Consider the following 245324-nt stretch of genomic DNA (forward strand, 5'->3'; position numbering starts at 1 on the left):
TCCCGATGGCCTGGGTTCCAGCCCCAGCTCTGTCACTTACAGCCTGTGTGACCGTGGGTAACTCACCACCCCTCTCTGAGCCTCCATTCCCCATCTCTCAAAATATAGCTAATAATAACATTGTCATTATGGTTGTAGGAAGAACTACAGATGATACTGGTTAGATACTTGGCACTTTGAAGATGCTGAATAAGTAGCCTTTGAGTTAATAATGAAATTATGAAGCAGTAGTAATCATCTTCAGTTTCTGTCTGCAAAGTGCTTATAAGCTGATTGTTTCATTTCACTTTTAGAAAAGCTCTTGGAGGAAGGAAACTGAGATTAAGAGGTTAAGCAACTTGTTCAAGGTCACCCAGCATTGTGGGGTTAGGTGCAGACTGGACCAGGCAGCATGATTCTGGAGTCCCTGCCAGTTTCTGCTGTTTTTTTGATGACTTGGGCCCAAATCTTGCTAGATTATAAAAAACAAATATCATGCCATTTCACTACAGAATCCCTAGCCCCCCGTGCAGAGTCTGACAGAGAGCAGGTAGTTGGTGAATAGTTGTTGAGTAAGGAAATGCATGAGTTTATCCATGACTCTCTGCTCACCCAGACCCTTCTGGCTGCTTAGTTCAGGCGGGACCCCTCTCACTACCTCCCACTGGCTTCTTGTGGCAGGGACGAAGGCAGTGTGCCCTCAGAGGAAGCATCCGTGGGTGTCACTGGAGCATGTACCCGGCTCCACTGAGAGACACGTCAAGTGTCCCCGGAGCCCGGGCCACCTCTTTCCCAGCACATGCTTGACTACCCACTCGCCTGTGACAGCTGGGTCAGGGGCAGTGCTAGAGAAGGCATTGTGTGCAGCGAAGGGCCCTGGGGTCCCCAAGCTTGCGCTACCCAGGGCCTCTGGGGTTGAATGCCATTCCTGAGCCTCATGGGCAGAAGTGAGGTAGCCAGGCCAGCCTCCTGGGAGACATCTCAGCCTTGGGTCCTTTGTGGTGAGGAAAGCCCTGGGCATCGGTGTGGCTGAGTCCTTGCCTACGAAGGGGCAGAGTTTGTGGTGGAAAGTGCACTAGACTTGGGGCCTGAGCAGCTGGACGTGGTCTCAGTCCATAGATGACTGTGTGAGCTCGGACAAGTCATTTAGTCTCTCACAAACCTTGTTCTTCTCATCTGTGGGGGCACCGATGTGCAGTGGTTACATAGTTCCACAGATGAAGACTTGGATTATTTGTACAGAGAAAGGACTCCATAAATGTTGGCCATTATCTGTAAGCGGGATGAAAGTTCCCATGTGGCCAGTCATGTGAGGAAAGATTGGATATCAAAGTCCCTGTAAAGGGCCCAGTCCTCTTGCTTATAAATGGCAAAAGATAATTACAGTTTACACTGTCCAAGCCTCACCTCTACTTTAGGAGCAAAAGATTAAGGTGATCTCTGGAGATTTATTGGCAGCAGCTTTTGTGTAGTGAATCATCCATTCATTTCTATCCATGCTATAAAGGACTATAGAAATGATGTAGCCCTGGGGCCATGCATTTTAGTGATGATGATGATACTAATGAACATTCACGGCACACTTATCTATGCCAAGGATTGTGCTGGGTATCATATTTGCTCATTTAGTTGTATCATCCCTGTGAGGTGGGCACTAACTTGATCCCTATTTCCAGGTGAGGAAGCCAAGCACAAAAGCATAAACAATTTGCTGTATCAGTCTCAGTAGGAAACGGAATCAACAATCAGACAGAGAGACTTCAAGAAAAAGGGCTGCTTGCACGGGACCAGCGACGTTAAGGGACTAGATAAGAGATGCTGAGAGCTACAGAGGCTGGCCACCGCGGGAAGGGGTTGATCACGCCCAGAGGTTGGCGCTGCGGGGCAGGTGCCTCAGCAAGAGCCGCCAGTGGTCTGGGAGGGCTGCAGACCCTGCTGGATGGTGGGGGCCCGAGCTGTGGGGGCAGCATGATGGGCGTGTGCGTGGGCGCTCTCTCTTCTCAACTTCTCATCTCTCGCCAGTTCTCCTGCAGCCAAACCCCAGCTTCGGAAGCTCGGAAGACGACCAGTAAGAGAACCTGGGAGATGCAGTCTATGCAGACCCCAGAGCAGGACAAAAAAACTGTAGAAGTAGGATTAAGGGATAGGAAATGGTGCAAATAGAAAACAGTATATTTGCTTAAAGTCACTCTGCTAATAATATGAAAAAAATTCAGTCTAAATGTTCACCTGGTTTCCTGGTGGTCTAGTTTTTAGGATTTGGCATTTTCACTGCTGTGACCCAGGTTCATTCCCATGGTTTGGGAAATGAGGCCCCACAAGCTGCATGCTGCAGCCAAATTTTTTTTTGTTTTATCCAGAATGTGTTTATTGGGATGGTTTCCCGCTCATCTTGATACAGGGTACTTTTAGAGCTGCTTCTGTCTGAAACAGCGTCCTTCTGTAAGCCTTGCTTTTCCTCCTGTAGGCTGGCAGAGGACAGTGGAGCAGCCAATACACAGGACTACTGTCTGTGCGAGGCTAAAGACGGTGGTGACTTTATAGCATCCTGGGCATTTTGCATCCGTGAAACAGGAACTGGGGCCCCGCACCAGGCGCTTCTTCTTGTGTTTCCTCTTCTCTTCTGGAGAGGGATGAAGAAGATCCTTTGTGGGAGGCATGTTCTCGTGAGGAGGTCGTCACTGCCGGAAAAGGGCCAGCCAAAATTTTTTTAAAAATCGGATTGTTTAAAAATAGATAAATGCTTACCAGGAACTGGCAGGTCACATAAGGAAGGCAGGAGGTGACCATAGTGGGCAGTCACCCATGCTTTATCCAAGAAGGCCTGATAATATTCAATTCAAGCCATTTTTTTTTTTTTTTGCCTTCTGGAGAGATAGGCCCAGTGTTACAGATCTTCCCATTTTTAAGAGAAGCTGAAAAGAAGGATTTCAATATAATGGCTTCCATTCTTAACTATTGGCAAATAATCCCAGCTTAAAATTATTCTGGTGAATGAATAAAGAAGCTGTGATACACGCATACAATGGAATATTATTCAGCAGTAAAAAGACATGATGGATGAAGCCATGGAAAGACGTGGGGAGGGGGAAGCAATGTATATTGCTAAGTGAAAAAATCTAGTCTTAAAAGGCTACATACTATATGATTCCAAGCATATGACATTCTAGAAGAGATAAAACCATAGAGACAATGAAAAGATCAGCAGTTGCCAGGAGTTTGGGAGGAAAAGTATGAATAGGTAAAATGTAAGGGATTTTTATGGCAGTGAAACTATTCTTATGCTGCTGTAATAGTGAATACATGACATTGTATCTGTCACAACCCACAGAACCATCCAACACAAAGAGTGAACCCTAATATAAACGATGGGCTTTGGCTAATAATATGTTGACTTATCAGTGGTAACAAATGTACCACATTGATGCAAGATGTTAACAATAAAGGAAACTGGTGGACAGAAGATAGGGGTAGAAGAGGGGGCATATGGGAGCTCTCAACTTTCCACTCAACTTTCTGTAAACCTAAAGCTGCTCTAAAAGTAAGGGCTATTAATTAAAAAAAAAAATTACTGAAAGTGCCCCATGGGCCAAATACAACATGTGCCTGCTGGATCCAGCTACCAGCTTGGGTGGCTGACCTGATCCAACACCCTCATTTGACAGATGGGAAAACTGCAGACCAGAGGAGGGAAGGGGCCCTGCCAGTCTGCAAAGCACAGTGTGAACAAAGATTCCCATCTCGGGATGCTGGGGATCTTCCCAACAAAGGGGGAGAGGGCTCCCCGCCCGGAAGGGTCTGCTGCTTGTGTAAGCAAAGGCAGCTGACGGGAGAAAGGGCAGTGAAGAGCTCTGGCCAGGCGGTTGGGCTGAGATGCCCCAGCAGGTAGTGAGAGCCTCTCAGAGCCTCGTTGCTCTTAGTGTTTATTTAGCCAGAGACCGGTCTCCCGCCCAGCTTGGCCTGGATCGGACTCACTGAGTTGGATGCAGAAAGGAGTGGACCCTTGTGACCCTTGTATGTGCCTTAGAGCAGGATAAGCTTCAGGACAGGCGCTGCTATCTGCAGGGCCCAGCCCTGGAGCACAGTGACTGTGATGTTAAGAGTACGTCAAACATTGGAGGAGTGCGGGGCGATTTTCCTGAGCCCCTTTGCATATTTTATCTCCTCTCGTTCTTCTCTCCCCATCAGGGCTGTGAAGCAGATAGGCTATTATTCTGGTTTTATAGATGAGCAAATAGAGATGAAACAGATGTTAAGTATGTTCCTCACACTGACACAGTCATTGAGTGGCCAAGATGGGATTTGAATCCATGCATTTTCTTAAAAATTTATTTGACTGCACCGTGTAGGATCTTTGATGTTTGTTCAGCATGTGGGATCTTTTTTGGTTGCAATCTGCAGGATCTTTAGTTGCAGCACTTGGGATTTAGTTCCCTGACCAGGGATAGAACCCTGCCCCCACATTAGGAGCTAAGAGTCCTGGCCACCAGGAAGTGCCCTGGGCATGCTTTTAAATATTAAAAATTATGTTTGGGTAAAGACAAAAAGAATAGAAACACTGTACTCTAGTTGTTAAATGTATTTGTCATAGGAATAGAGGTTAGCATTCTGAAGCTACATGTATATGAGAGGTAAATAAGTGAATGAATTGTGGATGATGGGAGCCAAGTTTCTCATGTCAGAGGAAGAAGTCCCCCGTGAGCACAGGGGAAAGACTAGAATGAACTCTGGGGACAGAGGTAGAAGTCTCAGTATGAATTCATGTCTATTTTAATATATATACAGATAGACACAGGAACAAATGTAGACATGTGTGCATGCGTGGGTTAGCATACTTCTGCATTGCCTTGCTCTGTCTGCTGAGAGATGGACAGTGACACCCCAGAAGCAATGAACTCAGACCTTGGTTCCTAAGCATCATTCTCCAATGAAAGGAACCAACCCCCCCCCACCCCCCGCCCCAGGGAGAAATGGCCTGTTACAGGACTAAGTCAGGGAAAGTGCAAGGTAATTCTAATGCCTAAAGTAGTGTCAGAAAGAAGGAAGTGTTTAAAAAAAAAGAAAAGATGGAATCTGAAAAGAGGACATCAGAGTCCACCTGAAAGAACTCCCAGTGGATTAAGTAAATAAATATCATACTAGGTTATAACCCAGCTTATGTTAAAGAAAGACCCATGAGTCTGTATTGATACAGACAAATAGTTAATAAGAAAGGAAGAGGTGCCAGATCTTCACCACAGAAGAGTTCCAGATAATTCATGTAGAAGGAATGAGGAAAGTAGAAAGTCACTAGCAGACACCACAGTACTAACTGCAAGAAACCGTGAGTATGGTAAAATTGGCAGGCGAAACTTTAAGGAGAAACAGGACATTCGTATTGCCTCAAGGGACCTCCCCCAAATGTGATAGTTTTCACATATGTCCGCAAATTCTTTGATATTCTTCTCCCAGGAGGTAGAACTTAATTTCTCACCCCTTGAACTGGGTGTGGCGTGTTAGGTTGAACTCAGTCTTTCTTATCTCCGAGTAGGATGTGGAAAGGGAAAAACTGTGATGTTATAGTGGAGAAGCCCGGCAGATTCCACCTGAACCAGGTGCTCAAGTTTAACATCACCATTTATAACATTGTGTGTATCACACCCTGACGTGGGGGCTTCCCTACTAGCTCAGTGATAAAAGGACCTGCCTGCGATGCAGGAGACACAGGAGACTCGGGTTTGACCTGTGGGTCAGGAAGGTTCCTTGGAGGAGGAAATGGCAACCCATGCTAGTATCCTTGCCTGAAACATTCCATGGACAGAGGAGCCTGGTGGGCTACAGTCCATGAGGTTGCAAAGAGTCGGACACAATATGATGCAATGAGAAGAAAGCTTCATCTTTGTGATATTCTTCCTAAAAACTTAGCAGCTCTGTTGTATCCTGAGAAAACATCAGATGCTCCCAAATTCATGGCATTCTACAAAATACACGAGCAGTACTCTTCAAAACAGTTCAAGGTCATGAAAGAAAAAAAGAATCTGTCACAGATTGAGGAGACATGATGACTAAATGTGATGTGTTACCATTCACTGGATTTTGGAACAAAAAAAGGACGCAAGTAGGAAAACTGGTAAAATCTCAATGAAGTCTGTAGTTACCAGTTTGATACTTTTACAACAGTTCTGTAAGATGTTCATATCAGGGAAAGATGCAGTTAATGATGATTGGTAACTCTCTGTTCTGTCTTTTGCAACTCTTACATGAAAGCTTTTCCAAAATAAAAACTTATAAAATATATCAGTTGCACAAAGAAGTTAATAGCCACCACCAAGGAAATCTTGAAGCCAGTGAGAATGTGGCACAGCTTTATACATCCTGTTCTAACACAGTGCTCACACATGGAAGCCTTCATTTCTCAGATCTAGTTTATATTATTCCATGTTGATCTTTCTAACAGCCCAGAGAGTGAAGTCAGATGGCATAGATGAGGAAACCGAGATGCACAAAATAGTTCCCACCTTCTCATTGAACAGATGAGGGGACTCTATCCCAGAAAAAGGGAAGGATTCGTCCCAGTCACAGAGCAGGTTAGAAGGCCAGTCCAGGAGTCAGACTTCTGGCTCCGCTTTCTTAAAACCGTCTTGGCTGCTGTCTCAGGGCGGCTGTAGACAAAGCCTAAATGTGGATATTTGGAGGCAAAGCAGCGTAATTCTCATCTTGCCCCCACCCCCTTCTCACCTCTGAGTTAAGCAATAAAGCTGAAAAGATCCTTCAACAAACAAATCCCTCCTCATTATAGAATCCACAGGCACATCAGCTCTTAGGAAACCTGCAAGGCAAGCTCTTTAGGCAGGAGGGCTGTTCAAACATGCCTGTCTAGGTGCCCTCTTTCCTGTTGACTCTCAAGAAGACAGAATGTCTGTTTCGGGAGCAGCAGTTCAGTGGACATCTGGGCTCCCAAGCCCCTGTGGTGGGCCTGGCTGGGGGGCGGCGGAAGCAGTAGGCCTTCAAGGCCAGGATGCACCCTGGCCACGGCACGATCTACACTTTTCTATTCCAAAGTTGAATTCTTTCTCAATGTTGGAAAATGCTCCAAACTGTTTGTTGTTGATGGAGAAGGGCATTTGTGTAGAGTCAGACTCACTGGGTGATTGGATAAAGATCATCCCCAGTTCAGAGGATGAGTCTAGAGAAGATGAGCCTCATTTCTTCAAAGCAAAAGTTAGGCCTCACTGTCCCTTTTAAACTCTGAGAAAACTGGATTAATAGGAAATGGTGTTGTTCCTGAAATCGGGGTCAGGAACTCTGGGCAAGGCTTGGCTGCACCAAGAGGTGGAGTTACTTTAGAGAATAATGTTTGTTTGCTTAAGTCACAGAAAGACAGAGAAAAGACCTCAGTTGGGCATCTTATTTGAGAGATGGAGAATGGTTTCTCTATTTGCATAAACAAAATATTGAAGCTTTTTGTTCAAGAAACCTATATCTCAGGGGAAAGGAATGCAATCATTCCAGTAATTAACAATTCCCCCAAGAAGTGTGGTTTGCATCATATATGATCTTCTCATTTTGATCCTCTTGGTTCCCGGAAAACCCAGTGTTTCTTCTCCAGGGCCCCATGGCGGAGAGATGGAATTGACAAGAAGGCTCTGCATACCTATGATGTCAGAGTCCAAATTTCAACTCTTGGCTGATCAGCTTTTAAGATTAGAAAATATGTCGTGGCTCACTGAAAGATTCTGGGTGTTGCTGTCTCATCAGCCTGGGTTTGAATCCCGCTCCTACTTGATAGCTGTGTGCTGACCTTCAGAGAATTGGCTAGCCTCCCTGCATCTTCAGTTTCTCCTCTTTCAATGGGGATAAAAGCTTCTATTTAATAGTAATGTTGGGAAAGCCCCCCAGAGAGTTGCATCGTGTAGCAGGTGCTCAGGACACATTCTCCTTGAGTGTGTCTTGACCGTCTCCTGTCTAATTTACTCTGAAGTAGTCTTGTTATCTAGCAATATGGGTTAGTCAATGATTACTTCATATTTCCCTCAGATAAATAAGAACTTCTTCTTTCTGTTTTAAAAAAATAACTGCCATATGGAGCTATGGAAAATTTAATTTTAATGATAGCCTTCAAAATGTTCAGCAGATTAACTGATACTTTCTACTCTGAGCAAGCTAATCACACTCTCTACCTCTCCTTTGTAGCCATTACCATCATTTTAATTGGCTAATTAACTGTGAAATGAATTGTTGAATGATGATCTGTCTAATCAGAATGTCAGTTTTTAAAAAATATTTATTTTAAAGTGTGTCTGTTTGTTTGGCTGTGCCGGGTCTTAGTTGCAACACGTGAGATCTTTAGTTTCAGAGTGTGGAGTCTTAGCTGTGGCATGTGGGATCTAGTTCCCTGACCAGGGATTGAACTCGGGCCCCCCTGCATTGGGAGTGCAGAGGCTTAGCCACTGGACCGCCAGGAAAGTCCCAGAATGTAAGGTCTTTGAAGGCAAGGGTAGTAGGGACAGCATCTGTGATGTTTGTTATCATACCCCTCAAAACACATGCTGGCCGGCTGCACATGCATCACATCTGTGTGTGTGTATGTAGCCCAGTAAGTATTTGCACGAACAAACGAATGAGTACCTTCAGAACAAAGCTAACAAACAAGAGGAAGATGTTTCACAGGATGCTATGGAAGATGATAATGCATTAGTTTTTACTTAAGTTTTGGCTGAATTGTATATGGCTTTTTAGCCATAAATCATAAGAGATGACTATGGGCATATCACTAGAATTGACAGCTTCAAATCCCAGTTTTGTCACTTCCTAGCTGTGTGGCTTTAGGCAAATAAGTCCTTTTATACCTCTGAGCCTCCACTGTTCCAGATGCAAAATAGAAAATAACATTGAGCTCTGGGCTTTGCTGTGAGCGTCACAGGTAGTGTCAGTGGCGCTTTAGCGCAGTGCCTGGAGCATCTTACAGGTATGATGAGGACAGGGCCTTCGCGAGGTGGTGGTCTGTGTGTTAGAGTGCTCGCCGGGCTCAAATCCTGATTCTGTGATTTGTCAGCTGTGTTACTCTACACCGATCAGTTAACCTCTTGTGTCACATTGTTTCTTGCATACAAAATGGGGATGATAATTATAGTGATAGTATGCCTACCTTTTATGGTCACTGTAAGATTTAAATTATTGTAGGTGGTGTTTTATGTGTGTGTGTAGATGTGTGTGTGTATACACACATATATATTAGGCATACTACAGGTGGTGTTGTTATTCTTTGGTAGAGTATGTTTACCCTTTGAGGGTACAGTCATTTTCAGAAGCAACCATTTAAGTGATAAAGCTGAGAAAGAGTTTTGAGTAAAAATTTCTTTAGCCCTAAGTGTCCGGAGCCAGGAAGTCAGGCATGAATTGGACACTGTTTTGACTCTCGATGGGCCTCTGGCCAGGCTGGGGAGACAGACACACGTATCCAGCCAGGTCCTTGGAGCAGGAGGCAGGAGGCTTAAATTCTAGTTCCAGCTGTGCTTTGAACTTGCTGTGTGGCCCTGGACAGATGCCTTCCCCTCTCTGGGCCTCTGTGTTGGAGAAGTTAAGTTTGGTGTGAGCTGCGGAGCTGTCCTGCTTCGTTGGTCCTTGGAACCTACGATTTTTATTCGTTAACTTGGTGCTGCTTCCAAGTTCCCATCTCCCGCAGCCTGTGCAGTCTCTGCAGGAAGCTGTGCGGATTCCACGGGCTGAGAGAGTTCCAAGCTGCCAGCCTCACCGCCTGCCCCGCGTGAAGGCCTTTCGGGGGAGTCGCCTCCCCTCTCTGGCCCTGAGGAGGGCGAGCCCGGCGGTGTCTGCTCTCAGAGCCCGGGTGCGATGCAGAGGCTGTGCCCAGGTCTGCAGGGCTCCTTCCCCCTCCCGCTGCTCTCAGGTTGTTAGGACAGTAAGAGCCGCGGCTTCTAGCGCAACATTCCCCACACTGAGTTTCGGGAAACGCTGCATTCTGTGGGATGCGAATAGGATTCAGTGAGAAAAGGTGGTGGTGAGGTTCCAGCCTCAAGTGGTGGGGGCAGGAGGGGGACAGAATATTTCGTTACATTTAAATAAGAATCCTCAGGTCTTAATCACATCGGGAATTTCCCCAAGGAACAGTACAGCAGATGAGACAAAGGCAGCCTCACCGAGTAAGAGCAGAGGCTGGGTTTTGGATCCTGGTTCTCTTTCCAGCTCTGTGACCATGGGGGTGGGGGGGTCACTCGCCCTTCTGAGCTGCAGTTTCCGCATTTGTGGCTCAGAGGAAATAAAGTGGCGCCTGCCTTTCAGGACTGTTGTGAGGGCAGAATGCAGCATCGCGTGCAGAAGCCTCTGCGCAGGGCCTGCGACATGAGCACTCAGGTCACTCCTGTTGCCTCGTTCAGTGGGCTCTTGTGGAGGAGGCTCTGAGCACCTCTCAGGACGCTGGTGTTGCGGGAACGCAGTGAGGGGAATGACTGATCCGCGTGTTCTGCGCTTGCTGCTCCGTCACACTGACGCGGACTCCCGTCAGCATCGGCCCTGCCTCTTCATGCAGCCGCACTGATCATCGTGGTCAGTGGTAGGGGCAGAGTCTGGGCGCCCCGTCCTGGGTTCTGAAAAGCCAGGTGAGCCCAGACAAGGATGAGTGGGCAGGTGCGGTGGGAGCAGGGGCGTGTGAGAGGGAGCCGTGGAGGAGGAAGCTGCAGAGATGGGCTTGAATGAGGACCTGAGGCGGGGGTGAGGAATGTGGACGTCGCCCCGGGCAGCGGGGAATCGTGCTGAGATGTCTGAGCGCAGCTGCTTGCTCCACTGTGCCCGGGGCGCTGGCATCTATCTGCCCCAGCTGTGTGGCTCCTCTGCCCCGGGGGATCCAGGGCCTGCCGTGGAGGGCAGCAGCAGGGGCAGAGGCTACATCAGGAGACGGGAGATGCGGGGAGAGCCTTAGCCCCCGCTCGGTGCTGGGCGCCTGGGACGTGCTGCTTTACCTCGCGGTTTCTCAACCTCCGTGTCTGTGAAACGGGAGGAAGCATCACTCCGGAGCAGCCTAACCCACGGGCTGCATACTTTCATTGAGATAAGGTATTTCAGCCATCCCATTAGGTGGAGATGCTACTAGATGCCAGGCCCTGTGTTCAGGCCTACGGAGGGTTAGATGAACAGCACTGATCCCTAACCCGTGGGTGCAGGGTCGGGGTTTACAGTGGGCTGGTTACCATGCAGTGAGATGTGACTGTGGTCAAGTTCAACGTTCGAAAGGGCCCTTTGCCCAGTGTGGGGATTGGAAGGCTGAGAGAGGAGGAGGCATTCAAAAAGATTCCGCAGAGGCGGTTGCACCCCATTAGTTAGTGGATGAAGAAGGAAGGAATGAAGTTCTAGGCAGAGGAAACTGAATGAGCAAAGGTGAGGACGTACAGTATGCCACAGTTTGTATGGGCAAACAAGTAGCAGGTGAAAATATTAGGACAAGACATTTAAAGTGTGGAAGGAGATTGATGGACACTGCTGACAGGAACAGTGCTTGCATTTAAACAGATGCATCATCTAAAGCTAAAGAAGTGAAGCTCAAATAGGATAATTTCAGGAATTAACTAGTATAATGCTTTTTTTTTTTTTTTTGGCCTCCCTTGAAATTGTAGCATGGTCCCTTTGGTCTTTATGACAGGTTATATCAGTGGTGCTGGGCAGACTGCAGGTCTTGAATGCCAGGTTGAGGGGTTTGCTCTGCAGTCTGCAGACTAATGGAAGAATTAGCCCCAAAAGCCAGGGGATTTAGAATGGAATCCATGGCATTCTCTGCTTGTGCAGCGCTGGCTAGGCAGGGAGGTTCCCAGAAGAAAAACAGAGAGACCTTTGCCCTTCTCCTGCACTTAGGCAACAAGTAGAATTAGGATAAGGTTGGCTGAGTGATCTGGCTATTGTGCCTGCCCTTTGGGTGTCAGCAGCCAATCTGCCATAGTGCTGGGGGCTTAAGGCTTGCTGCTCAGGAGGCGGGGGTGGTGAGCCCCCCCCACTGCCTGGGCTTTGAGGAGCTCCTGCATGCAAATAAGCCTGAGCCAAGGAATTGGTCCTGCTGTTCCCTGGAGGAAAGGGCTTGGAGGTACCTCCCTAGCTGGGGATGCACACTCTTCAGCCTGCTGCCCCTGGCGGAGAGTCTCTCAGCCTGCTTCTCCAGACTCTCCTGGAGCCTCTGAGCTTGACAGTTGAAATCTTCCGTTGTGAGGTCCCTGGGGTGGAGAGAAGCAAGGGCTGGGAGACACGGGGCCTGGGCCAGGGCCTGGCTCTGCCTCCAGCTCATGCGGCGCCTTGGGCAAGACTCTTCACCTCCATGAGCCTCATTTCCCTCATTTCTAGAAGGAGGAACATCCCCCAAGGGCACATATGAGCATTAAATAATCTGTTTGGAGGGCTTTGCATTAGTGTGTTTAGAGAGCTTTACACTGAAAGAAGTGTCATATTTGTATTAAAAGAGGCAGAAGGGGAGAGCAGAGAAACACGACAATAGTTAGAAATGTGAATGTTCCCTTACTGTTTTTTTAAAAAAACGTTATAGCATACTGGGTCTTCGTTGCTTCACGGGCTTTCCTCTAGTTGCAGCGAGTGGGGGCTACTCTCTACTTACGGTGAGCGGGCTTCTCATTGCCGTGGCTTCTGTTGTTGCGGAGCACGGGTTCTAGGCTCTCAGGCTTCAGTAGTTGTAGTTCATGGGCTCAGTGTTTGTGGCTCCTGCCCTCGAGAGCACAGGTTCAATAGTTATGGCTCATGGGCTTAGCTGCTTTGCGGCATGTGGGATCCTCCTGGACCGGGGATCTCACCTGTGTCTCTTGCATTGAGATGGTTGGATGGCATCTCTGATTTGATGGACATGAGTTTGAGCAAGCTCCAGGAGTTGGTGATGGACAGGGAAGCCTGGCGTGCTGCAGTCCATGGGGTCGCAAAGAGTCGGACAGGACTGAGTGACTGAAATGAACTGAAGTGTGTTTTGGTTATGTTTTTTAAATTAACTGTATCACTAAAAGGCCTACACTGAAATATTTATGGAATATGTGATATTTAAGATATGTTTCAAAATAAGGAAAGGAGAAGACTGAATTACCAAAGCAATCTTAAGAAAAAAGAACAAAGTTGGAGGAACCATGGTCCCTGACTTTACACTGTGATCCCACAAAGCTACAGTAATCAAAACAACATCATACTGCCACAAAGACATACACACAGATCATGGAACAGGATAGAGAGCCTAGAAATAAACTCAAGCACCCATGGTCAATTAATCTATGACAGAGGAGGCAACAGTATGTAATGGGGAAAAGACAGTCTCTCAAAATAAGTGGTGCTGGAAAAACTGAGCAACTTCATGTAAGAGAGTGAAATTAGACCATCTCTTCACATTGTATACAAAAGTAAACTCAGTATGGTTTAAAAACCTAAATGTAAGAGCTGAAACCACAAAACTAGAAGGGAACATAGGCAGAATACTCTTCAATGTAAATCATAGCAAAATATGTATGTATGTATGTACATATATATATAGATACATATATATGTACATACACATGTACATACATATATATTGATCTGTCTCCTAAGGGAAAAGAAAAGCAAAAATAAACAGATGGGACCTAATTAGACTTTAAAGCTTTTTATTACGTTTTATTGCAGGATAATGAACGTGGTTTCCTGTGCTCTGTAGTAGGACCTTGTTGTTTACCATCCTATATACAATGGTTTGCATCTGCTAGTCCCAAACTGCCAGCCTGTCACTCCCCTGCCCCCTTTCATGGCAGCCACCAGTCTGTTCTCTGTGTCTGCGAGTCTGTCTCTGTTTCATAAATAAGTTTATTTGTGTCATATTTTAGATTCTGCATATGAATGGTGTTGGATGCTATTGGCCTTTCTCTTTCTGACTTACTTCATTTAGTATGATAATCTTGAGGTCCATCCATGTAGCTGCAAGTGACATTACTTCATTCTTTTTTATGGCCAAGTAATATTCCACTGTGTGGGTGTACACACACACACACACACACACAGATACATTCACCATATCTTTAGCCATCCATGGATGTTTAGGTTGTCTCCATGTCTTGCCTGTTGTAAATAGGCTGGTGTGAACATAGGGGTACATACAGCGTTTCACACTCTAGCTTTGTCTGGATATTTGCCCAGGACTAGAATTGCTGGGTCACACGGAAACTCGGGTGGACTCCCCTGGGGGCTCAGACAGTAAAGCGTCTGCCTACAATGTGGGAAACCCGGGTTCTGTTCCTGGGTCGGGAGGATTCCCTGGAGGAGGAAATGGCACCCCACTCCAGTACTCTTGCCTGGAAAATCCTACGGACGGAAGATCCTGGTAGGCTACAGTCCATGGGGTCACAAAGAGTCGGACACGACTGAGCGGCTTCACTTTTACTTTTCACTTTCTTGGCAACTCTATTTTTAGTTTTTTAAGGACTCTCCACACTTTTCTCCATAGTGGCTGCACTAATTTGCATTCCAACAACAGTCTATCGGGGTTCCCCTTTCTCTACACCCTCTCCAGCATTTGTTATTTGCAGACTTTGAAATCATGGCCATCCTGACCAATGTAAGGTGGTACCTTATCGTAGGGGACCTAATTAAACTTAAAAGCTTTTGCAAAGCAAAGGAAACCACTGACAAAATGAAAAGACAATCTATTGAAAGGAGAAAATATTTGCAAAGTTATGATTGATAAGGGGTTAATATCCAAAATCTATAAACAGCTCATACAACTTGATATATAATGTCCCAATTAAAAATGAGCAGAAGACCTGAACAGACATTTTTCCCAAGAGTTATGAAAAACTGCTTAACACTGCTAATCATCAGAGAAGTGTAAATCAAAATCACAATGAGATATCATCTTATACTTCTCAAAGTGGCTGTCATTAAAAAGTCTAAAAATAATAAGTATTGGCAAGGATGTAGAGAGAAGGGAAACTGTAGTACGCTGTTGGTGAGATTGTAAATTGATGCAGCCATTGTGTAAAACAGTGTAGAACTACCATATTTAGCAATTCCACTGCTGAGTATATATCCAAAGAAAATGAAAACACTAATTTGGAAAGGTATGTGCACCCCATTGTTTATAGCAGCACCGTTTACAATGACAAGATATGGAAGCAACCTAAGTGCCATCAATAGATAAATGGATAAAGAATATGTGGTATATACACATAATAGGGGGTTCCCCAGTGGCTCAGTCGTAAAGAATCTGCCTGCCAATGTAGAAGATGCAGGAGATGTGGGTTTCCTCTCTGGGTTGGGAAGATGCTCTGGAGAAGGAAATGACAACCCGCTCCAGTATTCTTGCCTGGAAAATCCCATTGACAATGGAGCCTGGAGGCCTACAGTCCATGAAATTACAGACAGTCAGAACAACTGAGCATCCGAGCCTTTAGTATACATAATAGGATATTACTCAGCCATTAAAAAGATGAAATTCTGCCACTTGCAACAGTGTGGGTGGACCAAGAAAGTATTATACTTAGTGAAATAAGTAAAACAGAGAAATACAAATACTCTTGTTATCGCTTATATGAGGAATCTAAAAAATAAAAGAAGTGAGTGTGTATAATAAAACAGACAAACCGACAAATATAGAAAACAAACACATGGTTACCTGTGAGGAGAGGGAAGTGGGGAGGGGTGAGATGGTAGCTTGGGTCTCTCAAACCCATACCCCTATGTATAATTATAAATAAGCAACAAGGGTGTACTGTATAGCACAGGGAAATACAGCCATTATTTGGTAGTAACTTTAGAAGGGGTATAGTGTATAAAATTTTGAATCACTATGTCATAAACCTGAAACAAATATTATGAATTAATAAAAAAAAAAGGAGGTAGGAAGAACAGAGAAGAGGATAGGGATGAGGGAGGTGGACAGAAAGTGACTCCAGAGGAATGACAAGGAGGCTGGAATGTTGTGAAGCCCAGGAAGAGGGTGAATCGGGGAAAAAAGAAGCACCAGAGGCCGTGGGGTGGGGAGAGAGTGAGGACCAAGAGCAGAAGCGGTCAGCACCCCTTCTCTTCCTCTTCCTGGTCCCGAAGGGTCCAGAAGTCTCCAGCCACCTCAGCCGCTGGTTGTGGAAGGTGGGGAGGTGGGGAGGCCAAAGCCGCCCTCACCCCCCGCCGGGGGTCCCATCTTTTCCCAGCAGCCGGAAGCAGGTCAGCACTGTGGGGTGGACAGCGCCTGACTGTGTGGGGCATTGCACTCCCTCCTAGATCCCTCTGTGAGGTGCTGGGTTTGAGCCCCAGTCCAACCTTTAACTCCTCCCTTTTTGGCAGCTTTCTCAGCTGCCCTGGGACCTGATCTAAAGGACCAGGCCAGGGTGGGGCTGGGGCATGGTGTTTCGTGGGGCAGGGCCTGACACGTGGAGGAACATCTTTCAGGACCACCCCAGGTACCAGGGGTTTCCTAAGAAGTATGAGAGGAGGACCCTTCCTGCAGAGGCGCAGTGTGCTTGGAGAGATACGACAGATGGGCATGAAACCCTCGGAGAACAATGGGAGGGGTGTAGACTAAGCTCAGGAGAAGGCACTCGCACCCCACTCCAGTACTCTTGCCGGGAAAATCCCATGGATGGAGGAGCCTGGTGGGCTGCGGTCCATGGGGTCGCTAAGAGTCGGGCTCGACTGAGCGACTTCACTTTCACTTTTCACTTTCATGCATTGGAGAAGGAAATGGCAACCCACTCCAGTGTTCTTGCCTGGAGAATCCCAGGGACGGGGAGCCTGGTGGGCTGCCGTCTATGGGGTCGCATACAGTTGGAAACGACTGCAGTGACTTAGCAGCAGCAGCAGCTGACTAAGCTCCAGCGTGCCTGGAGGTCTCTTCTTGGAGCCTCACTGAAACTCAGCCCTGCCAGTCCCCAGCTATGTGACCCTGGGCACTTTCTTCATTTCTCTGGGCCTCAGTTTATACATCTGTAAAATGCACTTTACACTCTCTGCCCTGCCTGGCCCTCAGGAGCGGTTTGAACACATTGAGGATGATGGATGTAGAAGCACTTTGTGAACCCTGGTACCCTCTATGCATGTGAGCTCTCACCCCTGGACTCCAGCCTGTGTGGCCAGGGTGCTGAACTGTGTTTCTCTGCTGGGCTGTAGTTTTTATCCATGAGAAACCCCCACATGAGGAGAGCCTCTTGACCTTCTTAAGTCACTGTTGACATTTTCTCTCTTGTTTTGTTCAGTGTATGAAGACCTACTTGCTCTGTTATTATTAGAATATAATATGAGGGCAAGATGTGTGTTTCTTGAAGAACAGATTCCTTTATTTATCATAAAATGAAAATTATGTAATCCATCCTTATTTTCTTTTAGTCTCAGCTACTAGGAAGATGAGTGTAAAATTTAAGCTCAGTACTATCAATGTGGGGCTTCCTAGGTGGCTCAGTGGTAAAGAATCTGCCTACCAATGCAGGAGACACAGGAGACACGAGTTCGATCCCTGGGCGGGAAAGATCCCCTGGAGAAGGAAATAGCAACCCGCTCCAGTATTCTTGTCTGGAAAATCCCTTGGGCAGAGAAGCCTAGCAGGCTATATAGTCCTTGGGGTTGCCAGTGAGTCGGACATAACTTAGCAACTAAACAAATAACAATATAGGTTATTTTTATACATTTTCTCCCTTTTTTTTAAAACCTGATTTTAATTTGCTGATGCTGTTTCAGGTTGAGCTGATGCCAAGCTGATCCAAAGATGAGAACCATGCTAACAAACCCGAAACATCCCATTCCAGTCCTCAAGAGCGACACTGTTGAATAGGGAGATAGAACACATTTCACCATCTGTATTAGCTTCCTGTGGTTGCTGTAACAAAGTACCACAAACTCGGTGGCTTAAAGCTGTAGAAATTTATTCTTTTATGGTTCTAGAGGCTTGGCCCTTTTTCTCTCTCTCCAAACCACTCACTCTGGGGAAGCCAGCTTTTATGTAAGAACCTTCTGGGAAGGGACTGAGGTCTCCCGACATCAGCCCACAGCAAGTGATTTCAGAAGAGGATCTCCCAGTCCCAGCCCAGCTTTCAGATGACTGCAGCCCTGGGTCCATGCCTTGACTGCAATCTCATGAGGGACTCTGAGCCAGACTACCCAGCTCTTGGCTCTCGGACCCACAGAAACTCCGAGATAGCAAATGTTGTTTTAAGCCACTGAGCTTTAGGGTAATCTGTCATACAGCAGCAGCTAACTGATAAATTAGTTACTTATTATTTAATCTTTAAACATTAATTACCTATTGCATGCCAGGCAAGGGAGATTATACGGTTGGCAGAATATCTGCTTTTAAAGAACACTCAGTCTAGTGGGGATTGGAGGGGGGCATGGAATATAAAACAATGTTTGCAATGGAGTGTGAGACAGTGCCTGTGTGGTCTGTAGCTCAGACAAGGTAGAAAAATGCTTTCTTAAGATAGCATTCTATAGAGGGGGCTGCTGATCTGGTTGGGCCTGGCTGGAATATCAGAATATAGGCTGAAGTTTAGGCAGAATCCAGTCAGTGTAGGGGTCTGCATCTAACTACCCGGAGGGGTTTTACGAAGGGAAAAAAAACCTCACTAATTTATTAAAATCCCATACTAGAGCTAAATATACACCTATCTCATGATCCAGAAAGTCCACTATTGGCTATTAATCAAAGAGAAATGTAGCTCACCAAAAGATGAGATGATGCATAGCAATGTTATTCATCATATCTGTAAACTGGAGGTGTCCTAGTGTCTATAGACAAATTTCAGTATGTTCACACAATGGAATATTTCTCAGCAGTGGCAGAGAACAAACAACTGATATATGTAATAATGTGAATGAGTCTCAAAAACATTATGCTGAACAGAAGAAGCCAGGAATGTATAGTATTTATAGGAATCTTCTTGTTCAGCCACTCACTCATGTCCGACTCTATGCAAGCCCATGGACCGCAGCACTCCAGGCTTCCCTGTCCTTCACCATCTCCTGGAGCTTGCTTAAACTCACGTCCATTGAGTCAGTGATGCCATCCAACCATCTCATCCCCTGTCATCCCCTTCTCCTCCTGCCTTCAATCTTTCCCAGCATCGTTCTTTTCTAATGAGTCTGCTGTTTGCATCAGGTGGCCAAAGTGTTGGAGCTTCAGCATCAGTCCTTCCAAAGAATGAATATTCAGGACTGATTTCCTTTACGATTGACTGGTTTTATCTCCTTGCAGTCCATGGGACTCTCAAGAGTCTTTTCCAACACCACAGTTCAAAAGCATCAATTCTTCAGCACTCAGCCTTCTTTATAGTCCAACTCTCACATCCATACATGACTACTGGAAAAACCATAGCTTTGACTAGACAGACCTTTGTCGGCAAAGTATTCCCTGCTTTTTAATATGCTGTCTAGGTTGGTCATAGCTTTTCTTCCATGGAGCAAGCAAGCATCTTTTAATTTCATGGCTGCAGTCACCATCTGAAGTGATTTTGGAGCCCAAGAAAATAAAGTCTCTCACTGTTTCCATTTTTTCCCCATCTATTTGCCATGAAGTGATGGGACCAGATGCCATGATCTTAGTTTTCTGAATGTGGACTTTTAAGCCAACTTTTCCACTCTCCTCTTTCACTTTCATCAAGAGGCTCTTTAGTTCCTCTTCAGTTTCTGCCATAAGGGTGGTGTCATCTGCATATCTGAGGTTATTGATATTTCTCCCGGCAATCTTGATTCCAGCTTGTGCCCAGCATTTCGCATGATGTACTCTGCATATAAGTTAAATAAGCAGGGTGACAATATACAGCCTTGACATACTCCTTTTCCTATTTGAAACCAGTCCGTTGTTCCACATCCGGTTCTAACTGTTGCTTCTTGACCAGCATACAGGTTTCTCAGGAGGCAGGTAAGGTGGTCTGATATTCCCGTCTCTATAAGAATTTTCCAAAGTTTGTTGTGACTCACACAGTGAAAGGTTTTAGCATAGTCAGTGAAGCAGAAGTAGATGTTTTTCTGGAACTCTCTTGCTTTTTCTGTGAATGGGTCTATGAAGACCTTCATGACCTTTTAGAAAAAATGATTTTCTTTTCATCATAGGGGATTGGAATGTAATAGTAGGAAGTCAAGAGATACCTGGAGTAACAGGCAAGTTTGGCTTTTGAGTACAAAATGGAGCAGGGCAAAGGCTAATAGAGTTTTGCCAAGAGAACGCACTGGTCACGCAAACACCCTCTTCCAACATTTATAGGAATATATAAGCGTATACCAAAATCAAGATAAAAGACATTTGCAGTATTTTATGCATTTAATACCTTAAATAAATGGACTACTAAAAAAGAATGAAGCATATTATTAGGCAAGAATTACGTGTATTTTAACATATTTATCATGCATAAGAGTATATGCAGTATAGTACAAATCAGTGATCTCTGACATAAATATTCAGCTCCTTGTCAGAGGGTCTCACTGACTTCACTGTATGGCTAAAACAGCGATTCCTAACCGGTGTACTCTGGAGTACTACAGAGGTGTGAACTCAGTTTCAGCGACGGTAATTCCGGATGTGGCTGGAATGTTGAGCTGGAGAGATTATAGGATCAGGGTAGCTGGGGTAGAGCTCCCTGGGAGCGAGAAGTAGGGTCCCACACAAGAGCTCTTCTGTGCGGGTATGTAGGGCCCCGGGCTTCCTGGGTGGCGCCGCGGTGAAGAGTCTGCCTGCCAACGCCGGAGGCGCAATAGAGGCAGGTTTGATCCCTGGAGCAGGCAACGGCAGCCCACTCCAGTGTTTCTGCCTGGAGAAGTCCATGGACGGAGGAGCCTGCTGGGCTAGAGTCCATGGGGTTGTAAAAGTCAGATGAGACTTAGTGACGGAGCACGCGTGCATGCACACACACACACACACACACTCACACACACACATACACACAGTCCCTCACACACACACATGCACGCACACACACTCACACACACACACTCACACATACATACACACACTCACTCACACACTCACTCACACACTCACACACACATTCAGTCACTCACATACTCACACGCACGCACACACACACACACAGTCACTCACACACTCACATGCACGCACACACACACACACAGTCACTCACACACTCACACACTCACACTCAGTCACTCACACACACGCACACACACACACACTCACACGCATGCACACACTCAGTCACTCACACACTCACACGCACACACACACACACTCTCACACATATACTCACACATCACACACACACACACACACACCCACACACACTCACACACACATACACATACTCAGTCACTCACACACTCACACTCACACACACTCAGTCACTCACACACTCACACACACACACGCACACAGTCACTCACACACTCACATGCACGCACACACACACACTCACACACACTGACACACACTCAGTCACTCACACACTCACTCACACACACACACACACTCACACACACACACTCACACTCACACACACACACTCAGTCACTCACACACTCACACACACACCCACAGTCACTCACACACTCACACTCACACACACACACTCACACACACACACACTCACACACACTCACACACAGTCACTCACACACTCACACTCACGCACACACACACACTCTCACACCCACAAGGGCATACAGCCTGGGTAGCCATCAGTCCTATTAAACGATGCCATGATGCTGAGAGACCAGCAGGTAAATGCTGCCCCCCTGGGGCACAGTATAAACCCTCAGCTGTGCCTCTAGAAGCCCTGTCGTTGAAAGTATGTCCCAGTCTCCAAAGATCAAGAACCACTTAACTATGGGAGGGCCTCCTTTTGAATCCGTTATGGGTCTGCCTTGTTCCATATTCACACATCTTTCTCTGGATGCCTGTGCCACCTGCAAGCGGGGGATGTTTTCTTGTCTTGTGGCCTTATTAATATTTGAAGACCATCTTTAGGCTTATCTTATGACAAGAGCTTGTGACAAGTGCAAGCCTAGGGAAGCCTAGAGAAGTGTTCCTAGGGACATCTGTTTCCTCTGTTCATTCTTCAAGATCCTGGCCCCCTGCTCCATGCCCATATACTGGGTTATGGAATTTCCATTAATCCTGAGGTGTCTGGGGAACCATGGAAAGCTTTCGAGCAGTAAAGAGACATGATTAGATTTGTATTCTTAAAAAATATCATGGCTGTCATTAATGGCATGTTTCCTGTGTTCCAGGTGCTTTAGATATACACGGCCACAAGAGTGCTCTGGCTGCAGGGTGGACAGTGGATTGGAGGCAGTCAGGAGGTCCAGGCAGACCAGCCAGGGCTACCGCTGCGTGAGAGTGGGTGCAAGCCTGAACCAAGGCAGTGGCCCCCCAGTTGGCAGAGGTGTTCCGGAGGCAGGGTTGCCTGGTGACTATCTCAGAGGAGTGAGGAAGCAGGGGGAGTCTGGGAAGGACTCCTGAGGGTCTGGCTTAGGTGACAATGGGGAATTTTGGAATCAGTGGCATTGAGGGTTCTCAGTATCCTATAAACCCAGCTCCCAAAAGTTGAAGGGGCCTTAGAGACTACCTAGTGTCATTCTATATCACTTACCACTGATAATTCCCAAGCTGACTGTAGGTAGTCTATGGACATACGATTTTTTATGGTTGGGAGATTATTTTTATTGTATTAGTAAATACTAGCATGTAAGAACCATGATTTTATAGATTTTATTGCTTAGCAAAAGGCTAAAGAAGCTATTTCAATTTAAAAAATAAGTTTATAAAAATAAAAATACTGTCAGTAATACCATACTTACAAGGTGGCACTAGTTGTAAAGAACCTGCCTGTCAATGCAGGAGATGTAAGAGACATGAGCTCCATCCCTGGGTTGGGAAGACCCCTTGGAGGAGGGCACAACAACGACTCCAGTGCTCTTGCCTGGAGAATCCCATGGACGAGGAGCCTGGAGGGCTACAGTCCATGGGGTCGCCCAGAGTCAGACACGACTGAAGGGCACAACAACCACTCCAGTGCTCTTGCCTGGAGAATCCCATGGACGAGGAGCCTGGCGGGCTACAGTCCATAGGGTCGCCCAGAGTCAGACACGACTGAAATAACTTAGCGTGCGCGCGCACACACACACACACACAGATATGGCTGAAATTAGGCGTGAGTGAAGTTCAGGGCACTTGCTACCACCTGGAGCACTAGTCTCCATAGGATGCTATGTGATGAATGCTCATGTTTCCCTGTGGGACCCACCTGAACGGAGCCAGGCTGCAGTCAGCTCTGGCCCCTCGGCCCAGGGGAACCCACCGAGACATGTCTGTCTGAAGTCGCCCTCAAAGGCAGATCTGGATTCTCCTGGTTAAGGATTTGATGGTTGCAGTAAGAAGGCAGTGACGATGAACATGCTGTTCCCCGGACGCCTTCAGGAACCTCTGGCTCAGGGAGGTGAACTTGTCCTTACCTGCCTGCCCTTTGCACCCATCTGCCTCGTGCTCAGAAAAGACTGCTACACCCAGGCTGGAGCTGCATGTGTGGATGTAGGGACTTTGTCTCAGGAGGTTCTGCAAGGGACGGCACACGTGGTGCCCCGGGACCCCCGAACCATTCATGTGCAGGTGGAGGGCGGCCCTGGGCACCCTGGCCATTGGGCAGTGTGGTCCTGCCCAGGCGAGGCCTCCCCTGATGGGCTGGGCCCGCCTTTGGGCCATTCCCCAGCACAGTGCGTGTAATCCTGCCGACCTGCCCGGCCGAGGCAGGCAGGCAGGAGCAGCTTGGTTTCCTGTCTGGTTGAATGGCTTGAATGGGTGCTGGGCCAACTCTTAATCCCCCAGCGGCTGACTGTCCCGGAAGGGGGTAGAGGGGGAAGTAGGGGAGGACGGCCGCTCTCTTGTCTTCTCTTCAGGCAGGAGGCTGGTGCGGCCCTGCCCGGCACCGTTCCACCTACGTTCAAAGGCAAGATGTGAGACCAGCCATCGGGCTGCTTGCCAAGCCCGCTTAGACGCTCTGCCCTTCTCCAGAACTGTCCTTGGCCAGAGCTGGGTGAGCCAGGATTATAAGCAAGTTCAGGTTGAAGGAAAGGGGCTTCAAGACCCTAGCATGTCAGAACTGGAAGCAGCCTTAGGGATTCCACTCCCCCTCTCTTTTATGGATGGGGAAACTGAGGCCCATACAGGTCAGGGACGTGTCTAAGGTCACACAAAGAAGGGACAGTAGCTGACTTCAGTCAGGTGCCCTTTCCAGTAGACAGTGGTTGTTTCCTAGACTGCTTCCTGGAGCATCTGCAACTACTGGCAGACATTTAGTGCTCCTGACAAAGACTTCTACGGTCAGATGTGCTGGGAGATGCTGCCTGGGGACCGCGTATGTGGAGGAGTGGAGGGCACGACAGGTCCTGCAGGTCGGTGTTAATGCCGCCCTTTCCCCGTGTCCTTGGCAGCGCAGTTCTTTTTTTCAGGTGGCACCTTTTCTCACAGAGAAGTAGTACCTATTCTAAAGCACACCGTCTGGAAGTTCTGCACTAGTCCATGCTACAGGCTTTGCAGAAGTGATGATGAAGATGGTGAGGATACTTCTGTTTAAACTCTGGAGTTTAACCCACGTGGGAGCCTGTATGATGGGAGGGATCTCCTCTGAGACTGAGAGTCGCCTGGTGTTTGTCGAGCATCTCTTATGAACCAGGTGCCTTCCAGCTCCCTTATCTCTGCTGAGCCCAACAGCGCCTTTAGAAAGGTAATGGAATCTCGACTTGGCGATTGTGGAAACTGAGGCACATGAAACCAAGTTACTTGCTTAAGGTCACACAGCCAGTGAAAGCAGGTTTTAAGCTGAGGTCTGCCTGCCTTCCGTTCAGTGCTCCCGTCTCCTTTTCCCTACAGTCTGATAGTGAGAAGCAAATACATCAGACTCTAAAAGAAAGGAAAAACACGTAGGTTCACACCCTATTTCACTCTTGATGCATGTGTGACCTTGGACAGACCTTGTCCCCCGCCCCCGCCCTCCCAGTCCCTGGGACTGTCTCCTGCTTCAGCATTCCATGGCCCATTCCACGATCCCGGTCTCAGGCCCACGCAGGTCATCCTGTGGGGGAGGGCCAGTCCAGCAAAGGGTGACCCGAGGCGGAATTCATGTGAGTTCAGGCCAGGCCAGCCGCCTGCCTGAGAAGGCGGAGTGCGTGCCGACTCACTCCCGAGAGCCTGGGAGAGCCCTGGGAAAGTGTCACCCAGGGCTCAGGGATGGAGTCAGCCCTGCACGATGCTGGTTCTCAGGAGCGTGGCCTGTGACACTGTCACATGTAGTGCCCTCCTTCACGGGTGGTGGAGAAGCTTGCAGAACTGGTGCAGGTGGGGCCAGGAAACGGGCAGGCCGGCATTGTGGCATTCTAGACCTGACCTCAGTTCACTTCTTGTGTCTGTATTTGTCATTACGTAGCCAGTTGGCCCGTGTTCTTTTATTTTAAACGAAGGCGATTGTCTGAGTTTAGGTTACCTGAGGAGACTCTAAAACGAAGGTTTGACTTAGGCTTTGTCAAGACTTTGTCTAAGACTCTAAGGCAAGTGATGTGTTTGGGATGGGATCCCAGGAAATGGTGCCAGGGAGCCTGAAAGTAACGCAGGGATGCAAAGAACACAGTGAGTGAGGTGCTATCCAGCGAGTGGCCCCTGTGAGCAGCCGGAGCCGACTGTCCTGCAGGCTCTGGGAATGAGCGTGTATGCCCCGGGTTTGGCCCGTCTGAGGCGCAGGACAGTGCCCCCAACCCATGGCAGCCCGCAGTGGGGAACTGCTGCCAGGGCGGGGCTGCTAACTAACTGGCCTGTGCTGGGAAGGACCGCAGAGAGAGCCCCCGGCAGAGTGGCGGGAGCTGTGGGCACGTGGGCGGGGAACACGGTGTTTGCCGCAGACGGCTGGTGAGCCAGAGCTGCGACTCCGACACCAGAGAGGGGGTCTAAGTGCCTCCAGAGCTTGCCGGGGCGTAGGGGACGGAGGACGCTGAGCAAGCCAGCTGTCCTCTGGGAGCATCAGTCTTTTCATCCAGAGAAGGGAGCCCCTGCCCCGCCTGTCACACACAGGCCCGATCATAAATTGTAAGATGACGCGTATATATTGGCCTTCACGTCACTGGTGGCTTGGCAGTAAAGAAGCCAGCTGCCAATGCGGGAGACCTGGGCTCCATCCCGGCTCAGGAAGATCCCCTGGAGGCCGGCATGGCAACTCACTCCAGTACTCGTGCCTGAAGAACCCCATGGACAAAGGAGCCCGTTGAGGTCCATGCGGTCATAAAGAGTCAGACACAACTGGGGAAAGAACACCACCACCGCCGTATATTCACCTTGCTCCCTGTGTTTCTCATCTGCCTGTCCCCATTACCGCACACCAGTTCTCAGGCACTTCAGCTGGGATTGTGAGCATTTTGGTCACTCCTACCCTTCCTCCCCCTTAGAAAGCATCCATCCTCCTTAGAAAAGGAAAGGACTTTACATTTAGAAATTAAGGTTTTCAAGCTCAAGAGGAAGCAGAATGATATGGAATCAGGAGCCCAGAAATATTCCTTTATTGAGGACCTACAATATCCACAGGCTGAACCCTCAGTGATGTGCTCAGTGATGGCACAGTTCCCAAAGGAGCTCTGTGTCCTTGTTGAGGGGGCAAGCCCCTCGTCCTCCTGTGGCTTCAGTCTCCCCACCTGTAAAGTGGGCCAGGCGGTTCCTGGGGTCCTTCTAGTGCTATCATTTTTTACTTTAAGTACAAAACCCCCAGTCTTCTCAAGATCTGCAGCTTGGGGTCAGTGGAGGAACCAGAGGCCAGGGCCCCTCTGTGTCTGGAGGTGATGGGTGGAGGCAGGGAAAGACTCACTCTGAGCCCTCCAGGGAGACCACCGTCGTGCCCGGGCTCCATCTGCTGTGAGCACTGTGTAAGCTCTGCAAACAGCAGCTGAAGATGGTGGATTTGGGCAGCATTAAGCTGAATTAAGTTGAGCTGTTTCTACAAAGAGTACATTTTAGGATAAACATGGCACCAAAGACACGCTGAGAGGATGTAGCACTTCTGTTAATAAGAAGTGGCTTCATGCCATGCGCAGCGCCTGCTGCAGAGAGCTGTTCCCTGACTCCACCCACACGCTGGACTCTCTAAGGAAAAAATTGCACAGCATCTCCTTCCCCTGTTTCTTCTAGGAAGAAAGGCCCTAGGCACATGATCCAGGCTGAGCCAATCAGAGGACGCCAACCTCCTGGCTACTGTGATTGGTTCAGTGATGGCCATGTGACCAAACCAGGCAAATTAGAGTCCTTTTCTTGGAATTTCATTTGGCTCGTTGGAAAGAATTCTGTCCTGATGTGATGGCGATGCGAACCTAGAGCTTTTGGAAGCCGTGTCGTCACCCAAGGAGAAGCCTGTCTGTGGCAGGATGGAATGAAGCCAACAGTTAGAGATGAGAAGCTGAGGACAAAGTGTCTTGGTGTCTGAGTCCCTGGTCCCAGACCTCCTGGAGGCCAGCGCTACCCTTGCCCTTATTGGTTACTTAAAATAAGAAAATGCCTTCTCTACCTAAGCCTTCAAAAGCTTTACTTGAGCTTTATTTTTCTCACCCCTAGGCAAGAGAATCTGAAATGAGACCAGCACCTTCCACTTATTGAGCTTATCGTGTGCCAGGAGCTTTTCACTGCATCCCCTTAGGTCATCCTGCACACAGCCACGCGGGCCATGTTTATAATGCTCGTTTTACAGATGAGGAAGCTGAGATGCAGAGGGCTGAGGAAGTTACTGAAGGTCAATCAACTGTTAGGAAGTGGCCAGGCACTGATTCAGACCTAGGTATGGCTGACACCAAAGGCTGTGTACTTAGCCCTTTTGCCACAAGACCCTTTCACAGCCTTAAGCCTCTCTGTTTTCATCCTCTGGGCAGCCGCCTTCAGAACAGTTTCCTTGACTTGACATTTTGTGTCTTGGCTTCTTGGATAGTGACTGAATTGCAAATAAAATTAGCGTCATAAATAAACTTTCGGTATTGAGGTCTTATGATTGCCCTCAGCAGCTTAGAGTCAGCCTCCATGTTTGATTTCTGCTCACACTTTCACCAAGCTGAGCAAGCGCTTTTTAATCAACGTCCTTGGGAGTGTGACACTTCTGATCCTAGGAAATCCTAGTCTTAAGAACTGCAACCAATGTTGTTCTCTCCAGAGGCTTAAAGAAGTAACGTAACTTGCCAAGGTTGCCCAGCTTGTCAGGGCAGAGCCGAAATCGGAGCCCAGTCCTTCAGTTAGTTTCTTCCTTTTCCAATAAATTTCTGAGTCCTTACAGCCCTCAGGCTTCCAAACCCTCTGCCACAAGATGCTTGTGTCCAGACACAGGTGACAGTGATACTGATGCCATCCCTGGTAGAGGCTGGTGCGGAAAGCCCCACCTTCTCACTTTTAACCAGTGAGAGCTTGACTTTCCCTCACTGCAACCTCCCGTGGGGCCTTAGACAAGGCTGCGGACAGGGAGTTGGGGCAGAGTCGCTGCCTTTCCCTCCAAAAACAGAGGGTTCCGTCAAAGCCAGTGTAGACTGGAGGGGATACAGGAGTGCTCAGGGCTAGCCTTGGCACTGGTGGTGAAGCTCTGAGTGACCGTGAATATGTGCATCAGAAATAGCCACTCTTATCAAGGAGGTTTGAATGTGCAGATGTTCATAGCTGTCGAATGAAGTAGGCACTGTAGTCTCTCTGCCCTCGCCCCGCCCCCCCGGAAGTGAATCTGAGGCACAAGGCAATTAATGGCACATCCGAGTCAATGTGACACAATTAGCAAGTAACAGAACTGCTATTAGAAGCCTGGAGTCTTGTTCCAGAGTTCACTCTGTTAGCCACCTCACTGTGTTATCTCCCTTTTGAATCGTGAGTCCGGGTTGTTGTTTAGTCTCTGTGTCACATCTGATTCTTTGTGACTCGTGGACCGCAGCATGCCAGGCCCCTCTGTCTTTTACTGTCTCCCAGAGTTTCTCATATTCACGTCCACTGAGTCAGTGATGCCATCGATCAACTCTTCCTCTGCTGAAATCAGGATGTTTTCTGCAAACTGTTCCAGTTTTGGCAGGAGGAGGGTACCCCAGACAGTATGATTCTGAGGTTGAAATCATCAATTTTGTATTAAGATAAAACCAGAGTAAATTTATGTAGTCTCCTTCAAAGGAAGCTCACGTGGCTTCTTTCATAAGAAAACGGAAAAAAAGTCCCATTCTCTGCCATTCCATGGATGAGCATTATCTCAGCAGGGTCTTTCCCAGCTTGTTACAGTTTGCAAAGTTAACTGCAGTGTCTCTGAACTCAGAAGGTCCTCTGGCAAGGCAAAGAGAGTTCTCTCCCATTTTACTGATGAGAAAGCTGGGACCAGAGTGGGGAAACATATTTGTGACATGCATGTGTGTATGTACATGTGTTTGTTTCTGTGTGCATGTGTAAGAAGGGACATGGGTGCTGCCGTAGCCCTGGACCCCAGCTGTGAGAGGAACTCACAGCTGTCATGCTTGGAGGGAAGCGTTCCAGCTCACTGCCCATGTATGGAGTCACTCAGACTTAGCTAAGTACACAGCAGTCAGGAGCCTGCGCTGCAGCAACTGAAGTCAGCGGGCAGCAGAAAAATGTGGGTGTAGCTCCCTTTCCGCTCCTCCCTTCCCCTCTCCTCCCCCACTTCCCACAGGGTGGAACTGCCTGGAACACGCCTGGCCCAGCCCGTGAGTCTGCACATGCCGCATCCAGCAACGACTGCAGGGAGCCAGGGGCACGTGTGGGAACATGTGCCCTGATTCCCACGTATGTATGTATGTACTTGCACATGTGTGCATACGTGACTCTCTAGAAGGAGTACTCAGGAAAGGTCTGGGACTCTGGGTTCTGATTCAGCCTCTGAATCTCTGGTGACCTGTGAGCCTCGTCTCTCCATCTGTATAATGGGCACGATGATGTTTGCCTCCCGGGGCTGTTACAAGGATCTAAAAAAAGAAGGCAGGTCTGAGAACTCTGGACCCGAAGGAGCCCTGGGAGGCAATTAGCCTAATGCTCACATTTCAAGACAGAGATGCTGAAGCCCAGAGACGGACCCAGAGCAAGTTAGACACAGTCTGGCTGGAACACAGGCCTCCTGACTCACCAAGCGTGGCCCTGAAGAGAGCAAAGCGCTGTTGAAAGCGAGTTCTTGCTTTGCATTTGAGCATCCACACGGATGTGATTTTGAGACCAGAATGCTTTGTAAACAGCATTTATCAACACAAATTCGCATGTACTGTGCCAAGGCAAGGAGGGTCCCTCTTTGTGAAATATTAGCTCAGATAGGCATACAAAAGACTGTGAATCTGTGCTTAGCATATTTGGTTTGCTTTCTGCCTACAAGTTCACACTAAGCCCATGCATATCTGTCGGGCTTTTTATTGACAGTGGATCCATTCAGCTTTCCCTAAAAGATAAACTCTGAAATAGAGGCACGGCAGCTGGGTTTTAGGGCCACTAGGAGTGTTTGCCTAAGGCCCTGACCCTGGGCTTCCCCATTTGCAAACTGCCAGGCTTACGCTCACCGCTCCCCTCAGGTCCGCCCCAGCCCCCACGTCCTCCCCCTGACTCTCAGTTGGCGCTCTTACTGCGCTGTCCATTCACACGCCCAAACGTCTGCCAGCTTGGGCGCCCCTCCCAGTAGGAGCCGAAACTGCAGTGCCCCTCACGGGAGCCAGCCCACAGTCACTGCCCAGGAAGTGGGAGGGCTCCCAGGTAGACTTGGAGTGGAGGCCTGCAGGTCACAGGAGGAAGGAGAACAGTACGTAAAGCCCTGGGAAAGCCAACACTCCTTTGCCCCTCGGCTCCTGCCACCCAGCCTGTGTAGCAGGTGGCAGAGTCTCCTACGAAAGATCACACCTGTTTATTTCACATACCATGTGCCAGGCACTTCATATATATTAATTCTAATAAAGATTGAAGGCAGGAGGAGAAGGGGACGACAGAGGATGAGCTGGTTGGGTGGCATCACCAACTCCATGGACATGACTTTGAGCAAGATCCGGGAGATGGTGGAGGACAGGGAAGCCTGGCGTGTTGCAGTCCATGGGGTCGCAAAGAGTCGGACAAGACTATGTGACTGAACAACAATCTTAATCAGCTCTAATCCCATTTTCAAGATGGGGGCCTGAAGCTCGGAAACCTCCATTTATTTGCTGCAGGGAGAGGAAGTGGGACTGGACCTCAGGTCTGTCTGATTCCCAAGGCCGTGCTTATTCTGTGATAAGACAGACATCTTCCTGATGCTCCCAGGAGACTTGGGACTAGGAGATCACCCTCTGCAGGGATGTTTTTTTTTATTATAGAGGTAGGGAGGAGAGGCTCTTCCTGGACCCTGCCTCTCCTTCATCCTCTGACCTCGGTCTTCCTATGAGTACAGTGAGGGCAGGGACCAGATCCACCAAAATTTATTGACAGTTCTGACAAATCATCCACTTTCATTACTCGAACTTTTAGGAGCAAAGCCGAGGAGGCAGTGGGGCAAAGGGAGGCCCCAGTGGTAACGACTGTCCTCAGAAGGGGGCAGGGAAGGACTCAGGCTGCCTGGGATGGTGCTAAGTCACCTTTTGGGTCCGTAGCCCATGGAAACTTGGAACCCAGGAAGACTTGCACATCTAATGAGCTGCAGAATCACCAGGGACACTTGCTAAAATGCAGATTCCTGGGTTCTGCTCCTGGAGGACTGGGGTGATAGGTTTGGGGCAGGAGGAACACGACTGTGCATTTTTTTTCTGATCATTTCTGTTTCTTTTTAAAAATATTTATTGAAGTATAGTTATTTACAATATTTGTTCATTTCTGCTATATGGGAAAGTGACTCAGTTATACATGTATATATTCTTTTACGTATTCTTTTCCATTATAGTTTATCACAGGATATTGAGTATAGTTCCCTGTGCTATATACAGTGGACCTTGTTGTTTATCTGTCCTACATGTGCTAGTTAGCATCTGCTCATCCCAAACTCCCAATCCTTCCCTCCGCTTCCTCCTTCCTTCCCCTTGATAACCATGTCTGTTCTCTGCGTCAGTGAGTCTGTTTCTATTTCGTGGATATGTTCATTGGTACCATACTTTATTTCTTAAATTTTTGAAATATTTTTTAACATGGCAGTAGGTTTTTACCACAGAAAGGATACTTGTTTATTTGTTTATTCTTGGCCACACCATGCAGCATGTGGGATCTTAGTTCCCTGACTAGGGATTGAAGCCACAGTCCCAGCACTGAAAGCAGAGAGCCTTCACCACTGGACCAGTAGGGAAGACTCCTCTTTATGTCATATTTTAGATTCCACATATAAGTGATGTCATGTGGTATTTGTCTTTCTCTTTCTGACTTGCTTTGCTTTGCATGATAATCTCGAGGTTCATCCAAGTAACTGCACACGACATTATTTCAGTCTTCTCGTGGCTGAGCAGTATTCCAGTGCGTGCGTGTGGGGGTGTACCTTTTTGTGCATTCATCTGTCAGTGGACATCTGCGTCGTTTCCATGTCATGGCTGTTGGAAATAGTGCTGCCGTGAACACAGAGGTGTGTGTATCTTTTCAGATTGTAGTTTTGCTGGGTATATGCCCAGGAGTGAGATTGCTGGATCATACGGCAGCTCTGTTTTTAGTTTCTTGAGGAGCCGCCATACTGTTTCCCACGATTGCTCTAATGTACATTCCTACCAACAGCGTGAAAGGGCTCCCTTTACTCCACGCTCCCTTCACTGATTCTTTGTAGACTTTAGTGACGGCCGTTCTGACCGGTGTGAGGTGGCCCCTCGTTGTAGTTTTGATTTGCATTTCTCTAATAATTTGTGATGTGGAGCATCTTTTCATGTGTCTAGTGGCCATCTTCTGTCTTCCTTGGAGAAATGTCTGTTTAGGTCTTTTCCCCATTTTTGATTGGATTGTTTCCTTTTGTTATTGAGTTGTATGAGCTCTTTGCATATTTTGGAAGTTAAGACCTTGTTGGCTGCATCATTTGCAAATATTTTCTCCCAGTTTATAGGCGGTCTTTTTATTTTGTTTATGGTTGCTTTTGCTATACAAAAGTTTGTAAGTTTGATTAGGTCCCGTTTGTTAATTTTTGCTCTTATTTCTATTGGCTTGTGGAACTGACCTAAGAAAACACCGGTATAAAAAAATAAGCGTTGGTATGATTTATGTCAGAAACTGTTTTGCCCGTGCTCTCTTCTGGGAGTTTTGTGGTATTATGTCTTATATTCATGTGTTTAAGTCACGTTTAGTTTATTTTTGTGTATGGTGTGGGGGGTATTCTAACTTCATTGATTTACATACTGATCCTGAAGCAGCTAGGTAAGCCAGGAATTTTACAACAACTCTTTCAGCGAGAATAAAGGCAAATAAAAGAAAACAACTCAATCCTAGATATATAAATACAAAAGAAAAAATATCAAAAAGCAAGAAGAATCATACATACATCATATACATGCATCATATCTTCTTTATCCATTCATCTGTTGGTGGGCACTAAGGCTGCTTCCATATCTTGGCTGTTGCAAATAATGTTGCTGTGAAATTGAGGTGCATGTATTTTTTCAAGTTAGTGTTTTCATTTTTTTTGGATATATACCCAGGAGTAGAATTGCCAGATCATATGGTAGTTTTATTTTTAGTATTTGGAACTCTGAGGGGTATTAACTAGAAGGGGGCGAGAAATCTGTGGTCTAGGTAATAAGGCATAGACACAAATATATATATTTGTGGAAATTCATCAAGCTGCACGCAAGTAATGCACTTTACTAAGAATGTATTATGCATCACTTTTTTTAACATTAAAAAGTAGTAAGTAGTGGAAATCTCAATGAACTACAGAATGCTGCCATCAAGCAAACTGTATCCACTCACCAGAATGCAAACCTAGAATTCAGTTATTGACAGATAGCTCCCCCTTGCAATTCGATACACCTAGAAACAAACAAACAAAAAAAAAACCCTTATAAATAACTCTTAAGTTAAAGAGAAATCCAAGTGGAAATTACATTATTTAGAACTGTATGATAGGAGCACCATTTCTTAGTTCCTAGTCCATAGAAGGAACTTAAGTATCTGTTGAATGATTGGACATCAGATCTGTGAGATGTTGCCAAGGTAATACTCAGAAAGAAATTTATACCATTAACTGTCCTCACTATTAAAAGAGAAAACTCTAAGGAGTGGAATCAACAAACTTTGAGTCCCAGAGGTTAGAAAAGCAGTAAAACAAACCCAGAGAAGTGTAAGGAAGAAACTGATACAGCTAAAATGAGAAATTATTGAAAATGAAACAACTAAATCAAGCCTCAAAACCCAGTACAAATGATCAACACAACAAAAGGCAGTTCTTTGAAAAGCTGATAAAATAGTTTGGTCTTCGGGATAACTAAGGGGGGGGGGGGGGAGACACAACACCAGGAACAAAAGTAAGGGCAGGGGCTAAAAGAAGATCTGACTATGGACACAGACGTTTAAACCTGTAGAAAACAAGTAAGTAGTGAGGTAACTATGGTGAAAGGAACTTAAGGCTGGGCATGTCCAGTGAGCTTCCTGGAGTTTCCTGTCTCACTGAGATTCAAAGTAATAATGGCAAGAGAGGGATGGGGGCTGGGTGAAATAGGTGAAGGGGGTTAAGAGGAAATCTTCCAGTTATAACATAAACAAGTCATGGGAATGTGATATACATGGGGACTTTAGTCAGTAACATTGTAATGACTTTGTATGGTCCCAGATGATTACTAGACTTACTGTGGCAGTCAATTTGTTTTAGATATAAATGCCTAACCACTGTGTTGTACATTTGAAACTAATATAATTTTGCATGTCAACTGTACTTCAGGTATACAAAAACAAAAAGCAAAATGCAAACTGGTTTGCGTCAGATGAAGTTTCCTTTTTCCACCCCCAATATTAAAAAAAGCAAAACAAAATGGTGGCAGAACAGGCCAGAAAAGCAGCGCAGTCAGGGGTTATAGTGTGTCCTCAAAGGGCGGAAGCACAGGCTCCAGACTGGGTGTGCAGGGCCTCCTGGAGACGGCTCAGCCAGTCAGACCTCCCACCCCAGCACTGTCTCCTCTTTGACCTCAGGAGGGCTGGCGCTGTGTGCAGAGACCTCTGGGCTCTCCTGGATCTGGCTGTTTCACCCCGAGGCTGCTGTGGATGTGGAGGGCCCCTCTCTCCAGCTGCCCCAGGGCCCTTCCTCCGGGGTGGTCGGGCTCCGTGTATCTCCAGCAAGGCTCACTCAGTGGGAGGTCGGGAGCAGCCACACCCAGGACCTCCTCCTTCCTCCGGAGAGCTGTTTGGGCCAGGGGCCCAGGCCAGAGGAATCCAGGGTGGTGAGGATGCTGGTCCCCTGCTGAGAGAGAGCCGCCACGTCTCTCCCACAGTTTCTCTCCACTGCAGAGCCCACTGAACAACCCCGACTGTATGCCCTTCTCTGCCCATCCCCGCCCTGTCTCTTCCTGACTGAGCCTTGCCAGCGGTGTGCTAGTAAACGCTTGACAAAAACTCTCTTAAAAAAAGATACCTGCATAGATATCTGTGCATCAGTCTATACTTTCCTGATATAAAGGATGTATGGCACACGATTTACAAATAATAACATGAAATGCTCTCTTTTGGTAAATTCCATGCACCTAAACTGGTGCTGCCCTTCCTTGGTGGCCCAGTGGGTGAAGAATCTGCCTGCAAACTCAGGAGACCTGAGCTTGATCCCTGGGTCAGGAACATCCCCTGGAGAAGGGATGGCAGCCCACTCCACGTTTCTTACCTGGAGAAGTTCATGACAGAGGAGTCTGACAGGCTGCAGTCTATGGGGTCGCAGAGTCAGACACGACTGGATAACTAACGCTTTCCACTTTTGTTCCCTGTGAAATCCACTATTAGTGTGTACAACTCGATCAACAATAATAGGATTACAGAATCACACTATAAACAAATACTTGGTTACCACAGGATTCAGCCAAGAAGTCACTCATGTCAGAGTCGAGTTCCTTCATAAATGTTGGCTGGTATTTTCATTTACATTAATGAGTAAGACAAAAATGAAAAATGAAGAATAATTAATGGAACTTCACTCATTCATCAATGACAAATATTTTGCTGAATCAGATAATAGTTTGAGTATTAGAAGTATTTCCTCATATTTTAGTGCTATTCATGATGTTTAAAAAACCATAGACATGACTGTCTTTCAATTTAATCTGCATTATTCATATTTTCTCTATCACTTTTTAAAGTCCAGAGTCTAGACTCTAGAAAGCAACAAAGCATTACACCCACTTCCATGGTGCAAATACTCCCACCACTGCCAGTTTCAGGCCACAGACATGGTGTCACTAACAGCATGGAGTTGGGAACGAATGCGCGGGTACAGACCATACAGTTAACAATAGGTGAGAACAAACGCAAGGACATAGGTCATAGCAAAGTAAAGTAAAATAATTTGGAAGTGATTCATATTGAGTATTACCTTTGTTTCAAATATTATTTATGAAATTACAAGTTCATATAATTTATTTTTAATCATGGCTATGTTTAGGCACCAACACTCGATATTCCTGAAAATTTAGCAGTCAGCTCTCACGAGCTGGCATGCACTGGCTCCAGCATGCCAGGTGTCCTCACTCTGATTCTGGGTCCAAATGCCACCTCCTCCTTGATGTCTTCCCTGATTAATTCAGGCAGAAGCCTTCTCTTTCTCCCAGTTGCTCTGAGGGTGGGCACGGGGTCTGATCTACCTCTGTCCTTCAGGGCGTCGTTGAGGAAGCATGTGCCAAGGCCACATGTTGAACCAGTCCTCTCCACCCCAGCCCCAGAGGCTTTCCATGACCTGACTCTCCTGTGAATGGTCACAGGAGGGTCACTCTGCCCCTTCAGCTGGCCCTGTAGGCCACATGGAAACCGTAGGGACAGGTTCTCAATGGCAGGGCAGCCACTTGGCCTCAGTCTCCCCGTGTGTAAAGAGGGCATGGAAAGAAGGGAGCACAGTGATACTCCTTCCAGTCTCTTTCTTAGGCATATAGTTATGGGCTGTTAATATATTCGGTCTGGGCATGCTATTTTTTTTTAGTGTCTTATGGTTTCTCATGTAGTATCATAAACAATTTTCACATTCCTGTATAGTTTTTAAATTTTTCACTATTAATGAATGCATAATGTCATATTTAATTAAAATTCACTTTACCTTTCCTTTAAGAAATGTATACAGTTTTTGTTTTCTGTGTAGAACCAGTTTTACCTGATCATCATCAGCATTGAGTATCATTTCAGAAAATACACGCAAATTTAAACGTCACAGACTTTATTATTGTGTAATGTGCTTTTGTTTTCGTTTCCAGTGTTGTTGGACATTTTTCTGTCAACTTTTCTAGTTATCCCAGCACCCCTTTTTTGTCTTTTAAATTTTTATACAATTTTTAAAGGGTACAATCCATTAACAGTTATTGCAAAATCCTGCAGTCTTAAATAGAGAGCCCAGATCACAGCGCTGCTTGATTCTTAGTGTCTTGTGTCATTACCAGCTCTGGGATGTGTAGACTCTCAATGCAGAGCATGACTCTGAGTGAACGCAGCTGTCACTTACACTCTTGCGGACATCTCTCCTGTCGGGCTGTTGAATGTCTCTTTTTCCTAGGGTCGGCAGGCCAGCTTCTTGAGTCTTTATTTGCTTCTCCTCTAAGAACCAGACACAATAGGGACGCTTGTTAGAACTGCTGGGAAGAGAACGCGCTGGGCGTTGGAGCCCGGTTGCTTCATTGTGAAGAAGGTGCCTGTCATGTGGTACAGCCGCCCAGAGGCCTTACAGGTTTATATCCTAACTCCTGGCTGGCGTCTGCGTGTCTGGGGATGTTGGATCAATGATCCCAAGAAAGAGGAGTGACCGTGTTTGGTTTTGTGAAAAATCACACTGGGATAGCAATACCTTCACATGTGCATTCAGCTTGACAGTTTATGAAGCCACTGAAACATGTCATAGATCCTCACAGCGCCCGAATGGGGTAGTTATTGCTTTAACCCCTTTATGAACTAGGATGCTCAGGGCTGGCGAGATTCTCTGACTTACCCGAGACCCCTCAGCTAGTTTGTGGGGGTTGGCCATGGACCTGGGGCTCCGGACCCTTCCTCGCTACCTACATGCAAGGTCTGCGTGACTTGAGCGCCTGTGTGTCTGCTCCTTCACATGTTCGCTCATGTTCAGAGTGCAGGATGTGGGGAAATTGCCCTTAAGTATTAATACAACAGGGGAGAACCGAGCAGGTGAGCTCAGAAGGTCTTTTGTTTGGGATGGTGCCTGTTTATCTAACTGACTCTCCCCAAATCGCTAACAATGTCTCTGCAGCCAGGATATGGGCCACCCGGTACCTGAGACATGGGCGTCTCTTTTTGGAATTCATAAAGTCATGATTCAGCCCATCCTGGTGCCTCGTGTTGGACAATTCTAGAAGAGAAGGGTGACTATGGGGAAAGAGCCGCTGATGGCATCCTGGGACACACACAGTGACTCTGGGATTGCTGACAGCGGGGTGGTCTGTGAGCATCTGTGGCACGTGAAGGATTCCCTGTTGAGGAGCTCTATAGGAAAGGCATTAGTCCCAGTGTAGTGAGGACACAGCATACAGTAGGGCCTGTGGGCTGTGGTCACATCAGAGGGACTTCTCCCAGACAGCCCAAGGCTGGAATTTTGTGTGATCACCTTTGTGACCCTGGGCAAGTCACTCAACCTGTTTTGCCTGCACCCAGGAGAGCTGGAAGTGACCAGGAGATTGCCCACCGCCCCCCTGCCCCCATAACCAGGGGTAACGAGGGATGCAGAGGTGTAAACCCTCCAGCTCCTTGCCCTTTCCTAGGACAGCTCTGGGGTGTGACTTTCACCAGCGTTCCCTTGGGGGGTGAGCCAAAGATGTTTTCTGAGCGACTTGTTTGATAATTACCTTTGCTGGACCCCCTTTCCCTTCTGATTCTTCTTCCTCATGTCCTTACCAGTTTGCTCCAGATCTCTTCCTAGTAAATCACTTGCACATGACTCCTCCCACCAAAGCTGCTTTAATAGAACCTGATTTAAGGGGCAGCCGTGGAGATGCTGCTGTCTTGACTGTAAGATAGAACTCAAGCAGGCTCACAGAGACTCCTCTGGTTTTCTGTCACTCACTTTAAAAAATCTGCAAAAAAAAAAATAAAATAAAAAAAAATAAAAAATCTGCTAGGGTTTTGAAGGGAGAAGGAATTGGAAAAGGTATGAACTTTCAGTTGTAAGTAAGTACTAGGAATGTAATATACAACATGATTAATGTAATTAATATTGCTGTGAAGAGAGTAAATCTTGAGTTCTCATCACAAGGAAAAAATTTTTTTCTTTTGTTTCTCCATGAGGTGTTGAATATTCACTAAACTGATTGTGGTAATCATTTCATTATATATGTATGTCAAATCATTACACTGTACACCTTAAACTCATATAGTACTGTAGATCAATTATATCGCAATAAAGCTGGAAGAAAAATGCCAAAAAAGGAAACTGCTAAAAGCTTAGCCTTTCAATAAAGCATTAAGCAAACTTTATTTTAAAGCTCTTAAAAAGTTTACTTTTGCAGCATTTTAAAGGATTTTTCACACACATGATTTCATTTGAGCCTCATTACTTTGCTGATAGAGGAAGAAATTAGTATATCTCCTTTCTCAGATGAAGAAATTGAAGCCCAAATTGATTAAGTGAATTGCCTGAAGTTACCCAGGGATACAGGGCAGAACTGGGTGGAGCAGCCCGTTCTCTGTGCCCTGGTGTGTGTGGCGCACCACCGGGCCTTGTTTTCATATAATAGTGGATGAATTGTTTTCACTGATTTTTAATAGTGTTTGTTAGCATACTTATAAGTCCTTATGTAATGTTCTCAGAGGCTGGCTCAACCCATTATTTTTAAGAAAAAAACCAATATGAAAAAAATTTTCATAATCCCTATATAGAGTGTCTTCTAGTTTCCTAGCATTTCTTCTGTTCCTTTCTTTTTTCTATGCATGATTATTTCTTTATGTGTTAAAAACTTAGAATAATCATTCTTGGTTACTACCGTACTTTGCCAATGCACAATCATCTTTACTGATCTGTAAATGCCCCGTTCTCTTTTTCTAATCTCCATGCTTTTTTTTTTTCCCACAAGATGAGCTTGGTATATCCAGTGCTAGAAAGTAAAGCAGTGCTCAGAAAAAAATAAAAAATAAAAAAGATGGGGGCAAGTCAAAAGGACACGGGAATCTGCTTGAAGAGGAGCCTGCCAGCCAATCTGGGATAATTTGAGCATCAAAATAATTAAGAAAATAAGGAACAACAGACATTGAAAAATAGGATTCTGTGAATCTGTACTGATAATAAATAGATCAATAATAAATGGATGAACAAACAGGAGGAAAGGGCTCTCACTTACAGTAAAATGTCCGCCAGTAAATGTGAAGGGAATGTTAGGGTTGGAAGATTTTTGTTTTGCAACCGTCATGGTCAAGCTTCGCTGAAATAAGAATCATCGTGCTGACACAAGTTCTTCAAGCTGAAATGAAAGGATGCTGCTTAGTAACGTGAAAACAAATGAAAGTATAAAACACACTGGTGGTTTCCAGGAGATCTCCCTATAGTCTTCTTCATCCGAGACTTATCTAATCTGTTGTAAGTGAAAATTGATCGACTCTTTTAAATTCTGCTGAGTTTAATTACTCATTTATTTCTGGCATCTCTAGTTATGAGATAAAGGAAACAGTGTTGGATCTATCTAGTAGTTGTAGGGTTGGGTGGCCTATCTCCTCTCTGCCCATTCCTGCTAATTCAAATACCAACCACCCCCCTCCCCGCCCCCATCAATGTAAACAGACTTGTTTTTCCAGATAGTATATTCTATTGTTTTATTTTGAATAATAGGTAAAAAGAAAGAAGACATTTCATTTTGGATGCTGGTAAACATTTGTTGGAAACCTCCCAAGTCGTTTTTAAGTTTCATACACTTTGGAAAGAAGAAAGCCCAAGTCGCGGAGACAGAGGTCTGAGAGGCGTGTGTGGGTTCAGAGGATGCTTACCCAGCCCAGGTAAGAACTGTTTGCCACTGGAAGATGTGTGGGTTCAGAGGAGGTCTACCCAGCCCAGGTAAGAACTGTTTGCCACTGGAAGATGTGTGGGTTCAGAGGATGTCCACCCAGCCCAGGTAAGAACTGTTTGCCACTGAAAGGTTCCCAGCAGTGGCCACAGGACTGGAAAAGGTCAGTGTTCATTCCATTCCCAAAGAAAGGCAATACCAAAGAATGTTCAAACTACCGCACAATTGCACTCATCTCACACACTAGTAAAGTCATGCTCAAAATTCTCCAAGCCAGGCTTCAGCAATATGTGAACCATGAACTTCCAGATGTTCAAGCTGGTTTTAGAAAAGGCAGAGGAACCAGAGATTAAATTGCCAACATCCACTGGATCATCGAAAAAGCAAGAGAGTTCCAGAAAAACATCTGCTTCTGCTTTATTGACTATGCCAAAGCCTTTGTGTGGATCACAATAAACTGGAAAATTCTTTAAGAGATGGGAATACCAGACCACCTGACCTGCCTCTTGAGAAACCTGTATGCAGGTCAGGAAGCAACAGTTAGAACTGGACATGGAACAACAGACTGGTTCCAAATAGGAAAAGGAGTATGCCAAGGCTGTATATTGTCACCCTACTTATCTAACTTACATGCAGAGTACATCATGAGAAACGCTGGGCTGGAAGAAGCACAAGCTGGAATCAAGATTGCCGGGAGAAATATCAGTAACCTCAGATATGCAGATGACACCACCCTTATGGCAGAAAGTGAAGAGGAACTAAAAAGCCTCTTGATGAAAGTGAAAGAGAAGAGTGAAAAGGTTGGCTTAAAGCTCAACATTCAGAAAACTAAGATCATGGCATCTGGTCCCATCACTTCATGGAAGAGAGATGGGGAAACAGTGGAAACAGTAGCTGACTTTATTTTTCTGGGCTCAAAAATCACTGCAGATGGTGATTGCAGCCATGAAATTAAAAGACGCTTACTCCTTGGAAGGAAGGTTATGACCAACCTAGACAGCATATTAAAAAGCAGAGACATTACTTTGCCAACAAAGGTCCGTCTGGTCAAGGCTATGGTTTTTCCCGTGGTCATGTATGGATGTGAGAGCTGGACTGTGAAGAAAGCTGAGCACCAAAGAATTGATGCTTTTGAACTGTGGTGTTGGAGAAGACTCTTGAGAGTCCCTTGGACTGCAAGGAGATCCAACCAGTCCATCCTGAAGGAGATCAGTCCTGGGTGTTCATTGGAAGGACTGATGCTGAAGCTGAAACTCCAGTGCTTTGGCCACCTGCTGCAAAGAGTTGACTCATTGGAAAAGACCCTGATGCTGGGAAAGATTGAGGGCAGGAGGAGAAGGGGACGACAGAGGATGAGGTGGTTGGATGGCGTCACAGACTCAATGGACATGGGTTTGGGTGGACTCTAGGAGTTAGTGATGGACAGGGAGGCCTCGCATGCTGCCGTTCATGGGGTTGCAAAGAGTCGGACACGACTGAGTGACTGACCTGAACTGAAAAGATTCCCTGTGCCCTGTCTGCATCACCATGTCCTGCTGCAGAAGGTCAAGTGGCCTTGCACATAGGCTCATTCTCTGCATTCCTGATCCAGGGGCACACAGGTTGGGGAGCAGCCATTGGTAATTAGGCCCAGAGGTCATAGTTCTTGTCAGGGTAATCCACATACCCCCATAGTCTTCCTTCGAAGGCTGAAAAGCAGAAGATTGGGGCTTGCATCCATTTTGAATAGAGCTTTAGAAAAACAAACAGCTAGGCCAAGGTCTAGCCATCATTAAGACCAGCGACCTCAAATGACGTTTACATAGTGTATGATGGTTTATCACCTGCATCTCATCAGTGTGCTGAAGAGAAAAGCGCTGTCTCTTGAAGGCTGAGTTTCAGCCTCAGCCACTGACTCCTTGTGTAAACTTAGGAAGTAGTTTGTCTGTTTTGGGTCCCAATGTCCTCATCTGTAAAAGTAAATGGTGGCCTTCAGTTCCGTTCAGTCTTTCTGTCACACTGGAGACCCCGGTGCAGAGTCGCGACTGGGATTTTTTGTACTCCTTCACCCGTAGTCCCGCAAGTGAAGGACAGTGTGGGTTAAAGCCCGGAACCCTGTCTGTGTCGCCCAGGCACATCGGTCCTTCCTTTCCTCGTGTTCCTTCCTTTCTCTTTATGGTTTTAAGAATTGGCTTATTGATGTTACATACCCTTGGTTTTCCATCAACACTGAAAGAAGGGCCCACAGACAGAGATCATCAGAAATAACCCTGGAACGACAAGAATGCAGCCATCTCTCAAGGCTTGTCGCCGAAGAGGTGCCGCCTGATTCTGAGGGCTGAGCTCAGAAGCGCCCCCAACAGGCCAGGTGAGCGGCAGCGACAGCGCTTCACAAGATGGAAGCTACGCAGCCACACCTCTCTCTGCTGGGAGCTTCACCCGCGTCATCTCCTTTCATCCTCATCGCAGCCCCAGTCTCCACTTCACAGAGGGGAAGGCACAGTCTCTTCAGAGCTGGGGAGCTTGTCCAGAGCATCTCCATATGTGGGTTGGAACTGGGGTGGAATCTGGACCAGGTCCCTCTGTCTGCAAGAATAAGGTCTATTTTTGTTACCCCATGACCACATGCTACCTTGCCACAATATTTGGGGGAAATTTGCACATCTGTAGGTGCGCATACACCTAAATGAAGATTTAATGTTCATCTGATGAGGAAAATGGTGACTGGTGGGCGTGGAAAAGCGAGATTTCCCTTTCAGTATTTATCCTTTACCCTTTCAGAGTGTTGACCCTGCATGCATGCGTTACCAGTTCAAGTGAATTAATTAAATGTAACCAAAAGTGATCCGTATGTTAGTTTCTTGTGGCTGCTGTAACACATGACCATCGCCTCGGTGGCTTGAGACAGCAGGCGTTCATTCGCTCACAGTTCTAGAGGCCAGACGCGTGTACTTAAAGTGCTGCAAGGCCACGCTCCTCTCTGAAGTCCTCAGGGGAATCCATGGTTTGTCTCTTCCAGCTTCCGCTGGGCCCAGGCTTTCCTTAACTCGTGGCCACATCGCACCAATCTCTGTGGTCACATGGCTTCTTCCTACTTTTCTTTGTGTGTCTGTCTTGTAAGGATGCATGTGATTGCATGTAGGGCTGTCTGAATAATCCAGGATAAATTCCACCTCTCAAGATCCTTAATTTATTTTTGTCTCTTGCCACACAAGAGGCACCAGGGATTAGGATGTGGACATATATTTTGGGGGTCTGCTTTCAATACTTAGGAATTAGGAAGTAAATCTTCAGCCCTTCCTGGCAGAGGTTATTTTCCCCTAGTGTATCCTTTGGATAGGATGCTGGTGTCTAAACAGTCTAGGCAGTTGTTGTTTTGAAGCTTATCTAGAGTGTTTCTGTGGCTTTCTTGGAAAGTTATATGCCCAAGCTGGGGGTCAGCCTGTGTGGGTTTACTGTCAGTACCTCCATTTGCCACCTGGGGGGACATTTAGGAAAACCAGTCGTCCCATTTTGCCAGATTCATATTCCTAAAGTACAATTCTGATGACATTACATCTCTTCCTTCAGGCCTTCAATGGCTCCTCAGTACCTGCCAAATGAACTGCACACCCCTTACCTTATCATTCAAGGCCAGCATCCCTCCTCCTATCACTCTTTGGCTGTCTGCATCCCTTGACTGTGTATGTACCAGGCTTGGCTTTGAATTACAAGCCTCTCCACTGGTCTCATCCACCCCAGTGAACAGTGGCTCCTTGTGGGCAGGAAGCAAGCATCTTCTGCATGGTCAGAGCCAGGAACAAGAAATGATCTAGGATAAGGGTTCAATGGTGTGTGTTAAGTTGAATTTATGTAAAAATAATAGAAACTATACTAGAAGGACCATGCGTGGTTGTGTGTTCAAAGTCCTTCCATGTTATAGACAGGGAAACTAAGACCCAAATTGGGAAATTACATCTTCTAGCCCAGTCTTTCAGGAAAACTTGAAGGATTAGAATAAAAGATGGAAAGGTTCCATTTGGGAAACTGTATTTATTTGTAATGATGTCAGATGGCAAAGAGCATGCATTTCAAGGTGAGATTTGTCTGTTTTAAAGAAAAATACAGTTTGGTTTCTTTCTTACTATTCTCTGGCCATCACCAGCAAATTTCAACCCTAGTCTTACGCATGTCCTGTGTGACTTTTCTTTATATGTCACTCTAATTTTTTCCTAATGTTTTCTTACTAAATTTAGAACCTGAACTGCCCCCCTCCCCCTGACTCAAAGTTTTGAAGCTATTTTTGAGTCCCACTTGCCCAGGGAAAACACAGGGAGGCAAATGAAAGCTGCCCCACAGAGCACATCGTCCTTGCTATGTAACACCTCAGAGAGGTAGACCAGTCTTCACCATCATCCGTGTCGTTTGGCAAAGCGTATAAAGGGAGAAGCAGCGAGGCAGAGCTGAACACCTGTGGCCATTGTGAGAACGAAAGCCACCTTCCAGTTCTGCGTGCTTTTTATTCTGAATGTGCAGCATCCGTCCGCCACAGGTCACACCCAGCCGCAGAGGGCCCAGAACTGGGGCTCAGACAAGCTGACTGAGGAATTACAAGGATTTTGTAATAAGAGCCCATTCATTTTGTCAGGTTGAAAGAAAGAAAGAAAAGAAAAAAGAAAGTGAAGCCGCTCAGTCGTGTCTGACTCTTTGCGACCCCATGGACTGTAGCCTACCAGGCTCCTCCATCTGTGGAATTTTCCGGGCGAGAATACTGGAGTGGGTTGCCATTTCCTTCTGCAGGGGATCTTCCTGACCCAGGGATTGAACCCAGGTCTCCCGCGTTACAGGCAGACACTTCACCATCTGAGCCACCAGTGATTTTATGTTGGGTTGAAACATCTTCTAATGGCACACAGACAAAGACAGCTGTACTTGGGTTTATCATTTTTGTTTTTTTAACAAGGGCCATTTTCTTAAGGTCTCTATGGAATTTGTTACAACATTGTTTCTGTTCTATGTTTTGGTGTTTTTGGCCATGAGGGATGTGGGATCTTAGTTCCTAGACCAGGGGTTGAACCTGACCCCCTGCACTGGAGGCATTGAGTCTTAGCCACTGGATTGCCAGAGGAATCCCTGGTGTAACATTTTATATGGCATTTTATGCCTGCCTGAAAGCAGGGGTGCAGGTCTGCCCAGAGAGGTGGCAGGGATCTCTGCCAGGGACTAGGATGCCGGAGTCCAGGGCTGGGATTCTGAGCTCTCACCTACCAGCTTTAATTTGGGGGCCCACGAAGCGGAGTTTGGCGCTCTGTGTTGTCACAGAGCTTCTGTTTGAAGCTCAGGTACGTGTCACAGTAAACCACTGGATGGGTCATGTCGCCCAGCTCCCACCATCAGCTTGAGGCTCATGCCGTCATCCCCTTGTGGATGCTGGGCTCTGATAAGACACCAGACAAGCAGAAGGGACTTGTGAGGTTCATCACATGTTCCGTGCTTTGATGTCCTTTATAAAATGGCTTGGGAAGGACATGCACTGCTGAAACTCACCCCTCCCATCCCCCAACGCACATACGCACACCCTTGGCTGGCATGCGAAGCGTGCTTAGAAAGGGGGAGAAAAACCCAAACCATGAAACCCCACATTCCTTTTGAGGGCTGTGTGTGTGTACACACCCTGGACCTTTGACCGTCTTTGCCTGCTGATCAGGGGTTTTCGAGCCTCTAAGTCAGGAGTCCTGGACTGTTAAGATCCCTCTTTACCAGGTCCCAGGCTTATGGGTTCAGCATTTCCCCTGTTTCTTCATCTGTGAAATGGGGCTCATAAACCCTGGTCCTGTCTCACCTCCCTGGACTGTGATAAGGATAAAACAGAATAAAAATGGTGTGGAAATTTGGATGTATAAGAAATGCATACATGTTCACCAAAAGACATCTACAGAATGTTCATGTTCTACAGAACAGGAACAGCTGTAATAGCCAAAACCTGAAACATCCCCTGTGTCCATCAACAGCCGAATGGATAAATTGTGATATATTTATACAAAGGAATACTCTATGGCAGTAAGTGTGAATGAAATGTTGAAATATGCAATGACATGAGCTAATCTCATTCATATACTGTGGAGTGAAAGAATACAGATGTAAGAATAAACACTGTGTAATTCTATTATTAGTATATAAATAATGTGTAAAGTTAAAAAAAAACAGGCAAAACTCATTAGAAATTAGAAGTCAGGATCGTGGCTTCTTTCACAGGAGAGGAGACAGTGTTTAGGAGACAGTGCTCAAACTACCGCACAATTGCGCTCATCTCACATGCTAGTAAAGTAATGCTCAAAATTCTCCAAGCCAGGCTTCAGCAGTATGTGAACTGAGAACTTCCAGATGTTCAAGCTGGTTTTAGAAAAGGCAGAGGAACCAGAGATTAAATTGCCAACATCCGATGGATCATCGAAAAAGCGAGAGAGTTCCAGAAAAACATCTGCTTTATTGACTATGCCAAAGCCTTCAACTGTGTGAATCACAATAAACTATGGAAAATTCTTTAAGAGATGGGAATACCAGACCACCTGACCTGCCTCTTGAGAAACCTGTATGCAGGTCAGGAAGCAACAGTTAGAACTGGACATGGAACAACAGACTGGTTCCAAATAGGAAAAGGAGTACGTCAAGGCTGTATATTGTCACCCTGCTTATTTAACTTATATGCAGAGCACATCATGAGAAACGCTGGGCTGGAAGAAGCACAAGCTGGAATCAAGATTGCTGGGAGAAATATCAATAACCTCAGATATGCAGATGACACCACCCTTATGGCAGAAAGTGAAGAAGAACTAAAGAGCCTGTTGATGAAAGTGAAAGAGGAGAGTGAAAAGGTTGGCTTAAAGCTCAACATTCAGAAAACTAAGATCATGGCATCCAGTCCCATCACTTCATGGCAGAGAGATGGGGAAACAGGGGAAACAGTGTCAGACTTTATTTTTGGGGGTTCCAAAATCACTGCAGATGGTGATTGCAGCCATGAAATTAAAAGACACTTACTCTTTGGAAGGAAGGTTATGACCAACCTAGACAGCATATTAAAAAGCAGAGACATTACTTTGCCAACAAAGGTCCATCTGGTCAAGGCTATGGTTTTCCCCGTGGTCATGTGTGGATATGAGAGTTGGACTGTGAAGAAAGCTGAGCACCAAAGAATTGATGCTTTTGAACTGTGGTGTTGGAGAAGACTCTTGAGAGTCTCTTGAACTGCAAGGAGATCCAACCAGTCCATCCTAAAGGAGATCAGTCCTGGGTATTCATTGGAAGGACTGATGCTGAAGCTGAAACTCCAGTGCTTTGGCCACCTGCTGCAAAGAGTTGACTCATTGGAAAAGACCCTGATGCTGGGAAAGATTGAGGGCAGGAGAAGAAGGGGACGACAGAGGATGAGATAGTTAGATGGCATCACAGACTCAATGGACATGGGTTTGGGTGGACTCCGGGAGTTGGTGATGAACAGGGAGGCCTGGCGTGCTGTGGTTCATGGGGTCGCAAAGAGTTGGACACGACTGAGCAACTGAACTGAACTGAACTGAACTGAGGAGACAGTGAAAGGTTTTTTTGAATGCTGGTAATGACCTGTTGTTTTATATTCAGTTCAGTTCAGTGGCTCAGTCATGTCCAGCTTTTTGTGATCCCATGCACTGCAGTATGCCAGGCTTCCCTATCCATCACCAACACCTGGAGCCTGCTCAAACTCATGTCCATCAAGTTGGTGATGCCATCCAACCATCTCAGGCTGTCATCCCCTTTGCCTCCTGCTCTCAATCTTTCCCACTATTAGGGTCTTTTCTAAAGAGTCAGTTCTTCACATCAGGTGGCCAAAGTATTGGAGCTTCAGCTTCAGCATCAGTCCTTCCAATGAATATTCAGGACTGATCTCCTTTAGGAATAATTGGTTTGATCTCCATGCAGTCCACGGGACTCTCAAAAGTCTTCTCCAACTCCACAGTTCCAAAGTATCAGTTCTTCAGTGCACAGCTTTCTTTATGGTCCAACTCTCATATCCATACATGACTACTGGAAAAACCATAGCCTTGACTAGATGAACCTTTGTCGGCAAAGTAATGTCTCTGCTTTTTAATATGCTGTCTAGGTTTGTCATAGCTTTCCTTCAAGAAGCAAGTGTCTTTTAATTTCATGGCTGCAATCACCATCTGCAGTGATTTTGGAGCCCCCGAAAATAAAGGCTCTCACTATGTCCATTGTTTCCCCATCTATTTCCCATGAAGTGATGGGGCCAGATGCCATGATCTTAGTTTTCTGAATGTTGAGTTTTAAGCCAGCTTTCTCACTCTCCTTTTTCACTTTCATCAAGAGGCTCTTTGGTTCCTCTTGTTTTCTGCCATAAGGGTGGTGTCATCTGTGTATCTGAGGCTATTGATATTAATCCCTGCAATCTTGATTCCGGCCTGTTCTTCATCCAGCCTGGCATTTTGCATGATGCACTCTGCATATAAGTTAAAAAAGCAAGATGACAATATACAGACTTGACGTACTCCTTTCCCAATTTGGAACCAGTCTATTGTTCCATGTCTGGTTCTAACTGTTGCTTCTTGACCTGCATACAGGTTTCTCAGGAGGCAGGTATGGTGGTCTGGTTTTCCTATCTATTGAAGAATGTCCAGTTTGTTGTGATCCACACAGTCAAAGGCTTTGGCGTAGTCAATAAAGCAGAAGTAGATGTTTTTCTGGAACTCTCTTGCTTTTTCTGTGATCCAACGGATGTTGACAATTTGATCTCTGGTTCCTCTGCCTTTTCTAAATCCAGCTTGAACATTTGGAAGTTCTTGGTTCATTGGTACTTGATATAAAAGTAGATTCAATATATGAAAACACTTTGAACTTTACACTTATAATTTTAGATTTTTATGTTCTACTTGAATCAAAAGTTGCTTAAAAATGACACTGTAGAAAATTTCAATAACATGGAAATATATTCATGTCATATTATATTAAAATATAGATTAATACAGGTGAAAATTGTATGTAGAGTATGCTACCATCTTTCCTTCCTGAACATCTCACATATATTCTTGTAAACATAAAACATATCTCCAGGAGGATATACAAGTGAATGATGGAAGTAATTGCTTCTAGAGAGGGGGACTGGGAAAGAGATTTAGTTTTTATTTTATGCCCTTTTGTAATTATGAACCTATGTTGGCTATTTAATGCACAAATAAATTAATGCAGATTATTATTTCATTTCTGTGATAATAAAGGTCTGGCACTAGCCTTATCGAAATGATAACCATGTTTACCTCTGGGTGATGGGATTATGGGTGGCTTTTCTTTATTTTTTTTAAACATACCTGTATTTTCTCAGTCTTCTAATGTGAAAATAGTTTGTTTTTTTTTTTTGCTGTGCTGAGCACTTTGTGGTATCTGAGTTCCCCTGCGGTGAAAGCCTCGAATCCTAACCACTCGACCACCAGACAACACCCAACGTGTGTTTATTTTGATAATAAGAAAGTCATTAAACTTGCTTTTGCTTCTATTTTAACTGCGCCGTGTGGCCTCTGGGATCTTAGTTCCCTGACCAGGAATTGAACCCAGGCCCACAGCAGTGAAAAATGCTGAGTTGTAATCACTGGCCTGCCAGGGAAGTCCCTAAACTTGTTTTTGCAGTTCAGTTTTTTAATCAGTGTTATTGAAATATAATTTGCAGACAATCAAATGCAGTGATTTTATGTAAACAGTTCAGTTTTACAAAGGTGCACCATCTCGTCATCACTCAAGACATGGAGTTTTCACCTCCTTGAAAGTTCCTCTCTGTCTCTTTGCAGTCAGCTTCTCCCCCTCCTAAGGAGTCAGCCATTGATCTCATTTCTAGCACCATATAGCTAAGTTTTATCTTCTCTAGAAGGTCACAGAAATGGGATTATATAGTATGTAACCTTTTGTGTCTGGCTTCTTTCACTCCATTTGAGGTTTGAGATTAATCTATGTTTTGTGTGTATCAATAATTCATTATAATTTTTTTAAATGAACAGTAATGTGCCAAGCACTTACTGCTTTCTGGTCTGTAGAGTACAAGCCCATCTACACAGGAAAGAATCCTCCACAGCCTCTCCAGGCACGGCTCCTGCATGCCAGCTGCTGGCTCACATCTCCACGTCCCGGAGGAGAGACCGCAGTGACCCCCCTTCCCCCGTCTCAGGTGAGAGCCACCCTGCTCCTCGCCATTGTTTGCAAGTGACAGCCTCCGGGGCAAATGGAAAGCCGTCAGCCTGAAGGCTGTCAACTGCAGACAAGAATTCCTTTCTTTGTCAGGCTGGGTGGTCTCTGTGGCTTCAGCAGCAGCCTGCACAAAAGATGATAAGCATCATGTGTGCGTGTAGGAAAACTTCGGCACCACCCAGCGACTCTAACCGCACGCCTTTGTGAGGCTAGGATTAGCCCGAGTGAGGCTTCCCGTGACTGTGTACAAACGTCAGATCGCAGCCCCAGGAGGGCATCCAGAGGTCGTTCAGTCCCTTTCTCCCCGTCGCAACCCCGACCACCTGCATGCTTCGTGAAATATCTGTCCCAGAATCTTAGTCACAGACATCTAGAAGGTCCCTTAGAGATCAACTGCTTCAGCCCTCTTGGGCTTCAGAAAAGGGTCCAGGCTTTCCCAGGGTCACAGAGCACGGACAAGAACCCCTGTCCCGGGATGGGTTTCCCTTCCTTCTGGGGGCTCGTCCCGTTACTCCAAGCTGCTTTTGTTAATAAATGAACCCCCTGCCCAATAGTACAGTGTAAAGCGTAATTTCTAACTTTTCAACGAAGATGTGTCTGAGTGTGTGTGTGTCCCACTGGCTTTGCACAGGTAAAGGCTTTGTTGATCTGTGCTGAGAATGGCAGGCCAGCCTCGTTTATGGCGTAGTTTGGCGCCCTCTACTGGTTACCAGTTACACCACCACCAGCTCACCCTGTCCTGGGCGCCCACTGTGCGGTGTGTGCCGTTACTGCTCATTTCAGATTCAAAAAACAGGCCTCCACTAGGCAGTTTTATCCTTATTGTATAGATGAGTAAGTAGAGGCTCTTAGGTGGGCTTCATAAAGGACAGAAATGGTAGGGACCTAACAGAAGCAGAAGATATTAAGCAGAGGTGGCAAGAATACACAGAAGAAATGTACAAAAACGATCTTCATGACCCAGATAATCACGACGGTGTGATCACTCACCTAGAGCCAGACATCCTGGAATGGGAAGTCAAGTGGGCCTTAGAAAGCATCACTATGAACAAAGCTAGTGGAGGTGATGGAATTCCAGTTGAGCTATTTCAAATCCTGAAAGATGATGCTGTGAAAGTACTGCACTCAATGTCAGCAAATCTGGAAAACTCAGCAGTGGCCACAGGACTGGAAAAGGTCAGTTTTCATTCCAATCCCAAAGAAAGGCAATCCCAAAGAATGCTCAAACTACCGCACAATTGCACTCATCTCACACGCTAGTAAAGTAATGCTCAAAATTCTCCAAGCCAGGCTTCAGCAATACGTGAACCATGAACTTCCAGATGTTCAAGCTGGTTTTAGAAAAGGCAGAGGAACCAGAGATCAAATTGCCAACATCCACTGGATCAATGAAAAAGCGAGAGAGTTCCAGAAAAACATCTATTTCTGCTTTATTGACTATGCCAAAGCCTTTGACTGTGTGGATCACAATAAACTGTGGAAAATTCTTTAAGAGATGGGAATACCAGACCACCTGACCTGCCTCTTGAGAAACCTGTATGCAGGTCAAGAAGCAACAGTTAGAACTGGACATGGAACAACACCCTGCTTTTTTAACTTATATGCAGAGCACATCATGAGAAATGCTGGGCTGAAAGAAACACAAGCTGGACTCAAGATTGCTGAGAGAAATGTCAATAACCTCAGATATGCAGATGACACCACCCTTATGGTAGAAACTGAAGAGGAACTAAAAAGTCTCTTGATGAAAGTGAAAGAGGAGAGTGAGAAAGTTGGCTTAAAGTTCAACATTCAGAAAACTAAGATCATGGCATCCGGTCCCGTCACCTCATGGTAAATAGATGGGAAACAGTGGAAACAGTGTCAGACTTTATTTTTCTGGGCTCCAATATCACTGCAGTTGGTGATTGCAGCCATGAAATTAAAAGACGCTTACTGCTTGAAAGGAAACTCATGACCAACCTAGACAGCATATGAAAAAGCAGAGGCATTACTTTGCCAACAAAGGTGTGTCTAGTCAAGGCTGTGGTTTTTCCAGTGGTCTTGTGTGGTTGTGAGAGTTGGACTGAGAAGAAAGCTGAGCACACAAGAATTGATGCTTTTTTGCGGGTCCCAGCAGCTCGGGCGGTGTGAGGAGCGGCAGCGTCAGGCTACTCAGCTTCGCGAAGGCTCTCACCCGCCCCGCCGCCACGATGCCCAAGAGGAAGGTCAGCTCCGCCGAGGGGCGGCGAAGCAGGAGCCCAAGAGGAGATCGGCGAGGTTGTCAGCTAAACCGGCTCTTGCAAAGGTGGAAACGAAGTCAAAAAAGGCGGCGGGAAAGGATAAATCTTCAGACAATAAAGTGCAAACAAAGGGTAAAACAGGCGCAAAGGGAAAACAGGCGGAAGTGGCCAACCAAGAGACTAAAGAAGACTTGCCTGCAGAAAATGGAGAGACTAAAAGCAGGAGAGCCCAGCCTCTGATGAAGCAGAAGAGAAAGAAGCCAAGTCTGATGAATAACCACACACTCAGGCCTGTCAGTGGTCCCTGTTTCCCTTCTTGTACAATCCAGAGGAATATTTTTATCAACTGTTTTGTAAATGCAAGTTTTTTAGTAGCTCTAGAAACATTTTTAAAAAGGAGGGAATCCCACCTCATCCCATTTTTTAAGTGTAAATGCCTTTTTTTAAGAGGTGAAATCATTTGCTGGTTGTTTATTTTTTGGTACAACCAGAAAATAGTGGGATATTGGATACGGGAGGCTTTGATTGTCTTGGGTGTCAGCTTAACCTTCCATAGATGGGGGGTAGCTTTTATATCCTAAAATACAAAAGCATACTAAATGGCAGTTTGGAGTTAGTTATGCATTTAATGTCTTGAACACTTTAAATTACTTCTCTTCCCATATTGTTTTGGTAGAATTATTTCCTACAGCAAACCACTTTTTGATCTTGGTTCTCCTGGTCAGAATTTTGCGCACTATACTATAACGTCTTTGGTTGTGGTAGTCCAGTTTTCCTAATAACTTGGTTAATGTGCTGTGAACAATTGATAGTTTGGGTATGTAGTGTATATGATATTAAATGTGAATCAGTGGGACTTATGATGTAATAACATATCAATATTTGAAGATATTGGTACTTGATATCCTGTTAAGGAAAGTTTGCTCCAAATTTTAAGCTGCAAAGTCACTGGAATAACTGTTAAGAATCACAACTACATGATATTTTACATTTCTGGTACGTATGTGAAGAATTGTATACAAACTGAAATGTCTGTGTAGTGATCCTCAAGACAACCAATAAAATCTCAGTTATAAAAGAAAAAAAAAATTGATGCTTTTGAACTGTGGTGTTGGAGAAGACTCTTGAGAGTCCCTCAGACTGCAAGGAGATCCAACCAGTCCATCCTAAAGGAGATCAGTCCTGGTTGTTCATTGGAAGGACTGATGCTGAAGCTGAAACTCCAGTACTTTGGCCACCTGCTGCAAAGAGTTGACTCATTGGAAAAGACTCTGATTCTGGGAGAGATTGGGGGCAGGAGGAGGAGGGGACGACAGAGGATGAGATGGCTGGATGGCATCACCGACTCGATGGACATGAATTTGAGTAAACTCCAGGAGTTGGTGATGGACAGGGAGGCCTGGCATGCTGCGATTCATGGGGTCGCAAAGAGTCGGACACAACTGAGCGACTGAACTGAACTGAACTGAAAAATCAGATATTCTGCCCAAAGTGTCTGAGCCTGGATTCAAACCTAGCTTTGTGGGATCCCAAGTTCCTTCCATTCCTCTGTGTCAATACCACTCGTCACAGTCCTGACACTGTGTGTAACACATTCCCGTTAAAGCAACCTGTACACCCCTCAAGATCTGCCAGGACCTGGATGTTAATGCCTGTTTGCATAGTAGGGAGGCCTGGGCCGCAACATCAGTGACATCTCCAGGGTTCATGCCCAGTAGGCCCCGTAAACTCACTGCCAGGCTGCTGCCCAGGAGAAGCACACACAGGGTCCACAAGGGAACTTCTTCCCGGGGCAGTCTTCATACAGGAGAGGGGTTGGGAGACCGTCTTCCCACCCAGGGGACCTACCTGTGTTCCAGGCTCCAAGGGGCTCTAAGATAGAGAAAGCACATATTCAACTTGTGGGGAACCCTATCTGCATGATCCCAGAGCCCCTGGTGTGTCTGTGTGACGAGTGAATGGATAGATGGAGTGGCTGAGTGGCGGAGGCTGTGCAGGTCAGGGGTGGTCAGGCGGGTGTATTGAATACTATAGAGAGATTGATTTCAGTTTCATTTGAAGAATCCGTTCCTATCAGTCGGAGCAGTCCACATACAGAGATGGCTGAATTCGTAGACTTGGGTCCAGTTCTCAGATATGCAAGCAGAAGAGTTACGATGACCCCAGCGGAGATGTTGAAGAGGGATTTCCAGCTCCTGTATGATATTTTCTTTTTTTAATTAAAAAATATTTTAAAAATTAATTTTTAAATTGAAGGATAATTGCTTTACAGAATTTGTTGTTTTCTGTTAAACATCAACGTGAATCAGCCATAGGTATACATATGTCCCCTCCATCAGCATTAAGATTTAGAAATTGGATGATTTCACATAAAAATCCCAATGTTTAGCTCCTCTTTAACAGAGTGGAAGGCCTGGCTTCACTGGGCCTGCTGCAGTGTTTTCACAGCTGTCCCCTCATTTCCCTGTTGTCCTCCCAGAAATGAGGACTGGGATGCCATTTCTCATTGTACATTGCTGGTTTTTTTTTTTTAATTATAAAAATCAAACATTTTTTTTTTAGTTCTTTCTGAAAAAGAGGAAAAATAAAAGACCAAGTCATTTGTTTAAAAAAAAATGGAGCCCAACATATTTATCTGTGAAAGTGAAGAAACTTGTATATATTTTAAAGACAGGTGCTCAACTGGCTCCGTTGGTTTTCCTTGCCAGCTTGGGCCCCAGGACAATTTGAGTTTGCTGCCTAGAGTGTCTTCGGTGTCTCCTTGTTCCTGCTCTGTGGACCTCGGGTCAGGTTCTCACCTGATTGCCATTTGGGTCTTCAGCTTCTGAGATGAGGGGCCGTCGGAACTGCCGTGAGTGTAGTCCTGGGTCTCGTGGTGTAAGGTAAGACGGACTCCTGCCCGGAGAGGCCGCTGTGAATTTCCTGTTAAGCGAGATGATAAAGGCCCGGCAGACCACACTGATGCCTCTGCCCAGGGAAACCCTTCAGAGATGTAGTGCCTTGATCACGACTTTTCTGAAGTGGCCATCCTCGCAGCACTTTCCTCCTAGCCCTTCCTCCCCAGCCCAGCCGCACGGGTGGCGCTCTGACTCCTGGAGTGCTGTTCGGGCGCTCCTGGTGTGGTCTGAGCAGCTCAGTCAGCAGGACGACCCCGCCCTCAGTCCAGACGCCCTGCTTTGGGTCCTGTCATCTCAGGTCGCATCCTCTCTTCATCAGTCACATCACATGTTGATCCCCACTGAGTCTGTGAGACACCAAGACCTTCCGATTGCCTTTTCATGAACCCTTGTCAAGAGGGTTCTACCCCTACCTTAACCGAAAATCATAGACAGTGCAGGTTGAACATGCAGGATATCATCTAATTTCAGCTCCCACTTACACAGAGAAAGACCATTTCATCAAACACCCTGACAAGGTTGTTGAAATGAGGAAGTTCACACTAACACACTGAATATTTTACCCATAGTTATGCTCCTCCAAGAATGGATCTTGATTTTGTAAAGCAAAAACCCCCAAATACATTAACATTCTTCCTAATTTAATATCATTCATAAGTTTGATTAGTACAATTTCTACATTTTCAAGTAGGTTAGTATCACATTTTAGATATTCTGCTTATCAGAGTCACTCATCATTGTAGAAAACTTAGAAAATACAAAAGTGTAAGGGAAACAATTAGAAAACGGGGATATCTATGATATAAAAACTTACAATTCAATAATAAAAAATAATTCAATTTTAAAATGGCAAAGATCTTGAATAGACATTTCTCTAAACGATATGCAAATGGAAAATATGCACATGAAAAGATACTCCACATAATTAGTGTTTAAGGAAATGGAAATCAGTTTCTTGAGAGGAGCATCATTAATTCGTTGCTGTATTCCTGGTCCTCAGCATAAGACCTCGCTTGGAGCGTGGGGTCTTAAAGTTGCTGATTGAATGTATATACAAATGAAAGAATGAGGGAGTGTATGAACAAAAGAATTGCAGGGAGGGAAATAGTCCAGAAGCAAGAGGAATGCAGGACCAGCCTAGAAGATAGAAAGATAGAGCCTAAAGTTCGGTGAAAATTCATGGAGGGTAAGTCCTCCCCCCCTCAAGGCAGCTGGAACACGTGCTGGGGATTAACTGCAGGCTTGGTGTCAGATGTTGCAGTCCATGGGGTCGCAAAGAGTCGGACATGACTGAGCAACTGAACTGAACTGGGGTCAAATGATTTTTGAGCGAGCGGTTAAAGATGTACTCTTTTCTTGGGGAGGTGCCGCACTGTGCAGCTTGTGGGGTCTTAGTTGGCCGGCCAGGGATTGAACCCAGGCCCTCAGCAGTGAAAGCGTATGGAGTCCTAAGCACTGGACCGCCAGGGAATTCCCTAAAGCTGTTCTTTAGAAAAATGAAACTGTAAGACCAAGTGTAAGATGGGTCAGAAGCAGAGACTGGGAGACCAGCCTGGAGGCTGTTCAGGCAGAAGACAGTGGGAGCTGAACTAGGCCTGCAGCAGGACCAGAGAAGGGATGGAAGGCAGAGGCACTCATCCAATTCCCAAACGTTATAAAAACTGTGAAAACAAGTGTGTCTGGTGACAAATAGTTCACTGTTCAATGGGACTCCAACTATTAGAGGAAGTACTTGCCAATAAAATTTAAGTGGTTTGTGGTCTGAAGTTGCAACCACACTTTTTATAAAGGTAATTGAAAGGAAAACAAAAACCCCAATTGGGGGTAGTAAGAAACAGGGAACCGTAAGACTATCACCCCATTATGTGGATTGGAGTTCATCCACATAATGAATGAGCCCTGGGTCACGTTCATCCTCCTTTGGTCCTATTTAAGACTGGCAACAATAACTCTCAAACCAGGCCTCAAACAGAGACAGTCCTGTCTGTTTCAAGTCACGAAGGGCATTGCAGGGACCATGTATTAGGGTATTAGCCATGTAGCATATTGCAAGGACCTGGTTTCTGATCCCAGCTCTGAATGAATACTAGTGGAGAAGTAAGAGGAAGACATTCTGTTAATAATGTCGAGACTTAGAGTTTAGTGGTTGAGATTATTGATACCGGGGCTGGGCTATGCCTGGTTGAACTCAGCTCTGTCACTAGATTATGACCTTGAATAAATTATTTAACATCTCTGTACCTTATTATCTCATCTATAAACTGGGATTAGTGAATACAATCATTGAGTAGCTACGAAAATTAATTAATAAATTTTAAATGGCTAGAAATACCTACAATATACTAAACACCATAAAACTGAACTGAACTGGGAAGTGTTTCCTGTTATTGTTATTATTGCAAAAAATAATGGCCAAAGCTAGGCAGCAGTGGAGTGAGCTGTTCTGAAGTAGACTGTTCCTTGTTTCCACAGGTGTATAAATACCAGAGCTGAGTTGGTTATCGGGTTCAGCTTTGGACATTGAGTTTTCAGCGCTGGTGAGGCCTCTGAGTAGGTTTATTCAGCATTATTCATTCTGTTTATTTAATTCCGCAAACATTTAATGAGCAGCTACTCTGTGCAGACGCTGTGCTGGTGATACTGGGATGAACCAGATGGTCACAACTCTCAAGGACCTGATAATTTAGTTGAGGAGGCAGGTAGGTATCACTTCCTATGTGGAGGAGCTACAATGCCAGCACCCGTGAGGTTGACAGGAGCCCAAGGGAGACAGGGCAGGTTTCCTGGAAAAGGCAATAAGAAGCAAGGTGCCCTGGCCCACATTCAGGACCAGGGGAATGTAGAATGGGGAAAGATCTGCCCGTGCTGGTCACTGGGTGACTAGATTTTGGCTTTCAGCAGATAATCATCTTTCCTAGTTCCTGTCCTTAATGGAATTGTTTGAACCCTCCTGCTTCTTATTGCTTCTGGAAAGAATATTGTTGTTAGTCTTTAAGATGTTTTCTAAATCCCTTTGCACATACATTTTATGGATCAAGGTTTCAATATGATGGTTTTGCCTCAATCGCTTTATCTTTTGGTTCAGGGAGGTTGAAATCTTAAGGTTTTCCAGAAGGGCATCAGTTACAGACAAGAGAGACTGCATTTCCTGGGCTACTAAAGCAATACAACATAGGTCTACAGGATCAGGCTAATTTCTGTGTTCCCGTGTGCTCATCCCAGACAGTTGCCCGACTTGGTGAACTCCTTACCACGGGTGTTCTCCTATTGTACATTTCTGCCAGTGATGTTCAAAGTGGCCACCTTAAGAGGTAAAGCCCAGCAGTCAGGGGTAAAAATGGAAGTAAAAAAGAAAGCCACGCACATGGACTGTTTACTAGAGGATGAAGACAAGTATGTTCACAGCCTGTCCTCTCGGGCGTGAGTAACCCCAGTGATGCTCTCAGAGAGGAGGTCGATCAGGAAGTGCTGCCAAGCTTTTCATCCCCCCTCCTGGCTTCCATTCCTACCTGCCTGCTCCTTTTCAAGCTCCGTTAGGGCTTTCAGTTCTTCCTTCACTTTGCTCCTTACTCCTCTTTCAGCCAGGAGCACAGTTGGTCTGGGAGGCGAGAGGCGCAAGGCAGGAAAATAGGTGTAGTCATAGATTTTTCCTGACACTGAATGGGGTGAGGCAAGAACATGTTTACCACTCTCTTCTCCCCGCCTGTTTTCCTTCTGTGCCCCCACCAAGATGACTCACGCCGCTGTGCTCTGGGCAAGCCCTGCAGCCTTTGTCACTGTGGGATGTGCAGATTGGGGCCTCTGTGGGGTGCTTTATAAAATCCTAATACCCAGATGCCACCCCTGACCAATGACATTCTCCTCTCTTCTCTCAAGGAGGAGGCTTGGTTTAGCCTGGTTGAGGCTTCAGCTAACAGTTCAGACCCAGTTACATGAAACTTGCTAACGAAGGTCAGGACGCCCAAAGAGAGGGAGTTACCGGTAAAAGGAAACCCAGAAGCTCGTCAAGAGTTAACAAAATACCAGGGCCAGTGCGGCATCTGAGCTGTGGTCCATGGCCTTCAGTATTCAAGCTGGGAGTGCTTTCTTGGGGAGGAGCTTCTAGGGGCTAATTATTCTCAAAAGGTTACCTTGGGAGAGAACAGTTGCCTTGTCTCTCTAAGGGAAAAGAAACAAATACTGCAGTCTCAGAGGCTCTTTGTTTTGTTGAGTCGCTCAGTTGTGTCTGACTCTTTGCGTCCCCATGGACTGCACCGCGCCAGGCTTCCCCTGTCCTTTACCGTGTCCCGGAGTTTGCTCAAACTCATGTCCACTGAGGCTCTTAGAGCTGCGCAGAGTCTAGGGGGGTCTAGTGCTCAGAGTGGCTGCCCATTAGAATCATAAGGGTGGGGTGCTTTATAAAATCCTAATACCCAGATGCCACCCCTGACCAATGACCTCAGACTCTGTTTTTTAAATTCCCCAGGTGCTTCCAGGGTGCAGCCAGGTTTGAGAACCTGTGGACCTGACCCTTACTAATAGACCTGTGGTTGGTGGAGCGGCAACTCCATTAGGGAGCTCATTAGAAATGCATAGCTTGAGTCCCACCAAGGACCTGCTGAATCAGAATCGGCATTTTAAGTGGATCACCAGGTGACTTGTATGTGCTTTACAATTTGAGAAGCAGTTACTTTTCTTCCATTGGGCAGTTGGCAACAAGGGGCCCAAACTCTGTCTACTCACTGGAGCTAGGCAGTAGCTTTTCCCTTAGAGGGGCCCTCACACTCCACTTTACCAGAGTGCGACACCTGGATGGATTCATTAACTTCCATTACCTGCCTGGGCCCAGTCAGAATTTGAATTTTTAAAAACTTATTATAAAATTTACCATTAGTAGCATGTAGTACATTCACTATGTTGTGAAACTGCCGCAGTAGAACATTTTCATTACCCCCAAAGGAAACCCCACACTAATTAAGCAGTCACTTCTCATCTCTTTCTCCCCTCAGTCCCTGCCAACCACTAATATGCTTTTTATGTAACTATGGGTTTGCTTATTCCAAATGTTTCATATAAAAGAAATGCATAATATTTTCAAGGTTCATTCATGGTGTAGTATGTGTCAGTACTTCTTTTCTATGGCTGAATTATTTTCCTTGTATGGATATGCCACATTTTATTTATGTTTATCATTTGATGGACATTTGAGTAGTTTCAGTCTCTTGGTTATCGTGAATAGTGCTGCTGCGAGCATTCGTGCACAAGTGTTTGTGTGAACACCTGTTTTCCGTCTTTGAGGACTTCTGTTCATTTTACCCAGAAGTGAAATTGCTGACTTAGCTGCTGACTTATTGCTGATGGTGTTTAACTTTTTGAAAGATAGCCAAACCGTTTGCCATCAGCAACATTGTTTTATATTCCCACTAGGAGGATGCCAATTTTCCCACATCCTTGCTAACACTTGCTATTTTGTTTTCTTTTTTCTCTTAATTCTAGTCATGTAGTTGGTGTGAAATGGTCTCTCACCTCACTTTGATCTGATGCTTTTCCATTTCCATTTCACTAATGATGAATATCTTTTCATTGTGCTTGTTTGGCCATTTGTAGAAAAATTTCTATTTAAGTCCTTCGCTCATTTGCAAACCATTGTCTTTTTGTTAGTTGTAAGAATTCCCTTTTTAGATACAGGTATATCTCTTGCTTTTCAAGTTTGCTTTATGACATTTTGCACTTATGAAAGACCTTCACTAGTACCCATTTTTGCATCAAAAAAATTAATTTGTATTTGAGTATAATTGCTTTACATTGTTAGTTTCTGCAAAGTGAATCAGCTATACATATACATACATCCCATCTTTTTGGAGTTCCTTCCCATTTAGGTCACAGCAGGCATTGAGTAGAGTTCCCTGTAGCTCGCTGATTATCATAAATTCTCTGTTTTATACACAGTAGTCTATATTTGTCAGTAGCAATCTCCCAATTCATCCCTCCCTTCCCCCCCTTGGTATCCACACCTTTGTTCTCTACATGTGGCATATTTGTTTTGCAATGAGCCCTTACAGACGGCACACTTTGAGAGAGTGACACCAAGAAGCTCCTTCCCCTGAATCTACCCTCAGCTCCTAGGCATCCAGTCACCATAGCTGTGAACTGTCGCTGAGCATCTGTGCTTTATCTTCACTTATTTTGTGCATACACATTCATTAGTGAGATGTGTTCTAAGCTAATCGCTTCTTTGCTTTGTGGCATTTTGGTTTACAAAAGATTTCTTAGCAATGGTCTACTTTTGGATAGGGGACATGGGAACCTGTATATGATTTCCAAATATCTTCTCCCATTCTGTGAGTTGTCTTTTCACTTTCTTGATGGTGTCCTCTGATAAACAAAAATTTTTAATTTTGATGAAGTTAAATTTAACTGAGTTTTCTTTTGCTGCTCATGCTTTTGGTGTCAAATAGAATTTGAGATTTTATCACCTGGACAAGATCAATTGATAGGGAGCAATCTGAGGGGAAAGGCAGTAGCGATGGGTTGAGGTTTCTGTCTCCAGTTCAACCAGAAAATCTCAGCATTTGTATGTTTTATATAAGGTCTTTCAGCTTGAATATATGTATAATTGATAGAACCACTAACTTAACGTTTCTCAAACTTTAATCATTGAATATTGAGGGAAACTGCAGTGTGCCAGCTTGCTCTAAAACCTAGTTCCAAATGGTATATGTAGTAATTAGAACTTAATGTTTGCTGACTTTAGTTAAGTTTTATTTGTAATAAGGAAAAAGCATACATTTTAAGAAAATCATGCAATGTTTCATTTGCTAAATTTGCCACACATTTGGGAAGTTAGGATTTGGCTCAAATTCCAAACCCACTGTCTGCTTGGTGGTGGCTCATCCACACTGAAGAAATATTCTAGGAAAAGATAGCCGAGCTCTTGCTTACCAGCCTTGGGTACCTGGTGCTACACCTGTATGATGTCACATAGCAAGTGAAAACCCAGGTGTTCTTTGCTGTTTAAACCAAAATCTAAAAAGACCCTGTCCCCCTAGGTCAGGCATTCAATATATTCAGGCCAATCATCTATTAATCTATCTTGAATTGGCACTACTGTTACTACTAGGTGCCATCATTTTTGGAATCTTTCTGTGTGCCAGGCATTGTGCTAAAAGGCTGCATCTAATCCTCCTAACAATCATGGAAGTGGTTCCATAATTATCCTCATTTTACTACTGGAGAAGCTGAATTCAGGTTAATTCATGACTTTCTGAAGTCATGCAGATGGCAAGTGTCAGAGATAGGGTTTAACCCAAGTCTGACTCCAGTTCCAAAGAAAGGCAATGCCAAAGAATGTTCAAACTACTGCAAAATTGCACTCATCTCACGTGCGAGCAAATTAATGCTCAAAATTCTCCAAGCCTGTGAACCAAGAACTTCCAGATGTTCAAGCTGGATTTAGAAAAGGCAGAGGAACCAGAGATCAAATTGCCAACATCCATTGGATCATAGAAAAAGCAAGAGAGTTCCAGAAAAACAACTACTTCTATTTTATTGACTATGCTAAAGCCTTTGTGTGGATCACAACAAACTGTGGAACATTCTTAAAGAGATGGGAACACCAGACCACCTGACCTGCCTCCTGAGAAATCTGTATGCAGGTCAAGAAGCAATAGTTAGAACCAGACATGGAACAATCAACTGGTTCCAAATTGGGAAAGGAGTAGGTCAAGGCTGTGTACTGTCACCTTGCTTATTTAACTTATATGCAGAGTGCATCATGCAAAATGCTGGGCTTGATGAAGCACAGGCTGGAATTGAGATTGCAGGGATTAATATCAATAACCTCAGATACACAGATGATACCATCCTTATGGCAGAAAGCAAAAAGGAACTAAAGAACCTCTTGATGAAAGTGAAAGAGGAGAGTGAAAAAGCTGGCTTAAAACTCTATATTCAGAAAACTAAGATCATGGCACCTGGTCCCATCACGTCATGGCAAATAGATGGGGAAGCAATGGAAACAGTGAGAGACTTTATTTTCTTGGGCTCCAAAATCATTTCAGATGGTGGCTGCAGCCGTGAAATCAAAAGACTCTTGCTGCTTGGAAGAAAAGCTATGACCAACCTAGATAGCATATTAAAAAGCAGAGACATTATTTTGCCAACAAAGTCTGTCTAGTCAAAGCTAAGCTTTTTCCAATAGTTATGTATGGATATGAGAGTTGGACTATAAAGAAGGCTGAGTGCTGAAGAATTGATGCTTTTGAACTGTGATGTTGGAGAAGACTCTTGAGAGTCCCTTGGACTGCAAGGAGATCAAACAAGTCGATCCTTAAGGAAATCAGTCCTGAATATCATTGGAAGGACTGATGCTGAAATTGAAACTCCAATACTTTGGCGACCTGATGCGAAGAACCGACTCATCGGAAAAGATCCTGATGCTGGGAAATACTGAAGGCAGGAGAAGGGAACGACAGAGGATGAGATGGTTGGATGGCATCACAGACTCGATGGGCATGAGTTTGAGCAAGCTCTGGGAGTTGGTGATGGACAGGGAGGCCTGGGGCGCTGCAGTCCATGGGGTCACAAACAGCCGGACACGACTGAGCAACTGAACTGACTCCAAAGCCCATATTCTGAACTACCAAGCGAAACTGTTATTTTAGAGATGACCAGATTCTGATCATCGACTTCTGCACTGGCTCTTGGCGCTGGACTATGAACCGGCAGGTAGTTTCCGCGCCGACGCGTGCGCAGACCTCACGCCCCGCCCCTTCCTCCCCCACTTCCTTCTCTGACTGCGCAGGTGCGCTCCCTTTAGGGGGCCGTGCTGGCGACTCCGCGAGGGGGAGCCCTGGGCACGCTGTGGGCCAGCGGTGCGCGTGCGCGGAGCTAGAGCCACGGACCTTCGGGGAGGTTGGAGATGGCCGCCGCCGGGGAAGCTTCGTCGGAGCCGGCGGCTTCAGACCAACCAGCGGAGCTGCCTGCCTCAGTGCGGGCGAGCATCGAGCGGAAGCGGCAGCGGGCGCTGATGCTGCGCCAGGCCCGGCTGGCGGCCCGGCCTTACCCGGCGACGGCAGCTGCAACTACTGGAGGTAGTTGGGCCCTTGGCGGCGCCTGCCTCTTCTCTTCTGGGGGACCGGGGGCCGCATCCTGGATGGGGCGTCCCTCCTCTCGCGTCTGATCGCAGACGCTTGTGCAGTCCCGGGTCGGGGCGGGTGGAGGGGGTTGGGGAGGCGGTAGGGAATCCGCTCGTCGGAGATTGTCACTGCGGACTGTCCACGACGACAGGGCGACCCTGACTCCCAGCCCTGGCCTTTCCTCCCTGCCTTGGGCGGTCCAGCTGCCGTCCTTAGTTCGGGGATGCAGCCTCCCTCGCCGTCTGGAGGTGCTAGCCAGTGTCTCCGCTCTCCCTCTCTGCTGTCTTCCTGCAGTTTCCGCGGGTCCCAGGGGATGGTCTTTGTGTAAAGCTTTTAGACCTCACAGCATATTTGAGTAGTAGTCCTGCGCCAGCTCCATCATGCATCCCTATAACACGGGCTGATAACGCAGTGCTTGCTACGCGCTGGGAGCAGACAGACCCTAGTTCCTGCCTTCGTGGGGGGGGGGTGGGGGGTGGGGCGGGTAGCAGAGTGCACCTGTTGAGCTTCACGTTTTTCAGATCGGCTCATTTGATTCAAACAGCTAACCTGGAGTTCTTTAGGGCAGGTCTTGGTATCCGTGTTGTCCTGAGATGATAATTGAGGATCAGGAAAGGAAAGGGGGTTTGCTCAGGTTCATCCCAGTAAGTGCCAAGGCTAATCAGGACTAGAACTCCGGTCGTCTGACCCTGGATTCAGGGCCCTTCCTTGCTCACTAGTTGCCTCTGCTATACTAGACATTTCTCTCACTCTTGGGATGAAGGGCTGTTATTCTTGCTTGGATTTCATCTTTCCCTTTTCTTAGAGCAGCACTTGGCTGCCTATCTCTTTGCCTATTATGTAATTCTCCAGTGGGGGTCAACCGGTTATTTTCCCCAGAGAAGTACAGTTTGGTTGACATGTGGTTCTTCAGGACTGCCTCTGTAATGTGAAGCACCTGTGTTCCTAAACCTGTGTCCAAACCTACCTGAGCAGTTGAGCTCAGTCGGAACTGTGTCATCTACTACCCCTTCTCATCAGCCAGAAGGAAGGAAGAGTGAAAAGATCTAGCTGCATGTCTGTATTCATTCATACTGACACGGAATCTGCACATTTTTACCACCTTTAAGCATTCTAGGATCAGGACAAAATGTTCTTCATCTGCGTGGACTAATTCATATTCATGATTCCATAAAGATTTCTAAATGTGTAAAATGGCTATGGGACAGGGGTGCAAAGTAGAGCATAAAGTGGTATTAAATGTCTGATAATGGAAAGCAAGACAGCATGAATATCTTGTAATATTTCTTGGGCATTTACCGAAGAACTGAACTGTGTTGTTGCATTATAGACAACCTGTGCTTCGAGTTAGTTAGGTGCTGAGATTTTTGTTCTCAGTAATACTTTTATTTCCATATGTATAGTTTTCATATTCTATGTGTGCTATGACATATGCCTTGAAAAAGACTGAGAAGAACTTGCTTAGAATGTGTTGCTAAGAGCAGTGCTAAGGGCCTGGGGAAATGCACGGCACAGCAGTAGAGAGAAATGGGGCTTTGTTTTTGGCCTGATTTAGCATTGTCCGAGGGACAGGAGCCTGGTGGGCTGCCATCTATGGGGTCTCACAGAGTCGGACACGACTGACGTGACTTAGCAGCAGCAGCAGCCGCATTGTTCAGGATCCTGCTCTAATTATAGTCTTAATAACCACAGCTTCCCTTCTTATGACATTCATGAAATCAAAATCATATTCTGGTACATTTTCTATCCAGTCAGTAAATATTCATGGAATGTAAAACTGTTTTTCAGAATTACAGAGATAAAAGTACTCAGGCTAATGCAGGGATATAAGGAGATGAACGAGCGGTATAGTAAAATATGAAAGTTGCTGTTAACTGTAGAAACAGGTTTATTATACTCTAATCCCTTTATATAATAGAAAAAGAAATTGAGGCCAGGGAAGGGGAGTGATTTAAGCAGAATAATACCGCTTTGTCTTAAAGAATTAGTTATAACATACATTAATGTAAAATGCACTTATCTGAATTTTACTTGTGTGAGTGCTCATGTCTAATACCACGGCATCAATATACTGTACTGACACTTCCAGACTCTTAAAGTTTCCCTACTGTCACTTCCTGGTAAGTTACTCACCCTCAGAAGTAACTACTCTTCTGAATATTCGATTAGTACCATCTGTTTTTGAACATTATATAAATGGAAACATACAGTATCTGGCTTCTTTTGCTCAAAGTAATACCTGAGAGATTCATCCCTGTTGTTGCATGTATTGGTAATCTGTTCATTTATATGTTCTATAGTACTCTTTTATGTTATTACATTGTAGTTTTTCCATTTCCCTTCTGATGGAAATTTGGGTTGTTTCCAGTTTGGAGCTATTAAAAGGAAAACATTTGTGAGCATTTTGATATATGTTTTACGGTGGACATATGCACACATTTCTATTGTGTATAAACCTAGAAATGTAATCCTGGCTCCTAGGGGGAATGTATATTTAGCTTTAGTATACGCAGAATACATCATGAGAAATGCTGAGCTGGATGAAGCACAACCTGGAATCAGGATTGCTGGGAGAAATATCAATAACCTCAGATATGCAGATGACAACACCCTTATGGCACAAAGTGAAGAAGAACTAAAGAGCCTCTTGATGAAAGTGAAATAGAGTGAAAAAGTTGGCTTAAAGCTCAACATTCAGGAAACTAAGATCATGGCATCTGGTCCCATCACTTCATGGCAGATAGATGGGGAAACAGTGGAAACAGTGAAAGACTTTATTTTGGGGGGGCTCCAAAATCACTTCTGATGGTGATTGCAGCCATGAAATAAAAAGATGCTTACTCCTTGGAAGAAAAGCTATGACCAACCTAGACAGCATATTAAAAAGTAGAGACGTTACTTTGTCAACAAAGGTCTGTCTAGTCAAGGCTGTGGTTTTTCCAGTGGTCATGTATGGATGTGAGAGTTGGACTATAAAGAAAGCTGAGCGCCGAAGAATTGATGCTTTTGAACTGTGGTGTTGGAGAAGACTCTTGAGAGTCCCTTGGACTGCAAGGAGATCCAGCCAGTCCATCCTAAAGGAGATCAGTCCTGGGTGTTCATTGGAAGGACTGAAGCTGAAACTCCAATACTTTGGCCACCTGCTGGGAAGAGTTGACTCCTTGGAAAAGACCCTGATGCTGGGAAAGATTGAGGGCAGGAGCAGAAGGGGATGACAGAGGATCAGATGATTGGATGGCATCACCGCCTCAGTGGACATGAGTTTGGGTAAACTCTGGGAGTTGATGATAGACAGGGAGGCCTGGTGTGCTGCGGTTCATGGGGTCGAAAAGAGTCGGACACGACTGAGTGACTGAACTGAACTGAGGCATTGCCAAACAGTGATTATATCAATTTAGAATTTTACCAGCAATGTATGACAGTCTCAATACCACATCTTCATTTGGTATTGTTAGTCTTTTTCATTTTGAGTATTCCGGTGGAAGTGGTGGTATTTCATTATGGTTTTAATTTGAATTTTCCTAATTTCTAATGATAGTGAGACCTTTTTCTTGTGGTTACTGGATGTGTGCGTGTTTTCATTTGTGAAGTTTCCCTTCTGGGCTTTTGCCTTTTTTTAAGGCTCCGTCTTTCTTTTACTGAAGTGAAAGTGTTAGTTGCTCAGTCGTGTCTGACTCTGCGATCCCTTAGCAGTAGCCCGCCAGGCCCCTCTGTCCATAGGATTCTCCAGGCAAGAATACTAGAGTGGGTTGCCATTCCCTTCTTCAGGGGATCTTCCCGACCCAGGGATCAAACCTGGCGTCTCCTGCATTGCAGGAGCATTCTTCACCATCTGAGCCACCAGGGACACCTGTTTATGGGGTTTCACTGTGTATTCTGGATATGAGTCTTTTATCAGATATACATATTGCAAATAGCTTCTGCCAGGTTTCATCTTGTCTTTTTACTCTCATAATGGTGTCTTTTGATGAATAGAAGTTTTTCCTTTATGTATTTTATTGAAGTGTAGTTGACTTACAGGGAATGTTTCGGGTGCATAGCAAGGCGGGTCAGTTATACATACACACGTGTGTTATTTTTCAAGTTATTTTCCATTGCAGGTTATTACAAGGTATTGAGCATCGTCCTCTGTCCTGTACTGTAAACCTTGGTTGCTTGTTGCATATCTATTTTTTTTTTTTAATTAGAAATCTAGCATTCATACGAAGTCAAGCAAGTGGAATCAAACTGTCATACATTTTTTAGTTAGGCAAAATTCATGTTTTCTAAAAGTGTTATACCTACTGTTTATATATTTGTATATAAAAGCTTTACTACACTTGATAAAGGCTTGAGAAAGAACATAAAAAAAAGATGGAGAAATTGGAAAATTAAATGAAATGGGAGCACTGAATATGAAATAGAAAATGTGAAACAAACTAGATAAAAGTAAAAGATCATCATATAGTCCAGTTGTTTTTAAACATGGCTGCTCATTAGAAACATATCTGGAGCTTTGGAGAAAAAAAGCAATACCTGGGCATTTGTATTTTTCAAAAAATTCCAAGATAATTCTGATATGCATCTGGATTTAAAAAGTGATTACAGGTTTTTCTATTAAATGGTAGTTTGGGTGATATAGAATTATTTTTCTGTTGACCAATCATGGTACAACAGTATTGAGTAATAGTTACATAATCACAATAGTAAAAGATGTTTATCAGTTTTCACAATCAATAGCCAGACAAAAAAATAAAAGATAGTTACAGTTGTAAGCCATAATGGGAACAAGATTAACTTAACAATATAAAATAATTACATACAACTTGGGAGGTCAAGCAGAGTGATGTGGGAAGTGGAAGTGTGTATTTGAACATTTTCATCTGCCTAGCCAGTCGTCTTTTGCTTGATGCGTTTAATCTATTTACATTTAAAGGAATTATCAATATATATGATCCTATTACCATTTTCTTAATTTGTTTTGAGTTTATCTTCTGTAGGTCTTTTCCTTCTCTTGTGTTTCCTGTCTAGAAACGTTTCTTTAGCATTTGTTGTAAAGCTGGTTTGGTGGTGCTGAATTCTCTTAATTTCTGCTTGTTTGGAAAGCTTTTGATTTCTCCATCAAATTTGAATGAGAATCTTGCTAGGTAGAGTGTTCTTGGTTGTAGGTTCTTCCCTTTCAACATTTTAAGTATGTCGTGAGGTTCCCTCTGGTTTGTAGAGTTTCTGTTGAGAAACCAGCTGATAACCAGATGGGAGTTCCCTTGTATGTTATTTGTCACTTTTCCCTTGTTCCTTTTAATATTTTATCTTTGTCTTTCATTTTTGTCAGTTTGATTACTGCGTGTCTTGGTGTGTTCCTCCTTGGGGTTATCCTGCCTAGGACTCTGCTTCCTGAACTTGGTTGACTATTTCCTTTCCTATGTGAGGGAAGTTTTCAACTATTATCTCTTCAGATATTTTCTCTGGTCCTTTTCTCTCTCTCTCTCTCTCCTCCTTCTGGGACCCCTATAATGCGAATGTTGGTGTGTTTCATGTCCCAGAGGTCTCTTAGGCTGTCTTCATTTTTTTTTTCCCATTATTTTTTCTATATTCTGTTCTGCAGCCGTGATTTCCACTCTTCTGCCTTCCAGGTGACTTACCCATTTGTCTGCCTCAGTTATTCTGCCGTTGATTCCTTCTAGGTATCCTTCATCTGTGTGTGTTTGTTTTTAGTGCCTCTGACTCTTTGATAAACATTCCTTGCATCTTCTCCGTTCTTTTTCTGAGGTCCTGGGTCATCTTCACCATCATTCTGAATTCTTTTTCTGAAAGGTTGCCTGTCTCCGCTTCATTTAGTTGTTTTTCCAGGGGGTTTATATTGTCCCTTCACCTGGGACATAACTCTCTTTTTCATCCTGATTTTCTGTCATGTGATTTTTGTTCTAGGTGCTGTGGGATTGTGGTTGTTCTTCTTCTGATGGTCTTACACATATGTTCCCTGGAGAAGGAAATGGCAACCCACTCCAGAATTCTTGCCTGGAGAGTTCCATGAACAGAGGAGCCTGTCCAGGCAACAGTCCACGGGATCGCAGAGAGTTGGACACAACTGATCAATACTTTCACTTTCTGGTGAATGAGGCTAAGAGGCTCCCGTAAACTTCCTTCTCGTTGTGGCTTCTTTGTCTTTGGACATGGGGTATGTTTTTGGTGGGTTCTAGCGTTCGCCTGTCCTAGCTGTTCAACAGCTAGTGGAGATTTCGGTGCTTTTGCAGGAGGAGATGAGTGCACATCCTTCTACTCTGCCATCTTGATAAAATTTGAAGTTATAATAGTTTCAGTCAAGTTCAATTAAGCAGTTTTTCTCTTATGGTTGATACGTGTATTTCCTGTGTAAGAAGTTTTTGGCTACCTCAAGTTCATAAAGTTATTTTATGTTTTCTTCTAGAAGCTTTATTTTACCTTTTATGTTCAAGATTGTGATCCATTTAAAAATTGTTCTGTGTATATTGTATGCGATAGAGTCAAAGTTCATTTATTGGAATGACCATCTTCTCCTCACTGTTTTGTAGAAGTGCCTTAGTCATAAATCCTAGCATCGTTTGTTGGAAATGCTATCTTTTTCTCACTGAATTGCCTTGGAGCCTTTGCGGTAAGTTAAGCCTTTGCTGTAAATATGTGGAGACCTATTAGCAGGACTCTGTTACACTGGTCTCTTTGTCTTTGTTTCAGTACTCCACTGTCGTAGTTACTGAAGCTTTGTAGTAAATCCTTCAGTCTGGGCAGTGTGAGCTCTCTAGTTTTGTTCAGGATTATCCTGGCTGGTCTGTGTTCCCTGTATTTACATATAAGCGTTAGATCAGCTTGTCAGCTCCCACTATTCCTCCCCGCCCCCAACACACACTTGCAAGTACCTACTGGGGCTTCGAGTGGGATCACGGTGAATCTTTAGGTGAATCTGGGGAGAAGTGACTTTGATTTCTGTTGTGGTGTTTTCAGTATAGAGGTTTTACACATCTATTCCTAGGTATTATTTCTTAATTCTAATTGTAGATTCTTATGGATGTCCTCTATTACATAATCACATCATCTGTGAATAAATACTGATTTACCCTTTTCAGCCTTTATGCTTGTCTTGTTTTCTTGCCATATTACAGTGACCGAGGCCTTCAGTATAATGTTGAATAGAAGTGATAATAGTGGACATCTTGGCTTGTTTGATATATATTAAATTTTTGAAAGTTCCTGTTTATACACAGGGGAGCATACGGGCTTACCTGGTTCATTTCTTGACCATTTCTTAACTTTTGTAGGCGTGGCTAATGTAAAAGCAGCCCCAAAGATAATTGATACAAAAGGAGGCTTCATCCTGGAAGAGGAGGAGGAGGAAGAACATACAGTTGGAAAAGTTGTTCATCAACCAGGTAAAGTGGCTTTTCAAAAAACAGATATCTAGATTGGTCATTTTGAATATGAGGCATGATTTTTTGCAAACTGATGTTAAAAAATGGCACATTTAGTCAGTGAGCAAGTTGACTTCATAAGAATGATAAAATTTGGCGGTTTTGCTAGTAGATTAAAAATTAAACAGATTTGGCAGATTCATTTAAAAATGTGGTTTATATGCTTAAGAGTTGATGCTCTCAGTCTTATAATAGGTTGATAGAATAAATACTTAAAATTATCTTGATAGGTTGAAATGAGGGTCTTGAATGCAAGAGATAAAATTTAGCACATTCTTTATGTTTAGAGGAAAAGTGGTTTCCCCATTTCTCAAATATTCTTTCAGAGCTTTCTGTTTAATGGCTACATAATATTCCATTTGATGGCTGTGCCATGGTTCATTTAAATGCAGCTCTTTTGTTTCTTTTCTCTATTCTAATAATTATTACTGCAGTGAATATATTTGGAAGTAAACTTTTGTCCAGTTCTCCGATTCACAGCAGTAGGGTAACTGGCCCAATAGTATGTATACTCCTGGTAAAGTTTACATATTTAAAAAAAGTTAAGTTAACATATATAGAAACAGTAAACAAGCAGATGTATTTTTCCAAATGAATTAACACATGTTGAAGAGGGGGAGGACAGAAGGAGCTAGTCCAGATGATTTATGAGCGTAGTATTTGACAGTGTATCCTCAGTCTGAGATCGGTGGGGTAAGGGAAAGCACTGCAACGTTCCTGAACTCATATTATAGCAATTTTGAGATTATTTTAGATGTGTTAATGGCTCAAATAGACGAATGTATTTCTTGATGTTGGGAGCCAGGGTTCTCATTGTGGAAGAAGGGGCATACAAATATAGAATGGGAGAAGGCAGGAAAGAAGCCTGTGGGAATGGATCAGAACTGGATAGGTTAAAATCATGGGTGTGAACGAACTCATGGTTTCTGAAACATGTATATGTATATACATATGTGTATGTGTAAACTAATAAATGTACTCAGTAAAGTTTCAGGAAACAAAATCAATACACAGAAACCTGTTGCTTTCTGTACACTACTAGTGAACTATCAGAAAGAGAAATTAAGAAAACAGTCCTATTTACAGCTGCCTATTTATCAGAAATAATAAAATACCTGGGAATAAATTTAACCAAGGAGGTGAAATACTTGTACACTGAAAACTGTAAGACAGAAATGGAAGAAGACACAACTAAATGGAAAGACATTCTATGCTCCTGGGTTGGAAGAATTACTAATGTTAAAATGTCCAGAGTACCTAAAGCAATCTACAGAATCAGTGCAGGCCCGGCCAAAATTCCAATAGCATTTTCCCACAGAAATAGAAAAAATTTTTAATTCATATGAACCCTGAATGGCCATTGAATCTTGAAAAAGAAGGACAGGACTGGAGACCTCATGCTCCCTGATTTCAAATTATATTTCAAAGCCATCATAATGAAAATAAGTATGATATTGGCATAAAAACAGACACATAGATCAGTGGAACAGAAGAGAGAGCCCAGAAAAAACCTACACATATGGTCACTTAATTTATGGTAAAGGAGCCTAGAATATACAATAGAGAAAGGACATTAATAAATGGAGTTGGGAAAACTGGACAGTCACATGGAAAAGAATGAAATAAGGCCACTGTCTTACATCATACAAAATAACTCAAAATAGATGAAAAATTTTAATGTAAGACAAACCATAAAACTCCTAGAAGAAAACATGAAAAGCTCCTTGACATTGGTCTTGCTAATGATATTTTTGGATATGACACCAAAAGCAGAGGCAATAAAGGCAGAACCTTCATAATTGAAAATAAAGCTTTAAATAAATTATAGCTGATATATTTTTAAAAAATTTAAAAAAGAAACAGATCTGTTAAACAAATGGGTCAGATTAAAAAGCTTCCACATAGCAAAGGAAACCTTTGAAAAGACCACCTACTGAATGAGGGAAAATATTTGCAAATCATACATCTGGTAACTTGGGTTGTTAGGGTTTGGAGATTAGTGAGATTAAGAAGTGCTCAAATATTAATTGACCTTCTTGTGTTGGAAGTAGGTAAGGAGAGGCAGTGATAGGAATACATTGAACGAATTACAAATGACAACTCCATCTTTCTTCCCACTGGGACTAGTGGCAGTTCTCAGAGTTGGGGGTGGGCAGTGGCAGTCATCCTAAAGACTTATTAGTAAAACTTTCAGATTTGCTGATAAAAAGAAAACAATTCTATAGGATAAAGACCCTTAGCTAGGTATTTGAAATCTTTTTAAAAAATTCTGCTTTACTTTACCTGGAGTAGTTTCCATAGTGGGTGTTGAGGTTGTATAGCTTAAGTACAATCTCTGCCCTTTAGAGATTTTCAATCTAGTAGTGGAGACAGATGAAGAGGAAGCCATTTACTCTGTTGGTAGGAGGTGGAATGGAGGGAGTTTCCCACTTGAAAGTGAATTCTGTATTGTCTCTTTTTTACTTTAGTTTTGCTCTTCACTGTTCTTTTCTGTGTTATATGTTATGTCCATCTCCCTTATGTGTAAGCAGCTCCCCCGCCTTGCTTCCACCTTGGGACTAATCTTTGTGCTCTCAGCAGTACTGTGGTAGGCTGAGTAATGGTCCCCAGCAATGTGCACCTTCTAATCAGCCTGGAAGCTGTGAATTTATTACCTTACAGAGCAAAAGGCACTTTGCAGATAAAATTAAGGTTAAAGACCTTGAGGTGAGGAGATTATTCTGGGTTATCCAGCTGTAATCACAAGCATCCTTAAAAGTAGGAGAGAGGCAGGAGAAAGTCTGGGGTAGATGTGATCATGGAAGAAGTCATAGTGATATAAGAACTGCAGTTTGCTGGCTTTGAAGATGGAGGAGGGGAGTCATGAGTCAAGGAATGCAGGTGGCCTCTGTAACTGGAAATGGCAGGGTGATAGATTGTCCCTCCACAACCTCCAGACACCAGCGCAGCTCTGCCAACAACTTGCCTCTAGCCCACTGAGACCTGTGTCAGACGTATAAACTCCAGACTGTGATAAAATAAGTTTGTGTTATTTCAGCCCCTAAATTTGTAGTAAATTGTTATAGCAGCAATACAGAAGTATTAATAATACAAGTACTTTATGTGTGGTTTGTGTTCAAGCGGTACTGAATGAGTTGATAGTTTTTTCCTTTATATTATTTCCTTTCTCATTTCTTTTTTCCTCTAAAATTTTTTTTAATAAATGGAAGATTACTTCAAGTTTTATGTTGTCATATGTAAATATATTTGTATCAGTTATAAAATAATTTCGTAAGCTAATAAAATAAAGGAAAATGTATTCTAATTATACACAAAAAGGAAACTTAAGAATGAATTTTCCATTCTTTAGGACCTGTTATGGAATTTGATTATGTTATATGTGAAGAATGTGGTAAAGAGTTCATGGATTCTTACCTTATGAACCACTTTGATTTGGCAACTTGTGATAATTGCAGGTACTTATTTTTATTTCAGAGCATGTTCTAAATTACTGAAGTTTAACATTTGCATGTCGGTTTAGGGCAAAATAATGATTTGATCCATTTGGATTCAACATTTTCATAATTTTTTTGTTTTGAAAGTTTCCTAAAATTTTTATGTTTTCCATTTTGCTAAAAAAATACAGGAAGCCTGTGCTTGCCAGTCATGCCACATCAATAGGAAGGATGGCCTGGGTCTGCCGTGGATACGTCCTTTTCCTTTTTTCTTTAACCATCTCTTAGTAGCAGGTTCCTAATCCTTCTCTTACCCCACCCCGAAGGATCCATTTGTCTTTTTCTCTCTTTGACCGCCGTGGGACCACCTTGGTGAGAGGACTGGCACCTCCGTGAGAGGAGGAGAGTGTAACCACCCTGCTGGTGCTCAGAACACCTCTTTCCACTCGTTTTCTGTTCTCCTGAGTTGGCAGGGGAGAGCATAGATGGGGAAGAATCAGATTCTCCTGTCATTCCTTTTTCTCTCCTGGCCTCCCTCTCTTTCGTGTCCCGTGGACTGCCCCTCACTGCTCTGCCTGGTTCTGTGCCCCCTGCTCACCTCGGCCCAGTCCTGTGCTGCTGTCTCTCACCTGAAGACCCCGCCTCGGGTTCTCACTCAGCCTCCCATCTGCTCCCTGCGCCCACTTCTTACATGTTCAGCCCCAGATCAACTGCTCACGTGCCTGGCGGACCTGCCCTTTCAGAGTCCCTGCTTGCAGGCGTTGGGAGCCGGCACCATCGACCTGTTGCCAAGTAGAATCCTTGGAAGATAGAACGGGAGGTGTTTCTGGTCTCATGATCAGTGATGGGAAATGTTCTGGTACCCGTTGGAATTGGAATCATAAGCTCTGTTCCCAGTGTTTACGCATAACAATGTCATCGGTGCACGCCGTGGTTAAGGGTCACAGTGTCATCTCATTAAAGTGCGGATAGCATTCCGGAACTAGCTTACCGCATGGAACTTTTTTCCACGAGAAAATGGAAGCCAGTGACCATCAACTTAAAGAAAGTCATGTAGTAGTCTGCTGGAGCAGGAAACGGCAACCCACTCGAGTATTCTTGCCTGGAAAGTTCCACGGACAGAGGAGCCTGGTGGGCTCCATGGGGCTGCAGAGAGCGGGATATGACCGAGTGAGCACAGCGCATGTAGCAGTCTGGAAAAATAGTTGAGAAGTTTAAACATAATTGGGAATATAGCCATCCATGCTGTGTTTTTCCAACATCTTCGACAATGATAGAATTCATACAATGATAGTTTTCCTTCCTTTGGTTTATACTTCCAAATTATTTCGTCATCTTGAAGTTATTCTTGGTTATTAACTGTCCTCCCCCTCCCCTCCCCTGCCCTATACTCTTCAGGGTTCACTGTTTCAGTAAAGGACAGCTTCATTCATTGGTTGCTTCTGTGTTCCATGTTTAATTCCAAATCCATCTGGTGCTGTGTTTAAGGGCTTCAGCCATATCCTGAATCTGTTCATTTTCCATTCTCTGTACCATCATGCCTTAGGCTGGTCCCCCAGCGGTTCTTACCTGGACCACCGCGTGCAGCCGTCTAACCAGCCTCTCCTCCCACTTCTGCACCGTTAGTTTTTTCTCCTGGAGCCTTTTACTCAAGGCTTCTTAACAGTTTCTGATTCATTCAGACTCAACAGGACATGAGTCATGAACTTCCAGATGTTCAAGCTGGACTTAGAAAAGGCAGAGGAATCTGTATGCAGGTCAAGAAGCAACAGTTAGAACTGTACATGGAACAACAGACTGGCTTCGAATCAGGAAAGGAGTACATCAAGGATGTATATTGTGCTCTTGCTTATTTAACTTATATGCAGAGTACATCAGAGAAGGCAGTGGCAGCCCACTCCAGTCCTCTTGTCTGGAAAATTCCATGGACGGAGGAGCCTGGTAGGCTGCAGTCCATGGGGTCGCTGAGTTGGACATGACTGAGCGACTTCACTTTCACTTTTCACTTTCATGCACTGGAGAAGGAAATGGCAACCCACTCCAGTGTTCTTGCCTGGAGAATCCCAGGGGCGGTGGAGCCTGGTGGGCTGCCAACTGTGGGGTCACACAGAGTTGGACACGACTGAAGCGACTTAGCAGCAGCAGAGTATATCATGCGAAATGTTGGGCTGGATGAAGCACATGCTGGAATCAGGATTGCTGGGAGAAATATCAATAACCTCAGATATGCAGATGACACCACCCTTATGGAAGAAAGTGAAGAAGAGCTAAAGAGTCTCTTGATGAAGGTGAAAGAGGAGAGTGAGAAAGTTGGCTTAAAACTCAACATTCAGAAAACTAAGATCATGCCATCCCTCCCCATCACTTCATGGCAAATAGATGGGGAAACAGTGGAAACAGTGTCAGACTTTATTTTTGGGGGCTCCAAAATCATTGCAGATGGTGACTGCAGCCATGAAATTAAAAGACGCTTCCTTCTTGAAAGAAAAGCTATGACCAACCTAGACAGCGTATTAAAAAGCAGAGACGTTACTTTGCCAGCAAAGGTCTATCTAGTCAGAGCTATGGTTTTTCCAGTAGTCATGTATGGATATGAAAGCTGGACTATAAAGAAAGGTTAGTGCTGAAGAATTAATGCTTCTGAACTGTGGTGTTGGAGAAGACTCTTGAGAGTCCTTTGGGCTGCAAGGAGATCAACCAGTCCATCCTAAAGCAGATCAGTCCTGGATATTCAATGGAAGGACTGAAGCTGAAGCTGAAATTCCAATACTTTGGCCACCTGATGCGAAGAACTGACTCATTGGAAGAGACCCTGATGCTGGGAAAGATTGAAGGCAGAAGGAGAAGAGGACGACAGAGGGTGAGATGGTTGGATGGTGTCACTGACTCGATGGACATGAGTTTGAGTAAACTCTGGGAGTTGGTGATGGACTGGGAGGCCTGGTGTGCTGCAGTCCATGGGGCTGCAAAGAGTCGGACACGACTGAGCTACTGGACTGAGCTGCACTGAATCTATTCAGAATAAAATTGTCTTCACCGTTACTCACAAGACCCCTGCCTATCTGACTATCTCCCATCACTGCTCACCATCACTTAACTTTAAGCATTCTGGTCACACTGGCCGTCTTGCTATGAACTCCATTTGCAAAGCACACTCCTGTCCTAGAGCTTTTGCATTTACTCTTGTCTCTGCTAGAGATATTTTTTCTCTAGCTATTCGGAATTGTTCTCTGACTTCTTAAAGACCCTGCTCGAATACCTCCTCACCAGTGGCCTTCTCTGATTACCCAGTCTCTGGAAATCTCTATGCCTTTACTGTGCTTTGTATTACTTTATAGCACTTTTATCTGTCGTCATGTTTGCTTATTGATTGTCTTTTCCTAACTAGAATGTAAGTTTCATGAAAACAAGTTTTATTTTATTTCCTTTATTCTGCGTGCCTTGAATAGTACCTAGCATGGAGATGGAGGACCCGTGAATGAGAAGAGCTATGCCATTGTCTGTGTCTCCATTTTCACCTGGGCCTTGAGAAATAGCCAACTGGAAGCTCACCTGTGTCTGGTGCAGTTGGACCTTGTGTATTTATATTCCTTATATCCTGACTTTAAGCTTTATATTTTGTCATCATTTATATTTGCTGTACTCATGTCTTTTCAAATTCCTTGTGGAAAAGAGAAACTTAAGTAAAAAGAAATTCTTAAAAAGTTAAATAACATGGACCTGTTGCTGACACAGTTTCTCAGAATTAATAAAATATTTTTTCTGTTGGAATTCTTATGCTGCTAATCTGACCATGAGTGTTTTAGGAAAAAGCATTTGTATGTATCTTTTGGCATGTATGCCCCTAGGTTTTGGAGGTACTTGAAAATTTATTTACTTTATGTAATGGACTTAATCTGTTTTCAGAGATGCTGATGATAAACACAAGCTTATAACTAAAACAGAAGCAAAGCAAGAATACCTTCTGAAAGATTGTGATTTAGAAAAAAGAGAACCAGCTCTTAAATTTATTGTGAAGAAGAATCCTCATCATTCACAGTGGGGTGATATGAAACTCTACTTAAAATTACAGGTCTCTAATAAGTTATATTCAGTCATTTTAAACCTTCGTTTAGGTGATGTTTTAGCAACAAACTAGTTATAGTTAGTTTCGTTTTTACTTACTGACTTGAAAAGATCCTGTTTGTTTCATTGTTTTGCATGAGTCATAGTCATACATAACGACATTAAATAGCATATTTATTTATTATGTTTTTGATGTAGCACTTTGGAGCAAATATATTACTGTTGGGTCATGTTAGAAGTAGCATTTGGAAACTAAAGAAAGCTTGAAATAGAGAAGTCAGCCCGTGTTTCCCTTGCCCACCCACCCCCCAAATAAAATCATTAAAAAAAAATTTAGGAATTTCCCAAATGCCTAGAATCTAATTCCAGTTTCCTGTATCTGCCCCAGAATGGCAAAGATATCATAATACTCTTTTTCATGCCATTATGTAAAAAATACTGGGAGGCATTGCTTTAGAGCACAGTTTGATTGGAATATACTAGAAAATCCTGTATGTTCTAATAAAGAAACCATGTGTAAAACCAAACATATACTGAATTTTCACTAAGTGTTAGACACTGTTGATTAAAAGGCTCACCGTTATTTTATGTACCATTAAAAATGGAAGGAAAGTCCTGGTGTTTAAACAGACCCAGTGCTTTCTTTTCGCTTGGTGCTTTTATTTTACTGAACTGGTGTCATTAGACTTACTGTAGCTTTTTTCCCTTTTGCTATAAGTCATGCTTGTGTGTACTTCAAAAGGAAAATGCAGGTACCACAGATTTATTAAGGTATTCCTAAACTTCCTTACGTTCAGAGTCCAATTCTTCTGAACCACTTTTTGACTCAGTTGTTAAAATGCCATTAACTACATTAGTGATGCAGCATTTTCAGGGATGTTAAATTGTGGAAAATGTGATGTTAGAATTTATGAAATAACAGTATATATCACTTTGTGTTAAGAAATTTCATTTTGGCTTCATTGATGGACATTTTGGTCCCCTTTACATGTTGTGAGAGATATCTCGAGTAGTCTCTCAGTGTGTATATTATTTCCCTAAGTGTAAATAAATGTTTGCAAAGAGTATTTTTATGTACATACTCTTTATAATATTTAATATTTTATGCATTTTAGATATATTAAATTCAAAGGTTTTAAACTAGAATAAAGACTTTTTAGATCATTCAGCTACCAAAGTTGTAAAAAAGAATTCATATTTTGAAGATCAGAAATTAGTTGAATGGATGTAAACTGTTATTGATTCAGAAGTAGAGTAGCATTGTTTGATTTCCTATGATGGGAGATTTTGAGAGATGACCTTATATTTAGATCTGCTATGGCTAATTGGTTAGCAGTTGTTTTTTTTTTGGTGATCCTGCCAAAATTCATCAAATCTTTGATTCATGTGAATACAAAAGAGCAAGTGCACTCAGAGGGCAGCTTTATTTATACACACAGGCATCCCCGATTCTATTGTGCTTCACGTGCATGTAATCTGATTCATCATTTATTTACTGAGGGTTTCATAAGTTTAGATATAGATATTATTGGATTTTTTTCCCTTAACCAATATGTAAAATCTTTTAAATTTCAAATAAATATTTATAAAATTACACCTGATCATTCTTTGGGACCTATGGATTTAATAATTATAACTATTTTACAGCAATGCATCACAACTAATTTAAATATGGATTCTGTATTTCAGATTGTGAAGAGGTCTCTTGAAGTTTGGGGTAGTCAGGAAGCATTAGAAGAAGCGAAGGAAGTTCGACAGAAAAATCGAGAAAAAATGAAACAGAAGAAGTTTGATAAAAAAGTGAAAGGTAAGTGGCTGCATTTACATCATGAAGGACTGTGCTCTGCTGCTTCGCAAAAAGCCTTTAGCTGAGTTCTTCCAGTTTAAAGATACAATTGGATTTTAATTTTTTTCCATAAATTTAAGAACAAAAGGCTTAAAGTTTGGGTAGGTTGGTGTTTGAGAGTCTTAAGTCCAAACCTCACAATACTGCAATTCTAAAAAAACATGTAAGCCTTCATCTTAAAGTGAATCATGGTTATGTATAGGAATGGTGGTAGGGTCAGAGATGTGCCTCTGGTTAAGGATTTGGCATCAATTCAGTCTTAAATATGACCCACAGGGTTATCCAAAGTGAAGATTTCTACCAGCAAACCTCTCTAATTGCTTAACCTGAAGGGGCAATGTCGTTAAGTCTTAGTCATCTGACTTAACAACTAGAAGGTACCTTCTAATGTCAGATAGTCTGTCTAATCATTTTTATTTTTATATGAAAAAAAGACCTGGAAACGTAGAGTGACTTGTTACTTAGTTGCTGGAAAGTTGGGACTGGAGCCAGGATTTCATGCCTGAGAGTCTGCATTTACTCCTCTGACCATGCATCTGTCGGTCTGTGTTACTCTCCATTCCTTTGTCCATCTGTCTCTGTATTTATTTGTCCATCCATCCATCCGTGTGTGCATATGTGCAGAAGTCTGTCTGTCCATCTGTCTGTTAGTGTATCCAACAATCACTGTGTCCCAGGCACAGTGCTAATACAAATGCTGAAATCACAGTTATCAGAGGAGAAGATCTGGTAAAGTTATGGTGATGTGATAAATGCTGTGATGGTGATGATCATGGGGTGTTAGGGGAGCGCAGAGAACGCTCGTTGCTGCGGCACAGAAGCCCCAGAGAGTCTTCAACAAGCTCGCGTGTTCCTCAGCAGCCGTGGGGCCCCGCTGTGGTGTCTGGTGAATGCAGACAGCTCACATTCTCTGTATATACAGGGTTATATGTATACTGCATAGATGCATTTAAAATGAGTGTCTTAGCCATCAGAAGTAACTTTGCTTATTTTTGAGGATTTAGAAGAGGTTTGGAGGGTGAATGAAGACAGCTGAGATGTCTTAAAGACTAACAAAAGAGCCAAAAAAAAATTGAATGTCAGCCTACTTTGTTTCTTATTGTGAGGGACTGCTTTCCACCTTTTCACTATAAGAGTAATTCATGTGCAGTACAGAGAAGTTAGAAAACTACAAAGAACTTCTATCCCATAATTATACTACCCAGGGACAGTCATCAGTAACAGTTTAATGTCTATTTTTCCAGTTCTTTTTTATGCATAGGCCCTTAAATTTTTTTTTATGTAAAAATGGAAGCACCATTGGAGGTTTATGAAGTTCATAAACAGTTTATCGGCCCTTTACCTGTGTATCTCGGTTTCTTCAGCTATAAAAATGGTGATAAGTTTTTGTAAGGAATCAATGAGACATTATATGTAAGTTGCTTAGACAAGAACTAGGGCAGAGTGCTATCCCGTAGGTAATACTACTGAGAGATATTATACCTGTTACAAGAACGGGGCAGCTCGGCATGTGCTGCTGTGGAAGAGTACTCTTTAGGGAAAAGTTTCATGTTTTCCCCGATAGATGTTACATAATGGAGGCAGGTAAAATATTCACTTATATATCCTTGGACTTGGTATAAATGTTCATGTATTTGTCAGTTATTATTTTATTCTTTAACTATGGGACGGGGAAGAAGAGTTGTGTTTCAAGTTTCCGTTTTAACAGTCTTAATTTTGATTACAAAGGAAAATTTTGATATATAAATTGATAGACTTAACAGTGAAGAATAATAAAAATCAAAGAATTTTAAAAAGTTTATTAAGACAGGTAGTCTGATGATAAATACATCTCTATATAAATTATAGTTACTTAACATGCTTCCTGAATCAGAGAGCAAGCACATTTTTATGGCTTTGTAGAGAGGTTTCCTATAGCAGACTGTACCATGTAAGAGGATTTCTTTGAAGAATCATCCCCACATTAGCCACTGCTGTACCACAGTCTTCCAGAATACCTGGGGCCAGTTGAGAGGATTGGGAAAGGCTTCTTTGGAATTTGGTGCTTTTCTTCAATCTCTTCCTTGTTTTATCCCAAGCTTTCCTCTCTTCCAGCATCAGGGGCTCCCTTGATGGGAGGGGCCAGGCAGCACCTTCAGGGTGTGAAAGAGGCGGGCGGATTCACAGACTGACCGCAGATCAGCCTCAGGCTTCTGTTAACTCCAGCTCCTGAATCTTCCAAGCTCTTGCTTTCAGCTGCCTCTTTAACCCACTTCCCTGTGTCTTTTGGCATAGACAATAATAAACAGATAAAGGAATTAGGAACTTGTACCTTCAGAGTAAAATACTTTTTGAAAAGGGTCTGTCTGTAATTTTACTTAGATACTGTTTCTGTAGCTTGGTCAAGATGTTCTCTAAAGGCGGCTGAATTCTGATAATTTGACTGATAACAAAAGGCATCTGTTTAACTTTTTAAATAAAACAGTTCTATTAAGATAATCACACCTACTGAATAGCATGACTAGAACATTTCTTTCAAGATTTACACAATTAGCCTAGATAATTTTTAAAAAGTATAAACTCAAATATAATTGACTATATTTCTCGCTGTGTTAAATTTCTGCTATTAACCACCAGATGAACTACTGTGCCTTTTCCTCATCCTTGAAGATTTTGAGTTTTCCCTGAAGTTTTTCCTGGAGCTCTTATGACTGGTTTCTTTAGTTTATTCCTCGTTTGGATGAAGCATGTTTTTTGAGGAAATTTTTCCAAGTGGTTACTAGAGGGGTATATTTTCTAAGACCCCGTTACAAATCTAAGCATGTTTTTCTGTTTCTCTCGCATTTGAAAACCTGAGTTCTCTCTGGGTTTATAAGCATCAGTGCATCGTCTTCTGGTGTTTAATGTGCAGAGTCCGCGCCGTGCCTGCTTTAACTGTGGCTTCTTGTTGATTTGCTTCAGAGGTTGGTGCGATGTTCCTGGCCGCCTGACTAGGCCACAGAGGGCGGAGAGTGGCGTAGACGCTAGAGGTTAGAGACGAGGAGCCGACTGTGCACTTGGCTCAGAAGGCTCAGGACAGAGAGGAGGAGAAGCAAGTCTGAAAGTTTTTTTAGTTGAAAGAAAGCGGAACCTGGTTCCTCTTGGTCTTCTGATTTTGATCCACAAAGACGCTGACACAAAGTTTACTTCTTTATAGAAAGGTAAGAGATTACATTTACCTGCTTTTAGAATTTGGTCTTCTACTTTAGCAATTTGAGAAAGACTTGATCTTACTAGAGAAGAAAATTATAGATAGCATATAAGGTGTGTGTGTGTATGTATAAATTTAGATAAAGTGAAAGAGAATTTTCTTGTTGGCAAATTCAAATTGTTCAAATTCACATTGACTGTCTTAGACCTGGGAAGGCAGAAGTAGAAATGATGGCATCCCTGGTGCTTAGTTTAGCTAGGTTTTTATAAAGGCGATATGCGTTGGCCTGGATATTGGATGGGAACTTTGAACTGGTGCAGACACAGAACATTCTGGGTTTGCACAGCTCCTGTCCCCAGATAAGGTGGCTGTAAAGTTTTTCTTTAGTTATACTCAGCTTTCTCTTAATACTGCTAGAGGTTAGCCCTCTTTTTAAAAAAGGAGTGAGTACTTTTCATCGTTTGTTAGTGGCCACTTTTCTCCCCCAAAACAAGTGGGTAAGAAAATCCTATTTGGGGGCTCCTCCTCAGTTTGTGAACATTTTACATTCTGGGCCTGTGGTTATATTTATGGGTGTTTGGGGGCTTCTCTCGGGAGAGTTGGGAGGACACAGTTTCCTATCCTTGGTTTCTGGAGGACAAAGTAAGATCAAAGCTTCTTATGTGGTGTTACTTCCTTGCGATTTTCCCCCTCTAGTTACCGGCAGGCACCCTGGGTCCCTTCAGGTATCTCGCAGTCCATGGTCTCCCTCCACTGGTTTTTATTGTGAGTCTTCCTCATAAGCAGCACTGGGCTTCTTTGAATACAGGCTGCCTCTTTTGCAAAATTAAGATACTAAACTGGATGAAATACAAATTTTAGAGTGGTATAAAATATATTTTTCACTGAAACAAGCATTTAGGGGAAAACGTCTTTGGGTAAAAAAATAGAAGCAGTCTCTGAAGATAGGCAGTAGCAAGACCGATGGTTACCGTGAGCATTTTTGGAACCTTCCAACAGAAGTGGTCCGCCGTTCGCTGCATTGTGAAATTCTCGGCCAGTGGGACCAGGAGGTGGGAACATGGCAAACTGCTGCTGCCTCCTGCCATCTCGGGCTTTTCCGGCCTGCCTGGCACACCCCTCCCCACCCCGGGGTTGCCCGGCTCTCCCGAGGCCGGGCGGGCCGTCTCCCACGCTGCTGGCCTCTGGCCTCACTGCCCTCTTCTCAGTCTCAGCAGTAGTGGTTGACCTCTACTTTCCGAAATTTTAAGTTGCTTAAATGAAGAAATGTGAAAAACTATTACTAATCTGTAATTAAACAAATGCTTTATTTCACCAGATGTTGACATTTTTCCACTTGCTTTTTTCTCATTCATTCACACACACATTTTGCTGAGCCATTTAAGAGTTATTTGCAGACACTGTGATTCTTAATACTTCAGCATTGATCTACTATAAACGAGGACATTTTTCTGCTGACTAAAAAATATCACACACAAACTGTACATTAATATAACGCTGTTACTCAGCATGTAATCTATGTGTTCTCTCCCCAGGTGTTCCAATGTCCTTTATAGCTTTTCAGTTGTTGGATCCAGGGGCCCATCAATGATGATACATATCCAGGGTCTCTTTTTTTCCTCAGCCTTTTTCTTTTATTATAATTTTTGAAGAGTCCAGGCTACCCATTTTCCAAAATGTCCCTCCATCTGGTTTATTAGCAGTTTGTTTTCTCGTGACTATATTCAGATCAGTCACCTAGGAGACACGCGGTATCACTTAACGAAGGCAGTATCTGCCGGATTTCCCCATTGTAAAGGGACCCTTCCCCTTTATAATTAATAGAAAATCTGTGGGGTGACTCTTAACACTGTGTGAATCTCTCATTCCTTAAGTTTCATTCAGTGGTTTTAGCACACGGGTTGAGTCTTGTCTGAGTGAGTCGGTTATTATTAGGGTAAATATAAATGGTGACTTTCTATTTCTGTTATTTCTACAGTTATTGTCTGGTTTCTTTTGGAAAGAAGAGCTTTTTTCAGTGGCAGCTGGAATCACGGATTCTCATTCTCAAGTCAGTGTTACAGCCTGTCCACTCTTTGTTGTTGAGTCACTGAAGTTGTGTCTGACTCTGTGACATCAGGGACTGCAGCGCGCCAGGCCCCTCTGTCCTCCACTGTCTCCAGGAGCTGGCTCAGATTCGTGTCCATTGAGTCAGTGATGCTGTCTAACCATCTTCTCCTCTGCCAGCCCCTTCTCCTTTTGCCTTCAGTCTTTGCCAGGAGTAGGGTCTTTTCCACTGAGCTGGCTCTTCATGTCAGGTGGCCAGAGTATTGCAGCTTCAGCAGCAATCCTTTCAGTGAGTATTCAGGGTTGATTTCCTTTAGGATTGATTGGTTTGCTCTCTTTGCAGCCCAAGGGACTCTCAAGAGTCTTATCCAGCACCACAGTTTTCTGAAAGCATCAGTTCTTTGGTGCTCAGCCTTCCTTATGGGTCACTGTCACATCTGTATGTGATTACTGAAAAAAACCGTAACTTTGACTATACGAACCTTTGTTGGCAAAATGATGCCTCTGCTTTTTAATATGCTGTATAGGTTTGTCTCCATCCACAGTGATTTTGGAACCCAAGAAACAAAATCTGTCATTTCTTCCACTGTTCCCCCTTCTGTTTGCCATGAACTGATGGGACTGAATGCCATGATCTTAGTTTTTTTAATGTTGTGTTTCAAGCCAGCTTTTTCACTCTTTCGCCCTCAAGAGGCTGTTTAGTTCCTCTTCACATTCTGCAGTTAAGAGTGGCATCATCTGCCTATCTGAGGTGGTTATTTCTCCCGGCAATCTTGATTCCAGCTTGTGATTCATCCAGCCTGGCATGTCTCGTGATGTACTCTGCATATAAATTAAATAAGCAGGGTGACAGTATGTGGCCTTGTTGTACTTCTTTCCATTATTCATCTTAATGCCCAAATTTGGCCAGTGGATGTCCCTTCAATCTAGCTTCTGTCTTTTTAAAAATGTTTTTCCTTGGAAATGATTTCAAACTTACATAGAATCCCAAGGATAAGAGTGGCACAAGGGACACCGCACATCCTCCACCTGGATTTACCATTGTTGGCACTTCACGCCATATGCATCCCCTGCACATTGCTTTTTCTGAACCGTTTAAGAGTGGGTTGTGTACACTGCCAGCCTTTTTTATCCCTAAATACTAAAAATGTGAATTTCCAAAGAATAGGAAGAGTGTCTTACAAAAGTTTAGTATCTATATGTTTGCTTAGTCATCCTTATTCCAGCTTTGTTAGTTGGCCCAGTTATGTCCTGGGTAGTTTATTCATCCAGTGTAAAGTCTAGTCTAGGGCCAGGTCCTGTCTTTAGGTGCCACGTCTTTCTGAATTTCTTTATTCTGGGATATTTTCATAGCCTTTATCGTTTATGACACTGGTATTTTTCAGGAAGTCTTTCCCCTTCCTCTGCCTATCTTTTTTGCAGTAATGTTTTTCATGTGGGGTTTTTCTGATGTTTCCTGATGGTCAGATTCAAGTTATTCATTTCAGGTTGGGTAGTATACAGCTGATGTGACTTTTCCAGGGTATCATGTCTGGAGGCATGTGATACCCATCTGCCCTTAGCGGTGATGTATTTATTTTTTATTTGATAGGCAAAAGTCCTGTAAGACCATGTAAGTGCCTGCTTCTGTTCAACACTTCCCCTGAATTTAGCATCCATCCATGGGTGGTTCTTGACTGAACCTAGGATGCTGGTTGCAAAGACTGTTTTCTGACTTCAGCACTCATTCCACATTTAACAGTTGGAGGTCAGCCCTGATAGCATCCTCTCCCCTACTTATTTGTTACTGGTATGGATTCATTAATTCCTGTTCTTCTCAGTGGCTTTTGGTTAATTTCTGCCCTCAATTATTTTGGTGTTCAAATTGCCTCAGATTTAGGCCAACAGAAGTCTCTCTAGACCAGCTCTTGTGTCCTTTTGGCATGTCTTCATATTCTTTGAGCACACCTTTCTAGCTCAAAACACGCACATATGTATCAGTTCAGTTTAGTCGCTCAGTCGTGTCTGACTCTTTGCAACTCCATGGACTGCAGCACCCCAGCCTTCCCTGTCCATCACCACCAACTCCAGAGCTTGCTCAGACTCAAGTCCATCGAGTCAGTGATGCCATCCAACCGTCTCATTCTCTGTCATCCCCTTTTCCTCCTGCCTTCAATCTTTCCCTCCTGCCTTCAATCTTTCCCAGCATCAGGGCCTTTTCCAATGAGTCAGCTCTTCGCATCAGGTAGCCAATAAATATACACTATATATCTATAATGTATAGTTGAAGCCTTGAGTTCACACCCAGCTCTAATCCAAAATTTAGGGTTTATTCTGGTTTTCTCCCTTTCCTTACTTGTAACTCCTTTCTCTGACAGTCAGAAGCTGATTTCCACTATCCTTTGTAATATGTGTAGTTACTTGACTGGTGCTCCTGGATGTAACCAAGACCCCTTCACGTGCTGCCTCCTCTCTAGGAGACCCTCCTCATTTATCTTGGGCTCTGCCCACCCTGCCACAGATGCTGGCTTTACTTGCTCCTCCTCATGGCTTTAGGACTAGATTGTTCAGGTGGAGGAAAGTGGCAGAAAATGCGACAGCAGGTTTTTATTAAATTTTTTTTATTACTTCCTTTCTAGCACAAGTTTTTTCAGGAATGTCCTAAAGACAGGCTTTGTTCTTGTCATTATAGACCTTGATAGGTTAGCTGAAGAATGGGGAAGAAAAGCCATGAAGTCAGAATAAAACATTATGTTCAGTTGTGACAATTATGGATAGTAAGGTATATTTTTGTTAAGTATTCTTTTAGTGTTAAGAAAACAATTTTCTTATCTCTCAAGTTCACAGAATGCTCAGATGGGGCAGAGGTTAGCTTAGTGTTCGGCATGCAGTCACATTCTGAGAGATTGTCTTCATTGGGTGGTAAAGGAGAAGTGGCCAGAATACTTTACATCAGAACAAAGTTGAAAAGTAGGTACTGGAACTTGAACAGAAACGTCTTCTTGTCATTATCTGAAACCATGAGGTATCTGTGCAGTTCTGGTTAGCATACCGTTTTTTATTTTAAAAATATCCCACTTTAAAATAAGGTTCTTCAGAATATGGGAGGATATAGGAACAAAGATTCGAGTTTAGAAGAACATGATAGATACAAACTATCTAGAAGTGTGTACACTGAAGCCTGAAAGTAGCCTGAGATAGAGCGCTTTTCCTAGTGGACGTACGGGAAGGCAGCCCAGCCTGGTGGCTAAGAACACGGACTGAGCCGGACTGTGCCCCCGCCTGCCTGACCTCGGGCACAGCTTACGTTGCCCCTCTGTGCGCTAGGGTCCTCATCTGTGAAACTGGGATGATAGCTGTACTTGCTACAAAGTGTTGTGAGGACTGAATGTGTTTATATAAAGTACTTACGACAGTGCCTGATACATAGCCTTGTTTGTTTGCTTATCCATATGATATAGTAAAGGCTAAACATAAAGACTCAAGTATTTTGATGCTATAGTAAAATGGATGAAAGAAAATATGTGATTACTTGGTGCACTTTGGTTTTTAAGGTTGAGATCATAGAAGGTAATGATCATACTCTCCCTTAGGTAGGGCCATCAAAGACAATGCTGGATCATTGGTCAGAGTAGAGAAAATTTGCCTTTTATTCATTAAACTAGAAACTGAGGTGTTATTAACTTAGTTTCTAATTAACACAAAGTATTTGGTTTCTTCAGGTAACATGCAGTGTGAACTTTAGCTTGTCCTGGGTGCTTTTCAGAGCATCCAACACGATTCTTTTCTTTGTGAAAATGCTGTTTTGTATGATGAAGTAGGAAAAGTTCTCAACGTTGGAATACATGACCTGGGTTCCCCTGCTATTCATATCTTTGTTCACTTTTCCTACCTGCAAAATAAAATGAAGTAAAATAACTCTGTAGTTCTTTCCAGCTCTTAATAGCCAGTGATTCTTTTATTTGTTGTACTTTGTAACAATTCCTAGCAACTTGTCTCCTAAAATACTGCTGTCATTCTATAAAATAAAGAAGTCAGTAGACATAAGGTCGGTTGCAGGAGCAGCTTTTCTAAGGTGAACATCAGCGGAGTGGCGGGGTTCTTGGCTTTCTCGTTTTCTTGCAGTGTGACTTGCCTCTTAGAGAAGCAGCTCCTGATTGTGAGGAACTTAAGTCCTTGTCCTCAGTCACCCAGTCGGTTCCCCTCGCATTCTTGGCATCCTGCCTCCCACAGTCAGCTGCTTAAACTGCTCTCTGCATGCCTTCTGAGTCTAGTTTCTTGCTGTTCTTCTAACCCACATACCCCATTTCTGAACCTCCTGTTTCAATCTTTCAAAAAGATTCCACAGGCAAGAAAGTAGGCCTGCCAAATCTGTGTCATTAGTTTTGACTTGTTATAAAATTAAGGCATAAACCATATTTGGTTAAACACAGCTGAAAAGCAATGGATTTTTAATTCAGCTCAATAGCACCACTGAACAGTTGGCTTTTATTTTTTTCCTTAGAGTTACGGCGAGCGGTAAGAAGCAGTGTATGGAAAAAGGAAACAGTTGCTCATCAACATGAGTATGGGGCTGAAGAGAGCCTAGAGGATGACATGTACCGGAAGACTTGTACTGTGTGTGGCCATGAACTGACATATGAGAAGATGTGATTTTTAGTTAAGTGATCTGTTCTACAGCATGGAAATTTAGATTGGTCCTGTTCAAAACTCACCAAAATGTAAAGTCTTCATAAATGAATGAACCACTTGTATAAATAATGCTTCAATAATTATGTACGTTTTGGCTTAACAGCAAGTTTCAGTTAAGGTCCAGCAGGTCTGGTGGGCAAAACACTGAGCGTGTGACCAGTTTTACTGTAATAAGGGTGGGAGCTGAGCAGTAAAATGGGTTCAAAAGTGTTAGCTTAGAGCTAAAGCTGAGAAATAAGTGACCAAGGCAAACCCTCGACTGAGGTAGGAGGGCGTTTTTAGCAGTAAAGGCAAAAGCTGGCCGAACTGGGTTCAGATCCCAGGAACCAGCAGGGATGGTGGGAGACCACTGCACCCCAGACCCTGGGCCAGGTCTTCTAGACCATGTCTGTCTCTAAGTCAGGGTGTCAGGGTGTGGGGGAGCTTTGCTGGGGCGAGTTTTCTATATCCTTAGGGTTTATGATAATCTATCAGTGTCTGGATATCCCTTTTCAAATGTGAGTAGAATAGAAAAACAGCTATACTGTTTGTTGATCAAAGGTAATGATAAGTTGTTAACATTTACTGACCATTTTCCATGTGTCGTGCAGACACTATGCAAAGTGCCTTCCAGGTATTCTCATGTAATCCTGGGAGGGAAGACAGCTTGCTTCTGTGCTTATGTAGCACTTCTAAAGGAATCGTAACCTACAACCTGACGTCACCCCAGACATTTGGATCATGTTTAAATAGTCAAATATTACCCTATCTTGTCAAAAGGATTACAAGGTAGTTACCTGGTAAGAGCAATTGATCCCAAGTGCTTGATTAACAGGGTGTATGCATTCTTTTTTTTTTTTTTAAATACAAATTCAAGATAGATCATTTTACGTTGTTCTTTGACAGGACTTTTTATCTTACTGCTACTAATAGGAAGTTTTTATACATCTTCATGTTTTTCTTCAGATCAGCTCTTGGAGATTCTGCTTGAAGAAGAGCAAAAGTCAAAACGAGTCGAAGCCAAAGACTTGAGACTGTAATGACTAATTCTCTGTATAAGTGCTCAGTACAGAAATGCTGACTGTGTTTTTCGAATGTTGATTTTCTTTCATGTGCTATGCTGAATATTACAGCTCAGTAAAAATCGATTCTGAATGGGCAGCAAGACCTTCTTTGGACAAAACCAAAAGCTTCCAGCAAGTAACTAGGGGTTCAGGCTGCTGACAACAGCATTACTGCATTGAGAGAGAAGGAACCCTTGAACCACACATGGACATAGTTTCAGATTCCATTTACTAGCTGTGGACCTTGGGTGAGTTGCTCAGAGGGCCTGTTTTTATCTGTCGTATAGGCACAATAATCTAAAGACTGTCATGATTAAATATGGCAAATCTATGGCAAATGACACATGTTAATGAGCGTGTATTACCGAGGCCAGTACAGCTAGGCTTGCCTGGCTGAGGTGGGCTTCTAGTCAGCCCCTCTTCACCTTCAGTGTCAGACAGTCCTGGTGTCGAGGTATCACTGACAGCCACATACGCTCTGCTCAGCTTGCCAAGTTCTGTCCTCCTCTTTCATTTTCAGATATAACTGTAGATTATTAGTAAGTTACAGAAATCACTGCTGAGTACTTTCCAGGAAAAGCAAGCAAACTTTATCTTCATTTGAACTGCTTTCTGAGTAATTCCTGTGAGATTCAGAGTCAAAGAAAACAAAAATTATGTTTACTTGGACAAAAAAGCATGTTAAATGGCATCAGTTCAGTTTAACAGAATATTGATTTATTGTAAGGTATGATGTACAGTGTGACATGCCATTCTTTTGTTTCTGTGAGCTTTATTTGTGGAGAGAGCAACTGTTGAATGTGTTTCTTCAGAATTCAATCTCTGGTTTGGTTTTTCCATACACCTAGTTTGCCAGACTGGATCGGAGCAGGGTCACATCAGTGAGCAGTTGTTAGAAGCAACCGTTACACGTGAAGAGGGTCTAAGAGAAAGGAGGTGGATCAGGTAAAGTCTAAGTAGCCAGACTTTGCGATACATTCTGCAAGGATTACAAAGCAGCTTCAGGGTCAAAGTTACCAAAGCCTTGAATGTTATCCTTTAGCTTCTTGAGGACAGGAGCCATTTCTAACTAATTACATAGTTTGTGGGAAGGAGGAACAGTATAAACAAAAGAACATTTAGCTAAGCACTTGGCTTTTAGTTCCCTGCCAGTAACTTGCCATGCAACTTTAATCTTGTGATTATTTGTCTTAAATGGTGTGGTGTTTTACAATCCTAGGAATCTCCGTCTACTGAGTAGGCTATGTTCTGTAGCCACCAAGTATATGGCAAACCAGAGAGACCCCATGTATTATGCACCGTAAACTTATGATGTGCTAAGTTTAAAAAAAACATTATATTGTACAAACGAACAAAGCTACTTCAGTTGTGGGATTATTGCTAAGTTTTTCCAAAGGTTCAATGAGAAAAAAACTAAAAATGCTAGAAATTTGGAATGTCAGATAACCCCTTGTTATTTTATGATGTACTTTTCTTATCTTAGTTAAGCCTCAACACCATATAGGAAACAGGTTTAGGAATTAGTAGTTACTTGGACCAGATTCCACAGAAATAAAATCCAAACCTACATCTAACCCTAGGCATTAGTCAGTCTAGCTACTTAGAAATGCACTATATGAGCTTGAACAGATCTGTCTCAGATTTGAGATGACCAGATCTTCTAAGATGATAATTCCAAAACTTGTCTGCATATTGCAATTACCTGGGAGCCTTAAGAACTACCAGATATGTCTGTGTTTGAAAGGCTGTGGTTTAATATTAATTTAAAAAATAACTTTTTAGACAGCCCCAGGTGATTTGTGTTCAGATTTAGGAGTTTGCTACTCTAGTAAGTTTTTAATAGTATCTTAAAAATATTACAGTAATTAAAAGTATTTTGAAGAGAAAATTTCAGATGGAGTTATTTTATAAAGAAATCACTAAAGTAGACTGAGATGATAAATCATGAAATACCAAAGTTTAAAAAACATTTTTAGTTTTTATTTCAGCCATGTTAGGTTACCCATGAGCTGTGAAAAGCTATGCTACTTGATAATAAATTCATCAGTTCTATATACTACTTGGTAAATAAGCTTGACCCTCTAGTGTTTCACATACCTCAAATTAGTTATCTTTGTGCCTTAAGGAGAAAAAAATATCAGAAAAGCTGTATTTGTCACATATATAATACATCCTATGGTCATTATCACATTATTGTCATTAGGGAATATCTGCTTTTTAGGGGCAGTTAAGGGTAATCAATACCATATTTCTTCACTGTCCTCCTCTCTCTCTTTCTTTTAGAAAGTGACAGGATGCTACAACAAAGCAAGCAGTCAAACAATCAAAAATAAGACAGATTATTTTGAGATCTTTTAAAGAAATCTTGACAGGAAGGGGGAAATGGCCCTAGGCCTGCAGGGCACAGAACTGCCGGAACACCGCCAGGATGTGAGGGTCCAGCTCGGCAGTGAAGAGCAGGTTCTCCAGGGTCACCATGTACTGCTGGATTGTGTGGTGATGCTGCGGACACAGAAAAGGGGCGCGTAAGCAATCTCACAGAACGCCCCCCTGAAGCCCACCCGCAGTGTGGCGTGATGGGAAAGAGCAGAGGAAAAAGCGGTTTGGCTGCTAGGAATAATAACCCTGGAAAGCCCGAATACTGAGAAAATGTAGGGAAAAAGAAAAAAATGACGTTCAATAATGAAAAGATCCAGTCAGTTCTGGTCTGTTTCTATGCAGTTGATAATCCAAGGCCGTGGCAGCAGCACCTGCTACTCTGCTGGATGAGTTCAGCTGGTGCTTTTCTCTAATTGAAAGTGAAAGTGAAGTCGCTCAGTCGCGTCCGACTCCTTGTGACCGCACGGACTGTAGCCTGCCAGGCTCCTCAGTCCATGGAATTTTCCAGGCAAGAATACTGGAGTGGGTTTCCATTTCCTTCTCCAGGGGATCTTCCCAACCCAGGGATCGAACCCGGGTCTCCCGCACGGCAGGCAGACGCTCTAACCTCTGAGCCACCAGGGAAGCCCTGCCCCTAAAGTGTGACTTTTTAAAAGCTGCCCAGACAAAGAACGAACTATGAAGAAGGAGATTTGGAAATCACTCCCTGTTTTGGTTAGGGCATTAAGCAGAGACATGTGTTAAGAAAAAAATATTTAACCTATTTATATTTCAGAATTAGCCAGTGATCTGTTAAGTATTCCACAAAACGAGAAACCCAAACCTGTTTTTTATCTTTTAAAATAGAGGTCATCCGTCTTACTGAAAATCAGTGACTTATTGAGCCTAACTGGAAAAAATTGTCAGAAAAAGTTTCTTCTACCTGTGCATATATAAACTTTAATATAGTCAGATTCCTATAGGATCAGGCTGTTGACAATAAGTAAGCCTTCAACCAAAGCCTTACTCTAGATTTTTTAAGGAACCTTTTTCCCCTTTAAGCCCTCCGCTTCAATGACTCCCGTCTAGAACAGACAGGCAAGGACTTGCCTGGGGTGTTGGTGTCTGGAGACACCACTCTACTCTAAATCTTTAACTTAACTCCAGGAGAGGACGTGTTGCAGTCTGCTTTCTGTAAGAACCTCAGGGAACTTATGTTATTAATGGCGCCTCCAGAAGCACAGTTATCATTTGAACTTTGGATTCATAGAGGTTCTTAAAATCTTACTACGCTTCCCTTAGCATTTTTCTATTTTGTGTTACAGCTAGGCTCTCCAACAAAGAGAATGACAATTAGGAGTCTGAGTGACACAGAGCCAGTTTTAAGCCTGAATATCCTGACGAGCAGCAGTAGGAACAAATGGACAGTAACTGAAGGTACTAGATAACCTGACAGAGTCGGTGCTTTTTAAAACGGAGAAAAAAAGATGATAAGTGAGTAAAACGGAGAGCCCCTGCGGCCGAGGACGCGCTGTGCTTAGGCACTGGGTCGTGCCCGGCTCTCCCCGACCCCGCGGGCTGCAGCCCAGCAGGCCCCCCTGTCCGTGGGATTTCTCAGGCAGATTCTTTCCCGACTGGGCAACCGCTGCCGAAGCCATGTCATTCTGAAGCTCTGGTACTTACAGGCTGCATTCTAACTGAACTAGGAGAGAATGCCCATGGCTGAGAATAGTGATGTTTATTATCCTAATCAAACTTTTCCACAAACCTGTAGGAAGATCTGCTGGAGCCGCTCTATACAGTTCTTATACCACGGTGTTAACACACTGGTCCCATCAGTTTCACAGCGTACTAAGTGCTCGGTCAGGATCATGATAAAACGCTGGAAATAGGGTACAAAGTTCCAGAGGTGTTAGTAAAAACTCTTCAGAAACAATCACATTTTTGACAAAGAGACCTCAAAGGTATTGCTTGTTTCACCCTATCTTTGTGGTGTGTATCCCTAACTTTCATGATTCAATAAATACTGAGGTGTAGAAAGGCAGACCAGTGATAACATGAGTTGTTTTTCACTTTTTGCAACCCCATGGACTGTAGCCCGCCAGGCTCCTCCGTCAACGGGATTTCCTGGGCGAGAATATTGGAGTGGGCCGCCCTTTTCTTCTCCAGGGGGTCAAACCCACGTCTCCTGCCTTGGCAGGAAGACTTCTTTACCACTGAGACACCTGGGGAGCCTGATGAAATGAGTAGCACATCATTTTTGGCAATACAAAAGTAATCTAATATTTAGATTACTTACGCTAGTAATTTTTCTTAGAATCTGTTTTAAGGACATAATCAGAAATGTTAACAGGAATGTATACACAAAACTCTTCAGGAAGGAAAGCAATCATCTAAACAGATCTACAAGTACTTAATAATAGCATCTGCCATTTTTTAAGCAAGAAGAAATATACATGCTAATTAACAACAGAATGACCTCCAGTTAGTGAACTTTTATTTCCTGTGTAAATTTTTATACATTTAAGACCTTAAAAATAAGCATGTATTACTTCTAACGATTAAAAAATTCTTAAAACTAAAGAAATATACTGGTTTTTTTGAACCTATCAATGTCCCAAGTCACAATACCTGAAATATGACTAGGAAGAGATTCTTCTGTTCACTCTGAGCAGATTCCACTTTTTCCTGCAGTCTTTCTATTTGTTCTTCAAGAGCCCCATCTTTCCTGTCACTGCTTCTGTCATCATCATCACTTCGCTGCAGAATGCAGAGGAACAAAAGGAAACCACCATTTAGAATTCCAGTGTATTAAACCCCAACAAGCAGAGCTGAGGATTTTACTGTGTCTGGTCAAATACTATCTGAAGACTTGTATTCTACAAGAGCAGAACCAAACATACAGGCAAACACCCAAAGTCCTGTGAGTGCTTACCCAGGCCAGGGAGATTCAGTGGCACTTGTTTTGGGTGATGGCACTGGGTTTCCTATATAGCAGAAGGAGTTATGCCTTTTACAGGACAGTCCACTCAAGGAGGAAATGTATGTCACAGTCTTCGTTCAAAATGAAAACAGCTTTGGAAAATGTACAGTTGATTCTTGTTATTCACGATGGTGGTTTTATCAAATTGCTGTGAACCCTGAGTTTGTGAATGCTGAACTGTAAATATAGGGCTAGGGTCTTGGGAACCTCTCATCACAAAACTTTGGTTAACATAAATCTGCACTGCCCTCACAATAGCCACACATGACTACTGAGCACTTAAAATGTGGTTAGTGTGACTAAGGAACTAAATTTTACATTGTACTCAAATTTTATTAAAGTGACATGTGGCTAGTGGTTATCATGGTCACCACATATCTAGAGAACAGGGTGCTGTGAAGTCAGGTCTCTGGAGCAGGTACACGTATAAAATGGGGATGATGCCGTTTACCTTACAGTGTCTGCGGCTTGTGTTTGCATACCGTCACTCGTGTGTGTGTGTGTGCCTGCATAGTGACTGGCACTTGAAACTGCTCTGGGTTTCCGTAAGCCATTAAACTTGCTTTTACCTTTCTCTGGTACATGTGCCTCACACTGGAAAACTGTCATGAAGAACACCAGTACTGTCTGTTAAATCTCAGGATACATCCAGCTCACTGCTTCTGCCCCAGATGGCTACAATACTAAACATGTTAATAATACGAGGAGTATGTTATGGGTCCAGAAAAGGCTGTCTCCTCTTGCCCTGTTCCCTCCCCCCACCCCCGTGCCAGGGAAGGGGTGAACACCAACAGTCTTCTCTCTCTTTCCCTCTTGCATCAGAAACTTTTATAGAAACACAAGTGTCCTCCTTCCTTCTTCGGGAAGGCAACAGGATGGTAAACTGGAAAAAGTAAGCTTTGTGGCTTGCTAAACAGGCTCACCATGCAGGAAAACAACAGGGAACAGCAGACACCAGTCCTTCCCCTTCCTCCATTTCTACAAACAGCTCTGCATGATTTGGTCTCAAAAAAAAAAAGCTCCCATCAAGGTAATAAATATTCTCAGTGATTTCTTGTATTATTTTGACAATTTGCAGCCGACACAAGACTCACCCGCTTGTGTTGCCTTGCGAGTTTTTCCTTAGCCTCTTCTAGCTCTTTCTGGATCTTGAGAACGTGTTTGTTCATCTTACGAATTGTGGAGTGCAAGATTTCCCAAACGAACAGTCTTAAAGTAATAAGGCATTTGGTTACTGTATGTTAAACTATACTTAAAGAAAATAAGACCTCTCAACTTTTGTAATCTACACATACTTATTAAGTTCTGATATAGTCTTCTATTCTTTAGGCAGAATAAGGTATATTTCTCCAGCAACATAATTTTTCTTGTACTATCAATCATGCACACAATCTAGCTCTACCCATTAGATTCAGATGAGCTTCCTGAAGGCAATACTGGGGTCCTTGTCATTTATTTATTTCCATCCCCTACTAGATACACACAGAACGTATGTGTACATAGTCAATGAAATGGCAAACCAGAAAAAACACCCTAGAAACAAAAATACATTTTTCTGTCTCTTGAATGTAAACACTATGTATTGTGGTTTTTTTGAAATGGAAACCTAGTCTGAGGATCACTGACATGCTTTATACTAGCACAAACTCAGGCAATTCTCTTGGAACATGTAAGAACCTCATTAGTTGGTAATAGCTATCAACTGCTGGGCCTTTAGGAATGAGATACTTATGTCAAACTACTCAAGTACCAGGATCACCTGTAGGAGCTTTAAATGTTTGTTGTGTAAATAATGCGTGTGTTTAAGTAGCTTCTTAACTCCTTTTTATGTCTATAACATTATGTCTCCTAACCCCAGGATATACAGCACAGGAGAGTACTTCCTTCTACCAGTTTTAACCTGGATGGTGACAGTTTCAGTGGGATGTAATGAAGCAAGGTCTAGAGCGTAGCAGCCCAGGTGCAGCAGCAGACTACCCGAGCGCTGCCTCGGTCAGCTGGTCAGCAAGGCCCTGCAGGGGGAGAGCCGCAGACCTAAGGCGCTACGGGTTGGCGGCTGACAGACTCGAGCGGGCAGTTTTCTGAGACGCTGCACAGCTGACGATGTCCTTCTGTTGCCCTCATTCCTGAGTGCCAGCTTGGCTGGTGTGATAATCTTAGACCACACTCCTTCACCCTAAAGGTTCAGCTTAGCGTCCTAAGCCCATAACAAACACAGTGAAGAGGATAAAGGCTGTGATGGATATTTATGTCTTTGCAAGTAATGGGTTCCTTTGTTTCCTATTTTGTATTAACTCCTGTTGTCCTAGTCCTGGTCAGGTATAAAGCCTGTGGACTCTGCTTCATGGATAAGAACCAAACTGAAAAGTCTCTTGCCCTTAGGGGGAATGAGCCGAGAGAGAGTTTTCTGTGTATTACATCCAGGATTTTTATGACTAAGGTGAGACCTCCTCCCCCCAGTGGCATTCAGGTGCCCACCAGGCTTTCCTCAATCCCTCCGTAACGTGCACTTAATCTACAATGGACTGATTTCTGCCAGTTCCTACTGTGAACTCCTGCCACGTCCCATTGTCTAGTTGAGACCCTGACATACAGCCCGATCTCTCCGCACAACAGTTTGGATCCTTTGTAATAAGCATTTCTACTTTTAAGTCCTAATTCACCTTATGTGTGTGTCCCTAAGAGACACTGCAACCAGACTGGTTGTGTGTATTTCCATTGTGCGAGAATCTCTGCCGAGTCCAGACTGGACCACTGTGATACTAGTACAACCTGGTCTGGACCCGAATTTGGAGCTCATGTATAAGAATTCTTAGAGAATGAGAACTTTGTAAAATAATCCATCTTACCTAGTAAAGTCACGAGACAATTCTGAAGAGAAGATCCAATTTGCTACTGCAGCACAGTCGACAATCTGCGTGCGAATCATCTTATCTACCAGAACAGCAATCATCTGTAGTCAGAGGGAAGAAGTTATCAGGGAAGTCACAGTTACACGTAGGCCACAACAATCCCACTGCCGAGAAGTTGAAATAGGACGGGTGTGAGCACTCTGCAGCTGTGGAGCTGAACAGTTTGACCGTTAGGTCTCAAGATGTGTTTTCCCCTCTGCTTGGCTCTGGTGCTTTTTGTAAGAACACAGTAACACAAATAAAGACTGAGCAAAAAGAAACTCTGAATGTTAATACTTAAAACATACTGACCAGAGACTTAGTAATACATCTTTTGTTACCTGGAAGTTATTGACTGCAGATGTTTCAGTATTCATTTATATAATAAACTGCTGGCCATAAGCGTGCATTAGTGCAAAAATATCCTGGTTAATAATGTGCCAAAGTTAATCCTAAAGTTTTATCATGAAAAATGTCTTAAATATACTCCAAAATTTATTTTAATGCCTCTTTATAACACATGATATTAAAATAGTATATTGAGATTTGAGAAATCTGGGGCCTGTTTAAAAATAGAAACTGGATAGATTAAAGAACTATTTCCTACCCAATTGGAGAACCTTCCAAGAAATAAGCATTCTTACTTAAAATGTGTTGAGATATTATAATATCAAACCAAATCATAACACTTGCTCTTTAGAGAATGACTCAAACATCCCTACTTCCACAGCACTAAAATTATAGATTTAAAAACTGTTCGAAGGACACAGTCAAATTTCATGTTCTACAAACTAAAACAATGATATCAAGTGCCTTCTTTTTATACCTATACAATCAGCATCTCAGCATGTCTAATTAGTTTTTACCTGTGGATGGTTCCGCCAGACCTCAAACATGACTCTTAGAACATGTAGTTTTCCTTCATCACTTTCAGCTAGGGTTTTGAAGACTTCATGAAACCTTTTCATGGTTGGCGGGGGTGGGGGCAGAAATAGCACATATAAACTTATTGAGCATCTGAACATTTTCAAAGCTTTACAACGTTACTCAATTTCTAGTGCAGTATACAAATACAAAATAACCAAACATCATTAATCATTAAGGAATATAAAAGGTATGATTAGGAATTCAATTTGTATGGCATTTGTCTCAAAATCTTAGGAGAATTACAAAATACTATCGTTAGCCAAGGACTCTAGTTTACTGTGTCTTTAAGGATAGATGAGGGCTAAGGAATAGTCTCCTAACACAAATGTAGTATTCTGCCTGCAGGTCTCATAGAGAGACTTGGAAGTTGAGATGGGGTGAGGAGTCTAGTTTCTCTGCCTGATTGGGAAAAATATATGTTCGTTCTTCATTTAGACTGTATGATGAGTTAAAAAGTTCTGTCTTTAGATGCCAACCTTTGGGTGGCTCCCAAAAATGCAGCTGGCTCTCAATTCTGCTCACCCTCTTTTTAGGAAGATCCTTGGACAAGGTGGGAACTTTTTGACTGTCCTATGGACCCAGGTTTTTGTTTCTCTAAAGGTTTATGTGAAAAAATGTACACTTTATATATACATGCAAACCACAGACAGGAGCCATAGGACTGGGATGGTAGCTACCACAAACCAGAACCCATTGTATCAAATTATATGATAGTATTAAGATCTCTCTATTCAATCATCTTAAGGTAAAAACCACACCACTGGTATTCGTGCAGCAAGGCTTGAAACCCTCACGAGAGCATGTGTGCTCTGGTTGCACTTACTTTGCAAGAGCGCTGAAGGAGTGGCTGAACGACTTGGCTGCCAGGTGTAGCAGGGTCTGTACAAAGACCTCTATTTTCAGTGGGTTAAAGCTGAATCCTTCATCTGAACAACAGCAGAGAGAGTTCGGAAGATTAAGTACAGCAGTTCTCTGGTCCCTAACCTGTACTGCTAAGCAGATGGCACAGTCATATCCAAATACTAAGTCCCACGTTCAAGCAATGTCTCAGCGCACTCACAGACAATGAAAGACCGTCACTGATTAATCGCGTGTCCTCAAAATATAAAACTAAGCATGACCTTAATTCTGAAGTTTTTTGGGATTGTTTCCCAAATTATTCTATATGATCCATTTCTTTTTACAAATACCACATAGATTTCTTTGTTCTTATCTCTCTACATGGTGGCAAGATAATACAGTAAAAGAAAAAAATACAGTTAAACCCTTTACACTTTAGGTCCATGTCCTAAGATGTCTGACAATGTTTATATTTAACATTCTGAATTATACTTTCTAAATATATTCTAACATCATAATACAAACTTCTTAGAAAAATCTAAACAAAATCTCAGTAATAATCTAAACACCATTAATATTTTAAGCCATTTTTCTCTGTGTACAGACCTAACAAAATTCTCCTCCTAAACGGTTACCCCGTTGTCCCAGGATTCTTTTATTTTTTTTTTTCCATTTATTTTTATTAGTTGGAGGCTAATTACTTTACAATATTGTAGTGGGTTTTGTCATACATTGAAATGAATTAGCCATGGATCTACATGTATTCCCCATCCCGATCCCCCCTCCCACCTCCTTCTCTACCAGATCCCTCTGGGTCTTCCCAGTGCACCAGGCCCAAGCACTTGTCTCATGCATCCAACCTGGGCTGGTGATCTGTTTCACCCTAGATAATATACATGTTTCGATGTTCCCAGGATTCTTTATCTGTTTCATTAATTTGTCTTTTTTTGTTTAAGTTATTGTAGTTTCCAAGATGTTTTAATAGATGAGAAAGCAAGTCCCTCTCATGGCTTTTTGTCTTCTCTTTTGTTGATGATAAGCTTACAGTGCAATTTGGAGAGAACATCCAACTTCATAATACACCACGTCTTCCTGTGCAGGAACCTCTCTAAAGTGAAAGCAGGCAGTGTTTAAGTGAACAGTGTGTTCACTTTTATCCACAGTTAAGTGAATACCTGTGTTCTGGGGAATAACTGACAGGCTGTTCGGCTAAACAAACTGTACGAGAATTATGTTTTTACTTAAGCCCTGACCCATACATAGTTCCATTCAACAAATATTTAATTCCCTTACCATCATCATCATCCTGATTAGGATTAGGGACGTCTTTCAGAATGCTGAAGATTTCATCATTGGTTGCTTTACTTTTAAAGGCAACAGCTAAACAGAGGGCAACCGAATGTCCAGGAAGAGAGTCTAAGCACAGAATGCAGAGAGTTAAATAACTGGAAGACTTTTAAGAGATGACTTTCTTTTAAAATAGAGTACTCTCTATGCTAAGGTCAATATTTATTCTGTATAAAGATGACCACACATGAAAGTTTCATTCAGCATGCCAGTGGCTTTTCACCTGAAGTAAGGCACAATGGGTTTCTTGCCTCAACACTTCCTTAAGAACACGGGGCTAACTGAAACTCAGCGTGCGGCAGGCGTGGGTCTTCCTCGGGAAACAGCTGCAATTCTCCTTTGATGGTCTCCGATCCCTAGGCCTCTGCGAGCTGAGAGGCGGAGAGTGCATTTCTCTTTCATTTCGGTCAGTGCGCCTCCTTTTCCCTGATACAGTGGACACTAAGTTTGGGTTTGAACAAGGTGAAGGCTGCCAATTTAAGAGACTCTGCTTTTCTCTTTTGCTGAATCCACATACGTGAATCTGTATGAGCCAGATGCTCGTGTGCTGTGACTCCACATGTCTACTGTTGGTTAATATCAGATCCTTACTGTATACAGTCTGTGCTAATACATACTGTTCGGCATCACCAGAGCAACGGGAAATCTACTTTTAATGTAAGGTAGACAAAGAGGTAGCAAAGAAGGCAATTCTGACACAGAATACGAGTTACTAAGCACTTGGAATGAATAAAGTCAGTTCCAACAATTCACATGTGCTCTGTACTATTCTTGAAAGTGGGAGAGAGAGGGAAGAAAAATCCTCCACCATCGACAAGTCTACATTCTAGGTAAGGAACCAAGATACTCACATAAAAAGTAGCCAGAGAGTAACACAAAACTGGCTTGCTAAAGGTTAAGAAAATATTTACAAGAGTGGAGCCTGGGCTAGATCCTGGAGAGAGAACAGGAATCAGAGAACAGAAAGGGATAATGGTACAAACAGGTAAAACCAAGAATGAGAAGCATGGAAAAAACAAAGGAAGTGGGCTTGGCTGGAGCAGAGGTTCATTTGAGAAGAAGTGACAAATCATAAAGTAGAAACGCCAGTTAGGTGGGCCTTAAGCGTTAGGCTGAAGGCTGAGTTAATTCCCTGGGGAAAAAAGAAAGCTCAGTGTTCAACAAAAGTCTGAACTCTTTGATATCAAAGACTGTATCTTATTGTTCTCTGAGCCAGTGCAAAGCAGAAATCAAAATGTATCACTTGTAAGTACCCCATCAAGCTTTGCTTTTTGCAGAAAACACAGTGTTCAAGGCTGCCCAGTATTTAAGTCTGGGCTTTAGCCCAGAATAGCTTCTTTGAAGCTATTCCCTCATTGTAAAACTGTTGTTAAGAACATACCTATTTCTCAACAGTTGTTTTAAGGAAGAAGTGACACAGTAACACAGGAAACGGAATACTCGGCAGTGGAGCCGAGTTTTGTTTCAAGGAAAACAGGTGTAGTCTGAAGTGCAGGGGAGAAACCGGTGCAGTGTGAGAAAGCAGGGAAGAGGAGTGAGTTTTAAGGTGCAAAGAAGTGCTACACAACATGGAGTGGAGGCTCCCGGGGAGCCGAGTTCAGTGCCAGGTGGAAAGACCAACTTGGTAACTCCACACCTGCCTGTCGACCACTGCTTACCTGGGCACAACCTTCCCTCCAGTAAGTGTGAAGCACAATATGGCATATCAAATTAAACAGTCCCTTTGATTTACAGTGCAAATCTCAGAAATGACGTGACCAAAAAGTAAGAAAAGTATGTTTAAGAATTTACTTCTAGACTAGAGGCACGCTGCAGGTATAACATGTGTCTCCATGTGCACCTATATTCCCACACCTGTACTGTTAGCAGATGATAAATCAATTCATGTAATCAAAACTGCCATGACAAACACATACTTTCATTTTAGTACGTTCTGGCTATAAATTCATCTTGCTATACTTAACAACACTTAAAATATCATGAAGAAAACATTATAAACAATATTAAAAACAGTTACAAGACAGTAATAACTAAGTAAATCACAGTAAATGTTTAGAATTATGACAGGGCAAAGAAAACAACAGAGGCTGGTGACAAATCACCTTTCAAACAGAGAAAATATAAACCCAAAAAGAGAAATAATTTACTTTCTCCACCTTAGAAAACTGACTTAATACTTGCATTAGTACCTTTGAAAAACAGAGGATTCATTACTTACTGCTGCTTTCATCTCCATACTTGTAAATGCAGGTTGGGTTTGCAGGACACAGAGCTGAGAAGGTAGGAGGGACAAAGTCTAATATACGCTGGTGGTAAGACAACCTACAATATAAACAAAAGCCTCAGAAAACACCATTCACCAGTCTCATTCTTTGGTAATAGCCAATTTAGGAGATCGGCACCCTGCACTCAGCGGACGACCAGGAAGCAAAGGGGCGACACGTCGTTGTAACTCCCGTCTGGGCCAGCGCACCAGAACCCACGTCTTCTTCAGAACTTCCTGCTTTGTACGGAGATGTGGACCAGTGGGTCCACAAGCCCGGTGGCCAAGGATGTGAGGTGGTGATGGCAGGGTGGGATGGGGTGGAGGAAACAGTTTGTACAGTTGGGAGATTGGTTATATTGTAGTAGATGAATACTTATCAAGACTATGGGAGACAAGTTTCTTAATGTCTGCCAAGGTATTTAGAAATCATGGCAAAGGGGAAGGCTAGGGAGAAAAATGATATGTTGGGCTGGAACTGGAAAGACACACACATCTAGGTGGATATAAAAACAGATTTGTGTATGTATGGGTACATGTGTGCATAAATATATTCACCATGCTTGTCCATCTAGAGGGCAGAAAACAAGTTACACCCAATAGCAATAAACACATCAAATGTCCAGACCTTGCTACTTAAATACCATGCTCCATAAAAGAAGCTCCTCCTCTTTGAATGAATAGATGATTCCAGGAAAGGGGCAAGGAAACATAAGAAGAGCCTGGAACATCTGTGCCAGAAATAAGGAAATGCTCAATGAATGGAGGGGGAACATTAAAGGAAGGGAAAAACAGGGACACAGCAGGCACAAGGGACTCGCAGTGGACAAATCGGGGCAACTCTGAGCATCAGAGTAAGTAACGACAGTGCTGAGTTACAGTCCACTGAATGGAACAGTCTGCTGATACACAGACACAGGAACTAATAAACAGCTAAAATAGGAAAGCTCTTTCTTACAGTACAAAGTCAACTAATAAATGCAGAAAGAATAATGGAAAACGGGAATCATCATCTGAGGATCATCACAGTGGTGGCAAATGAAAGGACAAGCTGCAGTGGAGATCTGCTCTAAGACCTGAGTGCCACCTCAGGGTACTTTCCACAAAACACGAATCAACCACCAAGGGGAAAAAGGCGAGTTTCAGGCTGAGAAGCCTGACGTGGCCATCTAATCAAGATTAACATCTTTAGTGGTGGACAGTGTGAGACTTGACTCATGAGGATGCACCAAGGCAACACAGCAAAGGCCCGCAGTCTTTAAAACTGACAGTGATGTGAACGAGAAAGAAGAACAGCAGTTCAAGGTGAAGGAATCAGAAGAAAATGACAATTAAATGCTATACATGCTCCTGGATACAATTCTGGACCAGAAAGGAAAAAAATACTGTTGGGATGGTTGGCAAAATTTCAGCAGCATCTGTGGACTGTACAAGTGGTGTTACCGTTATCAGCTCACATCCTGATCTGGAGGGCTGTATCCTGGTCACGGAGAAGTGTTTGTTTGGGGGAAATATACAGCTGACTATTAAAGGTGATCAGACATCATATCTGCAACTTGTTTTCAAAAAGTTCAGAAAAAGACCAATATAAAGGGTAGATATTATACAGAGAGGGAAAAAGGACCAGGCATTAGAACAAATGTAGTAAAATGTTAACTAGGGGATCTAGATGAACATGATACAGAGTTCTATTTTGGCAACTTTCCTAAAATTTGAAATTATTTCAAAGTATATTTGACAAAAATAAACTTTTTGACTTAATTCACATAGAATCCAGATGGCACAGCTGCCCTAATTTTTCAGCCTAAATCTGAAAGGGAAGAAAGATAGGTACTTGGATTTTAAAAATGATATTCTGGACATACATTTGAGAAGGGAAACCTCCCCCACAGAAATGAGACAACCTAAGCTAAGGAGAAAACACAAAGAACTTACCTCATACATTTTTCTAGAACTTCTCTTACGAACTTTGGTTTGGGACTTTCTGGATCTTGAGTAAGACAATCTGACCTAATGACAAAATACAGTTTTACAAGTTCTTACACATAATCTGCATTTCTATCTACCTTGTATTAAGCTGCAAATAGTTCTCTTCTACTTGCATTATTTCATTTATATACATATAGATATAAAAAACTAAGTCAGATCACAAAGAAGATTGCTTTTATATTATAGTTTTAAATATTACTTTTTAAAATGGTAAACTGTAGAGAAAGATATACATAACAGTACTTACCAATCTTCCCAGCTCCAACGGAACTGGAAGTTACTTAGATGATGGGAAAACCAATTAATAAACCTACACAAAGACGTGGGGGGGGGATGGAAAAGGATGAAAGGTTGCAGTTTACAATAGGAATTCGCATAATTCTGCAGACAAATCAGACCCTGTTTTCGCCCTGCCGACAGCTGTCACTCTCTCCTGCCACCTACCCATCTGTGCAGATTCTGCAACTCGGCTTCTATTCAAATAGCAGCGTGCCCACCTCACTCCTCCTAACAGCGCTGTCCTTTTCAAGAGAGTAACAGGTGCAACTCAAGTGCCTGCTTCATATCAAGAGCCTTCTGTGTTCATATTATATAATCTAATTCTCGCAGTAACTGCTGAGGGATGTATTATTCCATTTAACTGACAATGAAACTCCGTGAGGTGCAAAAAAAGATTAAAAACATTTTATAAATGCAAGACCCATAGCACAGTCTTTATCATACCATGCCCTTTTTACCACGAACAACAAAACATACCATCACAGCCTCTTTTTCTCTTAAAGACACCCCTGATCTCTCTAACTAGATAGGGATCACTTTAGTACACTATATAATGCTGTGAAATTTATAAGAGCCCAGTAAATACTTGCTGAATGAATGGCATAGTTGGAATGCCCAGAGCAACTGGCAGTTTATTAATTAGACTGGGAAAAACCTCAGCAGACACCTTAAAGCGTATCTCTTATGTCCCTATAATTTCAATCATTAAAACTACTCAAGATAATAGGTCAACACACAGGATAGCCTTTTCTGATAGTTTTCAAATATTGTATTTGAACAATGGACATGACGGATTATGGAAAATATTCACTACCTGTTCTGAGCTAATTCGGGAAAGTGACAGAGTAAGAGAGCATATTAGCTAACAGAGGCAGTAAGATCTCACCCAAAAGACAACAGTGGGCATGTCAATTAACACAGCTATAAAAATCCAATATGTTCTTTTGTATAAACTGAGTCTTGAAGTTGTACTTCTAGGGAAGCTAATTATTTTAGAAACAGACACTATCTATAAACAAATACATAATATATAAACATAATATACAGAATTAGACTCTGCTTCTACACATGAATTAGCATAAAGCCTATTTTAAAAGCTTACCTACCTAATTACAGAGGGAAAGTGTAACCATACCAAAGCACCAAACAAATAACAATGAAATTAAAGAAAACTTCAGCATGGGTATCATTTCATATTGAAAATTAAGACTAGAAAGTGAAATGCTATATTACAACAAGTATGAGCTTAATTATATATAGGATTATTTGGAGGAGGCAAGAAAGAAAAACCAACTTGGAAATTCTTAAAAGGGCAAATATTTTTCTGATCAAACACTTTTATAAAGTACAGGAGTAGAAGCTGCTAACACTCTACAGAAATAAGGCAGGGACTTCCCTGGTAGTCCAGTGGCTAAGACTCCATGCTCCCAACGTAGGGGACGTGGGTTTGATTCCTGGTCAGGGAACTGGATCTCATCTGCAGCAGCTAAGACCCACCTCAGGCAAATATTAAAAAAAAAAAAGTGGGGGGGGGGGGGCAATACTATACCTGTCTACACATGTAGTATTCATTGTGTCCAAACGCATATATAACATTTCAGTTGCCTGTGCAAGCTGTGAATTTCAGGATAAGGAAAACTATACTCTCTTTGAAAATAAATCTGTGATAGAAAAAACAATTAACATTTCCTAGAAGTCTATGTAATGACTAGTAATTCTTTTCAAGTAACTGATCTTTGAGGTATCAATGATATACAATACACCTGACCTGTATACACCTGTGAAATCAAGATAATAAACATTTACATCACCTCCAAAATTGCCACATTCTCCTTATAATCCATCCTCCCTTCTTCCCATTTATGCCCCCAAGCAAATACTGGTCTGCTATCACTACATTATTTGCATTTTCTAGGATTCTGTGTAAATGGTATCATATACTATGAATTCATATTTGTTTGGCATCTTTTATTCAACATATATTTTGCAATTCACTCATGTTGATGCCTGCATTGAAAATCTGTTTTTTTTTTAAACCTAAGTAGTATTCCATTGTATAACTGTAACAAAATTTGCTTATCCATTCATGTATTGATGGATATTTGGACAGTTTCCAGCTTTGGGTTGTTACACATAAAGTTATAAACATTAATACTCTTGGGTAAACAGTCAAAGAGTGGCTGATTGTATGGTAATGTGATTTTTAACTTTTAAAGAAATGCCAAACTGTTTTCATGAAGTGATTTAAACCCACCAGCAGAAATATTTAATAATCTTGTAAAACCAGGCCAAATAGAGTACGTTTAAAAACAAAAGAAAGGATACAACTTGGGGTAGAGAGCCAGGCTGAAGTTTGCACAGTTCAATGAGAAGTGTCGTGTACATCACGTCGATATGAGGCGGTGCTGGAAGCTGAAACAGCTCTGCAAAGATCACCTGCAAGGGAATCACGAGTCAGCAACTCGGTTCGACAGCTATCCATGCACTTCTACTATTTAGAAAGACCTCAGTTCTGAATTCTATGATATTCATAATTTTAAAAAGTAACTTTTTAACCTTAAAAACTATGCTTTCTAAAACACAAAGACCTATGATTGAATACCGTGATGAAGATTTTTTATCTCTGTAACTCAATCAATAAGAATATGCAAAAATTAATGCTTAGCTGATATTTTCAGAGAATTAAATTTCAACTTTGAAAGTATCAGAGTTAATTCACAGAGGTACAGGTTACTAGGGACTCATAGAGCCATCAGAGTTTCAAGTCTGTAAGAAATAGAAGCCCTTTGTAGACTCTGAGGATGGGGTCAGAAGACAGTTAAGTCATTCTGCAGTTACACCGCCTTTTAGTCCAAGACATTGTGGCCATGCTCTTGTTCAGAAGCTTGTTTTCATCCTCCATGTATAATTTGTGGGCCACATACCTAGACTTCTGAAGCCTAGTTTGCATTCCTCCTCCTCACTCCTATCTCCCACACTTTTGTATGAATTTCTATACATTTTGCAGATTTTAAAATGTGACTTAAGTTTTGCACTTCAATTGACATGTCAATGAGTGAAATCCATTAGCCTAAGCATGCTCTCAAGTTTTGTAAAGATAGAACAGATGCACTATACCACTGTTCACACTGGTAGTATGAATGCAAAGTTAAATTTCTATAAGGTATTCAACTGTACTAATATCCTCCTCTGTATGACTTACATGGAATCAAAAGCCTTATCCTATTTTTTTCACTTCCAAAACAATTGACTCTTTTGATTTCTAAGAATAAATAAGGATTCTTATTTCCCTACCCTTGTGATACAGGAAATAATATACTAGTCCAGAGTATGCTAGTAGTGAGAAACCAGATAAACACCGTTAAAAATGGGTTATCTGCCTAAAGAATATTATAAAGTATTTAAGCCACTTATACATATGTTCCCTGGAGAAGGAAATAGCAACCCACTTCAGTACTGCTTGGAAGATCCCATGCACAGAGGAGGCCTGAAGGCTACAGTCTGTGGGGTCACTTAGAGGGGGACACAGACATGCGCGCATGCACATGTCTGTTAGGTGGACAAGGTGCCGCTAGAGTTGGAGGTAGCTCACATTATCCCTGATAACTACCCCGAATGAAGACATCCTATATAAATAAATTACAGACAGCTCAAAACTCTGTTTGCTTACTGGGCTTAACCTCCTCTTTTCTCTTTACCAACATGGTTAATAGAGCTCCAAAACTGAATGCAGCTTCCTCTTTTCTCTGTTAATTTTCATTGTCTGACAAGCAGCAAGAACAGTAACAAAAGGCCAAAAGCAGATTACACTTCACAGTCAACAGAAAGCCCCTGAGACTGTAAAACAAGCTCCATCTGGAATGCATACCTCAACTATGTGGTAGTTCAAGGGGATCTTGTTCTTCCCAGGATAACTCACTAGCTGCGCGGCGCTATAAAAAGTGTAATTTAAGTTTAGTGAGTAGACACAGACACATGAAAAACCAGATAAGCAGTTTCATAAACAGTGTGTGTGGATATAGAGGAGGTATTTTCTGAAATGTTCTAGACTTCAGTTACTTCACCTAACAACAGCATGATTATTCTTTCTACCTTAAGGGAAACTCCTTAATGTATATCCAAAACTCCTTGAAAGATCGGAAAGAACATAAATAATAGTAAGGAAGTACATTCAGATCTACTAACTTAAAAAGCGTTATATGGTAGACTATCCCCAAAATGCTATATCCCTTTCCATCTTAAAATCCAAACTGAAACTTTCCAGGGTTTTAGAAAACATTAAAAATAAACTTTTCCAAAGCTTGATGTCTAACTGCTAGGAAACAGAGCAAAACAGAGCCGTGTTCATTTATTCCTGCAACATTCATCCCCCAAATAGCTGGTCACTCAAGTTAATTTATCCAGAACATATGGCAAATATCCACGTAAAAGAGCAGGCACCATATGCATAACACTAGAAAGCACCACAGTACTATACAGCATCCAGAAAACACTATCTGAAGGTGAAGTGCCGCCAGAAAGCAAGCCAAGTGTTTTTGAAATTGGTCTTAGTGAGACGGAAACCAGGAAGAGAAAGACTTTTTTACTCTTAACATACATTTTACTCTTTCTAAATCATCAAGATTGCTACTTTTTCGCCACACTAGTAAAAGTACCATGAAAAGCATCTTACCAAGTCTTCCTTTCCTTCCAATGGGACTTAATGATGCAGTGAAGATTCTCTTCTATTACAAATCTTTCCACTGAATGGCTCCCTGGCATCACAGGACCCTGGAACCAAAACAACAGGTATATACTATAGACCCATTTTTCATTTATTTAATGAAATATATGAGAGCTTATTATGTTCCAGATACTTTTTTTATATTGGATGCTGAGGATAAAAGTTCACAAGCATGAAAGCTCTGTATTTCAACAAATTTTATTTCTGTGTTCACCTACCTACAAGAGAACTAGAATATCAGTTATAGTTTTTCTTCTACCTGACACTACTATCTCTGCCCACCTCAAGTCTTAAATGAAGCAAACTATTATTAGCCCTTGATTTATTTTTTTAAACAATGAGAATGGATTACTTCCATAAAAAACATGGAGAGGGGGCTTCCATGGTGGCTTGATGGTAAAGAATCCACCTGCCCATGCACGGGACATGCGTTCGAGCCCTGATTCGGAAGATCCCACGTGGTGCAGAGCAACTAAGACCACGACTGCTGCTGCGCGCCGCAGCTACCGCGCCCAGACTCCAGAGCCCAGGAGCGGCGACTACGAGTCTTGCGCTGCGACTGCCGAACCCCGCGTGCCCCAGAGCCTGTGCTCCGCAACGAGAGAAGTCGCTGCAATGCGGAGCCCAAGCACTGCGACACGGAGGCCCCACTTACTGCAACAAGAGCAAGCACAGCCAAAAATAAAGTAAATTAAAAAATGAAACCGGAAAAAAAAACACATGGAGGGGGGATAATTTTATTTAAAAACACTATGTAGACATTAAAAAATCACATATATGTTGAAAGGTATCCACACTGTGTTGTTTTAAAAAGGTTAAAGAACATTATCTATGTATTGATTTTAAAAAATATGCATAGCAAACAGGTTCAATGAGTTAATTTACTTTTTTTAGTCACCACTGTAGACTCTTAATGGTGACTTTTACTTTACTTTATAATTTCTGATTACAAAAGAAAAACTTATTTTTCAAAGTCCAGAACTAAACAACCAAATCCTCTTAAGATATCTTGTGTATTTATGCACTTCTGGCAAAGGATGATGGGCACATCACAGAGGAAACACCAATTACAAACAGTACAGGAGAAGCAGATTCTGAGGTCTTATTCTAATGTTCCCTCTGCACAAATAAATACCTGATCACAAAGATTCTAACAGTCTTGTTGTAAAGCAGACCGTCAATTACATATACCTAATTAGACCATTACACAAAGTCGACTAAAAGCATTTTATTATATATGGAATACTGCAAGTGGGTAGCAAGCTGATGATTCTATATTTATAACTGATTACCCTGGGTCGGGAAGATCCCCTGGAAATGGCAGCCCACTCCAGTGTTCTTGCCTGGAGAATTCCATGGACAGAGCAGCCTGGCAGGGATACAGTCCATGGGGGTGCAGACAGTCAGACACGACTTGAGTAACTAACACTAACTAACCCATTACCCAACAACTGTTTACTCTAAGATGCAGTATACATACACTAAAATTTCACTGATCAAAAGCAACTTTCCATAGATTAGAAGAGAGAAGGCGGGGAAAGAAAACTCAAATTTGACCTTAGGTAGTAACATGGGTTCTTATGCCAGTGGCTCTCACGCGCGGGCAGTTCTGCTCCTAAGGGAATGTCTGGCAATCTCTGGAAACATTTCTGGTTGTCATAACTGACACGCCACTGGCACCTATGTATTGGCACGTAGAAGGTAGAGGCCAGGGAGAATTCTAGGCATCCTACAATTCATAGGACAGCCTCACACCTAAGGATTCCCCGGCCCAAAACATCAGCTGTGCTGAGGCTGAGGAACCCTGCTCTATGCTGACTGGATCACATAAGCAACAGGTGTGAGAGCGCCTTGCAGGCTGCAGTCCACGAGGTCATGAAGAGTCAGACACGACCACACCACCACCAGCACATGGCGAGTTTCTATTCAGAACCAATCCAGGGATCACTATGCTTGCCGCTTGGGTATTAAAGTTAACACGGTCATTTAAACACAAAGGCATGAAGTAAAGCATAGTTAAAATGTACATTTTTATACTAAATGTTATTATCCAAATTACACATTTTTTAAACTGCTAAAGTATAAACGCTACCAACAACCTGACCTCATAATAAAAACTACATATATTTAAGAACTATAAAGTCAGCTTATACTAATCTTTGGGATTTTTAAACACTACTGAGCACTTACCATGTGTCATATAGCATTCTATATACCTTATGTGTGTATATTAATAATTTAATCCTCATTACAACTTTGTGAGCTATATACTAATTATTATTCTATTTAGGAAACTAAGGTAAATAACTCACTCAAGAGCACACAGTTGGGATACGCCTGAATTGGGATTAAAACCCAAACCAACGTGGCTCTTGAACCTACACTTTTCAATTGTACACCATTCATATAAGCTAAACATGACTTCTTGCATATTGAGGTGATACCATTTGCTGAATTAAGACGCTAACTTCACTGCCACTGACCGTCTCAGACAATAAACGGCTCAAAATTAAAATGTCCCACAGTATAACTCTAACGAGATGAGACCAGAGGTACAACATAGCACAGGCCCTTTGAAAGAAGCTTTGCTGGCCACGTGCGTACCTCGGGATCATCCGTGTAGTCAAACATTCTGAAGATGACCCTCGGCATCGGGTACGCCGAGTCTTCAGTGTGAGGCGGCGGCGTGAACGGGGGCAGGTTGTGCTGCAGGGCTTCACACAGGATGCTGTCAAAGGCAAGATAAGGTCTTAGGATGTGCCGCTCCTGCCAGCGATCCTTTTTCAATTTCTGAATCTGGGCCCAGAGGCAATCTAAATACTAAAGACAGATTGATTTTTAACAATTAATAGATAATTGGAGGCCAGGTGAAATAACATTTTGACTAGACAAAACCAAAAATCTACTACCTTCTAAAATACAGGATACAAAAGCAAGCTAACTTATTAAATATAATGCAAAGGAATAGTGCTATGTTTCTGTATACGCTTTAATTACTTTACAAAGTCTGTCTGGGGCTGCTACATCTTATTTTTTCAAATTGGGCATTTAAGTAAAAAATACATCAACTCTATGATATCTGGAATCCCACAGAATAGGGAACGTTTCAAGGACATTCTAACATTTATTAAAAACACACTATATGCCTAGGGCTATGAGGAGCTGAACCCCTGACATGAAGTGTGACAACATAGCTATGGTATACAAATGGGATGATCTGAGTATGTCAGAGATTAAGGATCTACTCTGTGCTTGTATCTATCACAAGAGACTGAAGTCAATTCACCTCTTCTTGCGGATGTGGTTTCTCCGCCGTCCATACTTGTAACATGGGTACATGAGTCTTTTGGCGTCTTCTAAAGGTGAAAATGAAAATCTACATTTAGGTTTTTAAAAACATGAAAAGATGTTCAGTTGCTTTCATAATTAAGAAAATGCGAATTACAGGAGTGAAACATTTTTACCTGTCAAATTGTCAGATATCAGAATCGTTGATAATGTATTGCATTGCCAAAATGTAGGCAAATACAGTTTTGAAAACACTGCTGGCAGAAGGCTAACTGATAAATAATGAATCACTTTAGAAGAGATCTGGAAGAGTATAATCTCTTTGGAAGGCAATCTGACTAAACAATCTACCAAAATTAAAACTGTTAAGACACTTCAACCTAGTAATGCCATCTCTAAAAATTCACATAACCCAAACACACTTGCCCATGTACACAAAGACATATGTACAAAGATATCCACTGAAACGCAGTTTAAAATAGCCAAAGCCTTCCAATAGGCTCAATGTCACCAACAGGAATCGAATTAAAGAAACTACGGTACGTTAAACGAGTGGAGTACCATTCAGCTGCTAAACGAATGAGGTAGAGCTAGATATTCTGCACAGCAAATCCAAGCTGTGATGCGGGGAAACAGGAAGTGTGCATGGAAGAACCACCTGGATGCTGGACCATCACTTGGATAAGAGGAGGGAAGGATACATTCAAATGTTACAATATTCACACTCTTGTTTTCATTCTTCTTGTGCAAACATGTATATATTATTAAAAATAAAACTGCAACTTTTGAATAATACGAAACATTTAAAAAACATTGAAAGGGTTAGAGTAGCTTAGTGTCATGAGAAAGCAGATTTTCATCTTTAGACTTCTTCAGCTTTATTTGTAACTATGTAGATAATAATAATATCCAAAGAGGTACCTATTAATAGCAAACCAAACTTAAAATTCCCAGTGAAAAGCCTTAAGGGACACAAAACCATTACCATGCTGCCGCGCCCTTACTTAAGATAGCTTTCAGTGTTGGCAAAGATTCGGTCCATCTCTGCATCTTTCTTCTCATACAATTCCTTTCCAACCCAGGGCAAAGACGACAGAAATGCATACACGTACCAATCCCGCCGCACCTGAAGAATTTTTAAAAGGGACCTTTAAGACGGGCACGAGGGAATCTTCATTCGCGTCACATTTAGTCCTGAATGGAATCCTGTGGATACTATTGAACAGGGCTGAGTGAAGACGTCTGGCTCATTCAGAGGGTTTTCAGATGTATTAGCTTCAATCTTATCAGGCAGAATCATTTAACTAATATACTAACTGATATTTAACTAATATGTCATGAGGATCGACCATTATGCCAGTTGGCTTAACTTTCAGATATTAAGATTTTATAATGTGATATCTATTAGTCTTTTTTTTTTTTTGCTAAAGGGCTATTAGTGAAAAATTCCTCATACCATATGAATGAGATTCAGCACAAGGGGTTTTCTTACCTGAGGCACATCTTCTTCCTGAGTTACACTTACAAAATTTTCAAACATAGCAACCATTGATGGGGCAGCAATGACATGACAATTCACAAGATCAGAGAGAAAACGGACCTATTGGGGAAAGCAATTTCTATTAAATCTAAATGTCCTTCATAATATTTATAAAACAAGCATTTTGCCCAAGGACCAAATCTAGACCACTACCTGTTTTTTAAAGGAACCTGCAAATTAAGAATGGTGTTTTAGATATTTAAAGGCTTGGAAAAAACCAAAACAATATAAATGACATGGAATTAAATTTCAGAGCCCACAAACCCATTATTGCACAGCCGTGCGCGTTTGTTTGCGTGTAGTTTTGGCCGCTCTTGCGCTCCGACAGCAGGGCAGAGGTGCTGTCAGAGAGACCACGTGAAGGGCGGGAATCCACACGTGCAGCTCTCCATTATACTAGACTAGGAGGTCAAAGTGACACTCACTCAGCCGTGTCCGGCTCTCTGCAGCCCCACGGGTTATACACAGTCCACGGGAGTCTCCAGGCCAGAATACTGGAGTGGGGCGCCTTTTCCTTCTCCAGGGATCGAACCCAGCTCTCCTGCATTGCAGGTGGATTCTTTACCAGCTGAGCTATAAGGGAAGTCCACTAGACAAGGAACGTAAACTGTAATATTCTAGCTATTACAACCAATAATCTTTTTTTGTCTGGTTGCGAAACTGGACCACAGAAATGGAAACGAACAGAAATTTACTGGGTGTCCTTGTGTGCCACTGCTAAGCACTATTAAAGTCTCTCAAATGGGAGCTCCCAGACTAGTGGGACGAACACCATCTAGACCCAAAAGGATGACTCCTGTGCTAGAAGATAAAGAAGAAGTGCTCTAGAAATAGAGATAAAGGGAGCAGGGAAAACATAAAGTGGGTAACAATCAAACTAGGACAAGAAGAATCAGTAAAGTAATCCTCAACAGGAGACGCTTCTAAAGAAGAGGTTCAAAAATAAGGTGTGTTCAGGGCCCCACAAGTAATTCTGACAGAGCCGGGAGGATATGGACGGCAAAGAGAGACAGGCAGGGGCAACCACGACCGGTCAGGCTTGATGAGGTTGGAGCTTAATCTTACAGCCTAATCAGTGTCCAACTCTTCTGACTGTATACTCAGTAGAAAAGAATTTGATCACATACCTTCAACACGCACATATATTTATTCCTAATATACACAGGCCCACTGTGTACACATATTAATAAGGCTGTCAGTCTACATGTTACATATTAATAAGGCTTAATTCCATTTCCATTTAGAAGGCATGAACTATACTAGAGGCCCTGGAGTCAGAGAAGGGACAGACTGGAGAGAAATGTATGAGGTAGAACGGACAGGGCCTGAGGACTGCTTAGAGTATGATGGGGCAAAGGGAGACAAAAGTCAAAGCTCAGGTTTTTGGGCAGCTACCCAGTAAATAGCAGCCACTTGTGTGGGTTGGGGTGAGGAATGAGAAAAGGAGGTATGAATAATGTACTAATTTAGGGACAAACTTTCAGGCAAAATATCTTAGGGCTATCTAGGAAGTATCTGGAACATAGGTCTGGAGCTCAGGAGAAATGTTGAAGCAGGAGTTAAAACAATAGTGGGGGGGGTCATCAAAATAAAGGTAGTTTACAGAGCTATGAGACAGAATGGAATGCCTTCAGGCAGAATGTTTGAAAAAAAAGTGAGGTGAGGACAGAATTCTGAAAAACACAGAAATTTAAAAGGGGCAGAGGAAGCTGACCCAGAAAAAGGAGCCTGAGAAATAAAACATAGGTGGCAGCAGGAGGTCCTGAAAAAAGTGCTGCAGCAGAAACCAAGAGCTAAGAAGTGTGAAGCATCATTTATTACAGGGAGGTCAACCTTGATTTAGAGTTACAAGAAGCCGTATCAATGGATTTGGTAATGAACTCTGTATCTTTAAGAAGAATGGTTTCAAAAGGGCAGCTGTTATGGTGAGTGAAGAACTGTATCTGGAGAGAAAAGATAAATTATTTGGTTGTAGTGCACCTCTTTCCTCCATTCCGACACTAAGTTCATAACCCCCGAAACCCCCCAAAAGTCAAAAAGCCAAAAACTTACCAAATATACAGCTTCATTATAATTGTTTGATTTCAATGATTCTTTCAGTTGGCGAATCATGGCTTCTACAAATTCTCCACCAAAGTTGTAATTCCTGGCATTCAGTAGTCCAACTAACGTTGTATAAATGGTCAGCTTCTCAGGTAACAGACGTGCACTGATTTCAGAAGCCAATACAACAAGAAGATCCAAACACAGCAGCAGTGAGTTGCTGAATTTTATACTGTGTAATTTTTAATCATTTTATTAACTTTAGAAAAACATTACATTTAACTATTATTTTTAAAACTACTTCGAAAAAGGCATAAATATTGAGAAGAGTTGTAGACAGAGCTACCTCAATTTTTTCACTTTGATTCTAATCAGTTAAACCCCTGGAGTTAAGAAAATAAAACACTCTAACTGTGAAGTCATCAAACTAAAATAGATAAAACTCTAGACTAGCTTTTCTTCCAATACGCTGAGTGGAATCGAATGGCAGATGTACAGAAAATGGTTTCTGTGGTAAAATACCTGAGCACTGCTGAATGAAGCAAGTGTTTAAATATAGAATCATCAAGGGGGAGACGGAGCAATCATCGTTTCTACACTCAGATGACCAAGTGTCATGGGTTCAGAATTCCACGCTGAGAAACACGATTCTAGTTCCTTAGAGAAAGTTCAGAACTAATGCCAGTTCCTATTAGTTAAAACTGCTGAATTTTTAACACAGTGCTCTAATATAGTAAGATTTCTTTACATCTCAATTTGCGTACTCAAGTGTGTTAATTTTCATTAAAATTACTTGAAAAGCAGAGGATCACAGTAATAAATTTTTGAAAAAAAGCAAATGTTGATCCCTAATTTAGGCAGCCTTTAGCAATTAGCTCAAAAAGAAAAGCAAATGGGAACTCATGATCATTCAGATTCTCTTAACATTTTTTGCATCTTCCCAAGGTTCCTAGCAGTGTTAGGGACAATTCAGGTTTAAAAAAAATACTTGCACAGATAGTAACCATTCTCCTCAGCCCATACCCACCTCAAAGTCATGGCTTCCAGAGTTTAAACATGAATCTACACCATTCCAATAAATGCTTTCAGAACATAAGGAATCTATGGATAACTATAGCCAAGTTATTTTTCTTAGTAGTTTCCTAGTGTGAGGACATGCCTTCCTGACTATTAATTGGATTCCTTCAAAAAACTGCATCGAATTTATTTATACACTATGAGAAGTTAAAAATCGACCTATAGTTTCAATCTGTGTATACATTTGTAAATTTAAAAACTGAGTGTAGGTAATTTAAGACAAAAACATTGTTTCAAAATAACTGAGATAACAAAAAAGTCACTTTCATAATAAAGACCCTTTTATCCAGAAATCACAGCTACTTCTCTGCAAAGCATCCAGTTTAGAGTAATCAGTGATTACTGTCTACTGGAGTGATAAGAAGTCTGGACTGCTAATTGCACTGTTGGGAGAGATTGTTTCATGATCTCACATGAGACTTTCCCACACTAATGTCCTTACAAATTAAGTGCTGATACTCATTCTAGCTAGCCTAACTCAGGGAAAGATTATGCCTATTATGTCATAGCTCCAAAAGCATCTTCAGCCTTCTAGAAGGGCTATTACTTGAGTGACTGACTAGTTCTCAAATTTGTTTGATATTACTGATTAAAAATATAAATTAAACTCTATTATATACATTTAATTGTATGTGCTTAAAAGAAGATTGCTAAACGTGAAGTTGTCTGCTTTCTCACTTAAAAGCAGTCAACTCAAATTAGTCTAAGGATCCAAGAAACAAAAAAAATGCTCAATTTTCATGCTATTTATCTCTAAGAGTTCACCAAAGGGCCAATGAAATTTGTCATCTCATCTGACAAACTCCTCATGGAACCAAAGTAGATGACATATGGAACATAATCACATCTTCTGAACATTCCCAAGCATTTAAGAGTAGATAATCCATTATCACCTGGATTCATAAATCTTTTGTATACATACACTGTACAAAGAAGCCTTAAGATTTTGCTCTTGTAGTTAGGAAGATCAGCTTCCAAAACACCAGCCAAGCCTTCGAGGTTGCTCTCCAAAGAGCAGGCACTCTGCAGAGGGTTGGAGAGCATATTAAAGATCTGTCAGGTACCCAGCAGTTAGTGCAGTAAAATGATAAAAAAGTTACACATAAGGCACTCTGAGAGTTTAGTATAAATAAATTCAGATTGTTATTATTCTTTAGAAAACCCTGTAAAGAAAACAAATGAAACTTAAAAAGCAGCATAACAAGTATTAGAAGTGGGAGGATATCCCAGGCTCTGTCTACTGATATTTTTCTAACTAATTCACTCATTGTATGACTGGGCAAACTACCTCAAGTATCCAGAACTTACTTGGTCTTCATTTGCAAATTGAGCAGACTGCGTCCTAAGATCTCCTCTAAGACTTAAATTCTATGAAAATTACTAAAAACATTTAACGCTCAACTATCTGCATTCCAAAGCTTTTAATATGCATCTACTTTGGGATGTAGATGCATGGCCATACAAACTTTGACCATAAGTTAGACCATCAAGTTTTCAGATGCAGAAATTAATCGAGCACAGTCAATTAATACTCTAAGCCCATCACAATCTGTACCTATTCCGATCATACCTTTTCTCCTACTTTGCATATTAAAGATTCCAAGTGATCTTCAGTTTCATTTGCATCAGAGGTCTTTCTCCTTTTGTGAGGTTGTCCTCCTGTTTCAAGAATGTAAAAAAGTGAATATTACAGGATGAATCTGTTACCAAAAACTTTTTTTAATGCTACAATCTCTTTTCTACCTGAAGCCCTACTGTTTACACACAGCAGAAGTGCTTAGTAACTCAGACAAGGCTAGATACAGCCAATAAACAAGGCGAGACACAACCAAAGTCTCCATACCCTGGGGCATCATAACTCCAAGAGGCATTATGTAAGTTTTGCGAGAATAGTGTCCCCACAGAACTATGCAATGCAGCAGCCCTGTCCATTTCTTGGATAGGTAGCAAAGGTGCCCATACCATGCCAGCCACTAGCAGAGGGAAAACTCCCTGTAACACCCCTGCATGGCTGTTCCCATCCTTTAAGGGCTTAACCTGAGCTGTTTCATCATCCTCAGTCGCTCCTAAGACCTGTCGGGGTCAGTAGTGCTCGTTATTCTATAATGAAAATTATGTAAACTGACGAAATACGAGTATAAAGACCAAGCTGGACATTTTGGAAAGACGAGGTGAGGGGGTAAGCTTTTGTTTAAAAAGGAAGGAAGAGGAAACTTCAAATGATGGGAGAGGAAGCATAAAACATTAGGACTAGTTTTACAAAAGTTTTACTAGTTTACTAGTTTTACTAGTTTCTGAGCTCTGAAGTCTTCAATTAATAGTTTTGGTTCTACAGACCACAGAGGCAATAGGGTCTAGTTTATCCCAAACAATGAGACTCACAACCGGCAGACATGCAGAGAAACGTCCTGAGCGCGATATCAGAGAGCTGGTGCGGAAGAAAGTACATGATGGGCATCCTTACGGACCAGACGGTCTATCATTTAGTCTTGGTGTTAGTGATCTCCTACCTTTTTGTCTAAAACCTCAATACTCCTACCTCACGTCCTTTTGTAGAGTAACATAAGGCTGAAAAAGTTCCAAATGCCAGTGTTAAATATGAAAGATGATGCTGGTGCTACACAGAGTGCTGGCCACTCCCCCAATATAACTCAATGTTTGATTTCCACCAATTAAATTATTAGGACAGCAAGCAGACAAGCAAGCAATAATCTGTAACTCTACCGGGGATCAGTGTTAATAATGAAAATCTGCACATATAGGGCCACTCAGGACCAAGTTATATTTTTAATCTCCAGACTTGTACAGCCAGAGGAACTGAACCATTTTTAGAGTTCACAACTACTTACTTGCCACTGGAACATCTGACAGTGAAAAAAAACCCAATAATTTCCATAAAACACAGCACCTGGCTATTATAACCTGGGGTGTTAAAAGCTTTTCTTCCAATGTCTGACATGATCTTCAGGTAACTACCACATGAACACAAGGTGAATAAAAGAAGCAAAAGGCAAAGGAGAAAAGGAAAGATATATCTGTCTGAATGCAGTGTTTCAAATAGCAAGTAGAGACAAGAAAGCCTTCCAAAGTGATCAATGCAAAGAAACAGAGGAAAACAATAGAATAGGAAAGACCAGAGATCTCTTCAAGAAAATCAGAGATACCAAGGGAACATTTCATGCAAAAATGGGCACAATAAAGGACAGAAACAGTATGGACGTAACAGAAGCAGAAGATACTAAGAAGAGGTGGCAAGAATACCCAGAAGAACTATACAAAAAAGATCTTAATGGCTCAGATAACCACCATGGTGTGATCACTCACCTAGAGCCAGACATCCTGGAATGCAAAGTCAAGTGGGCCTTAGGAAGCATCATTACAAACAAAGCTAGCGGAGATGATGAAATTCCAGCTGAGCTATTTCAAATCCTCAAAAATGATGCTGTGAAAGTGCTGCACTCAATATGCCAGCAAATTTGGAAAACTCAGCAGTGGCCACCAGATGGGAAAATGTCAGTTTTCATTCCAATCCCAAAGAAAGGCAATGCCAAAGAATGTTTAAACTACTGCACAACTGCACTCATCTCACATGCTAGCAAAGTAAAGCTCAAAATTCTCTAAGCTAGTCTTCAACAGTATGTGAACCAAGAATTTCCAGAAGTTCAAGCTAGATTTAGAAAAGGCAGAGGAACCAGAGATCAAATTGCCAACATTCGTTGGATCATAGAAAAAGCAAGGGAATTCTAGAAAAACATCTACTTCTGCTTTATTGACTTTGTGTGGATCACAACAAACTGTGGAACATTCTTAAAGAGATGGGAATACCAGACCACCTGACCTGTCTCCTGAGAAATTTGTATGCACGTCAAGAAGCAACAGTTAGATCTGGACTGGAACAACAGACTGGTTCCAGATCGGGAAAAGAGTATGTCAAGGCTGTATACTGTCACCCTGCTTACTTAACTTATATGCAGAGTACATCATGCAAAATGCCAGGCTGAATGAAGCACAAGCTGGAATCAAGATTGCCAGGATTAATATCAACAATTTCAGATACACAGATGATACCACCCTTATGGCAGAACGCAAAGAAGAACTAAAGAGCCTCTTGATGAAAGTGAAAGAGGAGAGTGAAAAAGCTGGCTTAAAACTCAACATTCAAAAAATGAAGATCATGGCATCCGGTCTTATCACTTCATGGCAAATAGATGGGGAAACAATGGAAACAGTGACAGACTTTATTTTCCAAAATCACTGCAGATGGTGACTGCAGCCATGAAATCAAAAGACGCTTGCTCCTTGGAAGAAAAGCTATAACCAACCTAGACAGCATATTAAAAAGCAGAGACATTACTTTGCTGACAAAGGTCCATCTAGTCAAAGCTATGGTTTTTCCAGTAGTCATGTATGGATGTGAGAGTTGGACTATAAAGCTGAGTGCTGAAGAATTGATGCTTTTGAACTGTGGTGTTAGAGAAGACTCTTCAGAGTCCCGTGGACAGCAAGGAGATCCAACCACTCCATCCTAAAGGAAATCAGTCCTGAATATTCATTAGAAGATTGATGTTGAAGCTGAAACCCCAATACTTTGGCCACCTGATGTGAAGAACTGACTCACTGGAAAAGACCCTGATGCTGGAAAAGATTGAAGGCAGGACGAAAAGGGAACGACAGAAGATGAGATGGTTGGATGGCATCACTGACTCAATGGACATGAGTTTGAGCAAGCTCCAGGAGTTAGTGATGGACAGGGAAGACTGCGTGCTGCATTCCATGGGGTCGCAAAGAGTTGGACAGGACTGAGGGACTGAACTAAACTGATTACCATCTAAATAGAATCAGTGTTATAAAAGGCCACAGGGCAAAACACCCTGTGCTTTGACTCCCCAACTCCTCGGTGATCATTAGGATCTAGTTTAAGTAATCACTGAATATAGATTAGAAGGCATAATGCAAAAAAAAAAAAAAAAAAAAACAAACAAGCATGCAACATAACTTTTGCAACATATTCCTGAAGACACCTGTCCATGTAAAGTTGTGGACATGTGCAGTATCATGGTATCGGTAACCCTGAGTCTCTAGTATACATCAAGCTGAAGGCACAGAATCTGCATAAAGGTTCTACCACCCAAAGAGCTAAACCCGACACAAAAGGACTTCTATTTTCAGAACTCATTCACTGAAAAAAATTGCATATTTGAAGGAACATTTACATAAGCCATCAGCCAGGACATTAAAATAGCCGTATCCAAGAGCAATGGTTCTCAACTAGGTTGGATTTTGTCCCCCAGGAGCCACTTGGCAATCTCTGGAGACATTTTTAGCTGTCACACGGGGGGAATGCTACTGGCCTCAAGTGGGCAGAGGCCAGGGATTCTACTAAACAGTGCAGAGAACAACTCCCACCAACAAAGAATAATCCAGTGCAAAATGGCAGCAGTGCTGATGTTGAGTAACTCTGTTCTAGGAAGCAGAATATACTAACTGTTCTTCAGAATCAGATTCCAGTAAGGTTAGGAGAATGCAGATACTAAAAAATGACTGAAGCAGAGCAGTTTTTTTTTTTTCCTTTTAAACCTTAACTGTCGTTCCTTTCTTTCTGGCCCATCTACTTTGCTAACTCGCATCCCACCTCCACGCCACCTCTAAATTAACTATCCAGCTGGCCTGTTTTCAAATCAGTTTAGAATCATACCCCAGACTTTAAAGCAGCCTCCGAGGCACTCTTGTAAGACTGAACAGAAGAAAATACTGCTGTGGGGAGAGAAGGCAGGATTTTTGAAGAAAAACTGGAAAATACAAGTATTCAGTCCTCTCTCTGAACTGCAACCTTTTTTTCCTCTCTTCTTCCTACTTCTTGTATGTTTGGAGAATAAGAGGCAGAAAGTATTAAGTAGAAGATGCCCGACTCTCAGCTGATACTGGAGAGACTCTAAGGGGAGGGGGACTTAACAGACACCATGTAAACTCACACACAGTAATAGATATTGAACTCAAGAGAACGTGGGCAAGATCACAGGCAAGGAGAATAAAAACTTTAAGAATAAAATTTGCGGAATCAGCTGAATATTTTCACCTATCATCAAGAAAATATACCTAAGGTAGTTCACAAAACAAGAACAGATTTTATATTAACAAGTACCTAAGTTTTACAATGGAAATTAAAGTTACACATTAGCACTTCATTCTGACACCCTTGGTTAGTATAGAAGAGAAAGAAGTCTCTATTAAAACCCATCAGAAAAAAATCTTAATAAGCCAAATAATTTTTCCCCATGTAAGGTGATCCTAATTCTATATGGATACATTATACTACATATTTTATATCCTTATTTAGAATTTATATGCACTACAAAAAATTTTAGACCCACAAAGTGGAAACAAAAACCAACTAATGTGAAAGAGAAAGTAAAAAAAAACCAACAAGAGAAAAGGGAAAAGTAAAGTACCTTTGATCTTGCAGATTTAAAGCAGAGGTATAACAATCACTTCTGAAACAAACTATACTCTTCCTCAGTGTAACAAATCCCTGCACTTGTATTTATTTTTTTCTTCCTCAGTGTAACAAATCCCTGCACTTTTATTTATTTTTTCTATAGTTAAGTATCAATTAAAAAAGAGTCACATTCTAAAAGGTAAGTATCTAATACTAAGTAGCTTAAAAGGGACTAACATGGGGTTTGTGGCCAAGGTTATGGACAATCTAAATACTTTCTTACAAGAATGAAACAGTACATTGAACAGCTACTGTATGCATATCCAAAATAATTGAAGAGCTTCAGATATTCTTAAAAAGAATCCAAGAAATGAGTTAGTTTTAGCACTGGACCAGTATCCACACACATTTATTTCCATTTTCATTGCCTATAAATCCATCTCCAGGTGAACTTCATTGGTATAGCCTTGGATCCTGGACTCTGAAGTCTCAGCAGATACACTTTGAAGTTGGACCTGTGGGCTGATCCTCCGTTACCCCTCTGACCTCATCTCCTACAACTGTCCCCTTCCTCACTCCACTACAGCAGCACTGGCCTTCTCGCTGTTCGAAGACAACAGGACGAGTTTAGCCTTAAGGCCTTGGCATTCAAGGTTCTCTTTGCTTAGACTACTGCTTTCCCCCACCTTTTAATCAAATGTAAATACACCCTCATCTCCTGCAGGTTTTTGATCAGATGCCATTCTCAGTGAGGCCTTCACTGACAAACCAATACAAAACAGAAACAGCTCCACGACAAGAGCCCTACCCTCTTTGACTGGTTTTATTTTTCCCCACGGTACTTAACACACGTGATGCACTTATTACTCGATTCTTCTCTGCCTGTAAAAGGGAGACTGCACCTTTTATCGTACTCTGCTGTACTGCCAGGGGTTAGAACTGTGCCTGGCACTGCTAAACATTTGTTGAATAAATTACTGTGTCTAGTCAAGCACATGGAGAATCAGGGACTGGTAAGACCTGACAATACTCCAGAAATGCTTAGATGCATCTATCTAACACAACAATAATTTGGCCTATTTTAAAATAGCCTTCTATAATACCTAAGTTTTCAAAATTTCTGATTTTAAAAAAATTCAGTAGGCGTTTAACCAAAAGAAACTTATCTAAAATATTTGACTCAGATCACCATTTAGTATAAACCCTAGATGATCGTTACCCAAATTGTGGCAATTTATGAAAGCTTCAGACTTGGTGTAGTATCTAAAAGGGGTTATAAACTGCCCTTGAACTACTAAATTATTTATAGGAAACGCTGCTTAATTAACTCCTTGTTTTGTTTTGTCTTTACTTATTTATTCTGAGATTCCTGCAGCAAGACCCAAATGGACAGTGATTTAGCTGCCAGAAGCTAACTCCTAAGAACGTTATACCAGCATCCCAATAACCAAAGCAAAAGTTGTTTTTCTACAAATTTACATCCAATTCTCCAGGATGCCCCTTGGGAAGACTTTCTTTCCCTTTAGGGATGCCCTAGAAAGGAGAAGATAAAAGAGTAGAGAAAGCATAAGAAGAACAAAGACAATGGGAAGAACTTTAAAAGACCCAAGTTCTCCAAATCCCAAGTGATGACTTCTAGGAGATTAAGTTCTTAACTAATCAGATACAAAGCACACAAAAACTATTTTCTGTGCCCTGTATGTACATTATGTTGTGTTTAATAAAAATCAAAGATACAGCATAGTAATACCTGTGTAATGTAACTCTTGACTTGCCGGTATCTGGGCACTGTAATGCTGTCTCCATGTTAATTACACTAAAACGGTAGACCCTCAGGTGTGAGGTGAGAAGGCTGGGGTAGAATATCCTCCCAAGCCAAGTTCTAGCAGAAATCTGATACTTCACTATTAAAACTAAGTGGGGGACATCCCTGGTGGTCCAGTGATTAAGACTGCGTGCTTCCAATGCAGGGGGCACAGGTTCAATTCCTAACCCTAACTAAGATCCTTATACCACGGCCAAGAAAGAAAACCCAAACCAAAAAACCAAACAAAAAAACCTTAAATTAGTGGGATTCTGCTCCTATCCCTAAGTTGCCCCAACATTCAAGGAGAGAAAAATGTCAATGGAGAAAATTAATTCAATTTTTTTTGTTCTGTACTTTTTCTTAGCGTCACCATCTGCCAACGTTTATCAGCTCTTAAGCATTATCAGGTGATAAAATACACATCTTGATGAGCAATTCGTTACATGTGTTACCTCTCACAAAACCAAAAGGTCTGTATCATTATTTCTAAGTTACAGACTAAGGTTTAAAGAGGTACTATAACCCAGGCAAGATCACAAAGTAAACAGCAGGGTCTGGCTTTGAAAAGCCCTCTGATTCCAAAGTCTGGCCTCTTAACCACCGAACTACACTCTCAAAGAACAATACCCTAAACTATTAATAACAATAACCGTTAGGTTTTCTGTTTGTTGAATGTGTGTTCTTAACTGATTTTTGTAAGATAAACATCTTTTCTATTTTTAACTAGCAAAATAATTCTTGGTTTTTATTACGATGGCAACTCCATGATCCCTATGAGCGCAACCATCCAAATGCTTGATCGAAATCTCTAGGAGCTCTCCAGTTAGTCTTCCGACACTCTTTATTACACGAGGGAAAGATGCTTACGATCAGCTCAAAATCTAACTCAACAATCTACGTACATCTCTTTCTTAAGAGACCTCTTGGGTGTGGATAAGACACCGATTTCTTTCCCTATCGCTTGGAAGAAGGCAAGACGACGGATGACGGGTACAGGAGAACGCTCAGATCTCTCATCTTTTGAGGGTCCTTTCTAAGTGCAATTTGAGGGTCAAAACGAGACACTGGGTCCCCAAGAAGCGGAGGCTCAGACAGGTGTAATTCCCTGCTCGGCGATGCTAAGAGCCAAATTTTGAAGAGTTCCTAGGGACCGGGGTGCACCAGGCCTCCCGGTGGCCAACGACTGAGAAGGTGGGACCGGGCAAGCAGGGGTTTTCCCAAAGTTGCCCGACCGCACTCCCGCCGTGCCACCCCCTTCTCGCCGCGGCTCCCCGAACGCTCCCGGAGGAAGGGCTTCCCGTCCCTTCTCTCGAGAACCGAAGACCAAGGAAGCCAAACCTCGGCCCACCTGAGCGCGGCCTCGGCGGCCGAGCTCAGGGCACTCACCATCGTTCTCGTCGCTGTGCCGCCGCCGCGACATGCCGCACGCTGGTGCTCCGCGGAGCTGAGACACCGCTCACGAAGCGCCGCAGGAACCGTCAGGCCGCCGGCCGGCGGGAGGACAGCGGCGAGGCGCGCGGAGTGGCCGGCGCGCAGGCGCTCTCGGTCTCGGAGGCTCCCGGAAGCACACGGCAGGATGGCTGGAAGGCTCCGCGAGCTCGGATCCAGGAAAGCCGGCTTCTGGAAGCTCACCAGGCCGGTGGCTTCTGCCCTGCACGTAGCGACCCTCTCGGGTTACCTCCGCCTCTCGGCTGCTTCCTTCGCCCGCCTTCGCGGAAAGCCCTTCCGGGGCCACGCGGAGAGCACCGCCTCTTCCGCCGGGCCGAGCCCGCAGGCCGCGAGCCACGCCCGGAGGCGGGTCGTCTGGGGGGACCCTCTCGTCTTCGCCTCCAGTTCAGCCCCTCTCTCGGGGCCTCCTGGGGGTTTTCCCGGCGGCCCTTTCGCCAACTACCTGACTTCCGGAGCGAGGAGCGGGACGGCGTTCCGTCCTAAACACAGGCGGGGCTGGGAGCGCGAGGGCTGCGAGCGGCGGCAATTGCTAGGCGGAGACCGCTCGGTGAAGAAAGATCTGAGAAAGGATCAGGACGGGCGGGTACGTGCTCATCTTTCTCCCACTTCCCGGCCTTTGCCGGCTGGGGAAAGCTGAGCGGGGAGATTAGGCCAAGCCCGGTGCGCGGGGAGAGGCCGGGGTGGGAGGCGGCTCCAACGACCCGGGGACAGAAGGACCCTCCTACTGAGCCAGCTACTCCAGGGTTACTCTCTGGCCGTCATCTGATCTCTCGCTCCTCTGAAGGAACGAGTGATTGCTTCAGTAACCTTTTCAATAGTTATCGGGTACCTCCATACGTGTATTTGAATATCCCTCGCTCTGACATCTCTGGTGAGCGCTACAGCTGCTCACGGCCGTGTCCTTAGCCATATGAAATTTTCACACGTCTGCAATGGAACTTTTGTTTCACTCTCCTGGCCTAATCTGTTCTTCCTTCAGCCTTACCCATTTCAGTAAACGGCACCATCCATTCTACTGCTTAATCCAAAAACGTGCAGTCATTCTGAAGTTCTTTTCCTTCAATTCCTGAAGAACATTCTACCGGTAAACGCTGCCGGCTCTGCCTTCAGAAGAGATCGGAGTCAGATCACGGTACTCCTGTTTCCAGCTCTCCGGTGACTTTCTATTGTAAACGCCATAGCCTCTTCTACAGGGTTTTACTCTCATCACTGCATTCCAGCCACTGACTTCTGCACCTGCAGTAAGTCAAGCTGTTGACCGCTTGAGGGATTTATACTGTCTCCTTTGCCTGAAGATCTCTGCTCCTAAATCTGCATGGATGGCCCCTTGTCTCAGTTCAAACATCGGGCCCTTAGTGAGGTCTTCCCTGGCCACCCAATCACTCTTCCTTCATTCGACAAATATATTGTATGTCATGTGCCAGGCAGTGTTCTGGATGCAGAGGTGAACAAAAGAAAACTCCTGCTTTCTTAGTGGTGACAACTCATTCAGGAACCAGCAAACAATGCAATCAGGTAGTGAGTAAAAGTGGGAGAAGATGCGATTAGGGAGGTGGTGGATGGGGCTTTGTAAGGACCTTGGACTTTATCCTGGTACATTTAGAAGCTTTTGGAGGGTGATCTGACTTATTTTTTAATAGTTACCTCTGAGACTTCCCTGGTGATCCAGTGGTTAAGAATCCACCTGCCACTGAGGGGACACGGGTTCCATCCCTGGTCCGGGAAGATCTCATATGCAGTGTGGGGCAGCTAAATCCTGCGTAAGTTTGCTGAGCTCTGAGATCTAGAGCCCGGCAAGCCACAACTACTGAAGCCTGGGGTCTTCGAGCCTATGCTCCACAACAAGAGAGGCCACCACAAGGAGAAGCCCCTGCACCACAGCTAGAGAAAGTTTGTATGCGGCAACAAAGACCTAGCACCTAAAAGTAAAGTAAATACATAAAAATTTTTAAAAAGTTACCTCTGGCTTCTACAGGAACAGGGCAGCTGGGCAACTGAAGTAATTCAGTCAAATGATGGCTTGAAGGAGGCTGGCAGTGAAGGCGGTGCACTGTGGTCTGATGTGACTGTATTTCAAAAGCAGAGTTGATAAGCTTTTCAGTCACCTGAAACAATAAGGAAATGAGTCCCCAAGTTTTTGTCTGAGTAACAGGAAGAATAGAATTGTTGTTTACTGAGGTAAGGAAGACTGAGGAAGAGCAAGAATTTGGTTTTAACAGTTGCATTTGAACAGCTTCCGAGCCCTCCCCACAGCCCTGCAGGGTAGATACTGTCATCCCCGATTTATGCTTTTGGGAATTAGAACTCAGAGAAGGTAAATATCCTGCCCAGGTTCACTTACTTGCACCCAGCTGCACCACAAGCCAAAGCCCATCCTTTCCCTAGTCTTTCTTGTTACTCTTCACATTTATCACTTGTAACATTTGCTTTACAAATGAATGCATCCTGTTGGTGTGCTGTGTTCCTTTTGATAAGAGTTGGCCATTGTAGCAGTTTGTATATTTCTTTTGGCTCATTTCTTTCAGCTTCCCTGGTAGCCCAGCTGGTAAAGAATCTGCCTGCAATGCAGGAGACCTGGGTTCCATCCCTAGGTTGGGAAGATCCCCTGAAGAAGGGAACGGCTACCCACTCCAGTATTCTGGCCTGGAGAATTACATGGACTGTATAGTCCATGGGGTTGCAGAGAGTTGGAGGCGACTGAGCGATACAAAGTATAAGTTTGACTCATAAAATGAGGCTCTCTAGATAGTTATTTCTTCTAAGGAAGGGAATTTGACCAGCTCAAAAACTAGGGGACAAAAGAGAAAAGTATTTATAATTAAAGATACTGCTGCTAAGACGGTTCAGTCGTGTCCGACTCTGTGCGACCCCATAGACGGCAGCCCACCAGGCTCCCCTGTCCCTGGGATACTCCAGGCAAGAACACTGGAGTGGGTTGCCATTTCCTTCTCCAATGCATGAAAGTGAGAAGTGAAAGTGAAGTCGCTCAGTCGTGTCCCAACTCTAGTGACCCCATGGACTGTAGCCCACCAGGCTCCTCCGTCCACGGGGTTTTCCAGGCAAGAGCACTGGAGTGGGGTGCCATTGCCTTCTCTGAATTAAAGGTACTAACACACAGCTTGATTGATTTTGGTTGCACCTGGTACTTTTTTTTTTTTTTGGTATGTTTTCCCCTAAATGTTGGCATGGCTGCCCTTTCTACCATCTGACTTTTTTTTTTTTTTAAAAAAAGCAGTTTAATTCATTTGTTTACCTCCTCTCTCTCCCCACTGGAAAGTAAGCTCTAAGAAAGAAGAGACTTCCTCTGTTTCTTTCACTACTACATCTCCAGGACTTAGAACAGTGCAGGGCATAGAGTTGGTGCTAAATAAATATCTCTTGGATGAAAGTGAATGAATGGATAGCTTGGGCTACTGGGCAATGCTCATCTGCATGACTGATTTACTTCAACAAGTAATCAAAGACTTGGACGTTGTTTTTTTTCCCTTGCTTACTTCCTAGGTGATACCAGAAAGGAACCTACTCTACGGCTGGAGCCAAACCAGATGCCTTCTTCCACTTCACCAGACCAAGGAGATGATGACCCGGAGGCCTGTGTTTTAAGGTTTTCAGACTTGGATTTGAAAGACACGTGTCTTATCAATCCCAGTAGCAGTCTCAAAGCAGAGTTAGATGTCAGTACAAAGAAGAAATACTCATTTGCAAAGAAAAAGGTAAAATTGCTGTTGATGTTTCAGGATCATGTAGGTACAGTTAATGTAGATATATTTAGAAGTAACTCATCAAGGTTGTCCTCCAGGGAGTGGAGCACTGGTGAGACACCAGGCTGCTGCCATGTTCACGTTCAACCCCTTTTCCCACCTGGGGTTATGGGAAGAATCCCAGGAGCCTTAGTCATAGGAGAACAGACAGGTGTTAGGGCAGCTGCTGTCTGAGACTCCTGCTCTGGTCCAGCTGGCAGGGCTAGGTTGGTTAGGAGAAGGAACAGAGTGGCTCGGAATGCTGCAAATTTACCAAGAATTGGGTTACAGTGTGGTAATATGGATGCTGTTCTGGGCCATTTATGCTTTTTTCAGGGATCACTGACTAAACCTTTCTTCTCCTGCTGAAGCTCAAAGGGAAATGACTTGACTGAAGACACAGAGTTGAGACTTAATTCTTATCCAGGCTTTTGTTTCTCTTGCAAAATCATCTTATTTTGGCTCCACGTCCATGAAGAATAGATGTCTCTTCTCATAAGTTCTATACGCCACCCTTCTGCCCGCATCCCACACAGATTTCCTTGAAGATGAAACCCAAAGGATACAGACGTTTTGCTGTTGTTTTGCAATAATTTCAAACGTACAGAGAGGCTGCCAGAATTCCCCGGAGGCCCCCTTTGCCCAGCGGCTCCATCCATGTTTCCTCAGTCGTTTCAAAGGGCTTTTACAGATCCACTCGAAGGCCACATGTTCAGTTGTTATGTCTCAAAAGTCTTCAATCTGGACCACTTTCTCATTTTCTTCCCTTGAAATCATGACCGTGACTTTTTAGAAGGTGACAGTTGAGTTACGTGTAGGATGTCTCTCATGACTTTTCACTCATGTTTCCTTGTGATTAGATTCAAGTGATGGTTTTTGTTCACCAGACTGCCCCGTGAGAGACACTGTTCATCCGGCTGCATTCTATCAGGCGGTCATGTGCCAATCTGCCCTGTCACTGGCGATGTTAACTTTGGGTACCCGATTAAGGAAGTGCCTTGTCAGGTTTCTTTGCTTTAAAATTGTTCTTTTTTCCCTTTTAGTTATTCAGTATTTCAGGGAAAATAGTTTGAGACTATGTAAATAGTCTATTTCACAATGAACTTTCATCTACTAGTTTTAGATCCATTGGTGTTTCTTTGCTTCAGTTGATTATTACTGTGATGATTTCTAAATGGTGACTTTCTCATTGCTTCATTCCTTCTGTATTTCTTACTTGGCAGTCTTCTGTAAGGAAGAGCTTTCTTTGCTCCCAATTTATTTGTATCAGTGTGTATTCAAGAATGCCATTTTATTTAGTGGGCGATAATAAAAACAGGGTATTTATTTTGCTTTTTATTTGGGTCAAAGTTGAAAATACTGACTACAAAAAATTTAATACTGCTAAAATGGTGTAGATAAAATGGAATCCTCATGCATTGCTGCTGAATGTATAAATTGGTAATGATTTTTCAGGTAGTCACTACTTAATCAGAGTTTAAAATTTATGCTTCTTCACCTCCAAAATTTTCTTCTAAATATTTATTCTAAGTAGTTGGTTAAAGAAGTATAGAAAGATGTATGCTGACATGCTCATTCACCGTTGCTTATAATTACAAATATAGGAAACCAAAAAAGCTCATTCACTTAGAATTGGTTAAAAGAATTATGGTACATCTATCATTTTCTCTTCCATTTAATTTTTTTTAACAATTCGCCTAAATCCTCTTTATAATAACAATAAAGTTATCTTCCAAAAACCAAATCAAAACATTTGGTACATTTCTTTCCATGCTTTTCAATATACTTAAAAACAATGTATTTCTTTGGCTGCGTGGGACCTCAGCTGGGACGTGCGGGGTTTCCTCTGTGGCTCCAGCGCGCAGGCTCAGTGGGCCCAGTTGTTCCACGGCACGTGGCGCCTCAGTACCTGGACCGAGGGTCAGACCAGCATTCCCTGCCCTGGAAGGTGGATTCTCAACCACTGGGCCACCAGGAGGCCCCTCAATGTGCTTCTTATGTAATTGAGATTACATGATATAAGTGAATTTTATTCATTTTTTCCCATTTAACATTATACCATAGATATTTTCCCATGTAGTTTGAAACTAGCTGCTTAATATTCCATAGTAAGTATATTCCATAATTTATTTTGACTATTTCCTTTTTAGAGGAAGTTCAGTCTCTCAGGAAGTTCTGCAGAATTGTAGGACCTAAAACTAGAAACCCCAATGGAAAAAATTTCACTGAGACTTTCATTTTAACCTAAAACCTAAGGTTATTTACTAGTGACATATTTGAAATGTAATTGCAGGCATTTGCCATTTTCGTTAAAACTAAAGAAGTTCCAGCACCTCCTTGTGAATGTAAAGAAAAATGGTGGAAATGCTGTCAGCAACTATTTACAGACCCGACCAGCATCCACAGACATGTGGCAACGCAACATGCTGATGAGATTTGCCATGAGACTGCTGCTGTTTTAAAGCAGCTGACTGCGACATCGAGCACCTCCACGAGTCCCGAGTCTGCAGACAATGGGAACCCTTTCAAAGATGACCTCACCCATGACCAAGAAGTGTCTGCTTGGCTCCCGGATACAAGCTGCTTCAGCCCTGATGAGCTGATAAGGTAAGAATGTCATTCTGTACCTTTTGTTTCATTGAAACATGTTTTTCCAGTTGGAATGAGATACCACCCATCCACTAAAATGGCAGATCCTTAAGGCACGGAATTTCTCTACTGCCTAAGCTAGGCCAGTAAACATGTTCTGTGTGTAACAGAAGACCACGGCCTGGGCAGCTGGCAGTGCACTCTCGGTATCTTGGAAGCCATCCTGTGTCTTTACTTCTCCAGGGAGAGGTAAAGAACAGAAAATGTTATTTCCAAAGAGAAGTCGGAAGGCCCAGAGATGTTCATGATTCCTCTGCCCTGAAGTGTCAGCTTAGAAAGGGGTTTTTATTACCATATGTGGTTTTCTGAGCTGAATATGTTTTAAGAAAGTAAGTCAACTTTTAGAACTAAGGCATAGGGTTAGAAGTTTAGATCTGCCTTTGAAAACCTTACCGCATCATAATATTATGTAATTGTAGAGGACAGATTTCTGACTTTAAGGAATTCCTAAGCTATTCAGTGAATAGAAAAGGCCCACATTTGATACACTTTTGTCTCTGGTCTTGATGCCAGTTCCTTTTGCTTATCAGAAAGAAGAGAAAGAAAGAGAACTGAACTTGGAGTTAGACTTGAGCTAGTCACTAAATTCTTCATACCTTTATATCGTCAACTCTAAAACTGAAATAATGTCTGCTCTGCTACCTCACAGAACTGCTCTAAGAATTAGATAAAGTGATGATGGTAAGGGCTCACGTGACCTGTAAAGTGCTATACAAATGTGATCTCTTCATTTCTGTATGGAGCTGCTTTTTAGTTAGAAAAACAAAGAAAAAGGATACACAAAACATTTAGCAGATGGTATAAGACAAGCTATGCAATTATCACTTAAAACTGTGTGGCTCAGATGGTAATTTGTTGCAGGAATTTAGAGAGAGGAAAACAGATACACTGATAGACAAGCAGGTGTTAGAGGAGATGAGGCCCTGAAATAAGAGAGCACTGATGAGAATGTCACAGAGTTCAGAGCTGGATGGGACCTGGATTACCATCTATGACAGCATTCTCTAAAATGTCTCTACAGCACTAGCTCTGGAGGGCGCTCTCAGGTATTGGAAAGAGGTGCTAAAGACAATTAAATTGGGGAAACATGAGGTTAAAATGTTTTTTTGCAGAGCTTCCCAGAGCCTTCAGTATACGAGGGGCCTTCACTGTGACTCTCACAGAGGGAGATGCTGTCTGCAGGGCTTCTCAGACGGGCGATTTCGTGGAGCAGCTACAGAGCAAGCTGTGAGAGAGGCAGTTGGTGTTGGCCCCCAGGTTTTACACTTGAGCAAATCCAGGCTCAGGGATCAGACACCCACCCAGGGCCCGTGACTAGTCAGTCAAAGTCAGCACAGTGCAGTGGGAAGAGTGTGGAGTCTCGTGTCGGAAGACTGGTGTTCCAGTCCTGACTGTCATGCCGGATGAACTGGGCTTAGACCACTGAGCTATAAAATGGGGATGATAACAACCTGTCTCATGGGCAAGAGGATTACATGAAAAAAGGAAAGTTAAACCTTTTTGTACAGAGAGATTTAAAACAGATACTGCCTTTTCTTAGAGGATAAGCCAGAATGGACTCAAATTTAAAAAGGGGTTATTAATATCTGTTTCAGGGATATGATGATTAAACAAGGAAATCAAAGTATTAGCTCACTTTTTAGAAAGGAAGGGGTTTGGTGCAGGTATTGTCTCCTTTAGAGCAAATACAGACCAGAGTCGCTTCTCAATCCAGGAGGAGAATGATACTTAGGAGCCAGGGCAGGCATGAGTCACTCCATTAGGCCTTCCCTCTTGACAGTCTGAATCTACTTTATGAATGTAGCCTTTTCATGTCTGACTCAATTGCTCTTTCCGCATGGTTTTCTTTTTATAGTGGCCAGGGCAATGATGAAGGGGAGGTGCTACTTTATTACTGCTACTGTGACCTGAAGGATCCTGACTGGGTCTGTGACTGGCAGACAGCTCTGTGTCAGCACCTGCATCTCACGGGCAAGGTAACACTGTCTCCCTTATCACTTATCCTTCACAGGGTTTATCTCACCTCCTCCTTGGTTTGCTTGTTACAAAAAGGGTTCACCAGTTGGGTTCTTAGAAATTAGCGAAATCCTGCTAAGCATTTAAATAGAATACTAAATAGCTATTAACATGATGTTTTCTGTTGGTGGGAATATAAGTTGGTACAGCCACTGTGGGAAACAGTGTGGAGATTCTTCATAAAACTAAAAACAGAATTACCATATGATCTAGCAGTCCCATTCCTTACAATAATATATATCCAGACAAAACTAATCCAAAAAGATACATGAACCCTTATATTCATAGCAGCACTATTCACAATAGCCATCAGCAGACGGATGGATGAAGATGTGATACATATACATGTACGGAGATACGACTCAGACATTAAAAAAAGAATGAAATAATGCTATTTGCATCTACATGGATACAACTAGAAATTATTACAGTCAATGAAGTCAAACAAAGATAAGTACCGTGTGATATCACTCATATGTGGCAAATAAAATATGATATAAATGGACCTCCCTATGAAACAGACACAGACTCATGGACGTAGAGACCACTCGTGGTCGCCAGCGGGGAGAGGCTGCGGGAGGGATGGAGTGCGAGGCTGGGGTTAGCGGACGTAAACTGTTACACCCGGGATGGGTGAGTGACCGAGTCCTCCAGCGAGGCACAGAGAGCTGCAGGCAGGACGCTGTGGTGAACCACAGTGGGGAAGAATGTGGAGTGTCTCGCGTGACTGAGTCAGTCTGCTGCACGGTGGAACCTCGTGCAGCGCGGTAAATCAGCTGCACTTCAGTGAGAAGGAGAATGGTGTTTTATAGGACTATATAAAAGACAGACCGAGGATCGGCCAGCTACAGAGCCACATAGTAAATCCTTTAGACTTTGCACAAAGCTACTCAACCTTGGCATTTTCACATGAAAACAGCCATAGCCAATATGTGAAAGAATGGGTATGGCCAGGGCTTTCCCTAGTGGTTCAGTAAAGAGTCTGCCTACAGTGTGGGAGACCTGGGTTCCATCTCTGGATTGGGAAGATAACTGGAGAAAGAAATGGCAACCCACTCCAGTATTCTTGCCTGTAGAATCCCATGGACAGAGGAGCCTGGTGGGCTGCAGTCCGTGGGGTCAGGAAGAGCCGGACCCGCCTGAGTGACTAAGCGCAGCACGTGTCCCAGTAAAACTGCGTAAAGTGGGCACTGTGTTCTGATTCTTTGCCTGGTGGCTCAGCTGGTAAAGAATCCACCTGCAATGCAGGAGACCCTGGTTCGATTCCTGGCTTGGGAAGATCCCCTAAAGAAGGGAAAGGCTACCCACTCCAGTATTCTGGCCTGGAGAATTCCATGGACTGTATAGTCCATGGGGCCTCAAGGAGTCAGACATGACTGAGCGACTTTCACTTCATTTCAACTGGAAAAATGTTTTATAGAACTGTACATACAGGTGTGATACCAAGTTGCTGCTTAATTTTCCTAGAACATGTCAGTCCTTTACCATTTTATGGTTTTATTTCCTTTCTCTCTTGAATTCAAGAGGACAAGAACTGTGTCTTAATCGATTGATGTACTGTCAGTGCTAGAACAGGGCTTTGAATATAGCAGACAGTAGATATTTGGAGAAGGTCGAATAAAAAATGAATGTTTGTAACAAAACCACAAGCATGTGTGTAAAAAGATGACAAGTAGTAAATATCAAAATGTTAAGTCATGATTATCTCTACATGATAGGATTATTAATTAAAAAAAATCTTTGATAATTACATATGTGTGTGTGTGTGTGTGTGTGTGTGTGTATGTATCCTCTGGTTGTGACACTGACCTTTCCTACCCTTATCCCAGGCTTTTATTCCCTGAGGCAGTCACTTGCCCAGAGACATTTTTCACACCATGTTTTCTCGCAGACAGTGACTGGAAGCTGCATCTGCCTCATCACGTCGTCACCAGGCTCTGACATTTCTGCCTCTGACATGTCCTTTGAGCCTCCATTTCTACCTGAGACTAGCCCCACCCTCTCTTACCTCATTCATTTCAGTAGCTTCTGGACTACACTCCATTCTTCCACCTTTGCCCCCATTTAATCACTTTCTACACAGCAACCAGAAGGATCTTAAAGAGTAAATGAATCCTCTCCCTCCCTCCTCACACTCTTTCAGTGTCTCTGCAGTGTATTTAGAGTAAAACCCAGATCCTTAGTGTGCCGTTAAGCTTCCTGCATACCTTGGCCCCTTCCACCTTTTCTGCTCCTCTGATGCCATTCTTCACTCATTGCTGCTGCTGCTGCTGAGTCGCTTCAGTCGTGTCGACTCTGTGCGGCCCTGTGGGCAGCAGCCCACCAGGCTCCTCCCTCCCTGGGATTCTCCAGGCAAGAGTACTGGAGTGGGTTGCCATTTCCGTCTCTCCAGCAAAATAGCCTTTCAGTTTCTTGGAGCCCACAAATTTTTTTTTGCTGCCTTTGGGCCTTTTTACAAGAAAACTTTCTTCAAGGAGCTTTCCCACACCCACTCATTTCTCCTGATTGTTACTCAGTCTCCACTTCTCAGTTTTAATGACACTTTGTCAAAGACATCTTTCCAGACCTTTAATCTAAATTCAGTTTTCCAGATATACTATTTCACTGCATCTTGCAGTTATTTTTCATAGCACTTGTCAGTTTGTGACTTTTATCTTAATATCTGTGACCTTCCTTAGTTTGTAAGTTCCCAAAGGGCAAAACTATGTATTTTTTAATCACTATGTCCACAATTCCTGGAAAAATTTCTGGTGCATTGTTTAAAAAAAAATGAACATTTGTGGCTTATATACATATATCATCATCTGTATTTAGAGAACATCTTGAAAAATGGAACGTAAACCTGACTGAGTGCACAAAACAGGCACTCATCTCTAGTTTGGGGCAAGGTGAGCTGGCAGTGAGGGTCTCTACCCACAAGGTGGCAGCACGTGCCTGGCTCTCCGGTTAAATCCTAAGGCTTCCGGGAAACGCACCGAGTTCTCAAGTTTCTTGTTGGTAGGAGATTTGGAAGAATGTTGGCATTTGTGGGGAAAGGGGAGAACTTGAAAATTCTAGAATTATGGAAAGAAGCTTCTGACCCCTTGCTGTATACTTCTTACTGCCTCAAGAAATTTGAGCAGATGCATTAGAGGCTTTAGAAAGGAAAATTATAAGAGATGGACCTCAAAAGACCTGGTTTTGAATCCTAGATCCACCATCTCCCAACTCTGTGCCCTTGGGTAAATTACTTGATTTCTCTAAGCTTCTGTTTCCTTTACTGTCAAGTGGGAATTATGATATCTACCTTTCAGGATTATAATATAAAGACAGGAACTTTATAATATAAAGGTGCTCATTAAATGCTAACTGTTGCTCTTCGTCTCTGAGGTATAAGGCTTTCCTCACCTAGCAGCTGCTTTGAAGGTTTCAGTTGAGGAATACTTGAACAGGAGTTGAAGGTCTAATGCATGGATTTTAGAGGTTGCCCATCCTCAGTATTCAGGGAGTGCACATACTTATATTTTATTTGGGTTCTGGGATTAAAATAACATAGGAAAGAGTCTTCTGGCTTACCCAAAAGACAGTTACATAGGAGCCTGTACCTCTTCATCATATTTGCCCCTGTCAGAGATGGTTTTAGGGTAGATTTCCAGTTAGTGCTGGCTCAGCTCTATTTTTCTATGTTTTCCCTTAAAAAAATTAGTTGGTAATAGGTGCAGAAACCTTTACAGCAGAGATGGCATATGCTTCCTGCTTCCCTCTGTCAGCCCAGATCAGGCTCACTAGACTGCATCTCTTTCTCAAGGAGTCTGGATGTGACTCAGAATCATGGTACTCTGGAGAGCTACTGCTAGTGAGTAGGCCCAGGCTTGTGAAATGAATCCCATTCATGCTCTAAAGAATTGAGCCAAGTGAGGTGACAAACAAGTACCTTCTCTAGGCCCTAATCAAAGGGGAGCCTTTAAAAGTTTTCAAATTCTAAGGCACTGGTAGGTATCATTGTTATAATTGTTATATAAGTAACAATGTAATAATACAGAACTTCCACTCTAAGTTACTTCTCTTTCCAGAGAATACCATGATACACAATGTTGCACTTTCTAACTTTAGAAAGGAGCTCTTCTAAAGATGATCCATCTTTAAACTTATCAGAAGGGTTTTGTGGTACCGGAACAACTAACTTTGCAGGCCCCCCAGAGCATTGCCTCCTAGGGTGGGGGCCTTAATCCAGGCTTTAATGTCCCCCAACCAGTGAAGCATTTCAAAGAGAACAGAGGGTTTGAGAAGCCAGAAAGCCTCAGGTTTGGATACTCACTCATTTGCTCAGCAAATACATATCAAATGTCTACTGTGGGCAGGTACTACTGTAGACCCTGAGTGTGCAACAAAGACTAAAACAGACGCAAGCTCCTCCCAGTAGGTGGGTTTGCAGTGGTGGGCCTACCTGCCCCCCGCCCCCCACCCCCAAACCATGCAGAGAATGCTCGCGTGCATGCCCGGCCCCAAGATGTGCTCTGTGCTTTAGGACTTGAGGAATATCTCCTCAGCAGTTTTTCATTATTGGTTCTTTTTCATCTCTTATCAAGATGAAGAAATTGAGGTTCAGAAAAGAGAATTTTCTCAGGGCCACTTGGCAATTTAAGTGGCAAAGTTGAATCCTGATTCTGGATCTGCTGCCCTGAATGTAGGTTAAGCTTTGGCCACTGGACAGCTAGAACATCATAGCAAATGGGGCTTTCCGTTGTTTTATCCATTTTATTCTCTGGTTCAGCAGCATGTTAACTGAGCACCTCTACTGAACTGTGGGCAGTGCCATTTCAGAAAACTATAGGCATCTTTGTGTGGTAACACTCTGCTGTGTCCACAGCTGCGTTTCTGCTTTTCCTCTTAAGTTCATCAGTACACATGAGCCTGTTCTGCCCTGCAGAGATCGGAACTGAGCTGCAAATACGGGCTTCCCCGGTGGCTCAGCGGTAAACAGTCTGCCTACCAACGCAGGAGACGCAGGTTTTATCCCAGGGTTGGGAAGATCCCCTGGAGGAGGGCTTGGCAACCCACTCCAGTATTCTTGCCTGGGAAATCCCATGGACGGAGAGTCTGGTGGGCCACGGGGTCACAAAGAGTCAGACACAACTTGCCAACCAGAACAAAGAGCAACGCGGACGGCTGCATTCCCTTTCTCCTGTTTTGTGTCTCAGGTTCGAATTGCTACGGAAGGAATCAACGGGACTGTTGGTGGGAGCAGACTAGCCACCAGACTCTATGTCAGCACCATGCTTTCCTGCCCACTGTTTAAGGATTACCTCTGTAAGGATGATTTTAAGGTAAGAGAGATTGAAAATAAAATGGTTTGAGAGCCATCTGCTTCTGCTTCAGTGCCTCTTCCCACTCCAGGCTATGCAGATCACCATAAAGCAGCAGCGGTGCCGGACAGAAAACCACTTCCCCTCTGGGTCTTGAGGCAGCTCATGGAAAGAGTGTGCTCCTTCCAATTCATCTTCCAAGTTGCCAGAACGGGGTCACGGGCCTTTTTATATAGAATACGGACGTTACAGCTTACACCCGCTAAACTCAAACTTAGCCATGTCTGCTCCCGTGAGACACCACCTGTTTCAGGGGATCACTGCGTGTTTAGTAAACCTGGTGGGATCAGACCAGCACACACCGCAGCGGGAATGTCGCTGTTGCTTTCTGAAGGAGAGGCTTTCTATTGGAGTGACTTTATGCTTTAGTGTCATGGGTGACAGAGGTGGTGGGAAGTACCTTGCTAGTGTTCGTGCTGGTGGTGATGATATGAAAAGAAAAGGTTGTGACTCCTGAACAAAAGCTTGGATGCAGTCTTACATATAGAATTTGCTCAGTGGTGTTTCAGTTTTATAGTTAAATGCTTATTGCTATAGAAACACCTTTTCAACTTGACATTTCTACACATGGTAGATACGCAATAAAGAAGTGCCAAATATAAGATTACATCTGTTGTGTAATAATAGGGTAGCTGAAGTATTAAGAAACCCCAAGTTAGGAACAGCTCTTTCAGTGGGAGAAGGGAGTTAGAGCATAGAATGTTCCAGATAATTCAACTTAATAAATATCTTATACCTGGAGATGGGAAAGAAAGACTGTATTCTGTTTTGTTTCTCATTGGCTAGACCAGCAAAGGAGGAGCTTGCTGTTTTCCAGAATTGCGTGTTGGTGTGTTTGAAGAAATTGTGCCCATGGGGATCAGTCCCAATAAGGTCTCCTATAAGAAGCCTGGTATGCTTGCTTTAAGAAGAAACTTTTTCCTTTTCTTCATAGGGACAAATCTTAATATAGAGATAAATGTGAAAGCTAGACATTCTGATCAGCAAGGGTTGTGACGAATTCCCTCCTCGGAACAGCTGTGGGGTGGCTGACACGCGGGTCATTCAATGCTCAGGCTGGCCCTTCTCTCTGGTGCTCTGGTGATTGGAGACTCACTGCTTAGAATGACCTGGCTTAGTATTCTTGGTGATGGTTTGGAAAGAAGTTGTTTCCTCTTTCCAAAGATAGCAATTTGGGAAGAGTATAATTATTACTTGTAAATAGTTCATCAAATGGATAAGACACACAGACTTTTTGCTACAGGAAGCAAGCAGCTTTCAACACAAAAGCAGTTTGTTTGCAAGTGCTCTAGAATGTTCTCTTTCCCCCCTCACTCATGGGTACCATAGGTGGTTGAAAGACATTTGTTTGGCTGGGGTTTTTGGTTTTGTTTTACTTTTTACTATGAAAAATTTCAAACATTTTAAAAAGTAGAAAAAATATTACAGTGAATGCCCATGTTCCTATCCTGTAGCTTCAACAATTACAGATTCAAGGCCAACTTTCATCAATCCCCACTCCCTTCCCCCAACCTAAATTATTTAGAAGAGAATCCTGATGTCATGTCATTTCATTCCTACTTTAGTAGATATTGCTAAAAACTAAAAGGATTTTTAAAAAATAAATAATTATAAAACCATCATATCCAAAACATTTTAATAGTAATTATTTAATATTATTGAATATCCAGCCAGGGCTTAAAATTCCCAGTTATCTCATAATTTTTAAAGTTTGTTTCTATCTGGATTCAAGTAAGGTCTACTCATTGTGATTGAGCCTTTTAAGTCCCTTGTAACCTAGAGCCTCCATCTTTTATTTTCCCATGCAGTTTATTTTTTGAAGGAATTAGAAAATTTTGCTCGTAGTATTTCCCACAGTCAGGATGATGCTGATTGCATCTCCACGTACTGTTCCTCTGTCTTCTGTGTTTGCTCTGAGTTCTGGTCACACTTCCGGTGGTGCCGTCTAACAGGAATATTATGTGTGCCATGATGGGATTCTACATTTCCAGTAGCCTCATTTTAAAAAGTAAAAGGAAACAAGTGAAATTAATTTCAATAATACCCTTTAGTTAATGCAGTGTAGCCAAAATATTATTTCAACGTGTACCAGTGTGAAAACTTATTAAGAAGCTATTTTAGGGGCTTCCCTGGTGGCTCAGTGGTGAAGAATCCGCCTGCCACCGCAGGAGACACGGGTATCCCGCCTGGCGGCAGGGCAGCTGGGCCCATGTGCCGCAAGTACTGAGCCTGTGCTCTAGGGCCAGGGGACCGCGGCTCCCGAAGCCGGTGCACCCTAGAGCGTGTGCTGGGCAGCGACAGAAACCACCACACGGAGCCTGCTCACCACGACCAGAGAAACGCCCATGCAGCAACACAGACCCAGCACTGCCAAAAATAAAGAAAAGTCCTAACAACAGCAAAGAGATATTTACTTTTTTCTTGGTATACTAAGTCCTTGAAATTCTGTACATGTTGCCCTGATCACAGCACATTGCAAACCACGTTTCCAGTGCCCGTTAGCCACATGTTGGCTAGTGGCTGCCATATTAGACAGCTCACATCTACAGACTTGATGAGATGCATGTTTGATTTCCATTTTTCTTTTCTTTCCTTTCCCCCCCGCCGCCCAAGTCTACTTCATAGGTAGTATTGTGTTTCTTCAGGAAACAGAAAGGCCTGGCTGGCTCTATGTTCATTTTTTAATACGTAAATATTTAAAAAGGAGGATAAGAGTTGAACCAGAGGGAAATGGGAGTAAGCTACCAGCATCTGGGGGAGGAGACCCGTGTATGAGCGCCCCGTCTGCTCAGCGCCTTCACCTGGGCGGGAGGACCTCGCCGCGGCGGTGAGGGGAGAATGGGCTCCAGGCAGTGCTGTGCTGCCTTCGTCTGAGCTGGGCTGTTTGAAGGCACTTCTTCTAAGCAGGTCTACGTGAGTCACAGAGGGCCCGGAGAATAGCCGCAGTAACAGCAGCAGCAGGAACAGGTTGGGTTCCCTGCAGCTCCCTGTGAGGGCAAGGCTCAGCGGATTTCCATGCTTGCCATCCCAGTTTTGAACCTCCCTTTCCACCCCACTGTTTTGGTGACTGTATAATTATGTGACAATCACACATAAAATCCGGCCTTGTCACATTCTCCCTGCAGTCCTCGGTCGGGCAGGCAGGGATCTAGATTCCCTGGTTGTGCTCTGGGTCTCTAACCCCACCTGGGTACCCAGCAGCTGCAGGGGGCTGTCGGGATCAATCATGAGTGGTAACTGACGCACCAGAGGTGTGGTTGCTCCTCTGCCAGATTCACTGAAAGTTCTTCACAAGCTACTGAGATGTCTGGACCCCTAAAGGTACAGGACTATTTCTCCCCTGGAGAGTACAGAAGGCAAAAGGCCCCAGCAGACAGGTTCTTTTCTTTTAGTCTCCTTGTATTTTACTTCATCTCCTTTCTCTACTTCTGGCCTTTCATCTTTTCTCTCTTGCTTCTTTCTCATATTTCATTCCTGCTGTCAACCCCTTTTCTCTTTTTACTCTTGCACACAAACTTAAGACACATTCTTTTCTGTTACATTTTTTAAAGACTTACTCAAACTTTGTTCCATAACCATATGCTCACACCTGTCTGTCTGAGGTTCTTGACCTTGGACTTCATGTTGGTATAGAACAGTTTCTAAAGCCTATAGCAAGCGTATACATGTCCAGGCCCCTCCATATACAGGAACTGAACACTGGCCGTCACATGGACCAGCAAACCCATATGACAGTTTACAGCTCTACAGTCTGGCTTTTATCATTGGGTGAGGCCAAGTATGAGGATGCAGAATTCTTTGACTAATTAGTTCTAAACTGCCAGGTCTCTACAGCGCTCATCTTAGGAGGGAGAGTAAGGACATGGAATTAGCTAAATTCTGTCATTATGCTGATCAGAGAGCATTATTTTCAGTCATAATTATAATTATGAAGAGGAAACGTTTAGGTGGGGAGGAACAAGTGGAAATCATTGGGCTGGGCCCTGTGTGATTTGGTTTTGTTTTTAACCAATTTCTTGTTTGGTTTTAGGAATCCATTTATCCCCAGGTGAATTTCATAAAGAAGTAGAAAAGTTTCTGTCTCAGGCAAATCAAGAGGAAAGTGATACTGTCCTACTGGACTGCAGAAACTTCTATGAAAGCAGAATAGTAAGTAAGGAACCCCAGCTGAGTCTCCGCAGCACAGCCTGTGTCTGGAGGGGGCGCTGGGCTCCCCTGCGGCCCCGTCAGTGGCTCTCCTCCCGCTGCTAGCAGGGAAAACCCAAGCCTTGGAACCCAGAATCTGGTGAGGAAGGCTACAAAAATACGGTTGAAAGACATCTTGCACAAGATAAACTGTCTCCCATATGCCTACCCCTAGACACATGTCAGGATCTTGTGAAGTTTGCCTTGGGCAACCTCTCCCAGTTCGCCAGGGCCTCTGAATGGGTAACCACAGCCCAACCAGCCTTGTTTCTAAGTTTTAGCTCTTGAAGTTTGAAAGCTCAGAGTATGGGATGAAAATGGCAGCAAGCGAGTGCTTCCTTGCCAAGGCAGGGCTGGGGAGTGGTGTTTGACACAGAAAGAATCTTTGTTCTTACCAGGTACGTTTTTCTGATAATTTTATTTCTGCTGCTTCTATATTGTAGGGACGATTCCAGGGCTGCTTAGCCCCAGACATCAGGAAATTCAGTTATTTTCCTAGCTATGTTGATGAAAATCTAGAACTTTTCAAAGAGAAGAGGGTGCTAATGTATTGCACTGGGGGCATCCGTTGTGAGCGGGCTTCAGCCTACCTGAAAACCAAGGTGAGTTACCAACCTCAGGGCACTGCAGGCCTGGAAGTGAAGGAAGCTCCCACCCCCAGCCAGCAGGATTTATTGTCCCCTTGTATGGTTCCAGCATAGAGTTTCTAAGTATAAAGTCTGAAGTTCTTAAATCTCAAGATGTGAAAAGCACTCATCAGTCTTAGAGACGAATCAAGTACAAAAGGGAAAGATTAGTTGGCATCTCCCTTTTCCTAATCCTTTTGCTTGATCCGGAGAAGAGCAAATTCAGTAACATTACATGTCCCAACAGGTGTCTGCCTATATTTAGGGAGCCACAAAAATAGTTGGGCTTCCCAGGATCTAGAGTGTGAAGGCCCTGACTGCTGTCCTCAGCCATCCCCCTGGCAGGCAAGGCCTGGCCAGCTGGTTCCTCGCCCCGCCTTGGTCAGCAGTTCTGCAATGTCCCACGAGGGGAACCAGGAGCCCCATTTTGGCATTCCTACCACATGTTGCTTCTCTGCAGAGCTTCCTATTGGTCTCTGCTAGTCTCCTCAGATTTCCTCTTGTGTTTCCACACACAGGGAGTGTGCAAGGAAGTGTTCCAGCTCAAGGGTGGCATCCACAAGTACTTGGAGGAGTTTCCTGATGGTTTTTACAAAGGGAAGTTGTTTGTTTTCGATGAGCGTCATGCCTTGCCTTTCAGCAATGACATCGTGTCAGGTAGGTTGGCACTGGCTCAGAGCCGGAGCTCCTGAGCAGGCAGACCCTCTGTATCAACCTTCTGGAAGGCAGGCCAGTGCTGATCACTTGACGAATAAAGCAAGGGAAAAGGACTGTACCGCACCACCGTTTCCCACTAGAGCCGGCGATGCAGTGGTGGAGCAGACAGAGCCCTGACCGTTAGGAGGCCTGGGTTGGGATCTGACTCTATTGTTTACTAGTTAGACAAGTCCTTTAAAATGGGAATAACCTCACTCACTCTGTCCACCTGCTAAGAGCTGAACTAACAGGCTAAATCTAGGGTCTTAACCTGGAGTCGGTAATATTGTACTAAGGGGGCCTGTGAATCTGGACTGGAAAATAATTTCATGTTTGGTTTCATAACCCCTAACTAAATATAGCACTTCAATTATGAATGTAAGAAGCAAATCAGGTGTATTGGATGTACTTGTGACTTTGTCATCTGTAGAAATCACAGTATTTTCATTATTACAGCTGCTGTGAATATTTCAAAAGAGCATTTATGTGCATCATTGATTCAAAATGGAAAGTTATTAGGCCCATCACTAAATCTTATTTTCTGTGTTAAATACCATACTGTATCCCAGACTTTGAAGAATATTGTTATTTTGTATTTCTGTATAGTTGGTTTCCTTTGTGATACTATGTATTTTATTTTCTACATTTTAAAAACATTTTTCCAAGAATAGTCTTCACTAGACTGTAAAGTAAATCATGGGACAAATAAAAGAACCCTTAGTTAGATGGTGTGTGGACACATGTGTTACGCATGTTTAGAGTGGTGGGTGGGGCATTCCAGGGCGAGAGCTAAGCCCAGGACCAGAGGCAGAGTGGCTACAGGAAGCCTGTGGCGAGACTGTAGTTTGGAGTCCACAATAACATGTGGTACCAGATGAGAGCAGGCAGGAGGAGGAGGATGAAATTAATCTTTAAGAAAATGGATCTTCCTTCTGGATGCCACTGTTTTGACTGGAAAAGGTCATAAGCAGACAACCCTACTGTCAGAATTTTTTAGAACTTCTTTGACCAGGGACTGAGATTGAATTAACACCTGAGTAATAAGTAAGATGGGAGTTTGATTTCCTCTCCCCTTTCTTCTTAATCTTTTTATTCATTTTAATTGTCTTATTTTGTCTCTGTTATTGGAAGCAACTTCAGATCTCTGATGACGCTAGAGGGAGAAGAACGGAGGGAGAGAGGGCCCAAAGGTAGCCTAGATAAGCTGGGTAAGGAGACGTGAAGGATGATGCTATCAGTGCTCATAGGAAGTCAGCAGGGAAAGGGGCTGAGAAAGTAGATCCATGAGCTTTAGGACTTGTGTGGCGGGGTGTACCCTGGCGAGATGGGTGTGGACTGCACAATTTCCACGTGCGGTCACCTATATTCAGGCGAGGCGTGTCTCAGGGCAGAAGGGAATGGTGTCATGGAAAAACACCAACAAAGGGTGTTGGCCAGCTTGGGGAACAGAAAAATATTACTACCTGTTTTCTAAATGGGGAAAAGAAAAATGGTCCATGAAGGCTAAAATCAAAAGACAATTCCCAGAAGCCACCTAACCCAAAAAAGTGGGGATGGATGGGGGAACCTTGCTGGTTAGAAGACAAGAGGTTTACACTGTGTAGAAACCTTCCCCAGGCCTGAAAGGATACATTAGATGCTGATGAGCACAGGGCTAGGTTTGGGACCTGCAGCAGTGTGCCTGTCTGCGTGGTGTGTACACACACGTGTGTGCCTGTCTGCGTGGTGTGTGCACACACACGTGTGCTTGTGTTTATAATGAGGCTTTGCTTTCTCCCCAGCATGTTCCTACTGTGGGGTCCCCTGGGACGACTACAAGCTCTGCTCCACGCCCCAGTGCCGCCAGCTCGTCCTGACCTGCCCTGCCTGCCAAGAACGAGGACGCACAGCCTGCTGTGTCACGTGTCAAGACAAGGGGAACAGACAGGCTGCAAGCCCAGCCCAGAGCAACTTTAAAGAGGAATGCGAGTGTACCGCCCGACGGCCACGGGTACCGAGGGAGCGCTCACAGCGGGGGCCTCTCGCAGCAGGAGCCTCTGCCCTCCAGCCCGGGGCCCAGGCTGGATGTTGATGGGAGCAGCCCCCTCTGTATCCCCCAGGCCCTCACACAGCTAGGTTTGGAGGATGTCAGGGCTGCGCTAACAGAAACAGGGAAGGTCAGGGCCGCCAGAGCCGCCGTGGTCAATGGCCACCATGTTGGCCCCTGTCCTCCACGAGAGAAGAGAAGAGGAATTTGGGTGCTGACCTCTTACCAGAGACATTCTGGCTCAGAGGTGCTAGAGCACAGAAAAAGGTGAGCTTCGTGGGATCCCAAAGTTCCTAAGGGAGAGAGCCTTGAACCTGGTGACCCGACCTGCCCCTTCTGCACCATGCAGCAGGGCTGGCGGTAGTCATTTTTCTTACCAGCAAACCTGTCTGTCCTGATGGCAGAAATGAAAGCCGGGTGGCCCGAGAAGTGGGCTTCTCAGAACTGGGCCTCTTAGGTCAATCCACCATCCACCCCTGCCCTCCTCTTTTCCCTGCTAGCCTCAGCACTGCACCAGGATCTGCCAGCTACAGCATGTGGCCCACCTCTTTCTGTAAGTAAAGTTTTATTGGACTAGCCATAGCCATTCACTTACATATGATTTTTGACAGAAATAAGCATTTACAAGAAAGACATTATGGCCTGCAAAGCCTACAGTATTTACAGGTGTACCTCGGAGATACAGATTCAGTTCCAAACCACCACATCAAAATGAGTTACATGAACTTTTTAGTTTCTCAGTGTATATAAAAGGTATGCTTACATTATGCTGTAGATATTAAGTGTACAATAGCATTGTGTCTAAAGAAACAATGTATATCACCTAATTAGAATTTTTTATTGCTAAAAAATGCTATCATCTGACAATGTGGGGTTGTCACAAACCTATTTGTAAAAACCGAAATATCTGTGAAGCACAGTAAAGCAAGGTATGCCTGAACTATCGGGCCCTTTACAGGAGAAAAAAAAAAAAGAAAACCTTGCCACCTCTAGTCTAGATGAACAGCTCATCTGGTGGAGGAGATAGTCTTAAAGATGTGGCCATCTTCATTTTTTATGGGTTTGTCTTCTGAGAGATTTCCCTGTAATAGTTTCTGCTTCCCTCAACACCCACACTACTAGCTCTTAAGCGTCTTTGAGAGAACCACATTATGAGCTCGATGACACGGACATCTGGGCTGTAGTTTTTAGGCAAACACCTCAGAACAAAGGCATCCTGCGTGAGGCTGCTGAGCACTGCCGTGGCGGCTTCCCAGCCTCTGGCCCACACGTCCCAAGAAACACATGCACAGCCATCCATAGACCAACAGATTTAATGTTATATTGCAGTTTCCAGTGATGCGGAATACAGCTGCAGTTGTGTTTCAAGGAGAAGCCGAGCGGGGCTGGCTGTGCCTGCAGCACAGAGCCAGCCCTGGGCCCGTCTGCAGCCTCAGTAGACGCCCCTCCGTGGAGGGGAGGCCCTGGCTCCGTCTCTGGTTGCCCTGTCCTGCCCACATCGTTACAGTTCGTGTGCGAGACTTTTTCCATCAAAAGCCTCCGCTCCGTGCTCCGCAGCTTAAGTCTGTGTTCGTCTGCTCTTTGGCCTCTCCTTTGTTGTAAGGTTTGCCGAATCACTCATGAAAATAACTCCCCAAGCAACAGAAATACTAGCTTAACTGGCACTGTGGCATAGTAAAAGGCACAAGGGCAGTGTGGCTTAACATTCTTGCTGGATCCCAGGAGATGCACGTGATGTTAAAAAGGGATCTGGCAGAGATGCCAAAATTACATTTTCAGAATTCACCATCCTGGGTGGTTTGGCCAGGTTTCCTAATTCTTAAATATCTAGATTTTCTTCACCATTGCCCTTTAGAGGTTTCATTTACAGGCGAGATCAGTGGTGACTTGTCTAATAAGTGATGTGACGGGGTGGCTGAAGTCTGTAAGCATAAGCCATGATGGACTGGAAATTCATCTCGATAATGATTTACCTCATAAGGCATTGGGCCACTACTGACTGTGCAATTATGAGTGTTTTCAAGTATTTGGCCATAGGTTTTCATATCCATTGTAAGGTTGGCATTTGGTAAGGAAACAATTCTTTCTGACTCCAGTATTGTAAATAAATCCCAGATATTGATAAAGAACACCCAGCGAAATGCTTGTTGCCTGGAATTAGTTTTTGTTTTTTTAAAAAAGGATGGTTTTAAAATTCGAATTTTCATTACTGGCTTTTTCTGTCATTTCCTGGTAACCAGCAACAGGATCATTCTTTGATTGCTGGCAGAGCTCTGTGGGCTTGTCTTTCTTGAGGTAAAAAAAAAAAAAAAAAAACCTGTTTTTGACCCAGAAATCAATCTAGCAACTTTAATCTTGAGGTTCTTAAAATTTAAAGGAGAATTAATAAAGAATGATGACCTGTTTGTTAAAGAGCTAAGATCAAATTCGTAACAATTGTAATGCTTTTCAACCATGTGGAAGAGGGTGCTGTTTGTTCGTGTTACACATTTAAAATACACCTGAAACACCACACTCCTAGGTCACTGAGGCTGGACTTCCGGGGCTAAGTCACTGCTGCTCTAACATCGTCTTCAGTAAGATCTGCCGGTTCAGGGACCTCTTAGTTTTTAAATAATAAACAGACTGAATTTCTGTGACTAAAGAAAAACTTCACATTAACCATGGTTTATAAAGTTTTCAGCTACAACCACTAGCTAACCTAAAACCTTAGTGCATGAAGAACTGAACCACAGCAGGGTCTGCGCTGCGCTCTGCCTCCGGTTCCCACCGCAGAGCACAGCCTATCAGCAGAACACGTCCAGTTCAAAGGCGTGGTCGGTGCCCGCACACGCTAGACGCCACTCCGGCACTTGGGGATGATGGGCCCGGTCAGGTCTGCCAGCCGCCTCTTCCTCACTGGAAAGGAATGGACATGAGACGTGAGCAGCTGTCCCTGGGTCCCAGAGCCACCACGGTGGCTCGGAGAGCGCTGGGAAGCTTCCTGACAGCTTTGCTGAGCGCGCTCTGAAGTCTTGTTTTTAAAGGACAGCGTGAGTCTTCACTGCCAGGAGGGCCTGAAGTGGCGTAGGTTCGCTCTTAAAGCACTTGTGGAGCGCTGGCCACACGGGTGTAAAACCCGCTTTATCCAACTCTGCCTTTGTGTACAGAGGCCCCGCGGCTGGCGAGCCTTACTCCAGGTCAGACAGGGGTTAAGTTCAGTCCATCTTAGTGAAATCTGAACCTGCTGGTAAGGTTTCCCTCGGCCTTTCCTCCGGGTCCCTGGCCTGCCTGTGTAGACAACAGCATCTGCCCTGAAGATTACTCTGCGTTATCTGTACCCCCTTACGGTTAACCTTGACATTTTCCCAGAGGCAAGGCAATATCAAGTCCAAGCTGTTCACATAGCAAGGGAGTTAAAATGTCGCAAAGAGGAAAGCATTAGCCAGGGGACTGCAGGCGGGGTCATTAGCTTACGAGATGGCGGCGATGGTGGGGGGACAGGGGGAAGGATCCCCTTTGTTGTGATAAGGGAGAGTGTTTGAAACAAAACAGTGTCTGCAGATGAAAACAAAGCAGCAGGCCACATCGGCTACAAGAGAAAAGCAGACTGCAGAGCCAGTGGGCAGCCGTCCAAGGGGGCTGCAGGTGTGGTGGAGACGGGATGCTGCTGTGAGAGGGGAAGTTCGTCTGTACTTAGACACCTTCCCGTTCCCGAGCTAGACAAGGGAAGGTGTGTGCCTCCGGGTGCGGCTAGGAGCCGGCGGGAGAGGCCTGGGCGCGCAGTTCGCCCATCTGGGGCCTGGGGTTCAGCCTCTGCCTGGGCCGCTCCTCTCCCCTGCACCTCCCTGGAAAAAGCCATGAACGCCAATCAGCGGGCCGTCTCCCGGAGAGAAGACAGTGTGTCTGGCCAGATTCCTGGGGACCATCAGAATGTGTAACAGCTTGGGGGGGAGACGTGGGGGGAACCACCACCAAAGCCCAAAGAGCAGAAGAGGTTTGCCCAGAGTGATGAGAGGGTTTACACAAACCAGGCTTGGCAGCATCTCCACGTTAGCTGTGTAAGCATTACACCCCATTTGCACTCAAGCCTCACTGGAGCCCCTCCAACAACTGCAGGGCGTCAGTGTGGTCACCACTGCTGTCTCATGGGTGAGGGAAGCGTGGCAGGGAGCAAATCAACAGAGCTGGCACCAGACAGAGCCGAGGCCGCGACTCGTCTCGAGCCTCAGCCCAGCGCCTCCCTCGGCACATCAGGCCCTGTCTATGCAGGCTGTCCACATCCACGTCTCATCTGGGGCTCACAAGGGGACAGCTCCTTTCCCCTGGAGAAGAGAAGGGAGCCAGGGCTGGAACCTGAGGCCCCAGTCCGTGGCTTGAGATAAGAAAGGGACCCCGTGGTGTCTCCCCCGACGTGCCCTCAGTAAGCATGCACAGGGTTCCCCAGGCACTGGCTTCTACAGGAACTGGATGGGGAGAAAAGAAAGATACCACTTCGGCATTATTTCCCCCCATTTTAATAATGAAGAAAATTGAGGCCAAGAGAGGAAAAGTATCTTGCCTCAAGTCACAGTGAATAAGAGACACAACGGGGAGCAGAAGCCAGGCCTTCCAGGTTCCTTCAAATCAACCTGCTTTTCACATCCATTAAAGCAAACTCCTCTGTGTTGCTTATCATTACAACTGCCAGAGACTTTCACTGTCAGAGCCTTCCAGCATCTCAAGTCATCTGGACCAATCCCCATCAGCATCTTACGCTCCCTCCACCACTTCCTGCCAAGCTTTATACCTCCATCATGCCTCTGTGGCGCATCTTATGTACATTTATAAGCAGCAGCATTGACTGAGTGCTGTGATGTGCCAAGCACAAGGATAAGAAATAAAGATCAACAGATAAAGATATACCTACAAGGTATATATAGGTATATACAAGGTATATACCTATACCTATAATAAAGATAAACCTACAAGAAATGAGGTAAAATATCACAAGTATGCTGGTAGATCTCGTTCCGTATGAGAGGCCCAGTGAACAGAGTGGTCAAATCTTCCAAGGATGGTGGGTGAGTTGTCCACTGAGTCTTAAACAGTAAAGGAGAACTGTCTTAACCCGGAGGCTGTAATTCAGATTTCATCAACGGGCCAGAGCGCCGCTGGCAGTTACAGGACCCTGAGCAGCAGGCTGGCTGTCAGCTGTAATGGTGCGGAGACAGGAGTCAGCTGAGCCATCACCTTGGGAAAGCAGAGATGGGGACCCTCGGCTCCTTCCTGACGCCTTGCTCTCTCCCGTGGAACACTGCTAAGAGCCCAGGCAGGAAGGACCAAAGACGTGCCAGTCAGGATGGGTCCTGGGCAGGCTGCCTGTCTGCAGAGCCACTGGCTGACCCACGGCCTTGGGGACCCATGTCTCCCAAGGAGGAGCCCACCTGCCTTGCAGGCAAGCAACGCCACGGTCCCGCAGACCTGGCCCGTGGCCAGGAGCCAGCTTAGAGGCTGGTCGGAGTGAGAAGGAAGCTGGAGAGGCCTGCTCCCTTCCATCTAGAGCTTGCCCCCGCCGCTGGGCTGCAGCAGCGGACGAGTCGCAACCGAGTCGCAACCGCTGGGGCTGGGTGCTAATGACAGCCGGGTTCAGCTGGGAAATGCGGAAGCTTGTCGGCTTCATCAGAGCGCCAGGAGCAGGATGAAAAAGCCACGTTGGAAAGAAAGTCAGAATTTCTTTGAGAGGAGGACACTGATGCACCATCAGGATTGGAAGCGTTTCTTTCATAAAAAGTTAGCAGACAGGCACAATTTGCTTTTAAAGCTAAAAATCCTACTTCACCAACTGGTACTCTGTTGTGGGCAGTCACTTAGATCATTCTGCTCTAATTCCTTCTGTGGGAAAACCCAAGGCAACTGCCACACAGGTCCGGGGGTACCCATTTTAATACCCGTTCATTCCCGCCTAGGAAACCGCCACTGTCCCACGACCCGCGGGCTTTCCTCACCAAAGTCCTGAGCTCAGCATGAAAGGCCTGTGGCTCTCAGCCTCCCCCTGCCCCCTCAGCCCCATTCCCACGAGCACCCCAAGTGCCTGGCCATCGCCCTTGCCCTTGCCCACGCTGTTCCTTCTGCTTGGAATGCCCTTCCCTCCCTTCTCGGAGGGCTCCTGCTTCTCCTAGCAGGTGCAACTTCCTGAATCAGTTCCTCCTTCCTTTCAGAACTTCCTGTCTCTCCTATCCTGCATGCTGGGTCCTATCACCCTGCCTTTGCCTTCACCAGCAACCCACCAGGAACTCCTGCCGACCCCCACACAACCTCTCTCTTCTTCACGAGGCTGACTCAGGCCCAGCCCCACCAGGAGGCATGGCCTAGCTAGCCTCTGTCCTCACAAATTATCTGCTTGTTTTGTCTGCATATGGTTTGCAGGCCTTCCTGAATCTAGGGGTCTGACTTTGAGTCTTTTTCTCTCCTAACAGGTTGTAAAGGTTTCTGAGTCAGGCCATTGGCTTTCTGCTACCGCTTATGTCACCTTGCACAGCCCTGGGCACACAAAGGTGCTCACAAAGTGCTCACTGTAACTAAGGTGTGACACTGGAACTAACAAAGATGTGACGTGACCGAGCCACTGCCTCGAAGTGCAGTCCCTCCCAGGCCTCAGTTCCTCCAGAAGAGAACGGGAGGAGGAGCGTGAAGTCCTGTCCACAAAGGCACGAGAGGCTCCTGCCATGACCGCACCAAGTCCCTGGTGATAGGACTTGGGCCTGGATTTTGGAACACAGACTCTCAGGACATAAGTGTCCTCAAGGGCCATTTCCTCTAGCCTCCAGCTGATACCGGAGTGCCCCCTACAGCACTCCTGACTCATCTGGAAACGTCTAACCCTAGAAAGAAGTCCTCCAAGCCATCTTGCCACTGGAAGACCAAAGCTCAATCAGCCCTGAGACAGGGACCGAGGGACACATAAGAGATTTAAAAAAAAAAAAAAAAGTGAGGTTACTGCATATCAGAATAGATCTCAAGGCTTTTTAGTGCTGGTTCTGCAGCCAGATCACAACTGAGCCAACAGAGGCCAGGTTGTGAGCCGTCCTCAACAATTCAGTGTAGCTATCACTGAGGAGGGGGCGACAGAGGAGGAGACAGTTGGATCAACTCCACGGACATGAGTTTGAGCAAACTCCAGGAGACAGTGAAGGACATGGAAGCCTGGCCTGCTGCAGTCCATGGGGTTGCAAAGGGTCAGACACAACTGAGTGATTTAACAACAGTGACCTCTGTTACACCATGATAATTATAATTCTTAGTGCTTTGTGTTTGCTCATGTTTTATTTCAAACAAGGACACTTCACAAACCAGGACACCTGGTGTGGGTTTTTGTTTGATGGACTTTTCTAGACCTGCAGCTCTAGAAAAAAGTAACAACTGGGGTAAGAAATGAATAAATAGCTTCTTAAGAACATGAACCTATACCTTCAACACCCAGTGCACTATAGGTCTCTGACAAATGTTTGTTGAATTGAGTAGCTCTGTGGCTATCTATGCACAGCTTCTGTGAGTACCTGCCTCGTGCATACACACCTACATACTCACCCCCATTCTTCTAGGCCTTCTGTGTATTAACCTAACTTTGGAGTCATCACCAGGAAGTGATAAACCTGAACTCTGAGATGTGCTTTAGTATTAAGCTCCTTGCATTCTACTGAGTGTCAGAAACAAAAACTAAACAAAAAGAAACATGTTGAGAGCAGGTTCAAATCTGATGAAAAACTTACTGAACACATCATCCTTTAGAAACACAGCTCATAATTCAATCTCAGAAAGAAGCTTTCTTCTTTTTAAAAAATTGTTTCCTTCTATTCTAAGAATAGTATAACTTGCTTTGTCTTCCTCCTACCTTTGAGTCTAGGTAACTCACAGCTGAATATAATGATCAATTAAGTTAACAGGCCTACTCCTTTTCTTGTTGTTTTTTCTCTTATTTTCCTATAGCCTCATCAGACATACTCCTCTTTGGACACTATCGAGTTCTTCAAGCAAGCAGCAGGAAAACACAGGAGAAACTACCCACTGAGCTTGAGAACAATTAGCATCTGGAACTAAGTCGGTGACTGATTTCTCTTTTTCTTCAACTGACTTGTCTTTCTATTCACTGTTGGCTAAGAAAGATTGTGACATTTTCTTTTATTTTTTAAGGAAAACATACAAACTACGCCTGTAACTGAGAACGTAACCTGTTATACTTGACTATGAAGTCAACATTTTCAACCTTTGCTTTAAAAGCCACATGAAGTTCCCCAGGCTTCAGGTGTGGGTAGTAAGGCTGACTGATGGCTTTGGGATCTGGGGCGTGGGCCAGACTGTATGATTTGGAGAGGATTCTGGGCTCCAAAAAAGGTATTCGGAAGAGGTGGGGACTCAGTGTTGGCTCTGGGCCTCCTACGCTTCACTCTCCAGGCCAACAGGCTGCGGGTACGCTCTGGGCGCAGCCCTGTGCTGAGCTGAACTACCTTCGGGGAGCAGGGCCTGGCCTCTGGCAGTCTGGGGGAGGTTCCGGGTGGGGGGAAGCAAGGCGCAAACACAGAACAAGAATATGGGATTAGCAGGAAAACCGAGAGTCAGGCCCAGGAGGAGGCCTGCCTTGGGCAAACCGGCAGTGGAGTGTTCCCTGCCAGATCTCCTCCGACGGGGACGAAGAATGACAGGCGGCGGCTGGGGGCTTAGGTCTACTCACCAAGGTCGTTGTTGTTCATCATGGCGTTGGACGCCCGCAGCCGGGGTCCCTGCTGGGTGAAGTGGTAGCCGAATTTGAGGAGCGTGGCGTTTTTTTCCAACATGCTCACAATCTCCATTTCCACTTTGTTGCCCAAAGGCTGGCTCTTTGATTTAAAAACAGAAAGAAAGAAAACACACACAGTCACTTCTCGCTCACTTGTGAGGTACCTAGATCTCTACCCGCAGAAACCCTGAGCGCCGGGCTGGGATTTTAGGAGCTCCCTGGCCCCGCCCACTCCAAGAGCAGGGCAACCGGAAGCCGGAAGTGCGGAGAAGTTGAAAGGTCAGGCAGCCAGGAGCCAATGAGCCGGGAGTCAAACCTTGGGTTGCTGAACGCCAGGAAGAGATCTTTCCGCTGCCCCACGGAAGCCTTTTTGGGCTATCTGAGCAGGAAGGACCTGCACAGCGTTTAGTCTCAAGGAGATTTAAAAATCCTACAACCCAGGCTATCCCTCATACTAATTAAATCACTGGCTGCGGTACTCTGGTGTCCATGGTTTTTAAAACTCCCCAGGTGATTTCAAGGCAAGGTCAGGTTGGCTAACCAGTCCTTTAGAGTAAATCTCTTCGATTTACAAATGAAGAAACAGGCCCAGGGAGGGAAGAGGATTTGTCTAAGGTCACACAGACAGTTGGGACTGCCAGAGTGAGCCTCCTGAAGCCTCACTGTAATTATGCTAATTCTCTACTCCCAGATCCATAGTGATCATCTGACAAAGATGAAAAGGAAAGTAAAACATGACAATACACAGTGTTGGGAAGGATATGATGTGGATATTCACCCTTCTTGTTTGTAATAGTGGGAATAAACGGGAAACAAACATCCATCAAGAGGCAGTCTCTCAAATAAAAGGTGGTTAAGCTTTACAGTAGAACATGGGAAGCTCTACAATAGCGATGTGACTCTTTGGGCCCAAGCCTGGACAGATTCTGTGACAGAATATTCAACAGACAAAGCCTAGTGACAAGATGGGTTGTACTTATTATGTAAAGTTAACTATATTTCCCACACACATACATATGCAAATGGATGGTGATGAGTTTGGGAGTTTTTGTTTTCTTTTTGTGTTGTTTTGAGTTTTCTGTTACCATGTATAATGAGATATTTAAAAGTAAACATAATCTTAAAAAGGTTTAGACACAGAAGGAAGGCTAACATAGTATTATTTAATGATTAAAGACATTCCCCCTCATAACAAGAACAAAGCAAAGAAATGTCCACTTTCACCAACATTGTCTGGAGGACAATTAAGTAAGAAAAAAAAAAGAAAAGTCACCATACAGAGAAGGAAGAAGCAAAACTATTTCTATTTGCAGGTGACACAGTACTGTATCTAGAAAACCCTAAGGAATCCACAAAAAGCAATTATTAGAGCTGATCACCACGTTCAGCAAGCTTGCGGGGTGTTTAAGATCAGTATTCAAAACCCACCTGGGTTTCTATACACCAGCAATGAACAACCCCAAAGTGAAATTAAGGCAATAATTTAATTTACAATAACATTAAAACACTTAGGAATAAATTCAATAAAGAAACAAAGGCTTGCATGCTGAAAACTGTAAACAGCATTGTACATTAAGGAGGACCTGAATAAATGCAGAAACGCCCTATATTCGTGGACCAGAAGACTTTGCACTGCTCAGAGGGCAATACTCCCAAATTGACCTGGAGAAGCAGCAACGAAACACAGAAGCACCACCGACGACTCCCCACAGCTGATAACTGCTGCCGTTTATTGGGAGTTCGCTATGTTCCCAGTGCCCTGTGCCCAACATGTAGGGTCTCAGTTCATCCAATAAGCAGACAGGATAAGCCCCGCCTTCTCTGCAGCCTGGCGCTCAGGCCCTGCACAGTTCTGTCCTCACCTTCCTTTCCTCAGGCTGGTTACCCCGGGGTGGAGAGTCTGGTACCTGATGCCTGATGCAGGCAGAGGTCTACTTCTCAAGGCTCCTGTGTCCTCTTGCCTCCACGTGAAATGAGCCTACCCTCCCCACACTCCTGCTGATGTGTCCCTGGTGCTTTAATTTGTTGTTCAGTCGCTCAGTCGTGTCCGACTCTTTGCGACCCCATGGACTGCAGCACACCAGGTTTCCCTGTCCTTCCCCATCTCCCAGAGTTCGCTCAAACTCATTTCCATTGAGTCAGTGATGCCATGCAACCATCTCACCCTCTGTCATCCCCTTCTCCTCCCGCCTTCTTCTTTCCCAGCATCAGTGCTTTGATAGCTAGCGGAAAGGCCCCCTCCCTGACAAGGCCTTTCCTGATCTTCACCCCTGGAAACCATCTTTCCCTACTTGCCACTCAAGCATTGTTACGTTCCTCTCTACTCCCAGCCCAGTCGGTCTGCATTATTGGGTCACCTGCCTCCATAACTGTCTCTCCCACTAGACCTGTGTTGTTCAGTAGAGCAGTCACCAGCAGCATGGGGCTCTTTAAATCTTTTTTTAATGATATAACATTAGTTTCAGACATATCAATATAATGATTTGATATTTACATACACTGTGAAATTATTACTACACTAAGTCTAGTTAACGTCCATCCCCATACATACTTACATACATCGTTTCTTATTATGAGAACTTTTAAGATTTCGTCTTGGGAGTTCCCTGGTGGCCCGGTGATTAGGATTCTGGATTTTCACTGCTGTGGCCCAGGTTCAGTCCCTGATCAGGGAACAGGGATCCCACAAGCCACACAACCAAGTACTCTCTTAAAAACTTTAAAATATGCAATATAGTATTATTAACTATAATCATCATGCAGTACATTACACCTCCATGCATTACTTATTAGTGGAAGTTTGTACCTTTTGCCATCTGTCACCCATTTCACCCACCCCTAACTCGCTGCCTCTAGCAGCCACCAGTCTGTTCTCTGTGTGTATGAGCTTGGTTGGTTTTATCTTTTTTTTCCCTTAGATTCCACAGATGAGAGGATATGGTATCTATATTTCTCTGAATTCACTTCACGCAATATCCTCTAGGCCCATCCACGCTGTCACTAATGGCAAAAATTCATTCTTTTTATGACTAAATAATATCCCATTGGATATACCACATTTACTTTATCTATTCACCCAGCAGTGACACTTTGGTTGTTTCCATGTTTTGGCTATTGTAAATACTGGTGTAATGAATAGGTATACATATCTTTTCAAATTAGTGTTTTCATTTTCATTGGATAAACACCCAGAAGTGAAACTGCTGGATCGTATGATAGTTCTACTTTAAATTTTTTGAGGAACAGCCATAGTGTTTTCCATAGTGGCTGCACCAATTGTAATTACCACCAACGGTGCCTAAGGGTTCCCTCTCTCCATATCCTCGCCAACACTTGTTAATTCTTGTCTTTTTGATAATAGCCATTCTAACAGGTGTGAGGTGATAGCTCATTGTGGTTTGACTTGTATTTCCCTGATGATTAGTGATTTTGTGCAACTTTTTATGTACCTGTTGGTCATCTGTATGTCTTCTATGGGAAACTATCTGTTCAGATTCTCTGCCCATTTTTGATTGATTTTTTTTAAATTTAAATAAATAAAATTTATATGGAATCAAAAAAATACAAATGAATATATATAGTAAAATAGAAACAGGCTCACAGATATAGAAAACAAACTAGTGGTTACCAGAGGGTTTAGAGAAGCGGGAAGTGGCAGTATACAGATAGGGGGTTAAGAGCTACAAATCACCACATATAAAATAGATAAGCAACAAGGACATCTTGTAGAGCATAGGAAATTACAGACATTATCTTGTAATAACTTATAATGGAGTATAATCTGTAAAAATACTGAGTCACAGTACATCTGAAACTATAATATTGTAAAGCAACTATACGTGAATTAAGAGTTGAATAAAATTTAAAATTCAGTTCCTCAGTTCCATTCAAGTGTGCAAGAGCCACTAGCTAGTGGCTTCCATGTTGGTGCAGATACAGAACACTTCTATCAAGACAAAATTCTGTTGGATGGTTGCTCACCCAGACCGTGAACCCTTAGAGAGCACATAGTACCCTGTATCTCTAGGGCAAGGGCAAGGCATTGAACTGGATGGAAAAAATAGGAACATGATCAGTGCGCAGCAACTTGGGGAGGTTGAGAAGATACATCAGCCCAATATCCAGAAGGGCAGGTGTGGAACTGCAGTTGAGACTCTCGATAGAGAACTCCTCCCAGGTATCCTGAGTTCAATGGAGCTTGTGCGGGTTCAGACAGAGCCGGAACTGCTGACTAGGGCAGGCAGAGGGAGGATGATAAGATTCCACCAGCCCATCTGGCAAGGCTTCTGACAGTGCTGGGAAGGGCTCAGGCCTGTCCTCGAAGGACCCAGCACAGTCCTGGGCTCTGGCCGGCTTGGCCTGGCAGATGATGCAGACTATCTGAGACCCTGGTAAGGAACCGGTGTGTCCCCTGCACCCCCACTAAGCAGGAAGTCTGGGCTGTCCTTGCTGTCACCTGTCAGGCAAGCTCTGCTAGAAAGCAAGATGGACTAGACTTGAAAGCACCAGTGTCCCGAGTGGAGGGACTGCCAATGACCGCAGGGGCCGCTTCGGCAAAGCTGGCACATCGTGCTGCCTGGTCTAGAGCACGAAGCACTCAGATGCAAACTGCCCCATTCAACTGCCCTCCTTCCCTGGGAGGTTGGCAGGGCAGGCAAGAAGAGGCAACCCCGGGCTTGGGGATGAGTAAACTGAGCCCGTGTGCATATGGGAGCCAGGCTGTGCTTCCTCTGCTTAAATGAGAGCCAAGGCTAGAGCTGAGGCTGGAGCTGGAAGGACTTCAGAGGATGCTCCAGCACCACCTTCTCCGACAGCCCTGGAATACACGCAGACATGTCAGGTGTGCACCAGAGGGTACATTAGATAATCACAGCCTGTCTGCCTGGAGTGTTAATCTCTGACCCAAACCACATTTTTACATTAAAATATAAAATGTGCATACATCTTAAGAAGCTTCCTACTTACTACCTTCTCAAGCCCTTCCTTTCTCCAGGGACTCTGAGCCTAGAAGAACCTCAATCATTTCATAGATGAGAGGCGGCCTTGCAGACAGAGTCAGGACTAAAACTCTGGTCTCTTATTATCTAGTGATCATTATGTCCTAGGCATGGCATAAGCACTTTACATAATCTAAGTCAATTTATCTTCCCTGTAAACCAATGGAATATGTAGTATTCTTAGAACTTTCATCTTATAAACAAGAGACATGATAAGCAGAAATATTAAGAAATGTCCCTCCAATCACAGAGCTAGTCAGTTGCAGAAAGGATTTGCACAGTTTACTCCGAGCCTGAGCTAGTTCCCACTTCAGCCAAGTGCCTCTGAAAGAGCTTGGCTCAGCGTGCAGATTGCCATCTAACCATCCACAGTGTCTGGTGAGCGAGCACGCTGCTCGTCCCTGGGGACAAGATGGCAGACGGCATCCCATAAGGGTCTCCTAGATGTTGTTGGGGGAGGCTTAGGCTCCATGACCTTTAAGGCCTCCAGAGCCTGCATTCAGTCTATCACTAGCTTGCTTGGGAGGGCATAAAAAATTAAGAGGTGACCTTGACAGCATGTTTGAGATAATTAGGAGCCTCTTGCGGGGAGACTGAAGTGGAGCAGCAGACTCTGGCAGGGCCAGGGAGAGAGGGTCAGGAAGAACTCTTGCCCCACTTGAAAATTAAGTAAATCACTTGTGAGTAAGTATAATCTCATTACTAACAATTCTAATGATACTAAAGCAGATGCAGTAAATTAAAAGTCTCCCTTCACATCATTTATCCTCAGTCCTACCCACTTCCCACAGAAGAAACCACCATGGCAAACAGGGTGTGTTCCTATGGATTTTTTTTTTCTATGCAATATGTAACAAAAATATACAGATTTTTCTTATTTTTCATTTTTTCCCTTAATGGATTCATACTGTACTTATTGTTCTGTAACTTATCTCTTTCATTTAATGTTTTCTGGACTCTTTCCAGGTCAGCACATGGAGAACTGCCTCATCCCTTCTAACTGCTTCATGGGATGCCCGAACAGAGACAGATAATCGCGTGTGCTTCCAGTTTTCCCTGTCACACACGATGCAGGAGTGGGCTTTGCTGGAGAGGGAGGAGGGTTCTTCAGGCTGGATGTGGAGACGCAGTGTTGGTGGGTTAAAAAGATAGGCATATTTTGAATTAAACATGTGACTGCCCTGCCCAATGGACACCAACACTGATGTGCCCTTCAGGAGGGCGAGACACCTCCTGCTCCCTCAGCCTTTACTCTGACCGTGTGTTATCAGTCTGAGGAGCAGATGATCAGATTCCCTACTTAATGAAACAACCATCCAACAACTCAGGTGCAGCTGAGCTGTGACCTGGAGCGGGACAGAGGTGCCACGGACACCAAGAAGCTCACTTGATACATTTCACGGGGCCAGTTATGGCCTTTTCTTTAATCCAGAAAATACGGACAACTGAGAATGCTTGAAAAAAACAACAGAACGGAGCCTGGGGAATTATCGAATCCAACTTCAGAGTCCCAGATCCTGGCTGATATTAACATTCCCTCCGTTATTACAGCTGCCAGATTGTTCTGTTCCACTTCCACACCACCTGGGGATGGCAGTACACCACTCTCTGAGGTGCCTGCTCCATCCTTGGGTTGCTCTGCTGGTTAGAAAGGCCTTTCTGGTCACACTGCAGCAATGAAAAAGGATATAAATGACTCTCACTCTGCCAATTAAAACATGCCTGCAGGACTGCCCTGGTGGTGCAGTGGTTAAGAGTTAGACCGCCAGTGCAGGGGACATAGGTTTGATCCCTGGTCTGGGAAGATGCCACATGCTGCACAGCAACTAAGCCCATGTATGCAGTTAGTGAGCCAGGGCGGTCTAAAGCCCGAGCTCCACAGAAGACAAGATGCTGCGGTGAGGAGGCTCACACCGCAATAAAGAGGAGCCCGAGGGCAGCCAACATAAAAAAGCCTGCAAGTTCTTTGGCACTCCTCCCTTCAAAAGGCAGAGCCTCATTCCTCTCCCCTTGAGGGTGGTTTTGCTTAGGGACTCATTTCTAACGGACACAAGGTTGGCTCATAAAAGGCATTTTTGGCTAGGCTTTCTTCTTTCCCTGCCTTGGATTGCTAGCTCAGGGAGAAGCTAGCTGCCGTGCCATGAGGACACTCAAGCAGCCCTGTGGAGAGGTCCACATGGCAAGTAGCTGAGGCTTCCTGCCAACAGCCATGGAAGAAGCCGCTTGGAAGCGGTTCCTCCAGCATTGGTCAAGCCTGCAGACTTGGTCAAGCCTTGACTGTAATCTCATTAGAGACTGGGCTAGATCTATGCAGTCAAACTGCTTCTGGATTCCTGACTCAGAAACTGTGAGCTAAATGCACGTTCATATTGTTTTAAGTGGCTCAGTTTTTGGGGGGAAGGGAGCATACTTTGTTACACAGCTGTAGACAGCTGATAGACTCACAGACAATGTTGACCAAAAAAAGCCAGACCCAGAAAGATTCCATTTAAGTGAAGTTTAAGAACAGGCAAAATTCGTCTCTGATGACAGGAATTAGAATATTCATGCATTTGCAGGGTGCTGATTGGCAAAGGGGCCTGAGGGAGCCTGCTGGGGTGCTGGAAGTGTTCCACGTCTTGAACTTGGTGGTGATCACACAGCTACACATAAATACGTAAATCCACTGAGTTGTCTACTCAAGATGCATTTGCTTCACTATATATAAGTTAACTTCAATAAAAAATAAACTCACGTAGGAAAGGAAGAGAGGGACTCAGAGAGGAAAAGAAAGTGGTTAAAAGTTGTTCCTTGCATGAGCTAGAATCTCTCGGATGTCCTCCCCACCACAGACTGGGGCTAATTAACAGTAGAAACATCTCCCCCCTTGATTGAGGAAAGACTATATGTCAGGTATATGAGGCATAGGCCTATTAGGCAAGTATGAGTATTATTCCCATTCTGCATGTAAGGAAACTGAGGCATGGATACAATAAGTGACTTTCCCCCGTTACCCAGAAAGAACACGACACAGCTGGGGCTTAGCCAGGACTCGATCCCTTGTCTGACTTCAAACGTCAGAGATCTGAAGCCAAGGAGCACCTGGGTCAGTCCGTCTCCTGCCTAGCTTTTCCAAACAGAGTACAGCCTCCAGTGGGACCTGACATGGTGTGGGATGGTCACTGTCCCAAATCTTTATTCTGGTTTATTCTGATCTGCATAGGAAAAGGGTTTTCTCTATCATTTCCACTGACTTCATCTCATCTTTCCCTTAGAGTGAGATCAGTAAAAGAACATAATTGACATTTACAGGACGGGACAGTGACACATGCCTGTCCTCTCAAGGAGGCTGAATACTTCCAGACTGAATTACTGCAATACAAAACGAGACTGCAGACTCAAAAACCATGCACAGACGGAGACCTGCTGCTTAGAAGCGAAAACTATAAGGAACAAAATTCAACACAGTTGGTCTTGCTCTCTTGGTTTTCAAGAGTGTTTTCCTTATATCTTGCAAAACCAAAAGCTATATTCAGCCTCATTTAAAAAGCTGCCCTGAGTGTGGAATCTAAAATTAATGGGTGTCACCATTTGTGAAAACCTTCCGGATCCTATTCTAGCATGGCTTTTGTTTTCTAAATTTACTTCCACTAGGAAAACAATCCAATCTGGAAAAACAAGAAAACATGATACACTCCCTTTAGCTTCCTTTCAAAATATTAAGCACATTCTCGCTGTCAAATATTGGAATGAAACGTGAGACACCCAGCGAAATCCCCCTAGATTTTGCACATGTCTTCATGTGGGGAGGGAGCCTATTTTCAGGCCTCGTCTCTGCTAAGGGGCAGGGAGTGTCCCATGCCCCAAGGGTCCTGGGAAGGGCCTGTTGGAGGGAGCTCTGTCGGAGAGGAAAGTGGATCAAGAGGGGCGAAGAGCCACTGCTTGGGACATGGTTGGCTTGGGACGGATGGGCCTGCAGGCACCCCCATGTGTCCTACCTGCCTCCTGGGCGCTGGGAGGGTCTTTCCTGTCTGCTCATAAATGCAGCCTGTTTGGAAGCTGGGTGCTTCAGTTCCAGCCCAGTTCTGAGCCTAACTTGATTCGTGACATTGGGCATGTCCCATCCCTTCTCAAATCCTTGGTTTCCCCATCTGCAAAAGGGGGGCTGGGCTAGACATGTCTCAACACCCTCAGCTGCAGTCAGCCCCCTGCCCTCCCCGCGTGCCCAGCCTCATCGCTGTCCCAGGGTGATTCCAGGCAGCAAGAGCGCGGAAGGAAAGGAGGGTCTGGCTGAGTCAGCAAGCAGCCTCAGAGCCCTATCCTGTCGCCGTCCTGTGGGCTCTGTGACACCCTGGGCAGAACTCCCCGAGTCCCTCTCCTTGGCCGTATAAGGAGAAGGGAGGACTCTGACACAGGTTACAGGCGCAGGGCCGAGGAGAAAGCTGTGGCCTCTGGGGACCTCGGTGACTAACAAGAACGGGGAATAAATCCAACACCACTCATCACCTCCTCCTGGCCACCCTCCCTCAGAGCCCATGCCTCCCGGGGCACTGAGAGAGGCATGGGTGGCCTTCCCCGAGCCCGGGCCAGCAGAGCCCCCTCCTCGAGGCCTGTTTCAGCCCCCCACTCCCCCACCAGGCCTCAGCCCAGTCTCCAGACTCAGGCTCCCAGGAGCACCTCCCCACAGGCCCCCTCACGTGGGTGGTCAGAGCCCCTCTGGTCTCCAAGCCCTGACGCCCTCTTCCTGCCCCCAACCCTCTGCCGTCCAGCCGGGAACCGTCTTTGCAGAGCACGACTGTGGCGGGTGCTGATGACAGCCCGCAGGCCACTTCCCCTCCAACGTCCCGCTCCCAGCCCCCTGGGGTCCCCCCAGCTCCCTTTCTGGCCTCCTTCAGGTGGTCCCGTTAGTCGTTCTGAATTGACCCCACAGCTGTCCTCTCTCCTCCTCTTTGCTCATGTGGTCCCCTACACCAGGGATGCCACGGCCTCACCTTTACCCTCCGACATACTGTCCACCCTAGGGTTTATTCTCAAATTCCACCTCCTCCAAGAAGCCCTCCCTGATGTCTGCTCCTGGCTGAAAATTTTCCCCACAGTACCCCACTGCGTGTGGCTTGCTAGAGCACCTGGCTGGATGATCAACTGTACACTTGTCTGTCATCTCATCCAGTGTGGAATCTCGAGAGGACAGAGCCAGTATTCACACACAGAGCCCAGCACAGCCCTGGGTCCCGCGGGCACTTACTAAACCCTGAGATAAAACAACGGGAGAGGCTCCTAGGATGGGGTGGGAGCAGGCGGTGACCAGACAAGGGGAAGGGACAGCTGAGAAGAACCAAGACCTGCACAAAACTGCAGGAGATTCAAGAACCCAGACAGGCACAGCTCACGGACTTTAGAGTCACATAGACCTGGATTCTAACCTTGCCTCTCTTACTTCCTGTATGACCTCAGGCAGGTTACATAGCCTGCCTGGGCCTCAATTTCCCTGTCCACAATACTAGAGTAGGCTGTGACATCCACTCAGAGAGTCTTTGCCAGCATTAAATGAGATAATGGATACATGGTACCTGCTCAGTACATTAACTCTTAGAAAAATGTGTGAATTCCCTAGGTCACCTTCAGAGTAAACATAAAAGTGAACAACTTCATAGTATTCATCTCCTAGCTCCTTAGAAGGAGAGATTTGTATTATCCCCATTTTACAAATGAGGAAACTGAGGCTCAGGGAAGTGAATGTCCTTGCACAGATGTTTAGCCGGTGTGAGGGTGATGGTTGGCACGGGCTTTGTCTCCGGGGGGAAGCGGGCAGCTTGCTCTCTGTAAGCTGCTACCACAATGACCTGAAGCCAGTGCTCTGGTCATCTTTGGCCGACATTCTGCCCCAGGAATCAGGTTTCAGCTGATGCTGGGTAGATCCTGACTCCCTGCCTGAGTGGGCCTGGCATCACATGAGTAGCCAATCCCAGGGCTTGGCCTAAGGCTACTGCCAAGCCTGTTACATGCCTTTGTTCCATCTGATCTGCCCCCTCTGCCTGCTACAGAGCAGGGTCAGCAATGGAAGAAAGGACGGAAGCAGTGGGGGCTGGGAATGGGTGCTACAGCAGCAGGCTACTGGCTTGTGAGAGACGGAAAGAATCTAATGCAGCAAATTCACATGACACGGCTGCGGCAGCCTCATGTCGCCTCTCTTTATGAATTAGAGAAAAGTGCCTTCTCCAGATGAATAAAGCCCTGTACGAAGTTTTAAGGAGTAGATTATGAGTTGGGTTTTGTCCCCTGTCTCCTCATTGTACAGTAAACAACACATACAACCATCCAGGGCAGCCCTGCTTATCAGGTGCCACTGCAGGACCAAGTTCTGAGCTGGGTATTGGGATAGGGAGATGACTTGGACACAGCCCCGCTTCTGAGATGCTCACAAGGAAGCCAAGGTGCTAGGAGAACCAGGGAAGGAGTGCTTAAACTTTCTCTGTGGGGAGGCTCAGAGGCCCTGTGGCAGACTGAAGGGAGAAAGCAGTTATATGCTGGCTCTTGGCGGGGGAAAAAAAGGTTGGATTTGTAGTTTTTGCCAATTTCCACAGTGTAAATACTCTCACTAGGAGTAACTTCACGGTACCAGTATGCCGTCACTCAAGTGGAGTCGGGAAGGGATCTATACAGTTAGCTCCAGCAGGGTGGTTCAGGCTGGCTCTAGAACCACTGGGAGAAAGAGAGGCTACAACCAAATCCAGAAGGAAGAGGAGGATTTCTCTAGGCAGAGAAGAGGTCAGAGCAGGGGAAGACATTCTTCGGGAGAGAAAAGTGTAGCTCTAAGTCATGGAGCCATGAAAGTAAGTAGGGAGCAAACCGTGAAGAGTTGTGAAGGTTTAAGATTGGGAGGCGTGTTAGCGTGTCATGTAAGATTCTTTTTGACGCTATGAACTGTAGTTTGCCAGGCTCCTCTGTCCATGAATTCTCCAGGCTAGAATACTGGAATGGGTAGCCATTCTCTTCGCCCAGGGATCTTCCCAACCCAGGGATCGAACCTGGGCATCCCACGTTGCAGGCAGATTCTTTACCATCTGAGCCACCAGGGAAGGGACTGCCAAAGTCTTCTGGAAGCTGGTGATGCTTAACCTCTTGACAGAGGTCACCTGCCTATATGAGTCATTAAGCTGTGCATCTAACTCCTATGCACTTCTCTATTTATCTGTAGTGTTTTTCTAATGAGGATAAAACGTAGAGATAATCTCACTCAGGGACAACCACTGTACACAATTTTGTTATGTTTCATCCAGTCGTTTTCCTATACACACATTTATATGACCCTTCAGCAAACATTTTCATGTAGGGGAAAAAAGCAGGCTCTCTATCAGACCATAAAGAAGCAAGCATTTTAGCACGAGAAGCAACACAGTGTACTGGAAAAGAGTGGGCTTCAGGGTCAGAGACCTGCATTCAAATCCTGCTTCTGAAAGTGCTCACTTGGCAGCCCTGAGAAAGCTGCTAGCCTTCAGCTTCTCTGAGCAGCTTTCTTTTCTGAAAACTGAGACTGTAACACTCACATCCTGCAGGGCAGCTGGGAGGATCAGAGATGATGTGTATCGGGTGCATGGCACATAGCCTGGCCCACAGGGAACCCGCAACGCATGCAACAGACATGATACTGTTATTAGGATCATCTTAGAGAGTTAGAGCTGAATGGTTGCCCTGAAAATAAATGACTGAACTACGGAAGTTATAGAGAAATGATAACCCTGTAAGGAAAGAGGCAAACGAGAATTTGCCCAGTGAATAACCTTGATGGTAAGGAGACTCAAACGCCCACTGAGTGGTGGGGTGTGTGTGTGGGGGTGATGGATAAAAATGGTGTTGTTCTGCCCAGTGAGGAAGGCTCCAGTGGTTTATAAGATCTGTGCATCGGATATACCCTGTATGCTGCCGAGAACAGAATTAAACTCAACAAACAGGACTTACAGGGAGCTGACTTCTACTGGATATAAGGAAGGATATTCTAAGAATGAAAGGGGTGATCTCAATAAAGAGTGAGGCTCCCATCATTAGGGGTACCCAGGCAGAAGCTGGCGGAGCAGTTGGTGGGGATGATGAAGAAGGAACTGTGAGCATGGTAGAGGGGATGGACTGGATGACCTTGGAGGTCTCTTTAAAGCTGGGCTCTGGAGCTTTCACAAGCAGCAGCAAATGAGAAAGTGCAGAACTGCAAGCATCAAGTGAAGGACACGGGGAGGCCCTTGCCCATCTCACCTGGTTATCGATCTTCAGTTCCACCAGAGAAGTGTTGAATGGAAGTGCTTCCACCAAGCGCAGGATCCCGGCTCCAGAAATGAAGTTGGATTCCACGTTCAGCGTCTTCAATGCCTTGTTCACCTTGAGCATCTCGGCAAGGGCCTTGAGTCATAGGAGAAAAGGTAGGGTACCCATGAATGATCTGATTAAGGCTGGAACCCCTGTGGGTAGAACCTAAAATACTGGGGGAGCCTTGCTGGGAGTGAGAGTCCCTCACACACAGTCAGGGACCAGCAAGAAGGTCTCAGCGTCCTTCACCAAGCACTGTTCTGTGCCTCTGATCCCCTCTGGCTTGCTGTGGCCCCAAACCCCAGCTGGAGAGTTTCAGCTCCGTAACCTGCATCCAAACCTTCTATTACCTGCTTCCCCCGCCCTGATCAGCCTCAACTCCAGCTGCCCCTCTTGGTGGTGCTACTCTCAGTCCCGCCTGCCCCTGACACCCAGCGCTCTCCCTCCCCTCTGCCTTTCCTCATCCTTCCCCACCGCCTGGAACGCCCTTCCTTTCTGCTTCACTCGTCCAAACCCTGCCCATCCTCCCAGGCCATTCTCAACGCCCCTTTCTCTAAAAGTCTTTCCTCCTAGCTTGCTGTCCCTGCCCTCTTGAACCTCACAGACTTTATCCATAACCTCTCTCATGGAACTTGTGTCCCTGTGTTTCATAGCGGTTCTGTCTCCTCCATTAGCCTATATGCTGTTGGTGGGCCGTTGGTGCACCTCATTCACCCAAGGGAGCCTCCCACCCACACAGTGCTCAGCACATAGTAGGTCCTCAACCATTGGTCACTAGACTAGCGGAGTCCCAAGTTCCCTATATGCTTTCAACTTGTCTTTTCTGCGTCCCTGTTGGAATTCCATGGAGCTGTCATTCTCTGTGAACAGCAGAGAGGGGAGCCTGGGAAGCCACCCCACTGGGCAGGCGACCAGTGCAAACGGAAGACAGGAGCTTGGGTGGCCCCAGCACGTTGGAGGGCGTCAGCCAGGGGGTGTGGATGACAATCAGAGCCTCTGGAGGAAATGAAGTAATTAGCAGGTGGTGGAAACAATGTGTCATGGAGGAAAGGAGACACCGGCAGCTGATGAGCCAGGATGTAAGATCAGTGGGTCCTGGTTGTCTGAAATGACGATCTGGTCCAGGAATGCCCTTCCCATTGGCCCTGCCTGCTGAAGCCTTCGCAAGGCTCAGCTCCTAGATGCCTTCAGAGCCCACATCCTCAGCTCCCCTGCTTTCACGTGCTCCGGGATGACATGTCAGCTTCCTCTCCAGCCCTGCGAAGGTTGGACCCTCCTGTGGGCATGGACCCAGTTTGTGCCCACCCACAGCATCCCTCTTGATCCCCAGGAAAGGTGTGGCCTGATAATCAAAATACTTGACAGCTAGTATGTAAGTGTACCAGGCTGATCCAAGTAGACATACTAGTGACTAGGCTGGTCCTATAGACGGTCAGACCAGGTGTCAACTCTGTCTGCGGGACCAGAGTAAAGAAGGGGGCAGGAGAAGAGTTGGGGCAGGCAGTTTGGACACTAAGGGAGCTCTGGGAGCTTGTTCCCAGTCGTCCCCGTATTTTCATCTTCAACAATGGGTCTCCTGGTGTGAAGGGGATGACATCAGCTGTTGATCTGGCACGGGGTCAATTCCCCGTAAATATTTGTGGAGCGGAGCTGACTGCCAGCACAGATGGGCTTGGTTTCTGATCCAGTGACAGCAGTGGATAGAGCATGTGACTTTACCAGCTGTGTCTCTGTGGGCAAATTCAGGACCCACGGGAGATATCCTGAGGTCAGAGAACATCTAACCAGAGGTTCTCCACTGGCAGCAGTGAGAGACTATGAGCTATTCCTATCATTTCAAAAACAACCAAGGAAATGCCCTATGTATTTTAAAAATGAGAAAATAATTGGTTGTTATGAATGGACTTCAAAGTAAGGAAATTTATCGGATAAAGAAGGATAGTATGGTGCCAATTATCCAGGAAGACATACAATCCTTAATGAGAATGTGCCTAACAACAGAGCATCAAACTATATGAGGTGAAAACTAATAGAATTGCAAAGAGAGAGGGATGAATCCACTGTCATAGCTGGAGACTTCCACACACCTCTATGGACTGGACAGCTCTAGCAGGTCAAAGACCAGGAAAGACGTAACTGAACACAACACCATCAGTCAACTAGAGATAATGGACATCTATAGGTATTTCACCCAACAACAGCAGAATGTACATTCTGCTCATGCACATTGGAACAGTCACCAAAACAAACCACATTCTGGGCCATAAAACACACTATAACAAATTTAAAAGAACAGAAATCATACAATGTCTGTTCTCAGACCATAATGAATCAAACTAGAAATTCAATAACAAAAAGATAAGTAGAAAACTCCCCTAATACATGGAGATTAAGCAACACACTTCTAAATAACACTTCTAATAAAGAAGAAATCTCAAGATAAATTAAAAAGCATTTTGAATTATGACTAAGTGCAATATTCCATCACTTCAACAAGCTAAAAGAAAAAAATCAGTCATGTCAATAGATGCAAAACAAGCATTTGACAAAATCCAACATCCATGCATGATAAAAAGTCTCAGTAAACTAGGAACAGAGAGCAATTTCCTCAAATTGATAAAGATTATCTACCAAAAAATCCCTACCATTAACTTCATACTTAATGGTAAGAAATTTGAAACTATTTCTAAGATTAGGTACAAGGCAAAGATGCCACCTCTCAGCCCTCTTTTTCAACATTGTAACAGAAGTTCTGTCCAATGCACTAAGGCAAGAAAAGGAAATAAAAAGATTACATATATATAGATTGGATTGGGAAGATGAAATAAAACTGTCTCTGTTTGCAAAGATGAGATGGTTGGATGGCATCACCAGTTCAATGGACATGAGTTTGAGCAAGCTCCAGGAGTTGTGATGGACAGGGAAGCCTGGCATGCTGTAGTCCATGGGATTGCAAAGAGTCGGACACAATTGAGCAACTGAACTGCACTTGTTTGCAAATGACATTATTGGTTACACAGAAAATACAAAAGAACTGACAAAGAAAACTCCTGGAACTAATAAGCAATTATAGCAAGGTTGTAGGATATGGTTAACAAAGAAAAGTCAGCTGCTTTCTCATAGATAGCAATGAACAAGCAGAATTTAAAATTTAACATAAATGCCATTTATGTTAGCACTCCAAACAATGAAATACATAAAAAGCTAACAAAATATGTACAAGATCTATATGAGCTAAACCACAAAGCTCTGTTGTATGAAATCAAAGAAGAACTAAATAAATGGAGATATATTCCATATTCATGTACAAGAAAACTCAATATTGTCAAGATATCAGTTCTTCCCGTTTTGATATAGATTAAATGAAATCCCAATTGAAATCCCAGCAAGTTATTTTGTGGATATCAACAAAACTGTTTGCTACTAAATGGTTAATTACCATGGCTGGTAGGCTAATTCATGTACCTTTTAACCTGCTATTAGTATTGTAGTAATCATACTGTACTGTTATCCTTTATCTGTCTACATGGACCATTATGTTCATGAAAGTGGGAGCTATGACTATCTTGGTCACAGTTGTATTCTCAGAGCCTAATTCAGTGCTGGACATAAACACTCCATAAATATGCATTGAATATTTTTAAAAAAGGAGTTGATGGCAACTTTATAAAAAGCACAATTTAATCTAATCAGAGATCAAATTTCCAACATCCATTGGATCTTAGAAAGAGCAAGAGAATTCCAGAAAAATATCTACTCTGCTTTACTGATTATGCTAAAGCCTTTGACTGTGTGGATAACAAACTGTGGAAAATTCTTCAAGAGGTGGGAATACCAGACCACCTCACCTGCCTCCTGAGAAATCTGTATGCAGGTCAAGAAGCAACAGTTAGAACCAGACATGGAACAACTGACAGTTCTAAATTGGGAAAGGAGTTCATCAAGGCTATATATTGTCACTCTGCTTAGTTAACTTATATGCAGAGAACATCATGAGAAACGCTGGGCTGGAAGAAGCACAAGCTGGAAGCAAGACTGCCGGGAGAAATATCAATAACCTCAGATATGCAGATGACACCATTCTTATGGCAGAAAGTGAAGAGGAACTAAAGAGCTCTTAATGAAAGTGAAAGAGGAGAGTGAAGAAGTTGGCTTAAAGCTCAACATTCAAAAAGCGAAGATCATGGCATCCAGTCCCATCACTTCATGGCAAATAGATAGGGAAACAGTGGAAACAGTGACAGGCTTTATTTTTGAGGGCTGGAAAATCACTGCAGAGGTGACTGCAACCATGAAATTAAAAGACGCTTGCTCCTTGGAAGAAAAGTTATGACCAACCTAGACAGCATATTAAAAAGCAGAGACATTACTTTGCTGACAAAGGTCCATCTCGTCAAAGCTATGGTTCCTCCAGTAGTCATGTATGGATGTGAGAGTTGGACTATAAAGAAAGCTGAGTGCTGAAGAACTGATGCTTTTGAACTGTGGTGTTGGAGAAGACTCTTGAGAGTCCCTTGGACTGCAAGGAGACCCAGCCAGTCCATCATGAAGGAAATCAGTCCTGAATATTTATTGGAAAGACTGATGCTGAAGCTGAAACCCCAATACTTTGGCCATCTGATGCGAAGAACTGACTGATTGGAAAAGACCCTAATGCTGGGAAAGATTGAAGGCAGGAAGAGAAGGGGACGACAGAGGATAAGATGGTTGGATGGCATCACCGACTCGATGGACATGAGTTTGAGCAGGCTCCGGGAGTTGGTGATGGACAGGGAAGCCTAACATGCTGCAGTCCAAGGGGTCGCAAAGAGTCAGACATGACTGAGCGACTGAACTGAACTGAATCTAATCAGAAATATTTTTCAGATACAGGAAAAATCAAATAAAATTGATCATTGGGAACCACCAGTGAAGACAATAGTTTTAGATATGGAGAAACTGAGGACCAAGCAGGGGCAGGCCCTTGTCTACGCAGAGTGGAGAGAGAGATCCAACTTTAAGGTCCGTGTGACTTGCATCCCAACCTCAGCTCCACTTCTCACTTGCTGTGAAACTTTGGACACAGCAAGTTGTCTGGGCTCCCTCTACCCCCGGTTCTTCATCTGTAACGTGGGGAGCTCTGCACCTCTGGGATCAGGGATGATGGTGGAGATTAACTCGGATAATGTACAGACGGTGCCTGGCTAACGGCTGTTCTGTCCACATTCCCTCCTGGCTCCTCGCCCTGTGCCTTTCACCACATCACACCTCGCCACACAGGGCTCTTCATCAGTGGCACATGGCCAGTCCTGGGGCCACAAATGTCAACTTTCCTGTTTCTATGCCTCCCACTCTCAATGCAACAGAACCGAAAGGTACATACAAATGCCACAGGGTCATTGCTCCGTGTTCCCACAATGCTGAACTTCTTCACATATGCGTTCTCTTTGAGGGCTTCTGCATACGCCTTGAGAGTGGGTATGGGGATATTCTGCAGAGAGAAAGGCAAGCAGTGACCAGCAGCCCTGCCAGGGGCAGGCAGGGCAAAGAGATGGGGCAGTAATTCTCTCACAACCTGATGCCACCTGATGCCCAGCACGTCTCTGACCAAAGAGCTGAAAGGGCAAAGGGTTCTTGCTTTGCCCCAGATGGCTGAGATTTGGGGAGAACTTTCTGGTAAACAGATCGAGAAAGTCCTCCTTGAACATTTCAGATAGCACCTGTAGTTTTCTCTTTGTACACGCAGAGATCGGAGGAGCAGAAAACATCAAGGCAAAGCTGCAGGAGAGTATTGTGCCGAGAGCTCAGCCTGGGGGTGTGGGCAACGGGCGATGTTTCTGACTTTGCTGTGTGACTCTGGGGAAGTCTCTGCCTGTCTGAGTTTGTTCCCATAAACCAAGGTGGAGCGTTGCCCTAGATAATCTTTAAGAGACATCTGCCCCAGAGGGTCTCAGCCCTACCACACATTGGAGGTGCTAGGGAACTTTCATAAAATGCTGATGTTCAGGCCTGCCCTGGACCAGTAAAATCAGAATCTCTGTGGGAAGAGGGACTGGGCATTGGCATTTATTATTATTTTAATCTCAAGTGAAAACCACTGACCTGGTCCAACTGCCTCACATGCAGAGGGGAAACAAGCCTGAAAAGGGTGAGCCCTTGCCTGAGGCCCCACGGCGAAGGCACAGTACCTGGCCAGGTCCCCCCATCCCACACTTCTCTGAGCCCATAGATGTTGCAGGGTGCACAGTTCTCAATTGTGCCAGTGTTTCCCACGGCACATGGCAGACAGCGGAGGCACCCGAAGGGATCTCGCGTTTCAGAGCGTCACTTTAGCCCCCGTGGGAGTGGAGCACAGGTGGAGGAGACACTGCAGGCGCAGGTTTCCAATCTGATCATGCCATGAGGCTGGCAGCCACTCCGAAGAAAGCGGAGAAGAAAGGAAAAGGGAGCTGGGAAGAGAGGGGCCCACTTCTTATCTTACATCCACACCCCCTGAGAGCTAATCTCTCTGGCTCCCGGGCTGAGCAGGTGAGCGGGCAGCTGGGCCTGCTTCTGCATTCCTCCCACAGCCTGACCACCCGTCCCCGCTCTGCCTGCTGGTCACACAGGAAGGGCCCAGAGAGATGTGGGCCAACAGCCTAGAGCATGTCTTTGGACACTGGGCAAATGTTTCCCATTTAGGGTTGCAGAATGAGGCTGAATACATGCATGAGATTCAGGTTCAGGGTCAGGCCCCTCCCCAGGCTTGGGTTACCCCATGAACCTGGTGGGCACCTGGCTTTTCCAGCCTTGAGATCCCATGCAGCCACCTGTGTCTGACTTATGATTTATCTCTGAGAAGCTCTCAGTGTTGTGGATAAGGTGGTGGGTTTCCAGAGTCGAAGCTGGGTTGACTATGGTGAACATCTGGGGCTGATGTCAGGCCCCGAAGGAAACCAAGAAGATGGGCTGTGCTGGTTTATACTGTCCTCTTTCCCAAAAGTTTTGTCTCTATTCCTGATCCAGAAGCACCCAGAGTCCAAGCAGGACGCTGCTGTCTGTGTGCAGTCCGGCCTGGGCTGTCTGGGTCTGAGTGGACTTGGCCTCCCCCACACTCCCAGAGCAGGGGAAGCAGAGTGAAGGCAGCCTCACCCGGATGTTGTTGAGGTTGACCTCTTCAAGCTTCGGGTCGTTGTTCTTTATCCTCTCCAGGGTTTCCTCCACGTCCGTGGCATTTGGTTCTTCGTCAGGCACAGGCTTGTACTGTGTAGGTTTGATCACACCTAGAGTGACCGACAACAGGGAGATGGCTCACAGAGATGGGCGTCACTTTCCTGCAACACCAGGACATCAGAAGGAAGCGGCGGTGGACCTCAGGGATGTGGAAGCCTGGGCCTCTCGGGGGTTACGAGGGGAGGGGCCAGAGGAGGATGGTGGTGGGTGGGGCCAGGAGTCCAGGCCCCGCTTGGACAATGCCTCTGCCGACCTGCAAGAACTAGGTGAATTCACTAAACTGTCTGAAGCTGGGAGTCCTCACGGTAGAGTGGGAACAGTCATTCTACCCAGTGGGTTCCCATGAGGATAAAATGAAGACTGGATGGGAAAGAAATGTGTAGGCCTTCCAGAGGAAAGGGTAATTGTGCTTTGGGCGCCTTCATTTCTCTTTGGGGCCAAATTGCCAACTTGGAACAATGCAGTGGAGCAATTCAGACAATGCAGTGTTGGCACAGGAAAGGACAAGGAGACTTGTGGAGCAGGAGAGGCACCCAGAGACAGACCTGGGTGGATACATGGACATTTATGATCCGGGTGGAGCCCCAAACCAGGGGTGAAAGGACGGACTTTGCAAAGAGTGGTGCTGGGACAATGGAGTACTGACATAAGAAAATGAAAGCTTGCTCTCATTTCACACCGCACACAAACATGAACTCCAGGAGGATTAAGAAGTAGAATATAAGTAAATCTCTAAAACTTACAGAAGAAAATAAAGGAGGATGTTCTGATAATATTGGGATGGGGAAGGCCTTTGTAATCAAGCCACAAGGATCCCAGGAGGGTAAAAAGAAGAGGTGGGCAGTCTTAGCTAGTAGAATTTGAAATCTTCTGCAATGAGATTGCAGAGAATGGGTGGAGGTAGCAAGACTCGGGAGGATCACTCACTTCCGAGACACCCTCGTGGTGGGGCAGGGAGCGGGGCCGGTACTCACTGTTGAGTCCCTCCTTGTTCACGATGGAGCTGCTGCCCAAGGCCTGGTAGTACTGCTGGTTGCTCATAAGCGTGTGCATGCCGAGGATAGCTGCGGGGACACAAGGGCCCGTGACACGCCTCTCAGACAGACAGCTTCCCAGGCACAGACATTCCATGCACCAAGAAGTTTTGCTCACAGAAATGGCAAGAAACACTTTGGTTTTTATTCTTGCTGCTACTGATGTTACTGTCCAATCTCTATCCCCAGCCTAGGTGTCTCTAGCCCCTGGCCTCAGATTCCTAGGTGTCCTCCTGACATGTCCAACCCAACTTGGCCAAAACAGAACTCCTCTTTCTCATCTTCTCATCCTGCCTGTCCCCTGGGGTAGAACCTCAGTCACATGGCACCCTTCCCCCCAAATCCTCACCCTTCCGCACAGGACCTCTGGTTTGTCCCATCTCCCACCCCATCACCTCTGTCCTGGTCACGGCCCTATGAGTTCTCGCCAGTGATTCCAGCTGCGGAATCACTGGGATGCTGGCTTCAGTCTCTTCTGACCCTCCCCCAGCAGCATTCAGCACAGAGCAGCCAGAAAGATCTCTCTGGAAATGCAAACCTGACTGTATCCCTCTCCTGATCAGTCATTCTTTCATCCATTCATTTGTTCGGCATCTACTGAAATCCAGCATCATGTGTCCAGCTCTGGGGTGGGCTGGGGTGGGGGTGGGGATGGTGAAGACTAAGAGAGACAGGGCCTCTGCCATGCAGCTTACAGTCTGCCGGGAACTAGAGACTAAGCGAGTACCCACACAACTGAAAACGTAAGTGCAGAGTATGCCGAGTGTCGTCAAGAAAAAGTTCAATGTGCTCTGGGAGAAGAGGACAGAGGGATGGGAGCGATGAGATGTTGGCCAAGTTGAAAGAAAGAAGGCGGAATATTTTGGACAGAGGGATGGTGGGTCGGAAGCCACAGGCCAGGGAGAGAGGGGGAGACTGAACATGGACAGAGGTGAAGCTGGACCCGGAGCAGAGGGCAGCGTGGCCTCACCAGCCGCTGCGGTGGGGCCGGAGAGCACGCTCTACAGCAGTGACCCTGTCACCGCGCATCCCAGTCCCTGCGAATCTTTTGAGACTCCTGATGCCCAGACTCCCCCAGACCAAGGAAACCACACTCCCCAGGGCTGGGGGCAAGCATCTGCCTTTTTAAAAGCTCCCCACACTAACACAGCATTGTAAACCAAGCAAAACTATATTCCAAGAAAAATTTTAAAAGCTCTCCAAGTGATTTCAGTGGGCAGCCAAGGTTGAGAACACGGCCTGAATCTTTACAACGATGCTTTGGAGTAGATTTGATTCAAATAGGCCAGGTCACACCTTCTAGGGCCTTCTAGGTCGAGATAAGAAGTTCAGATATCTTTTTCTAGGTGTGGCCTGAGCAGGAAGTGAGATGGTCTGACTCAGGTTCCTGTTACTCAGGCTGAATGCGGAGCATTGACCACAGAGAGGAGAGACAAGCTTGTGGGACTGTGAGGCTGGTGCAGTGCTCACTTGGGAGGACGATGCCTTGTGACCCCAAGGCCTGGCTTCACCCATCCTCCCTGGGCTGGCCCTGCTTCAGTAGCCCTGCCCCTCGCCCAGGCCCTTTCTGCTCCGGCAACACCAATGCTCAGCGGCTGCTCCTGCTTCTGCCAGCGCCACCCATTCGCTGGCGATCCTCTTTCCATCTACACCCCCCACTGCTGAAATGCAGCCCCACCCCCACCGGAGAGTTTTGAGATTTAGCAAATAAAATGACAGGATACCCAGTTAAGCTGTAATTTCAGATAAACAATTAATAATGTCCTGATATGAGCGCGCCCTGTTCAGCATTTAAGAACTTTTTCTATAGGAAACTTAGTGTTTAATCTGAAATTCAAATCCAACTGAACATCCAGTATCTAACAACTCTAGCCCCCCATACTTTGAGTCTGGAATCATGCTTCCTTCCCAGAAGTCCCCCTGGATTCCGCCTCCCCTCTAGCTCTCTCCCAGCACCCGGTGTCCCTGGAGAGTCAGCACAGTGTTAGAGCTGTCTGGGCGGGCCTCCCCGACTGGCCTGTGGGCTTCCAGAGGTCAGGGAAGAGTATTCTCTGTCTCGGACCTCTTTCAGAAGATGATATTTGGTAAACATTTGTTCATGAAAAAAACAAACAAACCTCCCCTGGCCATTTCATTAGATGCGATTTCTAGTTAGAGAGACAACATGGGAACCTTCAGCGAAGACTCAAGAGACCCAAGTTCCAGTCCTGACTCTGCCTCTGATGCTGTGTCCTTGGATAAGTCCACTCCCCTCTCTGGGTTTCAGCTTCCTCTGTAGAAGGAGGGGTAAGACTAGACCACTGGGTCTCAATATGGCTACATATACAAATGACCCAGGAACTTTACAACAATAGCGGTGGTCCTCCTGGACAAACTGACCAAATCTCTGGAAATGTATTTTTACTCTCCTTGGACGATTTCTGATGCTCAGTGGGAGCTAAGAACCACAAGACAAGATGATCTGAAAGTCCCTTCTGTTTCTCACATTCTAAGAGTCTTCTCTGCTAAAATTAGACCTGCCTGCTCATCGTTAAGAACTGGTAAGGAGAGAGGCTTCTGCACTGCTTTGAGCTCTTTGGGCCTTAATTTAGGCTGCATCTCCGTGGGCAGAGGGAGCTGAGGCTTGAGTCAGCAGCAGGTGAATCAGATCACCTGGAATCACCTTCTGGGGTGGGCTCTTGCCGCCCCCACCCAGACAGCGGCTCTGATGGTGGTTCTGGGCTGCTGCTGGGTTTTAGGTTTGGAAAAACAGTTTGCTGGGAATCAGAGGAAAGATGTAACCTCAGATGGCTTCTCCTGCTTAGAGTGTATAGAGTGGTGGGAAAATGGGAAATGCATTTTGTGCTTGAATGATAGCTTTTTGTAATGGCCAGAAAGAGGGGGCCAAGGCAGGAAGGTTAGGAGGAAGTGCCAGGGGACAGAGGAGGGAGACCTGGACTCGGGCCTGAGCCTTGGTGCTAACTTTCTGAGTAACTCTGTCCAGATCACTTCCACTTTTTGCACCTCAGTGTACTCACCTCTAAAATGGATCTCATTTGAGGGACGATCTCTTACCTTCTCATGGGCCTTAATAGCCACATGACAATTTCTCACTGTCTTATAGTGTTTGATTTTTACGAGCAGCATCCAGGACAGGTACTGTCAACCCCCATTTTCCTAGCAGGCTCAAGAGGGTAATGGTTGGTCAAAGACCATTTGGTGAAGACCCTCCTGGCTTCTAAGTTAATGTCCTCACCCACACCTCCACATACTAGGTCACCAACTGGTCTAAGGTTCTAAAATTTCCCCTCGACCTCAGAATTCTAAAGACGGATGACATATATTCTAGGAGGTAATGTATATCAATAGCAGCTAGAAGAAGAAATAAAATGACTTTGCAATTCAGAGATTAAAGTTCTAAGAAGGTGAGAGGGAGGAGGACTGGAGGGCGAGGGGCCAGGTAAAATCTCCAGCACTGAGCAGGCTGCCCGTGGCTCTGAAGCCGGTATTTCCTTCTCCCGACCTAAGGACCAAACCATGACGTTCTCCTTGATTGGCTTTGCACGCCCCATGTCACCAGGAGTGAGTGACAGAGAAAAACAGCACATCAACATTGCCTGCTGCTTCATTCTTTGTAGATACTGGCAGGGCTGAATTTAGCACAGGGGAATGTGATCTCTTACAAAAAAAGTCTAGATCTTCCTCAAAACTCGAAAAGGCCTATTTTTGAACTCTGAAAAGAACATCAGGTTCTCTTTGCTCACTCTTCCTTGGCAGGGTTCACTCAGTTGGCAGTTTGACTCAGGACACAGAGAGACAGCGGCACACATCCTTGGCTCCTCAAGCTGCCAAGTGCTCGGGCTGACTCGGGCAGATGGCCGGAAGGTATTTCCTGCATCCTGGGAGCAGGTGAGAGAAGCTGGCTCCAGCCCAGGACCTCAGAGCAGCTGAACCAACTACTCCTGAATAAGCCATACCCTGACCCTTGTTTATCGGAGGAGAAGAGATGCCTGAGGACATCAAAGTACAGCAGAAGCTGGGTGGTCTAAGACTGCCTCTGATCGTCACAGGAGCTGGGGGTACCAACTGCCCTGGGGTGGCCTGGGGGTTCTGAAAGGTAAGTTTACCTACCCTCAATTCCTTCTTGGGTCCTGCCCTGCCTGAAAGTTCCCCAAAGGTGAGTCAAGGTCATACCCCTGACTGGGGAGGGGAGGCAGTGATCATGCACTTGCTTGCAGCTGACTCCCAGTGGCCTCAGAGCTACAACCCAAGGCCACATGCCAAGGAGTTAGTCTGGTCGGGGGCCAGCACATTGCTCATCACCTATGATGACACTGCATGTGGATATTTGTATGTCTCTGTGCTGTCCTCTTCATCACATCCTGGGGCCCCCAGGTCCGGGACTGGATCTGATTCATCCCAGCAGTGTACGCTGACTCGTGAGTGAATGCACAGACGAGAAAACACACGAGTGAGTGAGAGTTCACAGGTCTGGCTCATGTGACACACCTCCGGGGTGTCCCCCTACACATTCCCGTCTCAGCCAGGCAGCAGGCCTGCCGCACGTGCACCCGCAGGGCAACGGCTCAGAGGGGCTGCCTCAGCCCCAGCTCGGGGCCTCTTTCCCCCTGGGACCCACCTCCTGGCCTAGCTCACCTCTGCTCTTCCTCCTCTCGGCCCGGCTTCGGTCCCCACCTCGTCTCACGGCCCCACCGCCTGACGAGCCCCCTCCTGCACTCAGCCCTTTCTCCCTGCGACACTTGCTCCCTCCTGTCCCTCCATGCTGGCCTCGGGGTTTATTTAACCTCAGCTCAGCATGGGCAGGAACCAGGCTGCTTTCTTAGGGTAGGTCCAGCGCAGTTGGAAGCTTAGTTAACAGAAATATTCTGCCCCAGAGTCGAGTCCCAGGGAGCAGAGAGGACCTGCAGGCCCTGTGCCCAGCACGCCCTCCTCTTCGCTCCCTAATGCATCATCCACTCGGGGCTCCAGCTACCGCCGGCAACACCCCCAAGGGCTCCAACAAGATGTCCCCCCCTCCAGCGGCTCCATCTCTTAAATCGACTCCAGGCTGGGCAGCTCTGCTCGGTCCTTGCAGGCACCCAGATCTGTTTTCTGGAGCCTCAGGCCAAAAGCCCGCACTCATCTCTCATCTCAGCCTCTTGTCCTCTGCCCAGCTCTAGGAGGAGCTGGTCTTTCAGAAACACATCTCAGACACAGGGCACCTTGGCCCTTGGCCTCACCTGGGGCCTGTCCCCTCCATCCCCGCATCCTCCCAACACTACCACCTCTCTACCCAAACCCCTGCTTTCATCTGGCCTCTCCCAACACTGCCCAGCCCAGGCCTCAATGCTTTAGTGTGACATCTAGAGCCTTTCCTAATTCCTATCCTCACCCGCGGCCGACTCAGATTCAACCATGCACCCCCTCCCTACTCTGTGTCCACTCCGCTACTCTGTGGAAGGCTTTATCCAGGGTGGACTGGGTGGTGATGCTGTGAGCAGACCCTAGAACCAAGCTGCCGGAGTTCAAACGCTGGGCAAGGATAACCTCACTATGCCAACTTTCTCTATCTGTAACATGGGGACTTCAATAAAACTCACTTCATAGGATCGCTGTGGTCAATAAATGCAGCAAGGTGTGGAAAGCAACGCCCACAGCAGTGAGGACATAGTTGGTGGTCAACAAATGTCCCGCACCTTCTTCCACGGCCACCTTTCAAGCAGCTGAATGCAACGACAGGCGTCCAAGGCTAGCCAGTTAACACTGGCGGTGTCCTGCAGCCCCCCCTCCTTTCTGGGCATTGGAAGTGTATGGTGTCATGAACAGATACTAGTAATTAGCCATGCCAACAAAAACAAGGAGGAATAGTTTCAAGAAATCAAGACAGAAACTTAGCATGATATTGCAGTTCTATTTTGGCATAGGAACTGGCGGTTCTGACGGTGGAGTCATTTGATAATCCCTCTGAGCTGCCTAATGAGAAGCGTGACGTCACGAGGGGGCTCAGAGAAGGACCGGGACAAAAACAGCAGTCGCCGGGGTGAGCCAGTGTGCAGATGCTGGTTCCACAGCTGTGCCCCCACCCCCTGCCCAGGTGCGCAGATGAACGGAACTCAAGCAAACTCTGAGCCGGGAAGACGGTTGGGTCCTAACACTGGAGCCTCACGTGCGATCTAATGGGACATGTGTGGGTTTTTATGAGCACAGCAGTTGAGTATCCTGACCTAAGGGCTGCATTTCCAGGGTCACACCCTCACTGCTGTGTACTTCACAGTGAAAGTGGACACCTCTCCCCCTCAGCCCTGACACCCTTCAAGCCACTGCCCCTTGTCCTTTCCCAAATGTCCTGCCTCCCCAGGAGAGACTACCTGGGTTGAGGGCCTACACGTTGGCTCCCCTTGTTCGCTCTTGCAGGTTGCTGCAACCTGGCCCTGGCTCCCCTTCCTCCTCTCCCCTAAGAATGTCATCATACTGGTACACAACACGCACAAAAAGCTGGAGGGTGCAAAAAGCAAAAGACGCTGCAGCCAGCTGAGTCCCCTGGCAACGGCAGCCTTACTGGCCTCTGGCCTCACCTCCGAGTCTCCCGGCAGCTCTGGCCTCACCTCCGAGTCTCCCGGCAGGCCCCGAACCCTCATACTGTCTCCCTAGCTCTCGTGTTAGGCTCTGCCCATCTTGATTTGGCCTTGGGTTCGCAGCACATTTGTGGTATCCATGGTGGCTACCTTCATCCTATTTCCGCTCTTCTCCCAAAGACTTCTACCCCAGCCAGGGCCCTAGCCTCCAGAGCCCCAGACCCCACTCCTGCCAGGCCCTCCACCCTAGAGCTTGATGATACTGATGATACCCACCTCCCTATCTGTAGCGTGGGCCCTAGAAGAACTCAAGGACTTTCATATACACCTGCCCCTCCGTGGGTGGCCATTGGCCTTATTTCCCCTACACTTGTCCTTCCCTCACTCTTACGGCTGAATTTTGTCCCTCCAAAGTTGTTGACTGTGTCCTGCTTTGTCCTTCTACTATGTTGAATAAGGTAATTTCTCAGTTCAGTTCAATCGCTCAGTTGTGTCTGACTCTTTGTGACCCCATGAATCACAGCACGCCAGGCCTCCCTGTCCATCACCAACTCCCGGAGTCCACTCAAACTCATGTCCATCGAGTTGGTGATGCCATTCAGCCATCCCACCCTCTATTGTCCCCTTCTCCTCCTGCCCCCAATCCCTCCCAGCATCAGGGTCTTTTCCAATGAGTCAACTCTTCGCATGAGGTGGCCAAAGTACTGGAGTTTCAGCGTCAGCATCAGTCCTTCTGATGAACACCCAGGACTGATCTCCTCTAGGGTGGACTGGTTGGATCTCCTTGCAGTCCAAGGGACTCTCAAGAGTCTTCTCCAACCCCACAGTTCGATTTCTAGCCCCTTAGAATTTGTAACTGTTTTCAGAGATAAGGTCTCTAAAGAAGTGATTAAATGACAATGAGGCTGTTAAGGTAGGTCCTAATGCAATCTGCCTGATGTACTTACAAGAAGGAGATAGGACACAAAGGGACCCCAGGGGACGCCTGCACAGAGCAACAGAGAGATACGGTCATCAGAGAGGTACCGTCATCTGCAAGCCCGGAGAGAGGGCTCAGAGGGAACCAAGCCTGGGGACACCTTGACCTTGGACAGCTAACCTCCAGAACTACTGAGCAAACACAGTGCTGTTGTTTAAGTCACCAGCCTGCGGCATCTCATGAGGGCAGCCCAAGCAGACTAGGGCACCCACCTTCACTAGTGACACCGACATAGTCTCTGGAGAACTGGACTCCTCCCCTGACCTCACAGTTGACCCCGTCTTTCCTCTCCCCTTCCCACTTGCCTTGAGTCTCTCCCGATCCCATCCACCCTCCTGTCATCATCTGGGAGAAGGTTAGTAGCCCCCCAAGACCGCTGAATAAAAAGACCACCTACCCCACGGGGTCAGGGAGCACAGAACGACGGTGGGCACGCCACGGCCAGAGCCTGACCCCCTGGGAGAAAGTGATACTCACAAGCAGGGCGGGGACCAGACAGTAAGAGGGGGACGGGAGCGGGTGGTGACGGGCTCTGGATGCCAGGCCACCTTCTGAAGTTTTAGGGGCTGTCTGTGAGATCACATGGAAACACGCATGAAGATGGAGGGTGTTTTACGAATATGAGATATGCGGTGATCAGCTCCAAGCCCAGCTCTCTGAACTGTGCAAAGCGGTAACAGCAGGCCTCTGGGAGACGCCTGGACCCGAGATGCCGGCAGCCCTCTGTCTCCTCCCCTCTCTTCATTCTTCCCAGGAGGCCTGGGCCGGGTTTGATGCAATGGCTGGGGAAGGGCTTAGGCTGCCTCCCACATTCCTCTGGGATGGGCTCCGAGGTGGAAAGGGTTTGGGTGTTTTTATCTATTTCACTCATTTTGGTTCCTGGTAATAGGTTTCCATCTCCTCTAGTCATTTTTAGAAACAGAGGGGGTATTTATGTTGAAATGAATCACTCAAGGCTCCCCTGCTGATGCAGGTCAAAGGCTTTGGAGGACGTGGGGAGGTGGCAGGAACATCCTACCTGCAATGTCGCAGAGCTCCGCATCTGAGGCATTCGCCAGGGCCTCCTCCAGCTCCGGCTCCAGCGTCACACTTTCCAGCACGGGGTCCATCGGCTTCTGCTTGGGGACCCAGACCTTTCCTGAAAACACACGAGATGCCTGTTACACGGAGCGCCACTGCACTGGGGCAGCCTCTGGCGATGACCCCAGGTGGACTGTCCAGAGTCCTGCAGATTCCTCCATGCCAAGGTGCCCTTAAAGCTTCTCTCTCTGGGGATCCAGTGCCAAACTGGCTCAGAGAAAGGGAATCAGAGATCTCCAACAGAGCACCCCTTATGTTTAAAAAGAAGAACTTTAGAACTTGGTCAGAGGAGACTGCTCACTATTGAAAACACTGGTCATTAATTTTAAAAATCAGTAAGTAGAAAAAAATGCAAAAGAAAAATATAATAGAGTGCCAGGGTCTGGACTGCTCTAAACAAGGGTTCTGGTATGAGAGAAAAACTTACAAACATTTCTAACACAAATACACACACTCAGATTAGTAAAAGAGGAATAGGGAGAAACTTGGGACATCATATTTTTAAAGTGTCAGGCTCATAACTGAACGACAGAGCAAAGAGGCACACACAGGGATGGTTGGCAGTGGCAGAGTGCACCAAGGTGGCCTTTTGAAGAAATTATGGGGCATCCATACAACGGCGATCCCGCAAAAGGATGATGGAGAGCTCTGCTCACTAAGAAAGGGAAATGCCCAAGACAACATGTGTGAAAAAGTGAGAGCTTAACAGGCAGGAAGGCCAGGGGTCTCCAAATGGAGGAAATAGCTGCAAGTGTCTCTTAAAATTGTGTGTTGCTATGATGACACCCGGTTCCACCTGAACTGAACTTGTCTCAAACCTTGAGCTAACCAATGCGCTTTTCTTATGGAAATGTTTTCCTTAAGCTATGTTAATGAAAACTATGTATTCGCTTTGGAATTGCCTTTCTTCAAAATGGTTCCACCTAAGACTAACTTTTGGCTGATAATAGCTCAAAAAAACCCATATTCATATCAATTGTTTTATGGCTGGGGGATGATACGTCTCGCGCCACCCTATCTCAAAAATGCACATTGTGGGAGAGGGGCCTGGTGAAACTCCGTCAGCCTTGAGGTGTCTTCCTTATCTGATTAATCACTTTCTAACAGACATAAAACAGCTTGCTAAAACTAGCAGGGGGGGCACTCTCCATCCCCCTTCTGATGTCTCTGTCAGAAGGTTTCTCTGTCCCTTTTCTTACTTTAATAAAACTCTGCTACACAAGAGCTCTTGAGTGATCAAGCCTGGTCCCTGGTCCTGAAGCTAAATCCTCTTCTTCGGAGATCAAGAATCCGACACCATTCTCTCTAAGCTATCAAAAGCAAGCTTACAGGATAGCATAAATTATTTAATTCTGGTTATGAAAAATCGCATGTGTGCGTGCTAAGCTGCTCAGTTGTGTCTGACTCTGTGTGACCCTATGTACCCACCAGGCTCCTTTGTCCATGGGTTCTGCACGCAAGAATACTGGAGTGGGTTGCCATGCACGCCTCAAGGGGATCTTCCGGACCCAGGGATTGAACCCACGGCTCTTATGTCTCCTGCATTGGCAGGCAGGTTCTTTACCACTAGTGCCACCTGGGAAGCCTGGAAAATTGCACACACACACACACACACACACACACACATCTATTCATGCAACATATTTACTGAGTTGCAATCAACCCTGAATATTCATTGGAAGGAATGATGCTGAAGCTGAAGCTCCAACACTTTGGCCACCAGATGTGAAGAGCTGACTCATTAAAACCCTGATGCTGGGAAAGATTGAGGGAAAGAGGCGAAGGGGGAGACAGAGGATGAGATGGTTGGATGGCATCACTGACTCAATGGACATGAGTTTAAGCAAACTTCGGGAGACAGTGAAGGACAGGGAAGCCTGGCGTGCTGCAGTTGATGGGGTTGCAAAGAGTTGAACACAACTTAGCAACTGAACAACAATTAACAATTTATTGAGTCCTTCCTATGTTCTAGGTACCTTTCTTGGCACTAGGCAGATAGCAGGGAACAGTTTACAGTTTAGTGAAAGAAGACAGATAATTAGCAAACATGTAAAGATAGCAGATAGTACTAAGCATCACAAAGGAAAATAAAGCCAAGCAAAAGATTAGGAAGTTCCAGGCTGGGGTGTGGGTGAGGTAGACTCTGCTCTTTGGGGTAGGGTAGTCAGGGAAGATGATCTGTGAGCTGGAATCTAACAGAGTGGGGAAATGAGACCCTCAGATCAGTGACAAGACGAGGATACCCACTTTCACTGCTCCTACCCAACTGTGTACATAAAGTTCTAGTCAGACCGAATGGACAAGAAATAAATGGTATCCAGACTGGAAACGAAAAAGTAAAATTATCTCTGTTCTCAGATGATATGATCTTATATGTAGAAAACCCTAAAGATTCCACACACAAAAGAAACAGGGTATGAGATTAACATACAAAACTAAGTGGTATTTCTATACAGAAGCAATGAAAAATCTTAAAGGGAAATTAGAAAAATAATTTCATCTACAATAGCATCCTAAAGAACAAAATACTTAGGAATAAATTTAACCAAGGAGGTGAAGGATTTGTACAATCTCCTGCACTGGCAGGCAGATTCTTTTACTGAGCTACTTGGAAAGCCCACAAAACACTGCTTTTTTGCTAAACAAGCAAAAAAGATTCCCAATTTCAAAGATTGGAAGGCAATATTAAAATGGTAATACTGCCCCAAACAACCCACAGAGTCAAAGCCATGCTTAACAAAATTTCAATGGTCTTTTTTTTTTTTCATAAACAGAAAAGCCAAACCTCAAATTCATATGATTGTAAGGGACTCCAATTGGTCAAAATATCTTGATAAAAACAAAGTTGGAGGATTCAGACTTCCTGATTTCAAAACTTACTATAAGATTAAGCAATGTGGCACAAACATAAGGATAGACATAGAACACAATGGGGTAGAATTGAGAGTCCAGCAATAAACCCATCCATCTTAGGCAGATTGATTTTTGATGAACTTGTCAAATCCATTGAATGGGGAACAATAGTTTCTTCAAGAAATGGTGCTGGGACAACTGGATATCGATAGGCAAAAAGATAAAGCTGGATCTCTATCTCACACCATACACAGAAAACCAACTGGAAACAGATCAATGACTTAAATATACTAGTTAAAACTATAAAATTCTTAGAAGAACACATAAACAGAAATCTTCACGACCTTAGATCTGGCAAAGTATTCCTAGATATGACAAAAAATAATAAGCACCTAGAGAAAAACTGACCAATTGAATTTAAAATTTACAACCTTTGAGCATCAAAGGACACCATCAAGAAAGTAGAAAGACAACATAGAGAAGAAGAAAAAATATTCAAAAGTCATATATTTTTATAGGGTCTAGTATTCGGAATATATAAAGAACTTTAACAACTCAACTACCAAAAGAAAAACAACCTATTTAAAAATGAGCAAAGGGCTTATAGACATTTCTCCAAAGAGGATATACAATTGCCTTGGTATCTGAGGGGGATTGGGTGCTCAAGTCACTTATATAAAATGGCATAATATTTGCATATAACCTACACACATCCTCCTGTATACTTTAAATCATCTGTAGATTATTTATACCTAGTACAATGTAAATACTATGTAAATAGTTGCCAGTGTGAGACAAATTCAAGTTTTGTTTTTTTTTAATTTGTGGAATTTTTAAAAATATTTCTGATTCATGGTTGGTTAAATACAGAACCTACAGATATGGAGGGTCAGTTGTACAGATGGGCAATGAGCATGTGGCAAGGTGCTCAACAACGTTGGTTATTAGGGAAATGCAAATCAGAATCCCAACGAGATACCTCTTCACAATCGTGATAATGACTATAACAAAAATCAAAAGTTAAAATGGAAAGTAACACGTGTTGGCAAGGGTGTGGAGAGACTGACCCTCATATATTTGCTGGTGGGAATGTGAAACGGGGCAGTTGCTTTGGAAAACAGTTCGGTAGTTCTTTAGAAAGTTAAACGTAGAATTACATATGATCTAGCAACTCCACTCCTAGGTATATACCCCAAAGAACTGAAAACAATTACCCAAGCAAATGCTTATACAGGAATGTTCATAGCAGCACTGATCACAACAGCCCAAAAACTACCAAAATGTGTATCAATGGATAAACGGACAGACTGTGGAATATCATTCAGTAATGGGAATGAATGAGTCTTGAAAACTATATTCTAAGTGAAAGAAGCCAGACACACAAAGTCACATATGATATAATTTAGAGGAGATATCCAGAATAGGTAAATCTATCGGAATAGATTGGTGATTGCCAGAGGTGGGGGACAGGGGGGCATGGAGACTAACTGCTTATTGGGCACAGGGTTTTATTTTGGATGAAAATGTTTTAGAACTGGATAGAGAGGGACGGGGGAGCCTGGTGGGCTGCCGTCTATGGGGTTGCAGCAAGTCGGACACAACTGAAGCGACTTAGCAGTAGCAAAGATGGTAGTCGCACAACATTGTGTATATACTAAGTGCTACTGAACCGTTCACTTTAAAATAGTTACGTTATGCGAATTTAATTAAAAAAAAAAAAACACAACTGCTCACTTTGGCTATTGGTGGAGAATAACCTGAAATGGGGCCGGGATGGAAGCCAAGAGATGGTTAATGGTTAGGAGGCTTCTGCAAAAGTCTAGATGAGAGATGACAGTGACTTGGACCACAGATGCAGAGGGATGGGAAGTGCAAAGGCAAATGTCCACAAGGATATTCATTCAAATAGGACCAGGGGGCCATCTCTCAGTGGAAAGAATTACTTTGTTCTATTACTTAAAAATATTTACAGCAAAGATCAGTTACCTATATAAGCAGAACAGGCAAAAAATCATCTGGGAGAAAATGTATAATAACTCACCAGAGGCGGACCTGGAAAAGGGCAAAAATGGTGAAAAAGAAAGCAAACTGTGAGAACGGCTGATGCAGTGATTAGGACGAACATTCAGTAAATATTTAAGACTTATGGTTTATTATACTACTGTAGCAGGTGCCTCCATAGAGGTGGTAATTCAGATATTACAAGACTCAGACTTCTTCCCTTCCTTCATCTTATTAGTTGGGATATGGCTATGATGACTGGAGCTTCAGCAGCCAAAAGAACCATGAGGACAAAGATGTATTGCAAGGATGGCAGAATGAAAAACTGGAAAAGCTCTTGATTCCTAACCCCAAGAAAGATGTCTTACCAGCCTTGGAATGTCTAACCCTGCAGCTCTACTAAGTAAAAGAAAACTAAAGTTTCATCTTAAGTCTCTTTTATTTTACTTGTTTCAACTAGCACATGCAGCCAAATCTGCATAATGAAAATACCCTTCTTGGAACTTTGTTCTGATTCCCCCACTTGAATGAAAGTGAAGGAAAATCCAAATTCCTCAGGACTTTGCACCAGTTTACGGCCCCTACTACATCCTGCCAGATCTTGTAGTGACTGTTGAAACCCGCACTTATTCAATATACATGGACTCCAACAATCATCATGTAAATCTTTTATGATGGTGATGATGATGATGCTGGTGGTGATGATGTTAGTGATGATAAAACTTTTAGGCTTGTCATTATTGTGAAAATAGAATAGACTATATTTATTCTACCCTGCTTGGGTCAGCCTGGTCTTTGATGAAGGCACTCAGGCTCTGGGAGTCTGGAGAGCTGTTCCAGGCTCAGGGCCAGGTCAGCATTCTGAGAAGGGGCAGCAGGACTGGTTGGTGTGCGGCCCAGATTCCCTGCCCATCCCCCATCTCATCTCCAGCTCCTCCCCTGGGCGGGGGAGGGCTACACCAGGGAGCAGATGGCAGTGATGACTCACCAACTGTCCCAGGTCTGCTCTTGACTGTCACAGCCCTGCTTTCCCCAGTTTTCAGATGTGTAGGTGGGCTAGTGGGAGTTTTAAGACCCCCTTGAAATCCATAGATTTTTTTTTATCTTTACCTGCTGCACCTGAAATCACTCCTCAAGGCACAAGTACCTTGCTTAAAACCAGCTTGCACCTATACTCTCAGCCAGGCACACCCAGGCTTTAAGGTCCAGGCTCCCTTCCCCTGCCTCCCACTCCAGGATGCCTCAGAGCACACAGTTTTTCCAAAGCTCTGTGATCCAGATGTCTCCTGGTCTTACCTGACCTTCCAAGTTTTTGGTAAAATCTGGGCTGAGCGCCAACGGCAAGCGCTGGATGGCTCAACATCCTCCCTGCAATGTCCACCCCTGCCTGCTCTTTCATTTCATCGTTTATCAGGCAGTTACTCTGCGAACTGGATTGTGCTAACACAACAGGGCACGCCTGCTCAGTAGCTCAGCTGACACAGGGACGAAGCCACAGACAGGGACCCGTGGCTCACCATGCTGACATCCTTGCGGGGGTGACAACGGAAGAGGCAGAAAATAAACAATTACTCAATTAATTCATTAGAGCTAATGCTTCCATTCAACAACTATTTACTGGGTGCCTACGACGTGCTAGGGTTTATGAGGTCCAGGAATATAACAATGAACTAGACAGGTGTGGTACTAGTACCCACGGAGCTTATATTCTAAGGAAAAAGTCTGCAAGATCCATTATGCATGCAATCAGTTTGAACTCATTCATTCATTCAGCACCTCTGTCTTGAGCCCTGCCGGGTCCCGGGGGAACTGTGTGAGCAAACGTGTCTGAGTGCCTGCCTCACGGAGCTTACAGGCCAGTGTGAATAAACTGTTCTGAAGAACACACAAAGGCTTCTGAGAGGGAGACTAACCGAGGGGGAGATGAACGGATGGAATGTGCTAACCAGTGGAGACAGGAAAGGCTTTCCTGAAAGAGGAGACAGTACAGTTGAGACCAAGAGGGTAATAATAGCTGATACTGATACTGCATTCATGATGGGCCAGGTGCTCTGCTGAGTGCTTTATATATATATATATAATCTTCACTCAATCTTGAGAACACCCTCAGATGAATATTCTTTTCATCACCCCCATTTCACAAATGAGGAAATGGAGGCACAGCAGGTTTAGAAATGCACCTGAGGGAATTCCCTGGCAGTCCAGTGGTTAAGACACTGAGCTTCCACCGCAGGGGGTGCGGGCTGCATCCCTGGTCAGGGACTAATAAGATCCCACAAGCCTTGCAGTGCGGCCAACAAGCAAACACATGTACTCAAGTTCACACAGCCAGTGAGGGGGAGTGCCCAGGCTACAGCTGAGTAGACCCAGCTCTGTCTGTGCTTCTAACCATCACATCTCTTACAGAAGAGGGGAGCCCTAAAGACAGCATGGAGCCAGACAGAGGGCCTGCATTCCAGGCGGAAGGCATCTGTGCAAAGGTCCCAAGGTGGGAAAGAGCTGGGAGTGCCTGGGGAACAGAAAGAGGCCTGTGGGGGCAGCAGGGCAGTAAGTGACGATGAGCACGATCCCAGAGGACAGGAGGAGGGTTTGGAGGGTAGGGGAAGTTCTGGAAGGGTTGGGTAGTCGGGGAGCACCTTCTCGATGGTGTACCTTAGGCTGGGGCAGAGAGTCATAGGGGGACAGATGAAGGAGAGAGGAGCTGTGGGCAAAGAGCGGGGACAGTTAGGCTAGGGAGAAGGTAGCTCTTGTTTCTGGTTGGAGGGCACAGGCTTTGTCTGGGCCTCATGTCCTGATATCATTTTAATAGTCCCTTCTTTCCCTTTCAACCATATCAGGTTTGGATGAAGAGTAATCAGGACACCCCAGTTAGAGGGGGCTTAGGGGGAAGTGTTGCAGGCCTGGTTGAGCCCAAAACTTCACTAAATCCACCTCACGCATCGATGCTTTTGGAGCTGGGCTGTAACTCTGGGCCAAGCAGGGATGAAGGCAAGGTGGCCTGGTCACATCTGGCCCAACACGGGGCCTGGCTTACAGATGGCACTCAGGGATGGATGGAGGGCTGACATATTCAAAGGCGCAACATCGTCCAGTACCTCGCTTCTCCCCCGTGTAGGGGACCAGATCTTCTCGGTCCTTAAACTCCTTTGCTTGCTTTTCCAAGTGATCCAAGAGCTCCTCCCTTCTAAAGGGGCCTGTGGGCGCCTTGGTGGTCTGATCCTTCTGCCTCAGGCCCGCGGGCAGCAGTGCATTCTACAGTGGTGGTTGCGGGGCAGGTGCAGAGAGAGAGAGAGAGGGAGAGAAAGAGAGAGAGCGGTCAGCTGCCGAAGACTCGCATTTCTCCAGAAACTCCTCAAGGAACCACGGGAGCTCCATCTAAGTTGTTCGTTCACAGGTAAGGAAACTAACACCCTAGGAGGGGCAGGGACTGGCCGAGGTCACGGAGAGACACAGGAGGTCACGGCAGACAGGGGCCGAGCTCGGCTAGGACTCAGCTCTCGTAACCAAACCCGTTCCCAGTCTGGAACATTCTACAAAGGCATGAGGGTGAGGGTCAGCTGCCCAGGGGCCAGGCACAGCAGGGGGCTGCCAGAGCATCTGCTGAGGGGGAAATAGATGACACTGGGGTTTGGATGCAGGAGGGTATTTCCAGCCACTGCGTAGAAAGCAGCTGGGGACAGAAGCAGCCTGGAGGGGGAGGACGAGTTAGGGCCTCGGATGCAGAATCAGGCAGGAAGAGGCAGCCCCCCCAAAACAGGCAGAGAAAGCGGGGCAGGACGGCGGGAAGGGCCAGGCAGGCTGGCAGGCTGCAGGCCCTGGCTGGCCCTGCCCGCTGCTTCCTACCCTCCTGACCGCGTGCTCATGCACGCTGGCTGTTAAATATTTTGAACGTTGCCCTTGGAGATGGGTCTCTCAAGAAAGATATCATCAACCAATCCCCGTGACTTCTTCTTCAAACATGGGCAGACTTCTAGGTGTGGGCTCACTACGAAAGCAGGCTCCTAATCAGGGTGGATTTGAATCACACGGGCTTCACTTTAACTCAGTAATGCAGAGATTCAAAGACACTCATGGTTGGAAAAGATGCTCAGAGATCAGCCAGTGCACACACACTCCCTTCAGGAGGTAACTGAGGCCAAGGGCAGAGAAAGACTCGCGCAAATCTAGAACCCAAATCAGGCTCCTCCTTCAGACTTGAGGGAAAAGGGAAATCTTCTGCTCTCCCCGACCCTCTTTCATTCAGGGAGATCAGGAGGATCCCAGGAAGGGTGATGTGAGCAGAGTCTCACCTCACTTCTTGCTGTGCTCCCTAACTGGACAAATCAGAGAGCCATTCCATCGCCCATCTCTGTGCCATTCAGTAAGAACATGCATCTCATCAGCCACCCCCTCTCGCCCCAGATCCTTTCCTAAACGCCGCCTCTGAGAGGAGAATGCTGTCGGGCACACGAAGAGAGTTCTGGGCCCGGCGCACGGAGGGACAAAGCTTGGGAGGGAAATACTGCTGTTGGGCTGCAGTCTGTTTTTTACAGGACAGTTTACCACTGTGCCGTTTCCATAAGAGCAGTGGGCGCGAGATCAGGGCACTGGAGTGTGAGCCCAACTCTGGGAGAGTCGGGGTGAGCAGGGCCTGGCACAGACATCAGGGTCAGTGCATACCGGGGCTCAGAGAGTGGGGCTGGTGTCCATGCAGATGGACTTAGGCCACATCCAGGAAGGACATCTGGGAACTGGAGAGGACAGTATGAGAGAATGGCCAGTAGGTAGAAGACTGAGCCTTGACTGGTTCGTGAGTGACCGTCAGGAACGTAAGTGGTGCCACAGACACCCCAATTTTCCCCAAGCAGCAGTCCTTAGACACTTTCCATGTGATGAGGGTCCGTGGATGAGCCATGTCCCAGGTGAGATGAGACCTCCTGTGGCTACCTGTGTGCGTCCACTCCGAGTAAGTACATCTACTATAGCTCAGCTGAGTGAGGGGACAGCCTATCCGTCCTGCAAACATCCATCTGTGACTACCCGTGATGAGCAATCAAATTCTTTGTGACATGCTGGCAATTCACAGTTGACCTCCCCCCCCGCCCCAGGCTTACGCCCTCACTTGGAGTAACGGTATCTCCAGCACTGTGATCTTGGGCAAGTCAGCTAACCTCACTGTTCCTCCATCTCTACAGCTGTAAAATGTGAATAATGACAGTCACTCTCTCAGAACTGTTGAGAACACTCAATCAGATAACGCGGAAGAGGGCTGAGCCCGCAGCGCCTGGCAGAGTGAGCACACAAATCATTGCTGGTGATTGTTGCTGCTCTGTGAGCTGATAAGATACATTTTGCCAGGAGGTAGGCTACCAAAATATGTAGGCTGGACAGGGGATGTGTTATCCAAATATGTCTTAAAATTTTAAAAATGAACAAATACAAATATAAAATGAATTAAGCACGTAAAGCAAGTGGTTCCCAATGATCCCCACAAGGGAAGACCTGACAGATTCTTGTTACTATAAAGGATTTTGATGGTGGTGAGGTGCTGGGGTGCGTTCTAGCCTCCGAAAGGATCAGTATTGTGGTGGTGAAAACCCACAAGGCTGTAACTGAGGGGAAAGGGGTTTGCAAACTTACATCTCTTTTTGAATATATCTGATAGAGGCCAGAGATTTGAAGTAGAGTTTTTTCACAATTTTGTTTTTTGGTATCTACATGAGATAACGGATGTTCACTAATTGTGGTCATCATTTCATGATGTATTAAGTCATTACGCTGTACACCTTAACCTTCTACATTGCTATATGTCAGTTATATCTCAATAAAACTGGGATGAGGAAAGTAGGGTTTTGCAACCTCGGCACAAGAGAGATTTGGGGCTGGATGCTTCCTTGTCACGGGAGCTGTTCTAGGCATATTCTTGGCTGTTTAGCAGCATCTCGGTCCTCTGCCTGACAGATGCCACTGGCACTTCTCCAGGTTGTAACAACCAAAATATCCCCAAACACCCCCAGATGTCTCCTGGGGGGCAAAATCACCCCTGACTAAGAACCACTGTGTTAGAACTGAAACCCATATCATTATAATACGGGAATAAAGATGCTTTTCATGTGTTTTAAAAATATTACTTGTGTGGCATGTTAAAATGCAGTTCTATTTATCTTCATTGAAAGCAGTTCATTTTTAAAAAACAAAAACAATTTTTCTAACCATTCTCTGCTTATTGACTCTTTAAAGTAAACACTGAGAGTATTAGCCTTGTTAGGAGTTTATTTTCATTCCATTAAATGGTACGTTTAGTGAAATACAACATAATTTTCAATTAAAACTACAGCCAGTTGCATATTTTTAAACTCTTGATTATTTATCATTTTAACTTGTTTTCAAAAACAGCATATGATAGAAAAAACAGCATATGAACTCAACTGATATACAAAAATTAACTCAAAATAAATCAAAGACCTAAATGTAAGAGCTAAAACTATAAAATTTTTGAAAGAAAACAGGCATAAATCTCTGTGACCTGGATTAAGCAATGGTTTCTTAGATATGATCCTGAAACAATAAGCAACAAAAGAAAAAATAAATATGACTTCACCAAAATTGAACATGTTTGTGCTTCAAAGGAAACTAAGAAGTAAAAAGACAACCCACAGTTTGGTAGAAAGTTATTACAAATCATGTATCTGAGAATGATCTAGTATGCAGAATACATAAAGATCTCTTAACTTAAAATATAAGACAAATAACAGAACTTAAAAGTGGGCAACAGATTTGAATAGACATTTCTTCAAAGAAGATATAAAAAATAAGCACCTGAAAAGCTTCTCAACATCGTTAACAAGAAAACACAAATCTAACCCAGGATGAGATATTACACTTCACACCCTTTTACCCATAAAAAAGATGGGTAAAAACAAGTGTTGGTGAGACTGTGAAGACATTGAGACATCCATACACTGTGGAGGGAAATGTAAAAAAATGCATCCCCTTTGGAAAACAGTCTGAAAGTTTCTCAACAGATTAAAAACAGTTATCATATGAGATAGCAATTCCACTTCTAGGTAAACCCAAGAGAAATAAAAGAATATGCTCACACAAAAACTTACGCATGAATGTTCATAGTAACCTGAGTGATAATAGCCCCAAAGTAGAAACAACTCAAATCTCTATCAGTGATGAGTGGGTAAAGAAAATGTAGCATATCCCTACAACAGAATGCCATTTTGCAATAAAGAGAAATGAAGGGCTGGTGCATGCTACATCATAGGTGAAACCTTGAAAACATACTTAGTGAAAGAAGCCAATAGTAACAAAGGCCTACATAGTGTCTGATTCCACTGATATGCAATATTCAGAACATCAACTCTATAGAGACAGAAAGTAGATTAATGGTTGCCTAGAGATGAGGAAGTGAAGTGAAAGTTGTTCAGTCATGTCCAACTCTCTGCAACCCTATGAACTACAGAGCCCATAGTATTCTCCAGGCTAGAATACTAGAGTGGGTAGCCTTTCTCTCCTCCAGGGATGGAACCCCAGGTCTCCCGCATTGCAGGCGGATTCTTTACCAGCTGAGGCACAAGGGAAGCCTAAGAATACTGGAGTGGGTAGCTTGTCCCTTCTGCAGCAGATCTTCCCGACCCAGGAATCGAACATGCATTGCAAGGGTCTCCTGAATTGCAAGCGGATTCTTTACCACCCGAGCTATCAAGGAAGCCCCAGAGCTGAGGAGGATGGTGAGAAATGCAAAATGACAGCTATCAGGGACAGGTTTCTTTTTGAGGTGATGAGAATGTTCTAAAATTGACTATGGTGATTGTTGTATATCTCTGTGAATATACTAACAAACACTGAACTGTACACTTTAAATGAGTGAATTTTATGGCATGAGAATTGTATCTCCAAAAAAAGGGTGTTTTTTTTAATGTTATTGAGGGGAAAATTACAAAAATGGCCAATGCAATACATTAAGTGCCCACAGAATGCTAAGAACACAGGCTTTTGTGTGTCAGTGGCCAAAAATGATGCTGAGACTGGGCAGGCTAGAGCTGGCCAGATTTAATGTGGCATTTTGTTTTACAGAGTGAGGAGCCGTATTATGTAAACTAGGCATGGAGGTGTTACATGGGTTAGAAAATGTTGCCTTAGATCTCTCATAACTATAAGGACCTAAAACTGACTCTCAGTCCCAGCTATCCAATTGGTAAAGAAAGAGTTTCCACAACATTTTATCATCACCTTTGACCAGGAGAATATTTGCTGAAGATGTTTGTGTAGAAATGTATCTTTCCTTAAATTCCTTACTCATTTTACAAACATTTACAGGGTGAGTATTACAAAGCCAGGCAGTGTGCTAGGTCACAGGGCCAGGACCCCACCAAGGACTCCATAATCTGGAGTGACTGAGGAGACAGGAGGTGAACGGGGAAAGCAGGGTAAAAGGACAGAAAAGCCTCAGTTACAGCATGTATGCAAAACAATGGATTGTTTTAGCTTTTAAGGTTAATCAAGATGCTAAAGTGGGGTCCACTTTACTGAATAGCAAAGAATAGTTGATAACTAGCCTCTACATTGCTGTAAGTCATATGCATCCGTGGGGCCTGCAGGTAAGTGGAAGCATCTAACCTTCAAGGCACTTAAGTCTCGTTTTCCCAATCTTGACGTCTGCACAGTGTAAATTTGCCAGGCATGTGCTTTCTTTACAGTTAGTTCAAAGGGAGGCAGCGGTCTGCTTCTCCAGGACAGATGTCACTTCTGCAAGAGGGAATCCGTATCTACATGCACCCATCACACATACACACATCTTTACTCCAAAGACCAGTGGATTAGGGTGAGATTTGCTTTGGGAGATAGCTTTGGGGTATACGACCCTGAGCATGCCTTCAAGGTCCTTACTTACAGTTAGAAGTTTGCTCACGTGAGGAGGGCAGTGGCTCATGTACAGGTGATCTCTTTGTTATCTCCAAACAGGAAAGTCGGTGGTGCCGTTTTGTTTTTGGTTTTTTAATTTGGCCAAGCCATGTGGCACTGGGATCTTAGCTCCCCGACCAAGGGTCAGACCTGCATCCCTTGGACTGAAAGCAGAGTCTTAACCACTGGACTGCCAGGGCAGTCCCTAGTGTTGGTTTTAAGGAGGAAGAACTTCCAGGTACTCTTTGATCTTAGCCAAAATATAAAATTAGAGCTGGTATACACTTGGGAGTGAGGAGGACTGTGGCATCCTGGAGATTTCAATGCCTCCACACTACACAGCTCCAGCTAAGAACTGCCGTGGGTGGTGTTATTAGATCTGCTGATCTTTATGTGAAAGCTCTTGATTTTAAAATATTGACACATGATCCAAATATTTTAAAAACAATGTTCAGACCAAATAAAACACAGCTGCAGGCCAGTCTCAGCCCACAGGCTGCCATTTTGCCACCTCTGATCTGAGTTCCTATCAGACTAAAATTCCAGATAGAGAAAGTCAAGACACTCATTCATTTATCCCTCAAATGTTTACTGACTATCTTGCTCATTTCAGGCTCTGGGCTAGAGGAAGAAAGAGGTATATACATGTTTTTTTTTTTTTTTTTAATCCAGAGGTTTTAAAAATTGTTTTTAATAATCATAAGAGGTAAAATTAAGCAATCTCTTTCTGTAGTTTCCTAGCTGTAGTTTTTTTAATGGCGATTCTCTTTCAAATGTTGTAAAATTTTAAAGTTGGATGTACAGCTTGATAGGTTGGCATCTTTGTTTAGTTTTCTCACCCAGGCTCTGGAATCCAGCTGCCCAGAGGATGATGGAAACATTGACAAACCCTCATCTGTGCTGCTGGGAGCTCTAACACACTGGGAACAGGTGTGGTGAAGGCCAAATAGTAAGTATCCGCACAATTATCACTACTATAGATAGTTGGGGCTACATGAGGAGCCATCTCGGCCAGAACCACTGCAGGTTGGTTAGTCAGAGTACATGTGCCCAATGCATGCACCACAGGCCACGCACACACGTGCATGCACACGCACACACACACATGTGTTAAAAGGACCTCAGACGGGCAGCTCAGAGCTGCAAAGCCTGGGGAGAGCCCCTGAGCCAACTCTCTCATCTTCAGGTGGGGAAACTGAGGCTTGGGAAACTGAAGTCACTTGCCCAAAGTCACACACCTCGTTCGTCACACAGCCAGGAAGCCTGAGCTGATATACAGGTGACAGTGTCCATAACTAGCATCTCGAGGGTCAGTATGGCTATCTTCACACTAGTGGTTCAGCATATACACAATGTCTTTTAACCTGATTCTTCACAGCGGGTCTCATGACACAAGGCAGGGCTGACCCTGTCCCTCTGGGCATTCTCCTCATCCTCCTTTTCTGCCTCACGTTCAAGGAAGATGTCCCATCTCCCTGCTGTTGGTGGACACTGGGCATCCTGAGACAATGAATGAGTGACCACACTCCACAGAGCCTCTCAGGTCGGGAGACACACACGAGTGTGAGCAGCTTCCTTCCCCCGGGGCTTCCTGCAGGAGGGGCTCCTGAGCTGAATGGGTCCCAGGGCACAGGCAGGAAGCAGCCAGGTGAAGAGGAGAGAAGAGGGAGGTTACAGGGGGACAGAGAGCACAGCACGGAGGCTTGGCAGAAGGAGGGTGCCTGGCTCGTCAGAGGAAGCAGCCGGAGGCTACAGGGTTCAGAATCATCTCTGTCCCAGACACCAGCCCAGCTCAAGCCATGGTGTTTACTGCTGAAGCATCAGGGCAGCCTCAGGCTGGCGAGGGTACCGCACCGACTTGTGTGCCTGACCAGGTCACTCCCCAACACAGTCACAGATACTCAGCACCTCCACTAACCCATGGAATCATTATCAAACTCATCAGGCTGGCATGGAGAGCTTTTTCCTGATTTGACCTCAACTGACTCCAGCCTCCCCATCTTCTCGCTTTAAGTATTCCATGTTCCAGCCACTCCAGGCTGCTCCGCATTCCGCAGCCTCGCCCCACACCATCACCCTGCCAGGGCATCACTCAAGCTGTGCCCTCTGCCTGGAATTCCACCTCTCCTCCCCCACTGCATTCATCCTTCAAAGCTCTTCTCTTCGGCACCCTGTCCAGCCTTTGCAGTGCTCCCCACACCGATCTGGTGATTCTCTTTCCAAACACACGGAGGCACCTTGCCAGTTCTTATATAATGCTCCTTCTAATTTGTCTTAGAGCACATTTATGCCATATCCCTCTCCCCAAAGGGACTGAGTGCCCCTCAAAGGCCAGCTGAGATGTATCCTAGTCTTCTCTAAATCCCCAATCCCAAGTAATAGGTGCTAATGTGTTTTGAATTGTCCAGAATCACACAGCACTGACGCTCCAGCAGGGAAAAGATGGTATTTCTTAGATGCCCTTCAGGTCAGCATCACACCTGCTACCCTGAGATGTTTGCTGATCTAGCCAACTGCTGCCCCATGCAGGTCTGGGGAAGGGGAAACATTATGAAAGGTGCTAGAGTAGGGGTGCCCACCATGGGGCCAGAACTTACTGATGGAGATTTTGGGGAGTAAGACCTTTGTAATGTTTCCTTCAGGGATCTGGATTTGGTTCGGAAGTGAGTTCCTCTCACTTCCCCTCGGAACTTTCGGGGAGCAGAGCATCAGCCATCAAACTGGCAAACTCACAGCGACAGGCTTCAAATAGTCCCCAGTATCACGTCTCCCCTCTGCGGTAACAGAAGCACTCTGCGCCGAGCTGCGCAATGGCCACCTAGGTAAAAGACTACATTTCCCAGGCTCCCCTGTGGCTAGGTTGGGTCCCAGTATGAGAAATGTCCAGTGGCAATTTCCAGTGACTTTCCTTAAAAGATACTTGAAAAATGGCTTTCTTCCCTTTTCTCCCCACCTCCCACCCTTTCCCTCTATTCTAATGTCTGGATTGCAGTGATTATGGCCACCACTTGGGACCATGAGAATGGGGGCTACACCTTAGCGATGGAAGGAAGATGAGCTGAATGCTACCTGGGACTCTGGGAAGTCTGGGGACCTAAGCTCCGAACCTGCCCTAGACTTCCCATCTCTGGGCGTACTTGAGAGACGAATAAAACACCTCTTGGTGGTGGTTTAGTCTCTTAAGTTGTGTCCAACTCTTGCAAGCCGGTGGGTTGTATCCCACCAGGCTCCTCTGCCCATAGGATTCTCCAGGCAAGAACACTGGAGTGGGTTGCCATTTCCTTCTCCAGGGGACATTCCAGGCCTCCAGGGGATATTCCAGGCTTCCAGGGGATCTTCCAGGCCTCCAGGGGATATTCAGGTCTCCTTAAATGCAAGCGATTCTTTGCTGATTGAGCTACCACTGCTTACGCTATGCTATTTTGAATCTCTGTTACTTACAGACAAACTGCATTCTGACTGACAGCCTGGGCTCTCATCCCAGGGCTCTGAGGCCACACACAGGGCACTGGTGCTGCTGGACCTCGACTCCCCTTTCTGTAAAACGGTCAACATCATTTCTGAAACTTCAGAATCAAGGTTTGAACTCTATGAGAAGCAGATGACGGCGATCAGTTCTGTCACCACAGGGCATAACTGTTCACTTCCATTCAACTGAAAAGGCGCCGCATTACGGGGAAACCCTGTGAGGGCAGCAGCTTCTGACCGTGCAGACTATGCACTGCACAACTCCACGGGCGTTATACGTTCTCTGGTTTATATGAGCAGTGGTTCCTGGAGTTCTGCAGTGCGCAACCTGCACAGCTGTACCTGGCTGCCCTACGTCTGTGCTGGTACAATGTGGCTCTGAACTGCAAAAACCCTAGATTCCAGTGGGCAGGTCATATATTCACGCTCAATAAACATTTATCAAGCACCTATTATGTTCCAGACACTGGGCTAGGTACTTTTCCATCTGTCTGTTCATCTGTCTAAAAATCTGTCATGTGAGTCGTCAAAATTGGAAACGGGGAGGTCTAGAGTTCAATCAAATGGCAAAACTTGGTTGCTTTTGTCTGTATAATTGAATGAGCTGGCCAACATTTTCAGATAGGAAACTTGCACATAAACAATCAGATTTCCAGCATTTCTTGAAGACTTAGATGATGTAACAGTACCGGGGAGCAGCTGGTGGACTGGAATAGCAGGTGCCGTCTGGTCAAACACAAACCCTCCTGCCTGCCTCAGTCCCCACCACTCCCTACTGCCTCTGATACAGAGGCCAACAAGCAGTTAACAATCGTTGGCTCTGCTGTTGGTTCTATTCCTTGAGGGTGACGTGGTAAATGAGAACTGCCTTACGTCCACCACCTTTTCAAGAGCAGAACAGTAAGAAACGACCCAAGATGGCCATGTGCCTCAAGAAAACTGGCCCAGCTTCCTTCATTATATTACCTCCCTGATGTTGTGGGGGCTTTGTTTGCTGTCTCTTGAGCAGAAAGTGAGGGAATGAGAGAGACGGGGAAGAAACTGCAGGAGGTGGGAAAGCCGGGTTAAAACTTTACCATCACTTTTCTTTAAGGGTGATCGGAATCAAATAAAGCAACATGTTTACATTTGTGAAATTTGGATAATGGGAACACAGGTGTATTCTGTATACTACCATATGTTTAACATATTGCCTATTAAAAACATCACAATCAAAAGGGAAACAGCTCAGGGGGGCCCTCTTTAGTGGGGCAGGTGCTTCACTGGGAGCGTGGAGGGGCAGGGTCAGGAAGGGTTCCCAAGGGAGGAGAGGAGAGGCTGGGCCTTGAGAGATGGGAGGATTCTGACTTGAGAATAAAGGGCTCCAGATCCAAGAGGTCGCCCAGAAGCAGAGGCGGGGAGGAGGGGGTTTCGGGGAGGCTGGAGGCCTGCCTGGGGGAAGTAGCGGGGTGCAGAGGAGGGCGGGGAGGTGGTCAGGGTGCCAGCAGACCGAGGGTGGGCTGGGGACACAGGGACACCAGGCCTCACCCCGCCAGGCCCACCCTTGGCTCCGTGCGCAGCCGGCAGTGTTTCTAAGGATGTGTGCCTATTTTTAGAGCAGAGATTTATTTCTTTCCATTTCAACTGTTTACTTCTGTCCTGGGCTTGTGAATCTGCTGGTTTGTGTTACAAGGGAGAATCACAGCCCCGTGGACCAGACATGGCTGCTTCCTTCATGGCCAAGAGTGTCTTCTGGTGTATAGGATAGGATGTGGGCCACGAATAGGGAGGGCTTATGATTTTGTGGACTGTGGTTGGAAGCCATGCAGTGTGACCAGGAGTCCCAGGATTCTGTCCTGGTGCAGCGGCTGATTTGCAGTGCGGCCCTGAACAAGTCCCTTCCTTCCCCTGGGTTTCAGGCTGCTGTCGTTATATTGGTTTTTCATCTCCACAGTGGCGATAATACTCCTGACCTTAGGAGTAATGCTTCGATGAGCTACAGAAAGCACCAGGCGAGTGACACGTGTGCAGGAGAAACTCTGCAAACTAGGGTTTCTTTTACCTGCGCTGTGTTCGTACAGGCAGGGGTTGGGGTGGGGCTTAGATCATCTAATTTTGAGATCCTACAGTTCTAGAGGTTTTCTCCTCCATCCTTTCTCCGTGCAATTCATGGTCCCAGAATTCTGAACACCTTATGGGCTCGGGGAGGCAGGTCTGTCACCTACCAGCTGTGTGATTTCGGGCATCCATTTCCTTTTCTTAGAGTGGTTTTAACCCCAACCTGCAAGGATCAATCTCATAGAATCCTCGTGGAGATTTTATGAGACAAGTCCCATAAAACACAGGCCAGCACCTGGCACGTGAGATGATCTCAACAGAGAATAGTTGCAGTTTTTAAATTACTGTTGCTGGCAGGGGCCTGCTGTTTTCTACTGTTGTCTCTATAATGTGTCACAGGTTCCCAACTGCAGACTTCAGAATCCACTTGAAGGATCCAATTTCTTTATAAGTCTGGGATTATCTCTACCTTCTTTCATGCAAATATTTTGATCCTTTTACTGAGACACTAAAAAATATTACTCCTTTTCCTCAAAGCCTCATTAACAAGTAACATGTATAGTTAAATTCTTTAGGCTGGTAGTTTTTTTTCCCCTAAGATTTGTATTTATGTGAAAATAATGTAACAACTTCAAAAGAAACTGAATTAGAGAAAATAATTTGCTGGTAATTCCCAACTTTGCTCTCCAAGTTCCCTTCCAGGCTCATCCCACAGGCCCACACTGGAGGTGGGAGTTAACAGCACAGGCTACTGGGTCTGACTGTCTGGGCTGGAGTCCCAACTCCTGGGCAAGCTACTTCATCTCTCTAAGCCTCAGTTTCCCCACCTTTAAAATGCGTGTGTGTGTGTTAGTCGTTCAGTTGTGCCCAACTCTTTGCGACCCCATGGACTGTAGCCCATCAGGCTCCTCTGTCCATGGAATTTCCCAGCAAGAATACTGGAGTGAGTTGCCATTTCCTCCTCCAGGGGACCTTCCTGACCCAGGGACTGAACCTGGGTCTCCTACATTGCAGGCAGCTTCTTCACTGTGTGAGCCACCAGCAGAATGTGGCTGATAACCAAAGCTTTCGGAGGACTAAAGAAGATAAGCCATGCAGGGCTCTGTCGCAGTAAATGTCGACTATCTATTGATGCTCCAGGAACTCATACACTGTACCCTGCTCAAGTCGTGGTCTGACCTGTCATTCTCAAACATCACTATACATTGCTCATTTTCCCCTCCGTCTGGTACAAAGGCAGTCTGAACCGAGCAGCTGGCTCAGCTTCAGAGCAGCATCCACTTAACCCCAGAGAGACAAGAAAGGACAGGGCCCCTTGGGGAATCAGTCACAGCAGATACTTTTAGCACAGGGAGCATTCCTCTCCCGTGGGAGTCCAAGTGCAACAATCTCATGATAAGCTCGAGTTTTTCCAGGCTGCAGACTAAGAAAGTTTTGAGGACTTCTTTTTTTTTTCTTTTACTGTGCACAAGTTTGGAATCTTCTGCTGCAAATAAAGCAGCTTTCCAATTCTGCGTACTCTACTGTGTCACATGACACTGGGCCTTAACAATTGCATCACTGCAAACATACCTGTTAACTGAATTCAGGTCATAAGACTGCCAACAACTGATCATAAAATCAGAGATGCTTAGAGCTGGAGGGGGTGTCAGAGGGCATCTAGGCCAACTGTGTCCATTTTGCAGATGGGAAACCGAGATCCAGAGAGGGAAAAGCACTTGCCTAAGCTGGGAGCAGAGCCAGGACTGAATAAGGATCTCTGCATCTTAGGTTGTCTCTAGGAAGGAAAGGGGACAATTTTTCATACAGTACCCCCCCCAACTATAAAGCCGGAGCACATGCATGGCTCAAACCATCTTCCCGAGGACTCCAGTGAAGTCTTATAGCGTTGGGGCTAAGAGTGAACTCAGAGCTGTGTCATGGTTCCGCCACCACCTCACTGCAGTTTTGTGGACAAGTTGCTTCACCTCTCAGTTTTCTCGTCTGCAAAATGGGGATGACAACAATGCCTGCAGCACAGGATTAGGACGACAGTTGAATGAATTAATATTTTCAAAATGTAAGAACAGTGTCTGCACATAAAAAGTGCCATCTAAGCCCTTGGTAAACCAGAATTAAAACAGGAAGGGTAGAGAATATGAGAGAGAGGACAGCGGGCCCGGGACCTGGGCTGGTTCTCCTCAGACGTGCGACCAATGCAAGCTCCCTCCTCTCTCTGGGCTCTGGTTCTGCTCTGTGAGTTGGAGGGCTGGACACCTGCCGGCCTCAGCGTCCCCTCCAGGCCAGCGGCTGGAGGCCTCTTGTGGTCTGCATACCTTCAGCCTCTCCCTGAGCTGTGATTTCAGAACATGGGTGGAGGTCGGGTGAAACTCAAGCTGGAATGTTTGTGCTCTCAGCAAGAGTGGAGCCCCACTAGATCTTTTCAAAGCTCCCATCCTGACTTGCAAATCAGGTAACAGAGGCACCTCCATGAAGGGCCAATTGTGAGGTGGAGACAAAAACCCCACTGGTCTCAGTTATCTCCTATCCTTGCTCTGATTTCTCGTCTCTTTTCCTTGAACTTAGAGAGAAAGCGGTCTTTGAAAATGTCCACTTGAAACCACAGTGGTATGAGGATCACAGGTCTCGGATTGCCAACCCTACTCCAAAATTCAAGTGTACTTGTATCTTCCTCCTGCCAGAGGGGGTGGTGGCGCGCTTTGGAGCCTGCCTGAAATCCGAGTCTCCACGCCCTGGTCCTGTGACATGGGGCCAGACAGTCAGCTCTTTGTGCCCCAGGTTCCCCATCCCACCTGTGTTCACAGGATACCTTCCTGTTAACCACCTGCGAGGAGGGCTCGGGTGTGGCAAGGCACAGAGGCCCTGGGAATATGCTTCTGGGGCCAGATACTCTGACATTAGGAGTGGGGCCGTTTGCCAGTTTGGAAGGGGAAATGGAGCTCCCAGCTGAGGCTCAAACGGTTCTCAGGGGCTCTGCTCTGAGAGGGTTCCTCTCTCTGCCTACTCCACGGTCTGACGTCTGGCCCTGAACCTTGTCATCACGCATCCAATTTGCAGCCACAGCCTAATCCTAACGCATCTCCGTCTAGGGACTCAGGGCAAGTCCAACAGCCTGGAGAGTCAGAGGTGGAAGGCTTTGTGGGCTTCCCGGGGGGTCTGCGCTTCACGCTGGGAGCAGCAAAGATTCTGCAAGATGGTGGAAGGGTCGCAGAGAAAGGCAGGGCCCTTGCTGATCTTCAGGAAAGATCTCTGTCAGCAAACCCACCGCTCTGTCCTCGGAACTCCCTGGGCTGCTGAGAGAATCCACAGTCTTTAGTCTGCCTTCAGCTCCCTGTCCCGCCAGGTCTAGCCCCCTTCCAGGCTCGGCGGGCCCTCCGCCGGGACGCCGCCTACACCCGCTCCGCCCATGCTCTGTGCCCGAGCCTCTGCTTGCGACTTTCACTCAGCACGGAGCTCTTCGCTTTTCTTCATGGTTTAGAGACCCAGGGCCCAGTTTCAGCGGCACCTGCTCTGTAAAGCCTCCTCCCGGCGGAGCCCGTCCCCTCCCCGAGCCCGCTGCGTGCCTCCACGGGGGGTGTGGTTCACCCGCCGCTCCCCGCTCGGCTGAGCGCCTGAAGGCCAACCCCAGGGGCCTCACCTCGGGGACCATCTGCCCCTAGTTGGATGTAGGTGTGGACAAGAGGTTGTGAAGAGCAAGCAGAGGATACGTTCCCGGAGGGGTCTGTCACTCCGTGGGGCCTAAAACTCAGCACCCCCAGACCAGGATGCTAGGTTATCTAAAAGACGACATTTAGTCAAATCTGGAGGTAGGACCAGTCTATAAGCTCATGGAGACTTAGCCCTGAATGGGGCCAGTGAGGCTCCATCATTCCATGGACCGGGGCAATAAAGTCTGAAGGACAGCAACGGGCTCACGGTGATGTGAAGGTAAGGGACACCGCCAGGGCTGCCCCTGGAGAATCTACGCTCTTGTCCTGCATCTTCTCTGCTAACCTACACTCCTTCTACACAAGCTGTGGCTACTTCGGGGTTAGCGAAACGGTACAGTAGTATTTACTGAACGGATCACTGTTAAACTAGGTTTGAAGAGTGACAGTTTTTTTAAAAAGATATGAAATATCCCATTTTTAATAAAAGTATATCAAATGGAAAATTTACTTAGTTCAGTAATATTCATTCTGTACCTTCTCTGAACTGGTCATCGGCCGGGGTACCCAGGATGTACAGATACAACGAGAGTGCAGCAGGCCACCTCGGGGCCCCCTCCCTTGGTTCTGTCGCAGCTCTGTGGTGACTGGCCAAGCCACAGATGTGACCAGTGAGCTTCCTGTCTTGTGATGCCATAAGCTGGCTGCAGAAGCAAATTCTGAGCTTAAATACATTTACATGCACTACTTATGAAATGCAAAGATAAAGACATCAGCGGAAGGGATTCCTCTAGATCTTTGTACATTAGTTGTTTAGTTGTGTCTGACTCTCTGAAACCCCATGGACTACAGCCCACCAGGCTCCTCTATCCATGGAATACTCCAGGCGAGAATATCCAAGTGGGTTGCCATTCCCTTCTCCAGGTTATCCTCCGAAACTCGGGATCGAAGCCGTATCTCCCACATCGCATGCAGATTCTTAACCATCTGAGCCACCAGGAAGCCCTCTGCTTCTCACTTAAGTCATGCCACGACACATTCCCTACCACCCTGAAGCAGCTGGCTTGAGGGAATGGTGGGTAGGGCTTTTGAAAACTCAGTTACAGCGCAGCCAGGCGGTGAAACCCTGCAGGGCCAGGGCAAGGATCTCTATGAGTCCGTGCACGCTCTGATTCAGTGTCCAGGATGTGCCGCTGCTTCTCCCACGACCAGGACTCACGGGCCCAGGAGTCAAGGGTCGGCACAGGGATCCAGGAATTGCCAACATGCACTGGATCATAGAAAAAGCAAGCGAGTTCCAGAAAAACATCTCCTTCTGCGTCACTGACTACACCAAAGACTTTGTGTGGATCACAACAAACCATGGAAAATTCTCAGAGATGGGAATACCAGAACACTTTACCTGCCTCCTAAGAAACCTGTATGCAGGTCAAGAAGCAACAGTCAGAACCAGACATGGAACAATGGACTGGCTCCAAACTGGGAAAGGAGTACATCAAGGCTGTATATTGTCACCCTGCTTATTTAACTTCTATGCAGAGTACATCATGTGAAATGCCAAGCTAGATGAAGCACAGCTGGGAGAAATAACAACCTCAGATATGCAGATGACACCACCCTTATGGCAGAAAGTGAAGAACTAAAGAACCTCTTGATGAATGTGAAAGAGAAGAGTAAAAAAGCTGGCTTAAAACTCAGCATTCAATAAATGAAGATCATGGCATCCGGTCCTATCACTTCATGGCAAATAGATGAGGAAACAATGGAAACAGTGAGAGACTTTATTTTCTTGGGCTCCAAAATCACTGCAGATGGTGACTGCAGCCATAAAATTAAAAGATGCTTGCTCCTTGGAAGAAAAGCTATGACCAAACTAGACAGCATATTAAAAAGCAGAGACATTACTTTGCCAACAAAGGTCCGTCTAGTTAAAGCTATGGTTTTTCCATTGGTCATGTATGGATGTGAGAGTTGGACCATGAAGAAGGCTGAGCACTGAAGAATTGATGCTTTTGAACTGTGGTGTTGGAGAAGACTCTTGAGAGTCCCTTGGACTGCAAGATCATCCTGATTATTCATTGGAAGGACTAATGCTGAAGCTGAAGCTCCAATACTTTGGCCACCTGATGTGAAGAGCCAACTCATATGAAAAGACACTGATGCTGGGAAAGATTAGAGTCAGGAGGAGAAGGGGATGACAGAGGATGAGATGGTTGGATGGCATCATTGACTCAATGGACGTGCATTTGAGCAAGCTCTAGGAGATGGTGAAGGACAGGGAAGCCTGGCCTGCTGTAGCTCACGGGGTCGCAAAGAGTCGTAACGACTGAGTGACTAAAAAACCACCACCCACTCACTATCACAACCGGTGCCCCAGTGACCCACCGGCACAAGTTTTGCTTCCTGATCCTAAGACCTCATGTTCTGCTGGCCTCAAGGTCTTCGTTCCAAAGGGAGGAATACTTCTACCAGGAGACACACAATGACTCCATGGGATTGGAAGTTAAAACTGCCACTTTTGCGGCTCCTTGTTATGTCTCTGAATGCATAGGCAGAAGGGGAATTTCTGTGCTGGCTGGGGTGATGTGTGTTGATTACTGAGGGGAAAATCAGGCTGCTGCTCCAGAAGGGTGGTAAAGAAGGGCATCCCCTGAAATACAGGGATTCCTTGTATCTCTATAGGGCTCTCTCAGTATTACACGGCCCAGGGATTAAAGTCAATGGAAAACTGTAATAACTCAATCCAGGCAGGACTGCTGATGGTCCAGGCCCTTCAGTAGATTCACTCCATCAGGCAAAGACTGGGAGCCAGCGGAGGTGCTTGCTGAAGGCCAAGGGAGCAGAGAATTGGTAGGAGAAGAGGCAGTTATAAACACCAGCTATCACCACGTGATCAGTTAGACAAACGAGGACAATACTGTTATGAGCATTTCCTCTGTATTTTTTATGAACATGTTTGTGTATGTGTGAGTCAATGTATGTGTGTATGCATTAAGTAAATATCTTTGTTTTCTTCCATTATTCTCTTAACATGTCACAAAGCATGTACCGATTTTATATGGTAGCATTTAAGTATGGTTAATTTTGTATCATAGGATTAAGCTTAAGTCTATCAAGGAGAAAAGTAAACATTATTCAAGGACTTGACTTCTTCTGGCAGGTACCCAGGATAGTTGTATCACATTGGGCAGAATTATGACCTTGTTATTGTCCTATATGGAGATAAGTATGATTTAAAAAGATGTGTATCGGTGCCAAGTTGACCACAAGTGGACATGTGATGATTCATTTTATGCATCAACTTGACAGGGTCACAGACTGCCCAAACATTTAGCTAAGCATGATTCTGAATGTGCCTGTGAGGGTATTTCTGGATGACATTAGCACTTGAATCGGGAGACTGAGGAAAGCATTTGGCCCTCCCTAAGGTGGGTGGGCCCCATCCAATCAGTTGAAGGTCTGAATACATGTACCACAAAAAGGCTGAAACTCCTACCAGCAAGAGGGAGTTTCTTTCTGCCTGACCTTTTTGAGCTGGGTCATTGCTTTTGTTTTGTTTTCTTGCCTTTGGACTTGATCTGAAACACTGGCTCTTCCTGGGTCTTGAGGCTGCCAGCTACTGGACTGAAACTATACCGTCAGCTCTCCTGGTTCTCAGGCCCTTGGACTCAGGCTAGAACGACACTTTCTGTTGTCCTGGGTCTCCAGGTTGCCAACTGCAGATCCTGGAACCTGTCAGTCTCAATCATCATGGAAGCCAATTACTTATAATAATAAATTTCTTTATATCTAAATCTATTTATCTATCTATATATCCTATTTGTTCTATTAGAGAATTATGACTAGCACAACACACATACACGCACACACACACCCTCACAAAGGCAAGATGACTCTAGAGCTGCTGCCGTAGAAGGAAAGCAGAAACGGTACTGCAGGTGGTTAGTCTGCCCTCCCCCAGGCGGTGAGCGTCACCGTCCTGCACGTGTGGCCACGGGCCCCCTTTAGCGCCTACTCACATCGGGGTCCAGCTCGTCCAGCTCATTTTCCAGGGTCCTCAGCTCATCTTCTGTTAGGGCTCCAAGGATCTCATCTTCATCCAGGTCACGGTATTTCTCTAGTTCTCGTCTGTATGACATTGTGAAAGAACTTTCTGTGCTGACCTACTGGAAAGAGAAAAATCTTAGAAAGATCCTTCTTGGATTCATTCTCAGAGCAAGTAGATGCTTGTCACTCACAAGGAGGCCTGGACATGTTTTATGAATTGTCAGGATAATAATTACTATAATGGAATCCCGAATTGAGCTGGATTAGTTCTCTAATAAACTGTGCAAGGTAAAAGTCCTGAGGGCATGCAGTTTAACAAAATGTAACTGTTGTAATTGGCATGGCCATCTGTTACAAGTAATAGATGATTATAAATGGCCCAAGAGTGCCTGAAAAGTGTTTCATTGTTCAAGTAGTTCAAATATTTTCTGTACAACTCTCCACCCTATATACCCTTACGGAAAACATGAAGGCTGGACATCCTGCCAAGGCCTATCTTAAAAGCAGGGTGAGCATCAGTGGTTCATTGAGCACCTGCTGTATGCAGGCTCTTTCCCCAGACCATCTCATTCAATCCTCACGAAGAACAGCTGACACTAATAGCTAACTTATACTACCATACACCAGGCTGTGATTAAGTAATTCCCAAGGACATCCTATTAATAATTTAACCTCTGCAGCAGGCATTCATTCCCATCTTGTAGATGAGGATGTTGAGTTTAGAAAGGTTGAGGGACTCACAAATCACACTACCGAGAGGCCGAAGAATCACCACTGGAACCAGATCTGCTGTGTTCCAAGCCTGCAGTGTTCTAGCCCCTGCACCCGCACCTTTTCACAGAATCCCCTGACTTCATGGCCAGAAGGAGACCTCCTCGTCCAGACCTCTCATTTCACCTCTGAGGGAGCTGGCTAAGAGAGGAAGTGAATAATGGGAGGGAGGGGCTCTGGGAAAAGGGTGTCCAAGTCTGCCACTTCCCAGCTGTCCTCCTTGCTGGAGATGCCTACTGCGCGTTCCCCACAGCACAGGGGTACCTGGCACCCGTGTCTGGATCCCGTCTCTGCTACTTTCATCACCAGGACGCTTCCACACCTGAGAACTCATTCAATCCTGGTGCCACACCCTGTAAATTGAGTTTAACTAAAACCATTTTATCAACAAAGAAATTGAGGGATGGCTTAGGCCTCGACTCAGAATCCCTGTCACTGGACCCCACCTCTCACCTAACACTGAATTGTATCCCCTCCAAATTCTTACGTTGAAACTCTAACCTCCCCACCCCACCTCAGTAACCCAGTACCATGTTCCAAGTAAGAATGTGACAGTGCTTGGAAAGAGGGGTGTTGCAGATGTAATTAAAGTTCAGTGAGGTCATGCCAGAGAAGGGTGGGCCCCTAATTCAATAGGACTGGTGTCCTTATGAAAAAGGGAAATGTAAACAGACAGGCAGACAAGAAGAGCATCACGTGAAGATGAAGGCAGAAACGGAGGCAATGCTTCTACAAGCCGAGGAATACCAAAGATTCCAGCAAGCCGCCAGACCCTGGGGGGAAGCCTGGAACAGACCCTCAGCCCTTGGAAGGAACCAACCCTGTCAATACCTTGATCTTGGATGTCTGGCCTCTGGAACTTTAAGACAATAAATCTCTGCTTTTTAAATCACTCAGTGTGTGGTACTTCATTAATGGCAACCATAGCAACTAATACAATCAGCATTGCCTTTCTTGCAGCAGTTTGTGGTTTCAGACTCCAGTGCAAACAAATACAAACAAAACCCGTGGCTCATCTGTGAAACGACTGATGGAATTTTCCAGAGTAGAGAAAAACAAAACCTAGGAAAAAAACCAACTTATCAATCAAAAAGCTGAGAGTAATTGTTAATCTAAAACAAAGTAATTAAAAATAAACAAAAACCAAAGTTGATTCAGCTACCAGAAGAAGCCTCCATTTCAGGAAGAAAGCAGAGACCCACGCTATTAGTGCAAGTCCATGCCTGTGTGGGCCTATTTGGAGAAGCCCGGGTGTGTGACAGCTGGCTTGATAAGAAAGGACTTGCTTCCCAAATACAGAAAAGGCCAGTGCTATCCCTTTTTTTAAGCATAGCTCGGCTTGACCTGATGTCTTCCTCTGACCAGACCCCAAGATTGCAGTGTTCAGACCATAAATGGGCACCCCCCCCAATTCATTTCTATTTGTTTTCAAAGAAAGCACAAGCAACTGACAATGCTCTGGTATAGATGGAAAAAAACAACCCTTCCTGAAGGCTTTCAGAGAATAACCTAATTTGGATTTTCCTGAGCAGGGAGCCAGGAGAGGCCCTGTGATTCCCATCTCGGGGCCAAGAGGACCCGAGTGAAGGGCTCAGACGCTTCCAGACCATCACAGAGACATCTCCAAACTAGCATCGCTCAGGTGGGCTGCAAAACACGTTCCTGGTGCTCAGACAGGTCCCGGGTTGGACAAAGTTGCACAGGACTCTGGACTCCCCCCGACTTCTCAAACCCGTCGGTGAGCTTGCTGCGGCAGATGTCCGTCACCATGCTGGTGAGGGTGCAGGCAGAGCTGCCCTGCCCTCTGGACCATGAAACCACATCTCTGAGCAGCCTCTCCTGGAATCGCAGTCTCACGGAACAAAGTGTGGGAAACGCAGCCTTAGATTCACCTCTGGGTCACATGAGGGCCAAGAAGGGGCTCGGGGAGAGGACCAGCTGAGACAGATCTGGGGCCCCGGCAGCTGCCCATGCTTGAGTCCTTAGCTGCTTGGCTCATTTTCCTGGATGGTTTGCACTAAAATCCTTAGAAAAAGTCATGGATGGACCGCGGAGAAGGGACAAACTGGGACAAGGGAACAGACAGGGAGAGAGGAATCCACGTCAAAGCAGTCGGGGGAGAAAGGAGCTGGGAAGAGGCAGAAGGCACGCAGGTGGCAGCTAGGGCCTGCCAAAGAAGGGGTGGGGCCGGCTGGTAGACACCTCCAAGGATGCCCTCCTGAGGGCTGCAACCATTAACGCTCCTGAGAAGTCTTGTCTCAGCGCACACAGGAAAGTTACTGTTCCACTTACACACTCCGAGGTGCCAGCGAATTTAAAAATCCTGTTTCAAAGGATTTAAAAGGCCCTTTCTAATGTCAAGTGTCCTGTGAACAGAGCGACCAGGCATTTCATTAAATAAGCTGAGAGGAACGGAGAACGCCTAAGGTAAACCATGAAGCTGTCGGCGTCAGGCCACACTCATCCACTTGGCTCCCAGGGGTGGTTTCTCTAAAGTGAGATTCTTCTCCCGTGCTCAGTGACGTGTGGAAACTGGAGGTCGGGGAGAGACAGGGAGGGAGGGAGGTGGAAACACCGTGTTAACAAGAGCCCACCGAAAGCTCGGCTTTAAATGATGGCTTGGAAGAGAGGGTATTTTATGGCTGTTAGTAAAAGCCTCTGTTTCCTGGTAGAAGAGATGTCACAGATGGACACAGCCTGAGATTCACAGGACTTTGGCTGGAGTGCTAGCTGAGCTGGTAACTCGCTGGGTGACCCTCGATAAATCCCTCCCCTCCCGGACCTCTGCTTGCTCATCTGTAAAATGAGTATAAACGGACCAGGAAGTTCAGCTCGTAACCTAGTCCCCAGGGGTGGTGTCTACACTGTGCTCTGGGGAGACCTCAGTCTCCCAGAACCCCGCAAGGGGGTTAAGTGGGAGAGGCTAAGCAACGGTGCTTCCAGTACTGCCTGATTCATGGGGATTCCACAGATTGCTTTTGACAAAAGGATTCACCTACTGAAATAAAAGGTTGATAGCCACTGGACTGAGTTTCTTCATCTGCACAGTGAGAGGATCACAGCACTCAAGCTCTGAGTCAGGGCAGCCCCTGGGGTGCTGTGAGGATGAGCCTGCAGCAAGCAGGTAAGGGGCAAAAGCCTGGGGCTGGGGCGTGGTTGGCACGGGCACCGCACCTATCAGACGCGCTATTACGAGGCTCCCATGGCGACTGCCACTGCTGGGGCTGCTCCCTTCCCCCTGCAGCCCCTGCCCTCTCCTCAGACTGCCATGCCCCCAGGTAAGGAGCTGTGTCTTATCCTTATGGCCCTGCTGCCTAGCCCTGCGCCTGGGGACGGTGTCAGCTGGGCACGAATACATCAGGGCTTTGATCTAGTGTCTTGGGAACTTGGGGCAAGTCCTTGTCTTCTCGGGGCCTCTGCATCCTCATCTTTAAAGTGGAAAGATCTCGGAGGGCTGGGAACCCAAGAGGGGAGGGATGGGCAGGAAGGGGTGATGCTGCTGCCTGCCTTACAGACGGCTCCTGAGCGAGAGCTGGTGAGAGAAAGAAAAGGACAATTTAAAACACATTTAAAAATGGAAGTCTTCCAAACGCTGTGTGATTTTACATGAATGGCATGTCTGGCCTCCCAGCTTCCCAATGGCAGGAACCTTAAGCTGCTGCTAAATATGCAAAAAAGAGAATTTACCACCTGTGCCGGAGTAAAACTAGGCAGGATGGACGGTAAAATGAACGGGTCAAGCACTGAGGCCACCCCTCAGGAAGCTTCGGGAATGGAAGCTCTGGAAGCAGTCCCCGGAGGACCACCAGACCTTTCCCAGGAGGCGGGCGCAGTCCCGTCGGCTGATGGCTCCTCCAGTGTCTGCCCCGAGGGACACTTGGGCAGGAGGTGCCGGAACCGCATCTTGATTTACGGACCGCACTTCCCCGAGGTCGGGAAGAGCTGAGTCACAAGTTCAAAGGATTATTTTCCAGTTACACCATCTTGTTATTTCAGCCACAGGAAAGGGAGGTGGATTCACAAATGAAGCTGGTTCCTCACAGCCTCTCTCCTCTGCTTTTGTTTCGTCTTCTCTTTGGGGAGACATTTTGGCCACATGCGACTTAAGCCCGCGATCCCTGCGCCCCTCCCTTCCATTGGGTCTGGGACACCAGAGCGCCCCAGATGTCCCCTGTCCCTCCCGCGAGAGCAGTCTCCCCACTGCCCTCCTCCCGAGGGCACCTCTGGGGGAAGCGACGCTTTAGACCACATGACGCCCCACCGCCCCTGATGACTGGACAGACTGGATGCTGGCTTCAAGGACAGCCCATCCACTGGCTAGGCAGTGACCTATGTGGTGGCTTGGATTTAAAAAAAAAAGAGTTGGACGAACGAGCGCCTTCATTTCCTGGCATTTTGTACTGGTTCCAACAAATGGAGGGGCCTCAACAGAAGAAACTCACTGTCTCTCAGCTCAGGAGCTGGAAGTCCAGAATCTAGGTGTGGTGGGGCGGGCTCCGTCTGGAGGCTCTGACAGTGAGTTGAGGGACGGGCACCGCGGCGTGACCAGAAGAGCCCCGTCCCGGCTCCTCGGGCCTGGACGGCCGGAGCTCACGCTGGTTCCCATCAGACCCTCGTCCACCAGCACCCGCGCGAGGCCCAGCCCCTCCTCACGCTCCCCGCTGCACTCAGGCCGAGCCCCTGCCCCTTGCAGCCCAACCAGCACGCGACTGTCCCCATCCGCCTGCTTCCCTTCTCCCCTCTCCTCAGGCTGCCTGGTGACAGGCTCCTCTTGGCCGCCTGTTCGCCTGGCCACCGCCCTCGGCTTACACCTCACACCCGCCCGGGGCTACCTCCGAGGCGGGGGTCCGCGACCAGTGATGAGCTGAGGACCTTCCCGTGGTCTCTGCGGCCCAGGTTCTGCTGGGCACGTCTCCGGGAGCCCCTCTGGCTCCATGAGCCCAGCCCTGCGTGTGGCCGCCGCCGCCGCAGCCCCTCCTCACCCTGCTGCCATCAGCCGGCCAGGCCAGACACCTGGGGGCCAGCCCAGAACCCCCCCTCGGCTCCCCCAGCTCCGGCAGGTCCCCACACCCGTCAACCCTCTCTCCCATTTATTCTTTTGAATGTTACAGGTTTGGTTGTTGCTGTTGTTCGTGGTAAAGTGCCCAACACAAAATTAATGTAACCATTTTAAGCGTACAATCAGTTCTGTAGGATTAAATACATTCACTCTGTTGTGTGACCATCATCGCCACCATCCCCAGCACTTCATCTTCCCCAACGGAGGCTCTGTCGCCCTCGAAGCCCTAAGCCCCCCACCCTCCCCCAGCCTCTGAAGCCACCGTTCTGCTGTCGGTCTCTACCGACCTGACGGCTCCCAGAGACTCGTCCGGGTGGGATCACGCACTACGTGACCCCATCTCCTGTCCTTCTGGTACCCGTGCCTCCTCCCCGTCGTCACGGCGACTGCCCGTTTTGGATCTGCGCTGTCACAGCAGGCTCCGTGCCTCAGTTCTCCTACCTTCTGCCCGCATGTCCCGCGGCCTCCAGACGATGCTTGTGAAAGTCAGTCCTGATGCCCCTCCTGAGGTGAAGCCGCCTTGAACAGTCCCCATTGTGACAGATGGAGGGCTGACTCCCCAGCCCAGGGCCTGAGGCACTCGGAAAGCCGGGGGGCTCTGTCCGCCCCAGCTCCCAGCCCCCACAAGGCTCCCCCTCCAGCAGCACCCAGCACCCCTCCCTGGGCACCCAGACATTCCGGGAGCCCGCGGCCTGCACGCCCTCTCTCCACCGCCACACCTGACCAGCATCTCAGCCGGCAGCTCAGACGGCAGACGCCGGTACCGCAGGTCAGCCGGGGATACAGAGGCCTGGAGCTGGGGGGATACCTGAATTCTAGCCCAGGCCAGGGACTGCAAAGGGAAGAAAGTCAGCTGTCCCTTGACAGGATGGGGCGGGGTAGGCTGTGGAAGAGGTAGACCAGTGGGTATTGGAAGGCTGCGGCGGGGCTCTCTTTCCTCAATGTCTACATTTTGGAACAGCATCATAAAACATGAGGCAACGATTATAGCAAAACAATTCCAAAGTGCAGATTAACTTTGCCGATCAACACAACAAAACCAAGACACCACCCAAGCCTGCAGTGTTACGTCCCCCTGCAAGGCAAGACATGAGTGCCTTGGTGTGTTGTCACCTGTGACTGGGTCCAGACAGGCCAGGAGAAGGACCGAGAGTGCCAAATCTCCTCCATGACAGCCTGAGTCCCACCTCGGCCTGAGGACGGACTCTCCCAGCCAGGGCTGGCTACAGAACCTGCCAAGTCCAGCGCCAGACAGGACTGTGGCGTCCTGAGTTCACACGGGAAAAAACTGTCATTAAAAGTACCAAGACACAAAGCTTTCCCTTTCTCTCATGGTCTCTGTCCTGGTCTGTCACACTGTCCTTCATATTTATGATTGAATATCGTGATGCACACAGATGCCTGGGTGCTGTGACTCAGGGCATGCAGGCCAAGCCCTCTGGCTGCCAGCTTCCCTCCCCTGCCCCGGGCGGGACACACATGCTCTGCCCTGGGAGGGCACCCGCCAGTCGGGCCAGGTATCTGCCCTTCCAGTGGGGCCACTGTCCAACACCCAGGGATGGGTGATCCCCGTGGTACCCCAACTTCTGCACCAGGACACTAAATGCTCGGATCCAGGGATGATGAGAACACTGCCTTGCAGAGCTCCCAGGTGAATGCACCCAGGGCGAGAGCCCCGGAGTGGGGGTAGGGAGGGGGAGGCGGTTTGGATCTGGGGGTGTCAGGAGGCCAGGCAGCTGGCGTCTAAGAACCTGTCCCCAGGAAGCAGGTAGGCAGCAGGAGGCGAGAGTTCATGCGAGGTCAGACTCAAAGCCCCGGTGTGTGCGCCACTGTCCACATGGCTTCAGTCAAAAATATACATCCAAAAGTAAAATGAAGAACTTCAGGAAAATGACTGCCAAGCACAGGGCACTTCTGAGAACAGGGGTCCATAAGGCTGTGCAGACTGCAGCCTGTTCCCAGCCCCCTTCCAGGGGCACCGCCCTGCCCCGAGGCCCCAGGGCCAGACTCAGCCTTGGCTCACTGAGGAGGGTCCTTTTCTTCCCTAGTATCTTCCAGCCCATTGGACTCTCCAGCCCCTGGAGTCCACAGGAAGCCAGAGGCATGGCACCGTGGCAGAGGGACACCGGGACCCGAGCCAGGGGACTCGACCACCAGTCCTGACTGTGGCTGAGGGCTTGCTGTGTGGCCTCAAGCAAGTTGCTATACCTCTCTGGGTCTGTTTCCACAACCTGATTCACTGAGTGTTTACTGAGCACCCACTTTGTGCAGGGCATCGAGGGCCTTCTTGGGAGCTGCTGCTGCTGCTAAGTCGCTTCAGTCGTGTCCGACTCTGTGTGACCCCATAGACGGCAGCCCACCAGGCTCCCCCGTCCCTGGGATTCTCCAGGCAAGGGTACTGGAGTGGGGCGCCATGGCCTTCTCTGCTTCTTGGGAGAGACAGAAGTTAATAGGAGAGTCCCAATCCTCAGCAAGCTTACAATTAAGTCGGGAGGATAAGACCCACATAGAAATTCCTGAAGTGGTATCACACACATCCTCTCTTCACCCACCACTCTCAGAGGAGGCTGAGCTGATGGTGGGTGAAAGCATGGACCAGGGGTCACGCAGTCCTGGGCTGAAATCCCTGCCCTGCCTCTAACTGGCTGGGCAGACTCGGGCGTGTCAGTGCCTCTGAGCTTCATGGATCCGTTTGTCCGGTGAGGGCACAAACTGATTTCTTTCTTCTTTCTCAGTCCCACAGAGTCCAGCCCAATAAGCCTACCCTACACGTGTTGGAAGGGTGGGCACGGCTGGGCAACCATGAGGAAGGTTTGGGGGTTCTCCAGAGACTGTCCGTTCAACATAAATCAATGTGGGACCCAGAGCCACGGTGTGACCTCAGCTGCGTTAATAAAGTTACGGTGGACAAAGGAAGCGCATGATGGTCTCGCTCAGCTTCAGGCTAGAGCTCAGCTCTGGGCTCCAGCTCTTGCTCCGGGGGTGTGCGATTTTTTTCTTCTTTTTTAATAAGGCATTGGCTATATACAGTCAAGTGGGCAAGTCTTAGGAGCACAGCTCACTGAGCCTTCCCATATGCATACACCTATGCCACCACCACTCAGATGGAGATACAGACCATTTCTAGCTCAACAGAAGGCTTTCTCATCCCCATCCCAATTCATCACCCTCAAAGGTAACTAGCATTCGAACTTTTAACTTCATCAAATAAACTGGCTTTGACTATTTTTGAACATCATATAAATAGACACATACATTGGTTATGTTCTTCTGTCTGGCTCCTTTCACTCAACATTATATCTGTGAGATTCATTCATGCTGTGTGTTAGAGTGGCAGGCCATTCTTTTTCACTGATGTGTAGTAGTCCATTACATGAATTATATAATTTATTTACTCTACCGTCAATGGACATTTAAGTTATTTCCAGGATTTGGTAATTATAAGTCGTGCTATGAATGTCTTTTGGTAGAAATAGTCACTTATTTCTCTTGAGTATGTACCTGGAGTAGAATTTCTGGATCACAGAGTAAGCATATGCTTAGTTTCAGGAGATACTGTCAAACAGTTTCCCAAAGTAATTGTATAATTTTACATCCCCACCAGCAGTGTTTGACCAACCCAGTTGTCCCACATCCATGCCAACTCTTGGTATTGTCAGTAAGTTTCCATTTTAGCCACTACAGTGGTGGGTGGTTGTATTTCATTGTGCATTTCCCTGATGACTAAGGATGTCAGCTGAGCACATTTCATATGACTATTGGCCATATGGGTGACCACTCCTGTGAAGTGGGCCTTTTATTTATTTATTTATTTTTAAAATTAACTTGTTTATTTTACTTTACAACACTGTATTGGTTTTGCCATCCATTGACTTGAATCCGCCACAGGTGTACATGTGCTCCCCATCCTGAACCCCCCTCCCACCTCCCTCCCCATTCCATCCCTCTGGCCTTTTCTCTTGAGTATTTCCAGCTAAGTCCAGAGAAGGGGGGCAGGGTGTCATATGAATAGCTGAAGGACAGAGGGAACATGGTCACAGTCAGCAAACTTCTAATGGACTGACCTGTGGAGGAAGGAACAAAAGTGGTCTGTGGATCTCAGCGCTCAGAAGACACAGATTTAAAACCGAGGTGACCAGGGTGTGGATTTCTGATCAGCACAAGAAATTGTCTAAAAATAAAAAATGCCCAAGGAGGAGCTGGGCTGAGTCAGGAGGTGGTGAGCACTTGCTATGCCAGGCATGTGAGCAGAGAGCCTAGAGCCCTAGATGAGGTTTCCCAGGGAGGGCTGGCGTCTCGACTGATGGCGGGTCTGGGGAATTGACAAGATGAGATTATAAGGCCCCTCAAGACCTGGTTCTATGATGAAAGATATGTTTGGGGCCCCTGAGTAGAGAACGTGGGGACTCAGAGATGATCAGTTCTCTTTGAAAGACTTGTTCTTTGGTTTGTTTGCCTTATTCTCCCTGGCTGATCTCATTCTCTTACTCACAAGGGGCCTTCTGAAAAAAGCAGGGCAACAAAACACAGCATTTGACTCCATCACTCTGTGCAGTGGCGATGAGCCAGATCCCAGTTCACACGGAGCTTCAAAGGTCCAAACGTCAAAGTGGTCAACAGGTTTAAATTAGAAAAGTGCGCGTGTGTGTGTGTGCACGAGGGTGTGTTTTCATTCTGCACCTCCTGAGGTCATCGCTCTGTCTGAGTCACCACATGAATCATTGTAAGCAGCCGTGTTCCAGGAGAAGATGCTGAACCCACTGCCCTGTCCCAGCTGGCCGGTCCACCTGCCCTGCAAATCCTGCCATACCCCACACTATAGTTCCTTCTTCCTGCCCCTCTGAAACTGCCCCGACTCAGAATACCACAATCTCTCACCAGCCTCTTGCCCTAACCCTAACCCATGACGTCTTTCTCCACACCAGCTGCAAAGGGTACTAGCAAGCTAAATAGCGAACACCAAGGGAAGGGGCCATCAGAGTTCTGCCATCAGAAGCATCATGTTACTGTGCCCCATCCACCTCAAGACGGAAAGCTACTTCAAGACAAGCATCCTTGTCTCCCATGGTCCATAGAGTCCTGCCTCTCTCAGGGGCTGAAATCAGGTTTGTGGAATAAGTGAATGGATGAACGCCTGGCATTATTACTGGCATTGACAGTCATAAAACAAAAGCCTTGGTGGAATTAAAAGTTGGCTTGTAGAAAAGCTTGCGAACTCACTCCTATTCTCACTCTCCATTTCACACCTGTGGACTTTGTCACCTTGCCTTACAGCAGCAGTTGACATAGGTAGAGCTTTATGAAGCACAGTTTTGTATTTTCTAAAAAGCCAAGGTGAAAAAGTGGCATGGGCAGTGCCAAGAGGCAAGCTGTGGGGGAAATATTTGTTGTACATTGAACAAGGGCTAATTTTTTTAATAGACAAGAGTTCCTAAATTGAAAAAAAAAAAAAAAAAAAAAGAGCCCAGCAAAAATATGGGAAGAGGGGAAAAAAAACAGGCAACTCACATAAAAAGAAACACAAATAGCTAATAAACCTATGAAGAGAGAATGAAATCCACCCACAATAAGAGAAAAGTAAATTGAGAAATGAGACATCAGTTCTCCTCTATCAGATCAAAAAAGATAAGAAGCGCCTTGAATGCTGGGTGATGGATGGATGGATGGAGGGATATAAGGAGGAAAGAATGGAGAGAGGGGAGGAAAGAGAAAGGGAAGACTGGAGAAAGGGAGGGATGGACATACAGATGCATAAATGACTCCAAGGGAAACAGGGAAGGAAGACATAAATTCTGGTTGAAAGTAAGACAAATAAGGAAGACCTCATAATTTGGGGCCATTTGAGTTATCTCTAAAGGACGAGTTAGATTTAGTGAGAATCTCTGGTGTTCACAAGGTGTGGAGATCAACATTCTCACACAGAATAGAAGGACGCTTTGACACCGTCTCTCAGGACCAGTGAAGCCACATCTACCCAAAGGCACACATGCTTTAACACAGCAATTCCACTTCCAGGAGTTTATTCTGCTAGTTTAATCATTGAATTGTACAAAGATATATATACAAATTATCTGGTTATTATCTGAAAGTGAAGGTGTCGGTCACTCAGCTGTGTCTGACTCTTTGCGACCTCATGGACTATAGCTTGCCAGGCTTCTCTGTCCATGGGGATTCTCCAGGCGAGAATACTGGAGTGGGTTGCCTTTCACTTCTCCAGAGGATCTTCCTGACCCAGAGAGTGAACCTAGGTCTCTTGTATTGCAGGTCAATTCTTTACCATCTGAGCCAGAGAATAACCAGAATAACCAGAGAATCTGGTTATTATCTATATTATCCCAAAGTTGGAAACCACATAAAAATTCATCAATAGGACAAATGAATTATAATGCAGATGTACAATAGGATGCTACTAACACCATCCTTGAGGCTACCATTGCCTATTATGTCAAGGTACCTTCTAATTGCAAGCATTATTCTATATGTACCGCAAGCTAAGCACAGTGCCAAATCCTTTATGTGGATTATCTCAAGCAATCCTAATAACTCTGTGAAGTAGGTACTTTTTAACCCCCATTTTAGCTGAAGAAACGGAAAAGCAGTAATCTGACTGCAGCAGTTTCCTGGGGCTGCCATAACAAATTACCACAAACTGGATGACTTTGAACTCCAGAAATTCACCCTGCTGCAGTTCAGAAGGCCAGAAACCGGAAATTGAGACACGGGCAGGGTTGGCTCCCTCCGGAGGCTCCCAGGGAGACCCTGCTCCATGCTCCTCTGGGTCCGGTGATGACCAGCAACCTCGGGCATTCCCTAGCTTGTACCTGCATCCCTCCAATTTCTGCCTCATGGTCACACGGCCTTCTTCCCTGGGTCAGTCCACTCTATGTCTCAGAAAGACCCCAGTCATTGCATTTAGGGCCCTCCCCAACCCAGCATGACCTCGTCTTAACTCGTTACATATGCAAAGGCTCTATTTCTGAAGAAGGTCACCTTCTGAGGTTCTGGGTGGACATGACTTTTCAGGGGACACTATTTAACCTACTACAGTGGCCTAGGTGACAAGGCTCGTGAGTAGCAGAGCCGGGACTTGAATCCAGATAGGCAACCCGTACTCATCCCCGCTGCTCCACGCCGCCTTCTCATAATAGCACACACTTTTCTAATATGAATAATGTTCCAGATACTGGCTTAAGCATTTTGCCTGTAATAACTGAGTCCCCACAACAACCCCACTTCATACATGTGTGAACTGAGATCCCCACAGTAACCCTACATTATAGATAGGGAAACTGAGGCACACGGGGTTACCAGTTACCCGAGTTTACACAGCCAGTAACTCACAGAACTTAGATTTGAACCCAGGAAGCTATGTTTATAACCACTATGCAAAACTACCTCCCAAGAAGCTGAGAACCAGGGCTAAGAAAACATTTCTTTCTCCTGAAAGACTGGTGTTTCTCAATCAGACACGACGTGGCCTCTAATTCATCTCTTCTCACTTTCCCCTTTGGCCATCATGATTTATCTCAGAGCTGATTGGAATGTCCATTTCAGCTAGGACATGAAATAGCTCCTCTCCTTATTCTGTGTGGTGCATTTTGAAAGGCCTTCAGAGTGACCCATGCATCCACAGAAATGACATGCAAACTGTTGTGTGCATGGGTATATTCATTTTTCTGGAGCAAGGGTCCATGACTCCCACCAGATTCTCAGCGTTTCATGATCCTAATCTTCAAGTTTTCTGCCATCTCTCCCTCCTCTCTTCCTTTCTTCTGTTCTTACCAATTATGTGGCTGGTATGGGTTTATTTTAAGCAATGTCATAGCCTTTTAATGGTGTAGGTGAAACGCAACAGAAAAACCATAAAGAACAGTGCTCAATGCTGCCAGTCAGTCTGATTCTTAAGCCTTCCTGGATTTGCAAGGAGGAAGTCCGCCTTCCCAGCTCCCCTCTTTCCTGTCTTTGAATGGTTCTGAGGCAGGAGTCGGGTTCCCACCCCTGCACAGGCCAGGCGCTCACCCTGGGTTCATAGATAGCAAACATGTAAGCGGTGTGCCCTGCAAAAACCCAATCAGACAAGGACCCTGGAGTTCTGGTGCTCAGGGGGGATTCTAGGCTGACCAGGAACTAGGCAGCTTGACATAAAAGCCATTTCTGGACCTAAATTTCTCTGAAGAGGAAAGGAGAAGGCAGGAAGGTAGAAGAAGGTGGAAATAACCCACAGCTGCAAGCCTGACCCTTCCAGCAGCCTGCCATTGCTGGGACTTTCTCCTTGCCAGTGCGCTCAGGACACGTGACCCCACCATGTGCCCCAGCCACCTGGCCCCTTGCTAGTCTCTGCCCCCTGCATCTCCAATTAGCCCAGCTTCCCACCTGCCCCACTGCATACCACACGCCTGGCCTTGTCATGCCCCACATGCCCCCTATGTGACAAAAGCAAAACCAGCCAAAGAACAAAACAGCAAGAGCCCTGGATTTCTGTTTCGGAGTCAAGGCTTAAATTAATTCATTTGTAGATTTTAACAAAAGCACTATCTTAATGCAATAGCCCATCAAGTTGGACCACACAGAAAGCTGATGCCTTTGACCCAAGAATTGATGCCTTTGAATTGTGGTGTTGGAGAAGATGCTTGAGAGCCCCTTGGACAGCAAGGGGGTCAAACCAGTCAATCCTAAAGGAAATCAGTCCTGAATATTCACTGGAAGGACTGATGCTGAAGCACCAATACTTTAGCCATCTGATGCAAAGGGCTGACTCATTGGAAAAGACCCTGATGCTGAGAAAGATTGAGGGTGGGAGGAGAAGAGGGCATCAGAGAATGAGATAGTTGAATAGTATCATTGAATCAATGGACAAGAGTTCGAACGAACTCTGGAAGACTGTGAAAGACAGGAAGGTTTGCATGGGGTTGCAAAGAGTCAGACGCAACTTAGCAACTGAACAAAAAAATGCAATCACCAAGGGAAAACTGAGAGAAGTCACGGGCACCTTGGTGCCCAAGGTTTGGTGGTCAGAGGGTGCAGGATGACCCTCACATTATGAGGTGTGCATTAGCCCTTACTAGGAATCATTAAGCCTATTATTTAAGAAGCTTCTTAGAAACTCAGAGTCTCAGGCCCCTCCTGGGCCTACGGAGGCAGAATCTGCATCAACAATATCCTAAGAGATGCTAATGCTAGAGACTCACTAGTACAGAACAAAAGGACTCCGAGTTCTCAAGTTGACCAAACCCTGGAGAGCACTTGGGCTTTTCTCCAGGGACAGCGCACCCGAACTGGATGACCTGGGATGATTCCTGTTGGGGTTCACTGGGCTAGCTACAAAAAGGGGTCATTACACCAGCCCTCCTTCCCTTTAAGGATTACTGTGAGTTTCCAGTGAGATCGTGGGTTCATTCCATTTATTGTGAGAAGGCTGAAAGAGATTGCAGGGTTGGTGGGGAGCAGAACAGGTGTGGTTTCTGCCCTCAGGGAGCAGGCAAGGTGGCGGGATGGGAAAACAGCGTAGCTGTTGTTTAATTGTCATGGTTACACAGGGCTTTCATTTGCTTATCCTTTTACATATTCATTCATTCGGTGATCTGTCATTGATTAAAATGTAAAACATTTGCACTCTGCTCAGGGTTCGACATTGGGGAGGCAGAAATAAATGAGCCATAAACTCTTGCCTTCAAGGACCTATCCATCTGGTCAGAGATGAGGATGAAAGTAGCTGATTACATTTAGAACTCCCCATAGCTGGGGCTGTGGGAGCGCAGGTGAGCAATGAGGAGCTCTGCTCTAACGGAGGATTACAAGTTTGCTGGGAAAGATTGTGGGCAAGAAGAGAAGGGGGCGACAGAGGGGGAGATGGCTGGATGGCATCACCGACTCAATGGACATGAGTTTGAGCAAACTCTGGGAGATGGCGAAGGACAGAGAAACCTGGCATGCTGCAGTTTATGGGATGGCAAAGAGTCGGACGTGACTTAGCGAATGAACAGCCCAAGTTCGCCATGCAGATAAGGAAGAGGACAGCATTCCACGCAGAAGGAATAGCAGGGGCAAAGGCAGCGAGGCAGCAAGGCGTCAAGTCACATATGTTTGCACCGTGACCAGAAGGTACAGAGAACTGGGAGGAGTGTCAAGGGACGGCTTTGGAGAAGTAGCTTAGGGTCAGATCCTTGATGGTCCCGGGGATCAATGCCAAGGAATCCGGTAGGAAGTGGGGAGTCCCTGAATGGAGAGGAATAATGCTGTCTAAGCTATGTTTTATTAATACAAAGATCTTTTCACAACAGCATGAGAAGAAAACACTGGGGCAGAAAGACTTAAGAGGCTCTGATGTTAGCTCCGGGGAGAGATGGCAAAGTGTTCGACTGGTGTAGTGACTATGGGGACAGACATGAAGAGAAGAGATACTAAGCAAGCGAGACTGACAGGACCGTTAACCAAACGAATGGATGGTGAAAGGCAGGGGGCTTTCTGGCTCAGAGCCTGGGTGAAGGATGTTACTGTTAACCAAGAGGCGGGAACACAGGAAGGAGACTGGGTGCTGAGCCTGAGTCAGGCCTGCTGGGTGTGCGGTGCGCTTGGGACACCCTCTGGCTTTGTCCAATAGGCTGGAGTCATAGACACCTAGAGCTGAGAAGAGTGGGCCAGGCTGGGCACATGAGTGTGGGAGTTTGAGTGTCGAGCGGGTGGCAGGAGCCCTGGGAGTGAACAGGACAGTGGGAGGGTGTGGGGCGAAAAGGAACAGGGTTGAGAGTGGCACCAAGATTCAAGAGATGGCAGAGGTGAGTCCAGGAAGGAGGCTGAGTGAGGCTCAGGGCCCTTCTGCTCATCACCCACCAGAAGCATCTCCCAGAAATGGACCTCTCTAGAAGCCCCAGAGTGAGTGGGGGCCGGGGCTGGGGCCCTGAGAAGAACCGAGACAGACAGATTGTTTTTCTCCAAGAGGAAAACAAAAGGATGTAAGAAAAGGAGAAACAAAAGAAACGCTTGAGCTTGTTGCGTTTCTCGGATGAGAAATGATCTGGATCCAGCACATCCTAACGTTGCAGAAAAACTCCCAGGCTGTCCTAGGTTGACTTCAATGAGCTCACTCTTTCCTATTGTTAAAAGCAGAAAGTCTGGTCTTATCGCGATTAATCAAAGGAGGATTTTACACAACAAGAAACAGGAAACGGTCCCCCAATCCTGCCATGTGATTCCTGTTTTTCCATACAGATACATTTGTGGCTTTAAACTGGTAATAGCTCCTAGTGGCCAAATAATTGATCACTTGGTGTTCTGGCTTTAAGTGAAAAGTGAAATGGCCTCTTTAGAAATGTTGGCAGCCTGGCTGGCCCATTAGTATGACCGAAAAATCAAAACATTGCCTGGAAAAGGCCATTATGACTGGGCTCAGCAGGAGTCATCGATAGATGATGTCATTTCAGAAATAAGCCAGCCAAGGTCACAAGGCCTCTGGCAGCCACAAACGACCCTTCGTGGCCCATCACTACCCCCCGTCACAGATACTGAAGTCTCCCAAGGGGACACCAGTTTCTGAGCCAGGACTGGCTTCATTTTACCCGTTCTTCGCTCAGCCTGAATCTAGAGGAATGCGCCGTTTGAGACTAATTCCAGAGCCTGTGACATTGGGCAGCTGATGAAGGAAGGCCCTCTGCCACCCAGTCCGTCAGACGCACTCCTCTCCCTCTTCCCCTCTCCGGGGTCCGTGCCTGGCTCAGCCCCTTCTCACACTCCTCAGCCTGGAAGCCCCCGCCGCTCCTACTACCTTCTCTCCCCCTGCCTTCTCCTCCAAGCTTTGAGAAGAGCCGTGGGCTCTGTCTCCACACCCTCAGCTCCCATTAGCTTCTTCCCGCTCTCGCCCGCATTCACAGCATCGCAGGTAACAAGCGCAGGCTTTTCCCGCATCATCCCCCTGACCCCAGTCCCCACAGAAACCCACGCGAGATGGGTGCTCTTACTGTCCCCATTGTATGGAGGAGGAAATGGGCTCAGACTGGCTGGGCCACTGGCTTCAGGAAAGCAGCGGCAGATCCTGTTTTGAACCCTCGGCAATGCCCTGGCCAAAGTCACCCATGACGCCTGCCAATCATGGTGGCCCTGTCCCAGCCCTCGTCCTGTCTCTCTGCGCCCACTGGCACTGCCAGCCTCTCCTCCCAGGGCTCCTGGGAGCCAGTTTCCCCTTGCTCCTTCCTTCCTCCTCACAGGGTGGGTTCCCCTGAATTGTATCCCCGGCACTTCACTTTTCTCATGATAGAAAATCTTCCAAGGGAAACGGAATCCAGTGGAGACATCATGCCCACGTGCTCAAGGTCACTCTAAGTTAGAGGCAGGCAGGGTGTCCTAACATCCAGGCTGGCCCGTTACTCAACAGCGGCCACTACCTACTCCTGGTTGTGCTTTTTGCTGAGCAGCAGGAAGCAGCCCAACCCCAGAAGAAGGAGAAAGTGTGAGACCCTGATAAGGTGGGGCAGAGGCTATTTTTAGACAACACAGGCTTTCCACTTAAACTTAGGAGTCAACATCTTCTGAATCCTGGATCTGCAAGGCTGGTTCATTAAAAAGAATTAACACATCAGAGTGACAGCACTCTTTGCTCTCCCGCTCAGCCTACTTGATGTGTCACTGCAATTGAGAAGACCCTTACTATTTGTTTCCATTTCTTCTTAATTCTATCTGTGAGGCTTTAAGATGGTTTTAGGGGGGGAAAAAGAAAGATCCAAAGTAAAGGAGAAACAAAAACGAAACTTCCAGACGAGGGTGCTGTTGTCTGAGTAAGAGAAAGTCCTAGACAACAGCAGACCAAAGAAGGGGGGAGCACTGGTGGGGTGCTCGCGGATCCCCAAGACCTGCCTGAGCAGCAAGTGTCAGAAGAGAAGAGAAAGGCTGGTGGAGGCTGCCTGGCACGCCCAGCAGTGCGTGACCTTGAGCAGGGGGCTGTGCGTCCCTTCCCCGGGAACAAAATGGTTGTCACCACTGGGAGAAAAGTGGGAAATTTCCCGGTGCTCCCGCGGAGTGCCTAGAACCTGGGTTAGGGTCTGGTTTCGTGATTCGGATAGGGAAAAGCTAAGGCCAGGTCATCTCCAAGGGTCTGAGAGGGCCAAGGTCAAGGCCAGAAGAGATGGGGAGGGGGAGGAGGTGTGTGTAGGGCTCCGAGGCAGCATCATAAGCATCATACAGATGTGAAAACAGAGGGCAGTGAGCAGCGGGACTGGAGCCTCTAGCCCTGCCCAGTTCAGTAGGGCTAAAGCTGTTTGACTCACAAGCTTCTTTGCGAAGGTGATGGCTGCCACCCAGCAGAGATGCCCATAATTACCGTGGAGCGCGCTTCCTGGGTGTATATGGCCCAGGCTTTCCGAGGGTCCTGCTAGGTCTAGTATAAGATCCGAGTCAGAGGGACCGGCAAAGTCGCCAGTCTCCGCAGCCCCTCTGGATGTGCGCGTCTATGCCCCCCAGGGTCCCAGGCCTGGAGCTGGTGAACAGGTGGGGGGAGCGCCGACGGTCAAGAGCGCGCCCTACTGCTTTCGGCCCAGCCACCAGCTCCTGCGCAGAATCAAACCCTGCCCCCACAAATGGGGAAATCGAGGCCCAGAGAGGGAGGAGGCTTATCAAGTCCACCCAGTGGGTAGACGATAGCCGGGGCGGGGGTGGGGGCACTTCTGCCTTCAGGCTCTCCCCCTCTTCTTTCCGCCTCCGAGCGAAAGGCGAGTTACCGTGGGGCTTTAAGCCTTGTCGTTTCCCGCAGTTTGGGAAACTTTTCCTGCCGCAACCAGGAGTAGCGCGAGCCCAAGTGGCAAGTCCCGCTGAGCGCGGAGGCGCCCCGCTCCCCCCGCACAGCCGGGGCGGCCGGGCCGAGGCTGCGCCTGAGTGCCGGCTCGGCGGCACCTGTGCCGGCTGAGCGCCGGGGCGCCTGGCTTCGCCGCGCTGGAATCAAGCGCGCGGCGCGGACGCTGGCCCCGCCATGACCCCAGCCCTCCGGAGCTCCCAGGTCCGTCTCCCGTTTACAGATGCGGCGCCAGGGTCCAGAGAGAAGGGCGCCCTGGCCGGGGCCACGCGCGCCAAGTGGTGGGGACGCGAGCGCCCAACTCGGGACCCAGACACCCGGCTCTCCAGCCCCGGAGGCAACCCCAGGCAGCGGCTATTTATAGAGGGAGCCACGCTCAGTCCCTCCTGGCGGCTGCGGCGGCGACAGCTGAATATTTTGCCCAGATATGGCTGGGGCCCCGGCGCGGGGGCAGGGAACCCCGCGAGCACGAGGGGGACCCCTGGCCAGTAGGACGCTTACCGAGCCGTGGAGCCGCGGGGGCCGGCGGACGGGCGCGGGCGGCGGTTGGGCGAGCGCAGGCGGCCGGCGGACGGGCGCGGGCGAGCGGAGCGCGGGGCTGGACGAGCTCCCGGGCGGCCGCGAGCGGGCGGGCGCTGTGGGCTCCGCGGGTAGGAGCCAGGGGCGGGCCCGGCTCTGCGTTGTCACCGCGCCCCGCCCCACCCGCCCGGCGCTCCCTCCTTACCTCTCCCTCCACTCGGGGGCGCCGGGGCGCAGCGCAGTCCCCCGCCGGGTAGGGACGTCCGCTGGGGAAGCGCGGGGCAAGGGCTCCAGCCCCCCGGAAGATGGGCTCCTTCGCCAAGTGGGTGCACGTCGCCTCCTGTCTTCGTCTCGGTTTCCCCACTCCTACCAGGTCTAGAAAAAGGTGGGCGTATTTCATTCCTGCTGGGTCTAAGACGTAAGAATCGGTAGGTCCTCGGATGGAGCAAAGCCAGCCAAGCGGTTGCTACACCTTTAACTGCTTTAATTGAAGCAACGACCCATCCCCTCTCATCAGCAACCCAGCCGAGTCTTGTTTGAGCCCAAGCTTTAGTCACGATCAGTTTGTGAACACGTAGTTCCAACAGAGGCACATGGTTAAAATAATCACAACCACCCAAAAAAGCCCCACCTGTTCTTTCTTCAGGTTTTTTTGAGATACAATTGACATACAGCACTGCATGTTTAAGGTGTATAGCATAATGGTTTCATTTATAAACATAATAAAGTTATTACCACAAGTTTAGTGAACATCCATCATCTCACATAGATATAAAAGAAAAAAAATTTTCTTGTAATGAGAAATCCGGATTTACTCTTAAAAACTTTCGTGTGTTAAGTATATTTATCCTGTACATTTTACCCTTAGTACTTACTTATCTTACAACGGGAAGTTTGTACCTTTTGACTGCTCATCCAACCCCTGGTCTCAAAACAAAAAGTTATCTTTTTTCCTAGAGTTTGTTTTTGATGTAAAATTGACCTACAACATGTTAATTCCTTTTGCACAACATAGTGGTTAGATATTTCTATACATTTAAAACTGATCACAAGTCCAGTGATAATGTCACCATATAAAGACATTACATAGTTACTGACTAAATCCCCCATGTTGTACATTCCATACTTTGCTCATTTATTTTACAGCTGGAAGCATGTACTTCTTAATCTCCCTCATTTATTTCTCTCCTCCCTCCATCCTGTTCCTCTCTGGCAGCCACCTGTTTGTTCTCTGTCTGTAACTCTCTTCCTGTTTTATAGTTGTTCATTTGTTTTGCTTTTTTAGATTTCACATATGAGTGAAATCAATAAAGTATTTGTCTCAGTTATCTTGCTTAGCACAATACCCTCTAAATCCATTCATGTTGTTGCAAATGGTAAGATTTCATTCTTTTTAATGGCTGAGTAATGTTCTATTGTGTATATATATATACACACACCACAGCTTCTTTATCCATTCATCTATTGACAGGCACTTAGGTTGCTTCTGTATCTTGACTAGGGCTGCATGTATCATTTCAAATTGTATTTTGTTTTCTTTGTATAAATCCCCAGAGGGAATTTGCTGCATTGTATGGTAGTTCTTTTAATTTTTTTGAGGAACGTCTACCATTTTCCATAGTGGTTGCACCAGTTTACATTGTTACTAACACTGTAGCAGGCTTCCCTTTTCTCCACATCCTCACCAACACTTATTTCTTGTCTTTTTGATAATAACCATTCTGACATGTGTGAGGTAAGAGTTCATTGACGTTTTGATTTGTATTTTGCTGATTAGTAATGTTGAACATCTTTTCATATGCTTATTGGTCATCTATATGTCTTCCTTGGAAAAACACCTATTCAGATTTTCTGCCCATTTTTTAAATTGGATTAAAAAAAAGTTTGTTGTATGAGTTCTTTGTATATTTTGGGTTCATTTCAGTTCAGTCACTCTGTTGTGTCCGACTCTTTGCGACCCCATGAACCACAATACACCAGGTCTCCCTGTCCATTACCACCTCCCAGAGTTTACCCAAACTCATGTCCATTGAGTCAGTGATACCATCTAACCATCTCATCCTCTGTCATCCCCTTCTCCTCATGCCTTCAATCTTTCCCAACATCAGGGTCTTTTCAAATGAGTCAGCTCTTCATATCAGGTGGCCAAAGTATTAGAGTTTCAGCTTCAACATCAGTCCTTCTGATGAACACCCAGGACTGATCTCCTTTGGGATGGACTGGTTGGATCTCCTTGCAGTCCAAGGGATTCTCAAAAGTCTTCTCCAACACCACAGTTCAAAAGCATAAATTCTTCTGCGCTCAGCTTTCTTTATAGTCCAACTCTCACATCCATACATGATTACTGGAAAAACCATAGCCTTGACTAGATGGATCTTTGTTGGCAAAGTACTGTCTCTGCTTTTTAATTTGCTGTCTAGGTTGGTCATAACTTTCCTTCCAAGGAGTAAGCATCTTTTAATTTCATGGCTGCAATTACCATCTGCAGTGATTTTGGAGCCCAGAAATAATAAAGTCAGCCACAGTTCCCACTGTTTCCCCATCTATTTGCCATGAAGTTATGGGACCAGATGCCATGATCTTAGTTTTCTGAATGTTGAGCGTTAAGTCAACTTTTTCACTCTTCACTTTCACTTTCATCAAGAGGCTCTTTAGTTCTTCACTTTCTGCCATAAGGGTGGTGTCATCTGCATATCTGAGGTTATTGATATCTCTCCCAGCAATCTTGATTCCAGCTTGTGCTTCATCCAGCCCAGTGTTTCTGATGTTGTACTCTGCATATAAGTTAAATAAGAAGGGTGACAATATACAGCCTTGACGTACTCCTTTTCCTATTTGGAGCCAGTCTGTTGTTCCATGTCTAGTTCTAACTGTTGCTTCTTGACCTGCATACAGGTTTCTCAAGAGGCAGGTAGGTGGTCTGGTATTCCCATCTCTCTCAGAATTTTCCAGTTTATTGTGATCCACACAGTCAAAGGCTTTGGCAGACAATAAAGCAAAAATAGATGTTTTTCGCTTTGGCAGACAATAAAGCAAAAATAGATGTTTTTCTGGAACTCTCTTGCTTTTTTGGTGATCTAGCGAATGTTGGCAATTTGATCTCTGGTTCCTCTCTTTTCTAAAACCAGCTTGACACAGATATACAGAACAGACTTTTGGACTCTGTGGGAGAAGGCGAGGGTGGGATGTTTAGAGAGAACAGCATCGAAACATGTATATTATCAAGGGTGAAACAGATCACCAGCCCAGGTTGGATGCATGAGACAAGTGCTCGGGCCTGGTGCACTGGGAAGACCCAGAGGGATCGGGTGGAGAGCGAGGTGGGAGGGGAATTGGGATGGGGAATACATGTAAATCCATGGCTGATTCATGTCAATGTATGGCAAAAACCACTACAATATTGTAAAGTAATTAGCCTCCAACTAATAAAAATAAATGGAAAAAATAATAAATAATAAAAGTAAAAATAATAATAATAAAACCAGCTTGAACATCTGGAATTTCACAATTCACGTATTGCTGAAGCCTGGCTTGGAGAATTTTGAGCATTACTTTACTAGTGTGTGAGATGAGTGCAATTGTGTGGTAGTTTGAACATTCTTTGGCATTGCCTTTCTTTGGGATTGGAATGAAAACTGACCTTGTCCAGTCCTGTGGCCACTGCTGAGTTTTCCAAATTTGCTGGCATACTGAGTGCAGCACTTTCACAGCATCATCTTTTAGGATTTGAAATAGCTCAACTGGAATTCCATCACCTCCACTAGCTTTTGTTTGTAGTGATACTTCCTAAGGCCCACTTGACTTCACATTCCAGGATGTCTGGCTCTAGGTGAGTGATCACACACCATCGTGATTATCTGGGTCGTGAAGATCTTTTTTCTATAGTTCTGTGTATTCTTGCCACCTCTTCTTAATATCTTCTGCTTCTGTTAGGTCCATACCATTCAGAAATTCCTTTATTGAGACCATCTTTGCATGAAAAGTTCCCTTGGTATCTCTAATTTTCTTGAAGAGATCTCTAGTCTTTCCTATTCTATTATTCTCCTCTATTTCTTTGCATTGATCACTGAGGAAGGCTTTCTTATCTCTCCTTGCTATTCTTTGGAACTCTGCATTCAAATGGGAATATCTTTCCTTTTCTCCTTTGCTTTTAGCTTCTCTTCTTTTCACAGCTATTTGTAAGGCCTCCTCAACCCATAATTGTATATACCATTTGCAAATATTTTCTCCCATTCAGTAAGTGGCCTTTTTGTTTTGTTGATGAATTTCCTTTACTGGGCAAAAGCTTTTTAGTTTGATGTAGTCCCATTTGTTTATTTTTACTTTTGTGTTCAAAAGTGGTAAAAGCCAAATGTGTTTTCCAGAACAAACCACTTAAACCCAAACAGAAACTTTTTTTGTTTTTTTTTAAACTAAAAGTTTTAATTTTAAACATGGTTTATAAAAAGGAGTTTGTGTAGATGGAATGTATCTTTGGATTATCATAGGAAAGTTTCTGGTGGGGTAGAGCCTGTTTATATAAACTTTTTAATATTGGTGTACAGATCACTAATGAGAAACACCTTTGAAAACTCTTGCTTCCATGAAATGTATTCCTACATTGCAAAACCCTCAAGGCTATAAGAAAATACTCTTGTCAAGAGGCACATACCCTATATTTTTAAACAATGCAATGCTGTAATATTTCAGATTTAAAATTTTAAATCCTTTTGTTGTGAAATCAAACATTGAGAGAAGGGCATACAATGTAAGTGTGCAGGTTCCAATTTCTGTTTGTTTATGCTTGGCTGTGTTGGGTCTTGGCTGCTCCACGCAGGCTTTCCCTGGTTGCAGGGAGCAGGGGCACCTCTAGTCGCAGCTTCTCTTGCTGTGGAACACGGGCTCTGCGGTGGGCAGGCCCCAGGAGTTGTGGCACACGGGTCTAGCTGCCCCGTGGCATGTGGGATCCTTCCGGACCAGGGGTCACGCCCATTTCCCGTGCATTGGCAGGTGGATTCTTAACCACGGACCACCAAGAAGGTCCAAAATTTTTATCATTCGAACCCCTGTTGCAGGCAACACTGCCGGCAAAAGTCAACCTGCGCTCTTCTGGGTCACAAGGCCCTGCTAAAGCTCCCACTTGCTTTACTCGCATGGTAGTCGCTTCCTTCCTTGCCTCTTTCCCCCACAGTTTATATTCACTTGCTCAACTCTGTGTTTTAACATTAATGCGTGTTGGTTCACGTGACTGTAGTTTGCTTACTCTCATTGCTGCAGAGGTTTCCACTGGATGAATATATCAGTTTTTAAAAACATCCATTTTACTATTAATGGACATATAGGTTATTTCTGGGTTTTAGATATTACAGATGTTTAGCTGTGAACTTTCTTTACCAGCATCTCTCTGCACAACTGCACACATCTTCAACTCACTTGGAATTAACAGAAATAGAAACATGTTCCCCACTCTGGCACTTGAGTAGTGGTATCTCACTGAGGTTTGATTTGCATTTCCCTGTGTCCTAATGGATTGAGCATCTTTCATGTTTACGGCCTTGCTGGAGTTCCTCTTTTGTGAAGTGTTTGTTCAGATGTATTGCCCATTTTGCTTCTGGATAATTTATTGAGTATATGTAATCTATGTGTGTGTGTGTGTGTGTGTGTGTGTGTGTGTGTATCCTCCAATCTGTGCTTTGCCTTTTCACCTTCATAATAATGTGTTCAATGCACAGATGTTCTTCATTTTAATGTTGTCTAGTACACTGACCCTTGAACAACACAGGTTTGATTGTGCAAGCCCATATACACATAGACTTTCTTCAATAGAAAATACTATAGTACTGCACCATCTCTGGACAGTTGAACCTGAAGATGTGGAACCACAGACATGGAGGAACCGCATATATGAGGGCGTCCCGTGGTGAAGTTACACAGGAATTTTCCACAGCAGGGAGGGTTGGCACCACTGAACGCCCTCCCCTCACCGTGTTCAAGGGTCAGTCTTCTCCTTTATTGTTAGCACTTTGGGCGTCCAGTTTAAGGCATCCTTCCTGCTCCTGGATTATAAAGGTAGTTTCCTGTTATCTTCCTACAGTAGCCTTTCACTGTCAGGATTCAGTCTATCTGGAATGGACTTCTGAATATGGTATGAGGAGGGGGCAAGTCTTGTTTGTCTGTCAAACTGTTTCAGCACTAGCTTAACTGTTCAGTTATATCAACAATTAATTGTTTTATTTTAAAAAGTAACAGAAATGTTCCTAAAGTTAGTGAAGTAGTAGAAACCACCTTTTTCTTACCTGTAGACAATTTGAAGATATTTGTGGGTTTTTCTTTGGTTGTTGTTAGGGAAAGAAACCATTATTAAAAAAAAAAGTTTATACTACTTTATTTTACTTAAATATTTATGTATTGGAATGTTTTTATTTTATCATAAATGATTATTTAAATCACTGGGATAATCATTCCTGAATTTTGAATCACTTTAATTATAAAGGCTAAATGTAAATTTTAAAAAAGCTAGTAAGATAATTTCAACACATTTTACATGAAAAATTTTAAACATCTGGTACTTTCTTTCTGGTCTTACCTTTCCTAGATGTTCACAAATAAAAATAAGCAAACGACTTTAAGAATTTTTATATCTGGCCTGGTCTAAATATTTAAGAGTTTTTATCTCTGGCCCTGAAATCCACTCTATATTTCTAATTATTTATGCATCTCGTCACACAGAGGTCAACTAGCCTAAACTCAGTATATGTTCAAAATCAAAATTTTAAGCTTCCTAGTCAAACTGCGCTCACCATCCTA

The 245324-nt window shown here is 45.2% G+C and overlaps 5 protein-coding genes, 1 non-coding gene and 1 pseudogene across 26 annotated transcripts; 3 read left to right on the forward strand and 4 right to left on the reverse strand.

Annotated features, from left to right (window-relative positions):
* Positions 1–2387: 2387 nt before the first annotated feature.
* Positions 2388–2639, reverse strand: LOC110135758 (small ribosomal subunit protein eS27-like). Its single transcript, XM_070480753.1, has one exon. The coding sequence runs from the start codon at positions 2637–2639 to the stop codon at positions 2388–2390; it is 252 nt and encodes an 83-aa protein (XP_070336854.1).
* A 50721-nt stretch (positions 2640–53360) lies between these two features.
* Positions 53361–53667, forward strand: LOC139039537 (non-histone chromosomal protein HMG-14 pseudogene; annotated as a pseudogene).
* Positions 53668–65123: 11456 nt separating this feature from the next.
* XPA (XPA, DNA damage recognition and repair factor) lies at positions 65124–93436 on the forward strand. Of its 7 annotated transcripts, XR_011492723.1 has the most exons (8): positions 65130–65358; positions 72675–72785; positions 76174–76279; positions 80165–80330; positions 82013–82130; positions 91868–92834; positions 93001–93070; positions 93168–93436. XR_011492723.1 is itself a non-coding variant. In XM_070480222.1 (7 exons), the coding sequence occupies exons 1-6, from the start codon at positions 65187–65189 to the stop codon at positions 92014–92016; spliced, it is 822 nt and encodes a 273-aa protein (XP_070336323.1). In that variant the 5' UTR covers positions 65127–65186; the 3' UTR covers positions 92017–92022; positions 92646–93436. The 7 variants fall into 7 exon arrangements, 3 of the variants coding, with proteins under 3 accessions (XP_070336323.1, XP_070336324.1, XP_070336322.1); XR_011492724.1 differs by lacking the exons at positions 93001–93070; positions 93168–93436 and adding an exon at positions 85110–85348 and having other exon boundaries at positions 65124–65358; positions 91868–91909; XM_070480222.1 differs by having other exon boundaries at positions 65127–65358; positions 91868–92022; positions 92646–93436.
* A 357-nt stretch (positions 93437–93793) lies between these two features.
* On the reverse strand, positions 93794–131365 carry NCBP1 (nuclear cap binding protein subunit 1). 3 transcript variants are annotated; one of them, XM_020890990.2, is made up of 23 exons: positions 131276–131365; positions 123217–123305; positions 122569–122669; positions 120579–120735; positions 118479–118586; positions 117991–118112; positions 116985–117054; positions 116303–116518; positions 113648–113745; positions 112844–112907; positions 111301–111411; positions 110525–110589; positions 108944–109006; positions 108643–108717; positions 106663–106766; positions 104391–104513; positions 103081–103183; positions 102197–102290; positions 101289–101392; positions 99534–99648; positions 98088–98216; positions 97225–97338; positions 93794–95600 (listed from the first exon to the last, which is right to left on the reverse strand). In XM_020890990.2, exons 1-23 carry the CDS (start codon positions 131307–131309, stop codon positions 95487–95489), a joined length of 2373 nt encoding a protein of 790 aa, XP_020746649.1. In that variant the 5' UTR covers positions 131310–131365; the 3' UTR covers positions 93794–95486. The 3 variants fall into 3 exon arrangements, with proteins under 3 accessions (XP_020746649.1, XP_070336314.1, XP_070336315.1); XM_070480213.1 differs by lacking the exons at positions 120579–120735; positions 122569–122669; positions 123217–123305; positions 131276–131365 and having other exon boundaries at positions 116303–116426; positions 118479–118571; XM_070480214.1 differs by lacking the exons at positions 112844–112907; positions 116303–116518; positions 116985–117054; ... (4 more) ...; positions 123217–123305; positions 131276–131365 and having other exon boundaries at positions 113648–113726.
* TRNAG-GCC (transfer RNA glycine (anticodon GCC)) lies at positions 96030–96101 on the reverse strand. Its single transcript has one exon. It is a non-coding gene; the product is annotated as a tRNA-Gly (tRNA).
* TMOD1 (tropomodulin 1) lies at positions 131281–238673 on the reverse strand. 8 transcript variants are annotated; one of them, XM_020890998.2, is made up of 11 exons: positions 238521–238673; positions 220015–220245; positions 218385–218528; positions 199417–199573; positions 191406–191525; positions 182795–182884; positions 181740–181870; positions 179992–180099; positions 174579–174722; positions 161311–161455; positions 153917–155519 (listed from the first exon to the last, which is right to left on the reverse strand). In XM_020890998.2, exons 3-11 carry the CDS (start codon positions 218502–218504, stop codon positions 155455–155457), a joined length of 1080 nt encoding a protein of 359 aa, XP_020746657.1. In that variant the 5' UTR covers positions 218505–218528; positions 220015–220245; positions 238521–238673; the 3' UTR covers positions 153917–155454. The 8 variants fall into 8 exon arrangements, with proteins under 8 accessions (XP_020746668.1, XP_020746657.1, XP_020746658.1 ...); XM_020890999.2 differs by having other exon boundaries at positions 218385–218531; XM_020891000.2 differs by lacking the exon at positions 220015–220245.
* On the forward strand, positions 131838–154762 carry TSTD2 (thiosulfate sulfurtransferase like domain containing 2). Of its 6 annotated transcripts, XM_070480217.1 has the most exons (11): positions 131838–131921; positions 132411–132470; positions 134840–135051; positions 137372–137685; positions 139583–139703; positions 144924–145049; positions 145875–145980; positions 149119–149237; positions 149717–149875; positions 150418–150556; positions 152377–154762. In XM_070480217.1, exons 3-11 carry the CDS (start codon positions 134884–134886, stop codon positions 152664–152666), a joined length of 1542 nt encoding a protein of 513 aa, XP_070336318.1. In that variant the 5' UTR covers positions 131838–131921; positions 132411–132470; positions 134840–134883; the 3' UTR covers positions 152667–154762. The 6 variants fall into 6 exon arrangements, with proteins under 6 accessions (XP_070336318.1, XP_020746653.1, XP_070336317.1 ...); XM_020890994.2 differs by lacking the exon at positions 132411–132470 and having other exon boundaries at positions 131839–131921; XM_070480216.1 differs by lacking the exons at positions 131838–131921; positions 132411–132470 and adding an exon at positions 132491–132579.
* Positions 238674–245324: the final 6651 nt, after the last annotated feature.

Source organism: Odocoileus virginianus, chromosome 18 (assembly GCF_023699985.2).
Source record: "Odocoileus virginianus isolate 20LAN1187 ecotype Illinois chromosome 18, Ovbor_1.2, whole genome shotgun sequence".
In the NCBI taxonomy this organism is placed as follows: Eukaryota; Metazoa; Chordata; class Mammalia; order Artiodactyla; family Cervidae; genus Odocoileus; species Odocoileus virginianus.

What these genes read in the sequence shown, in the direction of transcription:
- TSTD2 (XM_070480215.1), top strand. An exon ending in ACTCATTTGCAAAGAAAAAG is followed by an intron (nt 135,052 to 137,371) that starts GTAAAATTGCTG and finishes ATGTAATTGCAG; the next exon opens with GCATTTGCCATTTTCGTTAA. An exon ending in ACCTGCATCTCACGGGCAAG is followed by an intron (nt 139,704 to 144,923) that starts GTAACACTGTCT and finishes TTTGTGTCTCAG; the next exon opens with GTTCGAATTGCTACGGAAGG.
- NCBP1 (XM_020890990.2), bottom strand. Translation starts at nt 131,309, where the DNA reads ATGTCGCGGCGGCGGCACAGCGACGAGAACGATG. An exon ending in ATAATGAAGCTGTATATTTG is followed by an intron (nt 118,587 to 120,578) that starts GTAAGTTTTTGG and finishes TTTCCCCAATAG; the next exon opens with GTCCGTTTTCTCTCTGATCT. An exon ending in CGTTGGAGCTGGGAAGATTG is followed by an intron (nt 108,718 to 108,943) that starts GTAAGTACTGTT and finishes TTTTGTCATTAG; the next exon opens with GTCAGATTGTCTTACTCAAG.
- XPA (XM_070480222.1), top strand. Translation starts at nt 65,187, where the DNA reads ATGGCCGCCGCCGGGGAAGCTTCGTCGGAGCCGGCGGCTTCAGACCAA. An exon ending in AAAAGTTGTTCATCAACCAG is followed by an intron (nt 72,786 to 76,173) that starts GTAAAGTGGCTT and finishes TCCATTCTTTAG; the next exon opens with GACCTGTTATGGAATTTGAT. An exon ending in AACTCTACTTAAAATTACAG is followed by an intron (nt 80,331 to 82,012) that starts GTCTCTAATAAG and finishes TCTGTATTTCAG; the next exon opens with ATTGTGAAGAGGTCTCTTGA.
- LOC110135758 (XM_070480753.1), bottom strand. Translation starts at nt 2,639, where the DNA reads ATGCCTCCCACAAAGGATCTTCTTCATCCCTCTCCAGAAGAGAAGAGG.
- TMOD1 (XM_020891000.2), bottom strand. Translation starts at nt 218,504, where the DNA reads ATGTCATACAGACGAGAACTAGAGAAATACCGTGACCTGGATGAAGAT. An exon ending in CTACACGGGGGAGAAGCGAG is followed by an intron (nt 191,526 to 199,416) that starts GTACTGGACGAT and finishes GTGTGTTTTCAG; the next exon opens with GAAAGGTCTGGGTCCCCAAG. An exon ending in GAACAAGGAGGGACTCAACA is followed by an intron (nt 181,871 to 182,794) that starts GTGAGTACCGGC and finishes CGGTCACTCTAG; the next exon opens with GTGTGATCAAACCTACACAG.